At 39.6% G+C, this 239313-nt stretch overlaps 1 protein-coding gene across 8 annotated transcripts; it reads right to left on the bottom strand.

Annotated features, from left to right (window-relative positions):
* Positions 1–48832: 48832 nt before the first annotated feature.
* Positions 48833–175975, bottom strand: LOC136857920 (protein saal1). 8 transcript variants are annotated; one of them, XM_067136996.2, is made up of 9 exons: positions 175349–175912; positions 163892–164093; positions 151936–152078; positions 132743–132898; positions 117392–117923; positions 98060–98152; positions 86532–86690; positions 51082–51285; positions 48833–49054 (listed from the first exon to the last, which is right to left on the bottom strand). In XM_067136996.2, the coding sequence occupies exons 3-9, from the start codon at positions 152062–152064 to the stop codon at positions 48867–48869; spliced, it is 1461 nt and encodes a 486-aa protein (XP_066993097.2). In that variant the 5' UTR covers positions 152065–152078; positions 163892–164093; positions 175349–175912; the 3' UTR covers positions 48833–48866. The 8 variants fall into 8 exon arrangements, with proteins under 8 accessions (XP_066993097.2, XP_068081442.1, XP_066993094.2 ...); XM_068225341.1 differs by having other exon boundaries at positions 175262–175912; XM_067136993.2 differs by having other exon boundaries at positions 175064–175912.
* Positions 175976–239313: the final 63338 nt, after the last annotated feature.

The raw sequence follows: 239313 nt of genomic DNA on the forward strand, positions 1-239313 counted from the left end.
AATTTTTTTTAAATGATATGAGACCTGTTAATCCAAGAAAATTATGATCTACACACTTTAACATCAATACATGTTAAGAAACAATAATTAAATAATATTACAATAGTGTGAATGTTTGGATTCCCGGTGACTCTGATCCCAAGACCGTAAGTTTCTACACTTGAAAATTTGGAAAACACTTCATTACAGATTCTGGTAAATACAATATTTTGTAAAAAGAATGATTTCTGGGGTGGCTAGGGCTTATATTTATTGGGGGAAGATTCTAAATGAGACAAGCAATATGTTGTAGCCGGGAACATTCTAGTAGTTAGCAGTGTCACTGTGTGTGTGGGGAGGGGGGTCTTGTTTTCTTGCATAACCCATTCGCATCCTATTTAAATACCGTAGCAGTTCACTGAGAAAACCCATTTAATTCCTGCACTACGGCATACACTGTGGGGATGTGGGCCACGGTGAAGTCAGCACCACAAAAACACACTGAGGGTCTTACCCCTTTAGGAGTTAAAAAACACGTAGATCTTCAATGACATATCCACAGCTTACACAAAACTACGGGCTCTCAGGAGGTCACGTGGTCTCGCCGTAGACCTGCCCACCATCATCATTTGTATCATTTTCCGTGTCAGTCACTACACACATCACTCGAACTAAGACCTTCAGGGTCTATTTTGTCTTCACAAACATCACTGTCTTCATTATCACTTTCTAAAACACTATCCATTAGCTTTTGTATTCCATCTCCCTCAACACCAACACATGTTTGACACCATGATTGCAACTGACTTGAGCGAAATAATATGAACAAAGATTCTTTTATCTCTTGTTTCGGAAGTGTGATAACCTGGAGCACGGGAAATAACCAAAGCCACATGTCTAAACTTCAGTTCAGAATGCATACAAGTGACATCTGTGAGTTAGTAACTGAACTACACGTACTGATATAGAGCAGTGCATCGCCGCGAGCTGAGCTCGTCATTGAATTCATATGCCACGAATAACTTTTGTGAGCTAGGGTCGTCAAATGACGCAATTGGGTTAATGTCGTCATCGTTATTGCCATCATTAAAAGTATCAAAAGTCAAGACAACATTCCATAATATTTTCCTTCATCTTATCCATTTCTTTTAATTTGAAGATTGAAATCTTGAATAGTTTTATTAATCTTACATATTAAAATTTCCAATCATGCGTAGGAATAGTAACGTTTGCAAATGTAATAGGCTCAAATGACAACAAATTCTACCAAAATGTAATTATAAGTTTGCATATCAAGTGTACTCGATATGGAATCGAGTACAATATGTAAAATGTATGTTTTTACCAAATATGAGTAAAATCACACCACACCCAGGAAACTGGAGTTGGGAAATGGTGATGATGATGATGATGATGATGATTAAAATCAGATTTGTGTTTAAGCAAATATTCATTATCTATTTGAAGTCATAGATAAAGCAACTAGATGAACGGAGAAGGCCCAGAAAAAGGTGCATGGATATGGTGAAGGAGAGTGGAGAGGAGAGAGGAGTAAAAGAAGAAATATTGAAGGAAGGAGTGGTGGAGAGATATACAACTGTGGAGGTCCTTGATTCATAACCCGACCCAGAAGATTGGAAACTGGAAATGAAGAAGAAGCAACTACACATATAAACATTTAAGTTCGGAAAGGCAAGAAAATTGTAATTACAGCTGAAAGTTGAAATAAATGAGATGGTGTGTATTTGCCAACATACTTAGAATGTTTTTCTCTGTTAGCAACTCAACTTTGCACTACACATATAAACATTTAAGTTCGGAAAGACAAGAAAATTGTAATTACAGCTGAAAGTTGAAATAAATGAGATGGTGTGCATTTGACAACATACTTAGAATGTTTTTCTCTGTTAGCAACTCAACTTTGCACTAACACACGTAGTCTATCAGGACTGGAGTGAACAAAAGGACTAGGACTGGGACAGCAGTGAGTGTGACCTACATTACAGCAAAACTATGGAAAACCTTTTTCACAGCTGCTGAAAGTGAAGTTTGCACCCACCATCTCCCAAATGATAGTGAACAACTACTTGAATACGTGTCACAGCCAACTTGATAGGTACTCAGAATGATGGTATCGGTTTATGCTCTGACAATGTTCTCGATTTGATTTCTGAGCTTACAACATATTTCCAAGTTCAGGTGCACATCAGATACTTTTTCAAAGTTTTGGTCAGAAAGACAACTTGATAAGGGAAGTAATTTTGAAAAAAAAAATGTGAGAACTGGAAACTAGAACCAAGTTAAAGCTAGCCTTCTGAGGAACAAATTTTTTAAAATGGAAACTTGAATTTAATTTTCTCTTGAATATCAATCCAATTTTCAGACACTTTTTAATAAACACCAACTTTAAGTGTCGGTTTTGAGTATCTACATTTGCTGTCTTGTGAATCTTTCTCCTGTTACTTGATAAGTTGCTAAATACAGTATAACATTGTAAACACTTTATGGTACAGAGTACAGAGAGTATGAGAAAGTGTCAAGGAAAACTTTCCAATTATATGGTAAAAACAATTTTCCATATTTTCAAGGATCTCTTCAGACCAATAGTGACTGTAAGACTAGTAGCTTAAAACATTGCAAATAGGGTAGCGTTAGTTATCAAGATAAGAATTCCATTTAATGATGAGCACTCGAGTAAGCTAGGTTGTAGTTTTACACGACTGTTCACATCATGATTATAGTCACAGGACCTGTATTTTTTATGGAATCTGATGCACAGGGATATGACTTTTCATTAAAATCCACAAGTTGAGCAGATACAAACTATGGCCACCATGGAGGGAAGCCAGTGACAAAGTAATGTGACTATCATGTCACACAGTTATTTTCTTGTTGTCTTGTGATACTAATTATTTTCATAAACTTAACCTTTCACTCCAGTGGAATGCTGTAGCAGTTAGGAAAACTCTTACCGGGTAATCGGGGGTTGCTCGAGGAGTTGTGCAGGAAGAATGCTGCATACCGGTGGATCGCTGTAGCAGTCTTGTGTTTTTCAGCTCTTCTGTGTTTTGTAATGATTGACTGCTGGAGAAGTTTGACCTTCGTGATATCTAGCAGTTGTACTGAAAGTCTAATTTCTAGTAGTCATCAGATGTCAGGGGTAATTAGTTCAGTGGTAAGGGTTCGAGTGACCTTCATGCTTGTCATTTGCTACCTAGTAACTGTTCACTGCTGACGTGTTAGTACTTCTATAAGTAACATCACAGTGTTCTGATATCGCATGACTGAAGAATGTCACAGCACTGTTATACTGAATTAGTTTCAACAGACTGAAGAACGTTACAGTTATAAATGAACTAAGCCGAAACTGAAGGAAAATGGCTTCCATTATATAATAATGCTACTTGCTTTACGTCCTACTAACTACTTTTACGGTTTTCGGGGACGCTGAGGTGCCAGAATTTTGTCCCGCAGGAGTTCTTTTACATGCCAGTAAATCTACCGACACGAGGCTGACATATTTGAGCACCTTCAAATATCACCGGACTGAGCCAGGATCGAACCTGCCAAGTTGGGGTCAGAAGGCCAGCGCCTCAACCGTCTGAGCCACTCAGCCTGGCGCTTCCATTATATGAGGGTGGATCAAATATAATTGGGAATTATTTTTTAAAATTTATTACATCAACCAAAAAAACACACACATATAGAGATCACTTTTCTATATAGCGAAGTAGTGTCCTGCATTCAATACACATTTTCTCCATCGGATTGGTAATTTTTTGATCCCATTCTGATAGAAAGAAGGGGGACGTGTGCGGAGCCAGTTGAGCACAAACTTTTCTACACTTGCATCATCATCGAACCGCTGTTCTCCTAGGTATTGTTTGAGTGGCCCAAACAAATGGTACTCACAGGGTGATAAATCTGGACTGTATGGAGGGTGTTCCAGAGGTGGCTAGTGAATTTCCTCCAGGTTTTCCCACGTTAAAGCGGCAGTATGCGGCCTTGCATTGTCATGGAGAAGAATGAAGTTTCAGATCAGTTGCCGGTGTCGTTTGTTGCGATACGCAGCTTTTGCTTCATCCAAAAGGTGACTGTAATAGGCTGCATTAAGTGTCCTTTGTTTGTGAAGAAAATCCACTAGCAAAACACCCGCAGAGTCCCAGATAACGGTTGCAACCAACTTTCCATAAAATGGGTGTTTTATCCTTGTCCAGATCTGCTTCGTCTCTTTGCTGCCACTCCATGCTTCCTTGCTTTGACTCTGGGGTGTAATGATGCACCTAAGTTTCATCACAAGTCACAATACGATGCAAGAAATCCTCTTCTTCCTCCTCGTAGTGACGGAGGAGTCTTTGACAACTTCCTGGTGTAAAGTTTTTTGCTCCTGGTTAAGGAGACGAGGAACCCACCTGGCAGACAATTTTCTGAAATGAATTCATCTCGGATGATGGTTTGAACACTTCCGTAAATTATTCCTACGGCCAAAACAATTTCCAAAATTTTTTATTCGCCGATCTTCACCAATGTTACGAATGGCAACGATATTGTCAGCAGTGCTGCTTGTCCACGGTCTCCTTTCATGAATTTTAATTTTCCACAGCTTCTCTTCCTGCCACAAATATTTTAGCCCACTCATACACTTGAATCTGCGAAAGTGTTTCTTTCCCAAACTGTGTGCGGAGCAGTCTCAACATTTCGGAAGGTTTGGAGCCCTCTTTTGGGAGAAATAATGATGCTTTGCGCAACAGACGTGTACACCTCTTGCTCACTCATGGCATACTGAAGCAGCCCAGCTCTCTACCGTCATTCGTGCACACAAACCCCTTCTCCAGACACCCACACCAACATTCTGGCAAAGCCCCGCCTCAGAATTATTACTAACAGCAACGGTACATTCAAATTCCCATTTATATTTGATCCGCCTTGGTTACAAAATATTTCATAATGTCAGTGAAACAGTATACTATGGAGGAAGTTCTTATCAATATATGATGAAGACAGGAAGGATTTAATTCTGCCAGTACCAAAGCATCAGAAGTTTCTACCACCCTCACCCACAGAGGTAAAGGTTATTAAAAGCTATAAAAACTGGTTGATGACCATGATGACCCTTCACTTAAGTTGAATTAAAAAGTGGTTGATGACCCAAATGATCTTTCAGTGAGGTTATATTAAGTTGAGCTAATGTGTTTTTTAAAGTTAGAAACTTCATAATTGTTCCATACTGAACTGAGAATCACAATGTTAAAAGGAGAGAGTTAAGAGGTTCCACTTATTCAATACACTGATATACAGTTGCACAAACGTATGTTACAACATGTTTAATTCGGGACCGGTTTCGACACATATTTGGTGCCATCATCAGCCGATTGAAAGAGTAGGGCAAAATGTATACAATTATCAGCACACATAACACAAAATATATGACAATGTTCACACTCTAAAGGATATATGTATAAATGTAACACTTTCATGAAGATGAAATATTCAATTGAATTTCATAAGCAATGTGACAGTCTTGCACACTCCTGCTGTGAGCATTGAAATCACATATAATGATGTTGAATTAATGGATAAGAATGAGTTATTAAATCTTAAGGGTTGCCTTGTTATATTGTGATAAAAAGGATCTTGAAGGATGCAGCTTGTCTACAGTTGTTGCTAGGCAAGGAATAACATGCTTTTGTTTTATTGGCACGTCCAAAGGTGGATAGCGATATATATGAGCTCCTAAGATATATTGTAGGACCTAAGTTCCTCATTTTGATGTGGATATATGAAGTCTATAGAAAAAAGGAAAATTAGTTAGAAATAAAAAATGGGGGGAAAATTGGTAAGTTAAAAAAACAAGTAATATTATGAGGCTCACCTTGTTCAGCTTGCCATGGTGGCTAGATGTGTTTAGAGGAGCTAAGAAATGAAGTATAAGTGGAAGTAAGGACAGATAATGAGCAGAGGTAGGAGAAGGTGAAGGGAATAAGGGATGTGGGGGTAAGGGAAGTTGTCTGAGGTGGGGGCAAGTAGCACGAGAAGGTGTTGTGTATGACATGAAAGATCGACCGCCTACTTGTCAACTTGAAGCTTTTAAAAACCAAGATAAGGATGTCAAAAAGGATGTTTGGTTTCTCAGATAAGGTTTACGTTAGGATAAAAAAACTGATCAAGGTGTATAAAACAGTTTTCAGTGATATCAAGAAGAGGGCCTTTGTTTAGGACACTGAGAATTTCAATATCTTGGTCTAACGTAGTGAAATTATGTTTTACATCCTGCATATGTTGCCTTACTGCCAAAAACCTATTGTATTTTATCGAGTTAACGTGTTCAGAGTATCTAATTTTGAAGTTGCATCCGGTTTTCCCTACATAAAAAGAATTGCAGTTATTGCATTTAAAACAGTACACACCTGACCTTGAAAAGATGTTAGTTCTGTTTAATGAATTGGAGTTATGTTCCACTTCCATGTTTCTATTGTTAGTTCGAAAGGAAATCTTGGAATTATGTTTTTTGAAGATATTGGCAATGCTGTAGACGTCTTCATTGAAGGTAAAGGTGGAGTAAGCTGCTGGTTTAGGATTGTCATTTAACAGAGTTGTCTTTAAAAAACAGATCAGATGTTTTTCAGGCGTCTGCTCTATTAACCAGCGTTTCATCTTAGGTCTGACACTAGACTCATCAGAGTAGAGTCAGACACATCCCACTCTGATGAGTCTAGTGTTAGACCTAAGACGAAACGCTGGTTAATAGAGCAAACGCCTGAAAAGCCTTACATCTGATCTGTTTTTTGACATGCTTTATTGGTGGAAAAATATCTAAGTCCCTCCTTGGGAACTTAGAATTTTCATTCAGAGATGTATTTGGTCGGTGTTTAAATTGATTGATTATTCGTTCAATAAAAAATCAGTTGTAACCATTTAATTTTGTGATGGAGCGGATTATATTAAGTTTGGACAATGGTATTTTGAAAGCGCGGTCAACCATACTGTTGTAAGAGGCACACTTACATGTTTGTGGGTGTGAAGAATCTTGTCATATGATAGTAGCTGTTTGTGTGGGCTTCCTTTAAATCATGTAAGATAACGAATATGGTAGTCTGCTTATTGTTATATCTAGAAAGTTGACTGATCTGTTGGATTCAGTTTCAAGGGTGAATTTAATATGGGGATCGATCTTGTCGAGATTATTTAGAGTGGAGGATGCATTAACAATTCTATCATCTAGAATTACCAAGGTGTCATCTACGTATCTTGCCCAAAATAGTATATTCTTAAAACTGTTGTTCTCAATTACAGTGTGTTCCAAAAATCTAAGTATATCTCTGCTGAGATTCCTGAGGCTGGTGATCCCATTGCCAAGCCATCTTGTTGATATATTGTAGAATGTGAAAAAATTGTTATTGACTACTAATTTTAAGACAGCCATAAAATCAAGAGTTAATGTGGTCAATGAACACAGTGACCAAATATACACTCAAAATTAAATAAACCTGACCGATGACCAGTGTGTCCCTCCTAAACAACAGCACAGTATGATAATCTTACTGAAGTTACATTAATTAAATTCTAAATACCATAAAATCCCCTCACAAAATGCAAAATTAATTAACGAGTTTAAAGTTAACCAACAACAACAACAACAACAACAACAACAACAACTCCACCTTCCAGGTTAAGTTTCAAGTGAGCAATTGAACCTAAGTTAGCACATGCACATTCTTCTGAACTTAACTGTTGAACAAGTATTCAAACAAACACCTGATGGGTGGAAAACAAATAACTGCCCAGATTACCTAGTGGTTTTGACCACTGAATTTGCGGCCATTACATAAACATTACTTGCCACTGAGGTTCGTTATCTCGAAGCAAATATTTTTGGAACTTAATTCGAATCGAAGATCTGGAAAAGAAATTCTGTGCCATTACATGGTAAATACGAATAAACCTTGCCATCATTGGTTGCAATAACCTTGCACTAGAAATATAATTTGTGACCCAACTCACAGGCAGCCTAGTTATAACATGAGCGCAATATGACACTAAAATAACCATGAAGAAAATAACGAGACGTACAAAACAAAATGTAAAAAATAATAAATCAATTAACTATTTACAACAGGTCAGAATGCAACAATGTCCCTTGGACAATGGCTAGGGCTACCTCGTACATGATATCCTGTATGGCTTTGGTCCCATGTCCTTTACTGGCAAATTCAACATTCACATACGGTGAATTGGCCAGCTACATCACTTTCCCAGTACTATCTATGGCCCAACTATCTCATGGGTTCATCCTCATGTGAGCCATTAGTCATTATCCATCAAGAAACTCTCCGATAATCCTACACTATCAAACTACTGTAAATTCAACTACAATGACTAAATTAACGTTCTCCTATTATTTACACACGTCTATTCACATTATACAAAAGTATTACAAGTAATAAACTTTATTCCGTTTCCATACTGACTTTCAATATCCAAGATGAAATTCTAAAAGAATGCAAATTATATTAGGTCCGCCTATTCAATACATTTCTGCCATTTATTAAATGGTCTGTTTAAAAGTTACATAGTTGTTTAAAATACCTTGGACATGTTTTGACCTGGCTTAGAGGTCACCATCAGCAAAATAACAAAGCAGAAAAACATACGACAAAAACAGTGATACATAAAAATCTGAGATAAAACACAGTCAACAAATGCAATCTGAGTATACATTAAAATATACAGAGCTTCAATATTAAAAGCATATTCAAGAAGTACAATGGAAAACTTAAAAATGCACATGGATTCAAAGTTGGACAAAATAAGTTGATAGTTTATGCATAGTGTTGTTTCTTCTTTGTTATTTTGAGGATAGTGACCTTTAAGCCAGGTCGAAACATGTCCAAGGAATTTCAACAACTATGTAACTTTTAAACAGACCATTTAATAAATGGCAGAAATGTATTGAATTGGTGGACCTAATATAATTGAATTCTTTTAGAATTTCATCTTAGTTACACAAAAATCAAATCAAATCAAAATCTCTTTATTTGCAAATGAGGTGTCTACCTCGGTGGCAAATGGTACAATAAAATACATTATTGTCAAGCACTAAATATTAAATTAACAAGAGAAGAAAATTTTTCTATAAAACAATATTATACAATTTACGCTAACAATTTTTTCTATTAAACACACAGCTCATTTATATTGTTTACAAAATTCTGCTTATAATATCTCCTGTACTACTTACAAATATAGTCAACTGATATACAGTATGTGGAATTACTTCAAATGATACTATACAACTGGTATAAGATTGAAATTTACATTGCATTTATTTACTTTTTTTTTACCCATTCTGGAACCTAAGTAGCATAATGACCTGCTGCGTCTTAACCAGAGCCCCTTTTGCCACCACTTTTCAGTGATATCCATAAAGAAAAACAGGTAAACTAAAGCAAACTATTCGAGTCAAACTCGTTAAACTCAAATGCAAACTCCCTTATCTAGGTTGTTGGACTCGAAACGTGAAATATCTCGGCCCGATAACTGTGGCTACCATCATATCACAATGAATTGCCTAGGGAATGAAAACTGATCCAAATGATATTTGTAATATGTCTTCATTGTTTTCATTGTTCATTGCTTTTAATTTCAACTAGGATGAACCCTTTCACTCAACACATCATGCACAGCTGTTCGTCGATAAGAGCTGTCTACCTAATGACCCTCTTGTCTCGCAATGCTGAGCTCAATTTACATTTTATGCAGTTCAAACAAATATATAATTTAACACCAAGTACTGAGGTCCAATATCCATGCCTTTTACCCTGTAACAACCTAATAAGACTAGTGGAAATGTTACATGCCATCTCGAATTACACATTTTCACTAGAGTTAAGTAACCGCCTTTCCCTCGTTTTTTTTTTTTTTTTTTTTTTTTTTTTTTTGACTCGCACAGAATCAGAATTAGGGTCATTCCCACATTTCACTGAACACTGTCCTAGGGTTTTCCACAAAATCCCGGTACCAATATACTGTATATCCTCTGGAATCTTCACCAGGAATACAACAAAAGAACAACACTATGTCTCATGGTCTCACACACATGGACAACATTTCTTTCTCCACAAATCAACTTCCACAATACGGCCATGCATCTGCGCTCTGCGGCGTCTAACACGAGAATGACATAGAAAAATGAATGTACTTCACAATCTCCTACGAAAATTTCATATATAACACACAGAACATTATTACATCTCCCAATGACATCTCAACACGCATCCTAAACAAATATCTGCCCACGAGTTGTCCACGACGTACAAAATTAACTACATACGTAGGTGGTTTGAAAAGTTCTCGGAATGTACTAGAATTATCTTACCTTGGTGGAACTGCTTTTATTTTTCAACATAAGTCTCCCTGTAGACTAATGCATTTGGTTCAGCGATGTTCCAATGCCTTGATCCCATCTCGAAAATTAGATTCCTCCAGGCCTGCAAAATACCTCTCCAATTCGGCTGTCAGTTCTTCCCTTGTAGAAAATCTCCGTCCACCGAAGAAAATTTTCAGCTTGGGGAATAGATGAAAGTCTGATGGTGCCAATCAGGTGAATAAGGTGGATGTGGCAACAATTTGTAACCCAGTTCATGAAGTTTTGCCATGGCAATAACACTTGTGTGCAGCGGAGTGTTGTCCTGATGAAAGATGACCTTTTTCCTTGCCAAACCAGGCCTTGTTTCGCGTATCTTTTCCTGTAGTTGGTCTAGGAGGTTTGCATACTATTGCCCCGTAATTGTTTGGCCAGTAGGAAGATAATCTATCAGCAGAATGCCATTTGCATCCCAGAAAACTGAGGCCATGACCTTTCCGGCTGAACACACTGCCTTTGCTTTCTTTGGTGGTGGTGGTCAATCAGCATGTTTTCACTGCTTTGACTGCTGTTTTGTCTCTGGGGTATAGTAGTGGACCCAAGTTTCATCTGTAGTCACAAACCGGCACAAAAATCTTGTTGGTTGCACTGAAAACGGGCCAGACTTTGTTTGGACATTACCAATCTGGTGTGTTTATTGTCCAATATCAAGAGCTGCGGCACCCATCTTGTGGATAATTTTTTCATACCCAATTCTTTGGTTAAAATATAATATACCCGTTCAGAAGACATCCCTACAGCTTCAGCAATCTCCCGCACTTTCAGTCGATGATCCTCCATGACCATTTTATGCACTTTTGCAATAAATTCTGGGGTCATAACACTTTTTGGCCGTCCACTACGTGGATTATCATCCAAGCTCTCCCGACCAAATTTAAATTCGCTGGTCCACTTGGCAACAGATGAAAATGAAGGAGCAGAGTCCCCCAGTGTGTTCTGAAAGTCGGCATGAATTTCCTTTGCTTTCATACCCTCTTTACAAAGTATTTAATCACTGCTCGAATCTCAGTTTTTTCTATTGTCACAAATCACTACGTGGGAACAACAACAAAGAGTTGTCACTACCACACTCCTGCAGCTAGAGCACTGACATGCCACATGTTCACTCACAAAGGATGTGTGATTATTGCGCAGGAACCTCGTTGCTCTAGCACTGACATCTAGCGGCGATTCCGAGAACTTTTCAAACCATCCTCGTATCGCGGTAAAAAACCAACACACGTAAATATGAATCGGACATGACTTTTCCCCCACACGGACGGAATGAAGACAAGGTTTATCACAGGACTTTTCAAAGAACAAGCGTAATGAACACTTAACAGAAATACTAATGCCAGCTTCCATTCTGTACACCATCTGCCTCTAAATTTTTATTAAACGCGAGGAACTTCATTTTTAAACAAGCCATTTCAAACATATTCATCCTTTTATTGATAATATCTGGAAAAATCAGAGGCTTCAAACATCTCATTTTACATGTGCTTTTCTTCCTTATCACTTATACTTAAAGACCTGTAAGAGAACTTAAACAAAAAAATACCTTCAAACACACATTGCGCATGATAGCCAAAAGTCTGGATCTTTCAGCCGCAAACAACATACAATAAGATTGCTGACATCAATCTTCTTGGCTCGGTCAAAAGATATATTTAATTTCTCCTTTCCTGAGACATCTAAATGATGGGTTCAATATGTTTCTTTCAGTTTCTACCGACAAAGTTTTTATTCAACAACAAAATGGTGACACATTTAATGCGCCACCCTGTATTTTGACGGATGATATTAACCTCTTAACTGGGTATTATTGATGTGCTTGGTGTAACCTGCCCTGTGTATTTTTTCAGCAGATTGTTGTTACACGGCAGGATAGGCAGAAAAGTTAGTAATATCATTAATATCATTCATATGTGATACAAAAAGTAATATAAAGGAGTTTTAATTAATTAATTTTAATGTTATAGAAATGTTCACCCATTTTTACATTAACTGCAAGGGCATTTACCTGGTTGGAATTTGAGAGTTTGGCCCATATTTTACAGCTGAAAGTTGAAACAAATAAAAGCAAGGTATATTTATAAATAGCATATCATGCATGTGACATTCTGAATCATTTTTCATTAACTGCAAGGTAATTTACCTGGTTGAAATTTGAGTGTTTTGTTCATATGTTAGCACTTAGTTGAAACATATCACCACCTATGAACTGTTCAAAATATTCCAACACATTGGATTCATCATCGAAGTCCACATTTACACCACAAGCACCAGAAAATAAGAATTTCTGACGTGAAACACCACGCGGCGGGAAAGGTTGAAAGATGTCTAGCACTTCGCCTTCATCCGATTCGTCATGTTGTTCATCTTGTTCTTCATTCTCATTCTCTGAACCACTTTCACTATCAGACTCACCTTCATCTGTATCAAACCACTCATCTTTGGATTTCTGAGAAGATAAATCGTCACAATCATTCTCTACGTGTTGAATAATCTAGTCTTCTTCGAGCGTTTCGAACTTATGCTTTGAACTAGATGCTGCCATATTTGGCCTACTGCGGACAAGTAGCACCGTGCAGTTGTAAAATAAATACAAATAAGCTTCAAGAAGCGTGGCATGTGGTATTTGCTGCTATCTTGCAGGAAAACATCAATTAAGGCGACAATACACAACGTGGCAAAGTAGCTCGTCATACCTAGGAGATATTCGCGGTAAAAGATGAGTACGTATATATTCGTCATGCCCATTACCCTGTAACATTCAGCGTACGAATATATACGTCATGCCCAGTTAAGAGGTTAATAAGAAACACAGTAAGACCAAATTGAACAGAAGTAAAAGAGTACACCGACTTAGCAAATGTCATGGGATAGTCCCCTAATAGCGTGTGGGGCCTTCTCTGGCCGTGCGAACTGCAGTGAGATGCCGTGGAAGTGAGTCGACAAGTCTCTGGTAGTCCTCTGGACGCAGCTGACACCAAATCGTTTGCAGAGCGGCCGCCAATGCTGGTCTGTTCGTGGGTGCAGGATCCATGGCACGGAGCCTGCGTTCCAGGACATCCCAGATATGCTCGATAGGGTTCATATCAGGGCTCCTGGGTGGCCATGGCAGTCGTTGGACCTCCGCTGCATGTTCCTGGAATCATTCCCGGGCGACATGGGAGCAATGTGGCGGCGCGTTATCACCTTCCGCAGAACCGCCTGGGCGCTGGAAGGTCAAAGATAGGTGGAGATGGTCTCCGAGCAGCCCAACATACCGCGTACCATTCAAAGTCTCTTCCAGAACAACTAGAGGACCCATTCCATACCAGGAAAATGCACCCCAGATCATAAAAGAGACACCAGCGCCCTGGACCACACCTTCGAGGCAGGCAGGATCCATCGCTTCATGTGGTCTGTGCCATACACAGTGCCTTCCATTGGCATGGTGCAGTTGAAATCGTAATTCGTCCGACCATATCACGTTACGCCATTGTTCCAGTGTCCATCCCTAGTGAATGGAGACAAATGCGCGTTGTTGTGCCCGATGACGTTGGGTTTACAGTGGCACCCGTGTGCGGCGCCGGCTCCCATACCCCATAGAACCCATGTTCCAACGGATTGTCCACTGGAAGACGTGTCTAGCACGGCCTGTGTTGAACTGAGCCGTGATTTGTTGCACGGTTGCCCGTCTGTCACTATTGACAATCTGTCTCAGATGTCGCCGGTCACGGTCATCGAGGGTGGCTGGACGGCCGGTCGTTCATCTGTTGCGGACGGTGACACCCGCATTCAACCATTCACAATACACCCTGGACATGGTTGATCGCATGAAGCCAAATTCTCGACCCACTCCTGAAATCGCACTTTCCATCCATCAGGCACCAACCGCCATACCCCGTTTGAACGGTGTCAGCTCACAACGACGTTGCATGTTACACCTGTCACATGCACAGCCACTGCTCACAAGGTCTCCTATACAAATGCCGCTGGCACAGGGGGCGTGTGGTGCGCAGACAACACACCTGTCCATCAGTGCTCCGCTATGCCATGATATTTGCTCAGTCAGTGTATACATGAGCACCTATGCTAATCCTTGTTTCTAAGGTAAAATTCTGAATACGTCATTCTGCTCACCAAGGTGAGTCAATACGAAACCAGAATGAAGTCATTACCTGTAATGATCCTTGTTTCTCAAAAAATGAAATTTAGGTCGTTAATTATCTTCCTACTCACATAGCTGTGAATGTATTCATATCATTTACAAGTAAGTAATACAGTTATATACGTGAATAATAGATGCCCAATTAAATTCTAAGCGAAAAATAGTTGTTTGTTAGTTTTTATTCCCATGTTTGGTACATTAAATCCTCTAAATTCAAAACACTTGCCTTTGGTTACGCTCACTTACAGACAAATAAAAATGTCTTACATTATCCTCCTTTTCAATACAAAAAACCATGCACATTAGATGGGATAATATCTATACATGTTTCAGCCTATCTAAAGGCCATCTTCAGTAGAAGCTCAAATATTACATTTATGGAAACAAATGAAAACACCAATAAAATGTGTGGAATTAAAAAACAATGATCATGATTAACATATTAAAAACATAATAAAGTGCACCATAGCCTGAACTATCCTTAACCAAAGTACAGCCATCAGAGACCACCCCCCACCATGGTGGACCACAGCCTGCACTATATAATGAGGTGGAATCGCAACCCCATTCCATTCCACTGTCAGCTTCGTAGCGATTGAAGTCTGTCGGAACCCTTGAAATTGCCACATGCCAAACAACACAAGAAAACTTAACTGAGAAACATCAATGAAACATGAAGACAATGCTGGTACTTGTTGACAATACAACAGATGGACGATACCTAATACAGTGTTCATTTGACTGCCTGGACAGGGAAACACTCCCAGTTCACGCGATCAGCTCTGCCGGACGGGTAGTGATAAGCATATTGACAAAGACGGGAGTGAGAGGAATGGCTGAGTGTGACTGACTAGCTAGGAATGTGGCCTTGGCGCGGGAGTTTGCGAGTTAGGTATTTTTGTTACAACAGCTAGCCTCAACCGTACTGCAGGTAGAAAGAAATGCAGCTTCTTCTTGTACTGTTACGTACAAAGTACTATAACAGCAATTGGTACAGCCCCCATATTTAATGTAGGCACGTCCACGGAATACCCAAACTTTATTTTGTCTATATGCCATACATCTTTATGACGTCAGAAATGAATGCAAGTTATGTGTGGAGATTTTTCCCTTCAATTTCAAATATTAAAAATGGGGTGCGTGATATATGTGGTGGTGAATTATATGCGAGCAAATACGGTATTATTCTTCCTGGCCCTTGTCCCATTTCATTTGGCGTCAGCATCCTTAGTATTCCTTTTTTTTTTTAAATAATGTAAATTGTTGCATTTCTTGTTGCATATCAGATTCCACTAAAAATGAAGACTAAGTTTCTTTGACCAGTTTATGAGAGATGAAACCTTGAAAGAGAAGTGGACATTAACCATTTCTAGACAGAGTAATAAGCTGAGTACTCTTTGGACCCCAGGTGAATTTTTCAGAGTTTTTAATTTACTTTTTAATGAATCAGACTTTCATGCAAGTACTGCAGGAAAGTAACACTTGAAAAGCCTCTTCAAAGGTTCATAAGAAAGCAAAGAAGACTCACGCTGATTTTGATCATGTTCACTGTATCTTGAAAATTCATCAAGCATGGAGGTGACAGAAATTCAAGTATCTTCTTCCATTATTAACCACAATATACAACATGTAGATATTTACAGGTGAAGAAATGTAATTATTGATTTTGAAATAAAGTCAACCAATTGAAGAGTATGAAGACGACTAAAAAGTCGAAGTTACAAGATAAAATTAGGAACTGGGATAATGAAGAACTTCAAGAATAATTTTTGGAATAAATTTAAGCATACAGAAAGAAGTGAGTAAGCTACAAGGAAACAACATTAAAAGTACAAAGCAACCTCATGATTTTACTCGCCAGCTATCACAAACACAGCTCAACATCCTGACAAGTAGTATCTGCAGTAGAGGAAAAGGGATTTCAGATATTAAAAACTGTAACCGAAAATAATTGTTCCTTTTTGAAACATGTTAACATTCACAATCATGACACAGAGTAAGTAGGAAAGTTTCAAGAACTAAAAAAATCTTCAAGTGTGTTTAACCCTAGAACACAAACCCTCGTAATTTTTACAACGCATACTTGACAACACAGTTCTATCTGCTAGGCTTTTCGCGCCACGTTGCTGTCCTACTCAGTAGCTTCCTACAATACCGCGAGCTTCGTCAGTGTGCGTGCATTGTTAGAGTGTTGATTTCAAATTAGAGACTGTTGCGCCATAAAATTTATGACGATTTGTGACTACGTATGCTAAACTTAGCAAGGTAAGTTCTGTAACAAAGTTACATTACAGCACTATTCTGAATCAAATACGTACTTAGCACCACAGAATTTGTCATATGTGCCGTTATTGTTATTGCAGATGACTACTGTATGAGGACATGACCCGAATTTTGGAGAAAAGTTGTGTCATTGATTTTTGAAAAAGAGGAAGAGTGTAATGATTCTAGTTCTGACGAAGAGGTTGATAATGTACAGATTGATGACATAACGCTGGCAGATACAAATGTATCTGCACGGAACACGGAAATAAGCTCAAGCAGTCATGACGACTCTCCTGTCACTATGCTACGAGGCCATAATAAGAAGACTTGAATCTGAGAAGTCCACGAGTTCAACCTCTGAAAATGAAGACTACCAAGATGTTTACTCCCCACCGAGAAATGTAAATATTGTGATTGCCCCTAGGAATATTCTAAAAGGAAGGAATAACGAGCGTCAAGGTGGCCGCAAGTTGCCAAGAAAAGACTTTCTCATACGTCTAAGTGAAGAACTCACCAAGCCATTGATGGCGAAGAGGCTGGAAACACCGAGCTTACAAACACATCTACGAGAAATTATACAGTGATAGTTCATCTACCCAACGTAAATGATTGGTTATTACTGGCAAGAGAACTATTTGTCACACCTGTACTGCTCAGAAAAGGCGAATGACAACATACTGCAGCGAATGTCACCGCACGTATTGCAAGGAACATAGAGCAAATCTTTGCACTAATTGCTGTAAATGAGACTTGAAAAACTACGAGTTAACACTCTATAAAATAACTTACATGTTAATACATGCTTCGTATATTACATTTTGTGTGTAATTACATTTTATCATCATGGAAATAAATAGTCGTAAATTTTACAAGGGTTTGTGTTTATGTACTACCAAATTAGGGTTTGTGTTCTAGGGTTAACGCATGAGTTCAGATCTCACTTTTTGCTTATTTTCAATCATTTATATAATTTCTTCATAGATATAATCTTATGATATGAAAGTACTGTACATTTTCACACATAAGGTCAGCTTTTAAACCAGTTCTCCTTTTTAATTGCTATAGTAAATCAGTATTCTTTACTCAGTTTACCTGTTATTCCCGTACTTTCAACACCACATAAAAGAGTGATCTAGCAGGAAATGGTGTAATTGGTTGAGACCCTGTTTTGAAACCCAAGTTTCCCAGCCTTATGTATCGCGTAAGCAATGGTATAACTGAAAACAATTTTTCATAGTTTATAGGTTAAGTTAGGTACTTAGGGTTAATCATGTATCTAGGTATCTTATAAATTCTACATTGTAAGAAAGCAGAATTATCCATAATGTAGCTAGTATATATATTTAAAGAGCGCTGAGTCAAGCTGCAGTCACTTAGAGTGTTGCAAGATAGTGAGTTGTTATTGTGAAATGATGATGGTATTGTGAAGTGAGTTTGAGTAGTGGATTGTGAGAGTGCTGTTGATGTTAAGTATTGAGTTATCCTAGATCAGCTGTACTGATACCCCAACGACCAATCAATCGTGATCTACCGTGTATTTTTAATCAGTTCAGTTCGGCTGTAGTTAGAGTTTAGCGAGTTCAGGTAATGTTATGTTATGTTGTGAGTTGTAATGGTTGAATTATTTCAATACCACCCAACGAATCAATTGTGAATTATTGTGTACATATTTCTATTTTTTAAAGTAATAAACTTCATGGTTGGGTTCCGTATTGAGTTAAGACTTAAAATGAATACAAGATTTATTGCTCCACCTTTTCAATACTTAAAATCATTCAACACTTTACAAAACATTACAATATGATAGTGTCAGGTACTAGTTTCGGTCCATTTTTCGGACCATCATCAGCCTAGCCGAAATTGCAAGTAAAAGACATAAACTAAATTAAAATGGATGAACAAGAGGATAGATGGTAGTGGAATGACATACAAGTAAATACCTTATACATAAGTTACAATAAATATGACAGAATATGTTAAAATTAACAGATGAATAAAATAATTGTGATGTCGTTTAAAATTTCTTGATGCCAAAGTCTAGGTTGACGGTTGGACTCGTGTTGCACATTTAAATTCAAGTGAAGTCTTCGTTTTCTGGAAAGTTCTGGGGGCAAATTCCACAATGGCGCAGAGGGAATTGTCCAATATGACCAATATAGGCTTGACGAATTGAGAAAGCTGGACTTGTTCTACGTAGCTTAAGCCAATGCTGTGTTTAAAGGAAGTCTCAATTCAGTCGGAACCCAAAGAACCTGAAGAGCAAAATTAGAATTAACTCAAAAAATCTGATAGAGAAAGTACTGAGGGAAGGTGTGTGTGTGTGTGCGTGCGTGTGAAGTAACGAGTACTCACCTTGCGCTTGTTTGGAACGAGCTGTTGGAAAGGAGTGCAACAGACAGAGTGAGCATCACGCAGCGTAGATCAGCAGGAGAGGAGAAGGGATGCGGAGGGGAAGCATGACGTAAGTGTGGAAGGAGACAGGGAGGGAGGGAGGGAGGGGAAATGGTTTAGGACGGGTTAGGAGAGAGGGAAGTTAATGGAATTTGAGATGGAAGGGGACCCTTAACTGATTTAAAGAAAGGTTTATTAACAGTTGATTTGTTTTTCCTATAATAGGAAATGAAAAGATCGAATAAAATGTTGGGTTTCTCGGTAATTTTGTTAAGATTGTAGTTGGCATTGAAATATTGATCCAAATGTATGTAAAAGCTCTCAATTATGTTGAGTAGAGGTCCCTTTTTAACTATTTCAAGTATGTCCATGTCTGTTTCAATGTTCGTGAAACTATGGTTATAATCGACCATATGTTGGCCGATGGCTGAAAATTTGTCGTATTTAGCTGCGTTAAAATGCTCAGAGTATCTGATATTGAAACTCCTAGCGGTCTGCCCTATGTAAGAAATATTTGAACATGTGCTACATCTGATTCTGTAGACCCCTGATTTTGAGTATCTGTTTATTTTATTAATATGTGAAGTGTTATGTAATATTTGCATATTGTTGTTGCTGGTTTTGAAGGCTATTTTCATGCCTTTTTTCTTTAAAACATTAGTAATTATGTGAATTCCATTGACATAGGTAAAAGTGGAGATAGAGTCGTGTTTAGATGGTTCTTTTTTAAGTGTGGTCTTAGGTCGGAATTTGTGTTTACTAATGATATTTTCTATGAACTGATTATTGTAGCCGTTGATTCTTGCAATGTGACGGATAGTAGTCAGTTCCGTGTGAAGAACTTTTTTGTTCATGGGTACATTAAATGCTCTATGTATGAGACTGTTATAAGTTGCTTTTTTGTGGGGGAAGGGATGAAATGAATCTTGTCGGATTGTGACGGCCGATTGGGTGGATTTTCTATATATCTTGTAGGTTAAGGATTCCTGTTGTCTAGTGATGGTGAGATACAAAAAATTGATTTTTTGATCTATTTCTGACTCCAAAGTGAACTTAATGTAAGGATCAATGTTATTTAATGTTTGAAGTGTAGTATTAGCGTCTTGTAGATTCTCGTTAATAACTACAAGGACATCGTCGACGTATCTAGCCCAAAAGAGGATGTTATCGAATTTATTGTTGATTTTTGTATTCTCGAGAAAATCTAGATAGATTTCCGCGAGAATCCCGGAAGCCGGTGAACCCATTGCTAGACTGTTTTGTTGGTAAATAGTACCATTAAACGTAAACAAGTTGTTATTAACTACCAATTTAAGCAGTGTAATGAAATCTTGGATTTCCAGTTTGCTTAGGAGACTGTTTTTTTGGTTGATTATTTTTGATAATGGGAATTAGTTTAGAAATTGGTATACTGGGGTACATATTAACGATATCGAAAGAATAGAGTGAATAGTCAGGTCTCATATTGAAGATATTAAGTTTGTCTATTAATTCAAAGGAGTTTCTAACAGACTTCTTAGATGAAAGAAGGTAATTTTTACTTAGAAGCTTTTGGATAAATTGCGTAGTTTTATAAAGGGGACTCGGTCTAAAGTTGATAATTGGGCGAATGGGTACACCGGCTTTATGAATTTTAGTTTATAACTTTAAATGATGAAGCTAACCAAGCTAAAAGAAAAGCCTTTCAATATCTAGGCATTAAATTAAAAATAGCCAAATTGGGCAAAGACATAGATTTTCTCAAGAAGTGCATTCAGTTCGATCTAACACCAAATTTCTTAAGACATAACAAAAAGAAACATCGTATTTCATTACAAACTTCTAAAACTCAAACCAAGACTAACAAAATCTGGTTGAAAGATGAAATCAAGTTTCTGTATAAGAAAAAATCATTTTTCAACCATAGATTATACGAGTCTCACCTCGCGGCAACTAAAATGTTATCTACGGCACATTGGACAATCTTTTTCCAATCAGTTGAAGATAAATTATTTTCAGACCTATCTAGAAAACAACATACTTTAGATAATAAATTGGCAAAACTAAAGAAATCTAAACCGCAGGACCATCGAATTAAACGCAATAATAGACCAGCAAATGACTGTAACCAATTCCATTCACCCGTAATCAATCTATCTCATACTCCCTTAAATGCAAATGAAGAAATAATTTTAGCCAAGGGTCCAAAACATAATTGGCCCGATTCGAACACAACCAACTCAATCATCACAATGATAACAGAATCGGAACTGGCCATCTCTAAAACACCTTCAGACACACAAGATGAACTAAGATACGAAATCAAAAAGAAGCTTAACAACTTCCTCTCTCGTAAGAACTCGCCTAATTTTTCCAATTCTAACAACAAGAACATAAAAACTGACCTGAAACTCCTACATGCCCTGAAAAAGAAAATTAAAGATAACGACTTAATCGTAACCAGGGCTGACAAAGGTAACATGATGGTCATCATAGATAAGAATGAATATATCAGCAAAACATCCGATTTCTTTAAAGATAGTTCCTTCTCTATAGTTAAAAAAGGTCCCACACAAAAAATCCAGAGACTCCTAAAACAAACCTTAAAAAATTCTTCCTTTCTGTTCACTGAACAAGAAAAAAGCCAGCTCATTAATATGAACCCCGGACTTCCCACGGCTAGAGCCCTTCCTAAAATTTATAAAGCCGGTGTACCCATTCGCCCAATTATCAACTTTAGACCGAGTCCCCTTTATAAAACTACGCAATTTATCCAAAAGCTTCTAAGAAAAAATTACCTTTTTTCATCTAAGAAGTCTGTTAGAAACTCCTTCAAATTAATAGACAATCTTAATATCTTCAATATGCGACCTGACTATTCACTCTATTCTTTCGATATCGTTAATATGTACCCCAGTATACCAATTTCTAAACTAATTCCCCATTATCAAAAATAATCTACCAAAAAAACGGTCTCCTAAGCAAACTGGAAATCCAAGATTTCATTACACTGCTTAAATTGGTAGTTAACAACAACTTTTTTACGTTTAATGGTACTATTTACCAACAAAACGGTCTAGCAATGGGTTCACCGGCTTCCGGGATTCTCGTGGAAATCTATCTAGATTTTCTCGAGAATACAAAAATCAACAATAAATTCGATAACATCCTCTTTTGGGCTAGATACGTCGACGATGTCCTTGTAGTTATTAACGAGAATCTACAAGACGCTAATACTACACTTCAAACATTAAATAACATTGATCCTTACATTAAGTTCACTTTGGAGTCAGAAATAGATCAAAAAATCAATTTTTTGGATCTCACCATTACTAGACAACAGGAATCCTTAACCTACAAGATATATAGAAAATCCACCCAATCGGCCGTCACAATCCGACAAGATTCATTTCATCCCTTCCCCCACAAAAAAGCAACTTATAACAGTCTCATACATAGAGCAATTAACGTACCCATGAACAAAAAAGATCTTCACACGGAACTGAATACTATCCGTCACATTGCTAGATTCAACGGCTACAATAATCAGTTCATAGAAAATATCATTGGTAAACACAAATTCCGACCTACGACCACGCTTAAAAAAGAACCATCTAAACACGACTCTATCTCCACTTTTACCTATGTCAATGGAATTCACATACTGTAATTACTAATGTTTTAAAGAAAAAAGGCATGAAAATAGCCTTCAAAACCAGCAACAACAATATGCAAATATTACATAACACTTCACATATTAATAAAATAAACAGATACTCAAAATCAGGGGTCTACAGAATCAGATGTAGCACATGTTCAAATATTTCTTACATAAGGCAGACCGGTAGGAGTTTCAATATTAGATACTCTGAGCATTTTAACGCAGCTAAATACGACAAATTTTCAGCCATCGGCCAACATACGGTCGATTATAACCATAGTTTCACGAACATTGAAACAGACATGGACATACTCGAAATAGTTAAAAAGGGACCTCTACTCAACATTAATTGAGAGCTTTTACATACATTTGGATCAATATTTCAATGCCAACTACAATCTTAACGAAATTACCGAGAAACCCAACATTTTATTTGATCTTTTCATTTCTTATTATAGGAAAAACAAATCAACTGTTAATAAACCTTTCTTTAAATCAGTTAAGGGTCCCCTTCCATCTCAAATTCCATTAACTTCCCTCTCTCCTAACCCGTCCTGAACCATTTCCCCTTCCCTCCCTCCACACTTAAGTCATCCTTCCCCTCCGCATCCCTTCTCCTCTCCTGCTGATCTACACTGCGTGACGCTCACTCTGTCTGTTGCACTCCTTTCCAACAGCTCGTTCCAAACAAGCGCAAGGTGAGTACTCGTTACTTCACACACACACACACACACACACACACACACACACACACACGCACGCACGCACGCACGCACGCACGCACGCACACACACACACACACACACACACCCCTCCCTCAGTACTTTCTCTATAAGATTTTTTGATTTAATTCTAATTTTGCTCTTCAGGTTCTTTGGGTTCCGACTGAATTGGGACTTCCTTTAAACACAGCATTTACTTAAGCTACATAGAACAAGTCTACATTGGTTATATTGGATAATTCCCTCTGCGCCATCGTGGAACTTGCCCCCAGAACTTTCCAGAAAACTAAGACTTCACTTGAATTTAAATGTGCAACACGAGTCCAACAGTCAACCTAGACTTTGGCATCAAGAAATTTTTTAACGACATCAGAATTATTTTATTCATTTGTTAATTTTAACATATTCTGTCATATTTATTGTAACTTATGTATAAGGTTTTTACTTGTATGTCATTCCACTATCATCTATCCTCTTGTTCATCCATTTTAATTTAGTTTATGTCTTTTACTTGCAATTTCGGCTAGGCTGATGATGGTCCGAAAAATGGACCGAAACTAGTACCTGACACTATCATATTGTATTCATTTTTAAGTTACATATTTCTATGCGTACTGTATTTGCGTTAAGTAAAAATCTATATCTGTATTCATTGACAGTAGTGGTTTCTAATTTCTACGTCATTGCACCTATGTTAGGATATTATATTTAAATATTTTCTATGTTAAACTATTTGATTTGAGGACAATGAACACCAACTAAAAAACTTCTGTTATGAAAAAAAAAAAGACAAGGTGGAGATCTCACCCATTTAAAGTTTGAGAATAGGTTGAGGATGTTGTCAGATCAGGTACATCCTGCTACCGCATGCGACAGTAGACGGTACTACCTGCGACTGTCTGGCTGAGGGTTGGACGGCCGTTACCAAACCTGACAAACTAAGGGAGAACCAATGGCTATGGGCAGAGTTCACCCTTAGGGGGCTTGTTGAAGCCTTTGTGTAGGAAATGACACAAATTCAACAGGAAACTGCTGCCTTGCAGATGTGGCAGGGGACTGCTAAAGGCTAAGGGAGATAACCCTGACAGAAAAATCTTCTCTAACGTTAGGTCTAGCAAGTCAGTTGGAGAGTAATTTCAATCACTTTCAAGACAAATACGAGCCTTGGATCGAAGAACTCAAGACAACAACAGCAGCTAGGTGCGTATGACGGCTTATAAGCTGAAGTTTCACCAGCTACAAAACCCCAATCATGACCCAGTTGCCGGATTAGAACCTTGAATATTCTAACACTGACAAATAAAACTGAAGAAATAGTTGATATGATGGAAAGGAGGAAAATTCTTATCATGGGATTGAGTGAAACCAAATGGAAGGCAACAGGAATTAGATACCTCTGTCTAGACTATAAACTATACTGGTCTGGAAATAACTTGGAATCAAGAAATGGAGTGGGCTTTATACTTCATAAAGATATTTATGTTTGTAGCCAGATTGAATTTGTCAGTGATGGAATTATTAAAGTGTCAGTAAGTTGGAATGGAAACAAATATCATATAAACCAGGTCTCTGCTCCACAATCAGGATGTTCAAATGAAGAAAAAGAAGCCTTCCTGTCCAACTTGGAAGAACATATGGACTGTGAAAATTTGGTAGTAATGAGAGATTTTAATGCTCAGGTTGGATCAGACTGGGCTATGAATTCTCCCTGGGTCCTCAAGGAATGGGGAAGAGGACGACAGAGGGCAAACATCATCTAGATCTTTGTATGAGGAACAATATGGTTGTAAGTAACACTTGATTCAAGAAAAGGGACATGCATAAGATCACAAGATATAGTTGGAACGATCAATTATTAATTAATTAATTATATACTCGCCGACCAAGAATTTGGGAAGATTGTAAATGATGTCAAAGTAATTTATCATCATCATTTTACAGTTACAGTTTCCCGGGTACTGTTGGCGAGCCTCTTCCATTCTGTCTTATTGAGATATGTTCTGTTGTTAATGATGTCCACCGGTGTCCTTCCCCGATCTGCAATGTCCATCTTTACGATGTCCATCCAGTGGGTTCTTAGTCTTCCCACCATCCGTTTCCCTGCCACATGTCACTCCAAGTTAACATATGCTGTCCTTGTTGGCTCCATCCTCATTATATGTCCAAACCACCTCAGTCTAGACATGCTGATCCAATCTAACAATGATGTAACAATCCCAGCTTCCTTCCTAACCACATCATTCCTCAACTTGTCCAGTTTGGTTTTTTGAATTGTGGACCTAAGGAACATCATCTTGGATGCCTGCAACCTTGATGAGCCTTTCTTAGTGAGAGTGCAGGTTTCAATACCATAGGTTAAGATTGGTATGAAGTACTGATTGAACATCACCAGCTTTGATTTTGTTGGTACTTTGGGATCCCAGAGGAGTGTTCGTACCTGCTGGTAAAAGTGAGAGCTCTTCTGCACTCTATTTGGCATCTCCTTTGTGGCTAGTGTATTTCGAGATATTACACTGCCGAGGCATGTAAAGCTTTCCACACCTTCTAGTGGATGGTTTCCTAACATGATGTTCGCTGGTCGTCCCTCTCTGTTTATTGTCATCACTACTGTTTTGAGTTTGCTTATCTTGAGATTGAACTCCTGGAACTTAACCTTCCATTCATTGGGTCTCGACTGTACTTGTTCCTCAGTTTCTCCCCAGATCAAAACATCATCAGCAAAGGCCACTGCATTTAGTTCACCAGAGGTTTTCTTGATGTTCTTCATTATGTCCTCCATGTTGGTGATAAGCAATAATGGGGACAGTGCACTTCCTTGCTGGACTCCCCTTTCGATCTTGAACTAGGATGAATGTCCGTCACCCAATCGCACACAGCTGGTACAGTTCTCATACAGCATCTGAACTTTCCTCACCAGTCCATTTGGCACATTCCTTTTTCTCAGGCATTCCCATATCTTCTCTCTTGCAATGCTGCCATATGCCTTCTCAATGTCAAGGAAAACCACAAACAGATCTTTTGACTTTCTCCCAATATTTTTCCATTAACATACAGACACTGAAGATTAGGTCTGTTGTGGACCTGTTAGGCCTGAAGCCATAATGTTCCTCTTCAAACTGTGGCTCTAAGATGACTCACAATCTGCTCTCGAAGATTTTCTCAAGAATCTTAAGCCCATGAAAAAGGAGTGTTATTCCTCGGTAGTTGGAGCATTTTTGGCGATTTCCTTTCTTAAACACAGGGATGACACCCTTGCTCCAATCAGTAGGTAGCTTGCCATCTTTCCAAACTGCAATGAGCACTCTGTGTAGCCACTGTAAACCCTGGACTCCTGCTGCTTTAATCATGTCCGTGCTGACTTCATCGATTCCTGGGGATTTCCCTTGCGGCATCTTCTTAAGGACTGCTTCTGTTTCTGCCCATGTAATTGGAGGTACCTCTGTGCAGGTTTCAAGAGCTGGTTCTTTGGTTCTCTGATCTGCTTCTGTCCTGCTCAATAGGTGATCAAAATAATTCCTCAGAACCTCTCTAATGTCCTCTTCTTTCCTGGCCAGGTTTCCATTAGGATCCTCAATTGCTTTGATGGTTTCAAATGAATTCCTTTTGTTTTTGATCACTCTGAACAATAGTTTCATATTGCCTCTGCTGTCTTCCTTCAGTTTTTGAGTAAATTTCTCCCAGCACTTTATCTTCTCTTCTACTACTCTTAACTCTCAATTTCTGGTCCCGGTAAACTTGCTCGAGGTCTCTGATCTTCCCCTCATCCCTTACCTGTTCTGGCTTGGATTTCTCTCTATCTCGTTCTTTTTGTGCTATGTTCCTTTCCTTTATTGATGATCTTACTCATTCCATTAGGGTGTCTCTTTCTCCCTTACTCTCGCACTTGTCTTCCCGCAAACCACTATTGCTTCTTTTATCAAGGTGTTTTTAAATCTTGTCCACTCTACCTCACCACTCTCCGCTTGTTCCGTAGACAGTTGTCCTCTTATACGGTCCTGATATTCGGTCCTTTTTTTTTTTTTTTTTTTTTTTCCAATCTGTTGTAGTTCCCACACCTTAATCTTAGGTAATTTCCTGGTTGTTATCTTTGGTACATTAATGTCTTTCAGATCTGCTACTAATAACCGGTGGTAGCTATTGAGTTTTCTCACTTGGAATTGCCTTGACATCAGTCACAAGTCTACTTCTTTCTTTATCTGTAATGAAATAGTCAATGACCGTCTTGCTCTTTCCATCCCAGCTGTAATGGGTAATCTTGTTATTGAATCTTTTGTTGAACCAACTGTTTTTTACTACCAAACAGTTTCTTATGCAGAAGTCTAGCAGATGTGCACCTTTAGAATTCCTTCTCCCATCTTCCATAGCCATGTGGTCCCATCACCTTCTCATAGCCATTTCTGTCTGTCCTGAGCTGTGCGTTGAGGTCCCCGATGATGATTGCCCTCTCTTCACTGATGATCTCTTCTAGGTCTTCGAGAAACTTGTTCTTTTCATCTTGATTGCAACCCGTCTGAGGGGCATACACTTGCACCAGTGTCAGCTTCTCTTTCCCAAGGTGAATTGTTGCCTTTATTATCCTCTCATTGATGTACTGGATCTCTGTAATACCATCTAACTCTTTAGACAATATCAATACTACTCCGTTTCTCGTCTCTCTTTTGTTACCATTCCAGTAGAGGGTATAGTTTTTCCTCAACTCTTTCTTTCCTTTACCTTTCCATTTAGTTTCACTCAGTCCTAGGATTGATATTTCAAATCAAATCAAAATGTCTTTATTTGCAAATGAGGTGTCTACCTCGGTGGCAAATGGTACACTAAAATACATTATTGTCAAGCACTAAATTTGAAATTACCAAGAGACGAAGAAAATTTTCCTAGAATACAATATTATACAATTTACGCTAATAATTTTTTCTATTAAACACACACATCATCCTTAATAAATTTATATTGTTTAAAAAATTCTACTTATAATATCTCCTGTACTTACAAACATAGTCAACTCATATACAGTATGTGAAATTACTTCTAATAATACTAAAGAACTGGTATAAGATTAAAATTAACATTGTATTTATTTACATGTTTATATTTTACCCATTTTGGAACCTAAGTAGCATAATGACCTGCTGCGTCTTAACCAGAGCCCCTTTTACCACCACTTTTCAGAGTTCCTGAAGGGCCTTCACAGCTACCGTAGCGGTCCCAGGGCCCTCAAAGTCCCCACTGTACTTCACCCCTACAGGCAGTCCCCTACTTGGGCTGTCCAAACTCCATAGACAGGGGATGGAATTAATTTAATCACACACATTTTTTATTTACAATATCCTGCACTGGTCGAATGCCCTCTAACATTTCATCTGTACAGATTTTGGAAAAGGATCAAACACTACCCCTGGTAAACTGTTCCACTCCTTCACGCCCTTCCCAATGAATGAAAATTTACCCCAATTGCTTCGGCTAAAATTCCTTCTAATTTTGTACTTGTGGTCAGTTCTGCCAATATAATTATTTTCCAACCGAAGCCTCTCACGGATTTCTCTCCATGCTTCTTCTGTATAGGCTCTATATAATCCTATAAGTCTAGTTTTCTCCCTTCTCTTACTTAAAGTTTCCCACCCAAGTTCCTTTAACATTTCTGATACACTACTCTTTCTCCTGAAATCCTCTGTTACAAATCTTGCTGCTTTCCTCTGCACACCATCTAGTTCTTTTATTAGGTATTTTTGGTGAGGATCCCAAACACTGCTTGCATATTCCAATAATGGACGAACGATACTTAAGGAACTTTTTTCTTTTAATTCTTTGTTGCATCCTTTAAGTAGCCTCATTATGACATGTAACGATCTGTATGCTTTTCCAACAATGTCATCAACATGACTCTTCCAGTGCAAATTACTTTCAAATCTCACACCTAAGTATTTGCACTTGCCATCTTTTGGGATAACTACCTCATCCAAAGTATATTCAAATTCAGTTTTAAAGCTCCTGTTTGTAAATGTTGTAACAGTTGATTTGCCTCCATTAACCTCCATATTATTTTCTTCAACCCATTGTTGGATACTCTCAAGGTCCCTTTGTAATTCTGAACAATCCTCAATGTTATTTATTTCCCTATAAACAATTATGTCATCTGCATACAATCTTATTTTCGATGTTATATTGTTCCCTAAATCATTTGCGTACATTAAGAAAAGTAACGGACCGATTATACTACCCTGTGCAATTCACTTCCAAACTTTCTCTTCCTATGATATATTATTTCCTACTTTGACTTTCTGAACCCTTGAATTTAGAGATGTTCTTATCCAACGTATAACCCTTATGTCCAATCCTATTCCCTCAAATTTCTTTAATAATATTCCATGTTCCACTCTATCAAAGGCTTTGGAAAGATCTATGGCTATGCAATCTAACTGGCCTCCTGAATCCAATTGATCTGATATGTCCTGCTGAAATCCCACCAGTTGTGCCTCACAAGAAAATTTCTTTCTAAATCCATACTGGCTCCTCATGAACCAATTTTTATCATCGCATATCCCTCTGATGTACTTTGATATTAAACTCTCCAGTATTTTACAAACTATACTGGTCAGGCTGATTGGTCTGTAGTTCTCTGGTTTCCTTTTATCACCCTTTCCTTTATAGATTGGTATTATTATAGATTCCTTCCATTCCTTTGGTATTACACTATTATTTATGACATAGTCAAAGATAAATTTTAAATAAGGCACTATGTACCACCCCATTGTCTTTAATACCTCCCCAGTAATTCGATCACTTCCTGCTGCTTTTCCTTGCTGAAGCAGTTGGATTTCTCTGAAAATATCTTCATTTGTGAATGAGAAGCTTCTTGTTTCCCTATGTGTCTCTCCCTCTCTACCTTCTGTTATGGTTTCCAACTCCTGACAATCTTCTACTGAATCTCTGAATTCCCTACTAAATAGATTTGCTTTCTCAGTATCTGTTAAGTAGTGTTCACCCCCTTCTCCCACCATTGTAGGAATTTGGATTCCTTTTCCTTTTTGATTCCTAATATATGATTACAGCTTTTTCCACTTCCATTTGTGGTCATTACCCTCTTGAAGTATGCCATTCATATAATTCACTTTTGCTTCCTTTTTCACTCTATTCAGTTCCCTCATTAGCTGTTTTCTAGTTTCTCTATTCTCCCTACCCTCTTTGATTTGTCTGTTTACTATTCTACATTTTCTTTTTAATTTTCTTATTTCCCTTGTATAATAAACAGGGTCTGAGGTCATTTTACCCTTCTTAACAGGTACAAATCTCTTCTCTCCTTCCCAAATGATTCCTTTAAATTTAGCCCAAAGTGTATCCACATTATTCCCTTCACTTATCCAACAACTGAATTGTGATTTAAGGTAAGTCCCAAATTCATCAACTTTAGTTTTTCAGTATAATTTCTTGTCTTGTGTGATCCTCTTATTAAGCATTTTTGGTACGAGTCCTTCTCTCCATGATATCCACTAACTCTTCACATTTCCCAGTCAAACTCAGTACACTGATTGTTCCTATTCGAGTGTGTTGTCTTCTCCAGGGTTGTTGAACAATCGCAAGGCTTGGCCTATCATCAGGCTGTAAGCCATCATACCTGGCGTGGACCTGCGGGTGATGTTGTCTACTCCAATTTCTTTGTTTGCATCCAAGGCTCGTATAAGTGTTAAAAGCCATTGCAGTTACTCTCCAACTGACTTGCTCGGCCTAACATTAGAAAAGATTTTCTGTCAGGGTTATCTCCCTTAGCCGTTAGCAGTCCCCTGCCACATCTGCAAGGCAGCAGCTTCCAGTTGAATTTACATGTCATTTCCTACACAATGGCTTCAACAAGCCCCTTAAGAGTGAACTCCTTTACCCATACCCATTGGTTCTCCCTTAGTTTGTCAGGTTTGGTAACAGCCGACCAACCCTCAGTCAGACAGTCGCAGGTAGTACTGTCCACTGTCCATACGGTAGCAGGATGTACCTGACCTGACCAGATCAAAGTAATTACTAGTGAAAATTTGGATGGAGACCACAGGCTGTTGGTTGCAGATAACACAAAAAGAAGACCACCTCAATTCTACAACAAAAGAACACCAAAAATAAAAACTTGGAGACTTTCTGAACCAAGGGTGAAGAAAATGTTTTGAGAAAATGTTCAGAGGATGTTACCAAAAGAAGATCTGAGATCTGCAAATGAGGAATGGGATAACCTGAGAAAGCTGAGAGAGTATGTGGAAGGCAGAGCCAAATAAGAAAATCCAAAGAAACAGCATGGTGGAATGAGGATGTAAAGGCTGCTGTCAAAGCTAGAAATGGTGCAAGAAGAGCTTTGTACCGTGCCAGAGTGCGAAGAAATCAAAGTGAAATAGAGAATAAACTATCATTTTACAGAGAAAAAACATTACAGGTCAAAAGAATAGTTGACATTGAGAAACCGAAATGTAAAGGAGATCGTACCAATAGAATAGGGCAAGACAAACACAAGAAGCTCCTGTACAGCATTGTTAAAAACAAAAGAAATGATAACGGTACCATTAACACAGTAGAACATACAAATGGAGAGGTAACTAGAAATGAAAATGAAATATTACAGGAGTTCAGTAGATATTTCAGTCACTTACTGAACTGTAATACAACTGACAACACAAGATGACCCTCTAAACCCTATAAATTTTAATGTAGAAAGTTTGACCTGGCTGGAAGTGGAGACAGGAATATGTATAATGAAAAACAACAAGTCTGCAGGATTGGATGAGTTCAGAGTGGACATGATCAAAGCACTTAGAGAACCTGGAATACAATGGTTGTACAGAGTACTAAATAAAATTTAGGAAGAAATTGAAATCTCCAGTGACTGGAGGCAAGGAGTGATTATTCCACTATTTAAGAAAGGTGACCGAAAGAAGTGTAACAACTATAGAGGCATAACCCTTCTATCTCATGGGTTAAAAAATATATGAGACCATCCTGGAGAGGAAAATCAGAAAATTAGTTGAACCTAAACTTGAGGAAGAACAACATGGATTTAGAATGAACAGATCATCACTAGACCTCATTTTTCGACAAGAATGCTCTTTGCAAAATACTGGGATAAGAATAGAACGGTTATAGTTGTATTCTTTGATACTGAGAAGGCATATGACCATGTACCACGTAAGCACATATGGCAATGTCTGAGACGTAAGGACGTGCCAGATGAGATTATAGCTTGAGTAAAACAACTATAGGCGTCTCCGAAGACCATAAAAGTAGTTAGTGGGATATAAAGCAAATAACATTATTAAAACAACTATATGTGTGCAAATTCAAGGAGGCAGGTCAAACTGTTCTGAAACCAAGAGCGGAGTCCAACAAGGAAGTTGTCTATCACCACTCCTCTTCATTACTATAATGGATGAGGTTATAACAGCAGTGAAAATGAGGATCAAACAACAAATGCACTTGTATTTGCTGATGATGTTACGCAATGAGGTGAGACAGAAGAAGAAGTTCAAGCTAAACTAGATCTTTGGCAACAAGAATTTGAAAGAATGGGAATGATCATCAGCCAAATTAAAACAGTCGGTTTAGAGATGCGTCGAAGTCCTGAAGCAGTCCACCTGCGAGTGCAAAATGAAGAAGTAGACATTACAATAACTTCAAAAACTTAGGGAGCTTTGTTTCTTCTGACAATACCATAATCCAAGAAAGAGGCAGTGGAATACAAGCTGCATCAAAATTCTACCACTCCATCAATTACTTTGGGATGACTTATTTCCCCAAACTTGCAAGCTCACGCTATACAAAACATGTCTTGTACAATTCTAACATACGGACTGAAGCAGCAACCTTGACTAGATCGGTACAAAGTCGCCTACAGGCCAATGAAATGAAGTTTCTTCGATCATGTGTCCAAAAGACAAGGAGAGACAAAATAAGGAATGAAAGTATTCGGCAACAACTTGGATTGGGCAGGAGCCTGTTAGAAACCTTAGAATTCAGATTACGCTGATATGGACATATGAGATGGATAGCTCCAAATACGACCCTAAGAGCTTACTATGAAAGGAATGTTGTTGGTAAGAGGCCCAGAGGGAGGCCTCGTGATAGTTGGGAAAAGCAAATTTTCAAAGACCTTGCCAAACGCGATGTAAATTGGCAGCAAAAGGTAGAACATCAGCTGTGGATGGACAGGACAAACTGGAAGAGGCAGACAACAAGTGTTGCTGGAGCAGAAAATCGATGATGATGATGATGATGATGAGAGAATGATCGATGATGATGATGATGATGATGACGATGATTGTTGTTTAAAGCGGCCTAACATCGAAGGTCATCGGCCCCTAATGGTACGAGATGGATGACATGAGAGGATAAGTAAAAATTAAAATATTACTGTAAAATGTATCCACTGACTAGTGATTAAAATAAATGGTGATGAAAATGATTATGAGATTAAAACCATCAGTGGATCTAATTCTAATAAAAGAATATAAAATAGACGTGATAATGGAATAAGGCATTGCCTGGACAGTCAGATATATGTACACATAGAATTCAAGTTATGAGTTAAAACAACACATTACAATACACAACACGAACGAAAATAGTCAATGGGATAAAAGTACAGTCTGCGGACTGCTTGTCATTGCGCAGGATGAGGGAGATGGTATGCGAAAGTTTTAGACTACGGCGCAAATCAACCAGGTCCACCACACACTCCATAAGGATATGTACCAAGGTAAAATGAGCGCCGCAAGTACACACTGGAGGGGGTTCTCCTTTAAATAAAGGGGAGTGCATTAGTATACCGTGGCTGATCCGAAGACAACATAATACCATTGCTTCCCTCTGAGAAGCCCGAAGGGAAGTCCTTCATACCTTCGTTGTACTTTTTATTGCTCTCAGCTTATTTGGAAGAGGAGTGGCCTGCCACTCCATCTCCCAATGGGACATAACCAGATGTCTGAGGTGAGAGCAAATATCACTTGCTGGAACTTTGTAAAGCAGCGGCGGCATTGTTACTGCCTCCTTGGCAGCCTTATCTACTAATTCATTTCCCTCTACACCCACGTGGCTTGGGAGCCACAGAAACATGATTCTAGTGCCGACATCCGAACACCCGGCCAGCAGGTCATGGATCCACTGCACCAGAGGGTGCCGAGGGAAACAGGTATTAATAGACTGTAGCGAGCTCAAGGAGTCAGTACACAGAAGAAAGTGTCGGTGCTCGTTGGACAGTGCGTACTGCAGAGCTTCACAGATAGCATAGCGCTCTGCTGTGTACACACTACAGGTTTCTGGAAGAGCAAAAAGAAACCTATCAGTGTCGACAATGAACGCATAGCCCACTTCAATGCCTGTTCTCGAGACATCCGTGTAAACGACGACTGAACCTGGATACCAGCCAACAACGGACAGAAAGAGCCTCCGATAAATCCAAGGGTCTGTGTTTTCCTTCAGGCCAGTGTGCAGATCCAGGATTATTTCAGGACGTCGTACTACCCACGAAGGTACCCCACTTGGTTGTCTGACAAGGCAAGGAACCGAAGGTACGTGAAACAATCTGTGACTGCTATTCAAGTGTATTCCTACTGGCCGCGTTGCTTGAGGACAAGCAGCGTACAGCTGACAGTGTCCGGTGAATACACAAGGATAGCTTGGGTGAAGTGGCATCTGTCGCAAATTTGCAGCATACAACAAAAGTTGCTGCTGGCGCCTCAGGTATAAAGGTGGCACATCAGATTCAGCGAGCAGGCTAGCTATGGAGCTTGTGCGAAAAGCTCCCATCGCACAGTGGGTAATTTCTAACATCGAGCCGGCCAAAAATAATATTTTCAACCCTTGTCTTTGGTGCACATTTTCTGTGAGTCGTGTTTATAAAACTCTTGGGTACAGTAATTAAGTATTGAAAAGCCGCGCTGTCTGATTATCTAATCTCACCGAAGGCCTAAAGTGGCTCTCCTCCGTTAGGGCATCATATTCTGGCGAGGCGAGCGCGCAGTTATTATTATGTGAGGGCTCAGTAAAGACGTCAGAACTAAATATTTCTTTAGCTTGCAATAAGATTATATTAGATTAAGGTATGTATTTTTATACAGTATGTAGCATTTTCTGAAAATTACTATATTGTTGTCCGAAATATGCACTTAAAATTCAAGTACACAGTGTCCAAGCGCTATCTAATTATACAACTTTGAGCCGACTTTCAAAATGGATTGCCTTTGATTTCCGCAATGAAAGTCTTTTGGATGAGTTATCTATACTTTCATGAATAGAAAACCGTGACTTTTTGCTGCGACCAGGCGCGACCATGAGAGTAATTAATTTTTTTCAGAAGCCATGTAGTCTGTAACCCAGAGGTCGGTTTTCGAGCTGTTGAGGAACAGCAGGGAATATAAGCGGAACGATGATATTGCGAATGTTGTAATTGAACATTTAGGCATTGAGGATTGTTTATAGGATATATACAAGTCAATAAGGAAATGTGTCAGTATTTTGTGTGCTAAAATTCGATCACGCTGGACAAAATACAGTAGAAAAAGGGACAAATTGCTGAAGTAAAATAAAAGTTGGTTCGAGCAGAGAATGAGCCTTGCAGAAGGACGTGCATCACAACAATGTTAGGATGAGCCTGCCATTAGCCTACTATAGCTCATTCCATGTTAAGAAAACAGCATTGCTCTTATGACAACAGGGTTGCCATATCGAACGGCTCCACTCAACGCCATCACAGGAAAACGGCGGCACATAAATTTGTGATATTCAGTATGTAAGTTCAAGACAAAAGGCAGAAGAAACTAAGCTACAAATTACTTTTTTGAACTGAAGGGGACGTGGGGTTTACAGTGGCCACTTTTAGTTTGTACAGAATCAGAGGTAAACTACAGCACATAAGAAACCTCAGCACTGAAATATAAGGCACATTGCGGGAGAAAATAGACAAATAATTTTATGGGCTTGAGGAGCGGGTGATGTATTTAATTGCATTTAATAAATTTATCCAGACAATAAAAGCTAGAAAACAAACGCAGTGAATAAATACTGCAGATGACTACAAAATATCACAGTATTAATGTCAAAAAAATAAATCACACAAGTAGGCTTATCGCATAACTCTCATTCAACACAATACATTTACGCACTGATTTAAAGCCTAAAATTCACACACAATAAATAAATACTGTAGATGACTTCATTACAGAAGTTCAGGGAGGAAACGCGTCTATTGGTTGATATCCGAAGCAAGGTGCTGGCAATACCAATGATGGAAACCACTATAAGATTCTTCAGAGAGGCTTCCACTTCTGCGGATATTACTGGAGGCCTTGGGGTTAGCCGAGATTCAGTCTCAAAACTACAGCAGGGATCATATACTACATTCCCTGCATCATCCATGTCAGCCAATTAAGAATCCGAACAGAATTAAAATATCAATTTAATAAACTATCTACGTGCCATCGTAAAAACTCTCGTGTGGGTATGCCATTGATAAAGTGACATTTGGCATGTACGCAAAGGAAACTATACAATTGTACTTATAAAAATACAAATCGTACTACATGCCTGTAACTTTGCACAAACTCTTGCTTCATGGCACTGTATTATACCTATTGGACACCTCTCCGAGGAAGCCCAGGAGACCAGGAATAAAGATAATAGGAAACCTTCCAGAAAGACACAAATACTGACCTTTTCCATAGGCTGCTTATATCATCGGACCCTTATATTACAAGCTTAGGAAAATCAAGGAGGAAGTAGTTGATTCCGCTTTCACGAGAAGTGCTCAACTTACTGTCTGAGCCTCCTGTATCTGGTTCTGGCGAAGGAGATAATGAAAGTGACGATAGCGATTCTGATGTAACTGCATCTGATGAATAAATTGTTTGGCAAGTACATGTATTCATGTATCTGTTTTTAAACATTCTTAACAGCATGTCCCACTATTAACATCTATTTAATTTCTTAAAGCTATAACGAAAAATTATTAAAATTACAAAGATGACTAATTCTATTCCTGGCGTAGTAATTTGTTCTTTGTACTTGATTGACCACACACTTAATTATCTCCAATAATAAGAGTTACATACTAAGTTTTATGTAAATCGGTCCATTAGTTTCCGAGATACGATTTTTGGCCGGCTAGATTCCTGAAATTACGCACTGTGCATTGCCAAACTAACCCCGCTGTGGTGGATGCTGTACAGTCTTGCAAGAACGCTTGGTCTTGCTAAGCCATATGCTGCACTGCCGTAGTTTAATCTGGATAAAATATCTGCCCAATAGAATTGTTGGAGCACCGTGCAATCCGCTCCCCAATTAGTGCTGTTAAGAAACTTCAAGAGATTAAGCCTCTTGGAGCATTGCACTTTTAGCTGCCGCACGTGTGGCTCCCACGATAATTTAGTATCGAAAAGGAGCCCAAGAAATCGGTAAATGACAACTACAGGAATAGCGACATTTCCTAAATAGAGTTCAGGATGTGGGTGAAAATTGTGTTGACGACAGAAGTGGACAACAGAGGTCTTTGCGGTGGAAAACCGAAAGCCATGTTCTAAGGTCCACTGCTCCACTCTCCTAATAGCTTGCTGTAATTGTCGCTCAGCGACTGCCATATTATGCGAGCTATAGTGAAGAGCAAAATTGTCCACATATGGCGACGGTATTACTGCTGAACCAGCAGCAGAGACAATACCGTTTATGGTAATCGCGAACAGAGTGATACTAAGAACTGATCCCTGTGGGACTCCATTTTCTTGAACGTGGTATTGTGAATATGTCCTCCCTACTTAGACACGGGATAGATGGAGGGACAAAAAATTCACAATAAATACTGGCAAGAGACCTCGGAATCTCCACTGATGCAGGACTGAAAGGATTCCATATCACCATGTGATGTCATAAGCCTTCTCTAAGTCAAAGAAAACAGCTACCGAATGCTGCTTGCGAAGAAACGCATTCTGGATAGAGCTCTCCAGGCGTACCAAGTGGTCAGTGGTCGAGCGAGCGGCTCGAAAACCACACTGGTACTCGGGCAAGAGTCCTTGTTTCTCCAGACATCACACAAGTTGGCGATATACCATCCTCTCGAATAGCTTACACAGGCAGTTTGTAAGACAAATAAGTCTGTAACTTCCTGCATACTTAGGAACTTTGTCAGGCTTGAGGACAGGAATGACTATGCCCTCTCGCCACTGAGACGGAAAATCACCCTCTATCCAGATTCAGTTGTACACACGAAGGAGATAAAGTAGACTATCCTCACTAAGGTGTTTCAACATCTGGTTATGGATATTGTCTGGTCCAGGAGACGTGTCCTTGCAAAGTGCTAAGGCGCTGCAGAGTTCCCACTCCATAAAGGGCATGTTATAGTCCTCTGAGGCTTGAGTGGCAAAACTGAGATGATGTTCTGCCTCCCGCTTCAGAGCGAGGAAATCACGATGATAATTCCCGGAGCCAGACACATCTGCAAAATGGCTAGCTAGATGGTTAGCAATTGAGAGTAGTTCAGTGACGACACTGCCTGCAATGGAAATTCCCGGTACAGAAGATGAACATTGGATACCCCAAATACCACTCTGATGAGTCTAGTGTCAGACCTAAGACAAAACACTGGTTAATAGAGCAAACGCCTGAAAAGCCTTACATCTAATTTTTTATCTGATTTTTTATATGCTCTATTGGTGGAAAAATATCTAATTCCCTCCGTGGGAACTTAGAATTTCCATACCCGAAATACATCGAAGTTCAGTACATCACTTGAGATGATGGAGTATGTGACGTATCTCTCCCACGAAGCTTTCTTACTTTGGTGAATAAGAACTTGCGCCTTAGCGCGGAGTTGTTTAAATGATACCAAGTTGGCCACAGCAAATTCTTTAATACACCAATACCAGACAGCTCTATCTCAACAGCACTGAGTGGAGTGCGAACAGCGACAGTGGTGACATCTAGCATGTTGGTGTGAATTGCATACTTGTCTATGCTACAGCTGAGAGGAATGCACTACACTCCTTGGAAATATTTTTGTTAGAATAATTGAATAATCATAATTAAGAATGAAATTTTAAAATATGAAATGCCTCCTTCAAAAACCTCCAAACGAGCTTTATGTTATGTTAGCTGTGCCTTTTGCTATGTCTTAAAAAAAATTATAAAGCAGAATCTGAGGATCCAACTACACTCTCCTCTTCTTTCTAGCCTTTTTTCAATTACCTAGTGCAGGATCTTGTATGGACTTAGCCAAGTTTTCCGGCCGGATGCCTTTCCTAACAGCAATCATATGTGGAGGGATATATACTGTACTCACTATTGCGTGTTTCTGTGGTTGTTTTGCGTATGATGTGTTGTATATACCTGAAGATGCGTATGAATATGAACACAAACCCGTAGCCCTCGATCTACAGGAATTAACAGATGCGATTAAAATCTCCGACTCAGCCGGGAATCGTACCAGGCCCTCTGAATCGAAGGCCAGTACGCTGACCATTCCGCGGTGGTGATTATTTTAAGAGGAAGTACAACTGGCCAGCCATCCTCTATTAACACTAATCAGAAGGGAAATGGAAGAAGTTCAACACTCCGAAGGAGAAGAAGAAGAAGAAGAAAAATGAAAGGGGGGGGGGGGGGGGGGCACGAAGCGCTAACCATTCAGCCAAAGAGCCAGAGGGGGCAGATAACTTAAAAACATCCATGATTTATTAAAATTTTGGGAAAGAGAAGCTGTAATTAAGGAACAGGAGTTTTGGTCCATTATGTTGAATTCTTCTTCTTCTTCTTCTTCTTCCTCTTCTTCTTCTTCTTCTTCTTCTTCTTCTTCTTCTTCTTCTTCTTCTTCTTCTTCTTCTTCTTCGGTACGACCAATCTTCCCGAACTCTACAGGGGAACTCACCTCACGCTGCTATCTCACTTTTGCTGTACTTTGAATTTTCTGTTTTATCTCTGAAGACAGAAATACATAATATATATATAACACATATTGGGGTTACTTGACAAGGAAGAAGTGTTCAGACTTTCCTGAAGTCTCTTTCACAAATTTATGCATGAAGAATTACCATACACATGTATTAAATTAGTTGGACTGGTTGCTCAAGCCTATGCCAATAATACACTGAAATAATTTTCTTATGCCGGGCTGAGTGGCTCAGATACGATGGCCTTCTGATCCAATTTGGCAGGTTCGATCCTGGCTCAGTCCGGTGTTATTTGAAGGTGCTCAAATACAACAGCCTTGTGTAGGTAGATTTACTGGCACGTAAAAGAATTCCTGCGGGACTATATTCCGGCACCTCAGCATCTCCAAAAACCGTTAAAGTACTTGGAGGGACATAAAGAAAATTATTATTATTATTATTATTATTATTATTATTATTATTATTATTATTATTATTATTATCTTACAGTGAAAGAAAAGGTGACTGGATTCGAAACTCATGGCCTTCAACTTTCAATTTCAAGACTACAGCAATAACCATTATGCTACAGGCCCATAAGTTTTCGACTGTGAAATTTATGGCACTGTTTAACAATATGGACCCTCAAGCTTGAGTATACTAGAGTTCCACATTTGTTAATATTATTGGTTTTACGTCCCGCTAACATTTCAGTACAGTATTTGATTGAATTTCTTAATATAAGGGGCATAGAATGTAACCTCAACACAGATGCGAGGTCATTACTTTTTTTAATACTTGCGGTCATTATCAGTTCCCAAGCCCTTTATCTTACTGGGTAATTTGTTCAGCGCATAACACTTTTCTTGGAATATAACTGCAATGTAAGATTATTTAGTGACAAACACTGATACATAGGGACCTGAAAAAAATCGCATTTGCAATAAATGCAAATTTTTTTGATCTTGTACTGAATCCAAGCCTACGATAATTCTAATGTGGAATAAAATCATTTTTACGCATAAATAGGACCGTAACATAAGATTGATACTGAAGCCTCCACCTTATCAATACATTTAATTACATACTATCATTCACAGTACCGGTTTTGACCCTTTAAGGGTCATCCTCAGCTGACAATTACAAATATGGTTCTTAAAACATCACAATGGAAAATATTGTACAGTCGTGACAATTGTCCAATTCAACAGACCGTCTAAAACAAATGATACAATTAAAATAGTAAAATAAGTTCTCTCTTCTTGGATTGTAAAAGGGTTACGTGGTATAAAAGGACATGTCATTTGCAAATGTTTTTGTTGCTTTGATCAGCGTAAAAATTGAAACTTGCAATGCTATGTATGCACTGATAGTAGTAGTCTTGAAGTGTCCACTATTTTGCGTTAAAACTTATGGCTAATTGATTAAAACATTTCGAGGGTTTATTCTTGTAATAACTATATTGTTTGTTTGACCGTGTTCCTCTGCTGGTAGTATGAGCGTCTTGAAGTGACTTGGACACTGCTTTTGAAGAATTGGGTAGTTGTCTAGTGTCCAATTCGAGGCATATTCAATATATATGTACAAGACTCATAATATATACTAATGCTAAGTTGATAGTAAAATGCATTTTGTAAGAATAAAAATCTGTTTTAGTGACTTGCTCATTAATTTGGTGTTGTATAATTTTATCAAGTGTCAATTTGTTTTACAATACTTGATATCTTGATTTTGAAAGATAGCGTGAAGGCTTCTTCCTTTTATGTTGTAGGGCGTATTTATTCTAGATGTTGACACTGTTGTGCATTACACGGGAGCACGTCGAGTACTGATAAATAGGATCGTTCCAATCAATGAAGAAAAGTAGCCTATCGATTACTGCTTGCTGACTTTAACAAATATTTACAATGGGAATAGCAAGAGGAATAAGATCTGTATCGATTATTATCGAAATGTAAACCGATTGTCACGGAAATAACGAGACAGACGCAGTGTTGTTTTCCTGTTGTTCAAAATTGAAACTAGTGAAGAGTAGAAAGTCGAGCGATCGTTTAGGTTATGGGGCGCACGGCAAAAACTGTGCACGATAGGGCTCAGCAATATGCAAAGGATGGTTTATAAGCCACAGATTCAGCGACAGTGTTTTGCAAGTATTGTAACTGCCGAGTTGGGTGGGAAAAAAGATAGCATTGTGAAACATGTTAAATCTGAAAAACACATGGGTAAGCAATGCGATAATGAAAGATCAACCCCTGCTGCTAGTACGTCTCAAAGAAAGCAATCTTCTGTGCTTACACAGATAGTTGTAAACAACGAAAAATTTCCAGAGATAACTTCTCGAAACGCACAGTTGAAGTATTTGCCAAGTAAATATACCTCTGGAAAAGCTGGAAAGCAAAGAGCTAAGAGCCTGGATTACTGAGTTTTCAAATTAAGAGCTGCCATGTGTGAGAACTCTACGTGAAGTATATTTACTGGGTAAGTTTCGATTTCATTGATTGGGTACGGTTTAGGTATTACGACATCGAAACCATGCGCAAAATTGAAGGATACCGAATTTGAGTGCGACTTCCATATCAAACTATCTTACCCGTACCCAAGTGATCCAGTAATTTTAAATTATTTTGTAATAATTTGAGGTCTTTCTTCCTTCCTAGAAGTTGCATCTGACCACCAGAAAGGAATAGCAGAGGCTCTAGTGGGGAAGAACATCAACATACTCTGTGATGAAACTACAGATAGAATGGGCCGTTGTGTTTTTATTATCATATTCCAAGTCCCAACCGGATCAAAAAGAGAGCTGCATGTTGTTTCTGTGAACTATCTTTATGCAGGAAATGCTATAAACTGCTCTCGTGCTGCTTCAGAAGCTCTACGTAGTTATAGTGTACCATATGATGCAGTTAGTGTTTGTTAGTGACATGACCCTTTGTTATGAAACATTAAGTGTGGTCATAGGGGATCATTTAATGCATGTACAGTGCTGGACACATAAGATCAGCTTGGTTGGCAATAGTTGGGTCGCAGTGATGACAGATTTAAATCATGTGGTTGCGATGGTAAAGTCTATATTTTTGAAGACAAGAAAGCGAAAATATAATTATTTACAATTCTTATCAAAGTAAGCAAAGCTTTTCCCTGCACCTGCCATAACCTGATGGAATACCTGGTTTCAGGCAGTCTTCTATATGAATGCTCACTTTACTGATGTTACATTTTTCAAGATGTCTGACATGAAAGACATCCAACAACTGTGGTATTAAGTACCTGACTGATCTGAGTGACCGAGAAGTGAATAGGCTTCACTCCCACATGGTTTTTGTCACAGATCATGCAGCTGGATTGGTTGACCTCCTTACTGAACTTGAAGGGTCTCTGTATCCTACCTCTCATCTCCTTTACGCCAAACTGCATAACATTGACGCCAGTGAGGGAAATTTTTCTCTTCCCAGGGGGGCGAGGTGTCTCAGAACCCCATATGGGGTGATGGGCATTAAAATCACCCAACAAGAGGGAGGTGGAAGTTGATCTATAAGATCAGTGACATCACTTATGTTAAGAGGCTGGCCTGGTGGAAAATAAATGTTACACACTGTTGCCATGACAGGCAGCGGTACCCGCACCACAACTGCTTCCAGGGGGGTTCTTAGAGAAACCTCTTCGCTATAGGTATCAGAACAAACAAAAATAACCACGCCATCAGACGCCCGGTGGGCATAATATCGTTCTGTCGAGTATGGTCTGAAATTTCTCAAGACCGTATGATGACCTGGTCTGAAGTTCGTCTCCCGAATATAGACTATACTTGCCGCGTACTCACTAATGAGCTGACATAGCTCAGCAAGATGCCTGTCATAACCGTTATAATTCCACTGTAACAGTGCCATTATGTGGACTATAAAAGAAGTGTTAGGTTATGAGCGACAAGATGCTCATGAACCTAAACACTATCAACATCTACATCCGTAGATGTAGACGACGGCGCGATGTCCATCCCGTCATCGACAGACGGCGGGGATGACGCCCAGAACTTCCGACGCTTTTTGGAGGCGGGAAGTTCCAATACGAGGGGAGCGCACAGGTTTTGGAGCAGGAGTAATTGCTGGTGCAGACTCATACCCTCCAGATGGAGGGCATGATTTCTCTTTCGCAGGGGAAGTGCGGGAGCGCCCGGTAAGGGTGTTCTTCTTCGCCGCCTTTTTTTCTAGTTTAGACGGGCTGGGAGATAATTTCCCAGCTCTGGTCGACGATGCTGCCTCCGCCGGCTGGGGCATGGCTTTCGCCGACCTCTTAGGGGGGGGGGGGGGGTGGAGGACTTAGCCTTCCCCCCCCCCTTGCTGTGCCAGCTTAGAACTGCCAGCCAGCACAGACTTCTGGTTGGTCGAAGGTGGGGTGGTCCTCCACTTCGAGCTTTTACTCTTTGCAACGTTGCTCTGAGGAGCAACAGTCGCCTTGAACACAACGATCATCACGGGTAACGATGTCGTGAAAGACGAACCTGGGAGACTCTGAGCTATCATGCTGTAGTCAAGTGTACGGGCAGGTGTATGCGTGGAATTAAACTTACGGTGCGCTTCCTGGTAGGAAAGACCATCCAGGGTCTTGATCTCCTGGATCTTCTTCTCACTCAGATATGTCGGACAGTTCCGATCCCGAGGAGAATGAAGACCAGAGAAGTTAGTGCACTTGTACGGAGTTGTGCACTCCTCTGCGCCATGAGTTACTCATCCACATGTACCCCATACAGACGGATACGAACGAGATACCATATGACCAAATCTCTGGCAATGACAGCATGGCATAGAAGGCGGGATGTACGGCCTCTCATCGCAACGATAAGTTGTTACCTTGACTTTCTCTGGTAACATTGACAACTTGAGAGAGACAATGAAGGCACCAGTGGCAACGTCTTCACCGTTGACCTTGCGTGTAATGCGCCGGACTTGTGTCACGCCACGGTTCTTCATGTCTTCCATCAACTCATAGTCAGTGTTCAAAATAAGGTTGCGGTGAAAGATGACTCCGCGAACCAGATTCAAGGATTTGTGCTCCTCCACTTTGACAGTGATTTCGCCAAAGTGGTCGCACTTAAGCAACTGATCAGCTTGCAGTGCTGTACGAGTCTACAAAAGCAAACTATCATTTTCTTGAGATCCTCAAGTTCGCCGTAGACACCTTCAATGTGTCTACTAAAAAGGATCGACTTTACCAGCTTAAAATCATGCCCATCGTTTCTGGTAGCAACCAGAAACCTAGGGAAGCTGGATCCCATTCCTTCACATTGCGCATGTTCCCAGGGAGTTGAACCTCTCAGGGAAGCAAAAGTTAAAGACTACGGTGGGAGACCACCTTGGGATGGGTGACCGTTTCAAAGCCATGCCCGAAATCATCCTCCCCGAATGCCACCCACTCCGATCAGGGGTCTCTGTAGCTGAACCAAGCATTCAAGGCAATACCCACCTGGTCATAGCCGGTACTGGCCGGGGTCCGATGTTGGACGACGCCTAATGTTGGATGATTGAGGCAATGAGCACTAGGACTCCCTTCCTCCAGTCACCCGCAATAGCATGTACCCCATAGTGTGTACAGAGCACTAAATATAGAAAAAAAATAAAAAATAATTAATAATAATATTGTCCTTTTGGCATTCGGCTGTGCAGGGACCTGTGTTGTCAGACGGATACTACTGCCAGGGTACATGGCGCTCCCACCCGCCAAGATTCCTAGGTGGTGCGGGCGTTTGGGCATAACCACACGCGTAAGAGGCCCATCTCCGAGCAGCACGCACATAAAAAATTTGGAATGGTCTGCAACTAACCCTCAAAAAATGATAAAAAATAAAGAGGGGACCTTGGCCACATGACCCTTTTAGTCACCTTCTACGACAGGCAAGGATTACCTGTGAATGTATTCAGCCCCTACCATCCACAGGAGGTCCAACACATTATACCAAACCGCAATCCGTGTCCGCGCCTAGGTCGCCCCTTTTAGTCGCCTCTTACGACAGGCAGGGGATACCGCAGGTGTGTTCTACATGTACGTCCCCCACCCGCAGGGGGGTGAGAATGATCGAAAAATGAAAGAAAACAACCCTGAATGGTGGTAGTGTTGGCTACTGAATGCATGATTCGAAGCAGTGTATCGATACATTCAAGTGTCCGAGTGAATCGATTCACAGGAAAGGCGAGCTCACGGCTCACGATTCAGCTTACTCCCAGCGGACAGTGCTGAGTGGCGCACTCATTGGATGTTGACGGGGAGCCGAGCTTCCGCTGCAGCGAGACAGTGTATCATGGCACATCGAAAGAATCGTGAACGAGCCGGCTCAGTGAGACACAAGATACACACGGCTCCTTCGGCTCACTGGACACGCGGAGAGCCGAGCTTCCGCTGCAGCGAGGCATACAGTGAATCATGGCACATCGAAAGAATCGTGAACGAGCGCGGCTCAGTGAGACGCATGATACACACGGCTCCTTCGGCTCACTGGACACGCGGAGAGCCGAGCTTCCGCTGCAGCGAGTCATACAGTGAGACATGCTAGACTGAAAGAATCGTATGCTATAATGGACTCTCGAGCTCAGCTCATTTGAAAATAATACCCATTTGCATTCACTGTCCTCTTCTTACAGGGAGGTTTAAATAATAGATGGATTTATTTGCAGTGTTAAAAAGGTAGTCATAACATAATTCTGAAGTAGCTAGTAAGTAGGTAGGCTATTAGGTTATACTATTTATTAGTTTAATGAATCTTAGTATTATAACTTAATTGACTTTTGACAATTAAACTCGACTCTAGCCTGCCCTATGACTATGAGTCATGCTCATGACCACTCAAAAGTACCTGTTTTATATTGGGAAGAACGGCTCAGTATTTTCTCAGTTCATATGTCACATCGTTGCACAAGACTTCAATCATATGTGGACAGACGCAATAACAGTATGTTGAATCAGAAAACCAGCGGGCTACTGTACATCTCGAGTAGCCTATACAAAATATGACGATTTAAAAAAATCCTCAGCTGATAGAAAAATACTTTTTAAAAAAGACTGAGCGAGTTGTCGTGCGGTTAATATCGCGTGGCTATGCGTTTGCATTCGGGGGGTGGTGGGTTCGAATCCCACCGTCGGCAGCCGTTAAGATGGTTTTTCCGTAGTTTCCCCATTTTCACACCAGGAAATGCTGGCTCTGTACCTTAATTCAGGCCATGGCTGCTACCTTCATAATCCTAACCTTTCCCACCCTGCGTTGCCGGAAACCTTCGATGTATTAGAGTAACTAGCATTTTTTCTAAGAAAGGAGTTCATAGTATGAAGACCAGATGGCAGCTGCGAGCACTGAATGCTGTTGCTGCTGTCTTACCAGCACATACTACACTGATGCAGTAGGAGCGGTGACCAATGAGCCGTGAATCGGATCACTGTATCGATTCAGTAACGTGAACGGAATCAAATGAATCGATTCAGTAAAATGAATCGAATGTCCCATCACTAAATGGTGGATCACTTGGCTCGTGGGACCATCTATGAACCATGCTGTGAGGATCTTAAAAGAAGATACAAAACACAAAAATGGGAAGTGGCTGGTCTTATAATAGACACCACAGAGACTATACCTGAGGAAGGCTATAGGAGACTCAGAGCTAAGACACTTGTTGTCAATCATCAGACTTCACCTGTATTCCACAACATCATCATCTTCATTTCCCATTTACAGCTTCCCGGGTCGGGTTGTTAATCAATGACCTCCATCGGTGCCTGTCTCTCCACCACTCTTCTCCTTTTTTAAAGTACATCTTCTGGTTTTCCTCCCCTCTTCTCTATGCACTCCCACAATGAATCTGTCCACCTCTTTTGGGGTCTTCCTTGTGGTTTGTTGTATTCCACAACATGACTGTGAAACTGCTTAAAATTTCAATAAAGGAAAGGACAGAAAATCCAACAGATAACCACAGCAGATATAACTATAACCAAAATAGCAATAGCACAAAAGAATTGTTATAAATATTGTTCTGTATGCATTGATTAAGAGGCCGATCAGTCAGATTCCCTAAGAGGGGCGGCTGTCTGTTGGATATTCTCTCTAAGCATAATCAAATAAAACAATAATTGGTGCCTTGAATAGCCTACTTATTTCTAAATGTATGTAGGCCTATTAGAGTCAGCAGATCCATTATTGCTTCACATTAACCTACCTAAATGATCACAAATTCACAGTGAAATAGAAATAGTATTAGGCTTATAAGTAATACGGGTACAGCTTTGAATTTATCCTTAACATTAAAAGAAAATCAAGGTATCCTGTATTTCACAATGAAAGGAATTATGGAACTAAATGAGTTTTCCTTCTCAATAAGAACAGTTCAATGATTGGCACCTAAGAAACACTAACAACAAAAGTTATTTTAGATAATTTTATTGCAGAATATACCACTTATGTAACTCTTGAATTCAATAATTTTGACAACTGTTTGTGGATGAAGTGTAATTTCTTAAAAGAATCATCAGTTTTCTTTTCTTCAAGCCACTTATGTACAGAAGTGAAGAATTCTTCTAGAGCATTCATAGATTCTTCTTCAAGATGCATACTTTCATTATCTTGCAACTTGACTGATTTGGATTCTGAAAAAGAAACATATAATATGTTTAAATGTAACTAACACATGACAAGTTATGCTTTTATTGGCCTGCTTAGATAATTACCTCATTTTGCCTCAGTATAATAAAGACTGATGAAAAGACACTAAGTAGGCCTATTGTATATAGAGACCAAGAATATACTACTCTTAGTTCCCAACATTTAACAGTACCCATAACTAAACAGCACCAAAGATAGTCTGATAGTCTGATAGTCAGAGGACTCAGTATTACTGTACTTCAGGCTACAAGATGCATTGGTGTACATACCAAGTGATGAAGGCACTTACAGTAAGATCAGCTGGACAGTTCCTAATTACAAAATTTGCACTAGAAGGTTCCAAGAAAGGTTGGCGAACGGGTTACATGCCATCATCTAACATGCAAGATTCAGGACCTAAACAAGGGAACTCACAGGTCCAACCTGAAGCTATTTCTCTAAGTGGAGGAAACATTAAATTAGTATTGTAAGTAGAGGCCCAAGTTTAAGGAATCGCCCGACCTTAAAATCAGATAACTGCTCTAATCTGACATTCTCTTTACAGCATCCACCTCCCCTAGCAGCATCCAATTACAATAATACCTAAACATTTTAGATCATTCTGATTTTAACCAAGCCTGTGGCTACGTGCTTTGTGTCACGCAGCTGTCAGCTTGCATTCAGAAGATAGTGCGTTTCAACCCCAGTGTTGGCAGCTGTGAAGATGGTTTTATGGGGTTTCCCAATTTCACGCCAAGCAAATCTGTATCTTAATTAAGGCCAGTCATTTCCTTCCCACTCCCAGCTCTTTCCTATCCCACTGTCGCTATAAGAACTATCTGTGTCGGTGCAATGTAAAGCAAACTGAAGAAAAAATGAATCAGATATTTTTCTTGTAAGTACTGTATGAGCTATCAACCATATTCTTGAAACGTAAGTTATTGCAAACCACAGTTCTCAGACTTAAATACAGTATAAGAACTCTGCCATGAAAAACTGTATGTATTGTTATTATATTTACTGAAAATTGTGATACAATTTAGGATGGAAAAGTAAGAAAGGGTTAACCCCACTTACACGACTGCCTCTCCATCATACTTCCCCTCCTTTTTCCTGTAAAGCTGAGGCATTTATGGCACTTCACCTTCCTCTCTTCTTCCACCATTCCTCTTCTATCATTTTGTCCCAGTCCAGGTTCATTCTTCTTCTTGCATTCCCTTTACTGAACACATCCACTCTGTTCTAGGTCTCTCTCTTGCTCTTTTTTCCCCTCAAACTTCATCTCCATCATCAGTTTTGGTATTTTCTCCTTCATTCTCCTTACATGTCCAAACTATCTTATCAATTCTCTCACTTAGGTTTTCCAATCCAACCTCCTTTCTCAAATCTTCATTTCTCAATCTGTCTTCTACATAAATATGGTACATTTCTGACCCACAGCACATACATTACGAAGAGCGAGAATGCCTTGACAATATTCACACAATATTGCACCTTAAATGACAGAACCTTACCGGCCAAAGTTCTAAGCTATTTCACATAGAAGGTTTTGTCTCGGCAGCGACAATGTCATCATCATCATCATCATCATCATCAATTTTCCGCTCCAGCAAGCCGGGTGCGAGTGTTTACAAGCCTCTTTCAGCTCGTATTTGTCTTGAAAGCGATCGCAATTACTCTCCAACTAACTTGCTAGACCTAACATTAGAGATTTTCTGTCGGTGTTATCTCCCTTAGCCTTTAACAGTCCCCTGCCACATCTGCAAGGCAGCAGACTCCTGTTGAATTTGTGTGTCATTTCCTACACAAAGGCTTCAACAAGCCCCCTAAGGGTGAACTATTCTGCCTTTAGCCATACCCATTACTAACAATAATTAAGTTATGTGGTATTATACAGACTATTTACATGGTTATAAATATTTACAATATGGACAGCAAATTTATCTTACATGCACTCTCTCTCTTTCTCATCGACATAAAACATACTCTATATGAGAGGAAAACTGAATTTACTATAAAGAATTCAACACACCTGATAATTCTTCCCAAAGTTTAATAGTAGAGAGCAATCCTGAAGTGAAATGACTCCATTCATGTGGTTCAGCAGCAAAGATGACATCAAGAATAGCAACAGCAGATGTAATGAAAGTAGCCAGTTCTTCATCCAATGCAAGTAGAGAATGGCAGTAATGAAGCATATTGAATAGGCAACTCAATACATCTGCTTTAAATAAGCCTGTAAAGTCAAGGATGCAATCAGGTTTACCATTCCACTTCCTCACTATTCTACACAGATGTGCAATTACAAACAATGAAAATACACCTGACATAATCACAAAGAAAGTTTATGGCAAGCCACAAAAACCATCACTTTAATGCAGAAAGAAAAGAAAACCTCCCATTTTAGAATAAAATTACACACATTACATAAAAGGTGCTTAAGAAAATACCAAAAACCATATGAAAGAAAATATTTCTGTCAAAGTGAATGAATGAATGAATGGTTTCGAATGATCCAACATACACTGAAACCCCCTGTAGTTATACTGCCACTATCTGCATTTGCATAAATTGTAGTAAAAGTAGATCTTGGGAATCTGGAGGTTAACACCACTGATTCACAGAGGGCATTATCAATAGTACCAGTAGTATCATTTGTAATAAAACGTCATCGCAATCCAAACAGATTATTAACAACAAGAAAACATATAACTGACAGGTACCATTCACAGGGCTTCAATGGCAATAAGAACAAAAATATTATCAATGAATTTGTCATTTTATAATGATTTTTGACACCTTTGGAATATATGGCCCCATCCTTTAGCCTCAATTAATACTGCTACAATTACTCCTCCTTCCACCAAGCTTATTGAGGAAGAACCAAACAGGTAACAGGGACTAGCTCCAGAGTTAAATCCATATACAAAATAGAATCCAAAAGTAGGGGGAATGTGTGCACCCAGTAAATCATGACCATGTACAGTACTGAAACAGTACCATCTTCGCCTCCATAATTAAGAATGGTTTTATCTGTGAATAGCAATGCATGCAAAGCTTGTTCATATATTGATAGATGCATTTCTGGTGTGAAGTAAGAAACACACATTTTCAAACCAAGCAAGATGGACACATGGTTAGGGACATGTAATTGAGAACTTGTATTTGGGAAATGATGGGTTTGAATCCAACAGTTAGCAGCCCTGAAGATGGTTTTTCACAGTTTCCCCATTTTTACACCATGCAAATGCTGGGACTGTACCTCAATGCCATGGCGCTACCTTCCCAATCCTAGACCTTTCCCATCCTTGAGTCATTGAAAACCATCGATGACTGTGGGCAAAGTTAAACCATAGCAAAAAAATAATTTTAAAAAAATTTCAAGGGCTATTTGCAAATGCTGAATTTTGTCAGTATTTGGGAAAAATGCCTTTAGAGACTTTTACAATGCTATAGCAGCATATGGTACTTCTATAATGGCTAGATTAAGTGTTTAAGTGACATTACACATGCTATGGTCAACCTGTGATTGCACAAAAGAATGAAGTCACCAAAACAGTATTATTATTGTTGTTATTACCGGTATACAAAATCAGTTTTACGTTGCACTGACACTGATAGGTCTTATGGTGACGATGGGACAGGAATAGTGTAAAAATGGGAAAGCATGGAAAACCACATTCAGGGCTGCCGAGAGTGGGGTTCAAACTCCTACGGGCCAACCCCCTAAGAGACACCAATAATTCCTCGTGATTAAGGGATATTATACTGTACTTTGTAATGTATTATGTAAGACAGACAAAAAGGATGAGGCATTGTTGCCCGTGAGTTATTAAAATAACTACATAACATTTTATTTTTCATAAATATATTCGTAGGGAGGAAGCACAATGGCAGGAACAGCCATTGCTTCATTGCCTTCCTTCATTTTCCTTCTGTGTTGCTCTGGTACAAGCCTCGTGAAGTCTCTCATTCTGCGAACCGCTGGCAGCTCACTTCTGTACTGAAGTCATCTACAGTACTTATTTGTTGCGTGTGCATTTTTGGCTTTAAATCAGTGCATACTTGTCTTATGTCGAGTGAGGGTTGCTTGTATACTGCATAGTATTTGTGTGTTCTATTATTTTTGTACTGTACAGAAGTTGATATCGAAACAGACTTTCAACCTATTAGGTCGTGTTGTGTACATTTAGTACGTGTTGAAAAGATGTTAAGTACAGAACAAAAATGGCCAACCAGACACCAGTGGGATCCGAACCCACAGTGTGATGGTAGTAGTACCAGACCTGTAGCTCAGATCCTTCCCAACAGAACAAAGATGGCCTAGGCCACCATAGCTCAATTGGTAGAGCAATCGACGCGAAATTGGGAGGTTGTGGGTTCGGATCCCACTGGTGTCTGGTTGGCCATTTTTGTTCTGTACTTAACATCTCTTCAACACGTACTAAATGTATGTAACACGACCTAATAGGTTGAAAGTCGGTTTCGGTTACAATGTGGTCGTGAATATTCAATATTCATTGTACAGAAGTTGTTACTGAAGATTTTGGTGTTGTGGTGTGCAGCGATACGTCATGGCATAACTTTTACTGATAAAAAAAATTTGCCATGTGTTTTATTTGTGCTTGGTTTTGTTATTTAGCTGTTCTTTCTTAAGCGCATTTTAATTTTACCACTTTTTTTATGACAGCACTTAATTTTTACTATTGTTTTCGTGAGCGATACGACAGCACAGTAGTACCCCGCCCTGCCTGGGGAATTTTTTTAAATGCATCCCTTACCCCTCAAGCCCATAAAAAAATATTTTTCTATTTTCTTCCCCAATTTGCCTTATACTTCAAAGCTAAGGTTATTAATGTGCTGTAGTGTAACTCAGATTCCGTACAAACCAAAAAAGCCCCTGTAAACCTCCTGTTGCTTTTAGTTCATAAAAGCAATTTGCAACTTAGTTATTCCCACTTTTTATCTTGAACTTTGCTGAATTTCACAAATTTATGTGCTGCCGTTTTCCCGTGGTAGTGTTGAGCAGAGCCGTTCGATGTGGCAACCCTCTTGTCATAAGAGAAATACTGATTTCATAACATGGAAGAACTACAGAAGGTTTCTATTATTTATTTTATTCAGCATATGGCTTTTAGTGCCAAGAGTGTCCAAAGATATGTTTGGCTTGCCAGATACAGGTCTTTCTACTTGATGCCCATGGACAACATGCATGTCTGGATGAGAGATAATGAGGTAGGGAGAGGGTGAAACTCAGTATCGGTATATATATGTAATCTACTTCCGTTGCACCAAGAGGTCTGCTCACAGTTCAACGCCTCCATCTGATGGACAAAACACTATCAACAGCATGATATGCCCTCACTCCATATGAAAACTGTGAAGACGTCTGAAATCAAATCCAGGCTTTTGGCACATAATCTAGTGATCATAAATTGTATACCACTAGCTCTCCTACCCTGCTGGTCAACATTCTGATGGTGAATTCACTCCTCCTTTCAATGGGATTCAAAACTCAAACCAGCTAACGACAGTGTCAGACCATGGGCATCGATTAGAAAGACCTGCACCGGACCTCTCTGGAGGCCACATGACATCAAACCATATCTTATCAACTTCCCAGACTTCATTATCAGAAAAGACAACAACCAGAAATGTAAATTCAACAGTATATCATTGCACCTGAAAGACAGTTGTGTGACAATGTCGGCGGAGAAATACTGATCATTAAGAACGAATATTTTATGACAGAACTCGTACATTATTGAACCTGAGCCAGAGATCTAAACTAAAGTATTTCACATAGTGGTTTTTCTAGGTGCAATGATGATTTACAGAAAGCCCACTCGCAAACAATTATAACCTGCTTTCTTCTTCTCCTTCTTCTAGATCCTAATGGGTGGGTAAGAGATAGGGATCTCACTCTGATGGCCTTCACTTAAACTGCAGTGGTTAGGAAATTTGTTTAGATGGGTTATAGGGAGGTATATTCAGGGAAACTGGGTGGTCTAGGGAGTGGTGATAAGGGTATACGGAATTGGAAGTCAACTAGGGATGATATAAAAATGTTAGTGCTGAACCGTGAAGTATTGTAAAGAAGTCTGGCCCCACGGTGTAGGGGGCAATGCGTCCATCTGTCACCCGGCGGCCCTGGGTTTGATTCCTGGCCGGGTCAGGGGTTTTTAATTGTAAATGGTTAACATCCCTGGCCTGGGGACTGGGTGTTTGTGTCGTCCTTAACGTTTCTTTCCTCAGATTCAACACTCTACACTTCCGCAAATCCAATTACACGCAGGTTCATATCATATGGTGCAAGTAGGGGCGAAAGATAGGTCGATGCCCAGAACAAATAGCATTTTTTTTTTTTAATGTAAAGAAATGAATAGAATTAAGTAATTTATTAGATATATACTTACCATATATTGTAACAGGAGTTGAATCATGGCTGAGAAATGATATAACGGATACAGGAATATTCTCAAGGAACTGGACTGTGTATCATAGAGATGGGATAGGAATGGTAGGAAGGGGAGTATTCATTTTGGTGAAAGAAGAATTTGTAAGCTACGAAAAAGTTAAAGATGACAAACATGATATTCTAGGTGAAAAGCTCATCTCTAAAGATAATAGGCAATGTGATGTCTTTGGAGTGTACAGACCAGGAAAGGGTAGCGCTGAGGATGCTTCAGAATTATTTGATAAGATAATCAGCTATGTGGGAAACAATATGGAAAGGAACGTGATTGTAACGGGTGATCTCAATTTACCGAATATCAATTGGGAAAGTAATGCGAACGACAAGAAGCATGACCAACAAATGGCAAGTAAGTTAATATGGGAAGGGCAGCTGATTCAGAAAGTGATAGAACCAACTAGAAGGAAGAATATTCTGGATGTGGTGCTGGTAAAACCAGATGAGCTCTATAGAGAAACCAAAGTAAAAGATGGTATTAGTGATTACAAAACTGTTTTTGTCGTAGTTAAAAATTAATGTAATAGAAAGGAAGGTATTAAAATTTAGGACTATTAGGCAGTACCATATGGCTGATAAAACAGACATGAAGGAGTTTTTAAAATGTAACTATATATGCAAGCAAATGCGGTAAATTACTTTAATATAAAATATTATGTTTCAGATGGTCGTACCTGTGCGGGTTGAGTCAGCATACCTGGCAGATATAAAATTGCAGAGCAAACAAGAGAAGATAATGAGCAGGGGAAGATAAATGGTACAAGGCCCAGAGCTGTGTCTGGTCAACTGACACATGGACTTGGATCACACACAGCCATCGGCAAAGAAGAGATTGCTCCAGATAGAATGGTTTGGAGCGCATCAAACTACAAGGCTTGCCAGGACATCAAGGGCAACCTGAGGGCCACTGGACATGCAAAATGTAAAACTGAAAAGGATTCTACTGCTAGCGTTTGGCATATTTTATCGATAAGTGGATGTTGCATTATATCAAATGATTTACTTAAGTAAATGCTCATGAAATTCTAAAGACTCTGAATGGTTATTTTCTTTGGAAGAATAGACACCTTCATTGCACTGTTGTACACTCGTGGAACTTATGCAGTTAGCATGAATATTCAGCGAAGGGGGGAGAATGGGGTCGACCAATTTTCTCCAAAACTATGACATGAAACAGTTTCTTGGAGGTCATGAGATTCCTCTGCTTTGACGAGACGTCTACACATTTAAAGTGACTGAAAAGGGACAAATTTGCACTGGCATCCATTATATGGCAGAAGTTCATAGCTAAGTGCATTATTCATTACAAACCAGCAAAACGTATTGCTGTGGAAAACTGCTCTTTCCATCCACAGCTTGATGTCTATTCATGTAGTACATGGCCAATAGGCCAGACAAGTTTGACATGAAATACTGGCTGGCTGCTTCCCTCCCTACCTGTTTAACTTCGCACTAACACATCAAAGTTTCCGGCAACAGAAGGATGAAAAAGGGCCAAGATTAGGAAGGTAGTGAGTGGCCATGACCTTAATTAAAGTCCAGCCCCAGAATTTGCCTGGTGTGAAAATGGGAAACCACAGAAAACCATCTTCAGGACTGCCAATGGTAGGTTTCGAACCCACTATCCCCCGAATGCAAGCTCACAGCTGTGTGACCCTAACCGCACAGCCAACACACTCTGTGGGTGGCTGTTGAAGTGAAAGTTACGAGGCATGTTTATTAAGTAAGTACCGTTTTGAAATAAATGAAAAACAGAGATTTAATAATGAAGCACTTGTTATATCGTACGACGAGCTTTTGCATACCATCCTCATAGAAGCTGGCCGCCTGATTTGTCAGCCACTGCAACATGGCCATCTTGACACCATCATCGTCGTCGTCGTGGTGTTTGCCGGCCATGTGTTTCTTCAAATGCAGGAACAAGTGTTAATCACTGGGCGCAAGATCGGGACTGTATGGCGGGTGATCGTGCTGTTCCCAGCAAAATGATGTGACGAGGTCTTGAGGAAAGACGTCAGATAACGACATAATCGTAAAGCGACTGTTTTCTCTCACTGCTCAGTCAACTGCCTGCACCAAATCTTTGCTAATGACTGGGTCGCCCACTCCGTTCTTCATCATGCACATCTTTGCGGCCACCTTTAAATGCTCAAACCCATTTCCTAACCATTCCATCGCTCATAATGTTTGGTCCATGAACTGCACAGATCTCATGACGAATATTGACAGCTTTCAAACCTTTTGCACTCACAAAATGAATAACAGATCAGACTTCACAGTCGGCGGCACTCTTGATCGGCGAGGCCATTTCAAATGCTTGCCAATAAACGTACACAAGGGTGACTACTGTCGTAATGGCGCCTCAGCCTTGCCAATAGATGCAGGTATACAGCACGCATGCATGGAATGCCGACCACAGCGCTGCATCGGCGGAATATCAACGGTACTTATTTAAAAAAAATACTATGTAAATACATTGTGAATGTTTCTTCCGATCTTTGAAAAAGATGAAACACAACAATCGAATCGGACTCACAGTGAACATGTAGTTATGCACCCTGCAGAGCCATTCCTCAATCATGGAAGTAATTTTAGCTGTGACAACATTTGTATCTCACTAAAACTAGCCAAAATGTTGATAGTAGCCTTCTAACGTCAATATTGCAAATACTTTCACTAATTGTAAACTCCTCACTCATTGCAATATCTTTATAACCAACATTGTACTAGTCTTTTACTATATGTTAATTTTCGTTCAAGTCTCTTCAAGGCTTTTTATAAATTAGTTTTAATTTTATTTATATGTAAATCAGGCGCCTGATTTTACTTCAAGGTTAAGGCAATGGCTGATGATGCCTATATACAAGGTGAAACAAGTACCATTTTAATTAACATGTTCCAGGATACTGCAATGAACACATCATCCTTCTAAAAGCAAACCCAAATAAATTTTAATTTCTATTCATGTTACTACGGTTGGAAGTTGCCGACTTCAGTTATACCAAATACTGAATAAGAAAACAAGTATCGTAGGAGCACTGAGTAGAAGTAGAAGAGAAATTCCTCACCTTACAGTAAAGTAACATACAAGCATGAGGACATAGAAATTGTGACCTAACGAAGTAAAATTGTATATTAAAACTATTATATGAATTCAAATACACTATATTGTTTTTCTTGTATGATGTACTGAAAGTGTTTATGACATCAATACCCTAAAATGAAACCATCTAGAATATAACTCTCAAAATGACCGCTTTGGTAAATCTAGGTACACGGAATGTTCGATAAACCAAATGATTGCAAGTAATGAAAATCATTTTGGAGCCAAATTACAAATAGACAAATTGGAATGTTTTACCTCATCAATTTTAACAATTATAAATAAGTGTACAGTAATTATAAATTGTGTTTTATTTTGCCAACATTTGTATATACTACGTAGAACTACCATCGAACTCAATATCATATAGACTTTGATTACTTTCATTTTTATACTGTGCATATGATGGCCTCATTTTAATATTAAGAAACCAATAGCGTATTTTACTATATGTAACTAGTCTATTGTTATTTTGTTTAGGATAGGACTTTGTACGTGTATTTTAATGTATTCTTTCTTACATATTTTCATAATTTCCAACCAGACGTTTGGTTTAATTTTGAGGTGCTTTGATATGACTGATGATGCCCCACATGGAGGGCGAAACATGTCTCCATTTTAACAATGTTTAACTAAAAATGTTAACATCCTGTAATGTATTGAATAGGTTGGAGTCCAATAAATTTCTCTTATATTATTATTAAACCAAATGATAACGGAATTCAAACCAAAAATAACATCCAGCTTACAGGTAAGTATAAATTACAAGGAGCCTGTTTCATAAAACTCTAGTAAAATTATTATTTATTTTCCTTTGTACATGTACAATTAAGGGTAGTAGATGGAGAAAGGGCAAGCCCCACATACACGAAAGTGCCTCCAACCCCACATGTATGTGTACATAAATTCTATTGAATATTTACATATATGTGGACAATTTTAAATTTACATTTTTACACTCCAAACACTGTACTCTTAGAATAATAATAATTATTATTATTATCTTGATTAAATTCTATACATATTAGAGTAAGAAACCCAGCCATTTATACTCTTACTCATACCCCTGTATACACTCATTCACAACCACTCCCACAGGCGCACGCATAAACATTCGCCCATATTCAACTGTAATTGCACTCATCTTTCTCATAATTCTAATTTATACAAGTTATATACATCACATATGGGTTTCTATTTACATATATATTTTCTTTACTGTGCAGAGGAAGTGAGGAAGAGGAAGCAGTTTTACCTCAGATGGTAGGAGATTCCAGATACGAGCAGACCTTGCCTAATAGCCATTTAAATATGAGGTTGTTCTAGCGAACGGAGGGATAAGAGAAACTCCTTGGCCTCTCTTAACAGAGCAGTGATTAAGCTGCAGGTGGTGGAAAGGGGAGAGGTGTGTTGTCTGTCAAGGATTTCTTAAGGAAGACTATGTCTATTTGTGTACATAACGAGTTCACTGGTGGCAATGACCTGGCTGTGTTTGTTAATTAAACGTTCTGCTCGTCACTGGACACCCTCTAGTTTCCTCGTATTTTCTGTTGTCGTTGGGTGCCAGGAAGGAAGGCCGTATAGTAGTATGGGCCACACTAGGGAAATATAAGCTGTTCGTAGGGCTTTGCTTCTTCCTCCCGACAGACATCTACAGACAAAACCTAGCGCTCTACATGCCTTGCACCTCACTTCCTCCACATGCTCATTGCATTTTAGATTGTCGGTAATGTGAATACCGAACAGTTTGATGGAGTTAGAAGTCTGTAGTTGGATTCCACAAAGAGAAGGTTGGTTTTGGAGTGGTTGTCTAGTTCTGCTTAGTCTTACATATTTACACTTCTTAATATTTATATACTCTTTTTTTTTTTTTTTTTTTTTTTTTTTTTTTTTTACCTCACACCACAGAGCTATACTATCCAAATCCAATTGGAATGGTACAATATCATCATTGTTTTTCATGGCTCTGTAAATGACTGTCATCGGCATACTGTGCCATGGTCGAATTTACACAATCTGGCAAGTCGAGAGTGACATGGAGATGTCATTTTCTTACTTCTCCTCCTCTCAACGTTTTTGATGTGGCCTAAATGGCGTGGATATTGTGTCAAATTAACTCTACCTTTGTGGTATTTTCTTCTATTCTGTTTCTTCGTTCTTCGAGTTTGGATTTTTCACTATTACTGTGTTAGCGCCCTAGTCTGGATGATGAACTTAAGAATAGAAAGCTCCCTGTACGTACTGACACCTGTACAGTGTGCTCGAACTACGATGCTCCGCCCCTTGACCAATTAGAGCTCGTCCTTAGGAAGAAAGTTAATTGCCGATTCTTGTGGGAGGCGAGAGCATGATTATTGAGAAGGAAGTGGACGGAGATGCACCCACGCTCGTCGTCTCTCTGGTGTGAACGAGTTTCGCAAGCCAACATTGATATAACTTGAAGAATATTGTGAGAGGGCTTCTCCCTTTGCCCTCACTATGTTTTTGATTTTTCTACCAACACGGGACCTGCTCTAGTTTGTATGCTTAAAAATAATTGTTTGCTCGGCTTCTTCATCCAGAAAGTAAGTGTTTTAAAAAATGGTGTGTTGGAGTCATCTCTATTCAGTGAAGATTTTTGGCAATTCTAAGAATCTTATTCTCTTCAGCTTTGATCAATTTAAGTATCTGTTTAGTGCTGATTGAGGACTCTAAATTTCTGACAAAGCGAGATCTCGGCTCTTTAAAAAAAAAAAAAAATTAAAACATTATCATCATCATCATCATCATCTTATATTGTAACTTTTCGTGTTGTTGTTAAAAAAAAATTTAAGATGTATCGGGGTGAAGTTTGAATACCTTATGCTTATGTGAAAAATCTTTGGTACACCTTGTAATGTCTAAATTTGCTACCCTATCAAAACACCCCAAGTGTGTCAGTTTTAAAACCATTTGATTTCTAACCAAGTGGGCAGTAATTTATTTTATCTTTCTCGGTCTGGTTTTAAAATATTTTGCTTGTTTTTCTGGGTTTCTTGGTATTATTTTTCTTTTCCCTTGTTTGTACGGGCTTCGGTTGCCGTGGTTACCTTTTGCCATGCTTAATACATAGCGTTTGTGTTACTATGCCAACGTTTCGTTTTCGATGATTGTTGACCTGAAAAATGGAGACCTTTTCCCTGATTGTGGACGCTGTTGGTTGATTTGCCAGCTACTACCGTCTTGATGTGATGATATTTAATTCTGTTTGATTTTCCTTACCTTTTGTGACCTTGTGCTCACGTTGGGGTAAATTTTATTTTAAATATCCGGTTATTTTTCTTTTTCTTCCGGGTATAAAGTGTCGTTGTGTTTATTTTATCTCCACTGCCATTTATTTTATCCCTTGGTGAGAACTTTGTGGTTCAGAAGGGCTTTTAAATAAGTTCATTGTGAACTGATATTAGTTTTAATCTCATCATTTTCACTGGTATGTTGAGGCCTAACTTGTTTATGAAATCATTTCTTTTATTTTCCGGTGGTCGAGCACAATAGATTTTAAATTATGTTTTACTTGGTATGTTAATTCAAGTTAATCTTTACTTTATTAATTTTTTCTGCGTTGATAGTTTTTCTTCTTAACATTTTAAAAGGTTTAATTTCCTAAATAAATTCTTTTGATTTAAATTCTCTAAGCATGGGTTGTTCTTCCTTTAATTAATTGGTACCAGGTATGAATTTCCTTCTACAGGTTCTTGGTGACTCTCTTTCGTCTTTTAAGGTAAGTTTCCTGTTATTGTTTTACGATGTTTAGTGTGAGTCTGGTTTCGTTTCCTGTTTGCGTTATTTAACTAACTTTTGTGTGCCAGCTAGTTGTTTCTTAATGTTGCTGCCCCTTATCGTAGTTTTTTCGGGTTGATCTACGTAACGGGACAGAGAGCATAAATCACACTGCCCTGAGTTACTCCAGAAGTAATTGTGGTTTAGTCTGATTTGGCTCCTCCGTACACAACACATGCATTCAACCCACCAAAAATGACCTCAGCCATGCCAGCAGTTTACCCTGAATGCTGTAGTTGTTAAGTTTTAACAGAAGTCTTTGATGTGACACCTGGTCAAAAGCTTTGCTTCAGTCCAGAATCACACAGTCTATTAGTGAGACATCCATCTGCTTCAAAGAGAACTGCCAGTCATCAATAACTTTTGTTAAAAGTGTTGTGCAGGATTTTCCTGGAATAAAGCTGTGCTGATTTAAGTTCAACAGGTTTCTCCCCCTGAGAAAATCCAACATACATTTAACAACTAGATGTTCCATTCATTTACACAACTCGGATGTTATCGAAACTGGGTGATAATCATCTACGTTTTCCTTATCTCCATCTTTGAAAACTGGGACTACGTTGGCTTCTTTCCATTCCACAGGCACAGACCCAGTATTGATGGTTATGAATTTCATGTTTTTGGTCCGTATTGAACAATATATAAGTAATAATAATAATAACTTAAATGTTTCCACCTTTTCAATACAATATATTCACAAGATTACAAAATTATACGGTACTAGTTTCGACCCATCTAGGGGTCATCATCAGCCGTATTGGAGCAAAGATTTCGCCACAAATGATCTTTGCTCCAATACGGCTGATGATGACCCCTAGATGGGTCGAAACTAGTACCGTATAATTTTGTAATCTTGTGAATATATTGTATTGAAAAGGTGGAAACATTTAAGTTATTATTATTATTACAGACCCAGTATTCGCGGAATAGTTAAAGAGAGCGCAAAGAGGCAGGGCGGCCGCACAGTTCTTGAAAATTCTTGCTGGCACTCGGTCTGGCCCGGTTGCGCCATGTGGTCTTGTTTTCAGAAGGCACTCCTTGACTTCATCTGTTGAGAAATGCAGGTTGGTTAGAAGGAAGAGAGGGGTAGACATTGTCCTTTCATAGAGCATGTTCTCTTCCTCAGTAGTGGCAGAGAAGTTATTTTAAAATTTCCTGTTGAAGATGTCTGCAATTTCTTGTGGTGTGGAGACTGCCGTATCATTATGTGTAAATACAAATGGAGCTCTGCTGCAACCTTTACTGGTAAGAAAAGCCCACAGTTCCTTGGAGTTGGTGTTGAGACTGTAAATATAAGAATCATAGGAATCTCTGATAGATTGTTTAGCCTTGCTCCTAGCCAGCCTGTATTTCTCCCACCCACAATCGGTTGGGTTTCTTTTCAATTTCTGGTACAGACAGTCCCTTCTTCGAATCTCTCGTACTATCTCCTTGGTAATCCATGGGGATTTCCATTTGCTGGTTATATTTACTATTGGTGTGGTTTCTTCTACGTATTGGAAGAAAATTTTCTTCCAGTCTTGCCATATCTTGTTTATGTCTGTATTACCAGTGAAATCTGAGGTGAGAATAGGGAGACGGTTTGATAGTAAAGTAGATAGATCGTTCCAGTTTGTTCGGGAAAAATTATAAGCTGTTCTGGTATGGAGTTTGGGGGATGGTTTTATATGGGTCAGTGTTGTGAAAATTGCTTGATGGTCACAGAATCCAGGAAATGTAATAAGAGATTGGACGGACTATGGTAAGTTACTTAGGAAAAGATCAAGGGTTGAGCATGTTGTTTCCATAATACGCGTGGCTTCGAACATTAATTGATGAAGAAATAAATCATAGAAAGCGGAAAGGAATCTACTGGTGAGGGGGTTATTTGGAACAGGTGCAGCATTTCTGGACCACGTAATTTCTAGGTTGAAATCACAGAGAATATAAATGGCATCGTAATTTTCTTGCACATGCTCCAGACAGAGGATTAGTTCGTTCATTTCTGGGGAAGACTTAGGGGCGCAATAAATTGATCCAATAAGGAATTTGTGTTTGTTGCATGTCAATTCCACACACAGTGCTTCGGCTGTAGTCTCCAGGTGATGAACTCGAGTTGGATGACATTCTGGCTTGGCTCTAATTAGAACTCTCCCTGCAGAGTTGTGGGATAGGTCCTTACCGAATAATATCAGCGAGTCAGGAAACACTTCTGAGTCATGAATTTTGCTGGACAACCACATCTCACTGACACATACGATGGTCGGGTCAAGGCTTTCAAGCGACCCATGGATATTTTGTAACTGTTTAGGCCACATAATACTGCATGCATTGAAGGCAAAGAGTGATAGATTTTTATTTACATACTTACAATTAGAATTATTTACTAAGTCACTGGGCGTATCACTGGTAACTGTAAAGAACGAGTCTGATAACGGCTGCATTTCACACGGCCAGCATAACCTTGTTCGGGAATTGTTCTTTATTTTTCTGAAATCAGACACTGAGAGTTTTGTGCAGGTTCTATGGCCATTTAGCGAGCAATTATTACAGTGGACAAATAATTGGTTCCTCCTACTGCTATTTCCGAAAACTGTGCACTGTTGAGGAGCCGGGTTCAGTTCGATGTCCCCACTTAGCGCAAGCGCCAAGCACAGCAGTGGCCGATTAGCTACAGGCAGCCCTATAACACCGCTCCCGTCCCTTCACCACGGCTGACCTATGACTGCCATCCCCAGACTTTCAGCACTGCACCACGACAAACAGTCAAGAGTACATTTTTCACTCACCAATAGTTTTTTTTCACTCACCAATAATTTTTCCAATAGAATTATGTTTTCCAGGTATCCAGGAGGGTTATCTGAAGTGATTATAGCACTTTTGGAATATTGCACAGCACTCTTTACCACCAAAAATATAATAATACTGCGCATAACACTCAGCGTCACTTCTGTACATGTCACCATCTTGTCTGACATACTCTAATAGCTTACTATAGTAGAATAACATTTCTACCAGAGTTCATTTTTGTGTTCTACCTTAGCAAAAAATATTTACTTTAGCAAATTAGCTTATGTTATAGGATGCCAAGCCTGTCATATGAACTTAAGAAATGGCAGCCAGGAATAAGAAAAGTGTTATGAAGATAAGCTTCTCACAAAAATTACCTGAATGCATTTTCCTGTTTGGAAAGTATTCTGCTATTCTGAATTGAAACACCAAATAAGAAAAAGGGGTAGACCAATTGGAAAAGCGGCTGTGCTGTATAGACTATGATGTGGTACTGATATAACACAGGATCATTCGAAGCATGTTATCGGCTAAAAGAGAGCGATGGTCGATGAAATGAGTTTGCCTTTGTGGCATAACCAGCTCATTCATGAACTAAAGACTCTCAATATTGTCACCTGATGTACGTGACATTATTTAGAATATTTCACTCAAACACTTATCAATTCATTAGTGAAGTGTATGTTAACACAATTCCATTTAAATCGGTATGAAATTAAGGCAAATATGAGGTTTTCTTAGCAGCTACTATAGTCAATTTTTCTATTCTAGTAATTTTATGAAAAAGAATCTTAGTATATACTGCAGTAAAACAAGTTTACCACAGTAGCAATGTTTTTACTCTGGTAGTTTTATGAAATTGTCTAGTAAATTACTCTAGTAAATACACAAGATTTACTAGAGAGAAATTAACATTTTATTTCAACTTCCTCTAACCTACCAGTTGGCAAGGTATAATAAATTACATAAAATAATATATTTCAGTGTTAATTATCGTGGTAATTCCTTGCTAATCCCAGTATAAGTAGTTTCAATTAATGATACCGAACCTTTTAATGTAAAAGAGGACTAAGTGTACAAATTGAAGATGTAAATAATCTGCTAGAATATTTTCAATTGTTTATCACTCCTGAATTAGCAGAACTAATAAGTAGGGAAACCAACCGGTTTGCTGAACAATTTTTAGGAAGCACACCAGATGCCTTGCCCTTCGTACTACGATCATTTTTGACAGCTTGATACATATTCTGTACTTTTTGAACCTGATAAAAATACTGTACTACACAAGAGTATCTCACTATATTTTACTTCCTAGTGCCCTATAGAAAATGTGCCACTGTGTAAAGTAATGTACCACTTGAAAGGTTAAAGTTCCTGGAAGATAATACCAATATAAATGGTCCGTTATTGGACATTATAAATTTTCCAGCTAACTCATTCCTGGTTGCCAGCGTTTCGCCATCGTGTGCTAGGCTGGGCTCATCAGTTGGTACCTAGCACACCTACCAAGACGCATGGCTAGTGCATACCGTGGAGGCCACTGCGTAGGCTAATTGTAGCCACCGGCAGTGCCAATGCACTATGAGACACTGTCTCACTACTAAAAATTGATGCCTGCTTGGCCATCAGATGATACAGATGTTGATTCCCATTAGGAATCTGTAATATTTGTTCCGAATGAGTAAATTTATAATACCAATATAAATGGTCCGTTATTGGACATTATAAATTTTCCAGCTAACTCATTCCTGGTTGCCAGCGTTTCACCCTCGTGTGCTAGGCTGGGCTCATCAGTTGGTACCTAGCACACCTACCAAGACGCATGGCTAGTGCATACCGTGGAGGCCACTGTGTAGGCTAATTGTAGCCACCAGCAGTGCCAATGCACTATGAGACACTGTCTCACTACTAAAAATTGATGCCTGCTTGGCCATCAGATGATACAGATGTTGATTCCCATTAGGAATCTGTAATATTTGTTCCGAATGAGTAAATTTATAATACCAATATAAATGGTCCGTTATTGGACATTATAAATTTTCCAGCTAACTCATTCCTGGTTGCCAGCGTTTCGCCCTCGTGTGCTAGGCTGGGCTGGCAACCACGGTATGCACTAGCCATGCGTCTTGCTAGGTGTGCTAGGTACCAACTGATGAGCCCAGCCTAGCACATGAGGGCAAAACGCTGGCAACCAGGAATGAGTTAGCTGAAAAATTTTTAATGTCCAATAACGGACCATTTATATTGGTATTATAAATTTACTCATTCGGAACAAATATTACAGATTCCTAATGGGAATCAACATCTGTATCATCTGATGGCCAAGCAGGCATCAATTTTTAGTAGTGAGACAGTGTCTCATAGTGCACTGGCACTGCCGGTGGCTACAATTAGCCTACGCAGTGGCCTCCACGGTATGCACTAGCCATGCGTCTTGGTAGGTGTGCTAGGTACCAACTGATGAGCCCAGCCTAGCACACGAGGGCGAAACGCTGGCAACCAGGAATGAGTTAGCTGGAAAATTTATAATGTCCAATAACGGACCATTTATATTGGTATTATAAATTTACTCATTCGGAACAAATATTACAGATTCCTAATGGGAATCAACATCTGTATCATTCCTGGAAGATGCCGATAAGTTGATTGGAAGTAGTACTGTTAAGGAAATTTTTTGTCTTCCTGGTGACGCACCTGATGCAATGCCATATACAGCAAGAACATTCAAGGGGTTAAGGCTATTTTGTTCAAAATGAGAAGCATCGTACTTTAAAAAATTGGAAATCCTCATATGATTGCCACAAGACTCCTTAACGATAAGATTGTCTAATTAAACTAGAACTGTATAATGAACCGACATACCTTAATGTCCAAGTAGCATGTGAGGAATCGTGCAACAGCGAATACAACAAAAGATGTGAACTTCTCCAAACAGGAAAAGGGATGGAATTTCACCAGGAATGTACACCCGGCAATCGATGGTTGTTCAACGAAAAAGGCCTCACATCTTCAGACTGGTGAGATGCTATCAAGATAACAAATGTAATATCTGTACAAGTTCTTCTAGAGAGGTCCCAGGACGGATCCCATTTGTTGACACTACAATAATTTCAAAACCCTCGTGCATGTTCTGGGATGTTGTCATGGAGAACTTCTAAGGAACGTCCATCATCATTCAGTCAGGAAAATCATAGCAAATGGATTAAAGGAATCTGGTTTGGATGTTCATGAGGAAGTTCATTGTCTTGCTACAGGAGGTTGTGTCCTTTGACTGGACATTATTGCAGCTGACAGAAAGTAAGTATATGCTGTTATAATGGATCCGACGGGTTTGAGGACAATTCCGAGCAGCCTTCTCCTTAGGATGCAGTCTCCCTATGAAGATTGGCGATCCAATTCAATTTATGATAACTCACAAAGCAGCAGCTCAAAAGATTTGAGTGGAAGTTTGTCCGTACCAGCGGTGCAGGTCTTTAAGCCAGGACTTTCTCCATCTCTCCACGGATCGTTTTCTTTCAGTTTCCCCCTCTGATGAGTTGGAGAATTTCATATCGTTCACCTTTCATGATGTGCCCGATGTACCTGAGCTTTTGCTTCTTGATGATTGTTAGCTTTTTTTCTTATTTAACAAGTTGAGGACTTCCTCACTGGCCTTCCTTTCTACCCAGGATATGCAAAGCATTCTTCTGTACAAATACATTTCAAAAGCTTCAATTCAATTCACCTCTCCAGCAAAGGGCTAAGTGTCCAGCCTTCAAAACCATAGAGAAGGGGAGGAAGAACTAAAATCACAACATTCAAACTCTGAGCTGAAAGTTAAGATCTTTACTGGTGAATAGGGCCCTCATACTGTTGAACAAATTTTTGGCTCATTCAGTCCTGGATAAGATTTTATTCTTGGGATGACACTTGATAATAATTGTGTTGTTGATATGTATGGAGGCCTGGTGTTTTTGAAATTACAATCAGCTTGGTCTTGCCAACATTCTTGAGCAGACCAAATGCTGCATTGATCCTTACAATGTTGTTAATAATTATTTGAAGATCAGCAAGGTTACTGGCTAACAAATGGTACCATCAGCAAAGTGGATATTATTAATGACATTGCCACTTATCCTGATCCCTAGGTTAACATCCTCAGTAGCTTCTCTGAACACAGCCTCAGAGTAGATATTAGGAAGGAGAGGGGACAGGACACAGCCCTGTCACACGCCTCTACGTATAGGTATGTCCTCAGTTGTGTCCCCCTCTATTTGGACCTCTGCTTGGTTCCAGTAGAGTAGAGCAGCCACAGAGAATTAATCTAGAGAAGAAAAGTATATACGAACCCACAGTTCCCTATCTGAAGGAAAAATACAGTGTTAGTGGGAATATTGAAGTTTTAGGATTGATTATAAGTGCCAGGGGAACTCTTCCAAAATTTTTAGTGGGTACTTCAAAAATATACAAAGTTAATCTAACTTTAATATCAGATATTCGTGTCAGTCCACTAATTTACTCTCGAATATAGTATCAAGGTTTGTGTGCTTCCTAAAAATTGTTCAGCATACCGGTTGGTTTCCGTACTTATTAGTTCTGCTAATTCAGGAGTGATAAACAATTGAAAATATTCTAGCAGATTTTTTACATCTTCAATTTGTACACTTAGTCCAGGTTGCGTCGTAAATGTAAATCTCGGCCATTCAGATCCTACCTTTGTTCATACACCGAGCTGAATATCACCGCTAGTGCTGCTGCCACGTTCACTTGAGTTGCTTCCACCATTGCTATCCCCTGACATTTCACATTAGTCTCACTATCAGATGACATCAACTCCGAATTATCACAGTGTAATAAATCAAACAGTTCTTCTCGTAGATGTTTCTGAGCTCCACTTGCACCTGCCATTATGCACTATCTACCATTCTCAGCAGTCTGGTGGCTGGTGCTGGGCGCAGAACGAAAGCATTTCGCCCGGTCATATGGTTTTCAGAGAGTGCTGCTGTAGACGAAGCTCAAAACTAACATACACACACAAAGGAAAGAGATCTTGGATCCTAAGACGGACTAAGTCGTCATACCCATTGCCAAAAGACATTTACAATGTGATGACGGAATATTCCGTCATGGCCACTTAGAAAGCAATGCGGCTATGACATTTTATTCCATCATTACCCCTCGAAGGTTAAAGGAAATTACTTTAATGGAGTGTTTTGGAATGGATGTATCAAGATTTTCCAAATATAATTATTGAGAACTAACAGTTTCTGTTCTGACTTGAGTAACTCAGCAATAAAATTTGACGTTTGTCAGTTAGGTTCTGAACTATAGAATTAGAATGAGACTTCAGCCCCCTCAGAAAAATGAACCCCCATATATTTTGATTGGTTCTCTCTGCAGATACTTTTAATATTAATTTCACCCAGCTGAATACCTTCATTGCATAATGTTCCATTGTTGATAACTATTGCTTGACATTTCTCTGAATTTAACTGCAAACCATTCTGAAAATATGGTATGGCCATTTGAGTTAATTTAGTTGCTGCTGACTTACTTTTGGCTACTATAACAATGTCATTATTTTGCAAACCCCAGAACAGTTATTTCATTAAGACCTTCCATTAGATCAAAACCAAACTCTTCCCCTATCAAATGCTCTGAAAGTTCATCACATATGTGGTCTATGGATAAACTGAAAAGACAAAGTGATAGTAGAGTACCTTGCATTGTTCCTGGTTTGAATTCTATTCTTTTTGTCTTGTTCATACAAACAATTTGTACAAAACTTCCTATCAGGAGATGTATTGTTCCTTCTATTTTGAAGGGTGAGCACTCGTCCGAATTATTGATATAACATGACTGGCATCAGAAGTGTCAAACATCTTATTAATGTCTAAGAATTTAACTGTAACATCATCTTTGCCGTGTTTTGGCTTTAACAATATCTCATTTAACAATGATACATTTGTACTAGCATCAGCTGTGAATGTAAATCCCCTCTGATTTGGATTAAAATCTACATACTGTCTTATGATTTGGTCCAAAAACCTTTCAAGAATACTCCTAAGAATAGAGCGGATAGTAATTGGTCTATAATTATTAGCAATATTTCAGTGGCCATTCTTGTAAATTAAAATTGTATGTGCCAGATGGAAACGTTGTGGTACCCAGTTGTTTATTAACATTCTGCTTGCCATAAGAGCCAGTATCTTAGCACCCTTCTCACATTTAATGACGCGCATCAAAATCTTGTCAGTGCCCAGTGCTATCCCCCGCATACCTAATAATATGTTTTGATTTGTAATGGTATGATTAAAAGTAAAATCGTTCAATTGAATTTCATCACTTAGGGCCGGTTCTACCATCTGCTGGTAAAGTGGCTGGCAGCTGCCCGGGAGGTAAACTACCTGGGGGTGTAAAGCAGCTGGTACTTTGCGTTTCGTCCAACCACCTCCGCGCAAGCGCTGGGTAGCTACCAGGAGCTAGACACCGATATACGGAGTTGGCTAGACTGATTTTCAGAGACTTCTCGCTTTCGAGTGTGGTGCTATCTATCGTCAGATGTATGAAGCTCATTTCGATTGTCTTCTTTTCCTGTGCTTGTATCTGTTGATTATCTTCAAAAAGCCTAATAAGGGGAGTCTTAAGAGTTATGGAAACTATTTATGTCAAGCTTTCGTGATTTTAATCTATGAGCTTCAAAATCAATACCTAATTGGGATTAAAATCTCGAGATTACATTTTCTTATGCCAGTTATAACCTGTCATGTAAACCAGCGTTTTTGGAAAGTATTCTCGTAGTAGATTGGTCAAGTCGCTCGCTCCGTAATAGAAGGTACGCAGGTTTTCATCGTCTTTCTAATTTACAATTTAAAAAATGTTTTGTTCCCTGCCGTTGTTCTTAACTCTTTTTCACGCGCTTCCATATACGTACATACACCCAACATCTTCCTTACGGACTTATTGCCTTTGAACATTCTATCTGCAGGCTTCGGTGAATTGATTAAGTATCTCCATGATGCTCTATTTGCAACTAGCTCTGTGACCTCGTTTAGTTCCACATGCTTCCATTTATTTATAATGCATTTCATTCTAATGTTTATGAAGATAAAGTTGGAAGGTACCGTACTGGTAAAGAACTAATCGGGGTAAATATCCATCATAGGAAGAGGAATTCGGTAATGGAATAGTTTCAAATTTCTTCGAAATCATTTACAAGAAGACTATGTAAACAACTGATGGGGAATCTGCTACCTGAGCGACAGTCCTATACGGTATGCTATATTAATCGTAACATCACCTTCTATAAGTAGCACACATATAAAGCATTTTCCTAGTAGACATAATATTGTGATTAAATATTTCAATGAAATATGTTATTAACAAAAGAACGTATGAAAAGAGGCATACAGATTAATACAACGCTAATAATGAAAAATAGTGGGACGTAAAGCAAATAGCATTATTATTATTATTATTATTATTAATAATGAAAAAAAAAAAAGATTCGTCATAAGGATGACTCGAACCTGCAAACCTCGTAGTATGAACTGTGCACGTTAACCATTACGCTACGAGGTAGCTTGGGTAATAGGGATACATAGAAATAACTTATACCTAGTGTTTGAAAACTGAAAAAGTAGAATATGAAATCTCATTTGAAATTATTTCCAAATAGGTTTCGATTTTATATCCTTTTAGAGTTTCTTTGCGAAAGCTTGACGTATAAAATGAGTTCCCTACGCTATCAATGCGAGAGGCTGGTGTGACCGTTGCAACTCTAAGAAACCATTAATGTTCAAAATCCTGCAATGCAATATCGATCACTGTTACAGTATAATGCTTTTTTCAGTATACTAAGCTAATTTGAGTTGTATGTCACCAGAAATACGGCTAATAATGTTGAGCTCTCAAAACTTGCCCGGCAGGTAAAGTCTTATCGGGTCCTCGAAGGGGCCGATAAATTACGCGCCGGGTAACGACGATTTATGCCGCCGATAGCGCTACCTGGGAGTGGTCGAACGGAAACATCCTTTTACGCGGAGGGCAAGTTACGCGCTACTTTACCAGTAGGTGGTAGAACCGGCCCTTAATGGGATAATCTTCATGCTTGGAGGTGTTAACACTTTTGAAGCGATCTATAAATAGTTCTTCAATATCTACGATATTGAGATGAAATAGGTCCCTGGTGTTAAATTCGAATACAGTGAATTCCCCAAATTCTACAATGGACAAACCGGTGAAAATTTCAAAACGACATACACAGAATACATCAGAGTACTCGAACATAACATAAAATTTGCATTTGTCAACCAATTACTGAACACAAGATATGTAGAGTTGGGAAGTAATTGAGTAAAAGTAAATAAATCACCTGTAACAAATATTATTTAGTAATTTTTGCTTGCAATTGTTACTTTTTACCAAATGCAATATTTTCACTCATAATTTATTTTTTGCAATAGAATTATATAAATTACATTCTAGTAATGAATATACATTGCTTCAAGAATTTGGCAAGGTTTGAGCCCTAGCACTCTCAAGGCATCATGCCACGGGTATATACACTCTTACTCATACAATTCAACAGCAGTAGAGGAGCTTTGGCGCCAAAGCAAGCGATCCTTGGGAAGTGTATTTCAGATTTGATGGTTGATGTCTGTGACCTTGGATTGTATAAGCTTGTCCCTATAACACTTCAAAGGGACACAATGGGATCATCTGCCTGAGGAAAGTTCACCATACAAGAATTGGCCAGGTATCCAGGTGTCGCTCATATGGCAGACATGCCACGTCCACTGAAATCATGACCAACGACAGAGGCATACCTGCCAACTTTACAAAACCAGAAATCAGGAGATACAATTGGTCAAAACTGCTTATTCTACATGTCTTGCGCAATACAGTACTATGATATATTTATAACACTTATTGTCTCAAAGTCCAACTGTTGCTATACGAGGCTACAAGGCTAAAAATTACATATCTCTATTCCCTCACGGGAAGTATGTGAGCGAGATGATCGGTCTCTGATAAGCCTTCCGAATATAGTATGAACTCATGCTCCACACGTATGAATCAGTCATGCACCTACATGCCATTACTTAACAAATGCATAGATTAATATATTGCATCAAGCGCCCGCAAGATTATGCAAAGTGCAATGCTATTTGTATCAAATAGCTAGCTGATGTACGTGTGCTTCGCTACGGAACTCTCGGAAAGACTGTCCTTATAGTTTTCCCAACTGAAGTCAACATAGGTCATTACAATGATGTCGGTACGAATGTCACGATTACAAGAAATGCTGTCATATGAAATATTCAATAAAATGAAAATCATCACATTTTCTCACTTTTAACAAAAAGTACTACGGTGTCGATCAAACAGTTCAAAGTTAAAGAGCTAGAACGACCAGGCTGCAGACAGCCGCGAACACTCCTGTGTAAGTACTCCGTTTAAGTGTGCACACAGCTCATTACAATTACTGCCTCAGAGAAGGGATCAAATAGCTGGAATACTATGATGATCCAGTGTGCTACATACCAGTAGTATCAGAAAATTTATGAACCAGAGGATTGGCATGCTAAAGAAGAGAGAGATCTAACACCCCAGCTACTTTCCGCCAATATTCGGGCAGGCAGTTATACTCGACACGCAGCAGTAATCCCATCTATCGGAGATAAAATGGCAGCAGAATACACAAAGCACATCACAACAAATAATGTCCGCCTCCGTCGCGTAACAGTGTTATTAGTTGCCGTCCTCGGGGGCCCAGGTTCGATTCCTGGTACTGCCAGAAATTTAAGACTGGCAGGAGGGCTGGTAAGTGGTTGAAATGGTACATGCAGCTCACCTCCAATGAGGATGTGCCTGAAAAGAGCTGCACCACCTCGGTATGAGGATACGAAATATATATACACAACAAATAATGGTCAATGTTGATCAATTTTATGAGCTTTCTATATTGCAGGCCTTCATATTTAGTTTTCTTCCGACTCTGTGATATTAGAGCAGCTAATGTAAAGTGAGTTGTCCTTTCTTTCATGACTCCCTCTTGAGTTATTATTTAAGCAATTGTTCCTTCATGATTTTTTCTCATTCTTACAATAATCTTCACAATTTGATCACCGTCACCAATAATATTATTATAGTCGGTACAGTAAAACTGAGTAAGATATAAACAATCAAAACTTGTATTCTCTATAAGTTTTGTTATATAGTACTTTTCGATACGACCAATAATAAATTTTTGACACCTTCCCCTAAACTACCACTTCGAACAGGGTGAATAAAATTATATATATCATAGACTGTAGTTCCTTATTCCCCGACTTAACATACTGATTTTCATTAAATTCTGTTCACCCATTTTCTCGTACCTCGGCAGTGATATGGACTTAGTAACAAAAATCCAAATTCATGAACATATGTTATCATAGCCGGTACGGTAAAAACGTATAAGACATAAATGATAGGAAGTTTAATAATATATAACTTATGTAGCATTTATCGACAGGGCCAATAATAACATAAATATTTGAGAATTAAACTTTAGGCCTTCGCCTAAACTACCATTTCACTCAGCATGAATAAAATTATTTATGGCCCAGACTGTAGAGACTTATTCCTCCACCGATTTTCCCGATACAGATTTTCGTGAAATTCTCATCAGCCGTTTTCTCGTGATGAGCGTGCATACATACATACCGCAGACAAGACAAACAGACAGACAGAAATTACTGAAAATTAAAACGTGCATTTCTCCTTGTTACTGTGGTCATGACCAGTACGGAAATGTCATTCTTTTTAAATTCTGAGCAATGTACAGACAAAACTCTTATTTTATTTATATTGAAATAAATTAAAATTAGTTAGAATTGTCTCCAAATGGCTCCTAAAATCTCTAGAAAATTCACTAGTCATTATCATAGAAATTCTGTCACTAAATTACTTTTTAAAAAAAGACTTCCATATCTAGCGACTATTCTCTAGAATCGACTAGACTGATTTGAACGAACACGAACAAGACCGACATGAACGTAGCATGTGAGAACGAGAGATTCACAATCGATATACGTGTCGCGATATACAGATTTCAATAAACATCGCACATTCGCGCACATATCCTGCATTAATACACGTCGATATTTCGTTTGAAAGCGGCCAATGAGCAAAGGACTTCCGGCCACTGGCATAAAAAAGCTGAAATGGTGGGATATGAAAACAAATGTTTGAAGTTCACCAAAAAAAAAACCCCTAAAATTGGAAGAAATAATAGAATAATCGTGAGGCGGGAAAAACTGTCGAAAACCGGGAGTCTCCCGCCTAAATTGGGAAAGTTGGCAGGTATGCAGAGGCTTTTAAACTGTTCATGTACACTTTCTCAAGAACTGTAAATTTGGAGACATGGTTCACCCATTTGATATTTGAGACGGATTAAAGCTTCTGATGATGAAAAAGCTCAAGTTTCTTGATGTCACAGCAGTACAAGGTCCAGGTTTCACATCCATAAAGTAATGTTATAATGGTGACTGCTTTATACACCATGAGTTATTCCTAACAACCCGGTTGGATAGCCAAACAAATACCAAATGTGCAGAAAGAAGTCTCTTTACCACACCCTCTTCTGAGGTGCATTGTTTAGACAAGATTCCCTCAAGGTATGAGAAGTGCTGCATCTGTTTCAGTCATGTCTGAGAAGAGATATTGAACTCTGCAAAGCTAGTTAGTCTCTGGGACAAGTTGGGCAAGGATCTGGGTTTTTGTGCATTGATGGCAAGGACAAAACGATCATAATATACACTGCTGAAACTATTGACCGACTGCTGCAGCTCCTGAGGTTTAAGAGCATGTGATGGATACAGTGTTATCAACATACTGCAGTTCCACTACCCTGGTCACATGAGTCGAGCGATGTGAACAAAGTTTCGTCGAATTGAAGAGACTTCCATCAATTTGATAGCTTAAATCAACACTGGAGGTTTTGCTACGTGATGTATCACAAAGCATAGCAGCCGCGTAGAGAGCAAAGAGTGTTGGGGCAAGCACACGCCCTTGTGAAGGCAAAACATCAGAGATAACGTATAAACAACATCTTCATAACACTTCAGAAAAGATAAACACAAGAAACAACATCTTGCATAAGCTCAGTGGAACTGGGTGGGGGGCAAACGCATCGGTTCTACGAACTTCAGCACTCGCTGTAGTTTACCCAGTGGCTGAATACTGCTGTCCTGTGTGGCTTAACAGCGCACATATTGAAAAAGTTGATATCCAACTAAATGACACAATGAGGACTATCAAATCAACACGCCTACAATGGCTAACTGTGTTATCCAACACCCACCCCCCTCATATACGAAGGAAAGCAGCTCTGGTAAGAGAATGGGTGAAATGTCGCAGCAACCCTCAATTACCCTTACATCAGGACTGCAAATTTCAGAAAACAGTGAGATTGAAATCAAGGAATCCATCATGGAAATTAGGAGAAAGGCTTGCTGAATCACATTTTAATCCTGATCAGACCTGGAAAGAAGAACGGTCTTCTTCAAACCCTGAGCAGCTGGGTTTAATTAACGATCCATGTAAAGCTCCACCTGGTTTCAATTTACCTAGAAAAGCCAGACGTCTTTAAATAGAATTAGGACAAACCACGGAAGATGCAAACTCTGGCTTCACAAGTGGGGAAAAGCTGACAACTCATACTGCAATTGTGACAATGTTCCCCAGAGCATCCAGCATGTTGTTACGGAGTGCCCAAGAAGATGATTTGAGGGAACTATTCAGGATATACACAGTGCCACCGATGAAGTTGTGAGCTGACTGAATACACTGGACATTACATTTTAATTTACCTGATCTGTAAATACTGTATATAGGTTATTGTAATATGTACATTTCCAATGTATCCTTATTTTGCCATACAAAATAATAATAATAATAATAATAATAATAATAATAATAATTATAATAATTATAAAAATAATCATAATAATAATAATATTATTATTATTATAATAATTATAAAAATAATAATAATAATAATAATAATAATAATAATAATAATAATAATAATAATAATAATAATAATCAGGGATGTTTTCCTGATGGAGAACCTAACCAGACGTACCATCATGGAGTGCTCGAACCAGGCCAACAAAGCATTCATGGCAACCTAAGTGCTTCAACAATGCCTACATAGCAGGCCTTGGGACAGAGACAAAACCCTTTTCTAGGTCATAAAACACTAAGGAAAGAGGTTGCTGTTCTGTGCATTTTCTTGGAGCGATTATGTCAATTGTGCCTCCTCTGGAATGAAAACCACATTGAGACTCAGGAAGAATTTTCTCAGATACAACATGGAGATGGATAAGTAGAATCCTATGATCTATTAGCTTCATAGTCCGTATTGATAGTTCAAGCACACAAGTATGAAGGATTTCTCCACCTAATCAATTCTTTATTTTACATAGTGTCAATATTATTTACATGTACCGGTTTCGACCTATAAATAGGTCATCCTCAGCTGTTGAAGAACCTGCTTAATAGTGACTGTACAGAATAAATATTAAGCAGGTTCTTCAACAGCTGAAGATGACCTATTTACAGGTTGAAACCGGTACTGTAATTTTATGTAAATAATATTGACACTATGTAAAATAAAGTATTGATTAGGTGGACATCTCATCCTTCATACTTGTGTGAAGAAGAATCCTTGCAAGAAGTTTCCCAGCTATGGACAGCAGGGATATACTGCAACAGCTGCTACGAAGGTTATGCCGAAAGTTTTAGCAGCGTGTAAACCGTAATTCTGTGGACAATGGGATTATTTTCATTTGAAAGAGCAATGTTTTTCAACCTTGGAACATGCGCGCACAACCCCTCCTAGTGGTAGTTCCTCCACAGCGAGGGAAGAAAGCACAGGCGTGCTGAGACAGACACGGTGCAAGATGGATCTGTTGCACCGCGATTTTCGAGCAATCACTTTTTTACGATTATAAAAAGAAATTAAGTGCCGAAGAATGCCATTCTTCTTTGCAGCGCGTTTTTGGTGAGGCTGCCCCTTCTAGAGCCACAGTTGGAAATGGTTTCGCGAGTTTTCAAGGCGTCGGCAGTCAACTGAAGATGAACCTCGTCCCGGTCGCCCAGCAACAGCTGTGACTCAAGAAAACATTGATGCTGTGAGGGAAACGATCAAAGCAGATCCACATCGTACATTTTGTGACATTGAAGGGACCTTAAATATTGGGTCAAGAGCAGCGCAGACCATCGTTCACGATTATTTAGGCCTTACCAGGAGATGTGCCCGCTGGGTGCCACATTTCCTGACAGAAAGCCAAAAGGAGGAGAGAGTGGACTGGTGTCATTTTATGCTAGAAAAATTCAATGGAGGGCAGTCCGAAGACACCTACAATATCGTCACAGGTGATGAAACATGGTTCTACCATTATGACCCTGAAACGAAGGGACAGTCTTCTGTGTGGTGCTTTCCAGCGAAGGAACCACCCACAAAAGTTTGATGAAGTCGGAGCTTCAGAAAGAAGATGGTCGCAACTTTCTTTCTTTCTTTTTTTTTTTTTACGAAAATGGGGCATCTCACCTCTGTGACCTTGGACACACGTCGTACAGTCAATGCTGAATGGTATGTGAATGACTGTCTTCGCAAAGTCCTCGCCACTTGGAAGTCACAGCACCCAAACAATGCATCTGCAAATAGGGCTGCCAAAACAATGGACTTTTTGGAAAGGGAAAAAGTGTGAGTGTTACCTCATCCCCCCTATTCACCTGACCTGGCCCCATGCAACTTCTTTCTGTTCCCTAAGACCAAGGAAAAATTACGCAGGCAGCGGTTTTCGTCAGATGAAGAGGCCATTGCAGCGTACGAGAGTGCACTAAGTGACATCCCGAAAGAAGCTTGGCCTGAAACGTTTTCTAAGTGGTTTCAGAGAGTGGAAAAATGTATACGTGCTAATGGAGAGTATTTTGAAAAGTTGTAATTGTTGTTTCGCAAAAAAAAAAAAAAAATTTTCTCACACTCTGCTAAAAACTTTCAGCATAACCCTCGTACATACACTGTGATCACCTTTCTTGAATATGGTGATCACAGGAACATTGTTAAGTTCACCAGGTACTTGCTGAGTCTCCCAGATTAAAAGGGGCCTTGTCTCTAAGTATAAGCCTCCACACTCAACTTCAGTGGAATGTAGTCTAGTCCAGGTGCCCTTTTGGGTTTCAGTTTGTGAGCTTCACACAATTCCTGGTATGACTGTAGCACTGCCATACATGGCTGAGGTGGGGGAGCTGCTGTGGCACATCACAGAGGAAATCCTGAGCTGTGGTAGAGTTGTGATTTAAAAGAGTGGAGATGTGCTCCTTCCAGTGCTCCAAGATGTCCTTGCTATCAGTAAAGGTGGAGGCATTGATTGTCAACTGATTTCAGAGTACCTATTGAAGAAAAAAATCGGTCCGTGCATAGAAATTTGAAGATGCTAATTGTTTAAAGGGGCCTAACATCTAGGTCATCAGCCCCTAATGGTAAGAAATGAGACTAAATGTAACGAGAATTTAAAAGTCCAAAATCATCCACTGACCAGAATTCAAAATGTGGTGATGAAGAATGAATGGATGAATATGAAATCGAAACAATCAGTGGATCTGACCTGCAATATCCCACCTTCCAGAAACTATCCTAAAACAATAGTATTACCGACCAAGGGACTGCTTCCAAAGCACAATCCTGAATCAGTGATGCTTCTTGTCTAAAGGGGTCTAAAATCCAAGTGAACGGCCCCTCATAATGGTATTTCTCATGTTGCGGTACTACTCAAAATTAGCATAGACTCACGGAGTTCCACACATTATGGTACTACTCACAAGTATTGTATGTTGCACAGTTAACACAGGCCTCTGGTATTTCTCACATAATGGCACCACTCATAGGCAAAGTAAACCCATGGTGTTCCTCACCTAGGTGTACTAATCAAGGGCGCCGGTATTCCCGTGGTGTTCCTCATAAAGTGGGAACAAATCACAGGCAACGCAGACCCACAGTGTCGCTCATATTGTGCTACTAACCACAGGCAACGCCTAGACCAGTGGTGTTTCTCATATAATGGTACTTACTAACCACAAGTACTGTAAACCACAGTGAACCGCACCCTGCTACTACTAAGCACGAAACTATTGAGTTCCTAACATAGTGGTACTACTCGCAAGTAAAGGCGACCCATGGTGTTCCCCGCGATAGTACTAATCACAAGTAGTTTCACGGTTCTGATTCAATCATCCCTCGGTCGCCCCTTTTAGTCGTCTCTTGCGACAGGCATGGGATACTGTGGGTGTATTTTACATCTGCACCCCCACCCACAGGGGGTAGAGAGAGAGAGAGAGAAGAAGGAAAAGAAGTGATCTGTCACTTCAAAAAATGAAGTAAAGGATGAAGAAAGGCAAGGGCCATGAAGTGTGTGAAAATGAAAGACTCCCTAGGCCTTGAATGCTCTAATACCATCGGGGTCATAAAAGAACAAGAGTTGACCAAGGGACGCCGAACATGATAGATGAAAGTGAGGAGCCTGGCACAAGTAAGTGGAAGCAATGCCAGACTTAGCTAAGGTCCCCTGGTCGCCAACCCACGCTCCCAAGTTGAGAGCCCCTGCGGCACCTTTTAGTTGCCTCTTACGACAGGCAGGGGATACCATGGGTGTATTCTTCATCTGCATCCCCCACCCACAGGGGGTGCATAGAAGTTCTGCCAGTCTCTGGCATTGGATAACCTTTGATGTTCTTGAGATTTCTGTTGCCACCAGTTTTTCCTGATTTCTTTGATTCGAGTCTGGCATTTCTGTTTAAGATCCTGCAAATGGGCTTATTCAAGCTGGAGGATTTTTTTTTTTTTTTGCTAGGGGCTTTACGTCGCACCGACACAGATAGGTCTTATGGCGACAATGGGATGGGAAAGGCCTAGGAATTGGAAGGAAGCGGCCGTGGCCTTAATTAAGGTACAGCCCCAGCATTTGCCTGGTGTGAAAATGGGAAACCACGGAAAACCATCTTCAGGGCTGCCGATAGTAGGATTCGAACCTACTATCTCCCGGATGCAAGCTCACAGCCGCGCGCCTCTATGCGCACGGCCAACTCGCCCGGTAAGCTGGAGGATTGATCTAGCCAAAATGATATAAGAGCTTGCTGTTTGGCAACGATGATGCTCATAACTGCTGCATTGTTTTCCTCAAACCAGCTATGATTTTTTCTTCAGAACCAATATATTGCTTAGCCTACTCAAGGAGAACACTATCAAAGGCTAAAGAAGGGTCCACCTATTCAATACCATTAGCTTAATATAGTGTCCTATATAAATGGTACTAGTTTCAACCCCACATACATTGGGTCATCTTCAGCCACGATCCAATTGGAAAATATGTTCACAAACAACCAATAATAAAATAATCTGGTACGTCTCAATTTAAAATCCAAGTCTAAAACATTGATGAGCTCCGACTACACATTCTAAATTGAAACCAAATGACACATCAAACTGCCGTGGCTGGTGACGAACCATGTCGTCGCTCCTACAGCAACGAAACGTTGCTGAGTCGATCTGGGAGTTGGCATTCCCCATCTGTATAGTCGAGCCACTTGATTCATAAATTATGTCTTGTAGAAATAGTAACATGGGTAATGGTTTGTATGTAGCTTGAAGGGGAACATTCATAACTTAAATAAGTAACCCAGGTTTTGTGCAATTACGATTATATACAGATGAGATCCTTAAACCATTTGTTGTGCCTTATGCTGGTACCGTTGGCAATTCATTCCATTTCATGGATGATACTGCCTGTCCACTAAAAACTGGGTTGGTGGACAACATGCTGGACCAGAAAGGTATAGAGCGTCAGCCGTGACCAGCTTGCTCACTAGACTTAAATCCGACTGAGCACATCTGGGATGCATTAGACTGAAGTATTACAACTAGACCAACACTTCCCACATCTCATGCAGAGCAGAAAACTGTCCCTATGGCAGAGTGGCAAGTTATCCCCCAACTTTTGGGAAGACCATACTAGAGGACAGTTGCTGTAATGTTCATGTCAGATTTTTTTTAGCTGTTTAACTGGTACACTCATTGTCATATCCCATCTCATATCAGTAACAAGTATCTGACAGCATATCGTACCATAATCTGAATGAAATAAAGGATCTCTTATTTGTAGACTTAAATGAGTTTTGGTATCTCACCTGATCCCCCAATTATTTTTGTTGGATCCCCTAAATATTTTGAGCAGTGTACATGTAAGGATCTGTGTAACCATTATGAAGTGTGTTTGCAATGTGACTGTGCATATTTTGAATATTTCAGTTACCATAAACATAAATTCACTGTTCCTATTTAGGTATGTATTCAAAGCCATTTCTTTTGATGTATACCATATTACAAATATTACTTAATCAATACATTTATTCCTTATAAGGTACTTAAAACATTCTAATGTAATAACTGCACCGGTTTCAACCCTATTTGTGGTTCATCTTCATCTGCTGAAGAAACTATCGACTTTATCGTCTTAATAACAACATACAATACTAAAACATTATCTATCTAAATTATGAATGACTAATGCTAAATTACAATGATGTGTTGTGGTAATAAAATATGCTTGAAAGTCTAAAATGTTCATTCATATACTCATTTATTCAAACTAGTGTTGCAATGTTGACACATTTATTTTAGTTTAAAAAGTCTTAATGTTGAGTTAATATGTGAATGACTAATGCTAATTAATGAATGAGTATATGTATGAACATCAAAAACAGTGTCTCAACAAACTGGTGAACATACTAGACTGTCAAAACTACTCTTTCAAGCATATTTTATTACCATAACACATCATTGTAATTTAGCATTAGTCATTCATAATTAAGATAGATAATGTTTTAGTATTGTATGTTGTTATTATTAAGACGATGGATTCTTCAGCAGCTGAAGATGACCCACAAACAGGATGGAAACCGGTACTTTTATATCAGAATGTTTTAAGTACCTTATAAGGAATATATGTATTGATTAGGTAGAAAATTCCTATCTTTATATTTGTGATTACTAGAATCATCAATTCAGATAATGAAGCTAATAGATTATAATACCATATTATAATGAGTATAAATTAGAGTTCTAATTAGTCCAAAGGAGGGGATTTCTCAAGAGACTGATACAATTTTGTACACTGAATAACATAATAAAAATATTACAACCACACTGATAAAAGTGACAAAAACATCAAGAATGTAAATACTATGTCAATTGGAAAGGAAAATGATTCTCTCTTAAAAACATAGAGGAACAGATTACTTCCATAGCCTTTATCAGAACAGATGATAGAATATTCCAGTTATCTTACAAAACATTATTTTTTAACTAAATGGATTTGAATAACATTACATGGATGGCAGCAAAGTAGTGAATGCACATTGCAACATTACCATCCATCAGTGAAACCCTACTCTTTCTCCAGCAAATAAAAACCATTATTGAATCTAGATCTCAAATAATCTTCCAGTACCTAATATTGATTATCAAAGTAGTAATAAAAATTATGATGATTATGTTTACTGTTTAAAGGGGCTTAACAGCTAGGTCATCAGCTCTAATGGTACGAGGTGAACGAAACTAAAATTAAAACTTCAAAGGTATCCACTGACTAGAATCTAAAATGAATGATGAAAAAATGATCATGAAACAAAACAATCGGATCCAATTCACAATGCCTTTAATTACCGGGATGATACTCGTTATCTAAATGGGTACAAAACCCAAGTCACTGGCCCCTCATAATGGAACTAATCACTAGAAAAGCAGAACCATGGTGTTCCTCCTATAGTGGTACTAATCGCAAGTAACATAGACTCGTGTTTCCCGCATGTTGATACCACTCACAGGTAATGAAGACCCATAGTACGTCACACACAAAATGGCACCACTCACAGGTAACACAAACCTATGGTGTTTTGCACTTAAGGGTACTACTCACAAGCAATGCAGACCCGCGGTGTTCCTCACATAGTGGGACTAATCACGGGCGCTGGTATTCCCGTGGTGTTCCTCACTTAGTGGAACTAATCACAGGCCAGGTATACTCATGGAGTTGTTCACATAATGGTACTATCATAGGCAATGTAGACCCACAGTGTATCACACATTATGGCAATGCCCACAGGCAACACAAATCAATGGTGCTCCACATATGATACTACTACTCTCAGGCAACACAGACTCATTTGTTTTATTGACAGTGGTACTAATCATGGGCGCCAGCCAGACCCATGGTGTTTCTCACTTAGTGGCACTAATCACAGGCAGTGTAGACCCATGGTGCTTCTCATAAAGTGGTACTACTCATAGGTAATGAAGACCCATTCTGAACACAGTGGAACCGATCAGTGAAATATACACAATCACCATTCTCACAAACAACACCTAGACCCATCGCATTTTTCACATAATGGTACTGCTGCTATTCAACGCAGACCCAGGGTTTTCCTCGCAAGATGGTACTAGTCGCAAGTTACATCGACCTAAGATGTTCCGCAAGTAATGGTACTAATCACAAGTATTCTCATAGTTCTATTGTCATCATCCCTTGGTCACCGCTTTTAGTTGCCTCTTATGACAGGCAGGGGATACCGTGGGAGTATTCTTTGTCTGCACCCCCCACCCACAGGGGCTTGTAATAAAAAGTTTAAACTGATGTTCAGTATCAATTTCTTTGATCTACCAGTTCTATGAAAGTGTTTCTTCACTAATTGTATAACAATCCCTAGATACCCTCCTTAAAACAAAAATAATCATCTTAAAATTACTTTTAAAAATTCCAATGTAAGAATAATTTTAAAATAACCTGACTTTTTAATGATGGACTGATAGCAACTTATTTCATGGAATTTAGAAACAATGCTCGTCTACAAACAGTAAAAAGGAAGCATTTATTTGTGTATTCACCAATAACTTAGGCAGAAAACATTCTTCAAAGTACTGAATGTCATTCATATATGCAGAAATAAAGTAACTAAATTGCAGTACTGTATAATTTAACATGAGACTGGTCTACTCATTCACTGCAGGTTTAAAATTCAATACCATATCGAGAACATATTAACTCTGGTTGGCATCAATAGTTTAAAAAGAATTTTAAACAGAAAATTGAAGGGAGAGGAAGAATGTAATAAAAGTGAGGATGACTTTCATAAATTACAGTCAAAATACCAAACATAATGGAATCAATTCTTACCTAGTCTTCAGCATTTCACAAATCAACAACACTGAAATAAGAACTCAAAAGGAAAAGAATGAAGCAAATCTACTTACAAAGTACTTCCACACCCTCCTTGTGCAATGTAAAAGAGTAGAGAACAGAAACCCAGTGAGATGCAGCTTTCTTCACAGGTTCAATATCATTCGTTTCATATGTCTTAAAGGACTCTTCAAAAAATTCCTTGTAGGATTCCACCAATGCCATCATTAAATCTGCATGAAAACATAAGAGTCATAAAATATACTATGGTGAAATTCTACACATACACACAAATGACAAAAAACAACACTTTTCCAAAATTTAATGAAATTATTTTACCTATTATAATACAAACTTCAAAAAATGAACAATTAGCAGAGTTTAAAATGTTAGACTGTCAGAGTTGTGCTTATTAATCTGAATAAGAAATCAAAAGCTATAGGATGGGAGATCTAGCACGAACCAAACACGTGCAAAGGGGAAGGTTCTTGCCTCCCTGCTTATCCGCACACCCCCAGCTGAATATAGACCGCCGACTCTCTGAGCCCCAGGTGCCAGTTTCCATTCCAACTCAGTACGATGGTATGTGGAGGGGCTGAAATACAACAGCTTTGTGTCCGCTGCATTATCATAAAATAACTCCCACGGAACTAAATTCTGGCTCCTCTGTGTCTCCGAAAACCATAAAAGTAGTTAGTGGTGCGTTAAACACATAACATTGTTGTTGTTGTTGTTATTATTATTATTATTATTATTATTATTATTATTTCACTGGCTGATGATCTACGATGTTCATAGCCCCTGAAATGAAGCAACAACAAACCATTTTTATATTGGTATACATGGGATGGAAAGAAATGAGCACATCCGGCACTGAGGTTTTGTAAACTCAAGAAACGAATCCTGTCACTGGTGAGTGTCCTAATTTCTTAAAAGCATACTTTCTTTCTATATTAGGGAGAAGTCTTAGAATGGAGCAAGAACAACATCAATTCTACAAGTTTTAAAATCAAGTTTCCGAGTGCAATCAAGAAATAGTTCTGGTCTGCTTTTTTTGGAAGAGGAATTTGATGCAAAGTTAATTCGCACTTTGTTGCAAGAAGCGATATCAAAACACAAACAGTTTCAGGGAGAAAGTTGGATTTTAATTAAATTTTAGCCACTTCTCGTAATTCATGAAGTTTATATCGTGATGGTAATATCCAAACTACATACCCGATTTAAATATGAAGACAGAGTTTTTGGGAGAAAAACCCTTCTCCCTACCTGCATGAACGACAGACTGCTGGACCTCAGAAATTGGAGCTAGAAGACCAGTTTTCTGATTATCACTCCACGCCTATTTCTTAGTGTTACAAGAAATGAAATTCATATTTCATATAACTTCTGAGAAATGCTCCATTTTATCATTCTCATTACTGTCTTGCCCAATTTAATTTTCTTTTGTATGATCATCTGCAATTACAAGGATTTAATGATTTTTTTTTTTTTTTTTTTAACCACACATACAAACACATACCTGTCTCAGTTCAGTCTGCAAGCTGCTGGGAATAAACTGAGTCTCTATAATAATTTATTTGTAGCTACCACTACAACCTCTCCTGCTTCACATTAAAGGCCTACGCAACTTGCTTTGGAGTTTTATTTTCTTTAATAATTGAATGCAATATTACATTTTAATCAACATACTAAAAACCCTATTGCATTAATTTATTTTGCTCAGGAGATATAAGCAGAAAAAGACCACAGAGCTTGAGCGAGTGACGTTACTGTTTGTGTGCTGCATTCTGCACTCCATCAGTAGGTGTAGACAGTGTAACTGAATCGGTCGGTGGAGAAAGGAACTAAGTCACCTTTTGTTAATTTTTAATTTTTTTGCATAAATATATTAAACAGACCAAGACGCACCTTACTATCATGAAATAAACTATGTTTGGCTGCTCCTTATTGGAGAAACACAAGACTGATTTTTTACATACCACCGCACGTCATGAGCCGCCAACAGACTGCCAACAGCTTGCAGCGCACAGCAAGCGTAACAGACCAGTAACTTCAAATCAACTGCCTCTAATGCAATTTACAAACCATGTTAAAAGATGTAAATCTCTGTGTGTACATGGACAGGAGTAAACGGAAGAGAAAGTGTCAGAGTGAATAAATTACTGTACGAGTGTAAATATGTGAATAACGTATTGTAACCGTTCATCACCATGCCACAGGCATGTTAGGAGGTTTAGTCAATTATATATGCCGTTTTCCGCAACATTCTGAGACATATGTCGTAATTAGCAGTCTACATGCCGAACTGGGATGTAATTTGCGATACGCCAGCCCGAAGGGAGCAGTTTTCTGCGCAGTATCGAGAAAAGGATAGCGCATTACTGCTGAACCTTGAAATCGCGCTCTCTTTTTGTGCGAGCGAGAAGGAGAGATGACGCTACGCGTGGAAATGTAGGTTGTCGGAGAGTGCGCTGAATTAAGGTGTGTTAACCCCCAAGAAATAAATATCCTTTACTAATTCAACACCGCATTCATTGGTGCCACTTCACCATAATTAACTAAAAAGAGGAAGAAGAACACCTTCATCTGAGATAATTTCTGGAAATTTATGAGTAAGGTCTCATTCGAACCGATGTATTTAATGCTAATTGTTGATGCATATAAATGCAATACTTTGATAGTGGATCGGTAATGACGCCTGTCATATAGTAGTACGCAGACTAAAGATGACTGCCAAAATCTGGCAACATGAGGGAAAAAAAGGTGGGAGGTCTTGCGAGATGAACCATGACGCATGAATTTCTAAAAGGACTCTTATGAGATTGTGAAAGACTCGCTGATCGTATTAGTTTTAAATGAGATCAGTAGAAAATAGGGGTCACGAGCTATAATTTGATTGCTTTCACGTCGCTGTACGATTCCGTTTACCGGAGCTCCATTTCGACCAGGGGCGTGGTCTACCTCCTCCCCGACCACTCAGTCCAGATACTATAAATAAAACCCGGACAAAGATGCAATATCCCATTGTAATTTGTGTAGCCGCAGTACTCGCACGTTAGGAGTGAACTATGGATATCAATGTATGAAGTATTGTGTCGAGGAAGAAAAACACATCAGTGCGATGTAAAATATTGTGAAATAAGCCGTGTAGTACAAGATAATGTACAGTGGTGATGAATAGAAGTCTTATCTCAACATTTAATCTTTAAAATATCAACAACAGTCAGTTGCAGCTAATGATGCAATCATTAGTGCAAGGGCAAACGCATCAGGTTGTTTAGAAGTAGTGAGACAACTAATTACGTTCAGTAATTAATAGAGACCGATCTAAAGCATTTTAAGAGTGAGTGATGTTCACTAAAATTAAAGAACTATTCCTAATAAAATTAGCGTTTGCATACCCCATCGACATTTGTGGTGACAATTAATTAGACTGTGTGATTAATGGGGAAATGAATAGTGATTTATACAAACTTGCCACCATTTGGATTAATCTATTTAAAGTTATTAGTGGATCTAATCACCAGTAGATTCTTTGAAGCATATAAACAGTGTTTGGTAACTGATTTTCCCATTTTTGCCTGTATGTTCGTGAGTGATCATGGAACCCCGAGGACTGGAGCCTACGAGAATCGCGCCTAAGTGCTTGCAGTCATTTCTTCAGGAAACGTCTAGAAACTCCACTAAGAAGACCACAATTCGAGACATCGATCGTGTTAGGATGAAGAGGAACCAAGGACTATCAAAGAGAAGAGCAGTCATCATGATGGTGTAAAATCTCAAGTGTACCTCGAGATGACAGCAAACCATACCCAGCATTCGATAAGTACATTTAATTTGAATATATTAAACCACGAGATTTGCATGCCAGTAGCAATTTTTATTTTGTAAATATTAAAATGTTATGATTAATAATATTAAATGTAGGGAACACTATACGCGTGTGACTGGGAAAAGATTATTTATTATTTTAGTTAGGGTTTCTTGATGATTCAAGATTAATCATTGATATTTAGCAGGCTTATTTGCATGAATTAGTATATAGATCCCATAAATTCTTAGAGCTTATGAAGCACATATTTTGAGAAGAATAGCGCTTTAGCTAAATTTATAATTTCTTCGTAATGTTACTATCTGGTAAAGATTGTCATAGTAATTTGAATATGGACTATATATTTGCTTCAAGGTGATTCAGGTATTTATAGATCCTATATAATAATAAATGATCAGTGAAGATGTTCAAACCGAGGTAATATGTGGATTATATAGATATGCCAGAAAAATTGAATTAGTTAAATAACCTGTGAGAATGGACTCTTCTCTGTAAATTAATAGAACGGATTTGAGATGCAGTGGTATGATTTGGGAAGGTGAAGCTTGTGAGATGTTTGAGATGTTGGAATGATAAGGTACCTACGTATTACGTTCTCGTACACACGGTCACTAATCCCTGGTCCTTCAACAACCGCCCCAGCCATAACCTGCGCCAGTAGTTCTTCCGCGAATTCCACAGGGGTCTTGTAAATCAAGTTTTCACGTGACCCCACGTCAGTAGTCTAGTGATGTCAAGTCGGGTGAACTGTACGTACAGCTTACTGCTGTGTACGTAGTAAATTATTACTTCTGTACTGTAGTATGAACGAAGATCACAAGCACAACAGCAGATACAACACGTCTCAGTGTGGATCACACACTCAACTGAATGGCATGGAATGTCAACAAACCTGTAGGGGAATGAGACATCACGTGATCATTCAATGACGTACGTACTCTAGTCAGTAACGCGTACAATGCAAGAGATTTGAACATGTGCTATAGTGATTTTTTTTTTTTTACAGGTAGCGGAAAGACTGTACGTTTGTAAAAGTTTCAAACAAATTTATTAAAAAACCACAATTCCAATACTTTACAATCTTTAAGTTTAAGATACAAATATTACATTTATGTTAAAATGGGACATGTTTCACTTAGGCTTTGTAAGCATCTTCAGCCATACTTAATCTAAAGCTAAGTCAGGGCCCTGAACTGGATTCCTCATTAAAGTATAATACATGTTTTAATACAAGATAAAACAGTCATAAAAATCTATTCTATGGAGAGATGCTAAAAATGCAGCTAAAATTCAATAACGAACTTGTCATAGTATTATATGTACAAGGAATGAATACTAGTGTTTGTCTAAAAAAGTACAAGTTGGTTATTTGTAGAACGAGACAAAGTCATAATGATCTGGCATGCATTTGGATTGTACAGATTATTTGATATTAATGAAGCGTGGATTAACTAAAATATCGAAAAATAAAATTTTGAACGATGTTGATTGAGAGTCAGGTACGCAGAATTACAGTAGAGTTGTAAACTCCAAGTGGTTGTGTGATAAGGTCAAAAGGCACTTGAAGTTTCAGTACAGAGGTGACTCCTAGAATAATCTTTGTAATAGATTGTAGTCGTGAGCTGTTTAGTGTAGATTCAATAAATAGGGTGTTCAATAAAGCCTTAGATGTGGAAGAATTCGCAATGTAGCGCGTGTTGAAAACTGAAATGTGTAAGTAAATAAATGTAAGTATTGAAACATGGAGAACATTCTATCAATGAGTGGAAGTTTAATAACGCTTACCCCTAATGTTGACAGAGAGGTGACTAGCCTTGTTGGTTGTTTGAGACGATCTGGCAGTTATTCTACTGCTAAGTGTATTGTAGGGGTGTGTCTGTGAAGGCGGAGAATGAGTCGGGAGAGGGGAGGTAGGCGGAGCATTGAGGACATTAGTAGGCGGAGGGGGTGTGGTGTGAATCGGTGACTTGGGAGTGGCTACTATTGCGTTAGGGAAATTGCTGACGTGTGTATTAAAACATGTATTATACTTTAATGAGGAACCCAGTTCAGGGCCCTGACTTAGCTTTAGATTAAGTATGGCTGAAGATGCTTACAAAGCCTAACCGAAACATGTCCCATTTTAACATATATGTAATATTTGTACCTTAAACTTAAAGATTGTAAAGTATTGGAATGGTGGTTTTTTAATAAATTTGTTTGAAACTTTTACATTCTGTACTCAAATACGGCTATCATAATGAGACTCATAACATGTAATAAGACTGTACGTTTCCAGACACAAGTTCCTAAGCTAAACTTAACCGTCTTGGTCCCCACTGCAAGCCCTTGAAGACCGTACTGGGAATACAGAAACACCCTGTATATGAAAATTTTTCCATTTCCAGTGTGAATAATTTAGCGCACAACAAGTTTGGAAAGTCTGAAAAAAATCTGTTGAATTCTCTCCCAAAAGTTAAGAAAAAGTGACTTAGTTTTTTTTTCCACTGACCAATTCAACTGTTGGTTCAGAATATTCAACTACTGTTAAACAGTACCAAAGTGAAAACATGGTTTACTATGTTGAGTATGGTTGCAACCATGCAAGCACTTCAAAAACACTGAAGGAAGGATCTCAATCGAGAGAAATCTTCAGAGAGATACGAAACATGGCTATCAAAAATTAGTTTTAATATCTCACCAATTCAACATCACTCCCTTAGAAAAAGATCCCTACTGCAGCCTCTAACTCTAAGCCCCTGGATGGAGTGTTCCCCCATTTCACCCACTTTCATCAGCTATAAACTGCCACCTGTTAAAAATAACTGCATGTAAAATATGTAATTTAATGTAGGTATTTATTTTCTTTGTACTGGTATTCAATTGTTACAGCAAGTTTGTTTCATCATATTTTCAAAAATATCTGCCATAAAATATTCTAAATATATTTTTAAATTTGTCATTAATGAAAGTATTGGCTGATTCCAGAGAATAGTCCACCCATGTAGGAAAAAGTACAGTTTAAAATAAAACTCAATTTGTTTTTATGACAGATAAAACATGAAATTTAATTTTATGATATCTATTCATTTATTGACGTCTTTCAATTTTTAATTGTGTGGTTAATTTAACCTTTATGTACAGTCTAAATTAATTTGATATTTCTCAACGGTTTTAGGAATGACTGTTTATTATGATGAAAAAGTATGAAAATAATTATGGTAAATGTTAATTCTAATGCTCTTTCTCTTTGCATTAAAGTACTTATTTCGGTTATTAACAATTTATATAAGGTGTGATAAGGCAACAAATTTATTGCTACAGGCCATGTAAACACGTGACGTAAAAGGTATAAAGTTTCTGTAGACGAAAAGTGCGTGGCTCAATTCGGATACAATTTGGTATGCAAAGCCAATACTGTACAGCCTTTCAAGCTGCCAAATCATTCGTTTAAAATTTCAAATGATTTCATACGAAGCTGATAGTAAAATACGTTGCGTGTTTATGACGCTCTTGCGAGCAGGCAACCGAGAAGTGACGCGCAACATGCTGCCCACAGGATTCAGTTTCTGTGTCACACTCACTTGTACAGGACGATTTTAGAATAGCAATCGGTCTTCAAACTGAGGTGATTTTTAATAATGCCACATACTCACAAGGAACTTTGTAAACGGTATCGCGAGAAAAGGATGATGAGGATTTTAAAAGAAAGAAAAGGGAAGGGAAGGGAAGGGAAGGGAAGGGAAGGGAAGGGAAGGGAAGGGAAGGGAAGGGAAGGGAAGGGAAGGGAAGGGAAGGGAAGGGAAGGGCATGCAAAAAGAAGGAAGATGACACCTGCCCAGTTATGCGTACGCTGCCAACAAGTACGACAATTGGTGAAAAACACAAAGCTCAGAAGAAACTTCAGGGCTTATCAACAATTTCTTCCTGTTCTACAAGTCCAACAACGCAACCATCCTTCATATGCAATTATGTCTGACCACATGGAGCATGACAAATATGCCTCGTACTCCTTTTAAGCACTATATTAACAGACATCAAAGAAAAACGACCAGAAATCACCACAGTGTTTATCTTCCTGGATGGGGTGGCAAGCCAGTTTAAACGAAAGTTCGTGTTCGCAAACCTAACGTTTTTTAAGGAAACTTTTGGAATGAACGTAAGTTGGAATTTTTTGTGTCTGGTCACAGGAAAGTTGCTGCTGACGGTGTTGGTGGGACACTAAAACTTAATTTGACTGTTGCTCTATGTGCAAAAAGAGACCTTATCAACCTGCATGATGTTGTGGAAATGGCAAAAAGAAATTCAGCAAACACAAATGTTATATTTGTTCCTTCTGAAGATGTCGAAAAGAGTAAACTTCTTCTGGAAAGCCCCTTCGCTGATGTCTGTGCACTACTGGAACACAAGATATTCATTATGTGGAGCCATTAAAAAAATACATAGTTCAGGCAAGAAAATATTATTCAGAAACGACTACCACACACTCTCTACCAACGGACTACAAGATTGAAGTAGATGACAGAAATCCAACCCATGATGTGGCATTTAAAGTGGGTAACTTCGTACTTTGAAAATACAACGGAAAGAAATATTCCAAACATTATGATTGTACCATAACTGAAAGTGATGGTGATGTTTATTTCATACCCAATTTTTTGCAAATGCAAGAAAATTACCATTACCTCGTTTTACTCGTGGGAAATGGTATATTGATGAGTCTATACCAGAAGCAGAATGAACAAATTTTTTCTTTTTTTCTTTTTCATTTTATTATATTTTGTATATCTGATCAAGCTTTCATTCAAGCTGTAGGCTACTTAAGCGTTGAATGTTCAGTTTAGTTCATTTTACATTCACTGTTATTAGTATTAAATGTGTGACAATTCATAAAAACACTTTAATTTATTAAGTAGGCCACATGTCAGTATCAGTATCTATAGTTATATATTATTATTATTGGAAGGAAGGAAGCTTGTAATTTTACGTGACCAATAATCTCTCCATCATAAGCCATGGGACCTCATTAATGCAAAATTCGAACTACCGGACTTGACTTTCACATCGAAAATCACACATGCCATAATCGGGACTCGAACCCAGTCCGGCTTGATGGTTGCAAGCAGCTCAACTGCTGCGTCATCACGCCCCTTACTTATTATTACTTATTGCGATATTAAATATACATTTTATCATTCAGTAATCGTATCTGATGCCACGTTGAAGATTTATTAGCCCTTCATGCCATGTCGCCATAGCACTGATTTGCACGTGTAATCTCCCGACGCTGTCAAGAAAACATGCGACGATCACCTTAAACTATATTACAAAGGCATTAAGCAACTTACACATTTGTTTTTTGGCAAAATGTTCCTTTATCCTTCTTGTAAACAATACCTTAACATTACCAATAAAAATTACCACAATTCACAGAATTTTAAAAAACGTAAAGGTACGTGAATTTAAAAGTCCGTTCCATGTAAACACCGATTGCTACGTTTAAAATTGTATAAAATTGTATACATTAGGCTTACAACAACGAAATTTGTGGAGGTTATTAAGTATCATCTAGACGTTATTATGCATACATCTCTATTTGTATAGATGGTAAGTTTCATATATACGGTATGTTAAATGGAAATGTACAAATGTAAAGACGCGACGCCTGAAATTGGCCTATTCTGGTTGTTGTCCCTCAGCAGCCTAGAATCCTATGTATGTATCTCAATCTTGGGGATATTGTTCTCGGATTGTCTTCACTATACAAGATGGTATAACTTCATTCTTCCTAAACAAGTCCATTAGTTTACCAAGTACGCAAACTGTTGATTGGCTATGGACTGCCAGGTAGCATTAGTTTTCATAGCCAGCCTTTCTCTCACGTAAGGGCTACTCATTTTATCCATATGAAGGCAACATGCAGTATTTAACACACTGTATTTTAACACAACATTAGAAAAGTCCTCATGGCAAACAATACACATCACACTTCCACGCATATCATTTATTGTTCTGCTGTCTTTACTGTAGAAACTTTCAGCATTAGTGGGCATCGCTTAACAAAGTTTGCACTTTCACCAGTCGGCATCTGTTATTTCGGAAAGACTGGGAAAGGCGCTTGCTTTCTGAGTCCAAAGTTGGCATGTTCGATCCTGGCTCAATCCGGTGGTATTTGAAGGTGCTCAAATACGCCAGCACCATATCAGTAGATTCACTGGCACGTAAAAGAACTCCTGCAGAACAAAATTCTGGGACATTGGCATCTCTGAAAACCATAAAAGTAGTTAGTGGGACATAAAAACATTATTATTATTATTATTATTATTATTATTATTATTATTATTAGTCTTTGATCTTTTCTATGATACTTACCTTCACACTAAAACTTCAGGAAATATCCTCATAATAAAATTTATCCAGTTTAGTTACTCCAGAAATGATTCTCAATACGTTAAACCCAGAGTCATTCAATCCGTTATTTAATACCCTTCTCATTACCCTGACTTATACCATACAGCATCACCAATTTAATACATAGGTCTGTGTCTATGTCAAATTATTCTCCATAGTTTGAAAGCCAAAGAAATTCATTCAGTTGATGACAATTCATACAGGCAACTAAGAACATGATGCTTTACACCAACTTTGCAGGAAGCTTTATTAGACAGCAAGACTCTAAGTTCTTGAAGTAACAATAAACAGCCAAGTGAATTCCAGCATGATATAAACCAAAGGTCAGAGCGGCGGCCTCCCTGAAAGGATAGTGCAGGAACACTTTCTGTTCTGCTAACTTTGGGCCTGTTTTTCTATGGCTAGTTGCAAATTCTGATTTCATGCAGCAGTCACAAACAACAACAACAACATTAGTACAATTTACTTTTTTTCTTTTTGCCAGTGGTTTAACGTCACACTAACTCAGATTTTTGGCGATGATGGGATACGAAAGGGCTAGGACTGAGAAGGAAGCAGCCATTGCCTTAATTAAAGTCCATGCCTGGTATGAAAAAGGAAAATCACAGAAAACCATCTTCATGGTATCCAATGGTTGGGTTCAAACCCATCAATCTCCAAAATACAAGCTATAAATGCATGGCCCATACCAAGCAGTTGATATATTAATGATTAGGTCAAAAAATGAATCAAGGCACTGAAAAACATGGAGATACCTCCCTGATGTAATTAACTCTAATCAGGAAGTCTATTAATATTCTGACAGCGTGTTTAAATGCAATAACTCCATGTTACTGGCTTGAGACATTATAAGAACTCATGCAGGCAAAATTCGGGCACACTGATGTTTGCTGAGACTGAAATGAAATGGCGTATGGCTTTTAATGCCGGGAGTGTTCTAGGACAAGTTCGGCTCGCCAGATGCAGGTCTTTTGATTTGATGCCCGGAGGCGACCTGCGCGTCGTGATGAGGATGAAATTATGATGAAGACGACCCAGCCCCCATGCCAGCGAAATTAACCAATTATGGGGATCCGTGTGACCAAAGGCCAGCATGCTAACCATTTAGCCATGGGACTGTAAGCAGTTAAACAAGTGAGATTTATTGCAAACAACAAAGATGCTATAGGAAGGACAGAAATACACATTAGGATAAACAAAAGCGAAAGAGATCTTTCCTTTTTACAAGTAGTGTTACCTCCACACACATGTGAATCTTTACAATGCCTTGATTTCTTGCATGTAGTTGCATTACAGTTTGTTTTTTTCTAGAAAGTTTCATTTTCGTTCTATTCCACTATCGCTATCTGAAGACAGAGCTCCAAATATAAAAATACCAACCTGTATCAACAATCTGCTGACTGAACACAGTCTCACCAATAGGTAAGTAGCACACAGTACTAAGAAAGGACCAGGCACTGATAAGAAGTTCATCTGTAAAAGAGAAAAGGCCTCTTATCAGGAAGTACTACTTGCACTTATTACAACTCTATACTTGTGAATCCTGAGAATATTTTGACCAAAAATGTGATCAGGAATAGGGTGCATGTTAAACCCAAGGCTGCCATATAGCCTGAAGTGACAAACAGTAGTAAATACGGAAGAAATCTTAAGACTATCTCGACAACTACCAATCTAACTGGAACAGAAAATGTTTTAATATACTGTAAAATGGTACTTAAGAATTCTACCTGGCATGGTTAGACTCATAAGCAGAGGCAGTTATGGGAGGAGGAGGGAGGGGACAGAGGGGAAGGGGGCTTCTCTTTTATATTTCAGAAGCATTAATATTTTGCTGTGTGTCAAGTGAGGTATTTTCCTATCAGCTGCTCACTGCCAGATTTTATAATACTCTTCTATTCGGGTATCTCCCACATAGCTAACATTGTACAGCAATGATTCATATCAGAATGTGAGCCATTGACTGTGCACAATCTGAACATACGAATCCAACTGCCTGTGCAGACACAAGGCTAGCGTGCTTCTAGCTGCTGGAAATCATGCAAGTGATGTCACTGTTGCCATGGTAACCAGCAAAAATCAGTATATTCCAACGTTAACAGTTAGTTGTAATGAAAGGCGCCAACAGATCCAGCTGCTACGGCTCAAACTGGTCACATGATGCAAGCATGCAGAGAGCTCAATGGTAAATAGTGGCTTATTGTTAGTTTATATGTAATGAATTTGAAAAAACAGAAATTATGCCCCAAAAACCAACACAGCTAAAAGAAGTCACCATAAATGGTAATAAAATCAAAATAGTAACTCAGTTTAAATATCTTGGAGAAGTAATAACACATAACTTAAATGAAAAAATCTCAATCCAAGTAAGAACAAATAGATTAGCTAAAGCACAAAAATTAACATGGGATATCTACAAAAAGAAATGTCTATCAATAAATACAAAAATAAAACACTACAACACAGTTATAAAACCGGAAGCTACATATGCAGCAGAAACACTCTTTTACCTGAATAAACAATCAAAGACTGACAGACTTCAGAAAATTGAAAGGAGGATTGGAAGAACCTGTATCAACAAAAAATATCAGAAAGATGGACAGTGGCGGTTAATACCTAACAAAGTCGTGTACAAAGAGCTAGAACCCATTACAGATACTATGCGTAAGAGGAGACTGGGATTCTTTGGACATATCATGAGGATGCAGGACTCGAGACTTCTGAAACAACTAGTACAACACAATCTCGTCTCAAAAAATACCACAACAGGATGTAAATGGATCAGAGAAGTAAGAGAGGATCTGAAGGAAATAGGCCTTACAACAGAAGACACCAAAAATAAGATAAAATTGAATACAAAACTCAAGAATACAAACCTCCGCTTTACCCTTACACAAAACAAACCAACAACACGCACATTTTCAACTGAGGAAAGGGCACGAAGATCGGAGCGTCTGAAGAAGTACTGGGAGGACCGCAAAGCCCGAACAATCCCTTCAAAGAGACCTGAACGACGGACTGACTAAAGTGATCCTATGTGGTCATAAAAGAAGAAGAAGAAGAAGAAGAAGAGTTAGAATTGTGTTAAATATTTTGTGTCTTTGTACAATATTTGATTGTAAAAATGGATACACCTGGTCCAAATTCTAATGAAACAAATAGTGCAGATATGATTTTTACACTTGTTCTCATAAACTAAGGCTCACTGGGGTTTTTGTTGGTACATGATACGACACATGTTGAACACATGTCCTTTTTACTGCAGGAAACGTGCAAAAGAAACAGGAACAACAAATTTAATATAAAATGTCAGGAAGACTGTAAATTGCTGTCCCACTTTTTTAGTATGTACATAGGTCTGAAGATACAGTAGTATGTGATGACAAGGCACACTGAAACATGCAGCACAATGGGTTGGCATACTCTGGAGCAGGTTGTCAAGCAGCTGTAGGGGTATATCATCCTATTCTTGCACCAGTGCCTGTCGGAGTTTCTGAAGAGTCTTAAAAGATGAAAAACGTTCCCCGATACGTCAACAGAGCATCCTGGATGTGCTCAATGGGACGGAAGAATTGGCAGGCCACTCCATTCGCTTTTGTATTCTAGTTCACAGTACTCCTCCATGATAAGGATCAGTGTGACTGTGCACTGTCATGTACCAGTATAGGAACATACGACCCTCTGCACCTCTGAGAAAGTGGACAGTCTTGCAGAATGACATCCCTTTACTCTTGACCTGTTATAGTCCAAAAACATACACAGGTGTATTTGAGCCCCTGATAATGTTGCCCCACACTATATCCACCACCACCTCTGTACTCGTCTCTTTTAAGGATGCCAGCAGGTAGGATTCTGGTGCCTGGTTCACGCCAGATGATTATATGATGAGAATCACTATTGAGATTATACCTGGGCTCATCAATGAAGAAAACTAGGGACCACTATTCCACTGCCCATGCACCGTGTTCTCTACACTAGGTGTTACGGGATCCTCTGAAGGTATTGGTCAGTGGAATGCAAATTGTAGGCCTCCAGGCAAACGAACAATGGCTGTGAAGACATCTGTATACAATGCGTCTGGAAACAACCGTTCCAATGGCTGCGGCAAGGTCCCAAACAAGGTTCCCTACAGTACTCTGTGTCTTTGGGCACTTAACGGTGAGATACCAGTCTTCTTGTGGTGTTGTACGCTGTGAACATCCACTGCTGTAGCGCTGAGACATGTATCCTGTCTGGTGGAATTGTTGCCATAATACAGATATTTTCTTACAAAATTGTACAAAACTATTTTATCCTCCTAGTCAATACTATATATTCTACATCTAATTAAGACAAAACTTTACATATAAAGAGACATGTTTCGACTCGCCATTGCGTCATCCTCAGTAAACCATGTAAATTGAATTAAAAACATAGGAAACACACAAAATGAAAAGCTAATTAAAAAGTCTCCCGTGACACATTCTGCTGCTAGCCTCTAGTCACCCAATTATCCTACCCCTCATTACATCATTAATATTACAGTAAAACCTCGATTATCCGTTCTAATGCCCGGGAAGGGGTGAACGGTTAATTAAAAAAACTTCGATAATCCATACTACTAATTTTAATGGACTTTAAAGTACATAAAATACATACCGTATAACCTTAAAATGCAGTGCATTAAACCCTCTTTAAAACCAAAATGTAGTCAAAGCTACAACAACACATATTAAACATTCGCCTAAATTACCAGCAGACTATAGATAATTAATTTACCAGGTGTCATTTAAGCTGCTTTAAAAAATGTTACTTTTCTTTTGCACTCTCCTACAACTTATTTTCTTCTTTATGTCCATTGTGAGCTTTCTAATTACAAGGATGTCTGAAAAATCTGTATAGTCCTCTTGCTCCAAGAACTCCATTAACGTTTCAGCCAATTCCAGTGTGGTCTGAAGCGGCACGTGATTGTTTGTGACAAACTCTTCTTCCCCATGCCCCTCACTTTCACTCGTCACTTCGCAGCTGATTACCGAGTTCCCGTTCGCGCTTTTATTTACTATTTCGACATCAATTAAAATGTGATGCCCAGGCAATACATCGTCAGTATGAAGCCACTCCTCAATGTTACTTTCATCCACTTCTCCAATATGACTTATTTTCAATAGTCTTCAGAATATCTTTGATAATCAATCCCTTATTTTCATCTTCATCAGTGAACCCATGAAAATCGTCGGCAAGCTCTTCGACATCAACATACAATTTTCTCCCCGATCGAGTGATATTCTGAGCATTTACTGTATCCCATGATTTCTCGGCAAGACAAAAGCCCTTCTTTAAGATTTAATTTTTTTCCAGAACTCAACCAACGACATTTCTTCACGAGGCCTAGAAATTCCCGCTTATAATGCGCCTTAAAGGTTGCAAAGATGCCTTGGTCCATCGGCTAAATTAATGAAGTTACATTAGGTGGCAAATAGGAAACAAAAATGTTTCCATCCTCTGATTTCAACTCTGTATCAACAGGGTGAGAGGGTGCATTATCAAGAAAAAGGACGGCCTTTAATGGCAAGCCTTCGGACGCCAAGAAATCTCGAACTCACGGAACAAACTTATTATGGAACCAAGTCCTGAAAACATTGCATGTCATCCATGCAGATTTGTTACGACAATAATCTACTGGGAAATATATTATCACTGTTCCTTTGAAAGAACGCGTTTTTTTGCTTTAGCAACAACAGCTAATTTTAATTTATGGTCGCCACTAGTGTTCGCACAGCACAAGATGATAACGCGCTCTTTAATAGATTTGTTCGTTTCATTATCATTTGATTATCGTCGGTGTATTGCCTGCTGCGTTCCGGAGTAATTTAAGTTTTCTTTCACTCACGCATCTGCCGCGGCAAATTGCCTTCGTGCGACCCCTCTTGTAGTGGATTCTTACATGACTGCAGTTCCAAGAAAGTTTCTTAAATAAAGTTCATGAGATTTATGGTGGCTTACAGTGAAGTGTGGTCCCATAGTTTTATCTTGAATTGTGACCAAATCATTCATTGAAGTGTACAAATGCAAACTTTGAGGCAATTTGTTCAAGCGCAACGTCTCACGCTCTCTAAAAACTCTCATAATTTTACCAGATTTTGTAAAAAATTTCATTAATTTTTTTTTATATTGAGAAAATATTTTTACTGGTTAATTATGTTAGTACTAGTTGAAAGGCAGACATATTTATATTTTTATCAGAGCATTCACTGCAAAAGGAAAATAGCAGCTCATTAAAATATTAAGCGTGAGCAATTTGCCTTCGCGCGACCTCTCGCGTTCTAAAACGGGCGCAACCTCTCCTGTATTAATTCTCCAGAGTAAGCAGCATGCTTGGACTCTTCGGAAAACCAACCCAAATCCTCACACCTGTAATGTGTTTCATTACCTTCGCAGTCTCTCAAAACAATATCTCAAACAGAATTACTGTAGTTATGTAGCATCACTGACAGGAAATTTAAGAACGAACCATAAACGATGTTGGACCCTCATCTTTTCACGGAAAAGAACTCCTAGAATTCCAGATAATATGCACTAAAATAATATACCAGTTCCATTCAAAATGAAGTCAGACCAATTCAATACACACTTTCCTCAGCCTTCTCTAAAACTCTGGCTGATTCTGAACTTATCTTGCCATCTTTGCAAGAAGCACGTTGTTACTCGTTAGCAAGTATCACAACATCATCTGATGAAGTTCTTAGCATTCTTCTCGATCTTCCGACTTTATAGCCACTGGCCCTGATGAATTAAGTCCAGTTTGTCAAAAATACTGCATCTTGTTTTTGTGAAAAATTTGTGCCTGCCTTGTTATCTTAGGACCACTAATAGGTACACCTTCGCCTCTTTTGCTGAAACCAGATGAATAACACAGCATCCAGTTCTTTTAAAGATGATACTTTCATTGTATTTCTTTTAGCGAGTCCATGCGAAATGTCAGAACTCGCCGCAAACTGCAACACTTTGTCTTTATTCTTCATTAGGTCCCGCACTGTTGTAGCACCCACACTGAACTCTGATGCTAAATTTGAGACTACTTCGCCTTTCTTTAACCGTTCGATTATATTAACTTTATTTTGTATGATTAAAATTACACGTTTTCTTTTTACTGCAGATTTCGATCTCAACATTTCTCGGTTGTTAGAACAGAAAATAAATGTTCAACTTTATCAGTCACTCACACATTTCCTTACTTTACACTACAGTACAGAATGTAGTCTACCTGTCTACTAATAGCGGAGGTTGACTATGACGGACCGCTAGGCCAGTTTCCGATTCTTGTGCATTGCGAAATATTTTAAATAATATTTTACCTTGACAGAGAACGATATGAAAGATCTACATATGGTACTCTCAGATGTTACATGCTACCAAATAAGTTGTAGGTATCATTCTGAGGTAGAAATGACCAGCATACCGTACTCTATGCTCCGTAGCCTGGTAGAGGACATATTACAGTACAATATTCATCAACAATGGAATGGATAATAAAGTTTGTGACTGTTGAATTTGAATAGCATCCCTCTTCTTTCGTAACAGTTAAAAGTTAATTTTACACAACATAAAATGACATAGCAAAAAAAATGTATGAAGTCATGTCTCCAATGCCGATTGCCAGTCTATGCGCGTGTACGAACAGTAGTTACTGTACGTTATTATCGTGGACTCAGGAGTTGGAGAGTCAATGTACAGTCGCTCCAAACCAAAATACTGTATCAAGATAACTTGACGTCAAGAGCCGGGCTGAGTGGCTCAGATGGTTGAGGCGATGGCCTTGTGACCCCAATTTGGCAGGCTCAATCCTAGCTCAGTCCGGTGGTATTTGAAGGTGCTCAAATACATCAGCCTCGTGTCAGTAGACTTACTGGCACGTAAAAGAACTCCTGCAAGACAAAATTTCGGCACCTTGGCGTCTCCGAAAACCATCCAAGTGGTTAATGGGACGTAAAACCAATATTATTATTATTATTATTATTATTATTATTATTATTATTGACATCAAGAGTACACTCATTCAGTTTTGGAGCGACTGTACATTGCTTTTTTTTTAATAGAGATTTTTTTTTTTTGGCGATGGATAATCCGCAGAACGGTTAATCGAGGTTTTACAGTATTATATAAAATATTAACATATTATGTTCACTGAGCTATTTCCGACACACAATCACCATTAGCACAATTCCTCTTGGCACTAAACTCTGTGAATCACTGGTCTGCTTATAGGGCCCCACACACCCGACCAGGATCACAGTCACTGCAGGTTATTCGATACGGTGCCTGGACATTATTTCAAGCCACAATATACACATCTAACTTGTTTGCACATGATTCAGCATTCATTCATTTCTGTGTCTGGTCAGCATTTCCAAAAAAACTGCAGCTGCGATGGCCTTGTTGTATCCTCTAAAACATCTTATGAAGTGCATGGGTTGTCCAGGAGGGAACAGATAAGTAGGTGGCTTGGGTCTTGTTCAGCACCACATTCACACGAGGTGTCTGAGTTTGCTGGAAGGATCCCCCATTTCTTCAGGTTGGTCTTTCATCGAAGGACGCCCACTCTTAAGCGATTGAGGGACCTCCATACAGGGTAAAGTAGGTCGGTGCCAGGAGCAAGTTCTTTTGGAGACATGTCTATGGGCAGTGAGCTTCTCCATCTGTTAAGGCTAGTTGCCTCTGGGGTTCCCTCCAGCGGCAGAGTCCTAGCAAGAAAGCTCTTACGGGATCTTATTCTTAATTTATGAGCATGAGTGTAGTTGGCTGGAGATACCCTTTTTGAGGAAAATGAAGTCTGATAGGCTTGAAATTTTAACACTGACTACCAAGAAGTAGCCACGTCATTTAAATCTCCAGCTCAGCCATTTTTAAAAGTCCTTGCTCCCAATCCCACCTTCTGCACTGTGGAACAAAAAAAGTGTACTACTCCTATATTACATTTTGAAATAATGTGAAAATTAGAACATACCTGAGAAAGGAGTTCTAGTATGATTTTAAGGTGTGATATCTGGTATCAAAGCTGAAATGGTTTGGACACATGACGAGAATGCCAGGAGAGAGAATTCCAAAGAGAACATTCATGGATACTGCAGAGAGGCCTAGGGGACGGCCTAGAATGAGATGGACGAGCTCTGTTGTGAACTGTATTGCAAATAGAAGAGTCGATAGCAATAAAGTACTAGAAGAGGAGTGGTGGAAAGATCGAGTAAGGTGCAGGGCTTTGGTACACTACCCTACACAGAGAGGATCTGGAAAAGGGAATGGATGACGAAGATGATCTGGTGTCACATACTCCAGGGTGCAAAGGGATGCCACACTTCTTCCAGAACCACCTTGTTTCAGATATTTTTTTTCTTCTTGAGACAAACATCTTGTTGGGTAGGCATCAGTTTTCAGTGGTGGGATTTTTAGCAGAACATGTTCATTCATTTTTCCATCAAGATGTGATAAGGGATCTTTTGCTGGTACTCTTCTTAGGGGAGGGGGTTGGTGAATGGAATGCAGTGAAGTGGATGCTAGTGATGACGTGTCGGAGAGAGCTGGAGAGGCTGTTCCGGCTTGGGTCAGGGCCGAGATTGAGACAGGGGTAGGAGGTTTATGACCTTCAAGATAGTGTCTGAAACCTTTATGTATGAACTGTAGATAGGTAATTTTTGCTTGGCTATTGGACATCAGGAGGAGACAGAAAGAAGAGTAGAGGATGCACTGTAATACACAGAAGAAAACCTTTTTCGACCATTTACAAGTTCTTCTCCTGAAAGGGTATAAGGCAAGTTATTGGTCACATCTGTCTTTTCCATGCACGTGCTTATTGTGATCTGCTATGGATACTGGCTTAATTGTTTTTCTGCTGAACTTTGAAGCGACTTCAACCATTTCAGCAGAATGCATGGATGAAATCGTGGTGATTATTTTCTTGTCCATCCAGGAGACAAGAATTTCCCCATCACATTTGAATGTCATTTCCCCTCTTTTCAAGGATTTTTGTTGATCCCTAAGATCCCTTAGTACTCCCCTGTTTTGCCTAATTGTCCCCAAAACTGCGCTATTCTGTTCACACAGGGTTTTTTCAAGAGCAACATTGTTGTAGTAGTTATCCATGTAAACAGAGTACCCTACACCTAAATATGGAATAAGAAGTTCGAGGACATTAATATTCCACTTGCATCATAAGTTAGCAATTTTCAAAATAATGTATCCGGTTTTTTACTCACACCCCATCCTAACCATAATTCTATACTTAGTTATTTCAGATGATTGTATACTTGAAAACACAACCGGCCTCTCCAAGCAAGCATGTCCTCATCTACATCAATCTTTCATTTGGGATTGTAAACCACTGTGTTTTTTAATTTATTTAGTAGTAATCAGATACAGGGATGAAGTACTCCATTTTACACTGACTGTATAACAACAGAAAATATTAACAGTAAGAAAAACAACTTAATATTACAAAATTCTTTAGAAATTAAATAACACATAAACTAAATAACGAGTGGGAAAACCTACATAATAATGTCCGTGTCACTAGTAATGTTCTGGCCAGGTTGTCAACAGAGAATCGAGGGCTTACTCCTGTAGTATATATTTCAGTTTGATTTTGAAGAGATGATAGGGAATGAAGATGCCAATTTCATGCAGGGCATTTGCTGTTGTGGGAAGGCAATAGAATATGGAGTGTTAAGTGCATACGAGGAACATGGAATAGCGGTCTATTTCGGATTCTATGTGGTTGAACATGTAACGGGAAATGCACTAACAAAGATGTGCACTTGAGAGCACAATTAACAATTCTGTGAAGATAGCAAGAGATTGTGTTCTGCAGATGTTTACTCAGGTCCAAGATGTTGAAATATGACAGAATTTGCTTGGTACTATACTGTCCCATGTTGGGGTTACAGGCTCTTACAAGGAATGCAAAGAATGAGAATACCTGGTTAATTTTATTGACATTTGTGGGGACAACTGATGAGCAGATGGGGGAGAAGAAATCAATGATAGGAACAACGTAAGTACAGAAGTATAATTTAAGAGTGTTTAAGTCATAAATTTCAGTAAATCTAAACAAAAGTCCAAGAGACCTCATAGCATGAGATTTAAGTTGGTCTACAGTAGGCCTATATGAAAAGAGAAATTTAGTTTGCTACCCTGAATTATTCCAAGATATTTGACCTGAGTAACAGCCTTCAGTGGAGTGCTGTTTATTTCGTACCTGTGGGTACGCTCACTTTCATTTAGGCAGATAAGATATTTTTCAGCATTAATTTTCAGTTTACATCTAGTTACCCAGTCATAGTGCAAGTCCAAAGCGTTTTGAATGCTATCACAATCAATGGAGGTCACTATGTTTTTTCACCTCCAATGGGGGTGTGCCTGAAAAGAGCTGCACCACCTCGGGATGAGGACACGAGTTTGCAATTTATTTATTTTTTGAAAATTTTTAGATCTGCATATAGTAATATGGAACATAGGGTGCTCTTTATTTCATCTGTTGAGGTCATCTACAAAGAGAGAACACAGCAGAGATGATAGAATTCCTCCTTGTAGGATATCAGATGAGACATTCAGCCATGAGGAGATTTAGCCAGGAAGTATGACTTACTGTTGATGATTAAGAAGATAGTTTTCTATAAGAGTTAAAAGACTGCCATGAATATTATACCTGTGGGGCAGTTTGTATATGAGCAGATTATGATTTATGGAGTCAAATGCTATAGCCAGGTCAATGTAAATGACGTCCAATCGCGTCTTGTTAGCAATGGTGGAGGTAGCATATTGGTTGTAGACAGGTTTGTTAGGCATGATTTAACCACCCTAAAACTGTGTTGTTCATCTGACAAGAAAGCGCCTGTGAAATATATCAGGCTGGAGTGTAAAATTCTTTTAACAACTGCTGAGAGGGTAGATGTGATCAAAATGGGCTTCTATGAAGAGGGGTTATGCCTGTCACTGGATTTATGAATTTATGAATGGGTATTAGATTAGCCTGTTTCCAAGCATCAGGAAAAGATCCAGAATTAAAGCACAGCCTGAGAATAAGGGAGAGAGAGGAAAGCCTAAACAAGATGCAGTATTTTTGACAGAAACTGGACTTAATTCATCAGGGCCAGTGGCTATGAAGTCGGAAGATCGAGAAGAATGCTAAGAACTTCATCAGATGATGTTGTGATACTTGCTAATGAGTAACAACGTGCTTCTTGCAAAGATGGCAAGATAAGTTCAGAATCAGCCAGAGTTTTAGAGAAGGCTGAGGAAAGTGTGTATTGAACTGGTCCGACTTCATTTTGAATGGAACTGGTATGTTATTTTAGTGCATATTATCTGGAATTCTAGGAGTTCTTTTCCGTGAAAAGATGAGGGTCCAACATCGTTTATGGTTCGTTCTTAAATTTCCTGTCAGTGATGCTACATAACTACAGTAATTCTGTTTGAGATATTGTTTTGAGAGACTGCGAAGGTAATGAAACACATTACAGGTGTGAGGATTTGGGTTGGTTTTCCGAAAAGTCCAAGCATGCTGCTTACTCTGGAGAATTAATACAGGAGAGGTTGCGCCCGTTTTAGAACGCGAGAGGTCGCGCGAAGGCAAATTGCTCATGCTTAATATTTTAATGAGCTGCTATTTTCCTTTTGCAGTGAATGCTCTGATAAAAATATAAATATGTACCCTGTTTAACTGCCTTTCAACTAGTACTAACATAATTAACCAGTAAAAATATTTTCTCAATATAAAAAAATTGATGAACTTTTTTGCAAAATCTGGTAAAATTAAGAGTTTGCATTTGTACACTTCAATGAATGATTTGGTCACAATTCAAGATAAAACTACAGCACTACACTTCACTGAAAGCCACCATAAACCTCGCAAACTTTATTTAAGAAACTTTCTTGGAACTGCAGTCATGTAAGAATCCACTACAAGAGGGGTCGCACGAAGGCAATTTGCCGCGGCAGATGCGAGAGTGAAAGAAAACTTAAACTACTCCGGAGCGCAGCAGGCAATACACTGACGATAATCAACATCAGGCGGGAGAGAGGGAGGGGAGGGATGAAACGAGCGCCCTAAGCCCTACAGCAGCTAGCAACAAAATTATTAACAAATATTTAAAAAGTGCGGCAAACTACCGCCGGCGCGACCTCTCACGTGTTGATTTAGCAGAGTCATTAATGCAGTATGGGAAGCAATTTGACTGGGGTGTGATGAAAGGTACATCGCCTAGTCTTTAATTGTAGCAAACAGCATGTCATAGAAAATACTCTTGGAGCAGCTGATGTTACCAGAGGATAACAAAGTGGTCCACGGTAGTGAACAAAGGTCTTCGTTAATTGCATTCCAGCTGGACTTACCTCAAAATGGAACCTGTTGACCAGCTAATTGGGAAGGCCTGATTTTATAGAGCCTGTCTGCATTGTTTCCATAGTTACTACTGTCACTAAAATGCAAAAACATAATACTTTGGAACCTGTTCCTGGAAAATGTCTTGGAAAATACAGGTGTTGAAAACACAGGATCTTCTGTCTTGTACATTTGTAGATCCAGCTTCTGTATAATTCTGGTAACCAATATCCAACTGATAAACTGTTTTGTTTCAGAAACTGCCACAGGTTTCCAAGTTTGATAGATTGAATATTTTGTGAATGGACGTGGTGCACTACTGATAACTTGCTACCAAGAGAGTTGGCCGTGCAGTTAGGGTAGTGTATTTGTGAACTTGAATTCAGGAGACAGTAGGTTCGAACCCCACTGTCGGAAGCCCTGAAGATGGTTTTCTGTGGTTTCCCATTTTCATACCAGGCAAATGCTGGGGCTGTACCTTAATGAAGTCCACAGCCGCTTCCTTCCCACACCTATCGCATCGTTGTCATAAGACCTATATGTGTCGATGCAATGTAAAGCAAATTGGAAAAAATAAATAATAACTTCCTGTGCGCATAATAAGTCTGCTCACAAACATACTAAATAAACTGTCAGTGATAAAAATATTTTCATAAAACATTGTCTCCACTGTTTGAAACCTCTACATTTAGGCCCACATTTCCTTAAAAAACTCAGGTAATGGGGGAGAATAGTTTATAGAGGTGTCAGATAGACTAGCACTGTCTGGGTATTTCACCACTATCCTGCACTGTTGTTTTACCCTCATCACTTTCACTGTCTAAATCTGGGATGAGTTCATCTCCAAAATCATCATTACAAATCATTTCAACAACTTCTTCAACAGATATAAACTTACTGGTTGCCATATTGTGTTTGTGGCACTAATATAACACTGGAGTGAAGAGCGTGGGCTTGGAATGTGCCAGGAAATTAAAATATAAGTTGGATAGGTCAAGGCAGGAATTACTCTTCTGGCATGTGTTAAAGAAGATCAGAACTTTCATTTAATTCCCATCTTTTAAAGAATGAAGGAACTATGATGTGTAACACTGTTTTTTCAACTTGTAATTTTCATGCAACGGATATGGGAGATTACACTAGCGAAATGTTATCCACCTTAAGTAGCCTATTGGAGTTAATGTGTTAGAAGAACCTACACCAAAACTATCACTGCTACAAAAGGATAGAGGTAAAAGTAGATCATTTCAATGTTTATGGTACAATAAACATAAATGGTTGTGTAGAAACACTGTGAAGGGAAAATTTTTACTGGCTATGTATTCTATTAAGCACAACTAAATGTGTACAGCCTTCTGAAGGTTATGATAAGTTAAAAAGAACTTGCCTAGATCAGTAAGTAGACAAGAATCAAGGAGAAACCATTTAAAACCATATAAAACCTTGTCCAAACAAATGTTCAATATCTCTCACTTACTGGGCGAGGACAATTGCTGACATCGAAACACAATGAAAAAAATTAGCCAATTTTTAAAACGCCAACTGATATTACAAGTACTGTACATTGTGCAAAAAAGCTATATTTCAACTGATATTTAATATAAATACAATAGAGCTGAAAGAACACTGGAAGAAAGGACTATTTTCAGGGCCTTTAAAAATAATACAGAATGAACTAATAGAATGCATTCAAGAAGAAATCCAATGTGTCATTTACAAATATACGAAGGCTGTTTTTCTTTCAAGTTCCGATAGGCCATAAATAATAGACGTATTGAGATAACAAGATGATTTTATTAAAAAAAGATTTGTACATTCTTATTTTTCTACATAGTCACCATGAAGGTTGAGGCATTTGTCATAACGAGAGACCAGCTTTCCTATACCCTCTGCAAAGAGGTAGCTCAGGTAGGTCCTTACAGAATCTTGAAGCTCTTCGTTGGTAGCGAAACGTTGTTCACCTAACCACGCCTTCATTTCTCGAAAGAGGTGATAGTCACTGGGTGCTAGGTCAGGACTATAAGGTGGGTGGTCAAAGACTTCACACTGGAACTTTACGAGAAGTTCTTTTGTCACACTGGCACTATGCGGTTGTGCACTGTCATGGATCAGAACCACGCCAGATGAGAGCATGCCTCTTCATTTGTTTTGCATCTCTCTACGGAGGCGATGTAGGGTCTCACAGTAGACTTCCTTTGTTATTGTTGTTCCCTGTTCCATGAAATCAACAAGAAGCACGCCTTTTTCATCCCAAAACACCATAGCCATTATTTTCCTCTTGGTCAAACTGTTTGATTTTTTTTTTTTGGTTTGCTGGGGGAGTGCGTGTGCATACACTGCTTTGACTGTTCTTTGGTCTCTGGATTGTCATACAGGACCCAAGTCACATCTCCAATAACAATTGCCTTTAAGAAACTGTTTCCCTCATTGTTATACCATATGAAAACGTTAGGGCTGACACCATTCGCATCATTTTGTGGCTCTCGCTCAACATTTTTGTGACCCAATGGGCACACAGTTTTCGGTATCCAGAAATCTTGTGGAAAGTTCACTAATCGTAAACCTTCGTGTCTCCCGGATCACTTGGTTAACTCGGTCAACCAAACTTGCAGTAGCAACTGACTTGCGTCCAAGACCACCTTCGTCATGGACATCTGTTCGACCTTCAGCAATTTTCCTACACCATTTTCTCACAGTGCTGTCACTCATACAGAGTTCACCGTACACTTCACTAATCCTATGATGAATTTCAGCAGCACTGCATCCTTCAGCTTGAAGAAAACGAATCACACTTCGCAACTCACAATTGGCAGGAGCATTGATCATATCGGCCATCGTTACTCGCCCGTAGCTCGGCAACGACTGAGAGATTGGAGCCAGAACTGGCGGCAGTTGTAGCGAGAGAGCAGTGCAATCGTACAACGCGCAGACCCGCTTCCTGCCAATACGCAATTTACTTTTAGAAACAAACGGAACTTGAAAACTAAAACAGCCCTCGTATCAACAATGCACCTTTTTTTGCTTGCATTGTTGATGAAGGCACCAATTTCAGAACAAACTCAGTGTGCAATAATTGTTAGGCTTGTAGGTGCTTCAGGGGACATTCAGGAATATTTCATGGGATTTTATGATATTCAAGACAACAGAAATGCTGCAGGTTTAAGCACTTTGTTAAGTAGTGTCCCTGAAAAGTCCAATGTCCAAACTAAACCTAAAGCTCAAACCTATGACGAATCAATTGTTATGGCAGGGGAATTGAATGGCTTGCAAGCAAAAAGTATGAGAGTGTGTTCTTCATGCACTTTTTACTCACTGCTTTGCACATAGTTTGAACTTAGTTCTCCAGCAAAGTTCCTATAGCACCATCTCCCCCCCCCCCCCCCCATCGTTTTTGAGAGTCAAAATACAAAATCCATGGAAACGAATTCCTTACTACAGTTGTCCTAAATCCAGCAATGGTATCTGTGTAGGACACGGTGTGGTAACAATAGTAAAATCCACATCACTTCCCGGCTCCAACTTGGCTAGAGTCCACTGGAATGTGACCTTGTCTCCAGGCTTGCTTCGCAAGCCCCTCCCCCAGAGCTCCCAATTTGTTCGGCTGCTTGGCTCGTACCATACCTTTATTTTCGTGTCCATTCTTTATCTTATAAGCATACTATAAAAACTTAGAAAAACCGATAATTACAGAAATGTTTTACTGTCTGTTTAAAATTAAGTACTGTTGAGTTTGCATTGAAAAATGGCATAAGAACAGCACCTCATGAATTTGACATACAGACTAAAACGGTTTGGTGCTGGCGTAATCAGAAGGACCAACTAAAGTTAGTGAAAGTAGGCTTCGATTAGTGAAGAAGTCCTGCAAATCTTTTTGTGGACACGGGAAGGAAAGAACAAAGCATTTGATCAAGCGTTAGAGTGAATTGTTAACACTTTAGCGTCGACGTGTACATTTGCTTTTTTTTTTTTCATGGTAAACTGCTGAAATGCGATATACATTTTTCAGGTTGTTGTGGGCTAAGGATGTTTCTTAATTTCATTCGTAGATGATAATCAAAGACATAATTTATGTTCAAAGTTACTATTTTTGTGTCCCCCCATTAGGGTGACATATGGTTATTAGGTTGACTATGCAACAGAGAAAGCGCACGTCACCCCTACAGGGCTGTTGATTTACGCGCCTTTCAACGAGTTCCTTGTAATTTACAGTTTTGTGACAAGAATTTAACTGATGTTATGTGTTTCTGTGTTGAGTAAGCCATGATTACCGATAGAGAGATAGAAGAACAACTTGAAAAGGGTTCGAATGTTGAATCAAGAGATGTTGACATTTAGTATTTGCAATGTGATGCCACCTTTTCAGAGTTGGAATTCGACAGTAGTTTGTGTAGTGAGGACACTAGCAAAGATTCCGGTGCTGCATTGGGCGATGATTCAACCAAATCACCAGAAACTGACAATTACTGGGGAACATTCTCAGGTTTGCAGAAAAAAATTTTATTCACACGTAGCCCCGGTTTAAAATTTCATCTGAGTACTAAATCTCAACCAGTATGTAAGAATAAAGCAATAATAAACTCCAATCCACGTTATTTTCCTTGCCATTAATAATTGAATTCTGATGGTTGCGTTTGTCACCCCATACGGGGTGACAAATATCAGAGAAATTCCACTGTCTGTTGCGCAATGCACAGCGTGCTGAGAAAGGAATGGGCACTGTGCTGCACTCTATGAACACTTTACATGAACAAGCAATGCAATACAACAGCGAATGGTAGCGCTAGTTTCGTGCGACAGCCTAAAGTTTAGAGGCCTGGACACACTACCGTGTCACCCCATGAGGGGTGACATACTATACTTCGTATGAGGGTCCGTCACCCCACATGGGGTGACATCATCTTCAAAATGTTAAAACAAGAAACAGTGGTAAAAGTGGTAACGCTGTGATGCATGAAATGCTACAGTTCAAAGTGCATGACAGTTGCAAAAAAAAATAAGGGGTCTCTACACTAGAATTTAAAGTGAGCCGAAACTGGGCTGTATGATTTATGTGTAGAAAGTATGAGCAGGAGAACTCCACTATGCCAATGCCTTCCAGCTAACTACACAAAGTGATAGAATTTCACTGTTTGCGATATGACTCAGAGAAGAACATAAATTTCTTCGATTGCAAACTGGCAACACCAATTAGACATCAGTTTACTTCGACATGCAAACAACGATAAATACAGCAGGTGCATGAAGCGTTTTAGTGAAAACCTCAGGAGCTGCAAAGCTACAATGTACAGTTATGTTAGCTGTAACTACAGACAGCAGGAAACTTCCACCATACTGTATTTTCAAATAGAAAACTCTGCCTAAAGGAGACTTTCTGAAAAGAATTCACATCCGTGTACAGGACAAAGGGTGAAGTGAGACGGATCTGGAGAATGACTGGCTAAGAACTGTATGGGAACAATGTCCAGGAGCCCTACTTAATAAAAAGATTAATGTTTGTAAGGACAGCTTTTGAAGCCACTTAGTTGACTGCATAAAAAAACAGCGAATGGTAGTGAATGGTATTAACTAAAACCAATCCAGCAATTATCCCAGGAGGACTCGCATCAGTTTTGCAACCATTAGACGTCTCCATAAATAAGCCTTTTAAGGACAACAAGGTTTATACCAAATGGATGGTGTAAACGTGAACAAGACAACGAAAGCTGGATAATCAAGTGGCCTTCACTTCAAAGTATTAGCGAGTATATCATACTTGCTTCGCGACTGATCACTCCCAAAATTGTTGAAAAAAGTTTTTGAAACAGCAAGTGCATTTGATGCCTCTGAAAATGATCTGTGGAAAAAACACAAAGAAAATAAAGACCTAGACTTGAGCAACGATGATGGCAATAAAGACAGTGATGAGGATAGCCTGTGATTCCAACAATAAACAGGTAGGCCTAATTTTTATTTATTTTTCCCTTTCTTAAGCCTATATATTTTTGTGAAGCATGAACATACACCAGTATTAAAAACAAGGGTTTTCATGTTACAAGCAGCCATTTTGTACCCAAGCTGCATACTCTCCTTGTTCTACTGGTCACACCGGTCCACCACATTATGATAATATCTCCGTCTTCACGGGAATTATCACTGCAGGAGATGTTGGGCGTGAATTACTGATAAAAGATGTCCTCTTGATTTCAATTTCGTATTTCTCAGTTTTCAGGACATATTTAAAAATTGAATTACTTTTTAATATGATTCAGAAAAAAGTAAATAATATTCATTTTTGTATGTTGCTGTTTCTGAATGTATTTCATTTTTGAGAAACTTAAGGAACGAGGATAAATGCATTGAGTTTTTCTCAGTATGCCAAAAGAACTACAGGATCTGTATCATCTCTCAAAAGTGCACAACAGTTGCAAAAAACAAGGGATCTCTACACTAAATTTTTTTCTTTTTTGCTATTTGTTTTACGTCGCCTGCCATTAGCCAATGGAATGCAGTTCAGGAGAAATCAGGTATGAAGCCTGATTTACTCTGGTAACATAACTAAAACAGCATATAATGAAAGCTTACAATCAAACAAACAGAGAACAGATGTGAAGATCTACTTTTTAAAGATGAAATTGAGATATAAGAGTAGTTACTGATTCAATAGGGCTTTGGGACAATTATGGTAAAGCATATAATTTTGTGTATAGAAACTGTGCTACTCTCTAAAGTAAAATGTAGTAATTTGGGTACGGTATATATGTGGGGCATACACCATTGGTAATCGTCCAATATTTGCCTATGAAATGAAATGGTGTATGGCTTTTAGTGCAGGGAGTATCCAAGGACATGCTCGGCTCGCCAGGTGCAGGTCTTTTGATTTTACGCCCATAGGCGACCTGCGCGTTGTGATGAATATGAAATTATGTTGAAGAAGACACATACCCAGCCCCTGTGCCAGCGAAATTAACCAATGATGGTTAAAATTCCTGACCCTGCCGGGAATCGAACCCGGGATCCCTGTAAGCAAAGGCCAGCAAGCTAACCATTTAGCTATGGAGCCGGACATATTTGCCTATAATGGGTGTGTAAAAAGAAAAAAAAGCATGGGTTGTGGATGAAGGAAGGTTTATTCACATTCAAAACTCTGAGTGGTGCAGTAAAACTTCCCAAACTAATTACAGATTATTAGAAAAGTTGCTAAGCTATTTGGACACTTGCAGTGCAATTCATGGTCATCAGGTTTGCCATCATAATTAGACCCCACTCTGAATTATAATTAAAGAAATAACATAAATTGAATGAAGTCTAAACAAAAGTTCTACATACTAGAATGTCATAATTAACCAGCATCAGAAATCATTTAAATGTTCTTAATTTCTTACCGTGTTTAGAACTTGTCAGGATAAACAATACTTTGGAACGCCACAAATCTGTTTTCATGAAATGCTGCAGCCAAGGATGGTCAGATTCTTCACATAAAGCAGCTGAAGATTCATTTAGCTTTGTTAACTTTTCAGACTGACATGCATAGCCTTCTTCAGTAGATAAAGATTCACTAAGTTTGTCTTCACATACTTCAAGTTCCATATTCACATCATCAGACATTACTTGAATATCACTCCTCATGTCCTTATCACTGATATCATCTTTCACAAAGCTGGATTCTGTAGACTCATGTTTATTACCTAAATCATCTTTAGCCTTCTTCACGCCACAACCATTTTTACTTTTTGCAGATCTGTTTTTCACATCCCAGGCACAAGTTTGTAAAACTCGTAGTACTTGCAAAAGAGTGGGTACATCAGGCATTGACAGTAATTCTAGAAGAACTTCCACTACATCAGTTCTCCTTCCAAGTTCAGTTCTTACACTCTCAACACAGCACATGTTACCAATGATTCCCACCATTATCTCCTGAAAAGTAATTAACACAATCATTTGCTGAACATATGGACAACAATTATTTCATTTACATACTAATATTGGTCCAAAAATAAGTTGTATCACCTTATAAGCTGCAAAATTTTACTAAGAAAGAAACTGACAAAAGATGATCTAACAGCTCTCTCTCTCTCTCTCTCTCTCTCTCTCTCTCTCTATCCATTCAATCAGGTATGGTTCTCGGCCATCCTAAGGACCAAATGTCTGCATTATACTGTACTTCTTTCAGTTCGCTATTTTTTTTGCTATTTGCTTTACGTCGCACCGACACAGATATGTCTTATGGCGACGATGGGATAGGAAAGGCCTAGAAATTGCAAGGAAGCGGCCGTGGCCTTAATTAAGGTACAGCCCGGCATTTGCCTGGTGTGAAAATGGGAAACCACAGAAAACCATCTTCAGAGCTGCCGACAGTGGGACTCGAACCCACTATCTCCCAATTACTGGATACTGGCCACACTTAAGCGACTGCATCTTTCAGTTCAGCAATCGTCATGATAGTATCTCCTTCAATGCCATCTAACAAACCTAGTGCTTTATTCATGGTATTTGGAGACCACAAATTCAACACACCCATATTTTGATACTGAATGACATAAAAATATAGGTATAAAAGCAAGAATACACTTCGTAGAACAGCAAATAAATATAAAACATAAATGTTACTCGCTGAAACAGCATTCATCCCGATTAGCTCTGATGCAACTTAATGTTGCATATTAGATTTATTTTTATAACGATTAAGTTCCTCCGTCTGCCAAAACTAACTTTGAATAAATTTATAAACTACCTGAAAAAGTAAACATTATAGTAAAAAGAAGCATTCTATGCTACAGTGGAGAGAAGTGAGGACTTCATTAACAAAAGTTCAAAATTTCAAGTTTTAATGAGTTAAGCAGAATTTAAACATAAATGTTTATACATTTCTAAATAATTGTGAGTATGATTAGATAGAGTTTGATAATGTTCTTTCAGAAACGAAGCAAATCATTCTATTTTAATCAAGTTTTTCTTTTTTTCCAGGTAAAATTATATTGCCATATGTTTTCTTTTTCAGGTAATTTATAAATTTATTTATTCAAAATTAAGTTTCAGCAGACTGAAGAACCTAATAGTTTGAGTCGAAACTGAAGAGAGACGGAGTCAAAAAAATTTAAAAAACATAATAGATTTATTTACTAAAACCATGAAAATATGCCTAAATATACCATATACCTTGTTTAGGAGTGGAAATCCAAATATGAAGTGGTTTGAAGACAAAATAAAAATCGTAAAATCATTTTTCATTCGAAAAACGGCACAAGGCACACTCCACTTTATGATGCGACAGTGGTTAACTTGAAGTACACTGTAGTCCGCTATTATGAAATATATGTACAAAAACTACTTCCATCCATATTTTGGTTTAATTTTTTGTCTTTGTCCATCAATAAGTGAACAAATCTGTCAGAAAATAGTTATAGCAGTTGAACCTATCCTGTACACAAATAATACCCTGAATTTGTAAGTGTCAAGGTGATGGATCCTCAAAACTCATGTAGGGTGTGGTATACCTTGAAGCACTTATCTGGATGCAGATGAGGCTTTGCAGTGCATGTTTTGCAAAAATATTATACAACGCTGGTTGTATTATACTATTGGCAGGTAATTTAGTTTCACCGAGAATATCATCAAATATTTCATCAAAAAAAAGATTAAAATATTCTACAGGGGGAGTAGGCTATCAGTATCAAAGTGTGATGGTAATATTGACCCTTGAACAATATTACGAACGGGAATAATATCTGTTGGCCCGGGGTCGCTATTACTCACGTCCGTCCAGTCGTCCGTTCTGTCGCTATCTGTGCCAGCGTCACTTGTGTCGGTGTTACACTCAGACGAGCTGGAGAAAGAATTTTCGTCCTCAGACTCACATTCACTAAAATCAGACACTTCTTCGACCGTATCATCCAATATTGACACTATGTCTGTATCACTGATCCATTTTCGTGATGCCATTTTAGCGGAAAACTGCAAAAATACTTAAGAAGTACGCACATGAGAAAACTGCGTCCCGCAACTGATGTATTACGTAACTCCCACAAACAGGAGAACAAACTCAGCAAGATACTGCGGGGATTTCCCGCACTGGAAGAGTTGAGAGAACAGCTCCTGCCATCTCCGAGCATATGTTGGTACCTTCTCGGCTAATAAACCCATGATTTTTGAAGGGAACGTATATATTATATGTTTCCGCCCGGAGCGTAAGAAAAGTCGACCATATACATATGTTTCCGCCCGCGAAGCGTTAACCAATATCTTCTATTAACCTCTCTGTTACACTTCTTGCTCATCACACGGTAGTTTGAAACTTTCATCATATCTGTACCGGGCGGTACACCTACACGCCGCTTATTTAAACCTTGCGCCAGTTGAAACTCCCCTACTGGGAGAAGTCTGAACTTGGTCTTATGTATTAATTTTCAAGTTACCCTGAAGATGCCACTACTTGGAAATTTTGAAGTTTCTGAACTGTGTTGTTTTCGATGTATTTTTGTTTTGCTTGTAGTAAGAAGTGTGAACATTCTCTTCTAGAGGACACTACTGAAGAACTACAACGGTGCACCCTAGTGCGAAGTGAAAGAACTGTTTTTGTTGAGAAAATTTAATTTCAAAAGTTTGTTCTTTGCTAAATTTCTTTCAGTCATTGTTTAAGTTGGCAATATTAACCCTTTCTTTCCCCTTTGTTTTGAATTTAGCCAATCCCGAATTTCTCGAATTAATTTTCAACCAATAATATGTTTCTTCCTCGTATTGTGTAGGGGGTTACTTGGTGAACCAATAAAATCCTTGTGGGAAGGTGTTCTCATTCCAAAAACGCCTCGAACTTTCCGCGAGAGTATATAAACTGCTGATTTTCGGGTCTCGAGGCCACTTCAGTACCATCTTTCTGTGTGTAAAGTACATAGCAGGGGGCGGGAAGCGCCTCTTTCTTCGGGGAGCAGTTCAACACCAAGGTAATGGCCTTTTAATAACTTCTTTTCTTGCTAGCTCAGCAGTTTAACTCTCGGGGCGGGTCCGAAGCGTCTCTACCATGTAACTTTCCCTAAAATGTAAAGACTCTTAGCCTCTATTCTCTTTCAAAACAACATATTGGGATAGAGAGTGCTTAACCCTCTCGATCTCCCACTCATATTGTTCTGAGGTGAACTTATTTTTCTCAACCGATTCTTCCGTAACAGTAATGTAAATTGTTTCTTTCTTAAGTCACCTCTTTAGTATGGGATTAGCCCTTGCATTAGCGGCCTAGTGCCAGATTAGGGTTTTAAACAAGTGTATTAGGAGTGCAGATCGCCTCCTCTCAATTGTTATTTTAGAAGTCAAGTAATTAACCTTTTTCTCACTTAATAGACCTCAGTAGGTTGGGTATGTTACCCCTGTGTATATGTCCTTAGAGGACAACTTGAAGGTGGAGTTTGGTGTGGCCTTTGATAGGCTTAAAGTTGAGAGCGAGTGGCTCTTTTTCGAAAACTGAGTGTTGTATGCCTTGAGGAGGCTTTACTGTGTAATTTGGAGCAAGTGCTCCTGGGCTTGATTGGGGTCTTCTGCCCCTTTGTTGAATTCTGTATATCGTAAAGTTGGGCTAATTGCTCAGAATTGTGTGTCTGGCTCTCGGAGCCCAAATCCTGTAATTGTACATTCTCGATTAGTGGTTTTGCTACTCTGTACCTGCCATTATTGTTATTTCTTGTTTTGTGCTAAGAAAATATAACCTTGTTAAATTTTACATTAACTTTAATTTCGTAGTTTGAGACCCGTTCACACCCGCACCTTCTTTCACCTCTACCTACCACAAAAATACGGTAACAATATCTAAAGTAAATTCCGAAGCTTGTTGATACTTTTTGTTTGACTGATCATAGTGGTGAAAAGCACACATATTTACAAAATATTGCCTAGTACTACTACACGAACAGAAAAACTTAAATGACGAGAATAACAAAAATTACTAACACTGATACACTAAAGTTACCTTACAATTCTTATCACAGTGTTTCCAAAAACCGTAAAATAAATTAATGGGATGTAAAGCTAACATTTTTATTAGTTCTTACTGCTTCTTGTTTAAGACAATACAGTAGTACCATCTTTTATAATATTTCAAATTGGGCTGGACGGTGAAGCTCAACCTGGTGGGTTCAATCCTGGCTCAAACCAGCAGTATTTCAAGGCACTCAAATATGTCAGCCTCAAGTCGGTAGATTTATTGGTACACAAAAGATCTGTGGGACAAAATCCCCACATCTTAGCATGTCCACAAACCATAAAAAGTAGTTAGTGGCACATCAAATTATTATTATTATTATTATTATTATTATTATTATTTCAATGGAGAAACAAGCAGCAGCAGCAACAAAAACAACAACAACTATTATTATTTTACCGGAGGTACACCAACTACGTTCATTTAAAGTGAGCGCCTTTTAGAAGGCCATCTGTTATATGAACAGTGAAACTCATTCCAGAAAAAGTTTCAAACTTAATCTCCAAATGTCTCTACTGTAGATTCATGTGTACCGTCTGGTGAAAGGATGGACAATTAATTTTCAAGAGAATTTTGTATTTATCAGTTTGCTAAACTGAATTGTTTGTAGATTGTTTTTGGTGTTCTAAGGTTTCTAGCACTTCTATCTCTTCCCTCCTCCTCAAATTTTCCACCAATCACAAATTTCGGTATTTAATTTTGGGAACAATCAAAATCGTGGCTGTGTACAGGGCTTTGGCCCACAGAGTTCTGGAACCTTCCTCTCCACTATAAAAGCTGGGACCTTTTGGGCCATGTGGTCTTTCGATTGCTCCAGTCAAGAGGTGTAGAGTGTGTTAGTAAAGGAGGCAGGAGGCAAGCCCTGCCCATCTCTGGAAGGCCCACCAGCTCAAGGTAATGGGAGTCACCTTTTAATCATGTAATAGTCTCAGAAAGCTAATTTGAGGAGAAGGTTTCAAAATTATTTCATAATATAAATTTCAATCTTTCTATGTAAATTTTCAAGCAAGTCTAAGGACTTTATTCTAACTTAAGGAATAAAGACTGAACGCTCTTGTAATTCCCATTCAACTTGGTATTGGGGTGACTATGATTTTGTAAACTTCAAAATTTCTCTCTTCCTTTTGTAATTTGAAAATTAATTTTCTCTCCACCTAGTCACCCCTATTATAGGCTTAGCCTTTGTAACTTCGGGCCATAAGCCCATATAGGGTTAGAAATTTCAAGTGAATTTCAAAGGAGTGCAAGTGTTTGCTTCCTAACATTTAGATTTACGACCAACAACTTTAACCTTTTCTTTTCACTAAGGCCATGTAGAATGGGCACTTATTGCCTCTGTTAAAGCATTCTTATTTCACTTCTTATTTAAATGTAACTTAACACATTAATGACGGGCTACGTTAATTAACGTAGTTTCGTATTGGTGCGCGGGCGACCGGCTACGTAAATTAACGTTTTCTCACATTGCTTCATTCTTGTGTGTTTTTATCCTCTCCGCCGTTTATTAATCGAAATATTTCGTGTTGTTTACAAACTAAAGTCTTTGTTGATCGGAATTTAGATAGATATATTCTTTCCTTGACAATGCTTTCGGCACAGGAAGCGTGGTTTCATAACCCTCAGTACCGCGTGACCGAGTGTATTGCCAGGTGTCAGCATGGCGCGCCGTAGCAAAGACAGCTTGATCGATGGTGAAATATTTGGAGATAGTTTATCTGATGTGTCTAGTGATTGCGAAAGTGTAAGTATTAGTGATTGTGAAGATATGTGTCCCCCAATATCAAAATATACGTGCGGAAGTGAAAGTGCGACATTCAGTTCAGACGTGTCTCTTGACAAGTGAAGATGCCAGTGATTGTAGTGACAGTGAGGTTGATGGATGGAGAAAAAAAGGATGAAAACATATTCTTAGAACCATTTACAGGTTTTACAGGTATTTATATTTCATCCTACTTCTCATGCTAGGTGTGCTTCTGTTGCCCGTCCACACGAAAGAATGGAGTAGCGCGCGCCCGGACAACAATGTGTTAAGACTGTCCAGCAAGTAAGACAGTGAAAACTGTCTGTATTTGACCTAATGTAAAATTGAGATTGTGCCTTGGAGAGGCTATATTCAAATAAATTTTGGAGCTCAGCCTCCTAGAGGATAATTGTATGGAGCAAAGATGCTATTTTTAATGTGGCAACTTTGGAGCTTCTAGCTCTTTCTGGAAGCTATGTCATTAAAGTGATCATTATTGTTACAAGAGCTGACACGCTAATCTTTACCTATCCAACTGTTATTTGGTGTTGTTCATCTAAGTCAATTCAGAGAGAGAAAAAAAAGGAAAGAAATAATATTTTCAAATTTTAGAGTTTTAAATTACACTTTGATCTTTTCTCTGCCCACACATTCATTCCCGCACCTTCTTGCACCTCCGTAAACCACAGAAAGTCCGTAACAATCTGTGGCGGCGGCTGTAACTAGATCCGAGTATATATAACTTCTTCCTGCATACAGTGACCAGTTCAACTCAGCTTATGGACATGTTTGCGATGACTAAACAGACCAATCCTGGCATAATACATACACCCACACAAATCACACTGAATGGATGGAGGACAGCGGGGTTGCAATTGACAGAGTTTTCTTGCTTGTCACTTGGCCTCTTGATGTCTGCGGCATTCTCTTTCAAACAAGTTGACAGCAGTGGATGTAGTGTTCCGCCACAGTGAACGGTCCACAGCACATTCTTCCCATGCTGCGCTTTGTCGAGAACTGCCGTGTGGTCACATAGTCCTGCCACTTAAAATTCAAGATGAATCTCATTTTCTATTGGTGGAAGCGCTCAAGTTTTTTGGTATTACAGCGATAGAATGTCCAAGTTTCAAAGCCATATAGCAGCGTGGAAATGACAACAGCTTTGCACACCATGACTTTGATATGCAGTTTTAGGTCGTTACTCATGAAGACTGTGCATTAACCATCCGAATGCTGCATGAGCAGCCCCAATTCTTTTATAAACGTCTTGTTCGCAGGTGCACCGTTTAGACAAGATGCTTTCAAGATATCAAAAGTGATCAACATGTTCCAATGTTGTGTCTAAGATGGAGATACTGAACTCAGGAAGAGTTAATCCTGGGGCAGATTGTGCAAGTACCTTTGTTTTTTTTGTTTTTTCTGTATTAATGGCAAGCCCAAAGCGATCACATGCAGTTTTAAAGCAGTTGACTGACTGTTTTAGTTCTGCAGGTGTTAGAGCAGGAGATGCGGTGTCATCGGCATACTGCAGTTCTGTCACTCGAGTAACCAGAGTACGTCTTTGTGAGCAAAGTCTTGCCAGATTGAAAAGGCCTCCATCAAAACGAAATTTAATCTCCATGCCTAAGTTGTTTGTAGATGATTCATGCAGCATGGCAGCCATGTACAGTGCAAAGAATGTAAGAGCAAGCACACAGCCTTGTTTCAATCCATGAGTGATTGGGAAAGAATCTGACACTGAGTTACCATGAAGAACCTGTCCAGACATGCCATCATGAAGAGCTTGAACCAATTCCACATAACGTTCAGGACATACAAAATGTCTCAATACTTTTGAAAAGTATCGAGACCGTAACAACAACAATAATAATAATAATAATAATAATAATAATAATAATAATAATAATAATAATAATAATAATGGCAATGGCCTCTGAGGAGGCCTGGTGCAGGTCTTTTGAGTTGACTGAGTACAGGTGACATGCGTGTCTATGAGAATGGGGCCAGTGGTTGTGGTGGGGGTATTTTTGTTTTAAGAGGAAGTACAACGAGGTAATCATCCTCTCTGAACAAATTAGTGGAAAAGAAGTTTAAAATAAAAACAAAATTATTTATTCAACAAAGGAATTTGGAAACGTAGTACCAAATAAAATAAAAATTGATTGAATTAGGGCAAAAAATTACTAATGAATCAAAAGGGAACGTGCGTTCCCTGAGTAACAGTACACTTGCAATTTATATACGCTTGATTAATCCATTGTCGCACATAAAGCGGATGACGAGATCAGCAATAGTCGTGTCATCGACTAGTATGCGTTCGAGCGTTTCCTGCAGATTCGCAACTAAGTATTATTTTATTTTCCACCTTGTCGATACACTAAATTGCTTAAGGCAACTTATTGGTTAAAAGTAGTACATGTTTCATATATTATTAACATCTTCAGCCACATAACATTGTTTAGATGAAAAATTCATGTAATGACAAAGTATCAATGCTTTAGAGGAAGTGTCCTTCCTGAGTTCAGTATTTCCATCTTAGATACAACATTTGAATAGGTTGATCACTTTTGATATCTTGGAAGCATCTTGTCTAAACGGTGCACGTGAGAACAAGACGTTTATAAAAGAATTGGGGTTGCTCATGCAGCATTTGGACGGTTAATGCACAGAGCCTTCATGAATAACGACCTAAAACTGCATATCAAACTCATGGTGTCCTTAAGGACACTTCCTCTAAAGCATTGATACTTTGTCATTACATGAATTTTTCATCTGAATAGTGTTATGTGGCTGAAGATGTTAATAATATACGAAACATGTACTACTTTTAACCAATAAGTTGCCTGAAGCAATGTAGTGTATCGACAAGGTGGAAAATAAAAAAATAGTTGTGAATCTGTTTAAGTGTGACACGGACCATGAAGCTGATTTTATGTTTCCTGCAGATCGAGCTCCATCTCAGGCCAGAGAGATCGGCGCACTCTGTGAGGATGTGGGGCACGGTGAAGTCGGCACCTCAAAACACGCTGGGGGGGGGGGGGGGTCCCTCTTTAGAAGATAAGAGTGCGTAGAGTTGTAAATGATCTATCCTCAGCCTACACAATACTATGGTCTCCCTCCGTGAAGGTCAGAAAGAGGACCACCACAAGGTAGTTGTCCTCTTAATTGATCTCAGCTTGTTGGGAGTTCGGACACCTAGCCACTCCGATTCCCAGGACGCTAAGATGGTTCGACGTAGCTGAGAACAAATATCTTTAGCAGGTACATTGATAAGTCTTGGAGGTGAAAGTGCCGCTTCCTTTGCAGCTTCATCCGCAACTTTGTTTCCCGCAATCCCAACGTGGCTTGGAAGCCATGCGGAAGTGATTCTCATGCCAGCATCACTTAACCTGGCTAGAAGGTCATGAATCTGCTGCACCAGTGGGTGTTGTGAGAAACGGGCTTCAATAGACTGCAGAGAGCTTAACAAGTTGGTACACATAAGAAAGTGGCTTCTTTTGTCACCCAGCGCAAACTGCAGAGCCTCTAAGAAGGCGTAAAGCTCCGCAGTATACATGCTATATACTAGGAAGCGAGACCTTCGTGCTCATATCATCGGTGATTATCTCCAATTTTAGAACCATCCATGAAGATATGTTTTGCGGCTGGATATTGGTGAACGAAGTCCTGGAAATGCCTCCCATAAACGGAGGAATCCGTGTTCACCTTAGGTCCACGGAGTAGATCTAGACATATATCCGGACGCGGAACTAACCACGGAGGTACCTCGCTAAAAGTTTGTTCTAGACAACCACTGATATCTACAGTATATTCAAATCACGGCACAAGCTATCAATTCGAAACCCAACCGGCTGTGTAGCATTCGGCCGGTCTTGGTACCTCTGGTGGTATTGGGTACTAAAGATGCATTGATAGCTTGGATGTAGCGGCATTTCATAAATTTTGGCAGCGTACGTGAGCAGTAACTGCTGCCTCCTTATCCGTAAAAGTGGAACTCCCGCTGCAGCGGGTAGGCTGGGAATGGGGCTAGAACAGAAAACTCCCATGCCAGCCTAACTCCACTATGGTGAATACTGTCTAAAAGGCTCAGCATAGATTTTAATGCTGAGCCATAAGAAGCACTTCCATAGTCAATTCAGGAGAGGACCATTGCCGTATAAAATCGTAGCAACACCGCACAGTCAGCCCCCCATGAAGTACCGCTGAGAAACTTAAGCATGTTAAGTCTCTTTATGCAGGCAACCTTCAACCAACGGATGTGGGGCTGCCACGTTAGTCTCTTATCAAAATGGAGACCCAGGAATCTGCAGGTGTCTACCACTGGTAAGACACTGTTTCGCAAGCGGAGCTCTGGTTCAGGCTGCACAATCCGACATCAACAGAAGTGTACAACTGAGGTCTTCGCCACTGAAAATTGAAAACCACATTGCAGGGCCCACCTGTCAACTCAGTTAATAGCTTGCTGTAACTGTTTCTCAGCAAACGCTACCCTTCCGGAACTGTAATGTAAAGCTAACTCATCTACATACAGCAATGGTACGACTGCGGGCCCAGCAGCGGCAACTAATCCGTAGATGGCAACTGCAAACAGCGTGACACTTGGTACAGATCTCTGAGGTACACTATTTTCCTGAACATAATATTGAGAAAATGCATTCCCTACTCAGACTCAAAAAAGTTGGAGGGACATGAAGTTCTCAATAAACGTTGGCAAATTTTCCCAAAATCCTCACGGCGATTACGTGTTCCTTCCAGAGAAAGGCCTCCTGAATGGTGCTCTCCAGTCTGACCAGATGATCAGTGGCAGACCGATGAGAGCAAAACCCACACTGGTAGTTAGACAAGAGACCTTCCTTTTGCATGGCCCGCAGGTTAACCATCCTTTCAAATAGCTTACAAAGGCCATTTATAAGGCATATGGGCCTATAACTATCGAGGAGTTTTGTATCTTTACCTGCCTTGGGAATTGGTATCACAATTCCCTCACACCACTGAGATGGAAACACTCCCTCATTCCATATTCTGTTGAACAGGGCGAGGATATCCTTGAGACATCTGTCACTCAAATGCTTAAGCATTTGATTATAGATTTTGTCCAGTCCAGGAGCCGTGTCTCTGCACGGTGCGAGTGAACTCTGCAACTCCCACTCCATGAAAGGCACGTTGTAGGGATGTGAAGCACTAGAGGCGAAAGAGAGATTGTGTGAATCTGCTTCGCGCTTTATTGGGAGAAATGCAGGGTCGTATCTCCCAGAGCTGGACGTATCTGCAAAATGTGACGTGATGTGGTCTGCAATGACTGAAGGAATCACAACAATATCTCCATTAATGGAGATACCGGGGACGGAGGGCACATTCTGTACTCCGACAATACGGCGGAGTTCTGTCCACACTTGTGATGACGGAAGTATGTGCCGTCATGAAAGACACACACTTTTCCCAGGTAGCTTTCTTACTTTCTCGAATCAAAAAAACGAGCCTTCACGTGCAGACGCTTAAATGTGATATGACTGGCTATCGTAGGATTCCGACGATAGTGCTTAAAAGCCCGTCGGCGATCACGTGTGGCTGTTGCAATGTCGTCTGTTCACCATGGGACTTGTTTCTGGCTACGAATACCGGACGAGGATGGAATTGTTTCCTCTGCAGCAGTCAAAATACCAGTAGTAATGGAAGAAACATGGTCGTCAACAGACTCCAGCATATCATCGGCCATCACTGCACGTTTCGAAAATTCTGGCCAATTTGCCCGCCAAAGTAACCAGCACTTGGTGGTACTTCAGACTGTCTTTGATTCAAGAGAGAGAGTATTATTGCGAAATGGTCACTATCACAGAGGTCGCCATGTACTTGCCACCATAGCAGGGGAGCTAGTGCATGGCTGCACAAAGTGACATCCAGGTGTGAGAAGGTGCCATGTGCGCTGCTGAAATGTGTCGGTTCCCCTGTACTAAACATGCAAAGATCAAACAGATTGATCAGTCGCTCGAGCATTCTCCCCCTAGCACAGGAAGACTGAACCCCACATGAGGAAAGGAGGAGGCAACTGAGCAATCAAATCTTATAGTGCACGCATTTCAGTATCGTAGTCTGGTGCAATGAACACGTTGCACACCGTTGTCATTACTGGGAACGGAGTGTGAATTGCAATTGCACCTAGCTGAGTAGGTACTTCGCTGAAGATGTCGGAGCGAACTAGGGTACAAAAACCCCCAGTAACCGCACCATCCACAGCTACTCTGTCTTGTGCCGTGTCCAGGTCTCAAACGAGATTCCTGTAGACAAACTATGGAGGCCGCATAGACCGATATCAATTGTCATCACTCAGCCAGGCGACAGTGATAACTATTGCAGTTGAACTGCAATAGTACCATTGTGTGGATCGGTAGTGTTGCAAAATTGCTTGCCCTTCGTTCGGTCAGCTACCTGCCAGTTTCCGCCGTTCTTGTCGGTATTGTCTTCATCGTCCATGATAATGAGTGGTTCAGTCTCCATCGTCTCCTTAGAAGAGGAGACTCCGCAGACGGTGATCTCATTGATCGCGAGCGGTGGACCTTCTCCCTGGGAGAACTTCATTCCCCAGAAAGTGATTGAGCAGAGGGACATTGTGTTCCCTCACTCTTGTTCACCGTTTTCAACACTTTGGAGGAGGGTTGGCAGATGACTTGCCAGGCTTTTTTGGGGATCCTGGGACCCCCAGTCTCGTTGGAGAAGGTTTCTTCTCCAAACGTGTAGGGGAGCATTTAGGCTCCCCTTTCTCCTCCTTTTTCGGGCCAGTTGAAGGATGGCTGGAAGGTTATTTTCCAAGCCTTTGTTGAGGAAGTCTTTTCCCCCACCCAGGTGGGAGAGGACTTCCCAGCCAAATGTGTCTGGGAAGAGTTCTTCCCGGACGTTTTCGGCAATGACGTGCATGCTGACTGTTGAACCTATGGTTGACGATTACTTGCTGGATATTTGATGTTTGCGGAGTTTGATGGTGGGACAGAGGGTACAAAACTTACAGGAGATGTGCATACACTAGCGGCCTTCTCTGCAAAGGAGACAGAATTCCAGAAGAGCCATTGATTTATACTTCTTCCGTGCCTCTGGATAAGAAAGTTTATCCAGAGTCTTAATCTCCTGGATCTTTTTCTCCTGTTTAAATGTAGGGCATTCTTTGCACCGAGGGGCATGTTCCCCAGTGCAGTTAACGTACACTCATGGTGGTATACACTCCACACTGGCATGCGCCGCTTTTCCACATGCCCCGCATATTGCTGATCCCTGGCAGCGTGGTGAGGTGTGGCCAAACCGCTGGCCATTGTAGCACCTCATAGGAGAAGGAAAATATGGCCGAAAAGTTAGTGTGTACAAGGATACCTTAATATGTTCGGGCAGGTTCTCAAGATTGCAAGTTAAGATGAAAGCCCCTGTGTCGTAGAGGTTGTCACCGACACACCTCTTAACACGTTTAACGTCGGACACACCTCTACGAGCAAGGCTCCAGATAAGGTCACCATCAGAGGTCTTAATCAAGTCCCTATGAAAGTTGACTCATTTGCAGGAGTTAAAGGACTTGTGGCTCTCAATCTTAACTGGCACTGGCCCGAACATTGTGGCTTCCAGTAACTTTTTACTCTGCACGAGAGTACTAGTCTTAATGAGTACGCTACCATCCTGCAATTTCCTTATTTCATCTACTTCACCAACAAGACCTTCCACAGCATTGCTTATCAGGAATGGGTTCTCCTGAAGAAAGCTCTGTCCATCGATTCTGGTCGCAACCAGAAATCGTGACAGATGCTCTTCAGAATCTTCCTTACTAGACAGGTGAACACAACTGAAACGTTTACGTTTCCTAACTGAACAATTAAAGGATGCAGTTTTAAGGCCTGCAGCCTTCGATGAATCAAAACCAAACTCAAATACCATGCATAATTCCACGAGTACCCAGGATATAAAAGGTCGACCTTCGGCAGAGCCCTGACGTACCGAAGGCAAGGCTATATACTGCAAAGGGCGCCCCGGTATCTGGAGGGGGGTTGCTAGGAACTACTCTCCCAGTAGCCATGCATCACCTCGCCATGACCCGAAACTTGTGATTGGGGAAGGATAAAACCTCCGTACTAACCTATTCTACCCGAGGCAGAGAGGGTGGCTAGACAGGAAGAGGAATGAAATTTAAGAAGGGTAGAAACAGTTATGAAAAATAAAGAGCACAGACACCTCTCGGGCAACTGGGGAAACACGTTGTTCGTCTTGCCCTACACCGAGGCCAATCCAGCATGGGTAACCCTGAGCTGGCACAGCTCTCGGGATCAACAAGCACACAAGCCACCACACCAACGTCAAGGTCATGGTGTCCCTAGAGGGGGTGAGAATGGGGCCCTACCGATGATGAATGCTAAGGATGAAGACAGCACGCATGCCCAGCCGCTGAGCCATTGGAATTAACCAATGAAGGTTAAAATCCCTGGCCCAGCCAGGAATCAAGCCTCAGACCCCCTGAACCAAAGGCCAGCATACTAACCATTTACCCATGGAAACGGACGCTGATTTTAATTACCAGTATGTACGATTTGATGAGTTAAAGAAAAATACATTTTTGGGAAGGTAGTGCACATTAGCTGCATCTCAACTTTTCACAACTGAAATTTGTATTTATTTTTTTTTTTAAACAGAGCTTGTCTTTGGACCAATATAGTATATCAACAAAAAGTCTTAACACTACAGGGACCAACTGCTTAATGGATCAAACATCAATGTCATTGACAAGCAGGAACCAAGCATTAGCACAATGGTACTCCACATACAAGCAGATTACATAACGATATTACAAAATCAACAAATTTCTTCCATTCAGCGAGTTATTTGCCAATGCTGCATTTTTAAAATTTCAGTGCAGCAAAACAGAATTGTTTCTAATGCTATTCTTTTCTCATAACATTCTTGATAAAAGAGAAACAAAATTTATAATAAACTACTGAGTAGTTCTGTCAAAGATTTAAGAGAGCGAAGATTCTTCTGAAAAACTGAAATGGTACTCACAGTGAGTCGGCAATTATCAAAATTCACTACAACGTGTGTAGCTAAGCCAAACATATTGTGCTTCATCAATAAGTTAACAACATCTTCCTCTGCTGACATATCCCACAACACACACACTTCACTCTCAAGATCAGAATTCCATTCGTCAGGGTTTAACTGCAAAAGATATATACAAATACAATCAATATATCAGAATAATTCTATAGAATGACTTCAATATTCTGTATAAACACAGCACAAGATAAAAAGAAGGTATGAAACACACAAGTGAGAAAATTCATTTTAGTCCATGACAGGGTCAATCCTATTTAGCAGAATTCAATTTTACACCTGAAATCAATATTTACTCTCATGTGTATTTACCACTTGTTCATCTTGAGTAACAATTAAAACCTAAGAACTAAGATGTCAGCCAGTAAGCAGCCACACAAGTGTGCTGCACAGTTACTTTTTTTGCCTCTTCCCAATGTTAGTGTTATTTTCTGTGATCTTTTTGGTTTGGATTGGATTGTATCCATTTGTGTAAGTGAAAATTGTACATGAACTGTCATTGTGAGTGGTGCTTCACAAAATGTGATTTAGCGTTTCCTGGGCTTGAAGCTTTCATCTAAAATGCGACAATACTTTTGAAGACAAATTTCTTTAAACAATTTCACTAATAAAATGAGGGCAAGGAACCTCTAACAATTTCTACACATTCTGTTCAATGGAGTTTTAAATTTGGTATTAGGATATTGAAAAATAAAGTTCCATCTGAGAAACAGGAGCTAAGTGTTTGGAGCTTATGATGTGTTCTTTTAGTTTTGTATAGGTTTTATAGTTCAGTGTAGGTGTAGCTGTAGTTTGATTTACTACTACTACTAAAATGTTTTCATTGCATTCGCAAGATAGTGGGTTCGAACCTCACTGTGGACAGCCCTGAAGATGGTTTTCCATGGTTTCCCATTTTTAGACTAGGCAAATGCTGGAGCTGTACCTTAATCAAGGCCATGGCTGCTTCCTTCCCACTCCTAGCCCTATCCTATCCCATCGCCACCATAAGATCTGTGTCGGTGCAGTGTAAAGCCAATTGTAAAAAAAAATTAAACTTTTTCATTCCTCCCTTGAAGGGGGAGGCAGGCCTTTTAGATGGTGACGGCATCTCTCAGGCCAGGAGATTTGTTAGGGTGAAAGAGATGCTTGGCGAAGGTGAGAGGGGCTTGGCTGCTGTGGCCTATACTAGGAATCGTCCTGGCATTTGCTTTAGAGCAGGAGAGTGGAAAACCACGGAAAACCATTCTCAGAACAGCCGACGGTGGGGACCAGCACCTCTCCATCTCCCAAATGCAGAGATGGAGAGCCACTGTAGAACCATAGCCAACCCTCCTCTGTTTGATTAGTAGATTGGAGTGCAGAGCTGTCGGACCACGAACTAGCCGTGGCCATTTGTAAGCCGAAGCCTACTACTCTGCAACTGCCGACCTTATACTTACATTTGTGTGTTGGTTAGTGTATAGTTCTCCTGTGGACCATGTATCAGTGTAGTTCGGGTAAGACAAGTGGCAATAAGGTGACTCTCAGATCAGTGGAGTGTTCCCTTTGTAAGTCATAACCCCCTTCCTGTACCAGCCTTTAGAAGTGGCTAATTTGTTATTTCTTTTATTCCTAATAATGTAGTCTCATTTTAGTGTCCAATGTTGTTATTAAGTGCATACAGCATCTTTAAAGGTTTATGAATTTGTTTTCACTTGTGACTCGTTAGCTTTTCTGAACGCGGTATTACATTTTTCGAGAGCTGTGTGCCGTGCTTGTATTGCATCAGTTGTTATCGCAGCAGTGGAGCGCTGGCAACACAGGTAAAGCGATGCTCCCGTGTTCTGCGAACTGTCAATTTAGAAGTAAAGCCGTGCAAAGTATAAGGAGCGACGATCAGTGTATAGAGAGCAGGAAGTCGAGTAAGGGCAAAATAAAATCATTAGTGTTCAACTGTAGAAGTATTGCAAAAAAAAAAAAAAGGAATAGGATGAAGTCATTTAATATATACACATTCATCAGATATCGTAACAGGCATTGAATCATGGCTGAGAAGTGATTTTTTTTTTTTTGCTAGGGGCTTTACGTCGCACCGACACAGTTAGGTCTTATGGCGACGATGGGATAGGAAAGGCCTAGGAGTTGGAAGGAAGCGGCCGTGGCCTTAATTAAGGTACAGCCCCAGCATTTGCCTGGTGTGAAAATGGGGAAACCACAGAAAACCATCTTCAGGGCTGCCGATAGTGGGATTCGAACCTACTATCTCCCGGATGCAAGCTCACAGCCGCGCGCCTCTACGCGCACGGCCAACTCGCCCGGTAGAAGTGATATTATGGATGAGGTAATTTTCTCACAGAACTGAAGTGTTTATCGTAGAAACAGGATAGGTACAGTAGGAGGGGGAGTATTAATAATCTGTAAGCTAGGAAAAAGTGAAGGATGAGGAACATGAAATTTAAGGTGTAAAATGATAGTAGATTACTTACTTGATATATTTTTGGGGCGTACAGACTTGGAAAGGGTGACACCGACACAGAATTATTTGATAAGCTATACAGGCAACAACACAAAAAGGAACATGTGTCTAGCATTTGATCTAAGTTTAGCAAATGTTAACAGGGAGAGTAAAGCGAATGGCAGAACTTGACCAGCAAATGGAGAATAGGTTAAACTGGGAATGACAGCTGAATCAATAAGTGATGGAACCAACTAGAGGGGAAAATGTTCTACATGTGGTGCTGACAAAACCAGACGAGTTCAATAGAGAAACTGAAGTGATAGATGGTATAAGTGATCATGAAGCTGTGTTTGCCGATACAAGGGAAGATTGTAAAAGTATGACTATTGGGCAATATCATATGGTTGATAAGAGAGCCATGGGGGAGTTTTTGAAGAGCAATTACAATCAATGGAAAATTGTACATAAAAATAAACAGAGGAATAAAGAGACTAAGGAGGGGGTACAGGTTAGAAAAAAAACGAGTTAAGAATGGCTGTGGAAGTAAGAGCAGATTGAAGGAACTTACTAGAAAACTGAATTTGAAATTAGCAACAAACAAAAGAAAAAAAGCAGCAGGTAAGTGGGGTTGGGGTTTTTTTTTTTGTTTTTTTTTTTGCTTCACGTCGCACCGACACAGATAGGTCCTACGGCGACGATGGGACAGGAAATGGCTAAGACTGGGAAGGAAGCGGCACAGCTGTGAGCTTGCAGTTGGGATATAGTTGGTTCGAACCCTGTGAAGATGGTTTTCAGTGGTTTCCCATTTTCACACCAGGCAAATGTTTGGGCTGTACCTCATTTAAGGCCAAGGCTGCTTCCTTCCTTCCCTCTCCTAGCCCTTTCCTATCCCATCGTCACCATTAAACTTATCTGTGTCGGTGCGACGTAAAGGAAATTATAAACAAATTTTCACTTGTTCATGATATCACCCATTCATAATCAGTAACAGTTTTACTCTTAAATTATATTGTACATATATATACATCAGATAAGTGATTAGAAAGAATCTGAGAATGTTCTTTAAAAAACAAAACATGTAATTCTGCTATTAATAATCTGTTTTTTACTGAGTGAGTTTGGCTGTGCAGTTCAGGTCACATAGCCGTGAGCTTGTATTTAGGAGGTGCCATAAAAATCAACAGCAAAATAAATCAAAATCCTTTTCTGTTTCAAGCATGTACTAGTATTCTATAAATTTGAATCTTGTGTTCGACACATTAGAAATCGTAAAAGGTTATATGTTGTTATTTGAGTCATCAGTCCATAGACGGGTTTGATGCAGCTGTCCATGACACCCTGTCCTGTGCTAACCTTTTCATTTCTACATAACTATTGCATCCTACATTTGCTCTAATCTGCTTGTCATATTCATACCTTGTTCTACCCCTACCGTTCTTACCACCTACACTTCTTACAAAAACCAACTGAACAAGTCCTGGGTGTCTTAAGATGTGTCCTATCGTTCCATTTCTTCTTCTAGTCAAATTTAGCAAAATCGATCTCCTTTCACCAATTTGATTCAGTATCTCTTCACGTGTGATTCAATCTATCCATCTCACCTTCAGCATTCTTCTGTAACACCACATTTCAAAAGCTTCCATTCTCTTTCTTTCTGAGCTAGTTATCGTCCATGTTTCACTTCCATACAATGCCACGCTCCACACAAAAGTCTTCAAAAACATCTTTCTAATTCCTATATGAATGTTTGAAGTAAGCAAATTTCTTTTCTTAAGAATGCTCTTCCTTGCTTGTGCTAGTCTGCATTTTATGTCCTCCTTACTTCTGCTTAGTTATTTTACTACCCAAGTAAAAGTATTCATCTACTTCCTTTAAGACTTCATTTCCTAATCTAATATTTCCTCCATCACCTGCCTTCGTTCGACTGCACTCCATTACTTTTGATTTGGACTTATTTATTTTCATCTTGTACTCCTTACCCAAGACTTCGTCCATACCATTCAGCAGCTTCTCGAGATCTTCTGCAGTCTCAGATAAAATAACAATATCATCAAAGGTTGATTTCCTCTCCTTGGATTATGATTCCCTTTCCAAATTCCTCTTTAATTTCCTTTACTGCCTGTTCTATGTAAACATTGAAAAGGAGGGGTGATAAACTGCAGCCTTGCCTCACTCCTTTCTAGATCACTGCTTTTTCAAAGCCCTTGATTCTTATCACTGCAGACTGATTTTTATACAGTTTATAGATAATTCTTCGTTCTCGGTATCTGATTCCAATCACCTTCAGAATCTGAAAGAGCTTGGTCTAATCAACATTATCGAATGCCTTTTGTAGATCTACGAATGCCACGTATGTGGGCTTGTCCTTCTTGATTCGGTCCTCTAAGAGCAGACGCAAATTCAGGATTGCTTCACGTGTTCCTACATTTCTTCTGAAGCCAAATTAATCTTCTCCCAACTCAGCTTCAACTTGCTTTTCCATTCTTCTGTAAATAATCCGTGTTAACATTTTGCAGGCATGAGGTACTAAACTAATGGTGTGGTTGTTTTCATACCTGTAAGCACTGGCTTTTTTGGGAATAGGTATAACGACATTCTGCCGAAAATCGGATGGGACTTCTCCTGGGGCAGTCAGTAATTCAGAGGAAATGCCATCAATTCCAGGTGCCTTGTTCGAACCCACTATCTCCCGAATACTGGATACTGGCTGCACTTAAGCGACTGCAGCTATCGAGCTTGGTGCAGCTAAGTGTAACATGACGGAAAACATAATTGGCAGTCATATGAATTTTAAGAGAAAATGGAAGGACAAGCATAGGTATTTTAAGGCAGAATCAGGTTCCAGGAAGGACATTCCTAGGATCATTAATGGAGATTTTTTTTTTTTTTTTGCTAGTTGCTTTACGTCGCACCGACACAGACGGTCTTATGGCGACAATGGGGCAGGAAAGGTCTAGGAATGGGAAGGAAGCGGCTGTGGCCTTAATGAAGGTACAGCCCCAACATTTGCCTGGTGTGAAAATGGGAAACCATGGAAAACCATCTTCAGGGCTGCCGACAGTGGGGTTCGAACCCACTATCTCCCGGATGCGAGCTCACAGCGGCACACTCCTAACCACATGGCCAACTTGCTCTGTCATTAATGGAGAAGGAGAGTGCATATGTGAGGATTTACAGAAGGCAGAAGTATTCAGTTAGCCTAGCAGTATGTTAAGACAGTTAAGTATTAGGATAATGTCCAGGTTGGGATTGTGATTAATACTAGCAAAGTACTAAAATTTACCTATGATAATAATAAAGATATTTACAAAAACACAAAAGTTGAAAGCTAGAAGGTTGGTTGGTAATTGTTTTAAGAGGAAGTAAAAGTGGGCAAGCATTCTCTATTAACATTAATCAGAGGAAAAAATGGAAGGGGACTGACACTTCAAAAAATGAAGGCATCGCCCAAAGAGGGTTGGAAAAGAACAAGAGTTGACCAAAGGAGGTTGGATATTATAGCGGAAAGTGAGAAGCCTTGGCTCAAGTCAGTGGAAGCAATGTCAGGACTCAGCTAAGAGCTCTGTGGTCATCAACCCATGCTCTCAAGTTGAGAACCCCTTTTAGTCGCTTCTGATGATAGGCAGGGGATACCGTGGGTATTATTCTACTGCCCCCAACATTTACCATATGGCTCCACAGAAAGCTGTTAGTTTTTTTCTAAAAGCTAGGAAAAGTAGCTGGGATTTATAAGATTTATGGAGATAAACTAAAAGGCAATATCTGATATACTCATTTGATTACTGTTTGCATGAAAAAGCAATATCAAATGAATGGAGAGTTGCAATAGTAGCCACAGTGTATAAAGGAAAGGGTGATAATCATAAAGCGGATAATTACAGGCAAGTCAGCTTGAAATGTTGCTTGTAAGCTCTGGAAAAGCATTCTTTCCGATTATATTTGACATGTATAGACAAGAAATGTGTTCCACCAATCAATACTTATTTAGTGTAAATGGATTTACACTAGTACCGGTTTTGGCCTTTCATGGCCATCATCAGCTAGTACATAATTATATTACAGCCATTAGACAAAATTCATAAAGATGTTATGTTAGATCATCCGGATGTCTAATGGGGAATGGAAATAAAATATATTGCAGTAGTGTGAAGTTAAAATATCTGTGATCAAAGGTGGTGGTGAAGGTTACCATAAACTAAAACCTACTGAGTGTACATTGGACATGAGTACATTGAACACATTAAAACATATAGGCCACAGTATAAAGCACTAAACACATTAAAATATGGTGTATATATACATATACGTTAAACGTATTATTAAAATTTGAGTTTGTGTTGCGTGGATTTCATTTTTCAATCTTCTTTGTGGTTCTTGTGCTTCTGTATCATGTTGATTAAGTTGTATGAAGTGATCTTCGAGATTGTTCTATGGCTGATATATGTCGTATTAATACATGGTAAGAACCCTTGTCATGAAATGAGTACTATGTAATCCAACTGTTGATGTACTTCGTAAATTTTTTTATGATAAACTGCAAGACTTGAGTTTAAATTTAGGAGCTGTTGGTGGCGACACCTCTCTCGTCTATGTTCGTTATGTGGTTGTTATCTGTAAAAATAAGCTAATATAAGTATAGTGTGTGTATGAAGGAATGCCTGGTGTATGTATAGAAATGAAAAGAGTACTTACTATTGTTGTTGTGAAGGTCGTGTACCAATATGCTTGGAGACTTGCTGTGTTCTACTACGAGTGCGTCTGGGGCTCATGTTAGCTGTGGAGAGGCGTAGGTGGAGGGGAAGGAGGAGTGACTATTGTGGAGGTGGGGGCGGGGTCAGGCTTGTGATTCGTCGGTTTGTTAGGGCGTGTGATTACTATTTCGAGATAGTCATTCTTTAATTCAGGAATGGCTTTATCAAAAATGATGCTGTTTTCTCTGTAAAGTCATTAATATTATGATTGGGATTAGCATATTGGTCTAGAGAAATATAGAAATCTTCAGTTATGTTGAGCAGGGGGCCCTTAGAGTTTACGTTTAATATCGTCATATCGTTATTGATGTCTGTGAAACTATGCTTAGATTCTTCTACATGTTGGCCTTTGATGAGAAATGGTTGTGTTTTACTGCATTTATATGTTCATTGTAGAGGATGGTGAAGTTTCTGCCTGTACGTCCAATATAACTTGTGTCACAGTTGTTACATTTGATATGGTAGACACCTGATTGGTTGTATTTATTATTATTGTTGACTGTTTTGGTGTTGTGTATAGTGTTGGTGCTGTTGTGTGTGGTTTTGAATGCTATTTTCAGGTTGTGATTTTTAAAAGTATTAGTTATAGTATATATTTGGGTGTTGTTGAAGGTAAATAGGGCATAATCTTTTTTGGCTTTGGCTGTTTTAGTTAATTTGGTTTTAGGTTGGGATTTTATTTTGTGAATGATTTTGTTGACCATTTCTTTGCTATATCCATTATGTTTGGCTATGTCGTGGATTAATTTGAATTCATTATTTTGATCTATTGTCATTGGGATATTAAAAGCTCTATATATCATGCTATAATAGGCTGCTCTTTTGTGTATGTTAGGATGAATGGAGTAATTTTTTATGGTATTTAAGATGTGTGTGGGTTTCCTGTAGATCTTGTAAGATAAGTGGTTGTCATGTCTGGTTATTGGCAAGTCCAAGTAATTTAAGGTGCGGTTATTTTTGGTTTCTTTACTGAATTTGGGGGTCTAAAGTGTTAAGTTTGTCTAGTACAGTATCTGCGTCAGTGGATCTATTATCTATAATTACGAAGATATCGTCAACAAATCTGCACCAAAAATATATATTATCTATTTTATTGATTGACGTGTGTTCTAGGAGGTCTATATATATTTCTGCTAATATTCCGGAAGCAGGAGATCCCATGGGTAGGCCTTGTTGCTGATATAAGGTATCATGAAATCTAAAGTAGTTATTGTTTATGGCGAATTCAAGTAGATTCATGAATTCATCTATTTCTAAGGTGCTCAAGTTGCTGTGGTTTCTTAAATTAGATTCTATTATTTTGATTGTTTGTTTAATAGGAATGTTAGGGTACATGTTTGTTATGTCAAATGAAGCAAGGGTATGGTGTTGTCTGATCTTTAGTTCTTTGGTTCTGTTGCAAAAATCTATTGAGTTTTGTATTGTTTTGTTTGCTAAAAATGAATAGTGCTTTTTCAAAAATTTTTTGAATGAGTTGCGATAGTTTATAGGTTGGACCGGCTCTATAGTTTATAATCGGTCTCATAGATACATTTTCTTTGTGTATTTTAGGGTAGGCTTTTGCGGATGGTAATTGGGGGTTCATTGTTATAAGTTAAGCAGATTCTGTTTCGGTGAGAAGAAAGTGTGTTCTTGAGTAAATTTTTTAAATTCCTTTGTATGTTATTGGTTGGATCTCGGCGTTTAATTGAAAAAATGTTGTCTTGGAAGCATTCTTTAGTCTTTGTTATGTATTCATTCTTATCCATAATGACCGTAGTGTTGCCTTTGTCGGCTTTCGTTATTAGTAGATTGTTCCATCTTATTTTGTTTTTGAGTTTGTTTAGGTTCGATTTATTGGTGGTATACATGTTTAAGTTATTATTGTGAATGTTATTGATGTATTGCGGGATCTTTCTACTGATTTTGTGTCTAACTTCGTCTCGTACATTGTATGGAATTTTCTGTAAAGCGAGTTCTGTTTCGGTAATGGTAGTTATAATATTCTGATAGGATGATGCATTACCCCAGTTGTGTTTGGGTCCCTTGCTCAATATAGCCGCTTCTACACCGTCAAATGCGGTTAGTGTGAGATTTTTTATGGGTGGGTGGAATTTATGTTGGGAATTCTTGTTAGGATGAGAAGGAACATTATTTTGGATTATGGTTAGTGGTTTTGGTTTGCTTTGTTGTTTCAGTGTTTCCAGGTTTTTGTTTAGTGTGTTTTGTTATTTTATGGCTAAATCTTCCATTTTATCTTTAGAAATTTATTGAAAGTAATTCCAATAGCTATGTGGGAGTTCATGCGATGCTTTGAGATGTTATAGGTAGCTAGTGTAAGTGAAGTACGTTGGCAGGAAGAACAGGATTTTTGGTCAGGCGACTACCGAATTATCAACACAAAATCAAACAGGGGAAATCCAGGAGTTGGTTTAATAATGAATAAGAAAATAGGGCAGTGGGTAAGCTACTACGACCAGCACAGTAAAAGAATTGTTGTCAAGATAGATACCAAACCAATGCCCACCACAATAGTGCAGGTCTATATGCCTACTAGTTCAGTGGATGAGGAAATTGAAAGAATATATGAAGAGATAGATTTAATACAATGTATAAAAGGCGACAAGAATCTAATTGTGATGGGAGACTGGAATGCAGTGGTAGGCCAAGAAAGAGAAGGTAATACAGTAGGAGAATGATTGGGACAAAAGAACGAAAGAGGAAATCGGCTGGTTGAATTCTGCAATGATCATAATTTAGTCCTTGCCAATACTTGGTTCAAACACCACAGACGACGGCTGTATACGTGGATGAGACCTGGAGACACTGGAAGGTATCAAATAGACTTCATTATGATTAGGCAGAGATTCAGAAACCAGGTGTTGGTTTGCAAAACTTTCCCAGGAGCAGACATGGACTCTGACCACAACTTGTTGGTCATGAAATGCCACCTGAAGTCGAAGAAATTGAAGAAAGGAAAGAATGCAAAAAGATGGGATCTAGACAAGTTGAAAGAAAAGAGAGTGAGGGATTGTTTCAAGGAACATGTTGCACAAGGGCTAAATGAAAAGGCTGAAGGAAACACAATAGAGGAAGAATGGATAGTCGTGAAAAATGAAGTCAGTAGGGCTGCTGAAGATATGTTAGGAAGGAAGAAAAGATCAACTAAGAATCAGTGGGTAACTCAGGAGATACTAGACCTGATTGACAAACAACAAAAATACAAGAATGCTAGAAATGAAGATGACATAAAAGAATACAGGCGATTAATCAACTGGATAGAAAGTGCAAGGTAGCTAAGGAAGAATGGCTGAAGGAGAAGTGCAAGGATGTCGAAGGTTGTACGGTCCTGGGAAAGGTAGATGCCGCATACAGGAAAATCAAGGAAACCTTTGGAGAATGGAAATCTAGGTGTACGCATATTAAGAGCTCGGATGTAAAGCCACTTCTAGGGAAAGAAGACAAAGCAGAAAGATGGCAAGAACATATCCAACAGTTGTATCAAGGTAAAGATGTAGATACTTTGGTTCTGGAACATGAAGAGTCTGTTGATGCTAATGAAATGGGAGACCCAATTTTGAGATCAGAGTTTGACAGAGCTGTGAGCGACCTACATACGAACAAGGCACCTGGAATTGATGGCATTTCCTCTGAATTACTGACTGCCCCAGGAGAAGTCCCATCCGATTTTCGGCAGAATGTCGTTATACCTATTCCCAAAAAAGCCAGTGCTTACAGGTATGAAAACAACCACACCATTAGTTTAGTACCTCATGCCTGCAAAATGTTAACACGGATTATTTACAGAAGAATGGAAAAGCAAGTTGAAGCTGAGTTGGGAGAAGATTAATTTGGCTTCAGAAGAAATGTAGGAACACGTGAAGCAATCCTGAATTTGCGTCTGCTCTTAGAGGACCGAATCAAGAAGGACAAGCCCACATACGTGGCATTCGTAGATCTACAAAAGGCATTCGATAATGTTGATTAGACCAAGCTCTTTCAGATTCTGAAGGTGATTGGAATCAGATACCGAGAACGAAGAATTATCTATAAACTGTATAAAAATCAGTCTGCAGTGATAAGAATCAAGGGCTTTGAAAAAGAAGCAGTGATCTAGAAAGGAGTGAGGCAAGGCTGCAGTTTATCACCCCTCCTTTTCAATGTTTACATAGAACAGGCAGTAAAGGAAATTAAAGAGGAATTTGGAAAGGGAATCATAATCCAAGGAGAGGAAATCAACCTTTGATGATATTGTTATTTTATCTGAGACTGCAGAAGATCTCGAGAAGCTGCTGAATGGTATGGACGAAGTCTTGGGTAAGGAGTACAAGATGAAAATAAATAAGTCCAAATCAAAAGTAATGGAGTGCAGTCGAACGAAGGCAGGTGATGGAGGAAATATTAGATTAGGAAATGAAGTCTTAAAGGAAGTAGATGAATACTTTTACTTGGGTAGTAAAATAACTAAGCAGAAGTAAGGAGGACATAAAATGCAGACTAGCACAAGCAAGGAAGAGCATTCTTAAGAAAAGAAATTTGCTTACTTCAAACATTCATATAGGAATTAGAAAGATGTTTTTGAAGACTTTTGTGTGGAGCGTGGCATTGTATGGAAGTGAAACATGGACGATAACTAGCTCAGAAAGAAAGAGAATGGAAGCTTTTGAAATGTGGTGTTACAGAAGAATGCTGAAGGTGAGATGGATAGATTGAATCACACGTGAAGAGATACTGAATCAAATTGGTGAAAGGAGATCGATTTTGCTAAATTTGACTAGAAGAAGAAATGGAACGATAGGACACATCTTAAGACACCCAGGACTTGTTCAGTTGGTTTTTGTAAGAAGTGTAGGTGGTAAGAACGGTAGGGGTAGAACAAGGTATGAATATGACAAGCAGATTAGAGCAAATGTAGGATGCAATAGTTATGTAGAAATGAAAAGGTTAGCACAGGACAGGGTGTCATGGACAGCTGCATCAAACCCGTCTATGGACTGATGACTCAAATAACAACATATAACCTTTTACGATTTCTAATGTGTCGAACACAAGATTCAAATTTATAGAATACTAGTACATGCTTGAAACAGAAAAGGATTTTGATTTATTTTGCTGTTGATTTTTATGGCACCTCCTAAATACAAGCTCACGGCTATGTGACCTGAACTGCACAGCCAAACTCACTCAGTAAAAAACAGATTATTAATAGCAGAATTACATGTTTTGTTTTTTAAAGAACATTCTCAGATTCTTTCTAATCACTTATCTGATGTATATATATGTACAATATAATTTAAGAGTAAAACTGTTACTGATTATGAATGGGTGATATCATGAACAAGTGAAAATTTGTTTATAATTTCCTTTACGTCGCACCGACACAGATAAGTTTAATGGTGACGATGGGATAGGAAAGGGCTAGGAGAGGGAAGGAAGGAAGCAGCCTTGGCCTTAAATGAGGTACAGCCCAAACATTTGCCTGGTGTGAAAATGGGAAACCACTGAAAACCATCTTCACAGGGTTCGAACCAACTATATCCCAACTGCAAGCTCACAGCTGTGCGGCCCTCACTCGCTCGTAGAAGAGGTGAAAGTCTTTTGAATATAACACTTCTGCGTCCAATACCATTAACAAATGTGATGTTTTATGAACATATCTTAGTGCAGTCTGGTCGCTTACATCCACTTCTTATTGGGGTTCAGTTTGCACATGCAAACAACCAATTTTATATGCCTCAAAAAAATTTGAAAATCCATAAATGAAAAGATAGAGACTCATTCTTGTCAGAACATTCATACTCCTTTTTGAAGATAAAGAATCCTAGCATGCTCTTATAGAACACACGTAATTCTATTATTAATAAACCAGGGTTTTTCTTTATGTATGTACTAGTGTTTCATAAATTTGTATCTTATGTTCAACAGACTCAAAAACATATACAGTCAAACCATCGGTTCAGTGGGAAAAATGTCCATTACGAGAGGTATCTACTGAAACAAGGTTGTAAAAATTAATGTAACATTTTAAAGGCAAAAAACATTCACATTAAATATAAGCACACATTTATTTTGATTATTCTCAATAATTTCTAACGAATTATTTGCCTGGGAGATATTACAAGTGCGTTTGCAGCCATTACATTCATTACAGCTTCAGGAAGTAATCAATCTGTGGGTGTAGCAATTTAGCCCATTATTCTTTACTGCAATATTCTCAAAAAGGAATAACAACCCAGTGTGACACACAAATTCTTTATTCAATTAACCTCAACTTTCAGATTATTTGAGATTTCTCACATTTTCTTATAACTTTGGCCCACTCGCTCAGAGTTTCTTTGCTCGAACACATTTGAACCACTCACATACTGCAATGTTCACTTCTGCAAATACGAACTCCCACTTTCTTTTCATTCCCCGATTCCTATTTTCCTCCCACTCACTTAAACTGTCATTTTTATTCTTCACAATTGTTTTCCCACACCTTAATTTTACAGAGAGCTTTTCTAACTGAACATGTTTTCACACTACATTTTTTTGTCTTGAGATCTAAACATGCTTGTCCCTCCCAGTCACGTTAACTGGGTGACTGAAATGCTATGGTATTTCTGCCTCAACAATCAGCACATGAAAATCTCTTCCTTGTCAAATTTAAATGAACTACCTGAATTCGAACTTATCAGCGACAATAGAATAGAATGATGCAAGATATGCTGCAAAATCCCTTGGTAACTTATGAGTAAGCAATCACTGGTAGCATTCCCAGGCAACTAGAATTCTCAGAATGTGCAGTAATTAGAACACATGACGACCCTAATGAAAGGTTTGGAAAGAGCCCAGTACAGAACAATTAACTTCACAGCTACTTCAGCATTCATATGTACATTTAATTTGTCTTTTCCTAGGACTCAAAATAGTACAAACAGGAGAATAGGAGAGGAATTATCCACCTTTCAACACAAAATTCAATGGAATAACTAAAAATTACACCATTTCATACGTATGGGACCGGTTTCAGCCTTTGCATACGGTCATCTTCAGCCATGTAATTTTAAATCAGCAAATGAATAAAAGTATTCAAAACATTTAAAACCTAGAAAAAACACATACAAAAACATAAAACATGTTAAAATACTACATACACAGAGCTTAAAAACACTTTAGATTACTATATGCAAGCCAATAAAAGCTTTGTCAAATTTCGTTAATGTTAACTTATTTGAATGTCTTACATGAATGGTTGTCATGAAAAGTACGCTCCTTATCACATTTGATCATTGCATGTATGTACAGCTTGTTATGGAGGGTCCTTATTTATGAATGATAGTACAAACATTCAAAAATTCTCTTATGTCTACAGAATGATATTAAGAGAAAGAAATACAGCTCTGTGTAAAGAAAGTGTCCTGGAACATGTAAAATGTCCACTTAGGACAACTGGACAAGACTAATGGCAATTATAATCTATCAGCTTCATTGTCCATATTGATAATTTAAGCACGCAAGTATGAAGGGTGAGTTTTCCACCTAATCAATACTATAATTTACAAAATGTTTAGTATTATTTACATTAAAACAGTACCGGTTTCAACCTGTAACTAGGTCATCATCAGCTGTTGGAGAACCTGCTTAATAGCAATTGTACATAATAAAAACATCACTAAAAACTACTTAAACAAGTATGCCTTATTCTAAAGTAATACTAATGTTAAGATATATACATACTGTACCAGGAAGGCATAGACCCTGGCATATCAGGTTATAAAATCTTTAATTATGAAAGAATGATGGCTGAGTTTGACAAAGGAACAGCTGTCCAAGGAATGTTCTCGTCTCTACTGCTCTGTGCAAGTGTGAGGGAGACAGCAAGAGAGGGGAACAAGGTCAAGTGATGTCAGCGCCAAATGTATCTCACATCCCTGTGGAAACGTCTAGAAATGATTTTTATAACTTCTAAATGACTCGACAGATAAAAAGACAAACACCAAAATGTAGCCCATATTTCAAATGTACAATATTCAAAATTTGAGATCAATCCACCTAGTAGTTTAAAAGATATGACGAGTAGAAGTTTGGAATGCATAACCACCCCTCTGTCGCCTGACCCAGTGAGCATGTTTCCAGCAGAATATAAATAGGTCGACGACTCAAGGGTATAGTCAGTTGCAATATACAAGTCAATCATGACCGAAGTCATACTGCTCCATCGCACTTCGCGAGAGACGTGTAAGTCATACGCTAAAACTTTGAATTTGTGCAAATTCGTAGTAAGTGAAAGTTCAACCATGTCGTGGACGTGTGAGATGTTATTAAGTTATATCAAACCGAGTTTTGTCGTGTAAGATTTACGGATTTCTTGAACAAGTGATCTTCTATAGAGATTGTGCCTTTAGGTATAACTGAGAATACCAGTGTTTAATTTACCATTCGACAGTATTATGGACTTTATTAATTCCTCACATGTTTGAACTCTGTCGTGATCATTTACAATGATGAGCATATTATGAAATTGTGCGTGATAAATTAAACCTTCAATTAATGATAATTTTATTAGTCTTGAGATGAATTTCTCGTATACAATTACGATTGTGAAATATTTGAAGTACTATTCCACTTAAATATTCAGTAATTAATAGGACTGAGTGTGTCTAATTTTCATGTTTTTCCTTGAACATTCGATTAGTGTCATAAGAATTGAATGTTAAGGACATTTTATGGTGATAGTAGGTCATATGAACTCTTATTATGTAAACCTGTTCATAAAAACCAGTTAAGCAGTGAATATTAGGATTCAAGAGACTGTTCTAGAAGCGACCTTAATTGCATTCAATCGAGTATTTAACGGACTGTGATAGTTATTCTTATACTGAATTTTGACATAATCTGTGATTATTATGAACTGCGCTAGTGTCTCATTTCATGTCTTATAAACTGTGTGGTGAAAGACTGTGCTTTCGACTACAGAAACGATATTTTATTACTACAGTAACTTGACTTATAGCTCGAACTGTGACATAGACTGTGCTATTCCAAGTCACGTATTTAATGCTATAGTACAAATGTGCGAGTACAAACTGTGCCTTAGGACTTATTTCACTGTGAAATGCAACTCATTAATGATAATTAATAGTCCTACAACTCGCTGCATAGTGCCAATTGAACTTTCCCGTGTTTCAACATTTCTTTTTAAAACACCGGAAATCTTGGCAAAGTGTCGTAATATCACACTACGTAGAACGTCATATCCAACGTGGGATTATTTGTGGTGTCTTCGAGGGACATTCGTGGTATTCAGCGAGGGATTAAACGTGGTGTCGTCGTGGGATGGAACGTGGTACGCTGCTGGTGCTGAGTTCGAGTTCAGACTGTTCGCTGCAGAGGTTCCTGTCACCAAGCTGCAGTGCTGTACTTCATCCATTCTTATAAGCAGAACACAGGTGATACAAGTGTATTTTAACTTTTTCAAGTGAGTAATTACACGTAGACAATAACTGACCTTTCAATAATGCACTCAATCACTCAACAGTGCTAAGGTTATTAAATGAAAAGTGCTTCATAATTTTTTAGCGTGAATTATGCTTGTAGAAATTGTAGGAGACTTCAGATCATATTTCAATGAACTTTAGGTTTCTCCTCAAAGTTGTTTAAACTGAAATCATTTCACGATAACTAGATGAACTGTAGGGCTTGTCATATAACAAGTGCACTACTTAACAATCTTGTATAATTTGCTTAGATGAACTCTAAGATTTCTTCAGCAAGTGACTGCAAATATTTAATTTGAACTATAGGATTGCTAAAGCAAATTTAAGATAATATTATGTTTAATAATCTTAAGACTTTAGGTTTTCACCACAAGTGATGGACTTAATTTGCAATTTAAAAATATTGGTAAATCAACAAGTGGTTGAATGAAGTTCTATGATAAGAGTGTTTTTTTGAATTTGAGTTTATATGAGAGATCCTAGATAAATTTAGAGTGTACTGAGATCTAAGAGAACTGGTATTTTACTTTGAACGTTATTAACATCGAGTGGATGTATCGGAGTACAACAGCGCATATATTTCATTTATCTAATTGCATTCTGAAGAGATCAATTGAAAATTTAATTTTGATGAAGGAGAAGCAGGGTGATTTGCTTGAGATTATCAATAAATATTGTGAAAAGTTTTAATTACCATCTATTATTCGCCCTGCAAAATCATCCTTCTCTGTACCGACTCCAATCACAACCGCGCACTACCTGAGATCCTTCCCATGCTCTGGCCCCGTAACTATTTCCCGGTACAATATGGTATAATTACAGGGTTTTGACTTGTTGGAGTGGAACCACGTGATGTTGGCAATAGCAAAGACATTTGAATGGGACTCCAACAAGTCAAAACCCTATAATTGTACCATATGTATATATCTTAACATTAGTATTACATTAGAATAAGGCATTCTTATTTAATTAGTTTTTAGTAATGTTTTCATTATGTACATTCGCTATTAAGCAGGTTCACGAACAGCTGATGACCTATTTACAGGTCGAAACCAGTACTGTTTTAATATAAATAATACTAAACATTTTGTAAATTAAAGTATTGATTAGGTGGAAAACTCACCCTTCATACTTGTGTATTAATGGCAATGTCCGCTATCCAGAATTTAAGGTGTCCGCTTAACCCTCCAGTGGTCGCATGGATTACTATTGTAATCCAGGCTTATTTGTTTTATATCTGCGAACATAATACACTTGGTTTTGGTACATGCTGCTCAGTACCTTTCCAAGAAGGTCTCCCTACTATAATCACCATGAAATATTACATCACTGACCACTACCATGCCAGTGGCATACCAAAGAGTTAATTTGGATTGCAAATGTAGTCCACACGACTATTTATGGAACTACTTGTGAAGTGGCTGTCGTATGAGTCACTGTGCTTAGATGAGTTGTTTCGTGCCGTATGCGTTCTGGGACGGTCAAATTAGTATTCTCTAGCAATTATGAGTGAAGGACAGATACATCGGTGGTTATTAAAAGACCAGGATGATGAAGACGGGGATTGTAGTGAGGTTTTCTTACGAACACTGCTGCCATAAATGCATTGAACATATATTCCAAACACAATAATTGTGAGAAGATAACAAGATCATTCCTACAAGATCTCTACCTGGCACTTATGAAATCAGAAATAGAGAGAAGAATAATGTGCAAAGCAGTGCCAAGGGCGATAAGAGTACGTGGAAAGCTGCTACTCAGCATTCAGGAAGAGACTGCGATGCCAGTGGAACCACCTTAAGGACATGTAGGATGATGTTTTCTTTGCAGTTGACAGAGGACAGCACCAGGCAGCACTGCAGTAAGGCCATGAATTGGGCGTATCAAGAGCACATGAAGATTTGTGTTTAATGTTCGAGTGCTGAACAAGACTGTGGCTCAGGTTTAGATTAGAACGCTTCAATTGCGTTGGTTTGATTGTATAGGTACAGTTTTGTATAGGATATGGAAACACAATATATTACAAACAATTAATTCTAGAAAAATGCTCATCTGTTATCAAATATTTCATGTTTTTATCCAGTATGGGATATGTTACAAAATTTCCTTAAAAATTTTCAAATTAAATAAATTTCCCATGCTGTGTCAAAATATTTGATGTTTCGTGTACTTGTCTCTGATTAGTATGTATATCATACTCCATCCTTCTTGTAACTTTGAAAATTGACATTTGAAAACAAAAAATAGTTAATAAAACACCCACTGAAATTTGGACTACGACTGTAATTCACGCGACCAGTGGCGTTACATTTTCGAGCGTGAGCATCGGAGGGTTAAATGAGGCTTATTTAACACTTGTCTTATGCAAAATAAAATCAGTTCTATGGAAAACTGTCCAAATAGAGAGGTGTCCGCTGAATGAAGGTGTCTGTTAGGGCAGGTTCGACTGTACTAAACACTGAAAAGTATGGCTTCCATCTTAACAAATACAGTAATTCAATTTTTCATTACCTTGGTCAGTTGCATAAGGATCTTGAGTATCCAACACTCACTATACATGGTACTACCAACAGCATCTCCTCTATTCATGCCCCCCTCATCATCTGATGACGGAGGAGGGTTATAATTATTGCTGGCCATTCTCACTAGTTCACCTGTAACCAGATACTTGACTTCAATACATTTGTTCCATTTTTTTGTAAATGTGAATCACTAATAATAATTATTATTTTATTATGTAAGGGAATATACACCCACTTTAATTTCTACTTGATAATAATGGGCCATATAAGAATAGAATAAACATTTAGCTCTCTTCCAAGCTGAAAGTAGATACCAGAAACTTATTCTAATATTACAAAAAAGAATTAGAGAATACAGTGTATGGAAACATAACAAGAGTTTGCAATCAGAATTTCATTATCAACAATGAGACCAATTACCAAAGAGAAAATATGAAAAATCACTGACAGTATGAGAAGGATAAGTGATAACCTTTGTTCTTTTACAAAAGACGTTTAACAAAGTTCCTATAGAAATGGTTGGCAAAAATCTGTTGCAGAAGGGTATCAGAAAGAGGAAAAAAAAAAAATTACTGTGGTAAGAACACTATTCTTTAAATGCTGCACCTATATCAAAGTGTAAATAAACAGAAAATGAACTAAAAGGAGTAATGGTAGATGATATTATGGCAAAATAAGCATATAATTATTTATTTGCAGCTATCAGGAAAGATAGGGCTGACCAGGAGGGGAGGGGATCAAATGAGGTGGGTAGTGTTGAGGCTCTGGTCGTGGGGGATTCCATTGTTAGACACGTGGGGAAAGTGTGTGGAGGAAAAGGTACCAGGGTAGAGTGTTATCCAGGAATTAGGTTGAGGCAGATGTTGAGGAAAGTAGAAGAGAGGGAGGAGGGGAAGGAGAAGGTGGTAGTGTTTCACGTTGGTACCAACAACACAAAGCAAGCTGATATAAGTACTAACATAGTTGGAGATGTGTGGGATCTGGTAAATGCAGAACGGGTGAAGTTTAAGAAAGCAGAGATTGTTATTAGTGGAATACTGTGTAGAAGGGATACTGACTGGAGGGTGATTGGGGATTTAAATGAGACTATGGAGTGGGCATGTGGGAACTGGGAGTGAAATTTCTAGATCCTAATGGGTGGGTAGGAGATAGGGATCTGCGCTCAGATGGCCTTCATTTAAACCGCAGTGGTACATATAAGTTAGGAAATTTGTTTGGAAGGGTAATAGGGAGGTACATTCAGGGAAACGGGATGGCCTAGGGAGCGGTGATAAGGGAACAGGGAACAGGGAACTGGAAATCAAGTAGGGATGACATAAAATTGTTAGTGTTGAACTGTAGAAGTATTCTAAAGAAAGGAATAGAATTGAGTAATTTAATAAATATATATTTACCAGATATTGTAATAGGAGTTGAATCATGGCTGAGAAATGATATAATGGATGCAGAAATTTTCTCACGGCACTGGAGTGTGTATCGTAGAGATAGGGTAGGAAGGGTGGGAGGGGGAGTGTTCATTCTGGTGAAAGAAGAACATGTAAGCTACGAAAAAGTTAAAGATGAGACACATGAAATTCTAGGTGTAAGGCTCATTTCTAAAGATAATAGGCAACTTGATATATTTGGAGTGTACAGATCGGGAAAGGGTAGCACTGACGCGGATTCGGAATTATTTGATAGGATAGTCAGCTATGTGGGAAACGACATGGAGAGAAATGTGACTGTAGCGGGAGATCTGAATTTGCCAGATGTCAATTGGGAAGGAAATGCGAACGATAGGAAGCATGACCAACAAATGGAAAATAAGTTAATATGGGAAGGACAGCTGATTCAGAAAGTGATGGAACCTACCAGAGGGAAAAATATCCTGGATGTCGTGCTGATAAAACCAGATGAGCTCTATAGGGAAACTGAAGTAATAGATGGTATTAGGAAGCCGTTTTTGTGGTAGTTAAAAATAAATGTGATAGAATGGAAGGTCTTAAAAGTAGGACTGTTAGGCAGTACCATATGGCTGATAAAGCAGGCATGAGGCAGTTTCTAAAAAAGTAACTATGATCGGTGGAAAACGGTAAATAAAAATGTAAACAGACTCTGGGATGGGTTTAAAGAAATTGTTGAGGAATGCGAAAACAGGTTTGTACCATTAAGGGTGGTAAGGAATGGTAAAGACCCACCTTATTATAATAGAGAAATAAAGAGACTAAGAAGGAGGTGCAGACTGGAAAGAAATAGAGTTAGAAATGGCTGTGGAAGTAAGGAGAAATTGAAGGAACTTACTAGAAAATTGAATCTAGCAAAGAAGGCAGCTAAGGATAACATGATGGCAAGTATAATTGGCAGTCATACAAATTTTAGTGAAAAATGGAAGGGTACGTATAGGTATTTTAAGGCAAAAACAGGTTCCAAGGACATTCCAGGAATAATTAATGAACACGGGGAGTGTGTATGTGAGGATCTTCAAAAGGCAGAAGTATTCAGTCAGCAGTATGTAAAGATTGTTGGTTACAAGGATAATGTCGAGATAGAGGAGGAGACTACGGCCAAAGAAGTAATAAAATTTACATATGATAACAATGACATTTACAATAAGATACAAAAGTTGAAAACTAGAAAAGCGGCTGGAATTGATAAGATTTCTGGGGATATACTAAAGACAATGGTTTGGGATATAGTACCATATCTGAAGTACTTATTTGATTATTGTTTGGTCGGAGGAGCTATACCAGATGAATGGAGAGTTGCTATAGTAGCCCCTATGTATAAAGGAAAGGGTGATAGACATAAAGCTGAAAATTACAGGCCAGTAAGTTTGACATGCATTGTATGTAAGCTTTGGGAAGGCATTCTTTCTGATTATATTAGACATGTTTGTGAAATTAATAACTGGTTCGATAGAAGGCAATTCGGTTTTAGGAAAGGTTATTCCACTAAAGCTCAACTTGTAGGATTCCAGCAAGATGTAGCAGATATCTTGGATTCTGGAGGTCAAATGGACTGTATCGCGATTGACCTGTCTAAAGCATTTGATAGGGTGGATCATGGGAGACTACTGGCAAAAATGAGTGCAATTGGACTAGACAAAAGAGTGACTGAATGGGTTACTATATTTCTAGAAAACAGATCTCAGAAAATTAGAGTAGGTGAAGCTTTATCTGACCCTGTAATAATTAAGAGGGGAATTCCTCAAGGCAGTATTATCGGACCTTTATGTTTTCTTATATATATAAATGATATGAGTAAAGGAGTGGAATCGGAGGTAAGGCTTTTTGCGGATGATGTTATTCTCTATAGAGTGATAAATAAGTTACAAGATTGTGAGCAACTGCAACGTGACCTCGAAAATGTTGTGAAATGGACAGCAGGCAATGGTATGTTGATAAACGGGGTTAAAAGTCAGGTTGTGAGTTTCACAAATAGGAAAAGTCCTCTCAGTTTTAATTACTGCGTTGATGGGGTGAAAGTTCCTTTTGGGGATCATTGTAAGTATCTAGGTGTTAATATAAGGAAAGATCTTCACTGGGGTAATCACATAAATGGGATTGTAAATAAAGGGTACAGATCTCTGCACATGGTTATGAGGGTGTTTAGGGGTTGTAGTAAGGATGTAAAGGAGAGTGCATATAAGTCTCTGGTAAGACCCCAACTAGAGTATGGTTCCAGTGTATGGGACCCTCACCAGGATTACCTGATTCAAGAACTGGAAATAATCCAAAGAAAAGCAGCTCGATTTGTTCCGGGTGACTTCCGACAAAAGAGTAGCGTTACAAAAATGTTGCAATGTTTGGGTTGGGAAGAACTGAGAGAAAGAAGGAGAGCTGCTCGACTAAGTGGTATGTGATATAGATGTTGATTCCCATAGGGAATCTGAAATATTTGTCCTGAATGAGCAAATTTATAATACCAATATAAATGGTCCGTTATTGGACATTATAAATTTTCCAGCTAGCTCATTCTTGGTTGCCAGCGTTTCGCCCTCGTGTGCTAGGGTGGGCTCATCAGTTGGTACCTAGCACACCTACCAATACGCTGGCTAGTGCATACCGTGGAGGCCACTGCGTAGGCTAACTGGAGCCACCGACAGTGCCAATGCACTAAGAGACTTTGTCTCATCACTAAAAATTGATGCCTGCTTGGCCATCAGATGATATAGATGTTGATTCCCATAGGGAATCTGAAATATTTGTCCTGAATGAGCAAATTTATAATACCAATATAAATGGTCCGTTATTGGACATTATAAATTTTCCAGCTAGCTCATTCTTGGTTGCCAGCGTTTCGCCCTCGTGTGCTAGGGTGGGCTCATCAGTTGGTACCTAGCACACCTACCAATACGCTGGCTAGTGCATACCGTGGAGGCCACTGCGTAGGCTAACTGGAGCCACCGACAGTGCCAATGCACTAAGAGACTTTGTCTCATCACTAAAAATTGATGCCTGCTTGGCCATCAGATGATATAGATGTTGATTCCCATAGGGAATCTGAAATATTTGTCCTGAATGAGCAAATTTATAATACCAATATAAATGGTCCGTTATTGGACATTATAAATTTTCCAGCTAGCTCATTCTTGGTTGCCAGCGTTTCGCCCTCGTGTGCTAGGGTGGGCTCATCAGTTGGTACCTAGCACACCTACCAATACGCTGGCTAGTGCATACCGTGGAGGCCACTGCGTAGGCTAACTGGAGCCACCGACAGTGCCAATGCACTAAGAGACTTTGTCTCATCACTAAAAATTGATGCCTGCTTGGCCATCAGATGATATAGATGTTGATTCCCATAGGGAATCTGAAATATTTGTCCTGAATGAGCAAATTTATAATACCAATATAAATGGTCCGTTATTGGACATTATAAATTTTCCAGCTAGCTCATTCTTGGTTGCCAGCGTTTCGCCCTCGTGTGCTAGGGTGGGCTCATCAGTTGGTACCTAGCACACCTACCAATACGCTGGCTAGTGCATACCGTGGAGGCCACTGCGTAGGCTAACTGGAGCCACCACGGTATGCACTAGCCAGCGTATTGGTAGGTGTGCTAGGTACCAACTGATGAGCCCACCCTAGCACACGAGGGCGAAACGCTGGCAACCAAGAATGAGCTAGCTGGAAAATTTATAATGTCCAATAACGGACCATTTATATTGGTATTATAAATTTGCTCATTCAGGACAAATATTTCAGATTCCCTATGGGAATCAACATCTATATCATCTGATGGCCAAGCAGGCATCAATTTTTAGTGATGAGACAAAGTCTCTTAGTGCATTGGCACTGTCGGTGGCTCCAGTTAGCCTACGCAGTGGCCTCCACGGTATGCACTAGCCAGCGTATTGGTAGGTGTGCTAGGTACCAACTGATGAGCCCACCCTAGCACACGAGGGCGAAACGCTGGCAACCAAGAATGAGCTAGCTGGAAAATTTATAATGTCCAATAACGGACCATTTATATTGGTATTATAAATTTGCTCATTCAGGACAAATATTTCAGATTCCCTATGGGAATCAACATCTATATCATCTGATGGCCAAGCAGGCATCAATTTTTAGTGATGAGACAAAGTCTCTTAGTGCATTGGCACTGTCGGTGGCTCCAGTTAGCCTACGCAGTGGCCTCCACGGTATGCACTAGCCAGCGTATTGGTAGGTGTGCTAGGTACCAACTGATGAGCCCACCCTAGCACACGAGGGCGAAACGCTGGCAACCAAGAATGAGCTAGCTGGAAAATTTATAATGTCCAATAACGGACCATTTATATTGGTATTATAAGTGGTATGTTCCGAGCTGTCAGCGGAGAGATGGCGTGGAATGACATTAGTAGACGAATAAGTCTGAGTGGCATTTATAAAAGTAGGAAAGATCACAATATGAAGACAGAGTTGGAATTCAAGAGGACAAACTGGGGAAAATATTCATTTATAGGATGGGGAGTTAGGGATTGGAATAACTTACCAAGGGAGATGTTCAATAAACTTCCAATTTCTTTGAAATCATTTAGGAAAAGGCTAGGAAAGCAACTGATAGGGAATCTGCCACCTAGGCGACTGCCCTAAATGCAGATCAGTATTGATTGATTGGTGTCTTTATTAAGTGGCAAAGTTAGGGATCTTGGCCCTCTGTTACACTTAACCATATACATTTTTTTTTTTTTTTACAGTATTAATCTAAAATATCATTGTAATCAATTACTGTTATTGAGATATGTAAGTCAGATATGGAATTACAATAATACAATTAATTAAGGTTACTACTGATGAAAAATATAGGATAAATAGAGAGTGGATAATAACAAAAAAAATCTCACCTTATAATCTAAAGAATATATCTACAACTAGCTTAAAGGAAAAATTGAAATATAAGGCTAAAATAAATTAACTGATTAGTATGTTACAATCTGAGTATACTAAAGTCGATGTTACTATGTAGTCTATTTCTACGAACAGTCTATAGCCCTAAAGGAGAGTAGTAAGAACATAAATGGGATAGCGTTAGAACTTAAATCTAGTACGTAATTTCTGGTTTCATTCACTCTTACATTCATTCGAGTCAACTGTATGTACTCTGTAGGAATTTACGGTAGGCTGTTTTAAATGTCCTATACGAGCAAGACTTTTTAATATCTTCCAGGATCGTATTCCATAATCTCAAAGCGGAAACCAGGAATTGAATGGCTGTAGGTATTTGTTCGATGCGGTGCTATTTCAAGTAGTGATCCGGAACGAGTGTTCATTTCGTGGAACGAAGAAAGAAGCCTAAAATTGGATGATAGATAGGTGGGGCTGTTTGAAGAAAGAAACTGATAGACAAGGGTCATTTGGTGTGTGTTTCTACGGTCATTTAGACGTAGCCATCCCAACGTTTTGTAGTATGGTGTTATATGAGCATCATATCGGAGCTGGAAGGCATATCGAATGCAAGAGTACTGTACATGTTGTAGCTTTGTTGCTTGTTCACAGGTTAGGTCAGTCAATAAACTGTCACAGTAGTCAAAGATTGGAAATAGAAGCGTTTGTACGAGTTTAATTATGTACCATCCATGGTGCTACAGCCCTGAGCCTTGGTCAACCAAGCGAACACGGCTCAGTCTGAAGGCCTGCAAATTACGAGCTGACATGTAGTCAGTACGACAAATCCCCTCAGCCATTAGTCTTAGATTTTAGACTGCGACCGCTATATCACAGATAGCATCTCAATTGTTCTCATGGAGGAGGTGTACCTCAAACCAACCCTCAGATCCGGGTAAAAAGATTCCCAACTTGGCCAGGAATCAAACCCAGTGTCCCCAGGTAGGATGCAAATAAGCATGCCCCTAGACTGCTGGACCGGCATACAAGCATATCACAATGATAAAACACACTTTCCAGCCACTGACTCGATCTGTTTAGAACATAAACCTCTCCACTGTCTTCTGTCTTTCCACTATCTGTTGTCACTCTGGTCCAGTTCTCCCCTATTTTCTTCACCTGCTCCTCCATTCCTTTCAGCCGTGTCTCCCTTGGTCTTCCTCTAGATCTCCTGCATTCCACTTCCACCTATGGATCTTCCTGGGTATCCTCTTCTCCATTTTCCTCAACTGCCCACACCTACGAAGCCTTGATTTGTCTATCTTATCCTGCAATGGTTCCAACTGCACTAGTTCTCATGTCTTACCTATCCACTTTTGTTACTCCTTTTCTACTAAAAAATTTCATCTCACTGGCCTTGATTCAGCTTCTCTCTCTGCCTCTCTTCACCCACATTTTTTAAGTACTGGTTTACAGTAGGCCTACATCTGGTACATCACTCTTTTGGTGTTTTAACATCTATTGAGAAATTTCTTCCAAAAGGAAATAAGTCTTGGGAAGCATACACAGAAAGAAAATATACAAAATATATCCTATTTTTCAAGTTAATAAATTTCATATTATTCCGTATTGAAGAGCAATATAATGTAAAACAAAAGCTAAAGGTTTCCACCTATTCAATACAATTTATTGTAACCTGCATTACAAAAGGAACTGGTTTCTGAATTTTGCAATACAGCTCAAAATTAGATATGTAATATGTTTTGCTGTCAAATAAGGCGTATACTTGATGCAGCATTTGGCCGATTTGTTTGGCACATACTGCACGAAACCCCAGAGCCCTCAAAATCCTACGAGCATTTTGTCTACTGTAAGAGGCAGATCAGCGATCACTTGAGTTGAAACCTAGTGGTCATATACTGAACATATGTCGTGATCCTAAGGATTCAGCAGGCTAGGGACTGGGTTTGGGTTTTTTCGGGAGCTATAATTAAACAATAACAAGACCAACTTTACAACACACATGATTCCCTTCACCTGTATTATCTTAAATAGGCACACACTGTACATTTACAAAATATACAATTAAGAATCTTGAAATCCTTGTACAATTTTAGCCCTTGGTTAGATAGTCTCTCTCAAAGTCCTTGACTATCCAGTTCATTTACACTCTGCAATACAGTAAGATCAAAACCTCCGAAACTTGGTAATTACTTATCTTGTGTTCGAAGACTTCTTCTTCCATCTGCGTTCGACTTCTTCCTTAACTTCTTCTCAGCGCCCGAGATACCGAAGTGGCGTTGAGCGATGCGAAGTTTAGTTAAAGTGGATGTGTAACTCCAGGGCTCGAACTCGACGCCCTCGATCTCCATCAATCAGAATAGCTTATCCCCCAACAGTTCTGATTACAAGTTTAAGTTACCCACAGGAAGGCACACTATATTACTCAGCCTTCCTAGCAAACAGTTTGATGATCGTTTCCACTCTGTAGGCTCACAGCTACGACAAGTAACTTAGTTGTTGCGGCTGTTAGTCTTTCTATAGCAACCTGCTATCAATGTAGTTCACAGTGATACCCTCACTGCCTCGCGTAACCCTTTCCAATATCTGGTCTGTTTTGCCTAGCCACACTTAACTGGTTCTGCGGCTCACTGCTACACACATAACCAATGAACTCTGTACTGTTCTGGCTCACAGCCACACACACACACTGCTTGCAGGACAGCTGGCTAGATTCTCCCCAATCTGTTGAAGTCCTCCTCTCTATATGCACCGTTTCCCTCTACTTCTCCAGGAGTATCTCGTTTTTAAGTCTGATTGGTGCACGTGTTCCTCTCACTAACTGACGGGGAGTGTCATGGAATCTACTCAAACAACTGGCCTCTTACTGCGCCAGAGAATCTACGCAATACTTCCTTCTAGAAACACTTTCAGTACTTTCTATTGCGTTTTCCGTTCTACACCAACGTCGTGTTGTTGACTATTTCACAACATTACACATGCACTAACTTTCTGTTGCACCAGCTTGCTTCAAGTAAAACTTGTATGAAATCTTATGCTTTGAATACTTATCATTCTCTTCCATTTAATAAAATTATCACTCAAACATTTGAAACACTACAACTTCTTGCCACTGTTACATGATCATATAAACTCTAAATCAGTACTCAATAACCTTGGTCTCGGAGGTCGCGGATTTGAGACTCGCTCGAGTTCGCTCAGCACTGAGAAATGAAAGGGGGCATGTCGTGACACATAGCATACAATGGTGGGAAATAGGTACGTTCATCAGCAAAGTGAAAACAAACGAATTTGCCGCACTGAGTGCGGCCGCACACCCACCGGTGGGTTAACATCATTATTATTTATCATATGTGGTGGTGGTGAATTAAGAGGAAGTGCAACTAGGCAACCATCCTCAATTAACACTAGTCAGAAGGAAAATGGAAGAGGCCTGAAACTTTGAAGAATGAAGGTATTGGCAAAAGGAAGGAGGAAGGGTAGGCCCATAAAGGTGTGTAAAAGACTCCCTAGGTCTCTCAAACCTAATACCATCAGGGTCAGAAAAGAACAAGAGTTGACCGAAGGATGTCAGATAAGAAAGATGAAAGTGACCCACACTCCCAATTTGAGAGCCCCTGGGCCCCTTCCAGTCGCCTTTTATGACGGGCAGGGGATATCACGTATGTATTCTACCGCCCTCACCATTTATCATATATCTCACATAACCTCCTCTACAGAGATGTGAAAAAATGTTTACATTGCATTATTTACATGATGTACAAAACAAGAAAGAACTGAATGTCCATGTGCAGCATATCACAGTGGAACGTTGAGGGTCTTAATCTACTGCAGCACTTTGGTTGTTGGATGAAGGAAGTCTCTCCCGCTACTTACAGTAGCTGAAAATGTGAGGAAGCTTGATATAGAGAACCATAGACACATACCGGTTTTGTTAGACATTCTTTTACAAAGCGAGTCTCTGCAACTACCATTGTATCAACGATAAGATATCTATTAGGTTCAACCTTTTCAATACTAATTAGGTTAGGTACGTGTTTATGTTACAAATACCTTTTATTCAACTTGGGGACCGGTTTCGACATATATAATGTCATCATCAGCCATAAAATGAATTAGAAATACATAATCTGTAACTGACCATTCACACCATGTGTCTTATGTATGTTATGAACTTATGAGTATGACACAGGGTATGAATGGTCAGTTACAGGTTATGTCTTTGCATATGTATTTGTGATTCATTTTATGGTTGATGATGGCGTTATACATGTCAAAACCGGTCCCCAAGTTGAATAAAAGGTATTTGTAACATAAACACGTACCTAACCTAATTAGTATTGAAAAGGTTAAACCTAATAGATATCTTATCGTTGATCTCAGTTCAATACGGAAACATTAATGAAGTTCATATCTTTAAATCTATCATTGCATGTCCAAACTTTATTCAGAGTGGCCCACATCCTGTGTGGTAGATGGAATCCACTTGCAGTAAGCTAACCAGAAAAAAATGCTGTGCAGGTGTACATCTGCAGCAATTCTCTAACAGATCTTCCATTCATTCAATGTCTTCTTCTTCAAAGTATACCAACAGCATCATGCAAATGTGGATGGTGTGACTTCAGTCTTTGGGGACATAGTGCAGGGAGGTCCTCCAGTAAAAACACATGGTTTTTTACATGTTTTCTTCAATTCCCTGAGGAGGTTATAGGATCAAGTTACATTATACTGGGCAATAGCGAAAGTCAGTAAAGTGGTGGTGATTATGATGTGCGGCCTCTGAAGAGGCCAGGTGCAGGTCTTTCTAGTCAACATCCATGGGTGACCTATGTGACTGGGTGTGTGATGATGATGATAATGATGATTAGGCAGGAAGAGCGTGAACCCAGTATCAGAAGATAAGCCTACTCCCATCGAATAATACCGAGGGGTCTGCGATTTAACACATTCCATTAACTACTCTGACGGTTCTTGGAGATGCTGAGGTCCCAGAATTATGTCCCACAATATTTCCCTGATGTGCCAGTAAAATTTCATCTACCTACATGAGGCCGGTGTACTAGAGCACCTTCAAATACCACCGGACTGAGCCGAGATTGAACTTGCCAATTTGAGCTCAGAAGGCCAGTGCACCATAGCCTGATCTTATCAGCCCAGTATAGTTCAGCTTCATAAGAGTACCAAGCACTATGATCAAGATCTTCCATGCTCAACTAAATTAAAACTTACTCAGGTGGAAGGATGGAATGAATTACCGATAGCCTATCTAGTATGATACAGCTACAATAAATTGGTTCATACAAAATTTGAAACCAACAAAGCCAACCACTGTAGAAAACAACAAAGAAAGCACAGTGAAAGAGAAACCTTACAAATCGAATGAAGGAAAAGGAAGACTACTGGAAGCTTATAAAGACAGCCTTTCTTGATAAAACATGTTTTAACTTCCTTCTTCAATAATAGCTTGTTGAAACAGCTCATATTCACTGATTACAAAAAGCGTTTTTAGTTTGGGTATTTATTTAGATTTCTTAACATAAGCTTTGCAGACAGTAACAAGGACAAGGAGTATTCATACACTTATCTTAAAATCACATTACACTAACATGTCCGGCTCCATGGCTAAATGGTTAGCGTGCTTGCCTTTGGTCACAGGGGTCTCAGGTTCGATTCCCAGTAGGGTCGGGAATTTTAACCATCATTGGTTAATTTTGCTGACATGAGGGCTGGGTGTATGTGTTGTCTTCATCATTTCATCCTCATCACGATGCACAGGTCGCCTATGGATGTCAAATCAGAAGACCTGCACCTGGCGAGCTGAACTTGTCCTCGGACACACCCGGCACTAAAAGCCATACATCATTTAATTACACTAACATGACAATCAAAAGAAAATATGTCCAGTCTATGGACACAACAGTGGAATAGATGGTTAAAAGGTCATCAGAAGCCATATGTATAGTTAATTTAAATTAATTATCAGTAACAATAGAGTTGAGATCTTATTTGCATCATATCTTCCAATGAACTTCACAAGTAGTTAGGCACCTCCCTAATCACCAATCACAAGGTCAGTGCTGCTTAATAAGCTCACCAGACAAATAATTAATCATCTAGTGAGGCATGCACAGATAGATCATTAAGCCTACACTGTCCCCATCAAATTTGGTCATCACTGGATTATTTACGACAGGTCAACATTGAAAGTTTCACTGTTCGCCAAGAGTTGGATTTATCATTTGGAAAGCTATGTGAGTGCACCAAACTGTTTTTTTTTTTCAATTCAGTGGGAGCAAGTATTGATCCGTCTTCGATTGAGTGAAGAGTTGATCACGTGACAGACTAGTTTCCCAAGCGAGGAGCACGCACATGCCGACCAGTGGACAAGCAGACGACAAGCTTCCAGAACAGTCACGACCAATTACTTTTTTTTTTTTGCTATTTGCTTTACGTCGCACCGACATATATAGTCTTATGGCGCCAATGGGACAGGAAAGGCCTAGGAATGGGAAGGAAGCGGCCGTGGCCTTAATTAAGGTACAGCCCCAGCATTTGCCTGGTGTGAAAATGGGAAACCACGGAAAACCATCTTCAGGGCTGCCAACAGTGGGGTTCGAACTCACTATCTCCTGATTACTGGATACTGGCCGCACTTAAGCGACTGCAGCTATCGAGCTCGGTACGACCAATTACAAGAGACCCTGTGAACCAATGATCGTCTCTAGAAAAGCCACACCCCCGAACGAAAACTATAAAACCTCATGTTCACATTAAATCACTCTCTACTCTACTCTGCTGCTGTTGATGATATTCATCGGGACCATGTGGAAATAAATTCAGCCGTGCAGGCGGACATCTACTCAGCCAATTTATTGCAGTTATTTACGATAAAGTCTTATGGAGTGTACTTCGAAATTAGTGATCCAAGTTAAGTTAATTTCTCCACGAGAACATTAAATATTCCGACGTGTGTGTGCAAATTCTAATATTTGTTGCATTCGTTACAGCTTACATTACTGGCACGTGGCGAAACTCATCCCAACGAATCGAAGTGAACTTCAAGATGGATTCTTCCTCTACAAGATTCAGCAGAATTTCATCATGGGACGTCCACTACTGTCTCTCCATGACCTGCTAAGCATGTAAGGCATTTCTGGCTGGAGGAGGTGACTGACGGAAAAATGCCGGAATGACAGACCTCAACCTGGAATTGAACTTCAACTTAACTTGAGTACCATTTTAATTGTCTGATATCTTTCTCATTTATGTAAAACTAGATGATCTTTCTTCCCTAGATCGTAGTTCTATTCGTTTTTGCAATAGATTGAATTACTTTCATTTTCATTCTCAAGGTGTCACGGTAGTTGAGTTACATGTATGTGACTGAAATTTGAAATCTATTAGACTAGTTGTTGTAGTCTGTCTTTGAATGAATTCTCCAATGTAGGATTTAGACATTAAAAATCACTGACCACGCAATGAACTTCATTTGCTTATGTGTGATATTGAAAATATCGTGATATGGAGTTGTACTTAATTTTTGTGAAATAGTGTCGAATTGAGTGTCATCTAAGTTCACTTGCAATTCTTTAGGATCGTGTCATCTAATTTCACAACATTTCAGGAAGACTGATAGACCTAATAATCACTAAAAATAATAATAAATTCAAGAGGAAGACCGGGTTAAAACTGTAATTAAACGGTCGTGGGCTATAAATTGACTTAGAATTTTCTCATATATGATATTTGATGTGCTTACAGTAGTTCATGATTGCACCTGGAATATTGGTGATCCTGCAGGATATTAATTGAATAATTTGTTGCTTGTGTCTGTGGAGCACAGTGAACTATAATAAAGTGGACAGGTGTTGAATACATTCCATGAGTACGGAATAATAATGTGATTAAGGCTCACAAACGCTACACTTGCTACTTGTAACTGATGTGATGGTGATGATTATTGAATTCTATTAGAATATTCAAGTTAATCTCTGAAGTTCAGATGGATCTCCGTTGTTATTTAAAGAGTATTTCATTTCAAGTGATAACATTAGTTTGATCACTAGCCATTAATTGAGTTGAGAACGTTACCAGACAAGAGTTCATCTACCAAATCTTATTGACGCGACCATGTTAAAAATAATTAATTAATTCATAAATGCAGGATTCGTTGTAAATATTGTGCACATAAAATACGTTACCCTTGTGTGAATATGGTGCGTGTGATGTAGTTAGGAATATTATCATGTTTTCAATTATTCAGTGTGCTTTAATCTGGTCGTGCATTCATCGTGACGGCATAGATTATTTCAACGTTGATTTGCCACCATGATGATTTGTTTAGCGTACTTTAAGGAACAATTTGCTGAGAATAACGTCAAGTAAAACTAAGCTAGGATTTAATTTTTGTTTATCACAGATTTAGACGAAAGATCGTCTAGTTCATTTCCAGCAAAGGCAAGCGAATTATAAATTAATCCTTAACTAATTCACACGTGGTTATGAGAAATTTTTCAGTGCACATATAATGAAATTTTCCAAATATTTTCAAACAGATTTGAAACTTTAAATACCGTGCAAGTAAAAATTAAATGTCCACAAACGGCATAATTAATGTGAGTTTAGGAGGTAACGAGTAATAATGATAATAATTAAATGATTAATTAATTAATTTGACAAATGGGTGTCATGATTACAGTGAGAATTATCTAATGAAATACACCAATTTGTGAACATGATCGTGTGATAAAGTAAAGGTTACCCAGATAATATTGGAAATTAATAATAATTATAATTAATTACGATCTTGGAGTTGACTCAGATTTTCCAACAGAATTTCTTCTGATGTCATTAATGAATATTACCTACCTTAATTAATGAAACTGATCTGTACCGAACAATGAGCACGTGTTGAAATCTTAATAAATTAATGTAAAATTCAGTTTAATTTTATTATGGAAATAACAGGCAAGATAGCTGCCTGCTAATTTATTTTGTAAATGCAAGTATTGATTATAGGAGTGTCAGGATATATTTTCATTTAAAATATTTTTCTTTTTTTTTTAAAGGCAGTAAAGGCTTAATCTTTTTTTTATTTTTTTTATTTTGATTCCACAGCTTAACCATAGAGATGGAGGATGATTATTTTTGGTCGATGGTAAATTAATACTGGAAGATAAGACATCATGAAAGAGCATTGTATTTAATCTCAGCAAGGATATTTTGTTGTTCAATGAATGCTTGTGTCAATAAATGTCAGAATGTTTTTTTTTTTTTTTTTTTTTTTTGCTTGGTCATCACCCCTATTCCCTTAAATGCCTCTAGAAAACAGAAAGCCATGAACAAACGGTCCACCTTGGAATGTCTCACTCACTGGCTGGGCTTAGCTTGGCAATAAAGGGGGCAATTCAGATGGCGCAGCAAACGAGTCCCGTGCTCAACCACACGCACACTGCCTCTACGTGAGCATAAAGCAGTAGCGATCAGTGAGACATTAATGTTTCAAGCGAACAGTGTACGTCAACAAGTGTAGATGTAAGGATGTGACAGAGTAGCAAAAAAGGGAATCATATTTGCCAGTGCCCATGGCCATACAGTGCATGAAGTTGCTGCATTTGTTGGTGTTTCACTGCAGAATGTTCAACATGTCTAGAAGCAGTGATGTAATACGCGTGGCCAAGAAACAAGATGTCAGAATTGTGGTCGGAAAAATATCCTGACAGAGGGACTGGAGACGCGTTTCATGGCCTGTGAATCAAAATCGCTTTCAAACCTGACAGGTATTGGTGCAGTCAGTGAATGAAGGTCCATTCCAATGTGTTAAAGAGAGAACATTGCGATGGGAACTGCATGCAATGAACATTTGGAGTCATATGAAATTAATTTCATTTTGGTCCGTATTGATGATTCATCACTATCAACAAGAATGAGAAGGTCCACCTATTCAACACTGTTTATAATATGTTACTATTTCAACCCTTGTATTGGGTCATCTTCAGCCTTAAATCATGACGAATAAAATACCTAGCGTGATCATTCCGCTCTCTTAACATCGTTGTTGGTGGCCCCGCCGGAGTGTGCCACTGCAGTCGCAACGAACCAGCTGCAAGAACGTGCGCGATTGAACAGGTGGACTTATAATATTGTAGTATTGTATTGAACAGGTGGACTTATAATATTGTAATAATACTTGAGACATACGTCAACTTCAATAAGGAACCAAAATGAGAATAGTTACTTGTAAAAAGGTAATAGCGTACGTGCATGAACAATTTTAATGCCTATTGAGGGAATTTGTTTGTACTGATATTTTCTGAAAGTCTGAATTAATATCTGTGCAGTACTTTGTGTGTGCAATCAACTAGTATACAAAGGAAAATATGTAATGTATTCTCCTATTCTACACATAACATAATTCCATCATTACATGGAGTAATAAAATTCAAAAGTTTCGACTCGTTTGAGCCATCTTCAGTGAAATAAGGGGGGGGGGGGTTAAAGTAAATATGTAAATAACTTTATGCATTAATTTTTTCCTTTGTAAAGTGAAAACTGTCAATACGGAATGATTCTAATATCTTGTAATCAACCAGTTTCCTATTACCATACTGTTTCATTCCTGGTTGTACGAAGGTTATACAGAAAGTTTTTAGCAGCGCGTAAACCGTAATTCTGAGGACAATGGGATTATTTTCATCTGAAAGAGCGATGTTTTTCGACCTTGGAACATGCGCGCGCAACCCCTCCTAGCGGTAGTTCCTCCACAGCGAGAGAAGAAAGCACAGGCAGTGCTGAGTCAGACACGGTGCAAGATGGATCTGTCGCGCCGCGATTTTCGAGCAATTATTTTTTATGATTATAAAAAGAAATTAAGTGCCGAAGAATGCCATTCTTCTTTGCTGCACGATTTTGGTGAGGCTGCCCCTTCTAGAGCCACAGTTGGAAACTGGTTTCGCGAGTTTTCAAGGAGTCCGCAGTCAACTGAAGATGAACCTCGTGGTGGTGGTGGTGGTGACTATTGTTTTAAGAGGAAGTACAACTAGGCAACCATCCTCTATATAACACTAATCAGAGGGAAAAATGGAAGGGATTCGACACTTCGAAAAATGAAGCTATCGGCCAAAGAAGACAAGGGCCACGAAAGGCGTGAAAATGAAAGACTCCCTAGCCCTCGCAAACCTAATAGCGTCGGGGTCGGAAAAGAACAAGAGTTGACCAAGGGAGGTCGGATAGGATAGGTGAAAGTGAGGAGCCTGGCACAAGTAAGTGGAAGCAATGCCAGGACTCAGCTAAGGGCCCCGTGGTCGCCAACCCACGCTCCAAAGTTCAGAGCCCCTGGGGCCCCTTTAAGTCGCCTCTTACGACAGGCAGGGGATACCGTGGGTGTTATTCTACCGCCCCCACCCACAGGGGGAGATGAACCTCGTCCCGGTCGCCCAGCAACAGCTGTGACTCAAGAAAACATTGATGCTGTGAGAGAAATGATCAAAGCAGATCCACATCTTACATTTTGTGACATTGAAGGGACCATAAATATTGGGTTAAGAGCAGCGCAGACCATCGTTCACAATTATTTAGGCCTTACCAAGAGATGTGCCCGTTGGGTGCCACATTCCCTGACAGAAAGCCAAAAGGAAGAGAGCGTGGACTGGTGTTATTTCATGCTAGAAAAATTCAACGGAGGGCAGTCCGAAGATACCTACAATATCGTCACAGATGATGAAACATGGGTCTACCATTATGACTCTGAAACGAAGAGACAGTCTTCTGTGTGGTGCTTTCCAGGGGAGGAACCACCCACAAAAGTTTGACGAAGTCGGAGATCCGGAAAGAAGATGGTTTTTTTTTTGTTTTTTTTTACGAAAATGGGGCATCTCACCTCTGTGACCTTGGACACACGTCGTAGAGTCAACGCTGAATGGTATGTGAATGAATGTCTTCCCAAAGTCCTCGCCACTTGGAGCTCACAGCACCCAAAGTCCAAGAGTGGGCACCTTCTGCTCCATCACGACAATGCATCTGCACACAGAGCTGCCAGAATAAAGGACTTTTTGGAAAGGGAAAAAGTGCGAGTGTTACCTCATCTCCCCTATTCACCTGACCTGGCCCCATGTGACTTCTTTCTGTTCCCTAAGACCAAGGAAAAAATACGTAGCCAGCGGTTTTCATCAGATGAAGAGGCCATTGCAGCGCACGAGAGTGCACTAAGTGACATGCCGAAAGAAGCTTGGACAGAAACGTTTTCTAAGTGGTTTCAGAGAATGGAAAATTGTATACGTGCTAATGGAAAGTTTTGAAAAGTTGTAATTGTTGTTTTGCAAATAAATTTTTTTTCTCACACTCTGCTATAAACTTTCGGCATAGCCCTCGTAAATCAGGTTACAGAAGGAAGCCTGATGGTAGACGATTTTTTATACCGCCTAAAGAAAATAATCTGTTTGCAAAGTGGACGAGAGTTATTCCGTAGAAAGATAAGCAATTGTCAGCCAAAAGCAGAATATGTGACCTGCATTTTTTGGCAGATTTAATTAACTAAGGCGGACTGTTTGATTGTGAACGCTAAAAATGTTGAAGTTCCTCGTGTGAGGTGGAAATTAAAACCAGGAGCGGTGTCTCATATTTTTCCAAATTTACCGAAATACCTATCCACAGAGGTAAAATTGCAAAAATCATCCGGTAGGAAAAGGAACGAAAATAGCATCAAGAGGATAAGGAACAAGAATCACGGTGTAAGTGAAGCAGTGATGGCAACAGTGAGCGGAAAGGTTCAAGTGAAATTCATGACCAGTCTAGTTCTCTTACCGATGCCCAAAAGCCAGTCTCTCAAAAGACTAAAGTACGCAACTCATAATTTAATGCGAGCTAAATGCCTCTTTCCTCAGTCAAAGGTAAGGTAAGGGTGTAATCTGCCCGAAGGCAGGTCTGAACCTCCACAGAGGTGTGCCTGAGCCAGAGTTTACTTACGGTAGGGTGGCCAGTCCCTTTCTGCTCCTCCATTCCCTTACCCACCACCAACAGCGCATGGCAACCCATCCAAGTCCACTCACTCAACACTCACAGTGTGTGACGTCACCCAGTGGAGTTGGGGCAAGCAGACACTCATTTCCGTGAGGAGTTGCTCCAGAGTAGTATGCATAAAATCGAGTAGCGATAGTTTATACTCAGAAATCAGCGAGTTACCTCTGCAGTTGACTCACAAGAAATTATAAGGGCTACACGCACAATAATGGAGTGTTATATGGATGTTCCAGGAAGAAGGAAAACCTATAAACCTCGCCGAGACTCTGATATCCTTAATTACTTTATAGGTTTGAAAAGGAAAACATGCACTGGATGGCACAGAATTTTCAGTACGAAAATGATGAAACAAGAAGCGATCCTCTTAGCAATAAAGAAAAGAGGGTTTTCCTTGCGCTACGTTGGCGATCTTGGTTTTCAGACTGGCATGGCTTTAAGACTTAGGTATTAGTCAAAATACAGTATCCCGTACAATTTCCGAAGTTTCGAGCAATTGAAGCGATAGTTAATTTCTGGATAAAGTTTCCAGTTACAATCCAAGCTCTACAGGCTGCCTAAATTCAGTGGCAGGAAAGGTATAATTTTCCTCATGCTATAGGGGCTGTTGACTGTACACACTCTTATATATAAAAAAAGCCACATCAGCATGGTGATGACTAGGAATGGGGTACCCACCATAAATGTTCAAGCCACTTGCAACGCGAGTGAAGAGTTTACTGGTGTAAACGTCACTTGGCCTGGTTCAGTGCACGACTCCCAAATCTTGTGAAGCTTTGATGTTTGCAAATTAATGACAGGCAATCGTGCAAATGCCTTTCTTGGGGATGCAGGTTATGCATTGCATCATGGCTCATATATATATATATATATATATATGCTACTCATTCAGAACAAATATTTCATGTTCCCTAAGGGAATCAAAATCTGTATCATCTGATGGCCAGGCAGGCATCAATTTTGAAAAAGAGACAAAGTCTCTCAGTGCATTGGCACTGCTGGTGGCTTCAAGTAGCCTATGCAGTGGCCTCCACGGTATGCACCTAGCCTTGCGTCTTGGTGGGTGTGCTAAGTACCAACTGATGACCCCAACTTAGCACATAGGGGCAAAACGCAGGCAACCAAGAATGAGTTAGCTGGAAAATTTATAATGTCCAATAACAGACCATTATATCGGTATTATTTCACACGGAAAGCGAAAAATTAAATAAATTAATTTCAAAAATAACACACATGCAGATTTGAACATTGTTTGAACACATTTAATATTTTGTCACTACATTTTTCTCTGCTCACTTTTCTCCATTTCCCACAATAATTTCTTTTCTTTCAATTCAAAACTTGCAACTATTTTATTAGCACTCATTTTCGCAACTCCGCAAATGACATTTCAGCACCCGCTTTTATTTTTTCCTTCATAAATGGTCTACCCATTTTTGTCTCAAGCTAAACTGTTGAGTCTATTTTACAGCCTAATATGATATAGCCTATAGTATGGTCTACCAGCCCCTTCAAATTTAGTTTCATGCAACCTGCAGCTTATAGACAACCTAACAATATCAGTCCCTGTTACTATATATGTTTGGGTTTAAGCCTGCCTGGTGGCCACGACTGTTAAGAAGTCAAGTCTATATCGTCTGACACAGGTTAGCCGGTCTGAGTCCTGTTGGTCCAAAATAATTCACCATCAGAATATTGGCCGACAGGGTAGGAGAGTTGGTTGCATACAATTTCTAATCACTAGATTGCATGAAAAACCCCAGGATTTAATTCCAAACCTCTCCACAGTGTTCAGATAATGGTGATTCGCCTGTCGGTTGGAGACGTTAAGCCTTGTGTGGACCCCTCAATGCTATTCAACAGGAATAGGCAATGTGCCAGCACCAGGTTTCACCCTCTCCCATGATAATAATAATAATAATAATAATAATAATAATAATAATAATAATAATAATGTTATTTGCTTTACGTCCCACTAACTACTTCAACGGTTTTTGGAAACGTCAAGGAGCCGGAATTTAGTCCCGCAGGAGTTCCTTTACGTGCTGGTAAATCTACCGACACGAGGCTGACGTAGGCCCTATTTGAGGACCTTCAAATACCATGGACTGAGCCAGCATTGAACCTGCCAAGTTGGGATCAGAAGGCCAGAGCCTCAACCGTCTTGAGTCACTCAGCCCGACCCTCTCCCTTTCTACTATTATATATCACATCATTCATTTCATTAATTCCTCTGCTGATGTTGACGTCAGGAAGAGCGTCCAATTGTAAAAACTTTTCTATGAAGATTCATCTCACTTCATACCTGACTCCGTAGAGAAATGGGTTAAGGACTGGACATGCATATGTTTGATTTTAAGCTCAACAATTCAGAAAAAATCACTGGCACCAATTGTAATTCAATTATCGGAACTGTAATGAATGCATAAAATGAGCACAGCTCCGAATGACACTTACTGGTATGTTAGAACAGAAAGCATACATTAAGCTTATGGAAAGATAGACTGCAAACTTCCTACCAACTGCTAAGCCTTGTCCCTATTAAGGTGGTAAAAGCAGGCACCTCAATGGTTAAGAAACCTAGCTGTGCAGAAACAGGTTGAAATCCCAGGCAGTACCCTTTTATTACTATTTATTACTGTGGACATGGTTTGGTCACATACCTACTCGTTTCCAAAGAATGTATTCATCATAACAGGAAACAAGGCCATGACGTCACTTAGTGGACAGCCGAGCTGCTGCTAATGCTTTATATGTGGAAATACAACAGGTTGGGTGCAACTGAGATTAAAACAGGTCAGCAGGAAGCAAATATCATTAAGAAGAATGTGTAGGCCTACCGGTACTTCCTTTCTCGAAATGCCTTCCGATGTACTTCCTCTCTCAGTTTGGCTGTGGTCAGTGACTGGAGAATATCCCTAACTTAGCGTTCATGCACAAAAACAGTGTAGTTTCCCCAGCTTTAATTTATATCATACTGTGAAGGTATAATGAATTAAATAAATAAAAGTCGTAGCAATTGTGCAGCTGCCAGTGTAATAACACCAGAAAAAAAATCGACGGTGGGTGTTAGCTCCCACAGATTTCTGAAAGATAAAAATATAAGCCAAATCTGGATATCTTGCAGTAAGAGAGAGATGCCTTAAATGCAAATAGCACCTGCCTCTGTTCCACTATTTTTTTCTGGAGGATTATGGGAGGGTCTTGCATAATGCATATGTAGCAAGCAGAGCAATATCGATCTTGAGGACTAACAGTGTCAGATGGGCAGCCTATCCTCATGAATTTTAAGAGATTAGTGGACTAACCTATACAAAGTAACCAAAGATACTGTAATCCAGCAATGCAATAGTTACAGCCTAACATGTATTTTGCCTCTGAACAGTATTTCAAAGTGATACTAAGTGAATAATAATCCCTATTTCCCTGTAGGCCTATCTAGGCTCTGCAGCAATAGGTTAACACGGCAGAAAACCTCGAAGACAGAGATACTGGTATATAAACAAGTAAACAAAACTGTAGCAGTGACAGAAGATACAAAGAAGCTGAACAGGTTAATGATAACAAAAACTACTGCAGCTGTAAAACAAAATAAATTTCTTCCATACAAGAATAAATTTTCAAATAACTCAAGCTCAAAAGGTTAAAAATAATACAAAATCACATGATCAGCGAGTAAAACAGTAGTATTTGGTGATAACACTGGAGGTAGGGGCAAAAACTTGCAAGTTTAACCCCATAAATAGCAATAATAAGTAGCAGAAGAAGCATCATGATTATTAGAAATGGAAGTAAAATTACCGTATAAGTGTCCCAGTCTTAAAGATGAACCTTTAAGAAGTGAACACGATACTGTTCTCTATTAGTTTTAAATCATGTCAGCTTGATTTTATTACTCCAAGCAATCTTTACAAACTCCAAATAACCATAATCACATCGGTAACCTGAAACTAACTCCATCTGGTATAACAAGGCGAAAATTTAAAAGTGTATACCTACGTCGAAAATCACAGCAATGCACACTTAAACACTCGTTAAAAACATAGTCACTGCAATACTTGTAAATATTATGAAAGAAAATCTTACGAATTCACATTCACAACGCAACCCTTATAGTTCGTGGCATCTCGAAGAGCTATTATCGCACAATCACAATCGCAAACCTCCCATCCGATCACCTGTTGTAATTAATTGTAAACAAATCGCTTGCATTAACCAGAAACACTGAACACCTTTCTATAGTCTCTATCCAAGGTTTGCAAACTTAACATCGTATTGGTGTATTGAAGAGTAGGACAAACTTTTAACTCTTTATTGACAACCGATTAGTTAATCAACCATGTAAAGTATTGCTTCTAAAATGTTACTGAAGTTCTGAGTTAGACAACGACTCAGTTCGCACGGTTCACACCAAAACGTTACATAGTTCAAGGATCATGTCATAGTTGACTGTTCAAAGTTCCATATCTCTCTTCTCGAAATTTATGGCCTCTTGACGTGTCACCCAGAAAGTTCCATCTTAAACGGATCACGAAACTAACATTCATAAATTGGTTAAGCTATTTCGGCTGTCAACGGTTGTAATTCGTAATATATCAGATGAAAATCTCCGCCTGCAATGCATATACGTCGCCTACGTTTGCGTTATACACTCACCTCACAAGGCCGGCCCCGCGAACGAACCGTTCTGAGCACGGCCGACTTGATGCGACGCTCTAGCGGCCTTGACAATCGGGTCCACGCACTGTAATCACGGCCGACTGGATACCTCGCTACACTCCTTATACCGGCCTTGACAATCGCTTGTGAAGCAACACCTCCTAGATAATAAGGCCTAACAACAGCGTAGTGACGTCACGCTACGGAGGCGATGGCAATGCAGAGAAACGCGGAACTAGTTAAACACAGACATGATTTTAATATTTTTTGCCAATGGAATAATTTATTTACTAACAAATAGCGTTTCAAATTTGAAGGATATTGAATTATACTGTCGTTATTACCGTATTTTAGTGACTCTGCCATTAAAGATAAACAGCAGACAGTTGTAAAACACGACAGCATTTTGCAATGTTAACTCACTTAGGCCGAATTGCTAACATCACAACAGAATATTACAAACATATTTCAATTTAAATAGGCATTACGTGATCTTAAAGGAAAACTAGCACGTATAATATTAGCATAGGCCTAACATCTAAGCTGATGTAGCATCACTGGCAGTATATGCACATGAGCCTACAATGTTTCCTCCCTTGAAATTCATGTATGGTTATGAGAATTTCACCTACCACCGATGTTACTAATTTGTAATTCTGTTCGAAACCTTTATGTATTCCAGAAAGTATGTAAGTTTCTAACCTAATATTGGACTACCATTCGGACTGGAGCCTACTCTTTTAAAAGTATTGACATATTGTGGCAACATTAAATTGCTACTGTCTCATAAATTTGTAAAAACCGCACGGCGCAACAGCCCTGAAGGGCTTGGCCTTGATCCTGCTCAGCCCGAAGGCCTGCAGATTACGAGGTGTCTTGGGTTCCGCAGGACGAATCCTTTCAGCCGTTATTCTTGGCTTTCTAGACCTGGGCCGCTATCTCACCGTCAGATAGCTCGCAAATGTAAACACGCAGGCTGAGTGGACCTCAAACCAGCCCTCAGATCTAGGTAAAAATCCCTGACTTGGCCTGGAATCGAACCGGGGCCTCCGGGTAGGAGGCAGGCATTATATCCCCTCACCACGGGGTCGGCCATAAATTTGTAAACATGAGGAAATATCAGACAGAAGGTTGAACAAATAACAAGAAAATCATGCACATACTCCTTTATGAACTAAGAAATATTTTAACTATGGCTATTAAATTAACTGTGGGGACATCATCCTCGGTGTCCAGTTCACCAACTAGGACTAGAATTAACTTATTTATTGAATCTTTCTACACATTGTTACACTAATTCCTTGTGATGCAGCTATGATGTTTTGTAACTTAAGAATATACCGCATTTGTATTAGTAATTTTGTCCACATATTCATTACAAATATTTTTTACTTTAATAAAACCCGTTTAGAATAAAGGCCATGTCTTATAAGATGATTACATATGCCATGCAGTATGGTTGCCTTGATGTATCGACGTACAGAAAAATTACTTACGGTCCCTTCATCACAGTACAACAACCATCAGGTAACAACGTGTTTATTGTACTTTTCAGATGTGTTGAAATTCTGTGTATGAGATATGTACTATCTTCAATGGCTCTCTTTATTGCTCCTTTCTATTCTACATTTTTGCCTGGTTCTTTTAACTACTCCTCTTCCAAGACCATGATTGTCAGAGACAGCAGTGGCTTATATCTTTTCCAACTGCCCATCATATTTATAGTCACATTCTGGCAGGATCAGTACCAGTTACTTCCCATAAAATATCACCGACTTTGAAATGTCTGTGGCATACCTGTAAAATAATGTATCACCGTGAGCGAAATTCGTGCATTTACAGAGTGAATCGGCCTACACCAGCAGCTCCTGTAGGTGGTATGTTTTAATGCGTATAATAATAATAATAATAATAATAATAATAATAATAATAATAATAATAATAATAATAATAATAATAATAATAATAATAATAATAATAATAATACCGTTGAAATAATGTTTCCCATGATTGTGATCTAGCATAACCTTATATCATTGAAGAGTAAATATGCCTACATATCACCAGCTGTTGCGTGTAGTTAAATACGTCATAGGCCTATACTCATTATGATTGTGTGAGAATGTAATAATAATAGTTACTCACCATTGAGTTATTAGTAAATCTGTAGTCTTGTCTTGGAATTGCACGTCAACATATCTGCCGCATAACCTCGTCTTTCGTAAACTTAACGCATGCACTTCGTTATCACTGCCGGAATTCTTCTTAAAGTTGAGTACGCTACACATCAGTACCATTACGTACAACGGTATTAACAATTGGCACCATTAAACGAATTAAAACTCTTCTAATTTCAGCGTTACATGGCCAAACTCATTGCTGTGTTATTACTGAAAAGGTTCAAGCTTGCCTCCCGATTTTGACGTCACAGTATATTCCCAGAACAGTTGTGAGGCCTTATATATCTAGGAGGTGTTGGTTCAGCCCAACGAGCTAGAATAACATAGAGAGGCGGAAGCGCTGCCTGGGTGAACCTAATAGAACGAACGTCCGCCATGTTTCCTGTTGTCACACAAGCAAGGGGGCATGGCCTTTAAATGACGAAATGCGCATTTTAGAATCGCTGGGGGAGAATTAAAGTCCGTTGCCGAAAGCTTGAAGCATGAAAGCGAATACCGCCACTTCATCATATTTCGGCACGAGGCCAACATCACGATCAGTTGATTGTAGGGTAGTTCGAAATCATCGCACAGTGACATTCGAATAGGCCTCGAAATCGGAACAAGAGCGTTACCCTGCTTGGCTGTTGTGGTTAAGCGTAAATTAGAATAAAAACGATGGACATAAATATTTATGACAGGAAACCTTAAAATCATAGGGACCTATAATATGTTACAACCTCATTCTGTTAATATTTTAAAAATTATTGCATCCTCATGAGTACTGTGTTCTTCCTTAATCTGTTTACCCTCCCGGGTTGGTTTTTCCCACGGACTCAGCGACGGATCCCACCTCTACCACCTCAAGGACAGTGTTCTGGAGCGTGAGACATTGGGTCGGGGGATAAAACTGTGAGGGAGGGCTGCACCTGCTATGCTGAACAGGGGCCTTGTGGGGGGAGAAGGAAGCGGCCGTGGCATTAAGTTAGGTACCATCCCGGCATTTTCCTGGAGGAGAAGTGGGAAACCACGGAAAATCACTTCGAGGATGGCTGAGGTGGGAGTCGAACCCACTTCTACTCAGTTGACCTCCCCAGGCTGATAGAATCCCGTTACAGCCATCGTGCCCCTTTTCAAATTTCGTGGCGGAGCTGGGAATCGAACCCGGGCTTCCAGGGGTGGCAGCTGCTCACGCTAACCAGTGCACCACAGAGGCAGCCCATGAATACTTTACCACAATAATCGTTTAGTGTAATTATTTATTATAATATAGGGGGGATATCATGTTTCTCCCATTACCATATCATACTGGGATTACTAGCTTGAAAGTTGTCCATTATGAAGTGTAGCGTAGTTTTAAAAACCAAGGCAACAGACATCTACAATAAAGGCTGTATACATTTCAAAAATAGCAGTAAAATGCTGTATTTATCATACTTGGTGTACGTTTGAACGAAATAAGTGATTGTTTGTGGTTACGTTTCCTTGGTGGTGGGCGTTCATTGTAAATGTGAATGAAAATTAAATAGGGCTGGAAATGTACAGAGCATAAGCAACTGAATTGAGTGGGATACCATTTATCTCTTTTCGCCCTCACAACGCATTGTTCAGTTAATTCCTTGTTCTTTAAACGAAATCTGAAACAAAATTCGACAAATAATTACCGTGGCTGTCCGTACTTTCGCTAAGTAAACAATAAAATGGATTTAATTACAAACAGAAATTACAAAAAGGAATCTCGGCTATAATTCAGTAATACTTAAAGTACGATATATCCTTGGTTTTATTACTCTGATTAGTACAACCATACGCTGAGCTTACGGCTGGCATTCTTGAAAGCGAGAATCTATCTTTTCACTTCATAAAACTTAGGGAATTAAATTGGCAAGCACGATCTCCCTGTCACCTCAACATATGCTCTCGCGCCAAATCGCTTTGTTTTGACAACCGTTAACATGGCTGCCCCTTATCAACTTGCTTCAAGCAGCGAGCGCTGATGTCAGGTATACAGCCCCTCTATGTTAGTCTAGCTCACCGCCGTCTCGATCCTCTTATACTGCCTGCTCTATCCCACAATTTTACATAGGAAGGCGCGACTACCAATATTTCTCCAAGTCGCCGTAAGAGTGCAGCACTAGACGCACAATCTTCGCTGTCAGTGTGGGTGTAGCGTTGTGTTATTGGTGCATGGATGTGTGTGAAAACCTGAATTATTTCGTACAATGAGTAACGTGTCTGGTCACTTCCGTTCGTACAAGAGATATTTTGTATAGAACTGCGAAATGAATTAATCATGTTATGCTTATAGATATATCAAAAGTGACTTTAAGGTGTTGGTACTTGTTTCTTTCAGTTTGTGCAAGGTATATTTTTCATAGAACTGAAACTTTAGATTCTTTCCCCGAAATATTCAACTGTTGTGAACCATTTTGCCAATCTCGGCAAGGTGGTTCGCAGCCAGAAAAGATACAACTCCATGAAATACCGCCTAGAAGGGAATTAAGGAAAAAGCGGCTGTCGGATTTATCTAGGCAAGGCCATAATAAAGGAAGTAATTGGATATCCTCAGTTTACTCTCGCATCTGTACCTTTATACCTTCTTTCAGAAGGTGATGGAGCCTTCGCGGCTTAGGCGGCAGCGCGCCGGCCTCTCATCGCTGGGTTCTATGGTTCAAATCCCGGTCACTCCATGTGAGATTTGTGCTGGGCAAAGCGGAAGCGGGACAGGTTTTTCTCCGGATACTCCGGGTTTCCCCGTCATATTTCATTCCAGCAACACTCTCAAATATAATTTAATTTCATTTGCCATTCATTAATCATTGCCCCGAAGGAGTGCGACAGGCTTCGGCAGCCGGCACAATTCCTATCCTCGCTGCTAGATGGGGCTTCATTCATTCCATTCCTGACCCGTTCGAATGACTGGAAACAGGCTGCGGATTTTTTTTAGAAGGTGATTAAAGCCGTAGAGGATAGTGGATTCCTTGTGATAAGAATTGTGACGGACAATCACAAAACAAACATCTTCATGTTTAGACATTTTGGACAACCTCAGATATCCAGACGATAATACTCCAATCAAACTAGAAACAGGAAATCAAATCCTAATTTGTGGGTACTAGGTTCGTGTTGTTGAAGAGAGGATGGAGTGTGACATTTGTGTCAGCAACATCTCACTGCCTAGAGCTTCGACACCGCTAAATGGAACTGATTATGCATCAGGGCAGAGGAGTAGTTCGATACCCATAACCTTCTTTTGTTGCTCTGGTGAAGCATCTGCAGGAGTTCGTTTCAGCTGCTGTGCCCTATTGTCGAAGTCCTTCAAACTTACGTGCGTAATATGAGGACTTGCGACGTCTTCCCTTTCAGAATACCGGGCGAGTTGGCCGTGCGGTTAGGAGCGCACAGCTGTGAGCTTGCTTCCTCGAGATAGTGGGTTCGAACCCCACTGTCGGCAGCCCTGAAGATTGGTTTTCCGTGGTTTCCCATTTTCACACCAGGCAAATGCTATGGCTGTGACTTAATTAAGGTCACGGCCGCTTCCTTCCCATTCCTAGGCCTGCCCTCCCCCATCGTCGCCATAAGACCTATATGTGTCGGCGCGAAGTAAAACAAATAGAAAAAACTGTCAGAATGTGTTTTGTTACAGTGTGAGGTCAAATAACATCAGCAAACTGCTAGTGATAGTATCCTAACCAAGTTCGTAAGACCTCTATTATTTGATATTGCGTTGGCAAGAACACAAAAACTACGGCACCACTCCAAGCCTTCGTCCAGGAAAATCTTTAAATTGTGCATGAAGAGGCCAACTGCGACTTCATACAGGTAATATTGCCAATATTTAACATTACTGATGTAATTTACGAGCTTCAGTGAACATATGACCATACTGCATAGCGTCTTGTAGGCTGTCGTCATTAGAATAAGTTTAGAACATTGTGCGTCTATGTCTGCCATCTAGAGGAGAAATTTTGTCGCAGCGTAGTCGCAAAAAGGCTCGCATAGAGCAGGCAGTATAGGAGGATATCGAGACGGCGGTGTTCTAGCTCGTTGGTTCAGCCGGAGACTTTGCGAAGAAAGCGCTATCTCAGAGTTGCGGCAGAAAATGTAAATGAGGTAATCTACAAATATGAACACTGAAATCTTTATTTGCGCGTCTTCTTCGTGCAGAGCGCTTACATTGTATCCAAATAACAACTCATTTTCTATACCGACTATCTAATTAATTTCAATCCGTATACATTTTTCAACCATCCGAAGCGCATAATCTTAAACAGAAAACAACTGAGCGCGAAGTTTTCAACTTCCTCGGTAAATAATCATTTGTGTGGGCAACTACATACTTCCGACTTACCTCCCGGACACAAGTCTGTGCAGATAAGTATTCCAGAAGTCTGCGCGTGTATGGGGCCCTTTACTGTATATTTTCCTGTAGTTCTGACATCTCTTCAAAAGCCCTCTTGTCTAACTTACGACTAATGCCGTTTGTATTTATCGTTTTTGTTAATTCCTCTTCTTGTTGAAGATCTGTTGATATCGGAATATTCTTCCTTATCAATGCCCCATCTGTTTTCCATAATTGTTTCTGACCACATGTTGTGAACCCTCTTGTAAATACTAAATCCAGAGTACACATGCCGTTGTGACATATGTAACTGTATGCATCCTTTTAATTTATTAGATTTAGTCCCTCTTCTACAATGAATGTCAGTACTTCTGTTGTTTTTCTTGTCTATTGGGCAGTTGAAATCACCACTTAAGATTACTCAGTGGTGTACATTGAGGGCTACCGAGCTATCGGTGAAGTCCAAACCTCAACTGAGAACGATGGATATCTAAAGCACATTATAATGGAAGCATCTGACACATTGTTCCATTTTCAAAATTTGAAAGCAGTGAGAAAAAAACGCCGCACGTATTTCTGAGAGCAAGGTAGCGGAGACTGATATCACAGCACATAGTCTCGTCCCTCTCCCCTCTACTCGCCCATAGCGGCTTGCTGCTGTATTTCGGATAGGAGCGGTGACTGGCGGGGGAAAGGTATGCTAGGCTTCGGTCGGTCAGATCGCCACTACTGTACTATCGACCATGCGTTACTCATCTCATACTTCTGACTTAATCATATAGATAACAGAGTGCTGGTATTTCACTCCCATTTTCTTCTACATTCTTGTAGGAAGACACTGCAGGGCTTCTGTTATAGCAGCAATATAGTTTTATTTTTATAGGTACAACTCTAAAATGAAATGCAATCTTTCAGGTTCTCTTTTATTGGTTGGAATCGAATCCGTGATTATGGGTCAGACACCACCACTGATATCCCGCGGAAGCTAATAAACCAGTGAAGAATGGGTACGACCGCTGTAAAATTCAGCATTTATATTTAATAATAATAATAATAATAATATTTTTGATTTTGAAAATTGGTCCGGGGCCATAGGACTAAAGGCAAATACAGTAGAGACAATACGCGACACTGAGCGAGATATCGAGGGACAGCTATTGGAGCTCACTCTAGCGGATAGACATGAACAGTACTGTTTCTCTCATAAGAGCACGTGTATTTTTGTGTGAAGTTTTTGGTGTTATTTACGCGTTTTCAGTGAGTTGACATAATTAAATAGTAGCGTGTGTCATTCCTTGATATCTCCTCTCAACATGAGGGGAAAGGTATGTGCTGTGTTTGGCTGCAGTAATTACGAAGTAGAGAAAAATGCGCGGTCGTTCTTCAGGTTCCCTCGTGACAAGAACATGTAAGTAATATTGTGTTTGCATATATATTCTTCCACTGACAAAGAGATTTTTATAGTACTTCATAATCTTCTGACCTGCTCGACCCATATTTTAACGGGCATAAAATGTACTACGCATATTTTATTGTATAGTGCAGCAGTTAACCTTCAATACCGATGTGTTGTTGTAGGTGTGATCTGTGGGTTTTGAAATGTCACAGAAGTGATTAGAATAAGGTGTACAAGAAAGAAGGGACGTTACGCTTATATAAGAATTATGAGATCTGTTCAGATTATTTCCAGGCCAGCGACTTTAAAAATCTTCGACTATACAGCCAAGGGTATGTTATATTTTTACTCTAATTGTACGTAAATATTCCTCAAAGCATCACTATCGACAACATTTTCATACTTTTCTGTCTTTAACCCCTCTTCTCAGATTAAAGCCGGAATTTTATAGATTATCTTTCTGTTAGCAGGCTTCATGTTAAGAGGAAAATTGTCCATCTTTTAAATGTTAATTCATTGCATCATGTGTGTAATAATATTTTTATTGACAAGTGTCTTAATGTGATCATACAATATTTTTTAAATGAGAAAAAAGACAAATCCAACCGTAAAAGTTCAGGCAGGAATGCTAAAGCTAAAAAAGTAATGCATAAATGAAAGATCAAGCCATTTCACAGCAGCCCATTTCATATCTTGTTTATGTGTCTAATTTCAGTCTTTGAATAATAACCTTTTAAATAATTCTTCATTCATTTATCCAGAATTGCTTTAGCAACTTCGAAGTTAATATCTCAATACCACTTTCTTTCTAGACGTAATTTATTTATCCATTTCCGTATATACATTTCCATTGATATTTGAATTTAGCGCGATTTGTTCAGGTCAAGTCTCCCATTTTATCAAGGCGAAATCCGTAAGTGTCGCGTATTGTCTCTACTGTATTTGCTAAAGGGGAGCATTCTATCCATTTAGCCCCAAATCCGGACTATAATTTGCTAAACCTTCGGCCACCATCTCCACTGATCAGGGGTTGAATATTGCTAGCAGCAGAGGCCAGGGCAGTAGCTTGTGAAGCAGATTTCGCAACACAACATGCTTGTCCGTTGGCTATTGGCTGCAGTTCAAAACGCTGAAGGTTTGACGTTTACTAAACCGTTGCGTACGAGATAAGTAAAGGCCTCTGCATGCGCGGTCTTTTCAAGTATTAAATTGGCAGAGTAGCAGTAGTTCAAATAGAGCCGCCAGATGTCAGGCTAGCCCTCCATTCCTCAGCACGATTCCAATTGGCGTTTACGAGAATAACTTGCACATAGAAGCACATTACAAAGATAAAACATTGCGTTTTGACCAGAAAAGTGATATTTCTATGACGTTTAATAAAGAAAAATAAATATATCACACAGTAATTCAAGAAGAGCTCCATACGAGACTGATCATACAGTTGCGACTGGAAAGTAGGGCCAGACTAACAAGGTGACCTGAGAGGTGTCTCTGCTCATTTTTCTTCATGTCTGTATCTACCTTTCTATTATCACCTTCTTAAATTTCATTCCTCTCTGCTTCGGGTAGTAAACGCTGTGGGTGTGGCGGTAGAATAACGGCCACGGTAGCCCCTGCCTGTCCTAAGGGGCGACTAAAAGCGGCCCAAGGGGCTCTACATTCGAGAGCGTGGGTTGGCAACCACGAGGATCTTAGCTGAATCCTGACATTGCTTTTACTCACTTGCGCTGCCTCCTCACTTTCATCTATCCTATCCGACCTCCCTTGGTCAACTCTTGTTCTTTTTCCCCCGACGGTATTAGAGTATTCGAGGCCTAGGGCGTCTTTCATTTTCACGCCCTTCGTGGCCCTTGTCTTTCTTTGACCGATACCTTCATTTTTCGAAGTGTCGTTACGTTCCATTTTTCTCTCTGATTAGTGTTATATAGAGGATGGTTGCGTAGTTGTAATTCCTCTTAAAATAATCACCACCACCACTCTCTTCGCTCTACTTGTACGTCGTTTGAAACATTTGTATTTGCCTGCGAGAATGCATCTCCATAGCTTCTTTTCTTGGGCAGCTTACGCGTTTTATTATGCAAATACGATGGATACCCTGAAAGAAGTGTTAGAATTGAAGTTGGAAAAAATCGTCTGCTTTTAGCAAATGCTAAAGTTCGTGTTTTCAAAGTGTTCACTACATACTACAGATTTCGAGGAAGGTTGTCACACGTTATTTTTCTCGTCATTCTGTATTTTCTGGGAACTCGTGGAAAGAAATTCCGCTACCTTTGTGAAGTTTACTTTCGCATAATTTTTCACAGCAATAAACAATTGTTGAGGACGCGCAATAACCATCCTGTGAATAGAATGTTTACAATAAATATTATTTTTCTTCTTATTTTTCTACCGCTTTTCCCCAAAGTTGTGGGATCGCGAACTGTGTCGCACATGCGGATCTGTCCCTGTTTTACGGTCGGATTCCCTTCCTACCGCTAACCTTATATGGAAGGATGTAACCACTATTACGTGTTTTCTATGGTGGTTGGTAGTGTGGTATTTTGTATGAAGAGGAAAGTGTTGGGACAAACACAAACACCCAGTCTCCGAGCCAGAAGAATGTAATATGTAATGCGCGATTAAAATCCCCGACCCGCGCAGGAATCGAACCCGGGACCCTCTGAACCGAAGGCCTCAATGCTGACCATTTAGCCAAGGAATCAGACGTTTCATCGGCGGTAAATACAAAACCTCGCATATTTATAACTATGCACCAAAAATTATCTTAAACTTACGTTTAAATGGGAACTACATACTTCCTACAAGCTGAATACACAAATCAACACCTTATATAAATATTTTTATGGTCAACCTCGCCTAAGAACTCACTAACTTAACATTTTGCTTCACAATTTCCATATACGTCAATGTTAAACAGTGGAGGACTAACACGAAGTCTAGTGGCGAGTCTGGAACTAGAACGTATTTCGCACAGTGTAAGCTGCCATGCTGAGGCCTTATTATGATAACGTAGGCAACGACTAAACCAACCGTCGGAAAGGGGTAACCAAAGTCTACTGCTAGCCCACGCCTTGATCCCAGCATAAGTCACTGAACGATCAATCAATCAATCAATCAATCAATCAATCAATCAATTGATCGATCTCCTGGGTGGGTGAAGTAGAATAACATCCAAGATATCTCCTGCCTGTCAATCAATCAATCAATCAATCAATCAATCAATCAATCAATCAATCAATCAATCAATCAATCAATCAATCAATCAATCAATCAATCAATCAATCAATCAATCAATCAATTACCACGGCTCTGCATATACGGTAGTCGTCCAGGTGGCACATCCCCTAGTCTTTTCTTAAGTAACTGCAAAGAATTGGAAATATATTGAACTTCTCCCTTGGTAAACTATTCCAAACCCTAACTCCTCTTCCTATAAACGACTATTTGCCCCAATTTCCCCCTGAATTCCAACTTTATCTTCATACTTCCTTCCTACTTTTAAAACACCACTCAAGCTTATTCGTCTACTGATGTCCTCCCACGCCATCTCTCCACTGACAGCTCGCAACATACCACTTAATCGAACAGCTCGTCTCCTTTCTCCCAAGTCTTCGCACCCCAAACTTTGCAACATTTTTGTAACGCTACGCTTTTGTCCGAAAACACCCAGAGCAAATCGTGCGGTTTTCCTTTGAATTATTTCCAGTTCTCGTATCAAGTAGTCCAGGTGAGGGTTCCATACACTGGGGTTTAACCAGAGACTTATACGCCCTCTCCTTTGCTCCTTACTACACGCCCTAAATACCCCCTCATAACCATATGGAGAGATCTGTAACCTTTCTTGACAACCTCCTTAACATGATTTCCGCAATATACTTTGCCTTATAGTATTCCTTAGTATCTAGTCAAACAATGAGCTGTAACAACGAGAATTACCTCCAGAAGATCAGAGTTGAATGCTAGTCGGGATGTGATGCTCGCCATGTCTGTTATTTCTCTTCAACCAGACGTAACTTACTACGAAATTGAATCTACCAAAGAACTCAGCTAAGGATAACATGATGGCAAGTATAATTGGTGGCCATAAAAATTTTAGTGAAAAATGGAAGGGTATGTATAGGTACTTTAAGGAAGAAACAGGTTCAAAGAAGGAATCATTAATAGAACAAGGGGAGTGTGTATGCGAGGATCTTCAGAAGGCAGAAGTATTCAGTCAGCAGTATGTAAAGATTGTTGGTTACAAGGATAATGTCCAGTTAGGGGAGGTGAGTAATACTAATGAAGTATTAAAATTTACCTATGATAACAATGACATTTATGGTAAGATACAGAAGTTGAAAACTAGAAAAGCAGCTGGAATTGATAAGATTTCTGGAGATATACTAAAGGCAATGGGTTGGGATATAGTACCATATCTGAAATACTTATTTGATTATTGTTTAGGTGAAGGAGCTATACCAAATGAATGGAGAGTTGCTATAGTAGTCCCTATGTATAAAGGAAAGGGTGATAGACATAAAGCTGAAAATTATAGGCCAGTCATTTTGACATGCATTGCATATAAGCTTTGGGAAAGCATTCTTTCTGAATTTATTAGAAATTTTTTTCGAAATTAATAACTGGTTTGACAGAAGGCAGTTTGGGTTTAGGAAAGGTCATTCCACTGAAGCTCAGTTTGTAGGATTTCAGCAAGATATATCAAATATCCTGGATTCAGGAGGCCAAATGGACTGCATTGCGATTGACCCATGTAACGCATTTGATAGGGTAGATCATGGAAGACTACTGGTAAAAATGAGTGCTATTGGACTAGAGAAGAGTGACTGAATGGGTGGCTATATTTCTAGAAAATAGAACTCAGAGAATTAGAGTAGGCGAAGCTTTATCTGACCCTATAATAATTGAGATGGGAATTCCTCAAGGCAGTATTATTGGACCTTTATGTTTTATATAAATATATATCAGTGATATGTGTAAAGAAGTGGAATCAGAGTAATAAATAAGTTACAAGATTGTGAGCGGCTGAAGGGTGACCTCGATAGTGTTGTGAGATGGACGGTGGGCAATGGTATGATGATAAACGGGGTTAAAAATCATTTTTTTTTTTTTTTGCTATTTGTTTTACGTCGCGCCGACACAGATATGTCTTATGGCGACGATGGGATGGGAAAGGCCTAGGAAGTGGAAGGAAGCGGCCGTGGCCTTAATTAAGGTACAGCCCCTGCATTTGCCTGGTGTGAAAATGGGAAACCACGGAAAACCATTTTCAGGGCTGCCGACAGTGGGGCTCGAACCCACGATCTCCCGATTACTGGATACTGGCCGCACTTAAGCGACTGCAGCTATCGAGCTCGGGAGGTTAAAAATCAGGTGTGAGTTCCACAAATAGGAAAAGTCCTCTCAATTTTAATTATTGCGTTGATGGGGTGAAAGTTCCTTTTGGGGATCATTGTAAGTACATAGGTGTTAATATAAGAAAAGGCCTTCATTGGGGTAATCACATAAATATGATTGTTAATAAAGGGTACAAATCTCTGCACATGGTTATGAGGGTATTTAGGGATTGTAGTAAGGATGTAAAGGAGGGGGCGTATAAGTCACTGGTAAGACCCCAACTAGAGTATGGTTCCAGTGTATGGGACCCTCACCAGGATTACTTGATTCAAGAACTGGAAAAAATTCAAAGAAAACCAGCTCGATTTGTTATGGATGATTTTCGACAAAAGAGTAGCGTTACAAAAATGTTGCAAAGTTTAGGGTGCGAAGACTTGGAAGAAAGGAGACGAGCTGTTCGAATAAGTGGTATGTTCCGAGCTGTCAGTGGAGAGATGGCGTGGGAGGACATCAGTAGACGAATAAGTTTGAGTAGTGTCTTTAAAAGCAGGAATGAAGATAAAGTTGGAATTCAAGAAGACAAACTGGGGCAAATGTTCGTTTATAGGAAAGGGAGTTAGGGATTGGAATAACTTAGCAAGGGAGATGTTCAATAATTTTCCAATTTCTTTGCGATCATTTAAGAAAAGGCTAGGAAAACAACAGGTAGGTAATCTGTCACCTGGGCGACTGCGCTAAATGCAGATCAGTGGTGATTGATTGAAACTCATGAAGTTTGTGGGAGAGCTTTAATATACTTTAACTTGCCTTGTGGGTGGGGGCAGTAGAATAACACACACGATATCTCCTGCCGGTCGTAAGAGGAGATTAAAAGGGGCTACCGGGACTCTTAACTTGGGAGCGTGGGTTGGCGACCACGGGGTCTTTAGCTGAGCCCTGACATTGCTTGTGCCAGGGTCTTCACTTTCATCTGTCTTACACGACCTCAGTTGATCAACTCTTGTTTATTTCAGACCACGGCGGTACAGTATTAGGTCACGAGGCCTAGGGAGTCTTTCATTTTTATGCCCGTAGTGGACTTTGTTTTTCTTTGGCCGATGCCTTCATTTTTCCAATCATCGGATCCCCCTCTCCCCCTCCCTCTGATTAGTGTTATCGTAGGATGAATGCCCAGTTATACGTCCTCCTAAAACAATATTCCGCATCACCATCAGCGCTGTGACAACAATAGTGCGGCACCACATTCTCTATGCAGTTCGTCCTTTATGTTATAAGTGGTGGTTGCAATGTTATCCTGATATGAAAGGGGGTATGCGAAGTAGCTCCTTTGGGAAGAGCTTTCGCATTACTGGCCATCCGCATGGTCGTTTACAAGACTACTTTTTATTTATTTTTCTCTCTCGACCGCGCGTCAAGATTTCTTTTTTATTATATTATCTTCTCCATTTTCTACCATGAAAGCCTTGCAGGCGGCCATGGACCGAGGATGACAGCATTGGTGTTCTGTGAGTGACAGTGGCTCTTGAGCGACAGTGGTCTAGCACCGGGGATGTCTTGGTATGACCACGACAGGGTAACGAGTGTCGAAAGGAGATATGGGATTACCTGGTGGGTTTAGGGAGGTTTCTCATAACTTCTCCTTTACGAAGGCGTGGAAGTAGCTGGCAGAAAACTAGCCTTTGCACCTCAAGTTATTCTGTACTCTTGTACTAGTCTATGTTCCTGCGTTAGTACTCGCTTGTCAGTCATTTGTCCAAACAGGTAGGTCACCACGGGCTGTGAGGCGGGGCGCAGCCTCACGGCACCCCACACCCCCACCCATAAAAGACACATACTAACACAGCTCTATTCTCTTTATCTCACCTAGAAAAAGGCAAACCTTGTCGAGCTGTGCTGAGCGATGACCGTCCGACCAGGCTTCCAGTGATTTCCATCTCTTCAGATCGTTGATGAAGCACGAGGAAGAACGTCATGACGTGGCTTCAGAAACTGGAAGCAGATTTCTGTCTTAACCAACATCGATGTCTTGATATAGAGGAACAAGAGCTTGGATAAGAATAGTGAGTATCTTGAATAACAATGTGCACTACTATGTATTATTTTATCAGCCTGTAAAATAAAGTTTCTCCATGCAAGATCTTCTTTCCTTATTTTGTAAAGGTACATTGTACTTATAACACATGGTGCCCGTCATCGTTGAAGGGTCTGCCTTACAAAGGCTGCACCACTCTTAGTAACAAGCCATACAAAATACGCCCTGGGGTGTACAAAATTCCCTGTACTTGCGGCAAGGTATGCATTGGCCAAACATTCCGGTTCCATTGGTACTTGTATCAAGGAACTCCGACGTAATATCCGTCTCAACTAGCCAGACTAATCAGCAATAGCTGAGCACGCCCTATCTATGTTGTGTTCCAATATGTTCGACTACTACTAACATGTTTTCATTCCTTCCTTGAGGGGGGAGTTGAGCCTCTTAGAGGGTGACGCCACTCTCAGACCAGGAGATACTTGGAGAAAGTGAGGGGGTGTGCGTTCGTTGCCTATACTAGGAACTGTCTCGGCATTCACCTTAGTGCAGGAGAATGGAAAACCACGGAAAGAAGTTTTCAAGACAGACGAAGGTGGGGACCAGTCCCTCTCCGTCTCCCGGATTCAGAGGCGTAGAGCCGTGGCCATCCCACCTCTGCTCGGGTGGCCTGTCAGAGTGCAGAGCTGTTGTACCATGGACCAGCCGTGACCACTTGTAGGCCCAGACTCACCCTCCATCCGCCGACCCGATGTTCGAGCTCTTACTCACACTAAACACTACAGGTCTGGGATTATACGGGAAGTTGTGGAAATAGCTATTTCAACAGGGACACTCTTTGCCACTTAAGTAATACGTGATTGCCAGCCAATAAGCATTTATATAGGTGTCCTTTCACTATTATTATTTCTTTCCGATTTTTCAAATTCGTATTTTCCTCATCACGAAATGGTTCGCACTGCGCATAGGGAGCCATCTAGTGGCGAGATTACAACGTACTATAGACCACGGCTGACTTGATGCGTCGCTGTAGCTGCCTACGAGGCAACGACTCGGAGTGCAGCGAGGGATCCAGTCGGCCGTGTATAGACAACGGTAGAGCATTCTTAATTTCAAGTCACTCAAACCTCCATTCATTTTTAGAGGTCTTACTCGTGAACAGACGAGATTATATTTTGAAGACGCAGAGCAAAGTTCTCTGTGAAAAAAGCTCAAAAGCTTATTATCGTATCTACATACACACTACTATTATCTATGTAACGTCATCATCATTCATTGTGCAAAATTTGAATCACCAGTATACTGTATTTCAAGGAAAGTGTGTGTTTGGTAGTTACTTACACTAATGCCTGTATTTCATGTACATCATTCTTTAATTGGTCAGTTTAATTTGTAAATGGTCAGAAGGAATGAGGTTTATCAAGTTTCTATTGACTCAAGGGGAAGTATAACCAACCAGGTCGCAACTAGCGCTGTGAAAACTAAACTAAAACTGCACATTAACAAAATTACATCATATTTCTGTGGTGACATCTTCTGAGTAAAGTTCTAAGTTGGTGTAGTTTCAGTTTGGTTGTTTTACCAATAGAGCAGTTCATTTAGGCGCTAGTATTGAATGCGCGTATTTGAGGTGTACCTCTCGGAACACCTATAACTCCCTCCCCCCACCATGGTCTATCCTGGCTACGCTACTGTCGTCGTTACATCCACTTTCACTGAATCTTGCGTTCAACCTATATAGTCTGGCGAACAGCTGAAATTTTCTAGTGCTGTTATTGGAGCGGAGGTGCACTTTCACTCGGAGCATCCGATTCAATTGTGCCATGTTTTACAGTGCAGAACTAACAGGCAAGGATTCGTCCGTCAGCTTGTAACTAAGTTAATCATCCCATATTTCTCGTCACGTCTTTTGCGTCTTTGCGTAACCAGAAATTAAAATCGAATTCAAATGTATCAATATATTGGGAATATTTCAATAATAATAATATTAATAATGATAATCATCATCATCCTTTCAGATATTAGTCCTATAGAAGAACTGTTACGGTCTATATAAAAGATTTGCATTTTCACGCCATATCTGCCTGGGGCGTCCCAGAGACCTCTTCCCACAGGGGCAGTAGTTTATGACTGCTTCGGGGATCCTGATTCTGTCCATCCTGTTAGGTGTTCTAGCCAATTTATCTAGAGCTCCTTAGGTATTTTAGTGTTCATATCTTAGAGTGCAGGGTACGCCTCCATTCAGTTTGTGTTTCGGGCCATTTACTTAACCTGTTCTTATTCCACGAAGGCCCAGTAGGTTGGGTTTTTAATACCCCTGTAAAAATAAGTTCCATCTGGGAAATGATGATGTAATGTTGCCTTGAGTAGGCAGTATGGAACCGAGAGCCTGTTAGCTCTTTTTCAAATTTTGTAACTGTAAAGTGTGCCTCTGGGGAGGCTAGATATTTTGATTTTAGGGAGCAAGTGCTCTGGAATTAGGGGATTTCTGCCCCTCATTAAATAATACCTCTCCCTTTTTGTAAAATTGTAAAACTAGGGGCTTAAAGCCCAAAGTGTTAAGGTTCTGAATCTTGGACTTTTTCCAAATCTTGTTTAATGATTGCTACTTGTACCTGTAATGTTGTCATGAAAAAATTGTTAAGTTTTATGCTCTGAAAATACAACCTTCAGTTTAAGTTTTAAATTCTATTCTTGACATTGTAGTTAGACCCATTCACCCCAGCATCTTCTTTAACCTCTTTCTGCTCCACGGGTATCCCCGTAACAATAGGTACAAAATGATGATCGAACACAATGAAAGTGCTTGTGCGTGTGTTGTGCGCGCATGAAAGTTTTTGTCGTTATAAGGGCACTGATACAATTGCAGTACCGATGCACTACAAACTCTTACATTAAAATACAGAAGAAGAACAATATGATCAAGGCCAACAGCTTTACAGCGAATGGTAAGTTACCGGTATGTAAAGTTTACAATCTAAAATCCAACTTTCGAGGCTTCTTAGAAAATAGATTCAACAGATCTGTTGGTTCTAAAATTATACCTCTGAATATTTATTATTTTCTTTTTGTAAATATTCCATAGAGGGAGGTTATAACCCCCGAGTAGACTACACCCTTGAACTACACCACCACCAACCAAGTTTTAATTCCATCCCTGGTGGGGAAGGCGGGCCTCATAAACGGCAACACCCTCTCTTAGACCAGAGAGATTTTATCCGGTGAAGGAGATGTTCGGTGAAGGCGAGGGTGTTGACGGTCGTTGTCTATACTTGGAATTGTTCCTGCATTCGTCTTAGTTCAGGAGAATGGAAACCCATGGAAAACCATTCTCCGGACTGCTGACGGTGGGGACCAGCCCAAGAGGATATAATTCTGTCCAATAGCGATGAGGAAGGAGCCAATCAGTTTATGGAATCGGTTTCACCACACGCACACTCACCCAGCAAAAGGCCGCGCGGTTTGGGTTGCGTAGCTATCAGCCTGGTATCTGTATTATCGCCAAATAATTCAAGTATTAATGGATGGGCGTAGTTTTGCGTAATAATAGCGTTAAGTTATAATTTCCTGTGAAAAAGGAGCTTTCATCTTTTCCGCACTATATGTCTTTTCACGAGAGTTTAATCCTGATGTAAACAACTAGGCGGAGTACGTTGCCATTGCACGTGGACATAGACGTAGTTGATTGGAGAAGCAACCGTCGCACTCACTCGACTGTATGCGAGCACGAAGAAAAGTAGTATGTGGCATTAATTTTGTTTTATTATAATAATAAATAATGTCATTTGCTTTACGTCCCACTAACTACTCTTTTACGGTTTTTGGAGACGCTGAGGTGCCGGAATTTTGTCCCGCAGGAGTTCTTTTACGTGTCAGTAAATCTACCGACACGAGGCTGACGTATTTGAGCGTCTTAAAATACCACCGGTCTGAGCCAGGATCGAACCTGCCGAGTTGGGGTCAGAAGGCCAGCGCCTCAACCGTCTGAGCCACTCAGCCCTGCTATTTTATTATAGTTTATTACATTTAGAGTGTTTGGATGAGTACCACGCAATCAAATTAAAACATTGTTGTCATATGGGTGCACCCGTTACCCAAGACAACAGTTGCAGAGCACTGAGACAGTTCGGAATTAGGACGCTTGAGTGAAACAACAAAGGATGTGACACGCAAAAGAAAAATATTGAAATTGTGGCATGTAATAAAGAAAATACCGAGTAAAATGAACATATGGCATGGTTTATTGACATAATAACAGTCTTATATTGTCATCTTCATCATCAATGTCTCTAAAACCTAGGTAGATGACCCGGATGAAACTCGTCGAATACTCGGGAATGATCTCGAAGAACGTCTCGGAGCCGACGTGAATCTTCTTATATTGTCATGATCGCTAAGAAAACTTAAATACATGAATCTTTGCCCTATCTCGCCCTAACAAATTAGAGTTACAAAGTAATTTCAATTATTATTAAAACAAACAGTTTTGTTTAACTACCTGTGAACAATCTGGGTTCTGATGATCCAATCTGAAATATTAGAAGAGAAAAAATTAAATTCGGTACGACAATTATATCAAATTCTCACTTATTTGGGCAAAGTTTAAATTTCTTGTTACTAATTTGTACATAATTCGATGCGATAATTTTTCCTAAAACTTAATCGACGCAATGAAATAATTATCTGTTCATTTACCAGTTCCTTTCTGGATTAACTACATTAAATGAATAAATTAAAGTCTGGAAATATCACTTCAAATGGTCTGCCCAGCTCAAAATCTATCGCCAGGTAATGCCGCATCATAATTCTAAGATGCTAAAATATAAAGAAAATAACACTGCATACACAGCAAGATAACATCTGAGACAATATAAAAATATAAGATGAACTCAAAACTATCGTAAATCATGATTATAATTTACGTCGCCACAATATCTACAAATATACTACAATATTTACATATTTGTCAACACGGAAGACGACCATGACGTTAGAATACAGTCGCAAATTCCTAGATTTGTTAGATGTGCATCAATGTCTCTAAAACCTAGGTAGATGACCCGGATGAAAGTCCACGAATACTCGGGAATGATCTCGAAGAACGTCTCGGAACCGACGTGAATCAACGTGAATATTAAAGTGACAATAAACTACCGAAAATTCGGAATATAATATAATTAGGCACAACTAGCCGAAGACGTAGTCAAAATCAAATATACGCAGATTCTAATTATTCTAAATCAATCAATCAATCAATCTGTTACGGAGTTAGCCGTGGAAGGCAGAGGTGATAGAAGGTGCGGGCTGGAATGGGTCTAACTACAAGTTCGAAAAATGAATTAAAATTTCAACCAAGGTTATATTTTCAAAACTTAACAGTGGTGACATAGAATTTGAAAACTTAACAAGTCAACAACAAGCCAAAATCAGGTACAAATAAATTACAAGTGTTAGGGGATAATTACACGATCTGGGCTTCGAGCCCCACAATGAAAATCCTAGAGCTATTAGCCCAACTTTACCAAGATACAAAATTGAACAAAGGGGCAGAAAACCCCATCATGCCAAGGAGCACTTGCTCCTATTTACAATGTTAAGCCTCCTAGAGGCACTTTCCAAAATACCAGAAAGAGCGGACCTGCTCTCAATTTTACAAGCCTTAACAAAGGCCACAACAACCCTTACTCCTAACTGCCTTCAAGGCACACATACAGTGAAACAGGGGTATCTAATACCAACCTACAGGGCCTTTGCATGAAGAAAACAAAACATCAGGATTAGTTACTGGCCCAAAGTACAGAAGGAACTGGAGGCGTAAACTTGCACTCCAAAATACACCTTTAAAACCTAAGTGGCTCTAGGCCGATCCACAGGGGCTAGTCCCAAGCTGAGGAGGTAACCCGTGTGAGAAAACTTTAATATATTAAGGAAGAGAAGAAATGGTGATAAAAACGTAGTCACCTCAATTTCAAAATGAAGGGGAATTCGAGAGGGTAAAGCACTCTCTATCCCCGCTTTACAGTAAAAGAGATTTGTAGATTTTACATAGACAGGAATTTACATTTTAAAAGGTAGGTTACATACTAAAGGTTTCGAACCCTCCCCGAGAGTTAAACTGCTGAGCTAGCGAGAAATAAAGATGTTAACAGGCCATTACCTTGTCGAAGAGCTGCTTCTTGCCCCCTGCTACATATCCACACACTAAGTTAAATATTATACTAGTGGCCCCGAGACAAGAAAATCAGCAGTTTTTTACCCTCGTGGAGAATTCGAGACCTTTCAAGAATGGGTAGACACACCCCCTCAATTTTATTGGGTTGCTAAAAGTTATACATCAATATCGAAGAAGAAAGACACTATTGGTCAAAAATTAATTACAGAAATTAGTGATTGGTTAAATTCAAAACAGGCAGAAAGAAAGGATTAATGTTGCCAACCCACAAACCACAGAACAAAATTTAGTAAAAACAAAACTTAGGAATACAAAATCTCTTCAGGAGAGTACATTCCATTACACCAGAGAGTTTTACCATACTTTTTCGGTAGAGAAATCTGTTAGAGAATGTCCACACTTCTTGATCCATGAAAAACAAAAGCAAATCAAAAACACTCAGTGACATCTTCTGATAAACAGTAGAATTAGTTCAGTGGTTAAAGTTCCGGGTTTCTCCAGTAGAGAAGTGTCAATTGGCGCAAGATTTGAACTTGCGTTGCGTAGAGGTGTACCGCCCGGTACAAATTCAATCAATCAATCAATCAATCAATCAATCAATCAATCAATCAATCAATCAATCAATCAATCAATCAATCAATCAATCAATCAAACAAACAATCAATCAATCAATCAATCAATACTGATCTGCATTTAGGGCAGTCGCCAAGGTGACAGATTCCCTATCTGTTGCTTTCCTAGCCTTTTCCTAAATGATTTCAAAGAAATTGGAAATTTATTGAACATCTCCCTTGGCAAGTTATTACAATCCGAACTCCCCTTCCTATAAATGAATATTTGCCCCAGTTTGTCCTCTTCAATTACAACTTTATCTTCACATTGTGATCTTTCCTACTTTTATAAACGCCATTCAAACTTATTCGTCTACTAATGTCATTCCACGCCATCTCTCCGCTGACAGCTCGGAACATACCACTTAGTCGAGCAGCTCTTCTTCTTTCTCTCAATTCTTCCCAACACAGACAGTGCAACATTTTTGTAACGCTACTCTTTTGTCGGAAATCACCCAGAACAAATCGAGCTGCTTTTCTTTGGATTTTTTTCCAGTTCTTGAATCAGGTAATCCTGGTGAGGGTCCCACAACAGCGACGTGTAAGGCTGGCCTGGTGTCGAGAACGACGTGGGTCGACGAATGACATAGGGTCGTGTTTAGTGATGAATCGCGCTTCTGTCTTGCCTGCAGTGTGCGCCAACGTACCGGGGAGACGGGCCGCCCAGATCTTATTTTCGAGAGGCACACAGGGCCAACACCAAGCATTATGATCTGGGGAGCTATTGGCATCAATGTAAAATCACAATTAGTGCTTGTTGAGACCACTATGACTGCTCGAGTACGTTGATAGGGTACTCAATCCAGTGGTTGTCCCTATGATGGCGAACATTGCTAATGGGATGTTTCAGCAGGAAAATGCCCGGGTTCATACTGCACGCATCTCCAGAAAAGCTCTCCACGACATCACAACCTTAGAATGGTCCGCCAGATCCCCGGACTTCAGTCCTATTGAGCATGTGTGGGACATGATGGGTCGACAACTGGGGAACCGTCCACAGCCACCCACAATTCTGGAACAACTGACCCGTGCAGTGCAGCAAGCATGGTCCACACTTCCCCCAGGAAGCAATCCAGGGCTTTATTGACTCCATGCCTCGAAGAATTCATGAATGTATTGCAGCTCGTGGTGGGCACATCCTGTATTGATTGTTGTCCAAACAACAGGGATCTGAAAGTGTAATCATCGAATCAATCAATCAATCAATCAATCAATCAATCAATCAATCAATCAATCAATCAATCAATCAATCAATCAATCAATATTGATATGCATTTAGGGCAGTCGCCCAGGTGGCAGATTCCCTATATGTTGCTTTCCTAGCCTTTTCCTAAATGGTTTCAAAGAAATTGGAAATTTATTGAACGTCTCCCTTGGTAAGTTATTCCAATCCCTATCTCCCCTTCCTATAAATGAATATTTGCCCCAGTTTGTCCTCTTCAATTACAACTTTATCTTCATATTGTGATCTTTCCTACTTTTATAAACGCCACTTAGTCGAGCAGCTTTGCTTCTGTCTCTCAATTCTTCCCAACCCAAACTTTGCAACATTTTTGTAACGCTACTCTTTTGTCGGAAGTCACTCAGAACAAATCGAGCTGCTTTTCTTTGGATTTTTTCCAGTTCTTGAATCAGGTAATCCTGGTGAGGGTCCCATACACTGGAACCATACTCTAGTTGGGGTCTTACCAGAGATTTATATGCCCTCTCCTTTACATCCTTACTACAACCCCTAAACACCCTCATAACCATGTGCAGAGATCTGTACCCTTTACTTACAATCCCATTTATGTGATTACCCCAATGAAGATCTTTCCTTATATTAACACCTAGATACTTACAATAATCCCCAAAAGGAACTTTCATCCCATCAACGCAGTAATTAAAACTGAGAACACTTTTCCTATTTATGAAACTCACAACCTGACTTTTAACCCCGTTTATCAACATACCATTGTCTGCTGTCCATCTCACAACATTTTCGAGGTCACGTTGCAGTTGCTCACAATCTTGTAACTTATTTATCACTCTATAGAGAATAACATCATACGCAAAAAGCCTTACCTCCGATTCCACTCCTTTACTCATATCATTTATATATATATAATAAAACATAAAGATCCGATAATACTGCCTTGAGGAATTCCCCTCTTAATTATTACAGGGTCAGATAAAGCTTCACCTACTCTAATTCTCTGAGATCTATTTTTTAGAAATATAGCAACCCATTCAGTCACTCTTTTGTCTAGTCCAATTGCACTCATTTTTGCCAGTAGTCTCCCATGGTCCACTCTATCAAATGCTTTAGACAGGTCAATCGCGATACAGTCCATTTGACCTCCAGAATCCAAGATATCTGCTATATCTTGCTGAAATCCTACAAGTTGAGCTTCAGTGGATTAACCTTTCCTAAAACCGAATTTCCTTCTATCGAACCAGTTATTAATTTCACAAACATGTCTAATATAATCAGAACAACCGAACACTCGTCCTGCACGTTCAATTGCAGCAATGCATCAGCACTCCTTCTGGGTGTTGCAATTTCCATTTTCTTCAGTGTATCAAGAAGCATGATTTTGATCTTAGAATTTAGATTAATATCCATTCTGTATTTCCATTCTAGTCTGATGTACTTGCATATTGCAGCATTTCTATTTATATGATTTCTGGTAAATAAGTTTGGTCAACAGATAATATTGGTTAGTTCCAAAACGTTCCTATTCCGCTGTTGTAATTTATAAAACCTGTCTTTTCCGTTATCATGTTTGAAATGTTGCCATCTCCATGTTAAAATTGTTCGTAATATTTCAATGGAGCATGCAGGACACCCAGACGTATGTTTTAAAGATTCATGGAGAGTAATACAAAGACCTATAAGAAATAAGTCAACATTTTATTGTAAACTCTGAATTTTAAATATTTTTCGCACTTCCTGATTCTTAAAAAAGGAGAAGATATGTTATGGAACTATACGACTCATGTAATTATTTCTTCACACGATAGGATAACACAGAATTAATTTGAGCAAACGAATTACTTTCAGAATTATGAAACTATCAACAAAAGTAACAAAAATCTAAATTATGAATATATCTGCTATCACAGCTGGTAGATTTCTTTCAATATTACATTACTTTGTTCATGCTTATGCACCGTAGGTTAAGCCTGCTGGTTGACAATTATTCAATAATATTGTCATATATCTTGTTCGTAATATTCCATTTCAGCAGTTCACAATATATGAAACCCAGGTTCTTATTGATGATAACATATTTATCCTACCATTATTTTACAACTCGCAGGCTGCAGGAAAACTGTTAATTACAAGTAAGTCCTCATCTGAGAGTAATGAGAGTAATATCATCCGAGGCAAATACAACTAATTTTTACAGCTTTTGTGTACTTAAATCCATAAATCGCCTTTATACAACACGGAAATGATGTAGGGGATGTCCACATCGAGTCTCAAGATGGTAGCACCATAAGTAACAGTCCGGTCCTGGCCTGTATATAGTCCACATTTACCAGGATTAACTCAGTCGGCAGACCCGAGGATCCCGTGGTGTGGACCGTTAGTATGGCCAAACCAAATTAAGGACAAAAGAAGACAGGATGATAAACAAGTCATAAATCACAAAACAGAGAAGTGGAATTTATTATAAAATCATGAATTTTGTAGAGCAACAAAATGTGAACATAAGTTAATTAATTCTAACGATTAGTGAGTTCAGTAGTAATTAAAACTATCATTGGAGTCCTTCAATTAAGTGCTTCTGATTCACTCTCTTCATAGGATAGGACAACACAGAATTAATTTGAGCAAACGAATTATTTTCAGAATCATTAACACCATCAGGAAAAGCAACAAAAGTCTAAATTATGAATTTCTCTGTTATCATAGTTGGTACGGTAAAATTGTAGGAGACATAAATAACTTTTGTTATATAGTATTGGTCGACAGGATTATTACAACAACAACAACAACAACAACAACAACAACAACGATATTTGAAAATTACATTTTAGGCCTTCCCTAACTACCATTTAACCCAGCGGGAATAAAATTATTTACAGCCAAGATTATATTACCTTATTCACAGACTTTATAAGCCGATTTTCATTCAGGTCTGTTCACAATTTTCTAGTGGCTCGGAGCTGAAATGGACTAAGCAACATAAATGTAAATTCATGAATATCTCTGTTATCATAGCCGGTGAATGGAGAATGGTTAACTGCGAGGAAGTGATAAAAGTTGTTGTTAATAAGAAAACTTCAAACGGCAATGATCACTATAGCTTTACCAACAACATTTTAAAATCGCTCATTAGTTCTCTCTCTGGTTACATTCCAGAGCAACTGAAAAATTCTAGGGTAGTATCAGTGTACAAAAAGTGTTGGGTCAGAATTTAGCATCTATAGTTCAATCTCTGTTGCTCCTATTCTCTCAAAAATTTTTGAATGTGTGATGCTAGTACAAATTTATGAATACTTTGTGTCTACTAACCTTTCGTCAAAATCTCAGTATGGCTTTATACCAGGAAAATCAACAACAAATGAACTGGATGATGTTAATAAGTAACTTTGAGGAAGAAAATTACGTTGAGATTTCCCTATGTGACCTTAGTAGGATATTTGATTGTGTACCACACAGTGACGTCCCGTGGGATGTAAGTTTGGTGCAGCACAACACACCTGCGTGTGCAAGAAACGTGTACATTTTTTAATAAGTGTGTTGGACAATTTAGGTAGGAGGAAATCAGGTATTGGGATGATGCTTTTGGGAAGATAATGACTAACTAATCATCCGCTGTATCATTTTCAAGCACTTAGTTTAACAAGCACAATATAACTATTAAATTAACTTAAAAAGCAAATATTACTCACATTCGTTAACGTTTATTGCTTGTATATTAAATTTATTCTTCGGTCCTTTGAAGCAGCGAACTTGGCAATAATGTCATCGTAAAAGGGCATTGTATCCATCAAGTCGTTGAGCAATGACTTCTCCAGGGATATGGTTGCCAGCTCCGTCAACCTCTCCTGGGATGTTGGATTCCTTTAGTAGGTTTTTATTCGCTTACGGCACTAGAAGCTTCTTTCTACTGAGGAGCCGGTAGATGGTAGATGGTATACGTCCTTGAGTTCATTCTTATTGAGCGACAGAATTATTTCCTCCAAACTTTTATTTTTGCAGGTAGAATCAAAATACATACATTGAAGTTTGTTTTTCAACATGTGTGTGTCAAATATCATGGGATAAGATGTTTTAAGCTCTCTAGAGCATCAAGGTAGAGGATTTTAGAAAATTCTTCAAACTTACAGCTATCTCTTAAGCAAAGGAATTTGAGCTTCTGCATATTTTGAAATCTTGTATCAATTTCTACGGAGACTAAATCCAAATCCGAAATTAATTACTCGATAAGAAAATTTCGTTTTCTGTTTTTAAACCAGAATGTCTTTTTAATTCAATTTTGGTTTTCTTCTCAGCCGTATGAAAATAGGTTTTAAATGTTTCTTCAGTCCTTTATTTGGAGTTCACTCACAATTAATCCACCACACGGCCACGATTCATATAATAACAACGGACATTTATTTTCAATATAAAAGAATACTCCGTACACCGCAAGTTCAAATTTATGACAAGCTTCCTCTTACAGCAGTTGGAACAGTAGCCACAACTCTCGCGACAAAATATGCTAGTAAATTTGTCTCCATTTGATTGTGTTTTAGCGTGAGATTGCGATACTAACACTGTCAGCAATGCTACAGGAGCCGGCATGCGTTCACCCTAAGCAGATAGCCAGGGTAACATATTCGGCGTGTTCGGATATCGTCCCAACTCGTGCCATGCAGCCAAAATCCCAACGCCTAAATGGACTGCGCAAAGCAAAATACAGTCGTACAGTATATGTACTGATGGCGGTCTACCCTGAGGGTCTACCGCGTTGTCATGGCAACTGTTGTGTTACACGCCACAAGTCAACCGCATTGCTGTGAGCTTCGAGAGGGCTGTACTCAGACTGCAAGGCGTACTCGTAAAGGGAGCAAACAGCTGTGCTCGCTTGATTAACTATGAGCGCTACGCCGGTTGAGTAATCACAACTTATAGGGCGCACTCTTCGGCTTCTAAACGAATAGGTTTTAAAGATAAATCATAGGGATGCAGAAAATGATAAACAATTATTTTTAGAACTGTTAGTGCAGCCTGATGCACTTGAAGAGTCCCTACTGGTACCGCATGATATTCTGCTTGATAAATTAGCATATTGTGGCATTTCCGGAAATTAATATATCATTTCTAGATCATACGTATTTGGTCGAACTCAGTGTGTGGAGGTAAATGGAGTGTCCTCAAAATAATATGTGGTGTAATGTAGGGTGCCTCAAGGGCCTGTCCTTGGTCCATTTATCTTTCTGATCATGACAAATGACTTAGATGAAAATGTACAAATTTTGTCTGTTATGTAGACGACTCTGTACTCATGTAAAAATCTTCAAGAAAACTATTGTTGTCCAAATACTCATTTGAGGGAGATAAATCATGGTTTAAAATAAATAGTATTCCCCTTAATGAAGGAAAAACTCAAAACCTAATCTCTAACTTCAAAATCAAGATAATGAATTAAAGTATGTTTAACTTCTTGGATTTTATCTTGACACAATGCGGACATGGGAATACCACATTTACCATATTTGTGTCAGGTTATTTCGAGTAGTATACATACTCCGTCGTCTTAAGGTGGCACTAACTTACGTTTGGGTGAAAACAAATCGATTTTCCTATGTTTATATTTTGGATACCAGTACTAAACACATTGAAGTATCACTGAAAGTTAGTTCGGTGAAGAAAATGTCCATATTTACTCGAAATATGACCATTTTAGGTTAAGGTTACGGTATAAGGAGGGCGTGGCATCCATTTTGTCTGACAGTTCAGCATGGCGCGCTTCAACTCCTGTTCAGCTGTTTGCCCACATCTGTAGTCTCTCTGTGAAAATGTAGTTCATATTCATTCCTTCAGATGGCAGAGTATGCGATTCGTGTACTGATATGTCATTGGAGAGTTTTTTCTTTGATACCGGTAGATATCTGCTTGTTGTTTTGAATCGGTGTTTGCCTTTATGAGTTTTCACTGAGATAGAAAACAGTGAATTATGCCGCACCCTAGTCGTAGGTGGTGTAAGAAACGTCATTTTACTGGCAATATACGCAGCAGAAAAAAACAGAAGAATGCAGTTTCTCACGGAGAAGAGAATGTAAGCTTAAATTGTGATACACGTTCACATAACCTAAGCAGTGTCAACGCAGATGAACAGAAAATTTGAATTAGTTCCACTGACATGAAATGAAATGCTGACATGAACATCAGTGATTAATGAACTCTGTACTTATCATTACTCCAGCGCGCTGACAAGACTTTCACCCACGCGGAACGACTGTCGTTTGTTTACACGCTCGCGGCCTTCTCGGGAAGGATGTTGTCAAGCGGTGCTCAGTGCTGCCAACCTCTGTACTTAGGAACTAATGAGTGAGCGGTGCTTCGATAGCTGGTGGTGGTGATTATTTTTACATGATTGGCGAGGAGTTGTTCTTGCCGTGCGGACGTTAGGGTAGGACCTGAACAAGACTAGTTATATAGGGATAAGGAAAGGGGGGTCTAGACTGGTTCTTTCCGTACGGACGTTAGGATAGGACGTGGACAAGAGCACTGGTCTGGAGTGGTTCTTGCCGTGCGGACGTTAGGATAGGATTACGAGACTTATAATATAGGGACAACAGCAGCGCATTCGATTCTTGCGGTTTTATTCTGCTGGGGTTGGTAACGGATTATGATTAACATTATTGACGGAAACGAGATCACGTGCCACTTTACATTGGTCAATAGCAATGCAAGTAGCTACTTCAGAAATCAAAATAGCGTGTAATACTCTTTATTAGGTTATAAAAGTAAATGTACTTCTTGGTTCGGATTGGCGGGTTTCTGGACATCACAATGAACACATCCCTCCTTTGAGATGCACTCCAAGTAAGACTTCATTTATTTCCACTTACTTAATAACATTAGAAATATGTTGTCAGCCGGGCTGATGTAATTCCCTGTACTTCAGTGCTATGCCTTGTGTAGTGAGTGTGAAGAAGGCCATTTATTTGCAAAGAAACATTTGAATTCACGCCGTGGTATGGCATCAAAGCTTGGCCTATACTGTGACAATTGCAGTTTTAGTGTGCCCATTTTTACATCAGATAATGTGGACGAAACAGGTATGTTTGATGTCAATGTAAGGTTGTGCTACGCAATGAGGTGCATTTGTAAAGCTAAAAAATGTTTAGTGTTTAGTGCCACCATGAACATACCACCTCCAACCCCCAACTTCTAGAGGTACCCAAAACTTCTATTAAATGCTGCTTGTATTGTGAGTGAGTCCAGTATGAATGCAGATGGTGCTGTCGCTAAAGGTTTCTCTGAAAATAACATAGACGTTGCTGTGACTGTAGAGGGTACATGGCAAAAGAGAGGATATTCGCCGTGTATGATGTTACAAGTATTATATCTGTTGACACTGGTAAGGTAATTGACTGTCACATAAGTAGTAAATACTGTTATAGCTGCAGCTTGCGTGCTGGCGACAGTGAAGAAGTCAAGAAGAAGTGGTATGAAACCCACAAGGAGGAATGTATACTGAATTATTAGGGGGGCATCAGGGGGTATGGTGGTGTCACGTGCTATAGAGATGTTAGTAGGTTTGGAGCTAAGCACGGGCTCCGTTACATCAAATATATTGGTGATGGGGATACTTGTGGGCACAAAGATGTTGTGGATCTCCAGATTTATGGGTCAGGAATAGAGATAGGGCAGGTGGAGTGCATTAGACATATACAGAAAAGAATGGGTGGCAGACTAAGGAAACTTCGAAAAAGTTTCCAAGGCAAGAAACTTTCTGACAACAAAGTTATATCTGGTAAAGGAGGAAAAGGGAGACTAAGTGATGCAACAATTAACTCCCTGCAGTATTATTATGGGATGGCAATAAAGAACAGTACAGGGAACCTGGATGCTATGCATAAAGCTGTGTGGGCAACCTTTCCCCACAAAACTTCTACAGATGAGGAGCCAGTGCATTACCTATGTCCTCCTGGTCCAGGTAGCTGGTGTATTAATAACAGCAGTCTTGTAGATACCACAATAAAACATGATCACCCTATTGAGAAACCTGTAGCAGAGGTGATTAAGCTCATACATAGAGAGCTTGCAAAGAGGCAGTTACTCGGAGTGTGTCTGCTCGGCAAGACACAGAATTCGAACGAGGCGCTGAATGCTGTAATCTGGGAAAAATGTCCCAAAATAAAATTTGTGGGAAATGAAACTCTGACTGCAGCTGTCCTGGATGGAGTTGCAGCCTTCGATGATGGATTTGTTTCATCAGATAAAATCTTGTATCAGTTGGGACTGCAACCAGGTTCATGGTGCTGTGCCCCTCTAGATAGCCTTGATTTGCTGCGGGTGAAATATTGTGAAATTAAGGGTAATGTGACAGCCAAGAGAAAAAAAACTATGAGACAGCAAAGTAAGAAGAAGATATACGAGGAAAAGCAGAAAACCGAAGAGGATTATGTAGACGTTATTTTAATTGCCAATTTCCACAGATGTCATTTTCATGGATTAAGGTACGTTTCAGACACTACAACATCAATGTACATGAAATTTTTAGGATATGTTTATAGGTTGATTTGCATTAATTTGACGAAAAATAGTTGTTGTACAGTTTATAGAACTCGATAAAAAATTACAACTTAATTTTTATTTCATTTTTGGAATTTCAAAATTTAAAAATTCTAGAAAGAATTGGTGAAACACTAGAACAACAATTATTCATTGAAATATACCTCAGAGACCCTTATCTGTGTGTGCCAAATTTCAAAATTATAATTCCAATAGTTAGCTCATGTACCTTTTTTAATTATTATGATTTACGACACCAAATATTTGTAATGTTGGTAACAGTGAAACATGTTTTATTTTAAGCATTGAACTCTTAAATCTAGTACAGTGAACTTAGTTATCCATGTGTATACATTTTCATAACAATTTAATAAGTGGCTCTGACCAAAAGATAAAAAATATGAAAATCGATTTTTCCACCCAAACTTTAGTTAGTGCCATCTTAAGTATATAGTAACTAAATCGTATGTGCGATCTGCATACTTTGCATTTTTCGGAGTATTTTTCGGTATGGTCTAATATGTTTTGTTAACAGTGCGCACGCACATGACATTTTAAAATTTCAAAAGAAAGCTTTTCGCACCATTGTTGGTGTTCCTCTTTAAACTCACTTCAAACCACTATTCACAGAGCTGTCTCTCTTAACAGTAATTAATTTATACGTATATAATCTTCTATGGTAGTAGCTCATCTTATCACATCGATATGGCGTGGTGAAGGTTAAAGAAATCTAAAATATGTCATATGGTGTTAAGCGTAACCCTATAAATAAATTAGGTCAAGAATTCTGTCAGCTCCCATTAAACATTTTCAAACGTTTTTATAATTTGTTATTGATAAAGCCATGGTACTCCATTGCCAAGTGCAATGTAGAGGACTCAAGCGGTCTACACTAACTTCGAGTGTTAATTCCTAGGTTTCTATATCTTCAGAAGTGGTATAGTCTTCCACCGTATTTGCTTAAATATAATGCAGGTATATCAAGATATTTAATTGCATTGTATATAACTGAATTCCTGGACGATATCTTTTAACATTTTGTTGTTGTTCTGATTCCATCTCATTGGCCACTACGCAGTGAATTGGATAAGGGTCCTCTGCCAGATATTATCAGTATTCAAAGCTGACTGTGAGCGTGGATGGACAACAGCGTCACTGCACCACCGATGGACTTTATTCTTCCAGTATTAAAATTAATTTGTTATTACTTGCATATCTGTCAATTTACTTGAATATAATCGTGCAGTTTTTACAAACATAATTTATATTGATACAGAAGTGTATCAATTGGCATGTAATATATTTTGAGGTGTATAATGTTTTATCATTGGAGTAAGCTCGTTTAGTTTATATGGAGTATATCTGTATCTGTATAAAAGGGCCGTCGACGGCCGTAGAGTCCTCAATCGGGATACCAATCAAGCATAATCGCCGTGAGCATTGAGGCACTCTTCCCACCGACGCACTAGGTCTAACATCTCCGTCGTGCTAAAATGCCGTGTCCTGTTGCGTGAAGAAGTCCGTAACCCCTGCTGCACATCCTTGTCCGGCAGGAAGCGTCGCCCCTTCAAGGTCTTTTTGAGGGGACTAAAGGCGTGATAATCGCATGGGGAGAGATCAGGACCAGAAGGCGGCTGCTCGGGTGTCTCCCACTTGAATTGGCGTAATAGATGAGGCTGGCCTCCCAGATCGACCGGCGTCTTGTGCTGAAACGCGACCCACATGGAACTTGGTGCACCATTCCACAATGGCGGTTTTCCACAGACATGCTGCCTCATGAATAGTTTTCATTCTCCGATGGATGTCTACCGGTGTCTGTCCTTCGACAGCCAAGAAGGGAATAACAGCACGTTGGTCCTGTTCGGACGCATTTGGCAATGCCACCATAGTTCATGTGGCCGCAATTAACGCACGCACCCCAGCACGACACGACTGCCACACTAATCTCAAAGCTTTTTTTCGGGGGGGGGGGCGAAGCTCGCTTCCCCCCGCGTGGCAATCGTTCTATTCTACATTGCCTCAGACATGCTATTAGTTCTAAGAAAAGAAAAATAGCAGGGAGGAGTGGGAGTGTGATACTTCAGGAGTATTTGCCTCTCTCCATGCTCAGCATGTTACCAGGCCAGATGTGGTGATGGGTATCAAATAGCGGTGTAATCTGGTAATACGGGTCAGGACAAAACCACATAGGCGGAAATAGAAAGATGCCTACATGTAAAACCTGACATTTTGTAGATAGCACATGCAAGGATGTGGGCTGGACTTTTCCAAGTTGTGTTAGTGAGGAGTATGTATCATGCACAAGCCATGTCCATTTTCCTGCCATGTTTGTTTGTTATAGGGGATCAGCCTTCTTGACACTGTGGGATTCCATGCGCGGGTCCAATGGCGTCTGGGCTTTGGGACTACAGGAAAAGTCCCATTGTCCAGCTGCCACTTTTCCCTGGTGCCAAGCCTCCATTTACGGAGAAGGGATAAGGCAAGCCTGTTGTGTAGCTGGGTCTAACGTCTTCTTTAACTCCTTCTTCTCTCATCCCTTGGGTGTGTCCCGGCCTTGCGGTGGTAGTCACTCATGTCACTTCTAATCTAGAGACAAACATAAACAAACAGGAACATATATACTTGATATTATAATAATTACCGTACACTAAGTTTTGGTGCGAACGCGGGGTTCCGCTCTCTTGTCGCTGCAGCCAATCTTATGTGATTGTTGCCCGTGTGCGCTTCTTGGGGGGCAGGTCGTCTATTTTTTCCTCGCGTTACTGAAATATATACATAGAAATACAAGGAAATGTAAAACATATTATATAAAATTTATGTACATTTTTTCTTTCTTTTTTGTGTAAGTGATACTTGAGTGGTATTCATTTGGATATTTTTTAGTGAGGTGGACGCCTTAGAAGGGGTGGGGCGAGCCCGTTATCTTCTATCCCTGTGACTGAATAGTATTTGTTTTGGCATGGGATATTTTTGTATTGGTCTGGGTCGTACATTCCAAAACTCATGATTAAGTGATTGATTCGCCACTTAGTGAGCCACGGTTCTAGTGTGCGCAGCGCTACCTGGAGCCTCTTTCTAGTGCATGGTAGCTGAGTGTGCTGGACGGGAATTGCTGTGTCGTCCGCATAGAGGTATGTGGTGCTGAGTTCCGTTGTCGGCAACTCATTGGTACAGGGTCTTTTCTTTAGCATGCTCGGCAGCACCACTCAGAGCACGGCACGTCTGGTGCAATGACACTCGGTCGCTAGCCGGTATAATGCGCGCTTTTCCTCCCCACTACTCACGGAAATTCACACTTATAGAAATCCATTTCTAGTGAAACTATTGGTCTAAAACCTACATGGCATTACATTTGATGTTCAAAATGTTGTCCCTCAGCTGTCAAACACGCCTGACACCTCGTAAATAGGTTTGCAGACACTCGACGAATCTCAGCTCGTGTGATGTTCGAAATAACTTGTGTAATGTTCTCTTGTAGTTCTTCTCTTGTGTGAGGATTGTTCACATACACTTTTCCCTTCAGCATCCCCCACAGGTAATAATCACAGGGATTTAAATCAGGAGATCTTCGAAAACCTCCCGTATTACCTCCATAGACCGATTAATAGTGTGTGCCGTTGCATTATCTTGCATAAAGTAACCATTACTCCTTTCTTCTTCCGCCAGCTCTTGAAAGAATGGTCCGAGTATCAGGTCTATATATCGATCAGCATTTATTGTTTCGCGGAAAAATATAGGCCCTATAATTCTGCGAGCACTTATTGCGCACCAAACTCCTATCTTTACATCATGAAGTGGACGGACATGCTGATGGTGGGGATTTTCTGCACACCAGTAGCGATTGTTTTGACTATTTACATAGCCACTTAAGTGTAGCCATGCTTCATCGCTATAAAATAAAAAGTTCTGGGTCAACATACCCATTGTAAACTGACTGAAGCAACCAGTTACAATACCGAACCCTAGCGAAATTGTCAGGTCCTCTTAAATATTGTGCAGGGGTGGGTTTGTACAGTTTTGCTTTTAACAGTTTTGTTGCTTTGTGGGCAGAAGATAATGACACATTACCTTGTACGGCGAGACGCGACAGGAATTTTGTTGGAGTTCTTTCCAAGAAACTTATATTTCGTCAAGCTTTTCCTCTGTTAGAACGGTTCGTCTCCTATGTGATTTCTTGTTAAGAATGGACCCGGTGGTGCGAAACTTCTTTACTAATCTATGTATCGTACTCCTATAGGAAGGGAGGATTCCAGGAAATTTGCGAATGTATCGAAAGCGGCATTCTGTATAAGAAGAATAGTTCGCATAGCACAACACAATGAATACACGCTGTTCTACTGTATACATCACTCGTTAAACACACGATTAATATTCCTACAGAAACTACGCTATTTTAAAGCGAACGCACTGAAGACGCTACCAATGCCGCAGATGAGCTGTGTGTGAAGCAATGGTTATCGCTACCGTATTGCATTAGATTATCTTCGCCGGTCATGAAGCAATGTATCTCTCGGCAAATGAGTCACCCGGCCGCGCTATCGCCCTCCGTGCGTGTTCTCCTGACATACGGAGCAGGCCATAAAAAAGACCCTGTATAAAGGACAAACAGGATCGGCCCTATTAGTGAGCCTTAAGCTACTCCCGCTCTTATGTTTCGCGTACTTGTTAGAGTTTTGGGTACGTCTACTTGAAATTTCCTGTCTTTTAAGTATGACTTTATGTGCCTTACGTAACCAGGATGGAGCTCGTAGTTAAACAGCTTTGCCAGCAGGCCTTCATGCCACACTTTATCGAAAGCCTTTTATATATCTAGGAATACCGTGGCCGTGTCCCTTCGCTTATGAACCCGATGGTGGCATGTTCTAGGAACCGCGTGAGGAGTTGTGTGGAGGAATGTCCGTTGCGGAACCCAAATTGTCCGTTCTTTAATATTCCTTTCCTTTGATGTGGGCTACGAGCCTTTTTAGCAGGATTTTCTCATTCTGCTTGTTAGGGTCCGATTTATCTTTCTCTGGGATCCCAAATACTAGGATTTTTGCTATTTTCCATTGTTCTGGGAAATATTGTAACTTAATCGTGGCATTGAATATGTTGGTGATTATTGTGAGGGGTTTGTTACTTAGTTTCTTGAGGACTATGTTCATGATGTCATCTGGTCCGGCGGCTTTTTTGGGGTTGAGGTGTTCATTGATCCATTTGATTTCGTGGATATTGGTCTTTTTAACGTCCGCCTGGGTGAGTCGTTGAGAAATTCCTCTACCCTTGCTTCCGTTCGCCGTGTGAATTCGGGGTCCGAAGGGTCGTCATTCGGTGTGAATGCCGCCTCTAATGCATCAGCTATGACTTCGGCCTTCTCCCGTGTGTCGAATACTGGGCCATTTGGTCCCTTAATGTTTGGAATTACGTGTGGTTCGCGTATGAAATGTCTGGAGAGTTGCCAGACTGGTCTAGTGTTCGTGTCGAATTTTCGCAGCTTGTTGTTCCATTCGTTGGACCGGTGTTCTTTTGGGGAATTTTGAATTTCAGTGTTCAGCTGATTTTTCATTTCCCTGTCTATGCCGTAATGATATCGGGCCCAGCTACGCATGTGCCGGTTCCTTCTTCGAATGAGATCCTTTATGTTATTCGGAATTTCGAATATGTGCTCTTTATATGTGTGGGTTGGTACGCTCCATTCTGTCGCTGTTTGTGTCGCTTTGATGAGGGTTTTGATTGTCTCCTCAACCTCGACTGGACTTTCAGGGGTGTAATCTTCTATTCCCTGTAACAGTGAATCAAGTTTCCTTACGAACTTGTCCCATTTGGCTGCTTTGTAGTTGAGCCTTCTCTAGGGATTTAGTTCGTATCCCTCAGGGTCAGAATCCAGTGTTAGAAGTAATGGCTGGTGTCTTGATGCTAGGTCATTTATCACCTTCATACTGTATTCCAGACGGATGTGGTTGAGTAGGGCAATGTCGAGTATGTCAGAAGTTTGTCATCTCGGAGCCAGGGAGATGGGTTCCTTGGGCGTTGCTATTACGTATTCGCGGGCGATCATGTGTTCATACAGTGTGGTGCCTTGTTTATTAGACTTAACACAACCCGAGCTTCCGTGCTTCGAGTTGATGTCTCCACCTATTATCGTGTTCCTGGCTAGTCCTAGGAGTATATCAATGTTGCATGTGTTGACTGTCTTTGGGGGAGGGGAGGTACGTTGCTATGACGTTGATTAACGTCCCACGTACTAGTAGGCGCATTCCGCATGCTTCCATTGCCACTAATTCTGGAATTTCGAGCTCCATGTGTTTTAGGTCCCTTCTTACCAGGACTGCCACGCCGCCTCCAGGTGTAGGTCTGTCGTACTTGTGTACTGTGTAACCTTTAATTGTTAGTTTCGAGCCGGGAGCGAGAAATGTCTCCGCGATTAGTGCTGCATGTATTTCGCGCTTTACGAGGAAAGCTTCGAGTTCTATTTTCTTATTACGTATTCCTCCGCAATTCCAAATTAGCACTCGTAGCCCGTATGAGTTGTGTATATTTATGTGATGTGTATTTTGTGCAGCCATTTCACAGGGAATAGAGATAAATGATTCGATGAAGTTTACTATTATCCACAGCCACTTGAGATTCTCCTCCTCTGCCACCCTTTTTAAGAAGTTTAGAATGGTTAGGATTAGGATCCTCAGAGGTATGTTTATGCCTAGTGACTTCAATCGGCTGTGTTGGTCTTCTGACCTGGAGTTTCTCGTGGGGGTTATGGCTGGGGTGGTGAGTTGGGGTTGTGTTAGTGGTGGTGGGCTCGGTTTGGGTAGCGGATGCTTTGTGTGTGAACCTAGTTACCGTGCGCTGATTGCGAGGGGTGGAGCGGGCGGCGGGTTCTCCCTTTGGTTCCTGCTCGGGTTCCCTGGGCGTAGACTTTGAATCCCTTTAGTTACATTTGGTTAGGGGGTTGGTCCTGCTTTGCTTATTTGAGGCTGGGTTTCTTTTGCCCGAGGCTTGGGTAGGGGGGATTGGTTGAGTGTTTGTTTTCCCGTGTCTGTTTATTTTGTGTTTTCCCTCGGCCTGTGGGGCCTGTTCCATTAGCATGGCCTCGCTTTCCTGGCTGGCCAGGTTTGCCTGACGAGCGTAGTTGCTAGCGGGGGGGGGGGGGGGGATGGGCTTTGTTGTCTGACGGGCGTTTTTGAGCCTCGGGGCGGCCACGCTGTTGTTCTCTAGCGCCCTTCGGTCTCTTAGCTCTGAGGGAGCTTTCGTATTCCCTGCGGTTAGGGCATTCACTGTAGTTGGCCGCGTGTTTCCCCTCGCAGTTACAACATTTGACATATTCCCTGTCGCCGCCGTTCGAACAGTCACGGCACGAGTGGGGTCCAGCACACCACTTGCATCTGTGGCTAAGTTTACACCCCACTTGGGAGTGACCGAAACTTTGGCACACTCTGCACTGGGTGCACGTGGCTTTAGGCCGGTAAGGCTCCTCCTTCACAGCCATGCTTAGTAGGGTGCGCACACTCTATATCTTCTCCAAGGTTCTTAAACACTACTAAAGGTTGGGCCCAAAGCGAGCCGAGCTGCTATTGGTTAACGAAATGACGTCACAGTAGGAGCAAAGCAGCCGAGCCCAGAGCGCGCAAATCAGTAGGAATCTCATAATATCAGCAAACATTACAGTTTCTCAGAACTAATTGCAGACCAGACAAAGATGACTGCTGTTATAAGATTGAAAAAGAGTACAGCATAGTAACTTTTCATTATTTCCATTACGAATAAGGCGTAAATGTAACGTGACGGCACACTGACCAACGCTTGACATTTATTAATATTTCCAAGTTCCTCTATTTAGTTTGAGGAAGGTTACGCGCTTTCAAATCTGTAAACATAAATATTTAGAGATATGAAAACTTTGTCATATTAAATCTTTACAGCAGAAATTCCGTTATGGAACTAGCGTATGTTAACATACGATATACTGTCTCACTTCCGCAGGTATCGAGTTTAAATCTTAACACATATTATAACAGCAGCAGAAGTAAGTTCATATTCTAAACCATGCATAGATAGTGCTGGAAAACCTGCAACCTGTTTTCCAGTCTTTGACCGGGTCAGGGATGTAATGAATGAACCATATGTAGCCTATTATTACAATGGGGTCGCCACTCCCAAAGTGATTAATGACTGACAAATGCTATGAAATGATAATGGAGAGTGTTTCTGGAATGAAAGATGACAGGGAAAACCGGAGTACCCGGAGAAAAACCTGTCCCGCCTCCGCTTTGACCAGCACAAAGCTCACATGGAGTGACCGGGATTTGAACCACGGTATCCAGTGGCGAGAAGCCGACGCGCTGCCGTCTGAGCCACGGAGGCTGCGCATAGATAGTCTACTTTTTAAAAATAAAACAATAAGAAAGAACAGGAAAACACTTCATTAGAACACAGTCCTACCTGTGAGATTAGGTGTCATGAAGTGGTTGCGTTTGAAGATGTAATCCACTGTCGTGCCTTTCGCCGATGAGCTGCTATGGATTTTTCAGTTCTTGTCCGAATGTTTATTTGTGGTATGCGTATAAATATTCTCGTTCTAACATATAGTTTAATATTTCTGGTGGTACAGCGGGGAATTTACTGCTAATTATTTGACACACTTTGCGTATAATATTAGGTATGCGTCACAGTTCAGCACGTCCGTGAGTGTCCCTGAAAATTAACTCAAATTCCTTTATTATTTTTGGTTTACCATTCTAACGATGGAACGAGTAGACCTCCCCGAGATAACATTTCTATACATCCCACAGGGCCTGTACCAGAAGAAATGTAAATCATTTCCCCAGTGGGACTTCGCATTGACCTGTCATATTTTCTTTCACGGTAGGCGATGTAGCCTGCGAGGTACCGAAATCCCTCTGCTGAACAATCAGGTGTCGCTGTAGATTGCGGTGAGTCTTTTTTTTTTTGCTATTCGCTTTACGTCGCACCGTCTTCTGGCGACGATGGGACAGGAAAGGCCTAGGAATGGGAAGGAAGCGTCCGTGGCCTTAATTAAGGTGCAGCCCCAGCATTTGCCTGGTGTGAAAATGGGAAACCACGGAAAACCATCTTCAGGGCTGCCGACAGTAGGGTTCGAACCCACTATCTCCCGAACACTGGATACTGGTCACACTTAAGCGACTGCAGCTATCGAGCTTGGTCGGTGAATCATTACCGGCACAGTTTTCTATCGCACTGATACTGTACAATGAACACATAAATTTCACTCCAGCTACTATGACACTGTTCACGCAACTAATGAAAAGAAAATAAGTGCACCTCACTGCACGAAACACAGCAACTTATCAGAGATCTCACAGAAACGAACTACGACACACACACTACGCAAAATACAGCAGGCCACTATATAAACCAACAGCAATATACGGAAAGAAATTACGTATAGTTATTACGTGGAAATCATTTTTTTATAAGACAATAATATATAAACAACGAAATGAGATACACGTGCGGCTGTATGCTACACAGTCACGGTGCTCCTGTGATGACGTCACGAGCAGAACGAGGGAAAACTAACATCTACTGCGCAACCAATCTGGGCCACCCGTGTATCTTCTCCACTCCCGACTGGTCCGTTAGCGTGGCAAGGTAAAGTGGGGCTTGTTTCCTCTCTTCCCTTGTTTGCATCCGCTGTACGCCCAGGACTGGGATTTCCTCAACAGATATGGCGTCTGTAATTCGTTGAGCGTGTACTTGTTTACGGGGGTTCTGAGTACATATCTCTTAGTTCTCCCGTAGTTGAGCAATGTGTACTGAATTTCTTGCCCGTCAATTGCGATAGTTGCCAGGTGATAGCTTTTTTCTGAATATAGTATCAGCTGGACAGCTTCGTGAGAATCCCTCCAGGGCTTTACGAACTTGTAATTCCTTTCGCTGTGTGGGAGGTATTTGAGCAGCGCAGACTCAATTTTCATTAGGTCACTGGAGTATACTGTGATAGGGTGGTTTCTCATGTTGTTGTGGCGTTTCCTGGGTTGCTGTATTGTTGAAATGAGAGACCCTTCAGAGCGGACAGAGGCGTTAGGGTGATCATTAGGCTGGGTTTCCTTACCCTGCTTACACTCCCTTTGGCGTATCTTTCTGCTCTTGACTTCTACATAGCGCCTTTCTCTCTCTCTCCGGTTCGGGGGCCGTAGCCTGCGGGGTAGGCGCTTTGAGCTCCGGTACTGCCCTCCCTTCCTCCTTCTCAGGTGTTTACTTGGTCTGGCTGATGAGAGCCTCATCTATCACCAGCCTCGAATTGTCTGAGTTGGAGTCCGTGTTTGAGCCGTTCCGGTCTACAGCCTCAAGTGAGTCCTCTAACTCTCCCCCTTGGGAGAGGTCCGGCGCATCAGGGCGATACCCGGTTCCCGTTCTCCCTCCTGTAGCACTAACCAGTCGGTTCCGCTTTCCTTGTTCGGCGCACTTCTAGTTCGGGGTTCTGCTATAATGCAGGCCGGCCGGCTAGGTACTGCTCGCACAGGCATGTGCGTTCCTGAGGTTATGGTTGTGGTGGGGGTTGTGCGTGTTGTGGTGGTTGTGACTGTATACGTTGTGGGTGTGCGCGCCATGTTTGCAATGTATCGCCCTGTGAGATGGGTACGGTATTCTGCTCCAGGTATAGTGTCTGCCCGTCAGGTGCTGTACATGGTGCCAGGTTTGGTATACCTGTTCGCAGTGATTTGTCCGATCACATGCGGCGTTCAGTGTAGGATTGGGCCAGCCCGTTATGCGGTACACTCCCCGTGAGTGTCGTAGAACGGCGTCTGCGCGCACGGCGTTTAACGGTGTTCCTGCGAACTGGGGGGGTAGCAGGCATAGTGGCCTTTCTCCCATTGAGGGTCTCAGTTGCGGATCCAATGACCGGAGAATTGTGTTCAGTGAGGGACGGGAAGTGACACTCTGACAAGAGCGTAGCGGCGCTGGTCTGGGTGGCTACCAGCTCTTGGAGTCCCTGTAGTTCGTGAGAGCGCTGTGAGTGCAGAGGACGAGCTTGACTGTGCGAGCGAGAATATGTACTTGTCTCTCGCTCCGCTGTCCCTCTCCTCGCCAGGCGCTCTGTACTTTTTAAGTGCTAGACAGTCTGCTATACTTGTTAGTACAATTTCGAAAGAGCATTTGCCAGAGCTGAGCACTTTTCAGTGCTCGTTATTTGTTCTGTTTCAGGATTTCTTTGCAGGGGGACCAGGATGGATAAACTAACTATCCCAGCGAGACCGTCGGACTACGACTACAGGGGAGCCATAGTCAAGCTACAGGCGGAACTCTCCTCGCTGCCAGCCCCCGACTACGGAGCCCCGGCGCTGCTTATCTACATCCGGTGGGAGAAGGACCCCTACCAGAGACGGTCCGCATAATCGATCTCCTTACGGCAATCGCGCAGTTCATCGGAGAGCCGGTCATCGAGACCATCGGCGAGGTGACCACTGGCAGGGCGGTCACCATCCACCCCAAGGAAGCAGACCGCTTCCGGGTCTACGAGAAGCTGGCGTCCCAGATATATCAGATTGTCTGTCTACCAGGTCAGAGGGAGCAGCTGGGCGGCTCAGGCTACCAGGAGGAAGCCACCCAGACGGTGCCGAGGACCGAGGACGACGGCGGCGTCCCAAGCGCCGCGACGGCGCGCCTCCAATTGGGCTGTACTTTACGAAGTACACGCAGACCAACAAGGCCGCCAACCAGGACCGTCGACCACCAGCCAGGGCAAAGTGGACGCAGACGCAGGCCTACCAGGAAGGTCCTATTACCCGGGCGCAATCCAGGAAAGCGCCCGGGACTGCGGACGGCTGCACAGCAGTGGAGGAGGACGCCCCCTGGCGTTCGGAGGCTGCTGTCCAGGCCCAGCCAGCCAGTGCGACTGTCGAGCTGCAGACGTCGACGTGCGCCCCACAGGACAGGGAACGCAGTCGAGTGTTAGCACCGGCCAACGCCACCGCCGTCAGCCAGCAGGAAGAAGAAGACGGCGACGCAGCGGAGCCACCCGCTACCCCGGGATAAAAAAGGCCGAGAGGAGGGCCACCAGGAAGAGGCCTCTTCCCCTGCCGAGAAGAGATCCCCGGGAGGAAGAAGAAGACGCCGGCCCACCAGGAGAGGGCCACCCAGCCGCAACCCAGGACTTCTCCCAGGACAGCAGCCAAGCGAGGAGCCAATCAGCAGAGGACCTCAATCAGGTGAGATCTAAACGTCCCCCTCAACAGCTCCTGCAGTGTTTCCGCTGTTTGAGGTGGGGCCACCGGCAGGAGAGGTGTGGGCTTCAAGTGAGGTGCAACCGTTGTGGGGGTGATCACCGCAACACGGCCTGCGCAACATTCAAGGAGGCGCCGGTGTGCGCCAACTGCGCGAGGGGCCACCCGGCCTCCCATTGCAGTTGCCCAGTCTACCGGGCCATGGCGCGGGCAGAGAGGAGGGAGGCCCAGCGTCATGACCCACCCCCTTCCAGGAGACCCCCGCCCCGGGGGGCTTGGCCTCATTCTCCGGGATCGGAGACTGGGTACGAGAGACCCCAAGGAGGTGGCGCTATGCGACGGGCCCTAGTGGTACTCGACGCATGGCTCAGCAGCCGGCAAGGCCCGCGCTAGTCACGGCAGTGCCCAGACGGACTGACCCCCTGGCAGATGGAACGGCGAGACGATGGATCATGGTTGGTGCATGATACCTCTTCTCAACTAACACTATAACTGGACTTTTCCAGCCCACATCCTTGCATGTGTTATCACAAGATGTCATGTTTTACATGTAGGCACTTTCTCTCTTCTGCCTATGTGGTTTTTCCCCGACCCTTCAATACCACACCTTAGCACTTATCCAACCATTACAAACTTTGCCGTGGTAGCGAGTCTGACTTGGAAACCGGCAGATACTCCTTGTATCACTTCCCACTCTTCCCCTGCTCCCTCTTCCTTCTTAGAAATTAATAACATGTCGGAGGCCATGCAGATTGAGTCGATGGTCACGCGGGGGGAACGGGTTTCGTCCCCCCCCCCGAAAGAAAAAAACTGTGAGTGCAGGACTTCGTTCACGACCGGCGAAATGACGGCCGCTACTTGGGTAGAGTGCTCTGATAACAACCGCTCCGCCCTAGCGGCCGTCTCTGGAAGTTCTCAGCGTTCGATGTATGTCTGTGAGATCCCAGACTCATCGACATATTGCACTTTCGTAAGTTTGCTCTTTTGAAAAGAATGAGCCTGGTACCGTTTGTGTAGTTGTGGGGAAGAGCAACAGCGAACTAGTGAGCGCGGGGTGATTAGACACGCACGGGCCCATGACTCACAGCAATCCCTATCTACCCCGAGGCACCGAGAAGCGGTAGCCGGTTGGGACGAGTGTGTGTACACGTCGAAGGTCCTGAAGGTCTCGTAGTTGGGCGAGCAGCGAAAGTACTACCCGCAGCCGTTGAGAGGAGAGGGAGAGCGGAGCGAGAGGCAGGTACGTCCTTTCACTTCCACGTCGATCTTTCTCGAAACCAGGCCAGCCTTACACGTCGCTGTTGTGGGGTCAATGAAACACCTTCTGCAGGGACACGGGCTCGTAAGCCAGCTACACGCAGGTGATTACCAACTGTTTGTGTTGTGTAACGTGAGGTGCAACAACTGCTCGAATTTGCGCTGCTGTTGCATGGGGTTCCATCCGGGCCATCCGAATGATGCGGCGATCCTCTCTCACAGTTGTCTGTCGCGCTGGGCCTGTGCCAGGTCTACGAGTGTGGGTACCTTAATTTGACCACTGCTGCCATCCACGTTGTAGCGTAGATGCCTGTCGGCCAACACGTGCAGCGACAGTCTTTAGTGATAATCCAGCCTCACACAGCCCAATTATCCGAGCCCTCTCAAACAGCGACAGTTGTCAATAGCGTGCTCTTCTCTGTCGTCCAGGCATGCTTGACGGGAAACACTCCACTACACAGACTGCAAGTCAACTACGCTACACCAGAGTCCGTATACTGGAGTTGATTCATCCGCGACCAATCACGTGGGGAGACCTGTAGCAACAATCCAATGGGTCTGAAATTTTGATCGTTTACATACCTACATAGTATCGGACAATATCTTGAAAATCAACACAAACGACCAACGCCTTCATGGTGTTGCAATTTCCATTTTCTTAAGTGCATAAGAAAACATAAAGGTCCAATGATACTGCCTTGAGGAATTCCCCTCTTAATTATTACAGGGTCAGATAAAGCTTCGCCTACTCTAATTCTCTGAGTTCTATTTTCTAGAAATATAGCCACCCATTCAGTCACTCTTTTTTCTAGTCCAGTTTTTGCCAGAAGTCTTCCATGATCTACCCTATCAAATGCCTTAGATAGGTCAATCGCAATGCAGTCTATTTGGCCTCCTGAATACAGGATATCTGCTATATGTTGCTGAAATCCTACAGGCTGAGTTAGAGTGGAATAACATTTCCTAAACCCAAACTGCCTTCTGTCAAACCAGTTATTAATTTTGCAAACATGTCTAATATAATCAGAAAGAATGCCTTCCCAAAGCTTACATGCAATGAATGTCAAACTGACTGGCCTGTAATTTTCAGCTTTATGTCTATCACCCTTTCCTTTATACACAGGGGCTACTATAGCAACTCTCCATTCATTTGGTATAGCTCCTTCAACCAAACAATAATCTAATAAGTATTTCTGATATGGTACTATATCCCAACCCATTGCCTTTAGTATATCTCCAGAAATCTTATCAATTCCAGCTGTTTTTCTAGTTTTCAACTTTTGTATCTTACTGTAAATGTCATTGTTATCATAGGTAAATTTTAATACTTCTTTAGTATTACTCACTTCCGGTATCTGGACATTATTCTTGTAACCAACAATCTTTACATACTGCTGACTGAATACTTCTGCCTTATGAAAATCCTCGCATACACACTTCCCTTGTTCATTAGTGATTCCTGGAATGTCCTTCTTTGAGCCTGTTTCTGCCTAAAAGTACCTATACATATTTTTCCATTTTTCACAAAAAATTGTATGACCACCAATTATGCTTGCCATCGTGTTATTCTTAGCTGACTTCTTTGCTAGGTTCAGTTTTCTAGTAAGTTCCTTCAGTTTCTCCATACTTTCATAACCATTTCTACCTCTATTTCGTTCCGAACTGCACCTCCTTCTTAGTCTCTTTACTTCTCTGTTATAATATAGTTGATATTTACTATACCTTACCACCTTTAAAGACACAAACTTATTTTCACTCTCCTCAACAATTGCTTTAAACCCATCCCAGAGTCTGTTTACATTTTTATTTACCATTTTCCAGCGATAATATTTTTTTTAAACCCTCGTGCCTGTTTTATCAGCCAATGGTACTGCCTAATAGTCTTAATTTTAATACCTTCCTTTCTTTCACATTTATTCTTAATTACGACAAAAACAGCTTCGTGATCACTAATACCATCCATTACTTCGGTTTCTCTATAGAGCTCATTTGGTTTTATCAGCACCCCATCCAAAATATTATTCCCTCTAGTTGGTTCCATCACTTTCTGAATCAGCTCCCCTTCCCATATTCACTTATTTGCCATTTGTTGTTCATGCTTCCTGTAGTTCGCATTACCTTCCCAATTGACATTTGGTAAATTCAAATCACCCGCTACTATCGCGTTCCTTTCCATATCATTTCCAACATAGCTGATTATCTTATCAAATAATTCTGAATCAGCGTCAGCGCGACCCTTTGCCGGCCTGTACATTCCAAAGACATCAAGTTGCATATTATCTTTAGAGATGTGCCTTATACCCAGAATTTCATGTCTTTCATCCTTAACTTTTTCGTAGCTTACAAATTCTTCTTTCACTATAATGAATACTCCCCCTCCTGCCATTTCTATTTCGACGATACACACTCCAGTTCCGTGGGAATATTTCTGCATCCATTGTATAATTTTTCAGCCTTGATTCAACTCCTATTACAATATCTGGTAAGTATATATCTATTAAATTACTTAATTCTATTCCTTTCTTTACAATACTTCTACAGTTCAACACTAACATTTATTTTCCACAGTCAAGCTCGACGTGGGTCGACGAATGGCGTAGGGTCGTTTTTAGTTTTTTCTGTCAATAAATAAATAATTTTATTTAGGCTGGGTAAAATGGTAGTTAGGGCAAGGCCTAAAATTGAATTCTGAAATATCTATGTTATTATTGGTCCTGTCGATAAACACTGCGTAAAAAAGTTATAGATAATTTACGATTTGTTAGATCTCATACACTTTTACCTTACCTTTTGAATTGAATCATTTAATTGGCATTAAGCAAGTGCAATAGCCTTTGCCATTGTACATTAATATAAGGCGTGATCAAAATGGTTTCCTTTTGAGGGCTTGCTGCAGCTGACATGCAGCGGGTATATAATCACAGACATGTAGGCTAAGGTATTAGAGGACGAGCAATGATATGTGTAAAGAAGTGGAATCGGAGATAAGGCTGTTTGCAGATGATGTTATTCAGTACAGAGTATTAAATAAGTTACAAGATTGAGAGCGGCTGCAGGGTGACCTCGATAGTGTTGTGAGATGGACGGTGGGCAATGGTATGATGATAAACGGGATTAAAAGTCGGGTTGCGAGTTCTACAAATAGGAAAAGTCCTCTCAGTTTTAATTACTGCGTTGATGGGGTGAAAGTTCCTTTTGGGGATCATTGTAAGTACCTAAGTGTTAGTATAAGAAAAGACCTTCATTGGGGTAATACATAAATATGATTGTTAATAAAGGTTACAGTAGTAGTAGTAGTATTTATTGATGAACAACACAGGCGTTTAGCCCCAATACATGTTCACAATAGAGTTCTACCTAAGCCACCCTACAACTAAATAAATAGCTGAATAAATAAACAAATAATACTATTAATAATCCGCTGGCCAACGGTTGATTCCCTCTATGAACCGTTTGCCAATATCAACATATAATATCACCTGCGCGATCTCCGAGCCAGACAACTCCTTCTACCAAGTGTCCTAGTTGACACTGCACATTCCACACCTCCATTGTTTTTCTACATGACCCACTCTGAGTTGCTGTGCTCAGGCAGACCTTGCCTCGCCAGCCATATCCATGTTTACCTCACACCTCACCTGTCGCAACTTTGTCCTTTAGCAATACATATCTCCTACACCCCTCCATCTCCACAATTTCGCCACCAATAGATTTGTATATTACACAATACATCAATGAATCACCATCATAATTAAATGATCAGATTTACCTACCAAGCTTTCTTCCACTTACGCCACCAAACCAAAATTTCACCTATAAATACCAAACACTCATATCTACCACCTCTCTAACACCACCTTTCACATATTATAGCAATACACTCTTTACCTATACCAACACATACCACCATCACCGACAAGTTCACTATACAGACACATCTATTACAACTTCAACTCCACCTAATAAAAACACCTCAAGACAATTATTCAAACAAAACACAACTTCTCAAATCTCATCCCTTTCCACGCTTAAATTCTGATATTACGTGTACCACCACTCCTCCATCTCCAAATATCAACAATAAATAAACACACTTCATTACCTATATATTCAACCATGCTTCGACAATAACAACTCGTCTTCTGTCATCCACCAATAAAGGTTACAGATCTCTACACATGGTTATGAGGGTTTTTAGGGGTTGTAGTAAGGATGTAAGGGAGAGGGCGTATAAGTCTCTGGTAAGACCCCCAACTGGAGTATTGTTCCAGTGTATGGGACCTTCACCAAGATTACTTGATTCAAGAACTGGAAAAAATACAAAGAAAAGCACCTCGATTTGTTCTGGGTGACTTCCGGCAAAAGAGAGCGTTACAAAGTTTGGGCTGGGAAGACTTGGGAGAAAGGAGACGAGCTGCTCGATTAAGTGGTATGTTCCGAGCTGTCAGTGGAGAGATGGTGTGGGAGTACATCAGTAGACGAATAAGTTTGAGTAGTGTCTTTAAAAGTAGGAAAGATCTCAATATGAAGATAAAGTTGGAATTCAAGAGGACAAATTGGGGCAAATATTGATTTATAGGAAGGGGAGTTAGGGACTGGAATAACTTACGAAGGGAGATGTTCAATAATTTTCCAATTTCTTTGCGATCATTGAAGAAAAGGCTAGGAAAACAACAGATAGGGAATCTGCCACCTGGGCGACTACCCTAAATGCAGATCAGTAGTGACTAATTGATAATGTTTTTGTATACTCTAATGGACGTATATATAGAAAAATTACCAACACAAATGAGGTATATTCTTTAGTTATAACATTTCATACCTATATTTGATGGAATGAGTGTAACACTGTGTAGAATATCATTAATACTATTATAAACTCTGTGTCCCTTTAAGTTAAGTTTACTTCCATGCATTTTCCTGAACAACAAAAGCAATCAGTGCAAACACACAAAAAAAATGATGTCATTAAAATCTGTCATTTTAAGTCATGCGTTATTTTTTTTGTAGTATAGACTACATGTTAGGCCTGAGTTAATATTATACGTGCTATTTTTCTTTTAACGTCGTTTAATGCATATTCATTGGCTATTTAAATTGAAATATGTTTGTGAATTTCTATTGTGTTTGTTAACATTTCGGCCTAGAGTAAGTTCACATTGTAAAATGATATCGTGATTTAAAACTGTGTGCCTTTTATCTTTAATGATAAAGTCACTAAAATACGGCATGATAATAACGACAATATAATTCAAATAATTCAATATCCTTTAAAACTGAAACATTACTCTTGGTACATAAATTACTCCATATGTAAAAATGATATTTGCATTTGAGAATGCTCCGCGCTTCTTTGGATTGTAATCAACGTTCTCAGCGTGACGTCACCGCGCTGTTGCGATGCCTTATTATCTAGACGGTGTTGCCTGGATCAGGTAGTGGAATTTGTCTTTTGTAACTATGTCTCGATATTCATGGATCCTGCGTACAATAAAACGAAAGCCAGTCCTTCATGTCACCACTAAATTTAATCAATTCTAGCCGAAGTTAGTTAAACAACCGTTCACATTTGACTGACATTAACCTAACTCCTTTGTCATTTATTACTTCTTTATTAAGCTCATCTAGTAAAAGCCGAGAGGTCTTTCCTCACATGTTTCCGTTTCTTACACAAATTTTCCACTGTAGCATGCACAGTTATTACTTATTGTGACCAACAATACCATAAGTCATGAAAACTTATTTAATCTCAGATACTTACCAAGGCCACAGTCTCACCAATGAGGAAAAGTAGATCGAAGCGTGCAGAAACGACCCGATAAGAAACGAAAAATGAGGCACAGAACCGGTTTGTACTACGTTCAAAATTATAGTTCTAGCGAGAAAGAAGATAAAAGGTTCTGTCAAGAGGTAAAAAAAATTAATGTAGTTAAGATAGATTTCAAATAAAGGACAATACATGAGACAGTATCTTATTTTGTAAAAATAACTCACATGATAAGGTTATATAGTACCGTATACTAGAAATTCGATGTATGAAAGTTATGTGATACAATTTAACCGGCGAAGGTACCAACGCGAGTTTTCTTCAGCAGGGTGAACCCAGAAGACAAGTTATTAATTGGCGAAAGTAGATTCGATTCAAATTATGAAAATATAGTGAAGGTACATTTAAAACGAAAGAAGCCACTAATCTAAGGAATAAGGTCATCACCCCAAGCTGAATGTAATATATATCAAATACCACACGAAGTCAGAAAAATAAGGAAATTCAAATGATTAAAATTAACAATAAATTCAAATAAGCAAATGAAATAATAAGAAAACGATTACACTATTAAATAATAACACAGACTCCCAACTACCAATATCTTTAAAAGAGAATTACAGGAAAAATACCACCAGTTCCGATTAAGAAAACAACCAAAACCAAGAGCACATCAAAATGGCTGAAATATAACCGAAAAACATAGACGATTCCAACCGTCGAATTCGGGTTTCACATACACATTTATTCTTTTCATATTTACTTATATTAAGATAAATTCTTATGAGTCTATCATGGTTTTAGTTAATATGCACATTCTACAGGGAGTATAATTTAATACTTCGTAGCCGAGTACCGAGGAATAGGAGCGAACCGAAGGGGAGCGAGCGGACGTAATCGTCTCAAATAAGCAGCATGGTTACGTCAATATAAACTAAACAAGCACACCAGCTATACACATGCTGAGGATAAATAAATAAACTAGTACATGAAAGTGAATTCACCAGTATTTACAGAAGATGTTGATAGTTGAGCTGCGATACAAGCTTCCCTATCTTATGAGATTTGCTTCGTCCCTCATAAAAAGAATGTGCGGATCCAAGGTACCGTCGTGGACACTATTTATTAGCCGACTGCAAATCCTTATTCTTGCAATGAAATCTCTAGACTGTACGTTATGGACTGAATGAATCCGGCAAGATAGTAAATGTAATTTTGTTGCATTACGTGCTGACGAATATAAAATATAAATTTCCTGGGCTACGCTCCGTAGCGACTTAATACTGACTTGCAGTCTTGCCTGTGTAAGTTACCTTCTAACCTCTCCTATGTTCTCCTTCGATGTGTTTCTCGTATATTAGTTACGGAACCAGTACTACGCCAGTTGTTAAAGAGATTTTTGCACGTAACGTTTAGAATGGAACTGTCGAACCAGGAAACTGATACGGATTTTTCGAAGGCACATTTTAGCTGGTTTTTTTCTTCTTCTACAAATGACACTCGACCAAAAGTATTCCCTGCGCTGTAGTGTACTTTACCAACGCGATAAAAGTCAAATAGTTACTACCAAACTGCTACATCAGCACACTGTACTCACAGTTAAGGCAAGATAGACACAACCGAAGCATTATTACGTGATAATAGATGTTCTAATTCGTAAATAATTGAATACAAAATAAACCACACAGGAAGATTATGAAGAGATGACAAGTCGTGAAAGAAGGGAAAATAATTTTGAGATACTTCATTTGGCAATTAGAGACATGATACACCCTAAACAAACACTCCAATCGGATAAAAGTATAATATATATCAGAAGTACTATTAAGATAATTAATGCTAATTCCCTATTTTTATGATTGTACAGCCTGAATATATTTTATTTCTTCAATTTACAAAATATAATTTCGCGGGATACACGACATTATAAGTATTCCTAATTATTTTTCACCAGATGAAAAGCTGCAAATCACAACTCTTGACGCCAATATTTTTTAAATTTCTACACAGCTGCTTTCATAATTCCCATGGCAGTCATCGTTACTTCAGAGGCAAATTTGGACACTTAAGTGCAGAAGTATGTGAGCGCCCACTGAAATAATGCTGAAACTTACCATAACATTTATCACAATATCTATTACTAGCAAGATACCCGTGCTTCGCTACGGTATTATATTGAAATTTATAATTGAATGCTTATTATTTTAGATATATAATCCGTCAAAATTCGCACTCTGACTCGTTTTCTAATAGATTACGGCAAGATTCCTCCCATTTTTCAACCTTTCTTTCCAGCAATCGATTTCGTACTTCCCGGGCTAGGTCCAGGCATTCTACCCGGTCGGTTGGGTCCCTAAATCTTTGCCATCTTTTCCTATAAGCATTTTTAATATGGATCAAATCCTTCAGGAGATCCGGCGTGGTGTCGTCTTGGGTGCCTTGGCGGTACTGAACCCGCGGTCGGACTGCATTCTTAACATTACCCGTCCAGGACCCATTTCCAGCGCGGTCCGCACATTTGACGACGGCCCAGAACATTATTATTATTATTATTATTATTATTATTATTATTATTATTATTATTATTATTATTATAGATGTTCTGGACCCCACAGCCAAGATGCAAGACCGCTCCCTGGCGGTAAATTACATCAGCTGCCATTGTCAATGTTGACAATGTCACCAGCACCCTTGTCGCGCGTAGGCAAGTGTGCGGGATTTCTGTCGATACGAATGACATACTTCCGTGCATTATTGACCTTATTATAGAGGTGAACAATTTGACGGTCAATCTCATTCCTATCGTTTATTTCAAACGTGTTAACATTTTTATTTATATGCCAGGAGAATCTACTGTAATCTAAGAACGTTCTCCGAAGGAAAAGATGGCTGTTGGAAACGAACCCAGGAAAGATTAAAAATGATCGGTTTATGATCAGAATAAGTACATCGAATATATACAGCCTGTTTCCAGTCATTCGACATGGTCAGGAATGGAATAAATGAAGCCCCATCTAGCGGCGACAATAGGAATTGTGCCGGCTGCCGAAGCACTCCTCCGGGGCAATGATCGATGAATGACAAATGAAATGAAATGAAATATTGGACAGTGTTGCTGGAATTAATGATGACAGGGAAAACAGGACTATCCGGAGAAAAACCTGTCCCGCCTCCGTTTTGTCCAGCACGAATGTCACATGGAGTGACCGGGATTTGAACCACGGAACCCAGGTGTGAGAGGCCGGCGCGCTGCCGCCTGAGCAACGGAGACTCCTTATAAGTACATTATGAACAGTAAAATCAATTGGTTTCACCTCGTTTACACTCCAGCGACGTTAAGTTTATTTAGCCCCCCCATTAAAAAATAATTAAAAGAAGGCGTGTTTCTTTGTGTTTAAAGGAGATTCCAAACACCAATGTTCACGTCGATTACTTTCAGTTTTGAGATATAAGTATCCCCATAAAAATAATTCACTTTTTTTCACTTCCTTTCACACTCTCCCTAACCCCCTAAGTGAATTTTGCGGAAAAAAAATACTTGTTTCTTTAATAGTAAAGGATTTTCTAAATACCAATTATCAAGACTCTAACTTCTTCAGTTTTTGATTTATGTGTCCTCATGAAAGGAATTCAACTCCTTTTCACTCCCGCCCACCAAGATGATTTCCCCCCAAAACGTGTTTTCCTTCGCTTTTAAAGGAGATCCAAATACCAATTTTCACGTCTGTAACAACTTTACTTTTTATTAGATGTATGTATTCTAAACCGGTCTAGAAAGCCAAGAATAACGGCCGAGAGGATTCGTCGTGCTGACCACACGACACCTCATAATCTGCAGGCCTTCGGGCTGAGCAGCGGTCGCTTGGTAGGCCAAGGCCCTTCAAGGGCTGTAGTGCCATAGGGTTTGTGGGTTATGTATTCTAATACAATTAAGTCAATTCATTTTTCAATTCTTTCACCCCCCCCCCCCTTTCATTGGATTTCAAACATCAAATTCCACGTCTGTAACATCTTCATTTTTGAGATATCAGTAGCCTAATTAAAAGAATTCAACACAATTTTCAGTCACTTTTACCGCCCCCCTCGACCCAAGTGGTATTTCCGAAAACTAAAAATACACGTTTCTTTATTTTTAATGGAGATAAAAAATACAATTTTTCACTTCTGTAACATGTTAAGTTTTTTGAGGTATACTGTAGAAATTCTCATTTTAAAATTTCACCCCTTTTTAGTTCCCCTTAGTCCGACTCGTTGGCTGAATGGTCAGCGTACTGGCCTTCGGTTCAGAGGGTCCCGGGTTCGATTCCCGGCCGGGTCGGGGATTTTAACCTTAATTGGTTAATTCCAATGGCCCGGGGGCTGGGTGTTTGTGATGTCCCCAACATCCCTGCAACTCACACACCAGACATAACACTATCCTCCACCACAATAACACGCAGTTACCTACACATGGCAGATGCCGTCCACCCTCATCGGAGGGTCTGCCTTACAAGGGCTGCAATCGGCTAGTAATAGCCACACGAAATGAATAATAAGTTCCCCTTAAGTGAAGTTTCCAAAAACAAATCACATATGTTTCTTTACATTTACAGGAGATTCCAAATACCCACTTTTTACGTATGTAACATTTTACGTTTCTCAGATATTCTGTAGATATAGTCTTTCAAAAAATTCACCCCAATTTGTCACTCCTGTTTAACCGCCATTAATTGGATTTTCCAAAAAACAAAAAAATGCGTGATTCATTATTTTTAAAGGAGATCCCATATAGAAATTTTCAGTTCTGTAATATCTTCAGTTTCTGAGATATATGTATCCTCATTAAAGGCATTCAACCCATTATTCACCCTTTTACACCCCTCCTACTGGGATTTACAAAAAACAAAAAATACGTGTTCCTTTATTTTTAAAGGAGATTCTAAATACCAATTTTTACATCTGTAAACTTTTAAAGTTTTAAGATGTAGACACACTCATTTTAAAAATTCACCCCTGCCATTATTTGGATTTTCCAAAAACGAAAAAATACCTGTTTCTTTATTTTCAAGGTAGATCCCAAATACCAATTTTCAGGTCTGTAATATCTTCTGGTTCTGAAATATAAGTATCCTCATTAAAGGCATTCAACCCGTTTTTCACCCTTTTCCATCCTCCCTATTGGGATTTTCCGAAAACAAAAAAATACGTGTTTCTTTATGTTTAAAGGAGATTCTAAATACCAATTTTTACATCTGTAAACTTTAAAAGTTTTTGAGATATAGATGCACTCATTTTAAAAATTCACCCCCCTTTTCACCCTCCCATTAATTGGATTTTCCAAAAACAAAAAAATACGTGTTTCTTTATTTTTAAAGGAGATCAAAAGTACCAATTTTCAGGTCTGTAATATCTTCAGTTTCTGAGATATAAGTACCGGTATCCTGATTAAAGGCATTCAACCCCTTTTCACCCCTCCTATTGGGATTTTCCGAAAACAAAAAAAACGTGTTTCCTTATTTTTAAAGATTCTAAATACCAATTTTTACATCTGTAAACTTTTAAAGTTTTGAGATATAGATACACTTATTTTAAAATTTCAACCCCCTTTTCACCCCCTTAGCGAAGGAATATCCAAAAATCCTCTCTTAGCGAGCACCTACATCTTAATATGAATCTATGCCCAAAATTTCATTTCTCTATGTCCAGAAGTTTTGGCTCGGCGATGATGAATCAGTCAGTCAGTCAGTCAGTCAGGACAAGTTACTTTATATATATAGATAAACATGAAAGATAGAAATGCACCAATTTTACCATGTCAAGTCAAAGCCCTTCTGATTGTAATGGATTGCAATTTATAGTGTTTAGACTTCTAGTTTTTTGTACAGAATTTTTTGAATATCAGAAATTTTTCAAGGTTTTATTGAAATATTTGCAAGATATCCGTGCTTCGCTACGGTATTATACTGAAATTTATAATTGAATGCTTATTGTTTTATATATAATCCGCCGAAATTCGCGATCTGACTGGTTATCTGAGAGAATCCGCCAAAATTCGCGATCTGACTCGTTTTCTAATAGATTACGGCAAGTTCCCTCCCATTTTACAATCTTTCTTTCCAGCAATCGATTTCGTACTTCCCGGGCTAGGTCCAGGTATTCCACCCGGTCAGTTGGGTCCCTAAATCTTTGCCATCTTTTCCTATAAGAATTTTTAATATGGATCAAATCCTTGTGGAGATCCGGCGTGGTGTCCTCTCGGGTGCCTTGGCGGTACTGAACCCGCGGCTGGACTGCATTCTTAGTCATTACCCGTCCAGGACCCGTTTCCAGCGCGGTCTGCACATTTGACGACGGTCCAGAACATTATTATTATTATTATTATTATTATTATTATTATTATTATAGATGTTCTGGACCCCACAGCAAGATGCAAGACCGCTACTTGGCGGTAAATTACATCTGCTGCCACTGTCATTGTTGTGACCAGCACCATTGTCGCGCGTAGCCAAGTGTGCGGGATTTCTGGTGATACGAATGACATATTCCGTGCATTAAGACCTTATTATAAAGGTGAACAATTGGACGGTCAATCTCATTCCTATCGTTTGTGTCAAAGGTGTTTAAATTTTTATTTATATGCCATGAGAATGTACTGTAATATAAGAACGTTCTCCGAAGAATAAGATGGCTCTTGAAAACGAACCCAGGAAAGATAAAAAATGATCGGTTTATGATCAGAATAAGTACATCGGAAATCTACAGCCTGTTTCCAGTCATTCCACAGGGTCAGGAATGGAATGAATAAAGCCCCCATCTGGCGGCGGCAATAGGAACTGTGCCGGCTGCCGAAGCCTGTCGCACTCCTCTGGGGCAATGGATAATGAATGATAAATGAAATGAAATGATATTGAACAGTGTTGCTGGAATGAATGATGACAGGGAAAACCGGAGTATCCGGAGAAAACCCTGTCCCGCCTCCGTTTTGTCCGGCACGAATGTCTCATGGAGTGACCGGGATTTGAACCACATAACCCAGCTGTGAGAGGCAGGCGCGCTGCCACCTGAGCAACGGAGACTCCTTTTAAGTATATTATCAACAGTAAAATCAACTATTCTCACCTCCTTTTACACCCCACCGCCGTTAAGTTTATTTACCCCCCCCCCCCCCCACAAAAATAACAGAAAGGCATGTTTCTTTATGTTTAAAGGGGATTCCAAATACCAATGTTCACGTCTGTTACCTTCAGTTTTGAGATATAAGTATCCCCATAAAAATAATTCACTTTTTTCACTTCCTTTCACACTCCTACCCCCCCCCCCCTAAAGAAAACGCGTTTTCTTTGTTTTTAAAGGAGATCCAAATACCAATTTTCACGTCTGTAACAACTTTAGTTTTTATTAGACGTAAGTATTCTCATACAATTAAGTCAATTAATTTTTCAATTCTTTCATCCCCCCCACCCCTTCATTGGATTTTTCGAGAATACGTGTTTCTTTACTTTAAAGCAGAATCCAAATATCAAATTTCACGTCTGTAACATCTTCATTTTTGAGATATCAGTAGCTTAATTAAAATAATGGCATTCAACCCATTATTCACCCTTTTACACCCCTCCTATTGGGATTTTCCGAAGACAAAAAATACATGTTTCTTTATTTTTAAAGGAGGTTTTGAATACCATTTTTTACATCTGTAAACTTTTCAAGTTTTAAGATGTAGATACACTCATTTTAAAAATTCACCCCCCATATTTGGATTTTCCAAAAACGAAAAAATACCTGTTTCTTTATTTTTAAAGTAGATCCCAAATACCAATTTTCAGGTCTGTAATATATTCAGTTTCTGAGATAAAAGTATCCTCATTAAATGCATTCAACCCATTTTTCACCCCTTTCCACCTTTCCTATTGGGATTTTCCGAAAACAAAAAATACGTGTTTCTTTATTTTTAATGAAGATTCTAAATACCAAATTTTACATCTGTAAACTTTCAAAGTTTTGAGATATAGATACACTGATTTTAAAAATTCACCCCCCTTTTCACATCCCATTAATTGGATTTTACAAAAACAAAAAAAATATGTGTTTCTTTATTTTGAAAGAGATCAAAAGTACCAATTTTCAGGTCTGTAATACCTTCAGTTTCTGAGATATAAGTACCGGTATCCTGATTAAAGGCATTCAACCCCTTTTTCACCCCTCCTATTGTGATTTTCTGAAAACAAAAAAAATACGTATTTCCTTATTTTTAAAGAAGATTCTAAATACCAATTTTTACATTTGTAAACTTTTAAAGTTTCGACATATAGATTCACTCATTTTAAATTTTCACCCCCTTTTTCACCCCCTTAGCGACGGAATATCCAAAAATCTTCTCTTAGCGAGCACCTACATCTTAATATGAATGTATCCCCAAAATTTCATTTCATTATGTCCAGTAGTTTTGGCTCGGCGATGATGAATCAGTCAGTCAGTCAGTCAGTCAGTCAGTCAGTCAGGACAAGCTATTTTATATATATAGATATTGTCATGTTGGTACACATTACGTCTGGTACTGGTACCACTGCTTCCAAATTATCACCACACATTCATAGATGCACGAAAGTCTTGAATCTCTAGGATTTTAACATTTGATAAATATTTATGTCTTCAGTTATAACTTAAAATTTAATTTTAAAATATTGTAACTTTTAGCAACAAAAAAAGGTTTATAAAAAGCACAATTTAGAAGCAACATTAAAAATTCTAGAGTTTTAGTATCGCAGTACAGTCATACATGAGTGTACAAAATTTCATATCTGCAGGTAGAATAGTTTAGGAGCATGTGTACTTAAATGTGGGGGAAAAAAAAAAAGTTTTCGGGAAACTCCAGTCAAAGTTTGTGCTTCACTCACACCCGTCTCAGAACGTTCCAGGACCATATTCTTCTTGCTGCTGGCTCTCCTCATCTTCTCTTTTCCTTTTTCTGTTTCTTTTTTGAATTCTACCTTCCTTAGTGGATTCTGCACTTGCTTTTTGGGATTTTTTCACACGGTCACTGTTAAAGCCCCTCATTGCCTTCAACGTGTTTGCCCCGGGCTTGATTCCCATGTCTTCAAGAACATATTTTCTTGACATCATGCCCTCATTGAAGCATATAACTGCAACCAATACACCTATTTGAAGGGTTCTAAAGCCTACACAAATTCAGTTTTTGGAATGTGTTGCTAGATACAGTGATTAAAACTTTCATTGACATTCTGTGTGCTGTCATGTAAACACTTAGACAACAGAGTGTCATTACTAAGTCCCTTATACACAGGTTTTATGGCATTCAAAACAGTCAATATAAGTGAGTTCTTGTGGTGGTAATTAGGACCTCCTGTCTTTTCTTTCTCAAAGCCACACCATGAATCCACACCTTCTGGACACAGGTCATGTCTTGGTTCTTCATCTGTTGACATTTTGTGGTATAATGCTGCTTTTATAGCCTGTTTCATTACTTGAACATTTACTGTATTTCTTCTTATAGCAAGTCCAAAATACAGCTGCAGCTTATCAATTTCTGCATCAGGCAACCTCCCTCGACCACTGATGATCTTACCATCAGAAAGTTTCTGCTTACCCAAATCTTTCTTCAGTTTCCTAAGCCTAGTCCCTGCACATGGCCTACACACTCAAGTTTCTCAATTTTAACATTGTCCCCATATGGTTTACAGTCATTTACTTTTATTACTCCCTTGGAATCACCGCCACCTAGGTATTTCACATATCTCAAACCTCGCTCACGTCAAGAATGTTTGAACATTGCCACAGCACGTGCAGCCTCCATGTTACCACTAGGCCCCAAAATAATTATTTTCACATTTATGATCACCCTGGGTTACAGCACAACCATGGCAGTAATTTGTCAGGCATTCTACACCCAATGCCAATGCATATGTGCCCAATTCCATACCTCATCAAGATTGTGAATTTCGACTGGTATCTAAGTTCTTGAATACTATGAAGAATACTAAAAGACTTCTTCTCATATATTCCCACAGCTAAGTGAACAAAAGTGTTTTAAGGAAATTCTAAAAACAATTCTTTTTCGTAGTGTCAAACTTCTATGTTTTAAGACCATCTTAAAAACAACTGTGTTTCAAATACGTTGTTCTACACGCGATATGGCTGAAGACGACCTTTAAATAGGTCGAAATTAGTCCCGTTAAATGTTTATTTAATAAACACTATTTAATTTGTATTGAAAAGGTGGATTTAACTCACTTATTTTAATTTGGTTTAAACCACCACATGACAGGAAAAAATACGTGGTTCTCAACTACGTTAACAAGAACACATACGAAGTAGCTAATATTTTCAAAAACAAGGTCTAAAAGTAGCCTTTAGAATGAACAACACACTGAAGAGACACATCAGCAAGTGCAACCTAAACAAAAAGAGTCCCTTTCTCAAAGTCAGGAGTCTACAAACTCAAATGCCAAGTACCTAATGGCAATGCCACATACATAGGTTAAAACATAATTTCCTCACAAGATACAAAGAACATAAAAACGCGATCAGATATAATCGGCATTCAGCCTTTGGAGAGCACTATTTCAGAGACATAAACACAGATCTAAAAATTTTTCACATCGAAAATAAATATAAATCTTTGAATATAAAGGAAGCAATCAAAATTTACATCACAAAATATATAACATAACCAACCTAATTGACTATACACATTTAAAAAATCCCCCCCCCCCCCCTTCGCTCTGCTTACATAACATCTGGTCAACACTTACTCTTTAAATTAGCGCCTAACGGCCTTTAGAGTATAGTTTATCATAAAAACAACATCTAATAGATACTATTTCAATTCCATACTTTATTTAACCTAAAATCATTAACGTACATTAATCCATATTACATAAAATACATTGTTGAAAGAAGATTCCGCAATGCTCCACCCGTACATCACCTTCCCCTTTCTATGATACAGTGTGCTACATTATAACATCCAATACGAAAGTTCCACAACGGTCCACTTGCTTCTCCCCTACATCCCGCTCCCCTCTCTGCAAACAGTATGCTATGCCTAAAACATTCCATCTGCCTCTCCATGACCACAGTCCTGAAATAGTGTTTGGAGACATCGGGCTTAGCATCGGCAGTCCAGCCTCCTAAGCCCCGAGTTACAACTTTTGTCCAGTAGGCTGGAATCAACATGATTTCTTTGCATTTATATTGTAATCAAATTTATTAAGTATAGATTACAGGTTCATGTACTTCAAGTAAAAATGGTTGAAATGATTGTTCATTTACAGTAAATAATAGAAAATACACGTTTGATATTCTAGCATAATTGATTTCAGCCATTCAGTTCTTTCTAGGTATGGGACTCGAAGAAGCACTGACGTTCTTTGTTAATGCAAAGGTTGAAATGGTTTTTACCAGTGCAATTGTAATTGTGGCACCTTATGATGTTTTGGCTATTATCCACAGCACATATTGGAAGTTGCTTGTTTCCGGTCAGTCATCTGTCTTCCGTAAGGATACTCCTCGGAAATTTTCGCCTCTTTTCTACTTGACGCTCATCTTCATCATTGGAGCTCTCAGGATGAGGAACATGCTGTGGGTTATCTCGCTGGGGCTCAACTTGTAGCATCCGTCGACAGTGATTCACTGATATAAATCTTAAAATGGAGCAGATCCATGATACCGCAGTGCCTTGTTCCCATTGCCACTTGCTCCATTGACAATGGCAAGTTCTATGAAATGCCAGAATACTCTAACTGGCCACTTGTGTGTTCTCATATTGATCCTGTGGAAGGCGATCATCCCATCACAGAGATCGACTCCGCCCATACTATGATTATAATTTGGTACTATTTTGGGACATGGAACAGGGATGTACTTTTCTCTCCGGACATATTACAAAGGTTTTGCTTGTCGTGGAGGAGGCCATCAGTACAGAACGATTATCCATCCATTTCAAAATGCTAATACTGCCGTCTTTGGGTTCAAATTCATCATAGCTTCCCCTTCTTCTTTTGTGCAGGGCTTGAACGGAGGACAACTACAGCTTCAGGTCCTTTTGGAGTCTATTTGCTTCAGTCGTAAATGTAGCACAAATGCCTCGGTTTAATAGGCAGTCAAGAATAGGAACCAAAGTGAAGTACCTACCAAAATACAATATGTGTCCTCTATTTACATTCTCTGTGAGCTTAAGTACAACAGAGCCTCCTATTCCATATTCCTGATTAGGTTTCCCATCTGACCAGGTATTTGCTTCTTGATAAGTAAGGAAATCAAGCACAAGATCCTGCGGTGACGCTAAAACATAGTTTGTAAATTCTACAGGGTTTGGTTTGCCTTTAGCATATTGTTTCAACTTTGTTGTGCCACTAAATGAAATCATTTACTTGTCAATACTTAGTTTCATGCTATGGGGTAATTTGTTACAGAAATTTTTC

Source organism: Anabrus simplex, chromosome 1, assembly GCF_040414725.1.
Source record: "Anabrus simplex isolate iqAnaSimp1 chromosome 1, ASM4041472v1, whole genome shotgun sequence".
NCBI classification, from domain to species: Eukaryota; Metazoa; Arthropoda; class Insecta; order Orthoptera; family Tettigoniidae; genus Anabrus; species Anabrus simplex.

Coding starts and splice junctions, on each gene's coding strand:
- LOC136857920 (XM_067136997.2), bottom strand. CDS start 152,064: ATGGCCAGCAATAATTATAACCCTCCTCCGTCATCAGATGATGAGGGG. Junction 117,924..132,742: donor TTGATAATTGCCGACTCACT/GTGAGTACCATT, acceptor ATTACTTTTCAG/GAGATAATGGTGGGAATCAT. Junction 86,691..98,059: donor TCAGCAGATTGTTGATACAG/GTTGGTATTTTT, acceptor GTTTTCATGCAG/ATTTAATGATGGCATTGGTG.